Source organism: Bos mutus, chromosome 9, assembly GCF_027580195.1.
Source record: "Bos mutus isolate GX-2022 chromosome 9, NWIPB_WYAK_1.1, whole genome shotgun sequence".
NCBI classification, from domain to species: Eukaryota; Metazoa; Chordata; class Mammalia; order Artiodactyla; family Bovidae; genus Bos; species Bos mutus.
Genome location: NC_091625.1, coordinates 79,660,904 through 79,949,261, shown reverse-complemented (window position 1 = coordinate 79,949,261; position 288,358 = coordinate 79,660,904). Strand labels below are relative to the sequence as shown.

At 38.9% G+C, this 288,358-nt stretch overlaps 1 protein-coding gene across 7 annotated transcripts; it reads right to left on the bottom strand.

Annotated features, from left to right (window-relative positions):
• Positions 1 to 81,785: 81,785 nt before the first annotated feature.
• ADGRG6 (adhesion G protein-coupled receptor G6) lies at positions 81,786 to 233,866 on the bottom strand. Of its 7 annotated transcripts, XM_014479941.2 has the most exons (26): positions 233,420 to 233,864; positions 225,393 to 225,493; positions 162,985 to 163,326; positions 159,981 to 160,604; positions 149,366 to 149,434; positions 147,073 to 147,156; positions 141,065 to 141,150; positions 138,402 to 138,454; positions 136,809 to 136,871; positions 133,233 to 133,375; positions 129,398 to 129,509; positions 128,219 to 128,283; positions 127,426 to 127,636; positions 125,906 to 126,077; positions 123,249 to 123,389; positions 119,988 to 120,107; positions 117,418 to 117,463; positions 116,586 to 116,692; positions 112,061 to 112,188; positions 111,017 to 111,285; positions 109,772 to 109,868; positions 107,250 to 107,533; positions 91,848 to 91,949; positions 90,630 to 90,782; positions 87,453 to 87,498; positions 84,768 to 84,903 (listed from the first exon to the last, which is right to left on the bottom strand). In XM_014479941.2, coding segments are annotated over exons 1-25 (3,588 nt in total). In that variant the 5' UTR covers positions 233,422 to 233,864; the 3' UTR covers positions 84,768 to 84,903; positions 87,453 to 87,484. The 7 variants fall into 7 exon arrangements, with proteins under 7 accessions (XP_070232874.1, XP_070232870.1, XP_070232875.1 ...); XM_070376773.1 differs by lacking the exon at positions 87,453 to 87,498 and having other exon boundaries at positions 81,786 to 84,903; positions 111,017 to 111,198; positions 233,420 to 233,866; XM_070376769.1 differs by lacking the exon at positions 87,453 to 87,498 and having other exon boundaries at positions 81,786 to 84,903; positions 233,420 to 233,863.
• Positions 233,867 to 288,358: the final 54,492 nt, after the last annotated feature.

The window sequence follows — 288,358 nt, the reverse complement described above, 5'->3', positions numbered from 1 at the left end:
CCTCACTATTTATGACCCCGTGAACTGCAGCATGCCAGGCTTCTCTGTCCTCCACTATTTCCTGGAGTTTGCTCAAACTCATGTCCACTGAGTGCGTGATGCTATCCAACCATCTCATCCTCTGTCCTCCTCTTCTCCTCTTGCCTTCAATCTTTCCCAGCATCAGACTTTGCTGTCAAACCTTCTTCAAGCTGCTTCCCAGCCTATCTGTCTGCCTCTCACCTGTCATTATACTCTCTGGGACCCTCTCTGCCTCCCTGCCTTCATCTCCTCTCTTTTTCCAGTGCTGGGTTTTCATCCCCAGATCCCTCATTCCAACACACACATACAATTCAAACTGGGCCTGTTACATGCTGTCTGCTTGTAAAGTATGTTCTAACTTTGACTTAATGTTATCTCTGCCACTGACTGTTACATCATCTTTAAAAAATATATACCTTCTGTGAAAATCCCAGTGAAAATTAAAAATTAATATGTTTAGAGTTCAAATACCTTCCATCCTTTTGTTTTGCTTATTTCTTGGGGTTCAAACAGTCAATTGTCTCTTTCTGAAAGAACCTGAAAAAAAACTTCCTAGATCAAACTGCCATCTAAAGTGAAGATTTCTCTTCCTAGAGCAGCCTCTCTTGCTCTGCGTTTCTTGCTCTTAAATGTGATCACGCTCCCTGCTCCAAAATTCTGAGATCATGTCAAAGTACCTTTTGTCTGTGCTGACCAGTGTCCGGATGACTTCAGTCTTAATGGATCTTCAGGTTTGACAGTAGGTGAATGATTTAATCACTTAGCATCTTTTGAAAAGGCCAGAGTTATTTTCATGCAAAACATATGTTAAAACAAATTTAGTCTCATACATATATACGTAAGTAAATAACCTTCCTCACAGTCCCTAATTATAGTCTACTTGAGGAGACAAGGCTAGCACATGTACATTAATCCCGGAACAATATAAGGGTGCTAAGCTAAGTGTTAAATCACATGAGGCTGTCAATAAGAAACCAAGGAGTACAAGCAAGTATGGGAAGAATGAATGCTGCAGGTGTGAATAGGCAATGAAGCCTGGTCTTTGAGGACCAAAGGGATTGAATTAGGAGAAGGAAGAAAGGGAGGGCATGTAGGGATGAAGAACAATCAAATGCAGGCAAAGACACAGGGATATGGTTTTAGAGGGGTGAGGAGAGGGCTTTTAAAACATTGGCTGACAAATGAATGGCAGGAAGTGAGGGAAAATAAGTTTGAATAAGCAGTTGTTTAGTCAGTAAGTTGCGTCCAACTCTTTTGCGACACTGAGGTGAGTCCTGATCATGGAGGGCTTCAACAACCAGACACCAGGAACTGGATTCTGATGCTCAGGCACTGTTGAAAATGTTATAAAAACTGAGTGTAAAGAGTATGAATTCAGGTGTTTGGAAACAGTTGGGAGGTAATTTTATTTACAGATTTACAAGACAATGAGGTTCTTGTCCAGGTTTTTTTTTTTTTTTTTCCTTTCTTTAGTAAAAGATTAAAGAATATTTTTCTTTTTCTGTAAGTCCTCTTTATTGATATTAAACAGTGTATAGATATGATTGGAATCAGTTGGGAAAAAACGAGGGTAAGAAGCCTTCACTGTCTATCAGTACAAGTGAATATTGCTTCACTTCAACCTCCACCATTTTTTTTAAGTATCCCAGAGGCAGAAGAAATTACAGTAAAAGCAGATGGAAGTTACCATTTAGCTTATTGTGGATAATGGATTTGGTCTCATTTGCATTAAATTAGCAGCAATATCGGAAAACCCAAGCCAAAGTCACAAGTGCTCAGGAGGTGAGCTTGTGCCCATAGAATGACCGTTCTTGATTTGTGACATGCTTTTCCTGCAAGTGGAAGCATTTCTCTGTCCACACTACGTTTTTCTTATGTAGTAAGTGGCAAACACTCTATTTACTTGAGAAATAAATGTCAAGAGATATTTTTCAACGGGCCAGTCACACATCTATTTATGTTTATTCATTTATTTTTTATGATGAAATGTACCTGAATTAACCAACTGGCTAAACGCAGTAGATCTACTTTACTTATTTGTCAATAATAAATACAAGTAAAATCAGCTTTTCCAGTGCTGTCTCTGTGAGTCAGCACTAGTTCTCTGCTATGCAATCTACAAATCTTGATTCAGTGGGTACTGAACCAGAATCAAAGCAGGGACTTCATGTCCTGAAAGTTTCTGTGAGCTTTGTAACTTACACCTAGGAGAGGGCCAGTAGGCAGCGACAGTTCACCAGAGTCCCCCAAGGGTCCCCAGACTTTACTTTCATTAATGGAAGAAACAAAAGACCTGAGATAGGTTATTACAAAGAATATTGGAACATTCAGAATTTTGCCAGAGTGAGATGAGGAAGTGCTGAAGAAATTAAAGGTAAAAAGTTTGGGGATCTGTATTTTCAAAACAGAGAGGGAAAGGAGTAGCAAGAAGGACTTAAAGTATTTGTGTAAGTCCCTGTCAAGGTACTTGTGTAAGAAGCACAAACACCAGAAATCTGAAGACTAGAAAACATTTGATCTGGTGAAGAGGAAATGACAGATTAAATATCAAATGGGGAGATTGAGGTTTAGATATGTTTGTTTTTAATTTATTTACTGTTTTTATTATTGAACTATAATTACTTTACAGTGTTGTGTTAGTTTCTGCTATACACAGATATGTTTAAAATAAGACATGCTGAATTTATGAATTTATGTTTGGCATTATGGTCAAGTGGGTTTGGGACTTGCAATTTAGAGGTGACCTCTGTCCATTTAAGAAATAGTTCAGGGACTTAGAATTCAGCTGATTAGAAAATTTAATCTATTGCCGGGAGAAATATCAATAATCTCAGATACGCTGATGACACCACCCTTATGGCAAAAAGTGAAGAGGAACTGAAGAGCCTCTTGATGAAAGTGAAAGAGGAGAGTGAAAAAGTTGGCTTAAAACTCAACATTCAAAAAAATAAGATCATGGCATTTGGTCCCATCACTTCATGGCAAATAGATAGAGAAACAATAGAAACAGTGACAGACTTTATTTTTCTGGGCTCCAAAATCACTGCAGATGGTGACTGCAGCCATGAAATTAAAAGACGCTTACTCCTTGGAAGGAAAGTTATGACCAACCTAGATAGCATATTCAAAAGCAGAGACATTACTTTGCCAACAAAGGTCTGTCTAGTCAAGGTATGGTTTTTCCAGTAGTCATGTATGGATGTGAGAGTTGGACTGTGAAGAAAGTTGAGTGCCGAAGAATTGATGCTTTTGAACTGTGGTGTTGGAGAAGACTCTTGAGAGTCCCTTGGACTGCAAGGAGGTCCAACCAGTCCATCCTAAAGGAAATCAGTCCTGAATGTTCATTGGAAGGACTGATGTTAAAGCTGAAATTCCAATCCTTTGGCCACCTGATGTGAAGAACTGACTCATTGGAAAAGATTCTGATGTTGGGAAAGATTGAAGGCAGGAGGAGAAGGGGACAACAGAGAATGAGATGGTTGGATGGCATCACCAACTTGATGGACATGAGTTTGAGTCAGCTGCGGGCATTGTTGATGGACAGGGAAGTCTGACGTGCTGCAGTCCATGGGGTCGCAAAGAGTTGGACATGACTGAGCAACTGAACTGAACTGAATCTAGAAAAATAAATAAAATTTTGTTTTGTTAATATTTTAGTTAAATGATTAATTTAAATATTTTCAATTATAAGAATCAAAACCTATGTCTTAGTAGCTATGATTAGGGAACCTAATGATTAAGCTCTTATATGTTTGAATGAAGGGAAGCCAGTTTCTGGCAGAATACTGGACAGCAGCACTGTATTATAGAAACCTACCTCCCAATCTCCTCTCTCTAAAATGAATTTGCTCAAAATAGCACAGCTATTAAGGGTGGGACCTAAACCCAGATGATCTGATTCTGAAATATCAATATCAATTTTGAGTCCCTTGCTTCCACTTTGCTTCCATCTCTAGATCACATTGAAGCAACCTGCACCTAAACTGGTCTGTCTTGGCTCAATCCTCTTTCATAGCAGAAACTTAAGGGGTTTAATCTTCCCTCCATGTATCTGTTTATACCACTCAGAGCAGCTATACTTGTTCAAACTGGTAACTTCAAATTCAATGTATGCACCTCTTAAAAATTAACAAGTGATCTTTTCATTTCCTTAGAACAATGCTTACCACAGACAGACAAATAAACTTTATTTCCGGTGGGCAAGGCTAAAAGAAAATTTGACAATAGTGTTAAAAGGAAGTGTAGCAGCTAGCCTGGGGGTCCTTGGGTACGTTAAGTGAAATACCACAAAGTCAGTCAGCCTCACCTTTTTCTTACCTTACACATGCCTGGGTTCCTATGAGGTTCTGTAAGGGACTCATGAGCACAGTTTTCAGTGAGCAGTGTAGTCTTCATTTCTATATTCTGGGAAGGGAGAGGTGAAGGAACGTGCTTTTGATTGTGGTAACGTATCAGTTTTTGTTCTTGTCAAAATCAGAGCTCATTCAAAGAAGCTATTAAAGTGAGTTTTATAAAGGCATTGGGACTAAGGAAAAACAAAACGTTAACAAGCCCTTTGGCATGATAATATTACCTCTAGTTCTGAGAGACAAAGAGAGGGACAAGTTAACAAAACCTAAAGATAGTGGTGGGAAGGCCCCTACCAGGGGGCTTCTCTGGTGGCTCAGAAGATAAAGAATCTGCCTACAATGCAGGACACCCAGTCCCTGGGTCAAGAAGATCCCCCGGAGAAGAGAATGGCTACTCACTCCAGTATTCTTGCCTGGAAAATTAAGGACAGAGGAACACGGCAGGCTACAGTCCATTGGGTCACAGAGCTGGATACAACTGAGCAACTGACACTTACTTTTTTTCAAAGATAGTGTGGTGCTTAGTTAGTAGCAGTAGTTGTAAATGAGATTTGGCAGACAGAAGCTGCAGCCTTCAATAAACAAAAAACAGGAAAGAAAAGAAAAAACTCAAACAACCCTAGTGATGACCCAGCCACGATGCAGCCAGGAAAATGCACTCGCCCTGATGGTCCTCTCGTTCCTCATTCTGATCTCTTTCCAGGGCCTCCCATGGCAGAAGCCAAGCAGAAGCCAGGTGACTAGAGAGCCTGTCATGCATGCGAGGAGCTCAGTCTCCCAGGGCTCCAAGGGCAGGTTTGGGAAGCGGATCTGAGAGGCAAATAGAAAGTGCGCAGTGCAGACAAGGACTGTGGATAAGATTAAGGCAAAGTAATCTTCTTGTGGATCAATGCTGGTTATAGTTGACCAATATTTGACACATTCTAAACTAAAGGCTCTTGGGAACGGAAATTCGCTGTGAGTAATACCCTCAGAACCTACCAGTGACCATCACTGTCTGAATCTGGAGTTCTGACTGGACCACTTGAATCCTGGCCCATCCTGACAGGGGTCTCAGAAGGAAAGCCCATGGGGGAAACAATGGCTTTCACTTTCCTAGAGAAACTAGCAGGAGGGAGAAATAGATGAAACCAGTGAAGAAGGAGAGGTTATTTCATGGTCAAGCTTCTTCTAGGATACTGCAAACAAGAAGCAGCTCAAAAGTTTTTTGCAAATGAGTTGGCAATGTCTCTTTAAAGCCAATTACACTTACTTCAGATTGAAAATGATTGTGAACCATGTTGTTCTTCTTTTAAATCAGGGGTTTGAGATTCATTTGTGAGAAATCAATGCAACCACATTTATCCTTGGCCTAGTATTGAAAAAAAAAAGTAGTTACAGTAAAAATGATTCTAGTCTTTTGAAGCTGTGGGTAATGTGAGTGATACTGACTGAATGGAAATTTCAGGTTAAGTGTATGAAATGGGAATTCAATAATGATGTGGAATTTGGGTAGGGAGGGTGGTGGTGGATTTAATCTAAAGACTCATAGGTAATTTATGTGCAAAAAGATATCATTGTTTTCCAGTTAGTGATGTGACCCTGAAATGTTCATGGAGTGGGCACCATCACACTGTCACAGCCCAGCACATTTTCAGTACTGGTTAAATATATCCTGGGGATGAAATAGAATAAGGTCAGCATTGATGACAGCAAGCCTTGCAAAAACCAGCCCCGGCAAAGCAGTCCCCTTCTGTTTTCTTACTTTCAAGAACGGGCTTCAAGCGTTCATTTGAAATTTGTCTCTTAATCTGTTTTCCATTGATGGCAGCAACCAAGAAAAGTTTTCAGCCAGAAAAAGTCAAGTTAAGTCAAACCATTCTTGTGCACAGCAAGCATACAAATTGGCTATTTTTTAAAAATAAGAAGTTAACCATATGTTTTGCATTCAGAAGTGGGATTACATACTCAAAGGTTGCATTAGCCTTAAATCATCCCGTCTGTGTGCATGGGTGTGCCTGTGCAGGGGTTGGGGGGTGTGTGTGTGTGTGTATGACTGTTCTCTCACCACTCTGCCTTGCGGTGACCCTTGAACAGGGACAGTGCAATGGGGGACAGTGGTCACAGAGTCCTCTACAGTCCCCCAAAGGCAGAGACTCTCTCTTAAGGACACTGGAGAGAGAGGTTTACTCTACAGACTCTCTGAGAGAAGATGTATGGAGTCCCAGGAAGCACAGAGAAGATTTCTACAAAGAATCTTCACTAAATAACACTTGAATAAATAAGTTCTTTTAAGATGAAAATAGGGGGTAAATAATATTCCTTGAAATTTAAATTATTTCTCACCAACCACAGTATATGAGAAGGAGTCTCTACAGACTAGATCTGAGAACAGGGAAAGAAATAAAGGGAGCCTTCCCCTCCATATTCACACACACATACATGATTGCAGCAGTTATAGAGTTGGCTGAATTTAAGAGTAGCTCTAGAAGAGAAAACAAGACTGCTCTTCCCAGGTAGCTCAGCTGGTAAAGAATCTGCCTGCAATGCAGGAGACCCTGGTTCGATTCCTGGCTCAGGAAAGTGTCCTGGAGAAGGGATAGGCTACCCACTCCAGTATTCTTGGGCTTCTCTAGTAGCTCAGCTGGTAAAGAATTCACCTGCAGTGTGGGAGACCTGGGTTCTATCCCTGGGTTGGGAAGATCCCCTGGAGAAGGGAGTGGCTGCCCACTCCAGTATTCTTGCCTAGAGAATTCCATGGACTGTATAGTTTGTGGGGTTGCAAAAGAGTCGGACACGACTGAGAAACTTTCACTTCTCTAGAAGAGAGACTGCTTCAATGTCTCAGGTACATCAGGACTCCAAAGTTGCAGTTAGGGATTTGTTTGTTTATTTTCTGAGCAATATGTGTATCCATGTGGCACTGGGCCTCTTCTTCTCACAGAGGGTGGAGCCTAGAAGTGGAGATATCCCATGAGGGCGTTGAAGAGACCAACAGGGACACTATTTCTCCTGTAACCAAGATTGGGTGAGAAGTGGCATTTTGAGCCTGTTTTAGGGCAGCTGCTTACCTCAGTGTTTACAGTCCCTGGGAACCCTAGTGTATTACCCTTGAAATGCAGGTGTGTTCTTTGCTCACTTTCTTACACATATTATAGGTAAGTGAATTACCATATAACCTTTCCCAGACCTATTATGGAACCTTGAGGCAGAAACATGTGTTCCAAGGTCTTTGTGTCTCAGTAATGTTTCCAATTATCCAATTACATTTCACAGATGTTGCATCAATGTTAGGAGACTGCTGGGGGCAGTGCCTTATTTGGTTAGAGCTCTGAGACCCCCCATTCTCACCTGTAGCAAGTAATCAGAGAGGCCTGGTACAGGGTAAGTGTGATGGCAACCAGTGACCACCTGGGTTACCCTTGCTTCTCATGGAGTCATAAAGATTGCCAACTGGGACTCTAGTTCAGGCTTGAGGTGGGAAAGAAAGAAACTTGAGTATGCATCTCCTTCCTCTCTTTCTCACTTGCTCCAACATATATGGGCATTTACATCCTCTGGACCTTTGGAGAATGATGTGACCAGATGAATTGGAGAAGAGAGTGGAAACATAGCAACAAGCAGAAGGATCTCAGCCTTTACCTAATTGTTGGACAGCATACAGTATTCAGCAGACCACCTTGGGCAGAAAAAGCTGCTGACGATGCTATAGGCGTCTAAGAAAATTTCTGTATGGTAGTCTGCCCCCTGGGTCTTAGGAAACTTCTTCTCCAGCCACAGATAAATCCAATTAAACATCTGCAATACTATTTTGTTGTAATACCTGTTATATTCAATCATCAATTTTTTTAAATTAAAAAGTAGGCAAAGGTTTTAAAAAAAATTCCCAAAGCGTTATGGCTATGAGGTAACTCCAAAGAAGCAACTTATGGCCGCACTATGGCTGAGAGGATGAGATGGCTGGGTGGCATCACTGATGCAATGACATGAACTTGGGCAAACTTCGGGAGATTGTGAGGCCTGGAGTGCCGCAGTCCACGGGGTCGCAAAGAGTCAGACACAACTGGGTGACTGAACAACAACAACAATGGCTGAATTCAGACAGAAATTTTGCTTTATTTATTTTTAAAGTGATCAGAAATCACAGATGGGCTGACCTTTCTGTGGCTTCCATAGCAGTTTAGATGCCTCTATCATTTGTCACATTTTATGGAATGATTTCTGAATTTTTCAGCCCACAGCATACATTAAAAATTAAAATATTGGCACCCGTCATTAGGCTAAATGGATAAAGTTCTCCACAGCTAGAGGCAAAATTGGTCTAGGGCTCCAGTCACCCAGGGAACCACTGGTCTCTCCAGGACTAGGTTTATTGAGCTGAATTCTTTGAGAATTGCTTTAAGAATGTCTCCACTAGGGGCTTCCCTGATCCAGGAAGATCCCACACGCTGCAGAGCAATTAACCTATGTGTCACAACTACTGAACCTGCACTCTGGAGCCCAGGACTGCAACTCCTGAAGCCCATGTGCCCTAAAGCCTGTGCTCTGCAACAATAAAAGGCACTGCAATGAGAAGCCGTCAAACTGCAACAAGAAACTTCTTTCACCACAAGGTGAAAGAGAAAAACCTGTGCAGCAACAAAGACCCAATGTGGCCAAAAGTAAAAAAAATTTTTAAAAAAAGAAAAGAAAAGAATGTCTCCACTGCCCGCAGAGCAATGGAGATGCTGACCATTTTTGTTTTTGAAACAGACTCTCTTGTGTAGGAATGTTGTGAAACTCTATCAGCTGAAAATACCATGCAAACAGGTTAGTTTGTGAAGCCACCTTAACGGACTTGATGACACATTGATCCCAGTCTAGGCGAGGTTCATTCACACTGTTACCCATTGTTTCACCTGGTCTCTGGCTGTGCAACTGCCTGAGGAGGTGAACTGTCACTGTGGTTCCTCCAGCATCGTGGAGTCTCCCTTCACCATGACAAGAAACAGTGAAAGCACATAACACTTTATTTACCTACATTCCAGTTACCTTTGATTCTAAAAGCCTCATGTGACTCCCAGGGATTCTGTCTTAATTGTGAGAGCACAATATACAGAAGTGTTAATAAAGTTAAATGGATTCCTTGCTGTTGTTCAGTTGCTAAGTCATGTCTGACTCTTTGTGACCCCATGGACTGCAGCCCGCCAAGCTCCTCTGTCCTCCACTTGCTCCCAGAGTTTGCTCAAATTCACCTCCATTGAGTCGGTGTTGCTATCTAACCATATCATCCTCTATCACCCCCTTATTCTTTTGCCTTCAATCATCCCCAGCATCAGGGTCTTTTCCAGTGAGTCAGATCTTCTCATCAGGTAGTCAAAGGATCAGAGCTTCAGCTTCAGCACCAGTCTTTCCAATGAATATTCAGGGTTGATTTCCTTTAGGATTGACTGATTTGATCTCCTTGCTGTCCAAGGAACTCTCAAGAGTCTTCTCCAACACCACAGTTCAAAAGCATTAATGCTTCGGCACTCAGCCTTCTTTATGATCCAACTCTCACATCCATACAAGACTACTGGAAAAACCATAGCTTTGATTATGCAGATCTTTGTCAACAAAGTGATGTCTCTGCTTTTTAATATGCTGTCTAGGTTTGGCTAGGTTTCACTTTCACTTTTTTCACTTAAAAAAAAAAAAAAAAAAAAGAAACATGTGTCTTTTAATTTCATGGCTGCAGTCACTGTCGTTAGTGATTTTGGAGCCCAAGAAAATAAAATCTGTCACTGCTTCCACTTCCCCCTCTTTAATTTGCCATGAAGTGATGGGACTAGATGCCATGATCTTAGATTTTTTAATGTTGAACTTCAATAATATTGAACCTGAGTATAAAGATCCCAGGCTTTGATTCTGTCCATCAGGGTAGGCTATAATATCATAGTTCATTTGTCATTAATCTACATTCCATCATGATCTGGCAAGAGAGTTATCCTCACCACAGACACACCAGGAGCCCAGGATGATGGGGGCCTATCTCACAGACTTCCATAACAGAGGCGAGAGAGAGAGAGGAGGCCAAACCACATGCTGGTACTTCAAGCTTCTGACCAAATATAACACATTTCTTCTGCTCAAATTTCATAGGGTAAAAAAATGCTATGACTAAGTCCTCTTGCGGGGAGGGACACAGAATATTGGCGAACTGTGATATAGTATGCCACTGACAGAATGGCCTCATTATCTGAAAGAAAGCAGTCATTAATTCAAAAAACACTTCTGAGCACCTATGTCAGGACCATTTGAAATTCTTGGAATACATTAAAGAACACAACCTACCAAGAGCCCTGCTCTAATGAAGTTTCTATTTTAGTGGGAGGAGAAAGGTAATACAACACAATAAGCATCGTGTGTAAGTAAATTATATGGTTTGTTAGAAGATGGTAAATGCTGTGGAAAAAGGAATTGTAGAATAAGGTTGGAGGGGATAGCATACGATTGGAAATGCTAGGTCAAGAATGACAATTTTATCTATTTTTAACTAAAATATAGTCGATTTATAACATTGTGATAGTTTCAGGTGAACAGCAAAGTGTTACAGAATTTTCCAGGCCAGAATACTGGAGTGGGTAGCCTTTCCCTTCTCCAGGGGATCTTCCCAACCCAGGGATCGAACCCAGGTCTCCCACATTGCAGGCGGATATACATAAGATATTGAATAGAGTTCCCTATTCTATACAGTAGATTCTTGTTGCTTCTCTATTTTATATATGGTAGTATGCATATGTTAATCCTATACTTCCAATTTATCTCTCCTCCCCTTTCCCCTTTGATAAGTTTGCTTTCTATGTCTGTAAATCTGTTTCTGTTTTGCAAATAAAACAGAAAGTTAGGAGGTCGGTGATGGGGTGTCTTTTTAATTTTATTTATTGCCTGCTCTGGGGATTTTTGCTGCTTGGGGCTTTCTCTAGCTGTTGTGAGCAGGGGATATCCTTTGTTATGATGCACGGGCTTCTCACTGAAGTGGCTTCTCTCAGTGTAGAACATGGACTCTAGAGCCCGCGAGCTTCAGCAGTTGTGACACGTGGGTTTAGTAGCTGTGGTTCCTAGGCTCGAGAGCACAGGCACACCCTCTTCGTTGCCCCATGGCATATGGGATCTTCCCAGACCAGGGATCGAACCCATGTCTCCCACGTGGGCAAGCAGATTCTTTACCACTCAGCCACCAAGGAAGCCCCAGTGATGGGTTTTGACCAGAGGAGTAACATGACTAATGTGATTTCTGTTTTAAAAGGAACTGGTCTGTGGAGCACAGACTGGAGGATGTAAGCTTAACATAAGGAGACACATTAGAGAGCTATTTCGGGAATCCAGGTGAGACGTTATGGCAGCTCTGATCAGGGAAACAGCAGTGGAAATGGCAGGAAGTAGTCAGAGGAAAGAAGCAAGGGAGAGGAGGGGATAGAGGGAGGGAAGAAAGAAAGATGCATGAAATCCATCAGTGGCTTCCTACTGGCCTTGAGGAAGACTCAAGCCTTTCACTGCCTGCTTGCTGCCTTTCCAACTCTCTCCTCCCTCCCCTTTCCCTTCCCCACTGTGGCTAACTCCTTTATCTGCTCTTAGCCCCAAGTACCCTCTTTAGGTCTCAGTTTAAATGTCAAGTCTCTGACCCCATCTCTCTACTCACGCCAGATTGGGATGAATGCCCTGATACTTGCTTCCACAATCCCCTTCCTACTTTGATCATTAGGAGCATGATACGCTGTTACATCTGAATTCAGACAGCTTGTGTTACTCATCCACATACGCTCAGAGCCTAGCATTTTGTGAAGCATCCAACCAAAAGTTAGTAAGCATGCGAGTAATAAATGACAAAAAGATACGACAGCTTTATCCCGTCCATAGAGCTTTTTAACAGGGATGAAAGCTTTAAAGGCTGAAGCTGTCATTGGTGCTGGAGAAGAAGATTGCAAATGCTATCAGAAAGAAAGCTCTGAACAATTCAAAATGTCTGGAACAGGGAAGGAAGTGGAAATTCCCTGTGTTCTGCTTCCTTTAAAAAGTGAGTGGAAGACAGAGGGTGGGTTGTGTCTGGCAGAGGCCTAGATCCTATACATTCCTTGGCCACTCCCCCTCATCCTTCTCCTTCCTGTCTTAGCATTTGACAAGGAAGCTTTCTTGCTTACTTGAATTCATGTAAATCTATCTGAAACTACCTCATTCTGAAAGCTGTTTCTAGCTGCCTGTTTTTAATTTTCTGGAAACTTCAGAGAGAAAGAAGATTTATGGTTGTGTCAAATAATTCATGTCTGAGGTAACTTAAATATCAGCATTATTTGTCCTGCTGAATATTTCCAACATGAAACAAAATATTTGTCTTTAGTCTTTGGAGGCTTTAGTGGAAATTATATGGGAATACGCCACAACTTCAATACCATTTTGATTGCTCTGTGTCCTCATGAAATGGCAACTCAATATTTCAACCTTTTCTTTCCTTCCTCCCTTCTTCTCTTTCTCTATTTCCAGATTTCTTTCTCTATATCCAGATTCACAGACAAGCAAATGGCCTAGCCAGTTAATCAAGAAAGTTTAGAGGATCAAGTTTAAGGAAGTCCAGGTAGAGAACTGTGTATGCAATTATGGGATTGGAAAGGTAGATCCTTGCATTCCATGTTTATGGTCACCAGAGAGCACCACTACAAAAGGATACCTACCACTAAACCACTAAGTACATAGGATGGAATAACATGGCCAGTTGCAGTTGACATCGGCCAACCTCTGCCACCAGACCAGTGCTCAAACAATAGTGCATGAATGGAGTAGCCCTTGTGGCAGGGATGAAGGCTATGTAAGGGTCCAACATGATATGCCTTATAATTTGAGACCAATCAGCCACTTACGGAAAGTCTTGCTATGGCACCACCACTGAGTTTGGAATCCCATTGCTAAGGGAAGTTTGTACCACAATTGTGTATTAGTCACTCAGTTGTGTCCAACTCTTTGTGTCCCCATGGATTATAGTCTGCCAGCTTCCTCCGTCCATGGAGGAATTCTCCAGGCAAGAATACTGGAGTGGGTAGCCATTCCCTTCTCCAGGGGATCTTCCTGACCCAGGCATCAAACCAGGGTCTCCTGCATTGCAGGCAGATTCTTAACCATCTGAGCCAAAAGGAAAGCTGTACCATAATAGGTCTTCCCCAAAAGATCCTTTGCTATTGGCTGAATACCACTTGTTCCTGATCCCCTCTAGAGGTTGTATCTCTGCTGTTTTTCAACTCTTTTGCCCTCTTTCCTTACTCTGAGTTTTCATGCATAGAAGAGCTAGGAGATGGAAAGTAGGGAAAAGGGATTATATAGAAAGGAAATGCCTCAAGAAATAGTGGTTGTATTATTATAATTTTGTATGTCATTGTATAAGTTGTAGGTTAGTTTACAATATATATAGATATATCCTTTAATTTAACAAATATGTATTACGCACCTACTATGCTTAGCCTACTTTTTATTAAACATGTGCTAGGATTGGACAATGAGTATATAGAGATAAATATGATAATGTCTTTGTTCTGACAAGGACTTAACTTCTTAAAGTATGTGACCCATAAGCAGGAAAGATAAGGGTTATAGGTGTTAAGAAAAACTCTGTTTAGGTAGAATAGTGAAATAATTTATCCTCTAAAAGCAGCACCTTTGAGAATGAAAGGAGAATGCTAACTTGGGATAAACTGACTTACAGAAAATAGCAGAACAGCAACACAAAACAGAACAGTCTAAGAGAAACCAGGACCTGGTTTCACATTATGAATAAAATAAGGCTCAGAAAGCACACAAATGAATGAGCAGCCAGTTTCACAGGCTGATGTCAGAAATGAACTCGTTAAGGGTATTTTTGAGCTGAGTCATAAAAGATGAAGTGGATATTGCAGGTGGACAGTAAGGAAACGCATTCCAAACCATGAAAAGCACCAAGGTGTGGAAGAGAAAAGAACAAACAGAAAGTGACTCAGTGTGGCCTGAGAGGAGCTTCCGAAGAAAGCATGAGACTAGAGAGTGAGGTGAGTGCAGATGATGGAGGCAGGACCTTGTATGTGATATTGGGGACTTCGGAGTTCCTCCAGTGGGCGTAGGGAGCCACTGAAGAGCTTTGAGCAGGAGAAGAACATGATTGCCTTCAAATTTTACAAATTCACTCTGGCAGTAATGTGTGAGATGTTTTGAAGGGTTAGAACATAAAGCTATAAACATATTTCACATTTAAAGATCAATTTTGGGAGCCATCTGGGATAATGTTCATATAAATGTGGTGTTTTTTGGTTACCTCGCATGTTCTGGAGAGCTAAAGAATTGACACTTTTGAATTGTGGTTCTGGAGCATACTCTTGAGGGTCCCATGGACTGCAAGGGGATCAAACCAGTCAATCCTAAAGCATATCGTCCGGATTATTCATAGGAAAGACTGATGCTGAAGCTCCAAAACTTTGGCCACCAGATGCAAAAAGCTGACTTACTGGAAAGGACCCTGATGCTGGAACAGATTGAGGGAAGAAGGAGAAGGGAGTGACAGAGGATGAGATGTTTGGATGGCATCATTGACTCAATGGACATGAGTCTGAGCCAACTCTGAGAAATAAAGACAGGGAAGCATGGCATGCTGCAGTCCACGGGGTTGAAAAAAGTCAGACACTACTGAGTGACTGAACGACAACAGCCATGCTCTGGACTTTATTGGGTACTGGACCATTTACTTCGAGAGCCACTGTTGGAGTGAGTATTACTATGATGAGTTGATTGTGTCCTCTCAAAATTCATATGTTGAAGCCTAATTTCCAGTGCCTCAGAATATGGCCTTTTTGGAAGTATGGTCATTGCAAGTATAATTAGTGAAGATGAGGCCTTACAGGAGAAGGCCATGATCCAATATGACTGATGACTTTAGAAAAGGGGGAAATTTGGACACATAAAGAAAGAGGGACCGCGACATGATGATCATGGCAGAGTTCAGAATGACGCAGCCACAGTGAAGGAGCACCAATGACTGGCGGAAGTTAGGAAGGAAGCCTGGAATAGACAGCCCTCAGAAGGAACCAACTCTGCCCACACCTCGATCTCGTACCTCCAGCTTCCAGAACTGTGAGACTATAAATTTCTGTGGTCTAAGCACACAGACTGTGGTAGTTCGTTATGGTAACCCTAGCAAACTAATTCAATTACTTTTCCATCTTATAGATGAGGAAATTGAAATTCAAACAAAGAAACATGCTCACCAGATGGTAAAGAGAGTCAGGATTTGAACTGTCATTGTTCCTATCCATAGCCAGTGTTCCTTCTACCAACTGTACATCATTAATTCTTCAGTGTTGCACCAACGGTTAACATACGTAACACAGGAAGTCATCGCTTCGTGCAGTGTTGCCTGTAGAGCTCAAATGCAGACTCTGGGCTCTGAATTCTGTTTCTCTAGGGAGCAGCTGCACTGTTACTACTATATCATCATTTTTCTTTAGCATAGAAAATAATTATTGACTTCTTGGTGAGGGGTGGGGAGACTTTTGTAACACGAGATTTTATTCTAGCCAGAGAAGTAAAGAAAATCTCTTATTTTGGTTGATGTGTCAGTGTCAGAATGTACATGAACTGTAAAGACAAGCAGATGTGGCTACAAAAGCCAGGTTGGCATCGGAGTATTTCCTCTCATTTTCCAAGACAATAGCCTTTCTGTTGAGAAATCTGAAAATGGTCAGAAATTCTTCAACTCTTTTTATCCACAAAAGGTTGCACAATAAGAGCCAGAAATTTTGCAGATGAGTCTGCCCCATTGTTCGCATTTCAATAGAGTGTAAATATAATGCATTACATCGTTGATTGAACTTGATCTCGCTTTCTAAAATAGTTCTTACTTTTTGGACAACTTTTAAAAATCATGCCCTGGAACTTCTCAGGTGGTCCAGTGGTTAAGACTTCACTTCCAGTGCAGGGGGTGTGGGTTTGATCCCTGGTCAGGGAGCTAAGGTCACACATACCTCAATGGCAAAAAAGCAAAACAGAAAACAGAAGCACTATTATAGTAAATTCAATAAAGACTTTAAAAATGGTCCACACCAAAAAAAAAAAAATCTAAAAAATATCATGCCCTTAAGATAGGAGTTGAGTTCTACACTTTGCCACAGTCCTCAGCATTCCATAATATTTACACTGGCCCTGCAGTTCACATTTTAGATCTGTAAACATTTCAGTTTATGACCCCTGGTTTAGGTCTTTAATTTCTTATGATGTTCTGAGTTTCACGATTTGAAAACTCTAGTGTTTCATATCCAAATGATCCAATTGCAAAGGAGTTTTCATTTTCTTTCCCCCTTTTTTTAAAAACAAAAGAATGAAGACAGTCTAACATTCAGTTTACATTATATTTATACTCAAATGAGCTAATGATATCTTAGCCTAAGAAGGTATCTGGGAGAAAAATTAGTTTTGTGATTTAAGTAGAGTGCAAATTTTACCTAGTAAAAGATTTTTTCTATTTATTCTCAGAGAACACCTACTTCTCTGCTTGAGTGGTGCTATATGCCATTCATACTGAAGGATGTAGATGTGAGGATAATATTTAATTCATTCTTCTCATTTCCATGTCTTTGGGGCTTTTGTGCTAGCACTTAGCCTTAATGCCAACAAACACTAACTTTGAAGTGTCCGAAGGTTTTCTTTTTTTCCTCCTCTTTTCAAAAACATCCCTTTTCCTTTTGCACATTTACAAAATAAATCTGAAGCTAGAACCTCAAACTTCCTTTAGCCAGAGCCCTGTTTCTTTACTAATAACAGGGTTTGCTTCAACTAAGCCTCAGAGCTTGCCAGCTCTCCACCCTCACTGGATTCCAGGGAGGAGAGAGGGGGATGAAGCACACTGGTGATTGATGAGATCTTGTGGGCATGGCAGAAAATATTTCCAATTTTAATTTATTAGGCTTATATTGACAAAGAAACCATAAGCTCTTAAAAGCTTACTTCATTCACATATTTTTTGGCCAGCAAAAATTTCACCATTGCCAAGTGAAAATGCTTCCTTTATTTCTCTCACTTCTGCTGACATATAAATTTTTTTGGAAAGACTTAATTAGAATCAGAGAGCAGCTGATCCAGCCAGAACTGGTGATGGAGACAAGGTGTTTGGTAGCTGGATCTTGGTTTTTTTTTGCAATTTCTCTGGTTTTGCTATAGACAGGAGTTGAGGAGATCCAGCCTTTTGGCACAGGAGAGTGTCTCTCCTACTGGAGTCCATTCACTACCGGGAAGAGGAAAATGAGCACTGTATGTTTTATTCCTACAAATATGGATGCTGCTGACCTTCGAGGTTTCAAAAAGAATCAATGCTATTTTATGATGCTTGGAATAGCTGCCACTGTGGAAAAAAAAACTTACATTCTTGATGAATTCTTTTGAAAAATGATTTTTGCAATCTGTTCAGTGCTGTACTGCAAACCGGAAACAAAAGAGTTAAAAATGCTGAGAAAATAAAGACCTTCTCTAATCATGAGTTTGGGGGGAGAAGTGGGTGGATCCACTTGAAGCTTGCCAAGTCTTGCTTTTCTGTTTACTTCTCTCTTGTGTAATCGTCCTTCATGATGCTCTTGTTGATGTTAACATTTAATGAGGGCCAAAAATATGCTAAGCCCTTGGTGGTATGTAGAATGAGCAAAGCCCTTTCTCTGAGGTCTCACCTCAAGACACAAAGGGGATAGAAAAGAAAAGATGAAGACAAGAGACAAAACTATAGAATTATAAAAGATATTCTGCCCGTTGTTCTCAAAACAACACAAAATACCACTTGACACCAAATAAAAAACAAAACACAACCCACAATGAGACACATTGATTGATAGATGATGTATACCAGAATATGTGACAGGTATATTTTTAATGAATATATGTTCATGAATTTATTCTTTTACTCCCTTCATTCAAAAAATATTTATTGTATTATTATTATTACAAAGTCCTGGTCTTGCATAGGATAACAGTGTGTTTCCATGACATTCCTGACCTAAAGGAATTTCTGATCTGGTAAGAGAGATAAGGACAAAATGTTGTTCAGTCATTAAGTTGTGTCCAAATCTTTGTGACCCCGTGGACTTCAGCACTCCAGGCTTCCCCGTCCTTCACTATCTCCTGGAGTTTGCTCACACTCATAATTATCAAGACAAAATATACACACAGTATTTGTTAATCAGATTACACCATGCTCTTACTAATAGGAAGTAGGTGATTCTTCCCACCCCAGTATTGTCTATTTCTCTCCATCCCCAAACCTTAGTCTGGATCTCATCATGTCCTTTCTGGTCTCCTGATTTTGGTCTTGTTCGTCTCTCATCCATTCTTGATTCAGTAGCTGGAGGACGACTTTTCTTGTCTAGAGAAGGCCTGGAGGAAATGTAGGATTTGGACTCCAGAAGGGAACTGAGAATGTTCTCAAAGGAAGAAATTCACAGGTGAGGGAAGCAAGTGAAAGACATAATGAAATGAACAAATGAAACCTGTTCCTGTGCCTGAGTGTTGGGTTATGAGAAGGAAGAGGTGGTGAGAGTTGGGGAAGGCGATGCAGGCAGGGTCTTGCGGGTTACATGAAGGAGCTTATGCCTACTTTAATAGGAGAGTAATTGAAGGCATGGAGGGGTTTGCAGAAATGCATGGCATCCATTCACTCTTCGTACTTTTTCTCATCTCTCCATCTTTTTGTGTCCACTGGACGTTTTGCTCTTCCTTAACATCTACTTCTGCTTTATTGACTACACCAAAGCCTTTGACTGTGTGGATCACAACAAACTGCAAAATTCTTCAAAATAAGGGAATACCAGACCACCTGACCTGCCTCCTGAGAAAACTATATGCAGATCAAGAAGCAAGAGTTAGAACTAGACATGGAAAAACAGACTGGTTCCAAATTGGGAAAGGAGTACGTCAAGGCTGTATATTGTCACCCTGCTTATTTAACTTATATGCAGAGTACTTCATGAGAAATGCTGGGCTGGATGAAGCACAAGAAATATCAATAACCTCAGATATGCAGGTGATACCACCTTTATGGCAGAAAGCAAAGAAGAACTAAAGAGTCTCTTGATGAAAGTGAAAGTGAAGAGTGAAAAAGTTGGCTTAAAACTCAACATTCAGAAAACTGAGATCATAGCATCTGGTCCCATTCAGATCAGATCAGATCAGATCAGTTGCTCAGTCATGTCCAACTCTTTGCAACCCCATGAATAGCAGCACGCCAGGCCTCCTTGTCCATCACAAACTCCCGGAGTTCACCCATACTCACATCCATTGAGTCAGTGATGCCATCCAGCCATCTCATCCTCTGTCGTCCCCTTCTCCTCCTGCCCCCAATCCCTCCCAGCATCAGAGTCTTTTCCAATGAGTCACCTCTTCGCGTAAGGTGGCCAAAGTACTGGAGTTTCAGCTTCAGCATCATTCCTTCCAAAGAAATCCCAGGGCTGATCTCCTTCAGAATGGACTGGTTGGATCTCCTTGCAGTCCAAGGGACTCTCAAGAGTCTTCTCCAACACCACAGTTCAAAAGCATCAATTCTTCAGCGCTCAGCCTTCTTCACCATCCAACTCTCACATCCATACATGACCACAGGAAAAACCATAGCCTTGACTAGATGAACCTTTGTTGGCAAAGTAATGTCTCTGCTTTTGAATATGCTATCTAGGTTGGTCATAACTTCCCTTCCAAAGAGTAAGCGTCTTTTAATTTCATGGCTGCAGTTACCATCTGTAGTGATTTTGGAGCCCAGAAAAATAAAGTCTGACACTGTTTCCACTGTTTCCCCATCTATTTCCCATGAAGTGATGGGACCGGATGCCATGATCTTCATTTTCTGAATGTTGAGCTTTAAGCCAACTTTTTCACTCTCCACTTTCACTTTCATTACTGCGTGGCAAATAGATGGAGAAACAATGCAAACAGTGAGAGACTTTATTTTGGGGGGCTCCAAAATTACTGCAGATGGTGACTGTAACCATGAAATTAAAAGACGCTTGCTCCTTGGAAGAAAAGCTATGACCAACCTAAACGGCGTGCTAAAAAGCAGAGATGTTACTTTGCTGACAAAGGTCCATCTAGTCAAAGCTATGGTTTTTCCAATAGTCATGTGTGGATGTGAGAGTTGGACCATAAAGAAAGTAGCACTAAAGAATTGATGCTTTTGAACTGTGGTGTTGGAGACGACTCTTGAGAGTCCCTTGGACTGCAAGGAGATCCAACCAGTTCAGCCTAAAGGAAATCAGTCCTGAATATTAGTTGGAAGGACTGACGCTGAAGCTGAAATTCCAATCCTTTGGCCACCTGATGTGAAGAACTGACTCCTTGGAAAAGCCCCTGATGCTGGGAAAGGTTGAAGGCAGAAGGAGAAAGAACGACAGAGGACGAGATGGTTGGATGGCATCACTGATGTGAAGGACACGAGTTTGAGTAAGCTCCAGGAGTTGGTGATGGACAGGGAATCCTGGCATGCTGTGGTTCCACTGTTTCACAAAGAGTTGGACATGACTGAGCAACTAAACTGAACTGAAAATGGTGCTCAAGCAATGAGTGTCTAACCCAAATCAAAGCTCCAAAGGCTGAACACTGGAATGCTGAAGTCCTCACAGAGAATCTCAAGCTAGGACCGTGTTAGTTTTCTATTCTGTCACTACAAAGCATCAAAACTGGACAGCTTAAAGCAATAGAAATTTATTCTGACATAGTACTGGAGGCCCAAAGTTCCAGATCAATGTGTGGACAGTGTGGGTTCCTTCTAAAGGCTCTGTGGAAGACTCCGTTCCAGGTGTCTCACCTGGCTTCTGGTGGTAGCTGGCATTCTTGGTATTCCCTGGTTTATAGCTGCATCACTGCAATCCTTGTTTCCGTGGTCCTCTTTCCTATGTTTCTTTCCGTGTCTCTGTATTAAAATTTCCCTCTCCTTTCTCTTATAAAGATACTAGTCATTGGACTTAGGGTCCACCTTAATTCAATACAACCTCATCTTAATTGGATTATATCTACAAAATTTCTATTTTCAATTGAGGTCATATTCCCTGATGGCTCAGACAGTAAAGAATCTGCCTGCAATGCAGGAGACCCAGGCTTGATTCCTGAGTTGGGAAGATACCCTGGAGAAGGAAATAGCTACCCACTCCAGTATTCTTGCCTGGACAATTCCATGGACAGAGGAGCCTGGTAGGCTATGTCCATGGTTTCACGAGTCAGACATGACTGAGCAACTAATACTTCCACTTATACTTTTGCAGGTATTAGGAGCTATGACTTGAATATATTGTTTGGTGGATACAATTCAACCCACCACAAGAACATTAATATAAAATTTGTTCCGGCAGTAGTAAAATACCTATCGTGCCACATCAAAGGAAACATCTCCAATCAATGCACATGGGGCACCAACAAAAATACACACACACACACATCTGAAGATTAGCTCACAGTGGAAAATTACAGAGCACAAGAGGACTTGATCTATCAATGATTTACCACAAAGAAGAAATATCATGTAAAACACTAAGGAACAAAATTTCAAAATAATAAAAATATCCAAAGGATTTATAATTATGAAAAGAATCCAATGTAAAAGTTGTTATTGAAGTGTTTAAAACATAAAAGGAGAAACAGAAAATAAAATGAAAGATGAGAGGAAGAATGATGTGGACTTGTAAAAGAGAACATAGATCCTCTAGAAATGAAAAATAAGGCTATTAAAGTAAGTGGGAAATAAAATATTTTCTGCCCTATGCTCTATCAGTAAACAAACCTTATCCAAATGCAAATTTATGAACCAAGGTGAAATAAAGCCAGCTTTTTGGAAGCCATCATCTGCTTCCTCCCCAGTGTGCTGAGTAGCTGGGGGCATATGAGAGGCATCAGATACATTTGCCATCTCTTATAGTAAACAAAGAGTATGTGAACAATAAAGAATGGAGGATTGGCTCCAGATAGCTAGATGCATGAATGCTTTCAATAAGCCTGAAAGCTTCCATCTTCCAATACACAGAAGATCACTAAATCTCTTCATGTGAGAGATTTAGTTTTCTCTTAGTTAACAGTAATCTTAATATTCAGATTACCTGCCCCTTGCTGCAAACTTGTATATAGCCTCACTCTTCCCTGCCTCCTCAGAGTCAGCTCTCTCAGACCTGAGATATTGTCTTCTGGGCTCAAGTCCTAACATTACCACCAAATAAAACCTAACTCTCAACTTTTAGGTTGTGTCTATTTTTTTAGTCAACATTAGCAAAATTAATAAATCAGTTAAGCAATAGATTAGGCCTAATCAAAGGAAGACCATCCCCAAGAAAAAGAAATTCAAAACGGCAAAATGGTTGTCTGAGGAGGCCTTACAAATACCTGAGAAAAGAAGAGAAGTCAAAGGCAAAGAAGAAAAGGAAAGATATACCCATTTGAATGCAGAGTTCCAAAGAATAGCAATGAGAAATTAGAAAGCCTTCCTCAGTGAACAATGCAAAGAAATAGAGGAAAGCAATAGAATGGGAAAGACTAGAGTTCTCTTCAAGAAAATTAAAGATACTAAGGGAACATTTCATGCAAAGATGGGCACAATAAAGGACAGAAATGGTATGGACCTAACAGAAACAGAATATTAAGAAGAGATGGCAAGAATACACAGAGGAACTACACAAAAAAGATCTTCATGACCCAGATAACCACAATGGTGTGATTACTCACCTAGAGCCAGACATCCTAGAATGTGAAGTCAAGCGGGCCTTAGGAAGCACCGCTGTGAACAAAGCTAGTGGAGGTGATGGAATTCCAGCTGAGCTACTTAAAATCCTAAAAGATGATGTTGCGAAAGTGCTGCTCAATATGCCTGGCCACAGGACTGAAAAAGGTCAGTTTTCATGCCAATCCCAAAGAAAGGCAATGCCAAAGAATGCTCAAACTTCCAAAGAATTGCATTCGTTTCACATGCTAGCAAAGTAATGCTCAAAATTCTCCAAGCCAGGCTTCAACAGTACGTGAACCGTGAAATTTCAGATGTTCAAACTGGATTTAGAAAAGGGAGAGGAGCCAGAGATCAAATTGCCAACATCCGCTGGATCATGGAAAAAGCAAGAGAGTTCCAGAAAAACATCTATTTCTACTTTATTGACTATGCCAAAGCCTTTGACTGTGTGGACCACAACAAACTATGGAAAATTCTTAAAGAAATGGGAATACCAAACCACCTAACCTGCCTCCTGAGAAATCTGTATGCAGGTCAAGAAGCAATAGTTAGAACTTGACATGGAACAACAGACTGGTTACAAACTGGGGAAGGAGTACATCAAGGCTGTATATTGTCATCCTATTTAACTTATATGCGGAGTACATCATGCGAAATGCTGAACTGGATGAAGCACAAGTTTGAATCAAAATTAATGGGAGAAATATCAATAACCTCAGATATGCAGATGACACCACCCTTATGGCAGAAAGCAAAGAAGAACTAAAGAGCGTTTTGATGAAAGTGAAAGAGGAAAGTGAAAAAGTTGGCTTAAAACTCAGAAACATTCAGAAAACTAAGTTCTTGGCATCCGGTCCCATCACTTCATGGCAAATAGATGGGGAAATAATGGAAACAGTGACTTTATTTTGGGGGGCTCCAAAATCACTGCAGATGGTGACTGCAGCCATGAAATTAAAAGACTCTTGCTCCTTGGAAGAAAAGCTATGACAAACCTAGACAGCATATTAAAAAGCAGAGACATTACCTTGCCAACAAAAGTCTGTCTAATCCAAGCCGTAGTTTTTCCAGTAGTCATGTATGAATATGAGAGTTGGACTATAAAGAAAGCTGAGTGCTGAAGGATTGATGCTTTTGAACTGTGGTGTTGGAGAAGACTCTTGAGACCCCTTGGACTGCAAGGAGATCCAACTAGTCCATCCTAAAGGAAATCAGTCCTGAATATTCATTGGAAGGACTGATGCTGAAGCTGAAACTCCAATCCTTTGGCCACCTGATGTGAAGAACTGACTCCTTGGAAAAGCCCCTGATGCTGGGAAAGATTGAAGGCAGGAGGATAGGGATGACAGAGGATGAGATAGTTGGATGGCATCACTTGACTCGATGGACGTGAGTTTAAGTGAGCTCCCGGGGTTGGTTATGGACAGGGAAGTCTGACGTGCTGCAGTCCATGGGGTTGCAAAGAGTCGGGCACGACTGAGCGACTGAACTGACTGAACTGAATGCAGGTGTGGGGGAAATAGACACTTTCCTCTCAATTTTATTGTAAATCTAAAACTGCTCTAAAACTTAAATCCAAGGAAAAACATGTGACAAAGAAGAATTTATCTCAGAAATATAAGAATGGATTAAAAAGAAAAAAAGTAGTAAAATCAGAAATGCGTAGAAAACACATTTTAGAAAGGAAAGGGTAGGAAACAACATGCATGAATATCTCAATTGATCTAGAAAAAGTTTTAGATGAAATCCAATATCCAGATATTACTCAATATATAGGCTTCCCTAGTGGCTCAGATGGTAAAGAAACTGTCTGCAATGCAGAGACCTGGGTACAATCCCTGGGTGGGGAAGATCCCCTCAATATATACACATACACATACACACACACTTGGCTAACTATAAATAAGAGGGAAATCCCTTAAACAGGTAAAGAATGTCTACTTAACACTTACAGCAAATGATATATCCTATTTATTTCATGTCAAAGGCTTTTTTGAAGAGTTCCAAATCATACAAGGATGCCAATTTACAAACTTTTTTTTGACTTTTTATTTTGAACTAATTCTAAACTTACAAAAAAGTTGGAAAAAAAAAACAGAGAAAGGGTTTTTTTAATATAAATTTATTTATTTTAATTGGAGGCCAATTACTTTACAATATTGTATTGGTTTTGCCATATATCAACATGAATCTGCCATGGGTTTTTTGGTTTGTTTCTCACCCAGCATCCCCTAGTACTATTATTTTTTATGATCGTAGCACAATTATCAAACCAGGAAATTAACACTGGCACAATATCATAGGCTGAAGACCTTATCCAAATTTTACCCTTTTGCCGCTGATCTCCTTTCTCTGGTCTAATTTCCTATAAAAGAGTCTGTGTTATGTTTGCTGATTTAGAACTGTCTCCAGTGATTTGTAACAGTTCCTCAGAGTGTCCTTGTCTTTCGTGACCTTGACACATTTGCAAGTGTTGATTGATTGTTTTGTCGCAGATCTCTCAGCTTGTGTTTATTCGCTATTTTCTTATGATTGGGCTGGGGTTATGCAGTTTGGTAAGACTGACACAGAAATAAGTTGTATTCTTCTGAGTGCATAATACCAGTGGGTTCAGTACCTCCGTACGCACAAGGTGTCCCAAGTTATCAGAACAGCAAGACACCTAATTGGTTTAAGAACTGGACTCAGTAAAGCAGATTTCCTTTTTTTCCCCACAGATAATGCTTGTCTACATAGAAAAATGCAAGACAATACTCAAACCAACTATTAAAAGTAATTATGCAGTTCAGCGAGCTTGCTGGATAAAAGATCAAAATATAAACATCTTTGACATTTTTATTCACATGCATTAACCAGTCTAAAAATGTAATAATAATAGAATAAAGCATACTATAAAAATATCCAAGGTAACTAGAAGGATATATAACAAAGATATGCAAGATTTCTGTGGAAATTTGTAAAAAATTTATTGTAAAACATGAAAGAATCAGATCAGAGCAGATCAGTCGCTCAGTCGTGTCCGACTCTTTGCGACCCCATGAATCGCAGCACGCCAGGCCTCCCTGTCCATCACCAACTCCCGGAGTTCACCCAGACTCACGTCCATCGAGTCAGTGATGCCATCCAGCCATCTCATCCTCTGTCGTCCCCTTCTCCTCCTGCCCCCAATCCCTCCCAGCATCAGAGTCTTTTCCAATGAGTCAACTCTTTGCATGAGGTGGCCAAAGTATTGGAGTTTCAGCTTTAGCATCATTCCTTCCAAAGAAATCCCAGGGCTGATCTCCTTCAGAATGGACTGATTGGATCTCCTTGCAGTCCAAGGGACTCTCAAGAGTCTTCTCCAACACCACAGTTCAAAAGCATCAATTCTTCGGCGCTCAGCCTTCTTCACAGTCCAACTCTCACATCCATACATGACCACAGGAAAAACCATAGCCTTGACTAGACAGACCTTTGTTGGCAAAGTAATCTCTGCTTTTGAATATGCTATCTAGGTTGGTCATAAATTTCCTTCCAAGGAGTGTCTTTTAATTTCATGGCTGCAGAGACCATCTGTAGTGATTTTGGAGCCCAGAAAAATAAAGTCTGACACTGTTTCCACTGTTTCCCCATCTATTTCGCATGAAGTGGTGGGACTGGATGCCATGATCTTCGTTTTCTGAATGTTGAGCTTTAAGCCAACTTTTTCACTCTCCACTTTCACTTTCATCAAGAGGCTTTTGAGTTCCTACATGAAAGAATAACAAAATGCATATGAGATACACTTCATTCATGGACTAGAAAAATAAATAGTTAAAATAAAACCTCCCTAAATTGATATAGAAATTCAAATGTTATTCCAATCAAATTCAGCATAGTTTTTCATGAAATTAGACTGCTGACTCTAAATATTATAAGAAAATAAACTGTTAAGAAGGGTCAATACAATTTGATATAAAATTTTTAAAATAAAGCTTTAGTAAATAATAATGTGCTTTTGATACAGAAATAAATAAATAGATCAACTGAAAAAAATGGAGCAGAAACAAACGTACATATTTTGGGTATGAAAGAGATGACATTAAAAACCTTTAAGGAGGGACTTCCTTGTTGGCCCAGTGGCTAAGACTCTGTATTCCCAATACACAGACCCAGCTTAGATTCCTGATCAGGGAATCTCATGTGCCGCAACTAAAGAGTTCGTATGCTGCCAATAAAGGTCCTGTGTGCTCAGTTCAGTTCAGTTGCTCAGTCGTGTCCAACTCTTTGTGATCCCATGGACCGCAGCACGCCAGGCCTCCCTGTCCATCACCAACTCCCAGAGTTTACCCAAGCTCATGTCCATTGAGTCGGTGATGCTATCCAACCATCTCATCCTCTGTCATCCCCTTCTCCTCCTGCCTTCAGTTCTTCCCAGCATCAGGGTCTTTTCCAATGAGTCAGCTCTTTGCATCAGGTAGCCAAAGGATTGGAGTTTCAGCTTCAACATCAGTCCTTCCAATGAACATTCAGGATGATTTCCTTTAGGATGGACTGGTTGGACCTCCTTGCAGTCCAAGGGACTCTCAAGAGTCTTCTCCAATGCCACAGTTCAAAAGCATCAATTCTTTGGCTCTCAGCTTTCTTTATAGTCCAACTTTCACATCCATACATGACCACTGGAAAAACCATAGCTTTGACAAGATGGACTTTTGTTATGTCTCTTATGTCTCTGCTTTTTAATATGCTGTCTAGGTTGGTCATAACTTTCCTTCTAAGGAGAAAGCATCTTTTAATTTCATGGCTGCAGTCACCATCTGCAGTGATTTTGGAGCCCAGAAAAATAAAGTCAGCCACTGTTTCCACTGTTTCTCCATCTATTTGCCATGAAGTGATGGGACTGGATGCCATGATCTTAGTTTTCTGAATGTTGAGCTTTAAGCCAACTTTTTCACTCTCCTCTTTCACTTCCATCAAGAGGCTTTTTAGTTCTTCTTCACTTTCTGCCATAAGGGTGGTGTCATCTGCATATCTGAGGTTATTGATATTTTTCCTGGCAACCTTGATTCCAGCCCAGCATTTCTCATGATGTACTCTGCGTATAAGTTAAATAAGCAAGATGACAGTATACAGCCTTGATGTACTCCTTTTCCTATTTGGAACCAGTCGTTGTTCCATGTCCAGTTCTATCTGTTGCTTCCTGACCTGCATACAGATTTCTCAAGAGGCAGGTCAGGTGGTCTGGTTTTCCCATCTCTTTCAAAATTTTCCCCTGTGTGCTCAGGCATGCTCATTCATGTCCGACTCTTTGTGACCCTTTGACTGCAGCACATGCAGCTTCTCTGTCCATCAGATTTTTTTAGGCAAGAATACTGGAATAGATTGCCATTTCCTCTTTCAGGGAATATTCTTGACTCAGGGATTGAACCTGCGTCTCCTGCATGGACAGGCCCATTCTTTTACCGCTAACGTCACCTAGGAAGACCGAAGGAGGAAAGGATGGATTACTGAAAATGTATTTTTGAAAACTGGTTATTCCTGTTAGCTGCCAAATCATATTATATGGATTAAATCAAAATAGCAACATCCTTAAAGGTCTAAAGTTTAAAAAAAAATCAAAATTGCAGAACTTCAGAAAACAACAGAGAAGACTGTCTTAATGGCATAAATTGGGACAACTTAAAGCCTAAGTAAATAAATAAGCCATAGAGTAAAAACTGCATACAATTGACTATTCTAAAATTAAAACTTCCACACAATAAAATACATGTAAAGGAAATGAAAGGATAGGTAAAGAATACACCAGAAACTTGTAGGATGGAGAAGGAATTAGTATCCAGAACATTGCATAACCTAGATTATAAAATGCATGTTTTTTCATACTTTATTACCTCCAGATTTGGATACATCCTACCATTGAAAAAGCAATTGGCAATAATTGATCAAGGATGTGCATGCCCTCTAACCCAGCAATTCTGCTCCCAGACATACCTTAAACCAGTGTTTTTCAAACCTTAGGTCCTAATCGTGTTCGATCATGGAATGAATTTAGTATGTCCATCTCAGAGTATAAAAGGAATAGAAAAGAAACACTTCAGAACGTCCCGCAGTGCTGTCTTGGCTAAATGCACGAGGGTGTGCTTTATGTGCTTTTGCGCCTGGGCTTGTGGATGACGATATACAGTGGAGTCAGGTTGTGGGTTCTTGTCAGAATGAGGTTGAAAGACACTACTCTAGAGAAATTCTCACACACATGAACAAGGAGGCATTTACAAGAATGTGCACTGCAGAACTATACTTAATAGAGAAATTTTGAAGTGTGTAAATACTCCCCAAAAGTAGAAAAGCTAGATTATGGTAAACATATAACAGAATAACATTCAACTGGCAGAATATATTGAACTAAGTCTATAGGGATCAACTTGGATAAATGTCAAAAACATAATTTTCAATGGAAGGTGTAACTTCTCAGAGGGCTTATAAAGTATGGTACCATCTTGAAAATAAAAACCATACATTTTATAAGTACAGGATTATCAGGTAATGAGGCTAGTTCTTACCTTTGGGAAAGATGGAGAGAGATAAGGGAGGAGAGATGGAGAAAGGAAAATTAAACTGTTGATCAGAGCTCTTTAATTCTGTTGTTAACATTTTTTTACTTACCAATACAAGATCTTCAGGGAGGTCCTCAAGATGACAGAGGAGTAAGATGGGGAGATTATCTCCCTCCCCACAGATATATAAAAATTCATCAGAATGTGGAACAAATCCTACTGAACAAATTCTAAATGCCAGAAGACCCCAAACCTCCAAAAAATGAAAGCCAATCTCCTTAGAAAGAGGTAGGGCAAAAGATAAAGACATAAAAGGAGACAAAGAATTTCAGGACAGGGCTGGGTAGGGGGTGTGGGCTTGTGCCCTGAGGGAGGGAGGGAGTCGTGAAGGAGGAAAAGTTTCTGCACACTAGGAAACCCCCCTTGGGCCAAGGTGGAGCTACGAAACTTCAGAATGCCCTGCAACAGTGGGGACTCAGAGGGCAAAACAAGCTTTACAGAAAATTTGCCAAAATGTTGAAAGTTTATATCTATTTAGTGTTATATTTGATCAGTCCTGGGTGTTCACTGGAAGGACTAATGTTGAAACTGAAACTCCAATCCTTTGGCCACCTGATGTGAAGAGCTGACTCATTGGAAAAGACCCTGATGCTGGGAAAGATTGAGGGCAGGAGGAGAAGGGGACAACAGAGGATAAGATGGTTGGATGGCATCACCAACTCAATGGACATGGGTTTGGTTGGACTCTGGGAGTTGATGATGGAGTGGGAGGCCTGGTGTGCTGCAGTCCATGGGGTGGCAAAGAGTCAGACAATACTGAGAGACTGAACTGAACTGAACTGAGTGTTATATTTTGTTATATAGTTTTTTAAAATGCTGTATTTTTTTTTACTATATGCACTGTTTTATAGTAAAAAATAATAATACTTTTTTGAAAGCAAGACAAAGTAACACGTGTCATGTCCGTTCCATATTCCCAGCAGCCAGGACATATTTGGGATACAAAATACTTATTCCACCGATTAGTTAACCAATGGACTTTAGGATATGCTCGTGCATGCTCAGTCACTTGAGTCATGTCACACTCTTTGTGACCCTATGGACTCTAGCTTGCCAGGCTCCTCTGTCCGTGGGATTCTCCAGGCAAGAATACTGGAGTGGGTTGCCATGCTCTCCTCCAGGGCACCTTCCCAACCTAAGGATCTAACCCATGTATCTTGTGTCTCCTGGATTGCAGATGGATTCTTTTACCACTGAACCAATGGCAAGTCCCAGATTTTAGGACACTTGATGCCATTAGAGAACATTCTAGTACCAGATCTCACATATGAAATAAACTGGTAGAGTCCTCAGGCTTACAGGGAGAGGGTGGGGAGAGTTGGCGGGTGACAACCTTGTGGCCAGGGTTTCATTCTTTCCAAAGTAAATCCACAGGGAAGCAGTAGGAGACTTCAGACATCCCAGACAATGTACTTGTGATGGAGATGACAGTTTGGAGAAAAACATCACTATCCTTCCTTCTTTAAGAACTCGAGGTCAGAACCAGGAAGGGATGTTCAGTCACTGGATGCCTTTCATTGATGTCAAGAATTCCCAGGAGATATCTTTATTCCTAGAGACTGGGGGAAGGAGGAAAACATTAGGGCAGCAGGGGACCACCCAGTGTGCCTTAGACTGCAGTGGAGCTAGAGATCCAGAGAAAGGGGCTGGAGGCAGGGAGAGGCAAAGAGGGTCTCTGGCTCAGGGGAATGGCTGAATTCCTGCTCTGACCGTGTGTGGCTCTATAAATTCCACGGCAGCTCTCCTGGTGAGGAACAGAGGCAGCTGTTTGTACTCAGGACACTTCTCCTACCAGACTGCAGCTGTAATGGAGCCTGTTGCTCTCAGGGCCAAACAGAAATAGGTTCACAAAGGCACACAATTCCCTGGTTCAGAGACAGAGAGAGTTGACAGAGGAAAGATTTTTTTCACACTCATTCTTCTCTCTCTGAGATGCTGCTTCGTAGATGATGCAATTCCAAGCTCTTTGAGGTTGATTAGACATGAAAGTCTGCTTAGTAGCTGATCACAATGCCAAGGAATCAATTTGCTCCAAATGAATCTTTAGTGCTTATTACAGACAGGCCACTGTCACCGACTGGGGGAGATGGGAAGTAGAGGGTAGTTTCTTAGGTATAAGGTTATGATGTCCCTGAGTTGTCATCTTTGAAGAGAGAAATCTGATTGAGTTGACAAAGAAGAGGAATTTTTTGTTCTTTCCCTAGCAGTGTATTTGTGGGGTGGGGGATGGAAAGAGATGGGCCTGTTCCCATTTGGAGAATGAATGCACTGGCAGACCAGAACAAAATGCAGGCTGGACAGAGCAAGTCCAAGATGAAAAAGGCCTCACCAGGAGAGAAATGAGTTAAGGAAAATAGTAGAGAACTAGAGAGTGTAATAAAACCTAAAAGTTACTTAGAATTTGCTATAGATTAATCACTGTTTGTAGCACTTTAAATACATCAGTTCATTTAAATGTCTAACAACCTTCAGATATAAATACAGTAGAATTATTACAGTGAATACATAGTAGAGAACTAGAGAGTGAAATAAAACCTAAAAGTTACTTAGAGTTTGCTATAGATTAATCACTGTTTGTAGCATCTTAAATACATCAGTTAATTTAAACGTCTAACAACCTTCAGATACAAATACAGTAGAATTATTACAATGAATACATTATTACAATGACTAAAGTACAGAAAGTTAAATAACTTACCTGTGAGAGTCCTGAAGTCAGCTCACCATTGTAGATGTTCCTCAATATCCCTGGGGGATTGGTTCCAGAACTTGCATGGATACCAACATCCATGGATGCTCAATGCTTATACAAAATGGCATAATATTTGCATATAACCTATGCACATTCTCTTGCACACTTTAAATTATTTCTAGGTTCTTTATCATACCTAATACAATGTAGTGAAAGTGAAAGTCGCATGTGACTCTTTGCGACCCCATGGATTATACAGTCCATGAAATTCTCCAGGCCAGAATACTAAAGTGAGTAACCTTTCCTTTCTCCAGGGGATCATTCCCAACCCAGGGATTGAACTCAGGTCTTCTACATTGCAGGTGGATTCTTTACTAGCTGAGCCACCAGGGAAGCCCCAAAATACTGAAAGGGTAGCTTATTCCTTCTCCAGTGGATCTTCCTGACCCAGGAATCGAACCAGGGTCTCTTGCTTTGCAGGCACATTCTTTATCAGCTGAGATAACAGGGCACCGCTATGTAAACAGTTGCCTGTGCATAGCAAATTCAACTTTTGCCATTTGGAACTCTGAAAAATTTTTTCAAATACTTTCAATCCTCATTTGGTTATATCCATGGGTGAGAAACCTATGGGTACGAAAGGCCTGTACAGCAGTTCCCCAACTTCTGAGAGCCTGATAGGATCACACACCCTTGCTTCCTGAAGGTAGATGTTGAACATGCCTGCTAAGTCGTTTCAGTTGTGTCTGACTCTTTGTGACTCTCTGGATTATAGCCTCTGTCTGTGGGATTCTCCAGGCAAGAATACTGGAGTGGATGGCCATGCCCTCCTCCAGGGGATCTTCCTGGCCCATGGATCGAACCCATGTCTCTTATATCTCTTGCATTTGGCAGGTGTGTTCTTTACCACTAGCACCACCTGGGAAGCCCAAAGGTAGACGTTACTTTATCCCATAAAATATGACTGGAGGTGACATGTACCACTTCTGGACAGTTTCGGGAAACAGCCTTCTTCTGTCCTTGTTTCCTTCCCCTTGCCATGACTAATCAGAGACACTTGAGACGGAGGTGTTGCCATCAGCCTGAACCCAGAGTGAAGAGACACGACCGAGTTGTGCATTGATCAGAAAGCCCGGCCTAGAAGCTTCAGCTCTTTTAGCAATTATGTAAGCAGCTATTTTGATGAATTCAATTCTTTCTTACTTAAAATACCTGCAGGGGTTTCTGTCCCCACCCCCCACCCCCAACTGATGCTCTTAAGTAAGGACTCCTGCAGTCTAACAGAGTGAATCATTCCCTTCTTGACCCTCTCTCTTGGCTTCCATGTCACTGCTCTTCTTTGAGTTTTCTTACTTTTTCCCTGTGCCCTTTGTAGGTTCAGAGCCTTCTTTCCATCCCTAAAATGTTGGTGTATTTCAGATTTGATTCTCAGGGGCTTCCTGGTGGCTCAGTCGATAAAGAATCCACCTGCAATGCAAGAGTCGCAGGAGAGGTGGGTTTGATTTTTGGGTTGGGTAGGTCTCCTGGAGAAGAGCATGGCAACCCACTCCAGTATTCTCACCTGGTGAATCTCATGGACTGAGGAGCCTGCCAGGCTACAGTACATAGAGTTGCAAAGAGTCGGACATGACTAAAGTGACTGAGCATTCAAGCAATCTGCCCTTATTGTACATTTTGCCTGTAAATTTATATCCACACTGTAAATTTGTATCCAGCTGATTCCTAGAAATGTTTGACTAGGCATTAGAACTCAAAACAAAATCCATCCTCCAACACCAAACATGCTCTTCCTCTGGGGTTTCACATTGCAATGAACTACTTCACAACTTCTAAGAAACCAGTCTTCTTCAACCAACCTCATACATCACCTCCCATCCATCAGTGATATTTCTCATTTGGTCACCTTTTCATTTGTTCAGAAAATGTTTTTGAAACACCTAAATATAATGGGAATACCATGGGAGATGACAGTGAGCAAGATGTGGTCCGGGCCTTCAAAGAGTTTAGCTTAGTTCAGGCTGTCACCACATCTCCCTAGCCTACACAATAGTTACCTAACTGGTGCAACTCTCTGATCTACTTCATTGTGGCCCAAGTGAATGCTCACTATTGAAAACTGAGTTTAAAATATGTCTTCTCACTAAGAGAGGTCTGGATTTGAATGCCCATCCTTGAACTTGCTAGTTGTGTACCCTGAACAAATTAACTCAAAAAATTTTTCTATAACTATTCTTTTATGTAACCAAAGCATAGGGTAGCTCAATAAATAGTAGCTAACATTATTAAAATGAAAACGTGACCAGGTGACTTATATTCCCTGTGTGAATCATTATTATGGATAATATAAAGTCCAATCTCTTTGGCATGGGGTACTAGAATCTTAATGACCCAAAGGAGGATAAATCTGCCTTTATTTTGCTCCACCTCACACTCCCGCTATGTGTTCCTGCCACACAAAATGACTTGTACAGAATGTACCTGTTACAGTCTTTCTGGGCTCCGTGCTCTTGCACAGTCTGTTCTTTCTGCCTAGAATGCTCTTTTCTTGGTCATCTTGGGCTCCTGATCATCTTTCAATTCATCCAACAACATTTTTTGGCCATTTATAACTTCCCAGACATTGCGTTAGGCATTCAGGACTCAATACAGTGTAACTCCTTGGGAGATCCTTACAATTTAATGAGAGATGCAGCCAGTAAGAAGGTCATTACAGTACCAAGTGGTGGGGAGCCATGATGGGCAGATGAAGACAGAGGAATGCTATTTACATCATATTCAAAAAGTCCTAGAAGATTTCTTGGCTCAGAGGAGACATCTGAGCTGAGTTTTAAAAGAGGAGGTGGAGGAGATGAAGAGAGAGTATAGTGAGTGCTTTTGAGAAATTTTGTCGTATGGGGAAACAAAGAAATAGCGTGCCAACTCTTAGAGGGAAATGGATTAAGAGTGGTTGCTTTTTTAGAAAATAAGAAATATAAAAACATGTTTGTATAATGATATACACAACCCAATTGACCCAGTAGAGAGGCAGTAACTGATGGCAAAATAAGAGGGGAATAATTAAAGTACTCTGCTATACACCTGAAGTGAAAAAGTGACGTGAAGTGAAAGTCGCTCAGTTGTGTCCAACTCTTTGCGACCCCATGGACTATACAGTCCATGGAATTCTCCAGGCCAGAATACTGGAGTGGGTAGCCTTTCTCTTCTCCAGGGGATCTTCCCAACCCAGGGATCGAGCCCAGGTCTCCTGAATTGCAGGCAGATTATTTACCAGCTGAGCCACAAGGGAAGTCCATACACCTGAAACTAACACCATATTGTAAATCAACTATATTTCAATTTTCAGAAAAATGAGAGGGGAGAGTTGCTAGAGTGCTAGCTTTGAGAGGGCCAGAGAAGACAGGATCCAGTGTGCAAGGGGAAGGCTTGGCAAGAGTTTAGAGCCTGGAGTGGGGTAGCTGGGGGGTGTGGGGGAGGTGGGCTCATCTGCAGTAACCTCATGTCTGCCTTCTCCTCTGGTGTACTCCCTTTCATCTTTCTAGAAGCCCTTATTACCATTTTCCCAGCAGGGATGGGATTTTAACCATACCTCTGTATGCAGAAAGCTCTCAGAAATTTATCTGTGAAATGAATAATGAATGACAAATGACCTAGAGACTGCACCAGCATGTGCAAATCTAAAACATAAAACTTGTTGTCTAAAGAAAAGAATAACTGAATTACAGATTATCCTTTGGAACAGACTTATTCCTAAATTGAAAACTATCTTTAAATTTCTTTATTGGCAACAGACAATGTACTTAAATATATTGGATTTAAATAAGTTTGCAACTTTTGGGGAGCAAGTTGCAAATTCTATTTATAGAGCTGTCCACTTCCAGAAATATGTCATGTTCTACAGTGAAGTCCTCAAATTTTCATATTGTGAATATTTGCTATGAACCAAAGAGACAATGTCTTAAAGTAGAAAGATTGTATAATCGTTCATCACAGCAATGTTAATAAGAACAAAAGAACTGGCAACAAAGTAATCTGTAAGAGGAAATTAAATTGTTAAATTTTATAAATCCATGAAATTAATGAGTAAGGCAATAGACATAATTAATGACACAAAACCTACTTATGACATATATTTAGGGCTTTCCTGGTGGCTCAGATGGTAAAGAATCTGCCTGCAATGCAGGAGATCTGGGTTTAATACCTAGGTTGGGAAGATCCCTTGGAGAAGAAAACATTTACCCACTCCAGTATTCTGGCCTGGAGAATTCCATGGACAGAAAAGCCTGGCAGGCTGCAGTTCATGGGGTTGCAAAGAGTTGGACACGACTGAGCGACTTTCACACATGACATATATTTAAGTGAAATAAAGTTTACAAAGCCTATGTAATTTTTGTTTTAGAAAAAATACAAATTTAGGCATTGAAAAAATTTCTGGATGGATATATACCAAAGTATCACATAATTTTCCCTACATATTTGAATCATGGATGGGCTTTTACTTTTTTTTTTTTCTTGCTTTTCTGAATTTTCTAGTTTTGGGGTGATGAAAATATAGTATTTCTGATTTTTAAATGCTATTTTTAATCAAGAAAAATGCACATTCCCTCAACTCCCTCAGTCAACATTATCCCTATATGGCCCATAGTTCTCTGTGGCTAACATCTTTAATAGACCACATTTTCCTATACTTTTCCCTTTCACAGGCAAAAAGCAGTTAACTCCTGTGTTAAATCTCTTCTGAAGCAGAAGGCTGTTCACACAGTGCTAGCATTCATCTGGGAGGAGTGTAATGGTGTGGCAAACATTTTCTCTTTTCCATTCCAGACCAGGAAATTTACAGGTGGTCTGCGTATGTCAGGAGTAAATATTCATGATCAATGGGTATCTTGACTCTCCTGAAAAATGCTCCGTGGAAGTGTGGCTGTTTCTTCAGGTGGTAAATTAGTATTCATTTATCAACTCAGAAGATTTCATTTCTACAATGCAAGCGTGAAGTTTAAAAGTAGCCTTTGGTTTTTCAATTGCAAGAAGGGAAACGTCATTGAAACTGGTGAATGCACTGTGTCTTTAATACAGAACCTATAGCATCTTCTCCAGTACTCTTGCCTGGAAAATCCCATGGACGGAGGAGCCTGGTGGGCTGCAGTCCATGGGGTCCCTAAGAATCAGACACGACTGAGCGACCTCACTTTCACTTTCACTTGCATGCATTGGAGAAGGAAATGGCAACCCACTCCAGTGTTCTTGCCTGGAGAATCCCAGGGACGGGGGAGCCTGGTGGGCTGCCGTCTATGGGGTCGCACAGAGTTGGACACGACTGAAGCGACTTAGCAACAGCAGCAGCAGCATAGCATCTTCAAAAAGTTGCTGAAGAAATATTACATAACAGGTGTTAGTGTCTCCCGGCCTGGCTGGTAATAGGTAAAAGTAACATTTTCAATTTTATGTACGTAATGCCCTCCATCTTAGCTATCCTTAATTTCCACTGTAATTTTCTCCAGAATTAACTTCCAATAGAACACAAGCTTCCTCTCCAAATATAGCCTCCACTAGCACTAAAATAGCAAGCTTTTTTTTTTGCTTTCTATTTCTTCTTGGTCACAATCAGAGAAGAGAGAATTCAGTAAAATTCTTCCCTTTGAGGAGCGTCTTAAGCATAATTTAATCCTTTTGGGAAAATAACAACCCACTCTAGATATGTAGCTGGTAGGGGTTTGAGCTGTTAATATTTTATGTGGCCAGTGTGTTCCTTCAGCCCTAGAATGGATTTGGATGATGCTACTGTGTGGACTTCTCCATCAGTCAGGTGATGGGAAGCAGGCAGGCTGTCTGTTTATCTCATACTTTACATTTTTCAGTGGTACTGGGGCTGAGAAGAATGCAGATATGTGTGGAATAAAGAAATGCAATACGAGAAAATTCAGTGGAATGATTTTTCAAAATAGATTCTGAGAACGGAAAAGATCTTCGACATTCACGAGGGGAATGCTGAATTATAAATATATGGGGAATAAGTGTCAGAGACAAGATTGCTAGATTAATTAGATGTCAGCTGTCCAGTTAATTGAGAAAATATCAGTCCTAGTCAAAGGGAAAGAGGTTTAGATTAGATTTAGAGATTTTTCAACATAAAAAATTAAGAACAGAGCACAGGAGAGTTATGAGACTGGATGCATAATAAACATTCAGATAGTATACCTTTTTCCAACCTTCAAAGGGAGGATTTGGGGTTGAAGGGAGCAAGGAACATATGCAAAGGGAAATATAGCTCATTGAAGAGAGTAAGTCTTTGGAGAAGAGAAGATCTGAGAGTTGCTTTCCAACCGTGCCTCATGGGCAAGAAATTTTATCCCTCCACCCTGTCATTGTTCTATCTTGTTTAAAATGAGAGAATTAGCCATTATCTCCTTTGAGTTTCGTTATCTCTGAAAATAGACAGTATAATACCTAGTATATGATTGATGCTAAACATATTGTACCTATAATTATTTCTGAGAATGTTCAAACCTTTCCAAGAAATGCTTGGTTACTCTGGCATTAGGATGTGAATAGCACAGTGATCCTCCAACATGTTTGTCTAATATAGCCAATGTTCTTCACTCTTTAATGAATAAACCAATGTCATATGCCAGTTAATTGATAAATAACATGTTCTTAAGCCAAGTATCATGATTCATTGTTAAAAATTATAAATGTAAAATAAGCCACGGCTTCAAAATATTTTTTGAGGAGGGCATGGCAACCTACTCCAGTATTCTTGCCTAGAGAATCCCATGAACAGAGGAGCCTGGCAGGCTACAGTCCATGGGGTCACAAAGAGTCCAACACAACTGAGTGACTGAACACACACATTGTTATATAAATTTAGGAACTAGGCAGAGATCAGGATGGAGAAATGGATAAGAGAGCAACAGAGGGCAAGTAGACTATCATCACAGTCTTGGGCTCTGATATCAAACAGATCTGGCTTGAAAGACTGGCTCAGCTGAGTTAATGCTCTGTGTTCCTGAGCAACTTGCTTAAACTATGTAAGTATCAGTTTCTTCAACTCTATAAATAAGTATCAGATCAGATCAGATCAGTTGCTCAGTCGTGTCTGACTCTTTGCGACCCCATGAATCACAGCACGCCAGGCCTCCCTGTCCATCACCAACTCCCGGAGTTCACTCAGACTCACGTCCATCGAGTCAGTCATGCCATCCAGCCATCTCATCCTCTGTCGTCCCCTTCTCCTCCTGCCCCCAATCCCTCCCAGCATCAGAGTCTTTTCCAATGAGTCAACCCTTCGCATGAGGTGGCCAAAATACTGGAGTTTCAGCTTTAGCATCATTCCTTCCAAAGAAATCCCAGGGCTGATCTCCTTCAGAATGGACTGATTGGATCTCCTTGCAGTCCAAGGGACTCTCAAGAGTCTTCTCCAATGCCACAGTTCAAAAGCATCAATTCTTCGGCGCTCAGCCTTCTTCACAGTCCAACTCTCACATCCATACATGACCACAGGAAAAACCATAGCCTTGACTAGACGAACCTTTGTTGGCAAAGTAATGTCTCTGCTTTTGAATATGCTATCTAGGTTGGTCATAACTTTCCTTCCAAGGAGTAAGCGTCTTTTAATTTCATGGCTACAGTCACCATCTGCAGTGATTTTGGAGCCCAGAAAAATAAAGTCTGACACTGTTATCAGTAATTAAGGCATAAATGGGTGACCAAGAGTGGAAAAGTAGCAGACTCAAGTCCTTGCCTTGACTGAAAAGAGTTGCAGTCTTATGGTAAGAACTTGGAGTGTCCGAAATGAAATCTCTAAGCAGGCATTATGTTTATAGGTATAAACTTGATTTTCTCTGACTCTTGATTAGGTCTTGAGAGCTCATTTCATTTTAAACAAATAATTTTGAGACTTATTTTTAAAGTTACTTTGAGGTATGATGGGATCAACCCAAACACTGACTTTGAAAAGCATAAATCATCCTAAACATATGCGTGTATTATTGGTATAAGTAAAAAGCTAGCATGTGTCATAAGAGAAGTGTAGATAAAATGTTATGGGAGTTTAAAAGATTATTACTTCCAGTTGGAGGGAATAGAAAGGTGACTTAAAAAAAAACAAAAAACAAAAAACTTTCCACATTTTATCCAAACCAAAAAAAAGCTATACCTAAATATAGGTTGAGACAAAGACTAGCTCTGTGCTCCAGGTCAATCAGGGGATATTTTAATACAAATTGGAATTGTGTCCAAAAAAAGCACCGTAAACCAATATTTGGTTCCTTTTTGACTTAAGGTAAAAGATTCGTTTGTATTCTTGATTGGCAGCTCTAGTATGTAGTAAAATATATTGCCAGAATGGGCTAATCAGAAATTTTGGTTCTGATACAGCTATTTCATATATGATTAGCTTTAGAGAAGAATGAAATAATTATACCAGGACTTCCAAAATATGACAAGGGCTGTAAACCAAAGACTTTTGGAAAAGACCCTGATGCTGGGAAAGATTGAAGGCAGGAGGAGAAGGGGACAACAGAGGATGAGATGGTTGGATGGCATCACTGACTCGATGGACATGAGTTTGATCAAGCTCTGGGAGTTGGTGAAGGACAGGGAAGCTTGGTGTGCTGAAGTCCACGGGGTCGCAGAGTCAGACACAAATGAGTGACTGGACTGAACTGAAGCCTTACTAATGATCATTACAGAGAACTGGTCATCAGTTATCACTTTTTGTCTATCCTTATCTGCACGAAAAGCAATTTGCCCCAAAGACTCAAAACCACTGCATAACATGACATATAGTCTGTTGAGAAAAAGAAGTACAGTTAGTTGACTCTGGAACTACATGGGGGTTAAATGTCACCAACTCCTGCACAGTTACAAATTCATGTACTGTTATCTCTGCCTCAAAATAGAATGAATAACTCATTCAAGGGCAGGAAGTTGAAACAGCTGGATAGAATCAGGACTACAACTATAGTTCTTTTTTAAATTCTTTTAATTTTTATGAACATTTCAAATATATGCAAAAGTGGAAAGAATACTACAATAAACACCAGAGTACTTAGCACCCAGTTTTAAAATTATTAATACTCAGTCATTCTTATTTCATCCATCACAAGCACATAAATTTTTGCCTGAAACATTATAAAACCAATGCAAAACATTGTATTTCACCTATGAATATTTCATTTTGCTGCACAGTAGAAACCCTAGTTCCTTTGATTCTGCACGCTGTGCTCTCTAACAGAACACAAATTGTTCCCCATCCTTACTTAATTTAAAGATCTGTAAAATGAAAACACAGATACTATATTTACATTTGAAAATCTGTGTTATTCAAGGGTCAACTGTATAACCTTAATTGTAAAAGGGCTCAGTACTCTCAAATAAAATATTTCTTATTTGAATAAGGATCAGAATAGCAGATTTTCCTCCATATACCAAAACTAAGGAATGAAAAGAATTCTTTTGCACAGATTCTATATGGTTTGTGACCTATGAATTCTCGACAAAACCACTGTGGCTCACCTATAATCTCTGTGACTCCAAGGTTGTATAACTAAAATATAGTTTAGACCTCTTGAAGTTTCCGTTGATAGACTACTTGTTTCTAAATTTTAGGTATGACAAGAATCAGTTTATCACAGATTCCTGATGCCCATTTCCAGGCTTCCCAGGTGGCTCAGTGGTAAGAATCCGCCGGCCAATGCAGGAGACACAGGAGAAGTGGTTTCGATCCCTGGGTTGGGAAGATACCCTGGAGGAGGAAATGGCAACCCACTCCAATATTCTTGCCTGTAGAATTCCATGGACAGAGAAGCCTGGAGGTCCATGGGGTCTCAAAGAGTCAGAGACCACTGAGCACTCACGCCCATTTCCAGATATTGTAACTCAGTGAGTCTTGGGTGAGTTAGTATACATCACAAGCAGTACCAAGCCATTCCAATGTTAAGTCCATAATCTGAGAAACTTGCTGTAGATTTACTAAGATTGATATAATGTCCTCCTTTAATAAAAGATCTAATGAGTATTTTCTTCCTTTACTTTCTAGAACATATTCTGTTCCCATTTTTACTCTTCCTTAAAAATGGCAATCATTTCTGGGCTAAATCTAGGCCAGGCTGTGAAAGAGAAAAATATTCCCTGTGCACAACTCTCTCTAAATGCTCAAAGCTAGTGGTTTTCTAAGTGGTGCGTACACCTTAAGAGCGGCACGAAGTGACTTACTAGGATATGGGGAAGAATTAGAGTTCTACTTTTATTCACTTTTATCTCAAAAGAAAAATTAAACTTCACCAATTTAAATGAATTGGAGCAATACTGTATATGCCTTGTTTCTAAGCAAGTGAATACGTGCATAGAGGCACGCACGCTGAAACACTTTTCACTGACAGAAATGAGTAATGAAGAGGCTGACAACCAATAGCACTAATCAATAAAATTCCCATTTCCCTAAATCTTTCAGCATTTAGTATTTCCTTGTATCATTGGTTACATTTACTGTATATATGTCTTCTGTTCCCAATTAGAATGTACACTGGAGGACAGGAACTATTTATTCAACTCTCCCCACACTCAGCACTCAGGCCCAAATTTCCACTTAGTGGACATTTAATAACTGCTTGGAGATGAATGAACTTGTCCTGTATCTTTTGGTCTATTAGTTCTTTAATTTCAAGGTGACTGGCAATACCTCAGACTGTCCTTTCTCACCTCTTTGTTTTCTCATGTTCTGTATCCAGAACAACTCACATTCCTTCTGATGAACACATATGTCTTCTCTGTGGTTTAGCTCCAACGTTCCCTCTTCTCTGCGGGCTTTCTTACTTCCCCAGCTTCACTTAGATGCACATCCTTCCTGGCTTTCCAGAGAAACTGATACACGGCTCTATCATAGCAAGTGCCAAGCAGTGTGCAAGCCTGAACTCTCTTTGGATTCCAAGTTTACAAAAGGACTCATGTCATGTCAATAACATAGGAGGTACTCAATGCATGTTCTTGAATAATTGGCTGAATAATAAATGAAGACTCCAAAAAACTGCCTTTATCCTTCATCTGTGGATTTTTTTTATGCTCATTAGAGCTTTTATTTCAGTTCATAGTATCTTTTCTCCCTAAATTCTAAAATATACCAAATTACGTTAAGTAACCTGGCGTGCTGCAATTCATGGGGTTGCAAAGAGTCGGACACGACTGAGCGACTGAACTGAACTGAACAAGACAGTGATAAATCCCTTTAAATGAAGTGGCTCTAAGTAGAAATTTTTGTCGTTGTTGTTATTTTGATTTGATTTCTTTTGCTTTAATTTTTAAAATTTTAATTAAAGGATATGACTGTGGATTTTAAAAAAATCTTAGAAATATATTATATGTCTGCAAGAGTAGATAGCATCATTTAATCACCTTAAAATGATATTTCACAACAGCTTTTTATTTCAATGTGTGGATACAGAATTGCTGTACTAGAGCTAAAACCTTTTAAGCAATGCTTTGATTCAGTTTCTTTTCAAAGGTAGCAGTTTATAAACAATTGCTGAGAAATGGTCTGAAGAATGCACAAGCACTCGAGTCCTGATGGGTTTACATGGTGATTTTAGGAAGTAAATAGATGAAGGCAACTGTAAGTAAAAGAACAAGAAATAATCTTAATAAAGTACACCTTATTAGAATAGACATTTTAAATGAATCTCTCTCCAGGTTTTCTTTATCTAAATGAATATCGGAAACAAGTGTTTGGAAATTTTCTATAAATTGTTCCAATTATTTTTAAACCTCATATTTCCTAGCAGCTTGAGAATGACTCCCTCATGTTAAGTGCACATTTCCAGAATGATTTCAGCTGAAATGTTTGCTAATGTTCTCTGGTTGCTATTCTGTATTCTATACATAAAACTCTTAGAGATTACCAGAAATTTGGGCCCCAAGAAGTAATCAGAAGACCTTTTATCCTGAAAAAGAGAGACAAAATGTTCTGATCTCTAAAGTCAGTGAATATTTACACCTACCAGTGTAAAAATATTTTATTCTTTCATTTATTTATATATTTATTTATGGCAAACCCAGTGATTTTAAGTAATGAAACTGTAAAAAGTAACTTCTATTCAACATTGTCTATAATGGAATTGGCATTTAGTAAGAAAATTGCTGTCTCATTTCCATGGCCAAATATCCATTCGCTACTGCATAGTATAATGAAAAATAGATCTAGGCCACTTATCTGACTCAGGAAAATTTAGAAGGGCAAAAATTGCATGGAAATACAAATTTGGTAACATCAACAGTTTTGATGTCCTGCCTGATGCTTTAAACATTAGGCATCTAACTCTAAATCTCACTTCAGTAATATACTGCCCTTCCTCTTTCCCTATTTGAAATTAAAATGACAACAAAGTGTACAGTGAGAAGAAATAGGAGTCACAACTGTTTTTTCTCCATCTGAGATGCTGGAAATTCAGAAGTTAACAAAACAGGAGTATCCCTTCGGCCAAAGAACTTCTTATCTGGGGAGACAGGAAATGAAGTAAATATAAATTAACAAAATCATTTCAAACATGAGAAATGCCTTGATGAAAAATGGATGATAAGAGAGAGGGTAACTGCTCAGTGTGGAATGGTGGATGGTGGTTCCTTCTTTGATACTGTGGTCAGTTCATACTGATTTGAGAGGACATTCATGCAGACTTGAAGGAGCAAGCCTTTTGAGAAACCAAGCAGGGAGAATTCAATTATCAAAGCTCTGTGGTAGGAAGGAGCTAGTGTAGCTGAAAGAGAGTAAGCAAAGGATTGGGTAGAGTGGGGAAAATAAGCCAGCTAATGTGGGATCATTATATTATGTACATATGTACATCTATATCTATATATCATGTCATTGTACATAATACACGATTTCTGCCAATAATACACAACCTGAATTTAATCATGAGGAAAAAAGAGATAAACCCAAATTCTGCAAAACAACTGATATGTAATCTTTAAAAATGTCAGTCCTGGAAAACAGTGAAAGACTGAGGATCTGTTCCAAATTAAAAGAGACTTAAAAAAAAAAAAGAAAAGAAAATCACAATCAAATGCAGTGTGAAGTCCTGAGATTGGATACTTGATTAAAGGGTGTATGGCTGCTATAAAGAACATGACTGGGAAACTGGCAAATTTTAAATAGGAAATATTAAATAATATTATGGTATCAATGTGCACATCTGATCACTGCACATGATCTTAGAGAATATTCTTGTTCTTAGGAAACTAATGCTAAAATACTTAGAGATGCACAAGTGTAAGAAAAAATAAATGTGGGTAAAATATTAATGATTAATATGTCTGGGTAAAGTTAAGTGGGAGTTTATTGAACTATTACAGTTCTTCTCTATGTCTGGAATTAGTTGAAAATTAAAAGTTAAAAAAATGTCACTCTGGCTGCTGCTATATGAATTCTTTTTAAGGAGACAATAGAATCAGTAAGGCCAGTTAGGAGGTCTTTGAGGCCCTCCATGCAAAAGATAGTAGTGGCTTCAGCTCAGAAATGATGGCACAGTTATCTTTGTCTGATATCCACTCATCACAAGAACAAGAAGTGAATTTTGCAAGATAATAGAACCTGAGCTCAATGTACAAAATCAATAGTATTTTTATATACAAGCAACAAACAATCAGAAATTGAAATTTAAAAACACTATATACAATAGCATAAAATTATGAACTACTTAGTGGTGAATCTAGCAAAAGATGTGTACACTCCACACTGAAAACCACAAAATATTCATGGGATAAATTAAAGGTATCTAGATAAATGTAGAGATATACCTTGTTCATGTCTTAGAAGGCTCAATATTGTTAACATGCTTATTCTCTCATAATTGATCTAAAGATTCCAAATATCCCAATCAAAATTCCAGAATGCTATTCCATAAAGATTGACAATTCAATTCTAAAATTCATATGCAAATGGTCAAGAATAAATAAAACAAATCTGAAAATGAAATTAAAACTGTGATTAGATACCTATTAAATGGGCTAAAGTTAAAAAGACTGACCATACCAAGCATTGGCAAACATATGGAGAATGAGCATTCGCATTAGCTCCTGGTGGGAATGTAATATGGTGTGGTTTCTTTGCAAAAGTTCATCAGTTTCCAAAAAAGATACATGTACACCTTCTATGTGATCCAGCCATTCCCTCGTATTATTTATGAGGAAAGATAATGTTTGCTCATACAAATAGTTATACACAAATGTCCAGAGCATTTATGATCATCCTAGACCAGAAATAATTCAAATTTCCATCTATAATGAATGGGTGAAAAAATTATGGTCTATCCATGAAAACGAAAACTACTTGGTAATAAAAAGTAATGAACTATGGACACATGCAGTGACATTGATAAATCACAAAATAATTATGCTGAGTGAAAGAAGAATATATACTGTCATTTATATAAAATTCTAGAAAATGCGAACTAATCTCTAGTGACAGAAAGTAAGTCAATGGACGCTTGGGCTTGGGGTCATTCAAAGGATGGAACAGACCATAAAGGATGTCTGGACACTTTGAGGGTCCTACATGTGTCAAAACTTTAAAATTGTATTTATTTTTGTAAAAATTGTACAAAAATTTTAAATTGTATATTTTAAATGTATGCAGTTGATTCCACATCACATATATCTTAAATTATGAGGCATGTGTGCTTGTTAAAGTAAATTAAAGACTATAATAAAGCATTTTAGAATTTAAAAACAAAAAGTGACTATTGAAAAATTTTCCTATGATTATATTTATTTCATTTTTTCTTAAAAACTAATAAGTGAAATAAAAAGAACTATTTTTACAGAAGAAAATTCTAAGAAGATTTGGTTATCCCACTAGTTCCTGGGTAGGTGTTTTTACCTTTTAAGGTAGCTGGAACTAAGCATTTACCTCCACAATTTATTCACAGTAAATTGTATTTAAGCTAATTTCTCATATACTCCCACAGATTGCTAAAAGCTTTATTGCTTCTTCACCTCTGATTTTTGCTGAAATCTTATTGCTAGCAACAACTATGATCAGAGTCAAGTACAACCAAGTGAAATGAAGTCATGCACTGTTTCAGTAAATGCCCTTATTTCACTGCTAATTGTCCTAAGACACTCTTTCAAATTTAACTATAACTTCTTTGTGGTTGGATCATCTTTAATCATTGATAATATAGAAATAAGAAAAAAGCTCAATCTCTTTAGCCTCAGTTTTCTATCAAAATGAAAAATGGCATTATAAAATGTACTTTTGCAAATTGCCAAGCATCACTCAACCAATGGTTTTTAATCACTGTTATTTCCTTATTATTGCATCTCAATGAATGTCCATCCATCTGTCTAAAAGCATCACTCTCCTAGGTGTCTGTTTCTAGAAAAAGAGGACTAATAAACTTCCCAAGGTAAAAAAAAATCAAACAAACAAAACAAAAAACAACTAGTAAGTGAAGAAACTGGGCTTCAAACCCTCTCTTTCTGACACCAGTCTGTGTTTCCATTTCAGTGTTCTGCTCCCTACAAATGTCAGTCACTGTCCCTGAAATACAGGAGATTCTTATAGTAGGTACTCAATAAATATTTCTGGAGTTGAATAGAATGGAAGCTTGTATTAGAAAGAAGAGATGATTGCATTCCAATACTTTTTTGGATGATGACATGATCTTTGTACATCTTCCTTAACAAAGAGCAACACAATTTAATTTCTCTGCAGTTTCCTGAATAATTTCCCACTGCATTTGCTATGTATCCTCCCACTGCCAAAAAGCCAGATGTTCTTTCTTTGATCTATATTTGTTCAGTAGTTGTATTGCGCATGCTATTAATTGGTCAGTAGGGGTTCATAATATTTATTCCTTCATAATCCAAACCATACTGGGAATTCCCTGGTGGTCCAGTGGTTAAGACTGTGTGTTTCCACTGCAAACCATACTAATTCTTCGAGGGCAGAGAGCAATGATATATTTGGGCCTGAAGATCTTTTGCTTACATTTGCCTTTCAAAAACATTAGAAATTTAAAATCCATATTTATTTGCGTCTCAGTTCAGTTCAGTCACTCAGTCGTGTCTGACTCTTTGCGATCCCATGAACCGTAGCATGCCAGGCCTCCCTGTCCATCACCAACTCCCAGAGTCCACCCAAACCCATGTCCATTGAGTTGGTGATGCCATCCAACCATCTCATCCTCTGTCGTCCCCTTCTCCTCCTGCCCTCAATCTTTCCCAGCATCAGGGTCTTTTCAAATGAGTCAGTTCTTTGCATCAGGTGGCCAAAAGATTGGAATTTCAGCTTCAACATCAGTCCTTCCAATAAACACCCAGGACTGACCTCCTTTACGATGGACCAGTTGGATCTCCTTGCAGTCTAAGGGACTCTCAAGAGTCTTCTCCAACATCACAGTTCAAAAGCATCAATTCTTCGGCACTCAGGTTTCTTTACAGTCCAACTCTACATTCGCATCTATTTTGTTGTAGACCTTAAAATCACTCTAAAAATAATTTCTTAAATAAAAAACCTTGTTTCTTCTTCTCATCTGAATTGTGTTCCACATCTCACTTCCTATCCAGAGAAACCAAGAAAAAATTTAATGTATGTAAACTCTTATATTTTACATAGCAAAGATTTGTGCTTGTATATGTGTGTGAGAGATTTGTGCTTATTATAAAAGTGTTTTTAGCTGATATAGGTTTATGAGAGCTTCCCAGGTGGCACTAGTGGTACAGAACCTGCCTGTCAATACAGGAAATGTAACAGATGCTTGTTGATCCCTGGGTTGGCATGGCAACCCACTTCAGTATTTTGGCCTGGAGAATCCCATGGACAGAGGAGCCTGGTGGGCTATAGTCCATACGACTTAGCATGCATGTAGCACATAGGTATATGAATAATTAAAAGATCTAATTCTCCAAAAATATTTTTGGGGAAAGACCCAACATGTCATGAGTACCTACTGCTTATGTTAAGATTTTGCATAGTTTTGTTACCAAAAGAGTGTGTGGGCTCTGGCTACTCATTGCTCAAAAGTCAATAAACAGGCCAGATTGGTGGAAAGCAAAGTTTGCTTTAATTCACATGCTGGCAACTAGTTGGGGGAAGGATGGCAGAAACTTGTCCAAAGGTCAACTTCTCCCCCACTGACAATCAGTGGGGCAAGAGCTTTTATAGACAGATGGAGGGGGCTACATGCAGAAACAGCACAGTCAGCTCTGACAGTCATCTTCAGATTGGTCGTTGATGGTCTGACCAGCGTCATCTTGATTGTTTTAGGTACAGTTAATCTTCAGTCCCAGGGTCCGTTTGTTCCCATTTCTCTGAGGCCATTTCTCTGAGGCCAGTTCTCAGAATTGTGGTAGCTCATGTCCTGGGTACAGTCTTGCTCATCAAGTAGTTAACTTTTCCACCTGGTGTTTTGGTGCCTAAAAGACAGCTCAGAGGATATGGCTCAAAATATTATCTATAGCCCTCGAGGAAGAACTACAGGTCCTAGACTATGTTTAATGACTACATTATTATTATTTAGTCTCCTTTGACTGTTTTCCTTTGCTTCCGCATTTCTCACTTCTCTGATTAAACTTATTTGACTACAGTTTTCCACAGACAGAAGGCAGGCAGAGGGCATGATGAGGGGAGGGGTTCAGGACCATAGTGTCCTGCTCCATTTCAGTATGAAAAATCCTATGAAAAATGCCCAGAAAATGGAGGGTCTGAGAAATTAAGAAAATTGTCACATAGCAGTGATAGTAAGTGGCACTGTCTGGATCTTTCAATCCAATTGTCCTTATTTTAAAGTCCCACACTAGAGTTACTGGGTTTAAAAGAGGATTCCCAAGAGCAGTCTTGGGAAAGCTGCTACTTTCTAATGGTCCTAACACCCTCCTGAGTCCTTTCAGTCAGTTCAGTTCAGTCACTCAGTCGTGTCCGACTCTTTGCAACCCCATGGACTGCAGCATGCCAGGCTTCCCTGTCCATCACCAACTTCCAGAGCTTACTCAAGCTCATGTCCATCGAGTCAGTGATGCCATCCAAGCATCTCATCCTCTGTTGTCCCCTTCTCCTCCCGCCTTCAATCTTTCCCAGCATCAGGGTCTTTTCAAATGAGTCAGTCCTTTGCATCAGGTGGCCAAAGGATTGGAGTTTCAGCTTCAACATCAGTCCTTCCAATGAATATTCAGGACTGATTTCCTTTAGGATGCACTGGTTGGATCAAGTGGGACAAATTGAAAGATTGGTGGTTTAGTCATTCAGTCATGTCCAATTCTTGTGACTCCATAGACTATAGCCTGCCAAATTCCTCTGTCCATGGGATTTCCCAGGCAAGATTACTGAGGCAGGTAGTCATTCTCTTCTCTAGGGGATCTTCCCAACCCAGGGATCAAACTTGGGTCTCCTGCATTGCAGGCAGTCTCCTGCATTGCAGGCAGATTCTTTACTGAGTCACCAGGGAAGCATTGGGAGATTATATATACACTGCTGCTGATGCTGCTTAGTTGCTTCAGTTGTGTCCGACTCTGTGTGACCCTAGGTACTGTGGTGCACCAGGCTCCTCTGTCCATGGGATTCTCCAGGCAAGAATATTGGGGTGGGTTATCATGCCATCCTCCAAGGGATCCTCCCAACCCAGGGATAGAATCTGGGTCTCCTGCATTGCAGGCAGATTCTTTACCACTGAGCCACCAGGGAAGCCCCATATGTACACTATGATATGTAAAACAGATACCTAGTGGGAAGCTGCTATATAGCCAGGGAGCTAGGCTCAGTGCTATGTAATGACTTAGAGGGATGGGATGGAGGGGTTGGAGGGAGGTTCATAGGGAGGGGATATCTGTATATATACATCTGATTCACTTTGTTGTACAGCAGAAACTAACACAATATTGTAAAGCAATTACACTCCAATAAAATAAAATACAGAATCAAAGTTTAGTTTAGCTGTAATGTTGACCCTAGCAAGAGACAAGAGTCCCCTCATCTCTTTGCTTCCTATTACCCATGGTGAAGTTCTGGTAAACTGGTAATCATTGGAGCAGACCAGCGTGTGGAAACTTGTCAGGGCATCTCACAAGCTCCCTGGGGGCCCCATCCATGTCATGGTGGCCACTGTGAAGTCTGTGATCCTATTCTGGAAAGGCAGAGTCGAAAACATGGGGAGGCAGTTAGTGGAGAGGAGACTCATTAAAAATAGAACTGGTCACGGTGACTAAAAAAAAACAGAAAAACAGAAGAAGCAACAGGCAGAGAGCAGAAGGGTCTGAGGTCAATGATATGTTTCATTAGCTCCTCTGGGCCTCTAATGGAATATGGATTAGTTTGCTCTGTGAAGGATGGTTAGAGCAAACAGTTGGTGGTAATGTTCTCCTTGCAGAATACATTACAAAACTTGTTCTCCTGCCGTAGCTGATACATCACCATTTTATAGTGAGACAAGCATTAGTGACACAGTGAATTTTTTCAAGGAAGAAGCTTACAGAATAAAATTGATAGAACAACATGAGGAAAGGTATTAGACAAGTTTACAAATCCTTTCTTTTATATAGACTGTACTCTCAGGACATCATGTGTCAGTTGCTTAGTCATGTCTGACTCTTAGTGACCCCATGGACTATGGGGGACCCACTAGGCTCCTCTGTTCATGGAATTCTCCAGAGTATTGGAGAGTACTGGAGTGGGTAGCCATTCCCTTCTCCAGGGGATATTCCCAACCCAAGGATCAAACCTGAGTCTCCTGCATTGCAGGCATATTCTTTACTGTCTGAGCCACCAGGGAAGCCCAAACACATCATATATGCACCTAATTTCAATAATACTTTTGAGTTGTAGGACACACGAGTACAATTCCCAGTTTTTGGTTGGGAAAGTTTAGCTATTATAGTTAGTTCTCAACTCACAATGGTTTGACTTACAATTTTTCAAATTTACAGTGGTACAAAAGTGATATGCATTCAGTGGAAATTATACTTCAAATTTGGGGTTTTGATTTTTTCCCAGGCTCCCCAGGTGGCTCTAGTAGTAAAGAACCTGCCTACCAATGCCGGAGACAGAAGAGACTTGGGTTTGAGCCCTGGGTGGGGACGATCCCCTGGAGAAGGGAATGGTAACCCACTCCATTATTCTTGCTAGGCTAATCCCCTGGACAGAGGAGTCTTGTGGGCTACAGTCCATAGGGCTACAAAGAGTCAGAAACAACTAAAGCAACTTAGCACACACACACAGGGTGGTGGTGTGTAGTATGATACCCTCTTGTGAGGCTGGGCAGCTCTACAGAGCCCGCAGCTCTTGGGGCTCTGTGCCATCACCAGGGTAAACAACCAGTATATTTAAAGTTATTCTGGACCTATACGATTACTCTGTTTTTCACTCTCAGTGCAGTATTCAATACATTGCCTGAGGTACTCAACATTTCATTATGGAACAGGCTTCATGTTAGATGACTTTGCCCAACTGTGAGCTAATGTAAGCGTTCTGAGAATGTTTAAGGTAGGATGGGCACCCCACTCCAGTACTCCTGCCTGGAAAATCCCATGGATGGAGGAGCCTGGAAGGCTGCAATCCATGGGGTCGCTGAGGGTCGGACACAACTGAGTGACTTCACTTTCACTTTTCACTTTCATGCATTGGAGAAGGAAATGGCAACCCACTCCAGTGTTCTTGCCTGGAGAATCCCAGGGACGGGGGAGCCTGGTGGGCTGCCGTCTGTGGGGTCACACAGAGTCGGACATGACTGAAGTGACGCAGCAGCAGCAGCAGCAGGGCTAAGCTATGATGCTTGATAGGGTAGGTATATTAAATGCATCTTCAGCTTAGGATATTTTCTGTTTACAATGGTTTTATTGGGATATAACCCCATCATAGTCAAGGAAGATCTGTATAACCAAATTATTTAGCCAAAGCCTAATATGGTTTGTGGCAGAAACACATATCTCCCCATAGACATAGAGAAAAGTATATGGATACCAAGGGAGAAGGGGGGAGATGGGAGGAACTGGGAGATTGAGATTTACACATTCACACTATTGATACTATGTGTAAAATAGATTACTAGTGAGAAAATACTGTACAGCACAGGGAGCTCTACTTCATGCTTTGTGGTGACCTGAATAGCAAGGAAATCCAAAAGGGTGGAGATAGATGTAAGTGTATGGTTGATTCATTTTGCTGTAGAGTAGAAATGGACACAAAACTCCAAAGCAACTGTACTCCAATAAAAATTAATTTTTAAAAAAAGAAACACAGGTGTCCCAAACCCGTTTGCTGTCAGTTACTAGTTAAACTTAGTATATTTCCCTCCTGCCAGGAAAGACTTCCTAGAGGGCTTCCCACATGGTACAGTGGCAAAGAATCCATCTGCCAATGCAGGAGATGCAGGAGACCCGGTTTTGATCCCTGGGTTGGGAAGATCCGCTGGAGGAGGAAATGGCAATATGCCCCAGTATCCTTACCTGGAAAATTCCAGGTACAGAGGCATCTGGCCACACTGGTGTGCTTTCTAGAGCTTAGCTGATCTGAAGTAAAATGTCATCATTATTTTGAATATTGCCATCATGGAAAAATAGGCAGATCTTAAGAGCGATGGTATATGCCAAAAAGAAAGAAAAGAAAATCTGAAAATTGTTCTTAAGGAGCTAAGTATCCATGAATTAGATTCAAGCTGGACCACTTTTGATACTGACTTTGATTTTTCTTGTCAACTACAAGGTTCTCTGAATACTTTTTAATTAAATGACTACAAAGGAGGAACTAGGAGTTCACCAGTGGCTTCCTTACTAGGAAACAGTTTTTACACTGCAAGTTCCATGTCTATTGTATCAGGGTCTCTTTGGAAAGAGGGAAAATATCTTTTTTTTTTCCTATTCAGTTATTCAGATCAGAAACAGCCTTTTGGATTAACCTGTTTGACCCAAATATCTGATGAAAGTGAAAGTAAAAGTCACTCAGTCTTGTCCGGCTCTTTGCGACCCCATGGACCATACAGTCCATGGGATTCTCCAGTCCAGAATACTGGAGTGGGTAGCCTTTCCCTTCTCCAGAGGATCTTCCCAACCCAAAGACTGAACCCAGATCTTCCCAACCTCGGGATTGAACCCAGGTCTCCCACTTTGCAGGTGGATTCTTTACCAGCTGAGCCACAAGGGAAGCCCAAGGATACTGAAGTGGGTAGCCTATCCCTTCTCCAGGGAATCTTCCCAACCCAGGAATCGAACTGGGGTTTCCTGCATTGCAGGCAGATTCTTTACCAACTGAGCTATCAGGGAAGCTGATAGAGGTCTTCAAAGAAAAAAAATTCTGATTGGAATTGCTTTGGATCTTGAGTCAATAGAAATCGGTGTGTGCAGACTTCCCTGTGTCCTGGCTAGTGTCTCATTGCCCAGTGGAAATACCACAAGAGCACTGAACAAGAGAGGATTTTTTTTTTTTCTAAATTTTTCATTTCTTGGATTTTGAAATTAAAAAGGTATGTTAATTATTTCCATTGTTCCCCCTCTCTCTAAGAAAAGAGAACATATTTTCATCATTATATAATATGATTCAACACATCTCTCAGCTTCAGGTAACTTTCACTTATTTGCCTTTTGAAATTTAAGTGAAATGTTCCTGTAGTGATTGATTTGCAATCTGACCCAGTTTCCTGGGCTCAAGTGGAACACAGTGTGTTGAGTTCCCCAGAGTCATGGGATTTGAAGTGGTCTGAATTCAGGCGATGGAGTTCGACAGACTTGGATTCAGTCCTCACCTTGGCCATGTACTGGCTGGTGAACCCCGGACCCTTATGTAACCACAACTGTCTGAGGACGTCTCCTAATCAGTAAAATCAGTATTACAATATGAAGCAGCCTGTATTTGTTTCTCCTAAGTATTATCTGATGCAGCACCTGAAAGTACCTAGCTAAATTAAAAGCCCACTCACTATCAATGTTAGCTATTATTATTAGTGTTTCTCAGGCTGGAATAATTGATAAGAGAATTGATATTCTAAGGATAGAAGGACTGATCCAACTGTAAAAGGACCATAACACGTCTTAGCTGATGTAATTGGAACTGGGATGGAAGAGGTGCAAGTGAGGTCAATATAACCACTGGAAATAATTTCGGAGTAAACTGGTCAAACCAGGAGTTGGAAATAGGAATTAGTCATGGCTTTAGGAGCAAGAGTCAGAAAATGACTCTGGTTAGTGGAGCTCAAGGAGCTGATGGAGACACGGGCTCGGGAGCAATCAGGGACATAGACATCCTAAGGCTTGGGAGCAAAAAGGGAAGGTTCCAAAATCACTGACCAGAACCTACCTGGAGATGACCCCAGACACCCCAGACCCCGGCACTCCTGCCTTTGCCAATCTTTCCAAGTGCCTGGTGTTGCCACTGCACCAAGAAAGCATAAATTGTTACTCTATCCCCTTCTTTCCCCCAGAGTTTCCAAAGTCAGAGTTCTGGAGGGGTGGGTCTGATCAGTAAAAGGGCTGCACAGAGCAAGCATAACTTTCCACTTTCTAAATGGGAGTCTCTTCCACCCACCACTACTCAGAGGGCAGAAGATCCCCAGAAAAGAAAGACAAGGAGATGCTGACCAGCCAAAAAGCTTTGCTCCCTGTAAAGAACAAGGTCAATGTCAGATGTATTATCAGAACCAAGGGTATCTGTGTGAGACCATGTGCAGTGAGATTCATGCGCAGGATGTGGTGGGGAAAGTCAATAGTTAGAGTTGTTGAGTTATCTAGTACCTGGAACTCCTCAGTGGTCTTATTTTTTCAGGTAGGCATCTGGCCTGCCCCCACAGCAGCCCCTCGGCTCTCCCCATGTGCTCTCGGAATGCTTGTGAGAAAAGTTCTAGGTTGACCTGTTTGGGAATTAAAGTGGTTTCCCTCATCTTGGTGGTTTCAACAATTCTTCCCAGGCCTGAATGGGAGAAGGTAGTAAAGGGTATTGATCTGGAAAAAGGGGACACTCATAATATAGGGTGAGTATCACTGCTCCATCCTCCCACGTCCAGCCTTAGCCAGGACTTCTGAGTTCTCATGTTTGGGGTCAGGGAAGGGGGCAGTCTTTGAATCTCTAGTCTGAATAGGAAAATAAAAATAATTCTACCAATTACTGATGCTTTAAAAAATAAACCCATGGTTTTATATAAGAGCAATATAATTTTGTCAAATATAAAATGATATAGTATATAATATAATTTTATCAAGGGGAATTTTTAAAAACTAAAGAAAACAGAAGAGTTTATTATAACATCATTCTAACAAAACCCACTTTGGGCCTTTGGGCCTATTCTCTGTCACAGATCCTCTGCTGTTAAAAGCCGTCTGCTTGATCCCTAAAATCGTACTTATAAAAGAGAAGTTAAGGATTAGCTCCAGGTGTGTGTATGCATCTTTGGAGGTTGTGGCGGAGGGGAGAGGGAACTAGCCTTGGCTATTGGCAACAGAAATGTGAGTGTGACTCTGTCATTCAAAACTAGAGACAAGGCCAACCACACATGACTGATATGAGAATTAATGGAGAGGAATAAAGCAGCAGTGAAACAGTGGATAAAATACAAACACACACGTAGAAAAAAGTAAAATCACCAAGGTTGCCACATATTTCCCTTTTCCTCCATGGTTTAGGCAACTCATCAGGAACATACAAACTCTAATTAATTATGTTTATTAGAGATAATAAGAAGCCCCAGCTGTTATTTAACCAGTATTGAAATAAAGTACTTCTTTGCTTCAGGCTCTGTTACAAGAGTTTTATAAATTAACTCATTTATCCTCTTCACAACCAATGCTGTTGTTGTTCATTCACCAAGTCATGTCCAACTCTTTACGACCCCATGGATTGCAGCACGTCAGGCTTCCCTGTCCTTCAACATCTCCCAGAGTTTGCTCAAACACATTTCCATTGAGTCGGTGATGCCATCCAACCATCTCATCCTCTGTTGCCCCCTTCTCCAGGACCACCAGGAAAGTCTCACAACGTACAGGATGGTATTGTTTCACAGATGAGACCACTTGGTACAGACAGTGTCATCACTTACAGACTCAGGTGGTAGAGCTGGTACAAGGCAAGCCTAGGGTTCAAGTACAGCAACCTGGACCCAACTCCATTCTCTTCACCCTTGCACTATTCCACTGTTGGCTGAACTTAAGAATATTGAAAATAGAAAACAATTGTTCTGTTCCAGCCCAGTGCTCTCTTTGGAGTGGCCACAGTCTTTCTCCGTAGGAGCTAGTGTTGGCTATTGTTCTCCTGAATTCATCTGAAAAACAATTCTGGAAGAGCTGAGATTGGAGGTGAGGTACACATGAGGCAAAGTCCATGTTCCTTCTTCAGGCAGCCTGTTCTGGAAACTCAAAAGATGGTGGTGCTTAGGGTAGATTTGGTATTTCAAATGGCGTGCTCGTAGAGAGGACTATTTAACTTGAGATCAAATCCTTGCTTCCCAGAAGCATTTGGCTTAACTGAATCTCACAATCTAGCCCACACTGCTTTTTTGTCAATCTGTGAGCCATGACTGGACAAATAATTTTTATGACATGTGCGCTTCTGAAGTCATGGCTCCAAATGGTCAATGAATGAATGAGTGAAGTGTGGCTTGGAGGAAAGTGGAAAGAGGAAGCAGTGTGGCCTCTCAGAAATGATGTCATGTTCCTCCCCCTCCCACCGCCCCCCGCAGTCTATAAAACATCTTCACAACAGGTGTCCTATAGAATGTCGAGACTTGGAAAACTCAGTTTCAGGCATTTGTCAACCATATATCACAAAGCTCCCTTCAGACTACAGTACTCTTGAGTTACTCCCCACCAAGTAATTAAGCTGTGTGACATTCCTTCTCCCACACTCACTCCCCTTTTCACACGTGGCTTTGTTAGGGGAACACACAGTCCTGTGATGTGTTTAGCCCTGCAGGTGTCAGGTGTAAATCTCTCTACAGGACTGGGGGACAGGCGTGGTGGGAGAAACCTCTGCATGCGCCTTTGAATAACTCTTTCTGCAAGAGAGACAGTTAGTGCATAAAAGGCTTTATTTCAGCTTGTCATTGGTGCTATTTAATAAAGAAATTGTCCCTAGAAAAGGAAATTGTGAACTTTGTGGTCCTTGGTATTCTTCCAGAGTTTTTACACTGAACAAACATCCACTCAGTAAGTATCTGAATTATTCTGAAAGTCTGCACGAATTCATCTGTCCAGATCCATGACAGTATCAGCTTTTCACACGTACTTCATTGTCTTAAGGCTCCAACTGGTGGCGCCATCAGGTGAGGTCATGTGTTGATCTTACTCAGCTTATACCTTTGAAGCTGAGGTTCTTGCCTTAGGGTATTGTGAGGATGAGAGGAACGGAATCTGAGTTTAGCCACCAGACTAGATCTTAAATGACCCCTGAATTGTCAAGCCTGGAGAGTTGAACAGCTGTGTTCCCTTTCAGCCGCCAGATTGTGCTAGGGCTGCAGGTAGCAGCTTATGAGCTTTAGCTGGCTTTCTTGGTGGCTTAGATGTTAAAGAACTCACCTGCAATGCAGGAGACCCAGGATCAATCCCTAGGTCAGGAAGATCCCCGGACAAGGGAATGGCTACTCACTCCAGTATTCTTGCCTGGAGAATTCCACGGAAAGAGGAGCCCCAAGGGCTACAGTCCATGGGGTCACAGAGTCAGACATGACTGAGCAACTAACACTTTCACACAACCTTGGGAATTTCCCCATCCAGGTATGTTGAATGGCTCCTAGACAGCCAGGAAGATCTCAGGGCCCTCTCTCTCTTTCTCTCTCTCCCCTCTTTCTTTTCTGGGACTGTGGAAAATATGAAGAAATTCAAAGATTCAACAATACAAATAGTAAAAGCTCATTACAAAAATTTAGAAAAATGGAAGGGTTAAAAAAAAAAGTAAATAGCATGAGGAAATACACAGTTTTTATTATCCTCAAAATTCTCCAAGCCAGGCTTCATCAGTACTTGAACCATGAACTTCCAGATGTTCAAGCTGGTTTTAGAAAAGGCAGAGGAACCAGAGATCAAATTGCCAACATCTGCTGGATCATGGAAAAAGCAAGAGAGTTCCAGAAAAACATCTATTTCTGCTTTATTGACTATGCCAAAGCCTTTGACTGTGTGGATCACAATAAACTATGGAAAATTCTGAAAGAGATGGGAATACCAGACCACCTGACCTGCCTCTTGAGAAACCTATACGCAGGTCAGGAAGCAACAGTTAGAACTGGACATGGAACAACAGACTGGTTCCAAATAGGAAAAGGAGTACATCAAGGCTGTATATTGTCACCCTGCTTTTTTAACTTCTATGCAGAGTACATCATGAGAAACGCTGGGCTGGAAGAAGCACAAGCTGGAATCAAGATTGCCAGGAGAAATATCAATAACCTCAGATATGCAGATGACACCACCCTTATGGCAGAAAGTGAAGAGGAAACTAAAAAGCCTCTTGATGGAAGTGAAAGAGGAGAGTGAAGAAGTTGGCTTAAAGCTCAACATTCAGAAAAGGAAGATCATGGCATCTGGTCCCATCACTTCATGGGAAATAGATGGGGAAACAGTGGAAACAGTGTCAGACTTTATTTTGGGGGGGCTCCAAAATCACTGCAGATGGTGATTGCAGCCATGAAATTAAAAGACGCTTACTCCTTGGAAGGAAAGTTATGACCAACCTAGATAGCATATTGAAAAGCAGAGACATTACTTGACCAACAAAGGTCTGTCTAGTCAAGGCTATGGTTTTTTCAGTAGTCATGTACAGATGTGAGAGCCGAAGAATTGATGCTTTTGAACTGTGGTGTTGGAGAAGACTCTTGAGTGTCCCTTGGACTGCAAGGAGATCCAACCAGTCCATTCTGAAGGAGATCAGCCCTGGGATTTCTTTGGAAGGAATGATGCTAAAGCTGAAACTCCAGTACTTTGGCCACCTCACGCGAAGAGTTGACTTATTGGAAAAGACTCTGATGCTGGGAGGGATTGGGGGCAGGAGGAGAAGGGGACGACAGAGGATGAGATGGCTGGATGGCATGACTGACTCGATGGACATGAGTTTGAGTGAACTCCAGGAGTTGGTGATGGACAGGGAGGCCTGGCATGATGCAGTTCTTGGGGTTGCAAAGAGTTGGACACAACTGAGCGACTGAACTGAACTGATAGACATATATTTAATATGTTTTTATGTAGCCTTCCAGCTCATTTCTACTGTGTATGGGAGAAGGAAGGAAAGTATGAAAGTGTTAAGCCCTTCTAAGAATTTATTGTGCTTCATCTTGCAAAATGAAATAAAATTTACCATAAAATATTGTTGAAGTGTGAAGACCAAATTATAATATTTCCCATGGGCCACCCTAAAATTTAATTGTTCATATTTAGCATAGATGTCAACATCTTTTCATCAATAAATGGGTACAATGGCTATGACTCACAACTTATTTTCAAATGGCTTAGAAAAAATTTATCATCTATCATTTATACAAGAGAAAGTAAGACAGATTGACTCACAGAACAAATATGGTAAGATGTTGACATTTGGGGATCTGGGTTAAGATATGTACAGAAATACTTTATACTATTCTTTCAACTTGCTTATAAAACTAAAATTCTTATAAAATATTATGCTAAATATGAAAAAGTCCATGGGGTCACAAAGAGTTGGACACAACTTAGCAACTGAACAACAATCAGTTCAAATACCTTGCTTAAAAAAAAATTACTGGCATTATTGTTGTTTTATCATCTCTGCCCATCTGAGGAGGGGGTAAACATGCATTTTAGAATGCAGATTCTTGAGTTCTGCCTTTGCTTAGGATGTAGAAAGTTGTAACAGATCATCTCTTACCCTAATAATAAGAAAAGCCAAATAATCTATAAAACCATAACTTTTCCTGAACCTGTCAGAGAGCTGAGGTTGTGCTGCAGCCAAATGGATTGGTGTCTGAAGGATGACAAGGCTCTTTGAGGAGGAACGGGGCACATGGACCGTTTCATCAGCAGCAGAACCTGGGAGGAAGGTGCCTGCCACGAGAAGGGCTGAGAGAAAAGCAACTAAAAAGTCACCTGTTAAAGGCCAAGTGTGAACTAGCATATCCACTTAGAATATCCACAAGCTCCGTACAAGCCAAGTTTACACTCACATGCAAGCTCATTCCCACAAACCTCCTGCAGATGCTTATAAGACGGAAGACAACATTGTGGATGATTTTGAAGATGTGTTACACTGAAGGCAAGAAGAGCAATGTAACATACTCAGTAGCCCAACCACTGATGACAGTAACCCAAGGCACCACACTACTGTCCAGACACAAGAGAAGATGTACCCATGGCCAAGTGTAAATACTGTTTACTTCAGTTCTATGACTTTCCTACACACAATATTAGGCATTTGATAAAAAATTATGAGATATGTAAAATTAAAAACAAGGGAAGGTGCAGGCTTCCACACGTCCATTGCAGGAGATATGGGTTCAATCCCTGGTTGGGGAACTAAGATCCCACATACCACACAATATGGGGAAAAAAGACTGGAGAAGGTGACCCACTGTGAAGACATGAATCAACTATAGAACAAGCCTTAGTGTGGAAGCGCAGGAAAAACAGGTCTCCTTCAACTCAACAGCTCAACTCAGCAAGACTCAGAGACGAAGCAGATGCTGTAACCATCAGACAGGATCTTTAAAATAACTAGACTCATAGGTTGCTGGAACACGAGCAGAAACAGACAGACTCGGGTAGAGTGCATGGTGGGGAGACATCCTCGCTTGAAGAAGGGGATATGAAGAATTCTGCAAATGAATTCCTATCTCATCATGAAGAAGTCACACTTTCTCAGTTTCTACTTTCCTTCAAGTTGACTGTCATTCACTGATTCCTTGGCCATAACTTTAATCACATGTATACCTTAAATTCTGTTTTTCCCCTCATGCCACACAAACAAAAAAGCCAGAATGCAACTCCCCGCTTTGTTTCCTCTTGAGAATATATTCTATATTTTTGGTCCTTATTGATTGCACTTTGGACATGGTAAGTGATGGAGATTCTGGCTTCTATTATTTTTCTCCAATAAGTATTGTTTTCTTCAAACAATGTAATTCACAGTATCACATATATATATCACAATATACCTATATATATAAATTTTTTTAGGTACTGTACTAGAAATAGAGTCTAAGATGGAAAAGGTCTTCAGCCTCATGGAGAGAAACAATGAACAAGTAAAGAAATAGGTAATGTTACCAATGTGACTGGTGTAATGAAAAGAATAAATGCAATACACTACAGCAGGGGTCTATAAATATTTTATGTAAAGGTAAGATAGTAAAAGTTTAAACTTTGAAACTATTCCACTCAGCCATTGTAGCACCAAAGTAGCCAGAAATGATACACAGCCTAGCTGTGTTCCAATAAAATTTTATATTAAAAAAAACAAACAAAACGGATAATGGGGCTGGTTTGGTTCGTGGGTCAAAATTTTCCAATCTCTGTGCAATGAAATAAAGCATACTTTATTCTTGGTAATTTTGATAGCGTGGTCACGGAAGACTTCTCTGAGGAAAAATGTTTTAGCTGAGACTTTAGGAAAAGCCAGTGTGTTCTGGGAAAAGAAGCGGTTAGCATGAGAGTTCTAAGGCATGGCAAAGGCTTGGGCTGTTCTGGGAACTGACAGGACGTGAGTGTGGCTGGAGTGTGGTCAGCAAGTGGTAAATTAAGGCTGGAGGGTGGACACGGGAGGCCATGGAGGGTTTGGGGGTTAGCGTGAGAAATCCAGTTGTTCTCTCCACTGCAAAGGGTAGTCACTGAGGGTTTTAAAATGGAGTGATGTGACCTGAAGGACAATTAAAGGTCATACAGTCCGTGGAGAAGGATTAGAAGGTGACAAGCATGAGGAACCCAGCCTGGAGGTGTTCGCAAGAATCCGGTAGATATATACACTGCCTACCGTTTGGTGTAAAGTGGAGAGCTAGTGGGAAGTTGCTGGATAGCACAAGGAGCTCAGCGCAGTGCTCTCTGATGGCCTGAGGGGTGGGTGGAAGGTTCAAGTGGGAGGGGAGGTACACAGACAAATGTCTGATTCACTTGTTGAACAGCAGAAACGAACACAACATTGTAAAGCAATTATTCTCTCCCCTTCTCTCCCCCTCAAAGCACAGAAGCTGGTAAAGACCACTGGAACTTTTACTTGGTATTTACTTAGCGCTATTATTTGTCCTATTAGATCTTATCATGCCTAGGAAGTAGTTATTGTTATTAACCAAAATTATTTACACAATTTAGGAACCAGAGAAACTTGCCCAAAGTGATGAAGCAGGGATGAAGCCCAAGGAGATGATTTCTCAGGTCTGAGGTAGCCAGCCTCCCCTAGTCCTTTGACCTTAAGTTGCCCTTCCCATCACTGCCTGTGGCTGTGTGTCTGAGTGGTTTCCAGAATCCTTTGGCTCTATCCGCCGTGACTCAGCAGTAAGCCATACCACCTTTGGCTTTGGGCACTTACCAGCCCAAAGCCCACGTTTGATCCTTTAATGCAGGGGAGCCAGTGTTCCCTGTGGGCACACCTCTGAGATCCTGTGCCAAAGGATATTAGCAGCTAAGACCTGGCTGAGTGTGTGTCAAGCACAAAGGTAATATCTTTATTCAGAAGAAATTATGTTGCAAAGGCTGAAAATGCTTTAAATCTCATTTTCTCTTTGTTCTTCATGGCTGATTGCACCAATTTCTCATAATCTTCAGAATCTAGCATTTTTTTTTAACCAAACAGTAAGCACTTTTTGAGATTATTACTCTCTCATATTTGATGCAATACATTTGGGGGGAATAAAGGAGATTTAGAACTGGAGGTTCTTTACAAGCTCACTCAGGGCAGTAGTTTTCAAACTGTGTTCTGAGGAGGGTAAAGATTCTAGAGGAGAAAGACAGAAGCTCAAGAAGAACAAACTCTTTCAACTCAAGCTTGTTCTTTTATTTTACTTACTGAACTCTAGCTTAGATGTTCAGTGGTGTCCAACTCTTTGTGATCCCATGGACTCTAGGACTCCAGGCTCCTCTGTCCATAGGATACTCCAGGCAAGAATACTGGCATGGGTAGCCATTCCCTTCTCCAGCAGATCTTCCCGACTCGGGGATTGACCCCAGGTCTCTTATGTCTCCTGTATTGGCAGGTGGAATATTTACCACTAGTGCCACCTGGGGAGCCCACTGAACTCTCCAGTAAGATTTTAAAAAATATTCCATTGGGTAAAAATATTTGAACCTACTTACCACATCTAATGCCTTAGATTTTACAGAAAAATAAATTAAGCCCCAGAGGGATTGAATGAATTTGATTAACCACACACAAAGAGTCAATAACAAGATAAGGACTAGAAATGTTTCAGCCCTGAATTTGTCACTCAGAGAATCACTGTGGTGAAACATTTGAGAAAGTATTTCATCAACTGACTTGCATCTAACTGTTACTAGTTGTGTGTGTGTGTGTTCAGTCATGTCCAACTGTGACCCTATGAACTCTGGCCCACCAGGCTCCCCTGTCCATTGGATTTCCCAAGAAAGAATATTGGAGTGGGTTGCCATTGTCTTCTCCAGAGGATCTTCCTGTTTATATAAGGATTATGGCTGTCTTTTGTTTTCCTTCTTTTCACTACAAAACTTTCTCTCAGAAAAGTGACTTTTAAGGAGTTGAGAAAGAGTGAGATGAAATTTTAAAAAGACAAGTTTGGGACAATTCTCTCTTCCACACTTTTGCATGCTACTCCACTAAAATATTATCCATTAAAGCAGAGTTTATGTCTGTTTATTTACCAGTGTAATCCAGAGTCTGAAGAAGAACCTTGCATAAAGAAAGAGATCCATAAACTCATGTTTAGTCTATGGATCTCTGAAGAATGGAACAACTTCTCTTGGGCTAATGGGTACTCAACCATTTTTAATGATGCAATGCCATCTGCTGGCAATGTGCATAATTACAGTTGCATCTATGAGAATACAATCTTGAGGAACATTTTCCTTCTTTGTTTTATACTGCATTAACAGTCTGGCAATCTTGATTCCAGCTTGTGCTTCCTCCAGCCTGGAATTTCTCATGATGTACTCTGCATATAAGTTAAATAAGCAGGGTGACAATATACAGCCTTGACGTACTCCTTTTCCTATTTGGAACCAGTCTGCTGTTCCATGTCCAGTTCTAACTGTTGCTTCCTGACCTGCATATAGGTTTCTCGAGACTCAGGTCAGGTGGTCTGGTATTCCCATGTCTTTCAGAATTTTCCACAGTTTATTGTGATCCACACAGTCAAAGGCTTTGGCATAGTCACAACTGAGCGACTGAACTGAACTGAAATGAACAGTGTTTGGAGAAAATATTGTGCCAATACTTTCTGTCTTTTATAATAAAATAAAAAACTATAACTTTTTAGACCAGAAAAACCCCTTCATTTTCCCTGCAAAATGACAAAACATGTACCCTCGCCTATACTGAGAAATCTAAGCAAGACTGGGAAAAGAAAGGCTGGAAATGAACAGGTGCACCTGAGGGAGAAGGAACTGAACAACGGTGAGTGTCACCCTACAGTGGACATTACTCAGAATGAGGAGATGAAGGTTCTGTGGTAAGACTCTCTTTCAGTTCAGTTTGGTTCAGTTGTTCAGTCGTGTCTGACTCTTTGAGACCCCATGGACTGCAGCATGCCAGGCTTCCCTGTCCACCACCAAATCCCGGCGCATACTCAAGCTCATGTCCATCGAGTTGGTGATACCAACCAATCATCTCATCCTCTGTCATCCCCTTCTCCTCCTGCCCTCAATCTTTTCCAGCATCAGGGTCTTTTCCAACAAGTCAGTTCTTCGAACCAGGTGGCCAAAGGATTGGAGTTTCAGCTTCAGCATCAGTCCTTCCAGTGAATATTCAGGACTGATTTCCTTTAGGTTGGACTGGTTGGATCTCCTTGCAGGCCAAGGGACTCTCAAGAGTCTTCTCCAACACCACAGTTCAAAAGCACTAATTCTTCAGCACTCAGCTTTCTTTAAGGTCCAACTGTCACATCCATACATGACTACAGGAAAAATCATAGCTTTGAGTAGATGGACCTATGTTGACAAAGTAATGTTTCTGCTTCATAATATGCTATCTAGGTTGGTCACAGCTTTGCTTCCAAGGAACAAGCGTCTTTACAATTCATGGCTGCAGTCACCTTCTGCAATGATTTTGGAGCCTCCAAAAATGAAGTCTGTCACTGTTTCCATTGTTTCCCCATTTATTTGCCATGAAATGATGGTTCTAGATGCGATGATCTTAGTTTTCTGAATGTTGAGTTTTAAGCCAATTTTTTCACTCTCCTCTTTTACTTTCATCAAGAGGCTCCTCAGTTCTTCACTTTCAGCCATAAGGGTGGTGTCATCTGCATATCTGAGGTTATTGATATGCAGGCAATATCAATAACCCGGTAATCTTGATTCCAGCTTGTGCTTCATCCAGCCCAGCATTTCTCATGATGTACTTTGCATATAAGTTAAATAAGCAGGGTGACAATATACAGCCTTGACGTACTCCTTTCCCAATTTGGAACCAGTCTGTTGTTCCATGTCCAGTTCTAATTGTTGCTTCTTGACCTGCATACAGATTTCTCAGGAAGTTGGTAAGGTGGTCTGGTATTCCCATCTCTTGAAGAATTTTCCACAGATTGTTGTGATCCACACAGTCAAAGGCTTTGGCATAGTCAATAAACCCGAAAATGTTTTTCTGGAACTCTGTCACATTTTTGATGACCCAAAGTATGTTGGTAATTTGATCTCTGGCTCCTCTGCCTTTTCTAAATCCAGGTTGCACATCTGGAAGTTCACGGTTCAGGTATTGCTGAAGCCTGGCTTGGAGAATTTTGAGCATTACTTTGCTAGTGTGTGAGATGAGTGCGATGGTGCGGTAGTTTGAGCATTCTTTGGCGTTGCCTTTCTCTGGGATGGGAATGATAGCTGACATTTTCCAGTTCTGTGGCCACTGCTGAGTTTTCCAAGTTTGCTGGCAAATTGAGTGCAGCACTTTCACAGCTTCATCCTTTAGGATTTGAAATAGCTCAGCTGGAATTCCATCACCTCCACTAGCTTTGTTCATAGTGATGCTTTCTAAGGCCCACTTGATGTCACATTCCAGCTCTAGGTGAGTGATCACACCATCGTGATTATCTGGGTTGTGAAAATCCTTTTTGTATAGTTCTTCTGTGTATTCCTGCCACCTCTTCTTAATATCTTCTGCTTCTGTTAGGTCCATACCATTTCTGTCCTTTATTGTACCCATCTTTGCATGAAATGTCCCCTTGGTATCTCTAATTTTCTTGAAGGGATCTCTAGTCTTTCCCATTCTATTGTTTTCCTCTATTTATTTGCATTGTTCATGCAAATTGTTCATGAGGAAGGCTTTCTTACTTCTCCTTGTTATTCTTGGGACTCTGCATTCAAATGGGTATATCTTCCCTTTGCCTTTCACTTTTCTTCTTTTCTCAGCTATTTTTAAGTCCTCCTCAGACAACCATTTTGCTTCTTTGCTTTTCTTTTCCTTGGGGATGGTCTTGATCTCTGCCTCTTGTACAATGTCACGAACCTCTGTCCATAGTTTATCAGACACTCTATCAGATCTAATCCCTTGAATCTATTTGTCACTTCCACTGTATAATCATAAGGGATTTGAGTTAAGTCATACCTGTCTAGTGATTTTCCCTACTTTCTTCAATTTAAGACTCTCTTTAGAGAACTTAAAATTAATGATGAGATTCCTGAATCCCTAAGAAAATCTCAAGTTTCATTGATTATTTGGCCTGACTCTTTACAAATGAAATCTCCCCAAGGTATATCTAAGTTCTTCCCACTGTTGTTGTTGTTCGTCCCCTAAGTCATATCCAACTTTTCGGGACCCCCATGGCCTGCAGCACCCCAAGCTCCCCCGTCCTTCACTATCTCCCAGCTTTCCTCTAATTCATGTCCATTGAGTTGGTGATGCTATCTAACCATCTCAGTTTTCATTCCAATCCCAAAGAAGGGCAATGCCAAGAAATGTTCAAACTACCATACAGTTTTGCTCATTTCACATGCTAGTAGATTATGCTCAAAATCCTTCCCACCACACTTTATCACATATCCTTGGGAGCACAATTTGTTTATTAAAAGCCAGGATGAGTTGCTGCCATGTGGGATTTCTCTGAGCCTCAAGCTTGTCTTGTGAAATATGGATTGTTCTAGAGAAACTCAAAGGTTTTTGAAAACCATTAAACCATCACACCTCTTAAAACTGTTAAATCTGATAAGCATTTCAACTTTCCTATTCTGCCTATCCTTCCCCTCTTTAGGAGATAGTATCTGTGACTATGAGACTTTACATGGAAAACAGGACTTTGCAGATGTAATTAAATTAAAAATCTTCAGATGGGATTATCCTGAATTATCCAAGGTCAGCCCAATGTAATCATAAGAGTCCCCATGAGAAGGTAAAGAGCCAAAGCTGAAGAAGGCAATGTGACAACAGAAACACAGAGGCTGGAGTAATACAGCTGCCAATCAAACATAGGCATCCTCCAGAAAGAATGGATTCTCTCTGGAGCCTCCTGAAGGATCCAGTCAGGCCAACATCTTGACTTTAGCCCCAGAAGACTTGGTTCAGATTTCTGGCTTCCAAAACTTTAAGGAAATAAATTTGTTTTTTTTTTTTTTTTTTTTTTTGGCCACACCACATAGCATGTGGGGGCTTCCCTGGTGGCTCAGACGGGAAAGAATCCACCTGCAATGCGGGAGACCTGGGTTCGATTCTTGGGTTGGGAAGATCCCATGGAAAAGTGAACAGCTACCCACTCAAGGATAATGGCCTGGAGAATTCCATGGACAGAGGAGCCTGGCAGGGTACAGTCCATGGGGTCACAAAGAGTCAGACACGACTGAGCAACTTTCACTTCACGTGGCATGTGGAACTTCCCTGACCAGGGATTGAACCGTTGCAGTGGAGGCTCAGAGTCTTAACCACTGGACCACCAAGGAAGTCTCAACAAATCTTTTTAAGAGGACAAATATGTTGTTTCAAGCCACCAAATTAGTGGTAATTTGTTATTGCAGCAATAGGGAACTGATGCTATACTTATCTTTAATAAATAAGCTTTAATCTAATCATCATGCTGGCACATTTCACAAAATTAATCTTTCCTTTATATCAAATACCATACTCAAATTACCTTGATTTTGTAGCTCTAATCACCACATATTGTCATCACCTGTTTGACATAGCTGCTTCCCCCACCAGATCATGAGTTTATGAAGAAGGGTTGATTCCATTTGGTAATGTTATCTCCTACAAGGCACAGGTCCTTGCATATCATAGATGATGAATAACAGCAGGCTGAATTGAAATAAATCACATCAGTAACAACTTTGATGCGAAATTGCTGAAAATGGAACTTCACTGTTATAACTATATACCCCAAGTCAGAAAGCTATTACACTATAATGACAAAGTCACCATTTATTGATTGGCCACTCTGTGACAGTTCATTTTACATATAGTTTTTAATTTAATTGCTATAACAGCTCTGAGAAATGGACAGTATTATCTTATCAGTTAGTCACACTGAAATTTAGAGATCGGTAACATGATAAATATTATTTAACAGGCAATTAGCAGAGACACAGTTCAAATCTTGAAAACATTTGATGTTGGAACCACTTTACATTCTTCACGAATAGCTGCTGCTTAGAGAGTTGAAGTGTCCACCAAAGTAGGATGGGGCGGGGGGCAAAGCAAGAGTGCCTAGGCAAGAGCAACGCTTGCTCTAGTCCCAGTGGTAGGACTGTAGATGGGAGAGTAACAGACTGGCAGAGAGAGGATCTGAAACCAGGCAAACCGAAATGTGATGATGAATATTTCATGTTAAATGTCATTTAGTTCCTGACTTGAGATTGAGTAAGACTGAATGTCATCAATCAGTAATGCTGAAGAAGCTGAAGTTGAACGGTTCTATGAAGACCTACAAGACCTTCTAGAACTAACACCCAAAAAAGATGTCCTTTTCTTGATAGGGGACTGGAAAGCAAAAGAAGGAAGTCAAGAGTTACCTGCAGCAACAGGCAAATTTGGCCCTGAAGTACAAAATGAAGCAGGACAAAGGCTAACAGAGTTTTGCCAAGAGAACACACTGGTCATAGCAAACACCCTCGTCCAACACCAAAAGAGAAAACTACACATGGGCATCACCAGATGGTCAACACCAAAATCAGATTGACTATATTCTTTGCAGCCAAAGATGGAGAAGCTCTATACAGTCAGCAAAAACAAGACTGAGAGCTGACTGTGGCTCAGATCATGAACTCATTTCAAAAATCAGACTTAAATTGAAGAAAGTAGGGAAAACCACTAGACCATTCCGGGATGACCTAAATCAAATTTCTTACGCTTTTACAGTGGAAGTGACAAATAGATTCAAGGGATTAGATCTGATAGACAGAGTGCCTGATGAACTATGGACAGAGGTTCCTGACACTGTACAGGAGGCAGTGATCAAGACCATCCCCAAGAAAAAGAAATGCAAAAAGGCAAAATGGTTGTCTGAGGACAACTTAAAAATATCTGAGAAAAGAAAAGAAGGTGAAAGGCAAAGGAGAAAAGGAAAGATATACCCATTTGAATGCAGAGTTCCAAGAATAACAAGGAGAAGTAAGAAAGCCTTCCTCATGAACAATTTGCATGAACAATGCAAATAAATAGAGGAAAACAATAGAATGGGAAAGACTAGAGATCCCTTCAAGAAAATTAGAGATACCAAGGGAACATTTCATGCTAAGATGGGCACAATAAGGGACAGAAATGGAATAGACCTAACAGAAGCAGAAGATATTAAGAAGAGATGGCAAGAATACACAGAAGAACTATACAAAAGAGATCTTCATGACCCAGATAATCACGATGGTGTGATCACTCACCTAGAGCCAGACATCCTGGAATGGGAAGTCAAGTGGGCTTTAGGAAGAATCACTACAAACAAAGCTAGTGGAGGTGATGGAATTCCAGTTGAGCTATCCTTAAAAATGATGCTTTGAAAGTGTTGCATTCAATATGCCAGCAAACTTGGAAAACTCAGCAGTGGCCACAGGACTCGAAAAGGTCAGTTTTCATTCCAATCCCAAAGAAAGGCAATAACAAAGAATGTTCAAACTACTGCACAATTGCACTCATATCACACACCAGCAAAGTAAAGCTCAAAATTCTCCAAGCCAGGCTTCAACAGCATATAAACTGTGAACTTCCAGATGTTCAAGCTGGTTTTAGAAAAGGCAGAGCAACCAGAGATTAAATTGGCAACAACCGTTGGATCATTGAAAAAACTCTTAAGAGAGTTCCAGAAAAACATCTACTTCTGCTTTATTGACTATGCCAAAGCCTTTGACTGTGTGGATCACAATAAACTGTGGAAAATTCTTCAAGAGATGACCTGACCTACCACCTGACCTACCAGACCACCTGACCTGCCTCTTGAGAAACCTATATGCAGGTCAGGAAGCAACAGTTAGAACTGGACATGGAACAACAGACTGGTTCCAAATAGGGAAAGGAGTACGTCAAGGCTGTATATTGTCACCCTGCTTATTTAACTTACATGCAGAGTACATCATGAGAAATGCCAGGCTGGATGAAGCACAAGCTGGAATCAAGATTACTGGGAGAAATAGCAATAACCTAGATACGCAAATGACACCATCCTTATTGCAGAAAGTGAAGAGGAACTGAAAAGCCTCTTGATGAAAGTGAAAGAGGAGAGTGAAAAAGCTGGCTTAAAACCTAGCATTCAAAAAACAAAGATGATGACTTCCAGTCCCATCACTTAATGGCAAATAGATGGAGAAACAGTGGAAACAGTGGCAGACATTATTTTCTTGGGCTCCAAAATCACTGCACATGGTGACCACAGCCATGAAATTAAAAGACACTTGCTCCTTGGAAGAAAAGCTAAGACAAACCTAGATAGCATATTCAAAAGCAGAGACATTACTTTGCTGACAAAGATCGGTCTAGTCAAAGGTATGGTTTTTCCCATAGTCATGTATGGAGGTGAGAGTTGAACCTTAAAGAAAGCTGAGCACTGAAGAACTGATGCTTTTGAACTGTAGTGTTGGAGAAGACTCTTGAGAGTCCCTTGGACTGCAAGGGGTTCAGATCAATCAATCCTAAAGGAAATCAATCCTGAATATTCATTGGAAAGACTGATGCTGAAGCTGAAACTCCAATCCTTTGGCCACCTGATGTGAAGAGCTGACTCATTGGAAAAGACCTTGATGCTGGGAAAGATTGAAGGCAGGAGGAAAGGGGACGATAGAGGACAAGATGATTGGATGGCATCACTGACTCAATGGACATGAGTTTGAGTAAACTCTGGGAGTTGGTGATGGACAAGGAAGCCTGGCATGCTGCAGTCCATGGGTTTAGTAAGGGTTGGACTCGACCGAGTGACTGAATTGAACTGAATGTCATCTCCCCACCAGCACACACACAAACACATCAGACACACAAATATCAGCTGCAATAAAAGCAAACTGAAACCTTTAAAGGCGATAGTCAGATGCATTACAAATAATCTTTGTTAATTTTTTGAAAAATACAAATGCCCAGGTACTGCTATTCTTCTCCAAGGCTTCAGGTGTGTTCTAATGAGCAGCCACATTTAAAAACAACTGGATTATATGATGATCTTTTAGTTTTATCTAGTTCATTTCACTTTTTCTGTTTCATATTCAGTGTTCCCATTTCATTTATGTTTTCCAATTTCTCCATCTCTTTTTTTTTGTTGTTGTTCTTTCTCAAAACTTTATCTAGTAGAAAAGCTTTTTTTTGTGTGTGTATATATATATATATATATATATATATATAGTATGTATAATATATATTTTAGAAAATTTATAAATTTTTGCTTAGCTAAAAAAATTTATTACATTTGATTCCACTTATTTAACTTAGTATGAATAGAATGCTGGATTTCTAATTTATATTCACTCAAAATTTTGATATAATTTCATGTATTTTAGCATTTAGTATACTGCTAAAAGTCTAGAAGATCTATTATCTTAGTGATTTAAATGCTCTGATGTGATATGTTTCCTGAATATTGACTGGATTTTTCTCTCCCCAACTTGCTCAGTGTGGAGGCCGAATTCCGCCTCCTAGAGGTGCTCAGGTCCACATCCTTGGAAACTGTGACCTTTACCTTGTTTGGCCATAAGAATTTCACAGGTATGATTCAGTGAAGGCTCTTGAGATAGAAGATTATTCATGGAATTCATAGGCCTTAAATGGGATCACACATGTTCTTAACAGAGGGAAGCATAAAGAATTACACAGAGAGAAAAGAAGGTGATGTGACTGAAGAAAAGAGATTTAACTTTAGTGATAAAGGAAGAGAACTGCCTGGCTGACACTTTGACATTGCTGTTGTTCAGTCACTCAGTCGTGTGAGTCTTTGCGACCTCATGGACTGCAGCACGCCAGGCTTCCCTGTCCTTCACCCTCTACCGGAGCTTGTTCAAACTCACGTCCATTGAGTCAGTGATACCATCTTGTCCTCTACTGTCCCCTTCTCCTACTGCTTTCAATCCTTCCCAGCATCAGGATCTTTTCTAGTGGGCTCTTCACATCAGGTGGCCAAGGTATTGGAGCTTCAGCTTCAGCATCAGTCCTACTAATGAATATTCAGGACTGATTTCCTTTAGGATTGATTGGTTTGATCTCCTTGCTGTCCAAGGGACTCTCAAGAGTCTTCTCCAACACCACAGTTCAAAAGCATCAATTCTCTGGCGTTCAGCCTTCTTTATGGCTGAACCAACTCTCATATTAATGGAAAAACCATAGCTTTGACTATACAGACCTTTGTGGCAAAGTAATGTCTTTGCTTTTTAACATACTGTCTAGGTTTGCCATAGCTTTTCTTCCAAGGAGCATTAGCCCAGTGTAACTGATTTGGGACTTCTGGCTTCTAGAATCATAAAAGAACACACTGGTATTGTTGTAAGCAACTGAGACTGTGGTAATTTGTTCCAGCAGCCACAGGAAACTAATACACTCACATAAACAGATTACTGCTAAATTCAACTATGATTTAGTTTATGGAATAGGCATGCATTGACTGCTAAAAAGTATATATGGGGAGAAGGGATAGTTAGGGAGTTTGGGATGGGCATATACACACTGCTATATTTAAAAACGATAACCAACAAGGACCTACTGTATAGCACAGGGAACTCTGCTCAATGTTAGGTGTCAGTCTGAATGGGAGGGGAGTTTAGAGTTTAGGGGAGAATGGATACATGTATATGTATGGCCAAGACCCTTCACTGTTCACCTGAAAAAACTATCACAACAATGTTAAATCAGCTATGCTCCAATATAAAATAAAAAGTTTAAACAAAAAAACAATAAAGTATATAGGTGTCTCAAATCAGTTTTTTCACTACTTTTCATTAGGAAATTGCTGGCATTATTTTATAGAACCCCAAAGACAGTTGTCATAGTTGCCTAACAACTATCAGTTTGCTTCATTTTTAAAAATACGTACATAAAGAGAAGCTCACAAGTCATAAGTGCAAACTGATGAATTTTGAAAAAGTGAAGGTTTTCGTGTTATCACCATCCATCAAAAAATAGAACGTTTCCAGCTCTACAGGAATTTCCGTGGTTCCTCTTCATCAGTTCAGTTCAGTTCAGTCGCTCAGTCGTGTCCGACTCTTTGCGACCCCATGAATCACAGCACGCCAGGCCTCCCTGTCCATCACCAACTCCCAAAGTTCCTTCAAACTCACGTCCATTGAGTCGGTGATGCCATCCAGCCATCTCATCCTCTGTCGTCCCTTTTTCCTCTTCATAGTCGCTTCATATCACCACGAGTTTTCTCCCAAACCTTACTCCTATCTTTTTCCTGTTTTGAACCTGATACAAATGAAATCAACAGCATGTAATCTTTATCAGGCTTCTTTCTCTCAACATTGTGTTGCTGTGTTTTGTAGCTAAAGTGTCTTCATTTTCTAGACTGGGTAATCTTTTGTTATGTGATTATAAAGTGGTCTGTCTATGGCACTGTTTACGGACAATAACACTGGGGCTATTACACACAGTACCATTATGGATATCATTGTGCATATTTTTCAATACACACAACTGTCTACTGGTCACATTGATAGACAGTGAACTAATGGGACCATAGGTATGTGACTGCTCAACCTTAGGAGTTACTCCAAACAGGTTTCCAAATTGTTTTATCAATTTATATTCCCAACAAGAATGCATCACTTCTAGGTTCTTTTGATGTTGTTTGTAAATGTTAGTCATTATGAGGTGTATATAATACCTTTGTGTAATGTTAATTTTAATTTTTTTGAAGTTCAACTCTTTTAGCCACTTCTCAATTAGGTATCTTTTTTTCAAATGTAGGATTTAAAAAATATTTTGGATATGAATCTTTTGTAGGATCTATGTATTTCAATATTTAATAATGTGCATTGTCAGTCTCTTAAATAGTGAGAAGTTCTCAGTTTAAAGTTGAAGGACAGAAATTTAACAATATTTTTGCATTGTCTCTTTAAGAAATATGTACCTACTCCAAGGTCACAAAGATTGTCTCCTATGCTACTCTTACGTATTATTTTACTTCTCACATTCAGATTTACCAATCACCTAGACTTGATTTTTCAGTGAGTGCAGTAGCAGTCAAATCTTATTTTTTCCATATGGGTATTCAATTGGCTCCACATTACTTATTGAAAAAACTTTCTATATTCCATAAGCCATTGATTTTGTCATAAGTCAAGACACCATAATGAATGTGTGGGTTTATTTATGGACTTTCTATTCTATTTGTATATTTGTCAAATCTCCTTGACAGTATCACATTGTTTTAATCACTGTAGCTTTATAATAATCTTGATACATGGCAATGTGATTTTCCAATATGAATCTTTAAGATTGCCTTATTATTAATGATCCTTCATTTTTCTATAAAAATTGAGTTTTAGCTTGTCAATCTCTACACAGAAAAAGAAAGGACACTTGGATTTTAAACAGGATCAAATTGATTGTATAGATCATTTTGAAAAGTGATATTCTTGTATTATTGACTTTTTACATCTATGAACATGGTATATAATAGACAATTTGATTCAGGTCATTTTCAATTTTTGTCAAAAATGTTTTACCTTTGTTATTGTAGAGATCTTGCACTTGGAATATTTCTTCTGGAGGCTTAATCTTCATATTGCCTAGTTTTATATTTTCATTTATCCTTTCTTACAGGGGAAAAAAAGAATATTGGTAACTTTTATGACCATTTCCTGTGTAAGACCGGCCAGTGGTCAGTAGATGTCTTTTCTGTTACTTTCTTGCCCTAATGATGGATGAAAAACAAATTACAAGTTCTTCTACTTAAAGTTTCTTTGTTGTTGTTGATGATGTTGAGGGACTCTGCTGGCTTACTGTGCAGATCCCTAGTCTATTTAGAAAAATGCGTTCCTCTGTTTAAGGACTAGACAAATGCCTGGATGAGAGTTTTTGCCCAACAAAGAATTATGGGAGTAAGACCAGGAAACCTGGGCACATTTCATCTGTGAACTTTATAGATGTTTGTGCTAAAAAGAATTTAGAAACAAGCGGGGATTAGAGTCCAGTGGATTTGCCCTGTTGTTTAGCTGTGACTGAAGAAAGCAAGACTTTGCATGTTATAATTCTGAAAGCCCCTCACACCAGTGAGAATAACGGACAAAAAACAGAGACTGAAATATGGCTTCCTCCCACGACTCTGGGCTCATCACAGCCTCCTTTATCCCGCCTACAAGCGAGGTGTGAAAATCAACTGGAGGATCATGGAGAGAATGGCTAAACTTCAAGTGTTCCTCTTGAGTAAACAAGGATCATCCAAAATAGCAGAACCAAAGTTAGGAAAAAGATCCTTTGAAGGAAAAAAAATTTCCAAGTGAACTGGGAATTATTTGGAAGAATGAAAGCCACAACTATGTTAGCAATCCTTTATAGCTTTTGTGGATAAAGAAAAAAAAATCCAACCAGCACTTTGTAACTACAGACTGACTTTTCTATAACTATGGCAAAGACCTAGTAAAACATTTTCTAACTCTTGTTTGGAATCCTTGCTTGGAACTGTTCCTGAGGAGAAAATGTCCTTTTGACAATTCTGAGTATTTAGAAGACAGTCTGTGCATAGTTATCTACCAAAGTTTTTGAACAAGCAAGTTTCTGCGAAATTCAAATGAAAATGCTAACTGGAAGTGGGCTAATCAAACAGTGATAACTTCTACTTGCAGAAATAGATGTATTACTTTAAAAAAATATATAGTAAGATATTACTATTCTGGTAGCTGTATTGACCTCTAAGCTATCCAAGCATTTGCCTTACTCCACTTCACATCTCTGCATTGCCATAGATGATTTCCCAGCATCATGCCTCTGTAAATTGGTGTTTAACACAACTTCGACTCTCAGGGCCATTGAAAAGGAATCACAAGAAATAATACATCTTTAAAATGCTTCTCAGGTCTTTGGCAGTGAGTTCCGTGCTAGAACTGCCCTCCGTAACTGACGTGCACACAACTTTCTCTAATTTGAATGCAAACCGGGCCGAGACATCCAGGACAACAGTAAATAAGCTCCTCTGAGCTGTGGGGGCACGTCCAGTGTGTTTATTACACGGCACCTATTGGTTTTGTCTTTCTCACTCACCCAGCAAGAGACCCTGAATTGGCCATCTGAGGCACATTCTTGTCAACTGTCGAAACTGTTTTGCTTGCTGTCTTTGTATTTCCTGCTGATCTGTTTTGGTCTTTCCCCACTGTGGACTGTGCACAGTATTGCAACACAGCTGGGGAGGAGAAATGGGTTTCTTGTACCTATGTTAGAAGGGTCATTAATTCTACAGATTTGCTAAAAGAAAACTGGAATTTTAATTCTGATTTTCACAATGAGTAGGTACTGCCTCACTGCTGGGGCATCTTCTCTTTGGTACTTGAGTGAATTTTCCTACTACTTTTATCTGGAAAAGATTTAATTAGTGCTCTGAAAATACTTAAGTGTTTGCATATAAAAGGCATTTATTTTGGAAATAAAAAAGACACAGAATGCATGTATGCCCTTGAAAAATTGAGACTGAACAAGATCAAACATCTTGCTTGACATTTAGTTTTGGGGTCTTTGGATTCTGTGTTTAAATAAAAGTGACTGACATTTTTCTATTTAAAGATATTAAAGAGAACTATAAAATTCCAGTGCTGACAACATTTTGGCTCTTTAGTGGCCTCTTTTATCTACCAGATAGATAATCTGAGCCCATAGCAGATGGGTGACCTGCTAAAGTCACATGGGACAGACAGTTACCTGTGACCTTTCTTCTACACTCTGTGCTTCCTTCAGAGAAGGAACTGTTGGCTTTAGCAAAATGGGATCACTCCACCTTCATAAACCTTAAACAATATGGATTCTATATGGTTGCTTTCTCCAGTTCTTCTCATCCTTACTAGTTAACAGTATCACTGCTCACCATTCTTCCTGCAGGTTGTACCATGGCTTTCTCACTGACAGAGACTCCTAGACAGACAGTAATAGAATGAGGCTAATAGGTTGGTTGGGATCTCAGACTTTTCTTTACATGCAAGGAATTAGCCAGAGCAAAAACATACTTACCACAAATTTCATACAAAGCAAGTCTAACAAATATTTGTGAATATCAGTGAAAGCAGAGGAAAACATCCCTTGATTCCAGATTCCTCAAAGTCTGGCCACAGGGTTCCATGAGGACCCTTTCTGTTCATACATTAAATTCCTGGATTTTGAAGCCAAGTCGAGCCAGAACACAGTTTCTAAGACAGTTGCTCAAAAGCAGGTTTGTGTGCTTAGTCACCTCAGACTTCAGTTGAACCTAGTTCCCTTTCCAAAACCATTAAAAAGTATTTAGAGTTAACCTTAAACTGAAATCTTCTTGTTCTTATCCTACTCGACTGTAGCATATACGGTGACATGAAGCAACGTGGGTAAAGTGTCTTGAATAGTGTGATACTACTATATTTTCCCTTTTACTTTGTATTTCTAGTCTGTATTCTTATAAACTCACCCACATTCAAGGTACTCTGAGATCTACTTTTCCAAAACATGAAATGCAAATGGACCTGGTAAACACCATACACATTCAATAAACATGAACCAAGCACCTGTTATATAGCCAGCAGTATGTTATTGTCTGTGAAAATGATGAGAATAAACATAACCCAGTGCATCAGACCTTAATATTAATGTCATTCAGTAGAAGAGCTGTACACCTAGAAAAATTTTAAAACCAAAAAGACAGTATACTGTGTCAGGTTTAAGTGCTTTAGACATTGTAGGCACTTACTGTTGCCGTTAACAGTGTTACCGGAGACAATGTATCACTCTAATTTGCCAGTAATGATTACACGCAGATCTTCACCATAAACTGATTCTTTTTTAAGTTACAATAGTTTCAAATGTGTCCGGTCTGTCAGCTCAGGCCAGTGAGCAGGGTCGCAGAGTTGGACATGACTGAAATGATTGAGCACGATGTACCACTTAAAATCCTCCACTGACTGGCTGAACTGTAGGAGATGAAGCAGGAAAATACAGTAGTGCTCTAGCGATCTTTCTTTTGCCCCTAGGGTATTTAAAAATCTTTATTTTGCTATTACTTTGTTATTTTCTCACTATGTATCTCTATTAAATTATATTTAATGTGAATATCAAGTATCTTACTCTCACTGACAACCTGAATTTATAAACATCTTTTAAAGCAATTCATGATGAAAATAAGCCAACAGAAAATATAACCTAAATGATGAAAAAAGGTTTTGGGGTATGTCTCCAATTATTTGTCATCCAATTATTCAAAAATGTCTGAGATAAATCAATAAAGATTTGAGACTTTAGAATATTAAATATTTGGTTGTGAGCTTGAAATAAACTAGTTTTTCAAAACACACCAAATAAACCTATTTTGATACAATGATTTAGGGAATGTACTTGTGAAAGCTACTCTGAGGGCAAACACCAAGTATTAGCTTATTTAATTTAATTTAGCCAGGGACTTGCATTACTGTAAGGCTGTTTAACATTTTATTTTTACTCAGATCCCCATCCTAATATTATTGTCCTTAGAACATCCAGCAGATGAAAGAGCTTCTAATTATTTTAATTAATAAAAATCAGGAAATCCAACACTGACTCACTATCGGTCCCTTTATACTTCCTTGTCTCATCTAATAACCTGTAGTTCAACCTCAAAAGAAAGCTATGCCTCTTCTTCTTCTTCCTTTCTTTTTTTTTTTTTTTTGGCCACACAGGCATGTGGGGTCTTAGCACAGCATACACAATCTTGGTTCCCCAACCAGGGACTGAACCTGCACCCACTGTGTTGGAAGCACAGAGTCTTAAACACTGGATCACCAGAGAAGTCCCCATATGCCTCTTCTCTTTGCCAGGGCTAACCTTCTCCCTGTAATTCTCATCCCACCCTTGCATCTTCATGTTTATTCTTATTTTTCACTAGGGAAGCAGAAAAAGAGAACAGTTAAGTATTATTCCTTGATATGAAGAGGGAGGGAAGGAAGAAAGAAAGAGGGGAAAAAGTGAGAATATGAGGAAAATTGGGGGAAGCAGAAAAGGGAGGGAGGGGGACAGAAAGAGGGAGAGAGAGACAGTACTTTTATACGAGAAAAATAGAATGTTACTCAACTGGAAACACAGGCATTCTTCCAAAACACTATGTTTGCAAAGCCCAGTTCCTTCAGATTTCAAAACACTACAAACACAGATTGGTCTGAAAATCAATAAGTGTTTCCCACCTACTTCCCACTGCTGCTCCTCTAGCTTCAACCTGCTATATGTGACTGGAGATGAAGCTTCACCAACTGCTTGCCTGTTTTCTTAACATGGCTTGGCCAGGAGTTATGAAGTTGGCTCAGAAGACCTGAGTTAGCAGTGACCAGCCAACACGCCTCACAACTTAGCACTAAGTAGGGCCGTGAGCCAAATTGGGCCTTGGCTCTCTGCAGAAGAGAGTTATCCTAAATAATCACAGCAAAGGAAGTGAGGAGGTCCTGCTCTCATCATTCAAGTCAAGTTGGCTAAATTCTGTCATTTTCTAAAGCTCCCACAAAGAAAACAGTGACTATAAATGTGAAAAAAAAAAAATCCTAAGACCAAACTTCTTTGTCATATTATTGATTTGGTTCCCTTTTCAGAAGGCTGAAGACTTCCCAAAAAGGAAACCTACATTACTTTTAATTTGCCACAGAGCTTGGCTTTGCATCAGTCATCTCAAGAAAATCTAAGAACTTCAAAATGCATTAATCCCCAGTGAACTAGATCTTTCTAAAATATTCATTCTCAGTGTTTTGGCATAGTCACCCCATGTCACTAGCTTAATTGGTGGCAGGTTATTTTCCAGTTGTCAAATAATCTTTTCCTATTTAAGAGGCAGAAATAAAAACAGTCACTCATAAAGGAATTCAATAATTTGGATCACAAACAACATAGGCATTTATTTGAAAAACATTTTCCATTTAAGTAAAACGGCAAATCAGCTATAGTAGCTTCTTTACTGCTTATTCTAATCTGTACTCACAGTCATTTTTTATTCATCAAATTCAGAGATACTGCTACAGAAAACTCTTTCACAAAGTATTTAGAAAAAAATATATACAGTCTCTCTGATAGAAAGTTAATTAAAATAACAAAGCCAGGCAATATAAAGGTAAGATATAAAACAAGCTCACATTTATAAACACAAATAAATAAATATGTACAAAAGAGTCTATGCCAACATTAAACAAACAAAGCTTTACAATGCAAGTCATGGTGACAACAATGGAAAACATATCGGGATCCTAGACTGACTCTAACATAATGTAGTTTACAAAAAGGAAAATGAGGAAAATTAAAAAACAACAAAAACTGAAACTCTTTTTCAACTCTCTTCCAACCCCAGAGAGTCTTAAGTTGATATTATTCTCAAAGTTAGGCTAAAATAATTTTGGCTCCAGAGCTAAATTCCTGAAGTTCTGTTCTGAGGGGGCTAAATGAAGGTGAGAACTACATGTGTAGAACTCAAGTCCACTTGCAAATGTTTCTATTCAGCTGTTTCTCCATTTTTTTTTTTTTTTTATCCTTACCCGATTACTGGAAATTTCTAAAGTGGAGCTGATACTGTTGTCAAATATGAAAAAAACATTTTTCCAAGATCTGCATGAATATGAGTAGAAATCAAAGATATTTTTAAAGTTCTCACTTTAATTACTTATAACTACATAAGCACTTTGGGTAGAAATCTCACAGTTGAAAGCTAATTAAATTCTATCATCTCTAAGGCTTGGAGGAGAGTATATGAAGATTCAGTGACTAGTTAACTTTCATCTAGATGTAACCTCTGCCCAAATAGCAGCCTGTTAACATACATGCCTATGGAAAACAACGTGACTCTGCTGTAGGGAATCTTAGTAACCTCAGATTTACTATCTTTCCCTTCTGTCTATACCCTTCTCCTGGGAAGGCCAGGCTGAGCCATGCTTTTATCTCCCAGAACAGGGTTCCAGGATGCTACAAAATGGAATGGTATGAAAACTTATTACCACATCATCACCTGTTTGGGTTTGCCAAAAACCTTCATGACTGAGGATGAGCGGAAGGTGAGACGTCCCTTGGTTGCTGTGCAGTCTGAGAGCTTTCCTATGTCTCAAACTAAGGGCTACCTGCTTCCGGCACAGAGGGAAAGGTCCCCAGGTGCTCAGTCTGGCTTCTGCCTTTAAGCAGTTTCGTTCTGCCAGAATGTCTCATCTTCTCACTTAGGCTGCTTCCAGAACCTGAAACATCTCAGATAACTCAGAGCAAATGTAAAGGTACAGCACATATTGAGACCAATTTCTAAGAAACTGGACACTCATCCATCATTTAAGAACAATTAAAATGTAGTCTCCTATACATTCACTAGCAAGCACATTACTCAGGATAGTCTGAAAGTTAGGCTAAAAGCTGCTTAATATTATGCATGGCTTATATGCAGAAATCTAATCCATAAATAACACCCCATCTATCTTGCCAGATCTCCTCTGGCTCTCATAATCAGAGGACCTATATATATACAAATAGTTTTCAGACTGGTAAGTGTAGACCCACATGTTTATATATTATTTTGATTATGATAAGTCACCCACCTAAGTCTCAGTTTATATTCTTTGGAACAAAACTCTTGAAAGAGGAAGTAAGAGGCTTTTCATTTGTGCAAATGGAAATATCTTAAAAGTCTCTGGAGCTATGACAAGACCATAGAGTCTCAATAGTTGTTTTTCCCAAAAGGGCAAGACTGTTGTACACAGCATGCCTAATGGAAATTCCATTCCTCCCATGAACCCATGGCTCAATATACAGTAGAGGATCAAAAATAGAGGTGTAAGAAGTTCATTCTTCAACTGCTGTGAGGTCCACTGTAATGAAACCCCAACACTAAATTTGATTCAAAAGTATAGGATTAAATTATAATTAACAATGATGTTTAAGTCGTGTCTTGAATAGGATAAATGGAACAGCATGAGTTCGTATTAACTAGGTCAAAATTTGTGAAATTCTTTCTTTCTTAGGCACATAGTGCTCTTCATGGTTAAACATTTGGGATAATGGAAGATCCGCCTTTCTGAACTTTGTCACATCATTCTTCTGTCTCTGTAGTTAAAAGAGGAAATGCTACTGTATTCAGGGAAACTAGCAGAGATGGGACTTGTAGGCATCCAAAGTAGTTTTAAATATTAGTATGCTTTTTTAAAGATTTTTTGGATGTGGACTCTTAAAAGTCTTTATTGAATTTGTTTCAATATTGTTTCTGTTTTATGTTTTGACTGTGAGGCATGGGGAATCTTAGCTCCCTGACTAGGGATCGAATCCACACCCCACCCTCACCCCCCATGTTGGAAGGCAAAGTCCTCACCAGTGGATCCACCAGGGAAGTCCCTATTAGTATGCTTTTGCTTGTTGAGAAAGATGATGGAGCAAATGGCCATATCCAAACCTAATTATTAGGTGGAGTGTGAATAAACTCTAAACTAAACTTTTCCATAGCCTGGCCTGTCCCTTGTCCTCTAACCTTAATATTTCACCTCCCAGCCCAAGTTCTGATTGGTCAATTCAATTATATATTTAAAAAACCCTATCCCCTGTGGGTACTGAATCATGCTGCTCTCAGTAGTGAAGTTTTAGTGATGGTGGAAACTCCCCCATGGAAGAAACACACTGAAAAGACAGATAGTGAATTTCACAAATGCCTTCTTCACAAAACACACTGGTCATATATATGCAGTTACCTAGGTAAGACCACGTTTACATCTGCTAGTTAAGAGTCTGATGCTTACACATCTTCATGTTTGTGCAGACTGATTCCTCTTTCTTATATTAAAGATATCAAAACTTTGTGCTGTGGCTGAAAGTGTCTGACATGATAATATTTTTATAGAAATTATCTGAATGAGCATTGCAATAACCCTTGACCTTATCAATGACCTGATGGACAGGAATGATCGATGTTTGTTCTCCATCAGCATGAGTCAGTTTTGATGAGGACTTGTCCATGGAAGCATTGTCTGAAAGAAATGATACAAGAAATTAGGCTGCAGGATGAGCTGGTGACATGCCTGAGGGCCATCGTTTTGGACACTCTATTTTGCACATTAAAGAAGATCACAAAGGAAATAGAGCTCTGATTCTTTCTTAGTTTCGATAGCAGGCAGCACTAAATTTTCATGTTTTTCATCTTCAAGGTGCATTCGTGCATATGAATGAATGTTAATATGCTTTCCAGTAATTTGTGGGGGTTTAAGAAATGTTCTTCTAAGTAGTATTTTTCAAAGAGCCAGTGAATAGAGTCATCAGAAAATTGAGGAAAAAATATATATGGCAAATGGCTTGCACCAAGTAGTGACAGATTATATAACAATGAATTAAAATGTGCTGAAATGTCTGTGGAAGAAACAATTAGATGTCTATGATATGTTTTTACAGTAATACAGAAAGGGGGAAATGTGTAGGTGGCTATGAGTTGATAGATTCAGGGGGATTTATTATATTATCCTCTCTACTTTTTATATGTGTTTGACATTTCATAATAAAATTGTTAATGAAATGTAATTTAAAGAATTTTGGAAAAGAAAAGTGAATAAAAAACATAAAAGCTATTTTGAACACATTTTCTCATGGAAAAAACTTGTGAAATGAATGCAATATAGAAAAAAGGGCATCTTTTATGAATTATTTTTAAATTCTAGAATCCAAAATTATCTTTATCAGAAATATTTTAAGTATATGTTTTCATCAACTATGCTACAGTCTCAGAATAATGTTGTTGCTGGCAGCAATAAAATCATAGCAACTAACAGTAATAAAGGATTGCTAAATGCATTTCTGTCCTAAATTTCTCGGTATCACATATTAAACATTATTTTCCTAGACCCATAGCTTTCTAAAATTGGCTCAGCCAATGCCTTGAAACTCTGTCGTGTGTGTGTATGTGTTAGTTGCTCAGTCATGTCTGACTCTTTGCGACCCCAAGGACAGTAGCCGGCCACCCTCCTCTGTCCATGGAATTCTCCAGGCAAGAAAACTGGAAACTCTGTTAAACACTATTATCTATAAATACACATGACTATCTTCCTCTCTGTTAAACACTATTATCTATAAATACACATGACTATCTTCATGTACCCTGTGAGTATCTTGTAAGTATCTGTCTTCCTCCCTCTCCCAACACATTTTGGAACAAAATTCTATCTTAAAATCAACTACAGAGATTCTACATCAGTGAAAGAGCAAATATGACCTTCTATAAAGTACTCCATCTCCTGCAGTTGTACCATCTCTATTCACTGTGGAAGAGGAAAAAATTCTATCATGAAAAACTGTGTCTAGAAATCATGGCTCAAAATGGAATGTTCACTCCACATGTTTTATGTTTTGAGTATGCTGGACCCAGTATGTGACTTAACGTTAAAAATCCATCCATAATTGGCAAAAGCCATTGCTATTGTATCTTGTTTTTGGAAATGACTCAAATTGTTCAACTGTGGTCTTGGTGTTGGAGCAGACACTAAATACAATGAAAGCTAAAATAAAAAATGGTTTGTCCATCTCACTGAGGAAGCAAGAGAGAACAGATGGTCTACGGGAAGAGTGAGCAGACTGAAGCATGGTGGGATGACCCAGGATGGGTGAGAAAAAGGCTCAGGGGTCATTATCTAAGGGTCCCTCCCCATTCAGCTCTCAGCAAGCTGATTGATTCTATGCTTTCCTTCCATTCACACATTCACTAGCCATTGGTTTTCTGTTGGGAATTTTTCTGTTTGTTTAAATCTCAATAATGAACAATTTGTACTTGATGTTTTTAGAAAACTCCACATCCTCAAAAAAACCTTCATAGATACATTCATTCTATTTCATTGACAACTTCCAGAGGCACACAGTTTTTAAAGATGTTGACCAGCTCCATTCCAAATATGTGACCCAATTTTCTGGATCTTCACAGTCTAATAAAGTAAAATTCTGAGCTAGGTCTGTGTTTCTACATATATGCTATTCCCAGTTTCTGCAATTCCCAGTTATAGTTATTATATTGTGGATAATATAGATTTTTGATTATTGCTATAAGTCTGAAAACCAGGGGCTAGGGAAATGAACTATTATTTAACTGATGCTGAAATTTCAAGCAGACAAAAGTCCTCAAAAAGCAGGCTTGGAATCGACAATTTCTCTTTTATGACTTCTGTGAATGTACCATGACATATCCAATAATTCATAAGAGCAGTGAAAAGGTAAAGAATTGTACTCCATTCTACAATGAACCTCTCAAGTACTTTTTTTTTTTTTTCCTGTTATATGACCCACTAACTCCAGAGCATGGTACATTTCCTAGAAGGAGCAGCTTGCAGATACCCACATGCAGAGAAGAGCCAGCCCAGCACACGACCATTTGACAGTTCAGAAATTCCAGCTCAACGCAGGACTGTCCTTGGGCTAGCTGAGAAGTATTGTAAAGAAGAAGCCATTTTGCTGGTGCAGCAAGAGTCTTAGTTTAATCCATGCAAATATTCTATTACCTTGCAAAAAAATTCATGCATTCAAAAAAGTAATAAAAGTTTACCTGAATGATCCACTTTTGTTGAAGGAATGATCTTAGAAGACATTATCTACAATTCCAAGAAATAAACCATCTAGATATCCATGATGATATGCAGCGACTTTCTACATACCCCAAGTGACCTAGGTATACCAGCAGTCCCACTGAGAACTGGCTAGGCTGCAGAAGACTCTTCATATGTCAACTGACTGGAATGATTATACCATGAAAGTCATGTCATACCATTGACTATATCCTTATACTAGTTAACAAGAACCTGTTTAACCCCAAATGTTTGAATAGAAATGATTAACATTAGTGAAGTCTTCAAAAATAAATATCCAAGCTTTTGAAACAGTAAAGCTTTTCTTTGGTATCCCCATTTCTACAGTCCCTTTTATCTTCTAGGCAGTTTTCCCCATGATGCTATTACCAAATATTTTATAATTTCAAAATGCCCTCTGTTCCAAAATATCTACCTGTTATCTTGTTTACCATTTTAATAGTGGTTTTTCAGGCTAGCTATTCTCAGTTATATTAAGAGGAAAATAATTCAATTGGGCTAATTCCTATGCATTCACAACTAACTTATAATGCATTAAGTATTTGGATTTTAAAGGGGAGACAAAATGAGTATCTAATCTTAAGGCTGATCAAATAAAGTATAAAATTCACTCATTATAAGTACAATAGAGCCTTGCATAATAGTTGGGAGTAGCGGGCACTACTTCCCGAACAACTGAAAATCTGAGTACAATTTACAGTTGACTCTCTGTGTCTGAGCTTCCTCAGTGTCCACAGTTCTGTATCCACGTATTCAGTCAACTGGGGATCATGTAATACTGTTTGTTGTAGTTAGTACTAAAAAAAAAACCTACGTATAAGTGGACCTGCCCAGTTCAAACCGTTTTGTTCAAGGGTTAACTGTAAACAATATTTTATGCCAGGGAACTACCAATTAGGTAGACTAATTTATCTCATATTATATATCTGTCATCGTATTTCTTACACAGGTGTTTCAAGCAAGAATGCAAAGACCTCTTAATTTTAAGGAAAACTGCTTGTGTGCAGGACTCCAGTACTCTTGCCTAGAAAATTCCATGGACGGAGGAGCCTGGTAGGCTGCAGTCCATGGGGTCACACAGAGTCGGACACGACTGTAGCAACTTAGCAGCAGCAGCAGCAGCAGCAGCTTGTGTGCAGGACTCAAAGACTGCACCCCATTCTGGAATAGCTTCTATTTAATTCCCCAAAGTATCCCTAACTCCAAGAAACTTTAAGAACTGCTGTCCTAAGCTGCTCCAAGTTTTCAGATAGTCTTTAAAAATAATTGTATTTATTTATTGGCTGTACTGCATCTTCACTGTTGGGTGGGCTTTTCTCCAGTTGTGGCGAACAGGGGCTACTCTCCAGTCGTGCGTGGGCTTCCCATCGCAGGGGCTTCTCTGGTTGCTGAGCGCTCCAGGGCGCCCAGGCTTCAGTAGTTGAGGCACAAGGGCTCAGCAGTTGCAGTTCCTGGGCTCTACAGCACAGGCTCAATAGTTGTGGCACACGGGTTTAGTTGCTCCTGGGCATGTGGGATCTTCCCAGACCAGGGACTGAACCCATGTCTCCTGCAGTGGCAGGCAGATTCTTTACTGCTGAGCCACCAGGGAAGCCCTTCAGATCTTTCTTTGACTAATTTTGGAATTAAAAAACTCTCTAAACATTCAAACTTTTTTCCGCAGTGCTATCTTGAATACCAGGCAGTGGGCACCAGAGTGGTACAAGCAGGGACATGTGGAAAGATTCAAATGTACATGAGGGTCATTTGAAATGCAAGTGTTATAATGTGAACATTTATACACACATCACGCAAATCACTCTTGCCAAATATGAATGTTTTTGGTGCCATTTTCTTCTGCCTACATTTACTAGCTAAACAAATACAAAACTTAAAAGTCATTTCCATTACCTTTTATAAGCATCTTTCATTTAGAAAGTGCTGGATACTGAGTGTTGAGAGCTGTTTGACCAAGGTTTAATTAGTATTTAAAAGTAGCATTTCTGTTATTTTCAACTGAAATTATTAAAGGAGTATACCTTTTCACATTGTTCACTGGCTATCAAGGACTGCAAAATGGTCTTTGCAGGCATATGTCATTTTATTTCACTTCACTTTGAAGCCCTTCACAGACATTGCAGTTTTTATAAATCGAAGATTTGTGTTGTCTGCTGACAGTCAAGCACAGTTTTTAGCAATAAAGTACCTTTTTAAATTAAGGTATGTACATTTTTTGACATGATTGTATTACACACAATAGACTGCAGTACAGGGTAAACATATAAGCATATATTTATATATGGTGCATATAAGTACTGAGAAACCAAAAAATTTGTGTGACTCTCTTTATTGCAATATTCAATATATTATAGTGGTCTGAAGTCAAGTTATCTGTATATCTGAAGTTAGCCTGTGTTTTCACAGTCTTCAGAATTTTTCACACACAGGCTTAATGTCAGAAAGTGCAATCATTGTAAATATCATGAAGATTTGGTAGATGAATAAAGATACAATGTTTCTCATCATCTGTATCACTTTCCAAACATAATGTTCCCTCTTTCATATTTAATCAGTAATATAGAGAGCAATCACCAATAACACTTCCAATGGTTAGGAACTTAAGTATCTTTTTTGATTGAGGTATAATTGACATATATCAGTATTAGTTTTAGGCGTACACTATTATGATTTTATATTTGTGTGTATTTCAAAGGACTTAAGTCTTTCACATACAAGCTGGATGGTGTCTCTTCCTGTTTTCATTCCAACTTGCCAGGTAACTGTCATACTATGCTGAAATAATCTGCAAATCAATTTCTGTATTTTTTAAATAAAGATATAACTTTTAAAAACAAGATACCATACTTTTTCAGGAAAATTAAATTTTAAAGCAAATGAAGTTACAAAAATAATTGAGTTAATGACACTCTGACAATGTAGGTTCAATTTTGGTTGTAAAATTTTAAAAACAGGACAAAATATTCACAAAGGTGCTGAAGGTGCAAATAAATTTTGATTTTCCTAAGTCTAAAATAAGCACCCTAATGGGCACTGTGATCTATGAATATTTACGACATGACAGTTCTCACCACGAAAACATGATGGGAAGTGTCCCAGAGAACATCTTTACTAGCACTTTTCTGGCCAGAATGACTCACCGGTGTGGCTGTTCCTTTTGAAGTAAGTGGTAGAGCTGGATTTAGACTTGGATGTAAGGTAGGTTGAGTTAGAACCAATGGAGCTGGAGGACAAAGATTTTCCTAGATTATCAGAACTTTTCTTGATGATATTGGTAGCTGTCTTACTCCAATCTGAAAAAAATGACATCTCTCCATGAGTCTGCTTTAGAAGGGATATAGTCTGCCTCGAGGGCTTCCCTGGTGGCTCAGCAGTAAAGAATCTGCCTGCAAGGCAGGAGATGCAGGTTTGAACTCTGAGTTGGGCAGATCCCCTGGAGGAGGGCATGGCAACCCACTCCAGTATTCTTGCCTGGAGAATCCCATGGACAGAGGAGCCTGGTGGGCTGCAGCCCATGGGGTTGCAGAGTTGGACAAAACTGACTTAGCACGAATGCACACACTTTGCCTTGAAAAATCATCACCACATTATTTAAGTAACTGATTCATAGCATTGGATGTTCTGACACACTGGCAGTGAATCATACAAGAGATTGACATGTCAACAGTAACAACTCGAAGAAACAGAAAAGTTTCTTACTTTGACCTTATGTTTAAAATTCTACTTAATATCTTAAGGTTGAGAAGTAACCACTGGAGGGGTTTTTTTAAAGAGTAATATTTTTCTTCAGGGATTTTTTTATATTGAGAAAAATCTCTTTTGTCTAATAATGTAAATGAAGACTTCAAAAATATGGAAAGGTACATAGGGTACAGTGGATAACCGAGTTGTTAAATTAGACATAAAAACGTGAGCAACTCACTTAACCTATCTGGAACTCATGCTTCTTTGCAAAATAGAACAGTCAGGTCCAAGTCCTCCGGTCCCATGCAGTCTTAATAACCTAAGACTCCAACCAAGCATCTTTACACACTCCACCTTTACACCTTGCTACCACTGGGACTGGGTTGCTCTGACAATGCAAATGTGTGTGTACTCACATTTGCTTAGGTGTATCTTATTCTTTGTGATCCCATGGACTGTAGCCCCCCAGGTTCCTCTGTCCATGGAGTTTTCTAGGCAAGAATCCTGGAGTGGGTTGCCATTTCAGGGGCTCTTCCTGATCCAGGTATAGAACCTGAGTCTCCTGCATTGGCATGCAGATTCTTTACTACTGAGCCACCTGGGAAGCCCAAATGACAAACACTTCTGACCACACTCTTAATGTAAAAAGCTCGATCACCAACATGCCCCTTTACCTGAGTTGTCTGCCAACCGAAATCTACCACAGCAGAGATGCCGTCTCCACTGTTTCTGAACATTCTCCTTCATAGCACAGTGGAAGATAAATATAAATAAGCCTGGGACAAAAGAAAATATAAAACAATTAGGTAAAATGACACATCGCTAAAGACAAATCTTACAAAACACATGGATTCAATTTATTTTTTTTTTACACCCAAATCACTAAGAAACAAAGATGGAAGGAATCTTTAAGTATGCAGCTGATGTTTTAATCCTTTAGAATAGAACACAGAGGCTCAGATAAAACTAGAACAATTACATGAATCTAATTCTGTCCTTGTTTTAATCAGTATTTGTTGTGACGTAACCTAAAGACTAATCTGAAATAGGCAATATTCACTTTAAGAGACACTTAATGTTTCCCTTATATTTGTTTTAAAATTATGTGAAAACATAGAGAAAATATCCATGAGCTCATCATCTATTTCAATTTGTGTATTCTGAGCTATTTTATGTAAGCATATTATTGTAAGTCTGGGCCATAGAAAAGTGGTATTTTTACAAGTCAAAAATGGCCCCAAATCAGCAATTTCATGCAGCTCCACCTGACCTGCTTTAGTTTCTCAACATTTTAATGCGGAAGCATTTCTGTATTGTCAAGTGCTCTTCATATACTTACAGTTCGCCTGCATCGATCAAAAGCTGTATCACTCGTGCTTTGGGAGCCAGCCTCTTTTAAAATTTGCTTTTGCATTTTTACCTTCTCTTGGCTGCCTCAATTTCTACCTCTCTTCCTCCAAACTTGGTTATTCCCATTACTCACAAGCATATCCTAGTAACTCTCTTTTAAATAATCAAAGAATTTCTCCTTTGACCCCTAATCTTCTTCCAGCTTCTACTTCTTCATTCCCTTTCTCAACAAAACATCCAATGACTAACTTTTGCTGTCCCTGTTTTTTCTCATTTCTTTTCTTCTCAACCTGCTCTAAAGAGGCGACTATCCACATCTCTGAGGCCACTGTCCACATCTCTGAGACTGTCCACATCTCTGAGACCACTAAAACTGCTCCTGTAGATCACAGGAACTCCCCTACTGTTAATTCAGTTTTCTTTCCCATTTTACTAGACCTCTCAACAGTATTCAAAACAATTGATCACTCTCTCATTCTTGAAATACATCCTCTCTTTTTTAAAGATTTTTTTTTCCACGTAAACCACTTTTTTTTAATCTTTATTGAATTTTGTTATAACATCGCTCCTGTTCCATGATTTGGTTTTATGGCTGAGAGGCATGTGGGGTTTTAGCTCCCCGACCAAGGACAGAACACATACTCCCTGCATTGGAAGGTGGTCTTATCCACTGGACTGCTAGGGAAGCCCCTTGAAATACAGTCTTGATACCATTTTCTCCTGTGGAGGGGGTGGTTTAGTCACTAAGTCATGTCCGACTCTGAGACCCCATGGACTGTAGTCCTCCAAACTCCTCTGTCCACAGGACTTCCCAGGCAGGAATACCAGAATGGGTTGCCATATCCTTCTCCAGGGAATCTTCCTGACCCAGGGATCAAACCCACATCTCCTGCATTGCAAGTGGATTCTTTATCACTGAGCCACCATCCCTGATGTTCAAAACAGAAGTGCTCTTCATCATTGCCCTCAAACAAATATATTAAACTCATTTCAGCTCAATAATTCGATAGTTCTTCCTTCAAACCTTTCCATAACAGGATCTTAACCTGCCATTCAGGTCTCAGATAAAACCCCTCAAAGAGGTCATCATCAACTGTTTCTCTTTATTTTTTATGTCTTAGCCTCTGCTCACACATCCTTGCACACACCTATTCTTGCTATGGCACTGATCAGTACCTGATATTCTTGTATTCCTTATGTATTCATTTATCTCTTTGCTTGATTATCCCTTGCTAGTAAATAAAAAGCTTCAAGAACACAGGGATGCTTGTCTATCTAATGCTGTACTAGCCATTCCCAAAATAATGCCAGGAACTAAGCAGGACCTCCATAAATGCTTTGTTGAATGAATAAATATAACCAAGATTAATCACTCATCTATTTTACATGAGATAATTTAATACATACATGTACATCTGAATGTCTTAAATGTGTTTGGGTATAGGGGCTTAAAAACAGGACTTAACAGAACACAAGTTAAGGAGTGACAGGAATACAGTGAAAATATATTTAAGGCAAAAGTTTCTGAAAGGTATGCAAATTAGTTGCCAAGTAATGCCTTAATAATATACCATATTAAGCAGATTATCTACATAAGTGAGGGTATTCTAGAGAGTGCAAGGGCTTAAACTGAACCTGAAGAAAACTTTGGGTAGGAAGTTAAGGGGTTTCCAACAGAATCATCTACTCAGTGACAACTAAGCACTGCTAAGCAGGAGGCACTTTGTTTTAGGAGCAGGAAATTCCAAGGGGATGATCATTGTTTTCATGGAGCACAGGGTCTAGCATGGAACACCGTAAAAGTGAAAATGACTAAAGTACCTTTAATGGACATTAAGGCCTATCCATTCTTTTTGAGTATGGAGTATTCATCAAGGAAACTGTAAATTACACTGTAGCCTGTGTAACTGAAAAGTGGGGCGAGTATTTAAAGTACTCTTATTTTACACGTACAGATAAATTTTCAAATGAGATCTAAGGCTGTGCTTTTACGTTCTATTTTTCAATATCTTAACTGAAAGTGGTCACAGTTTTACTCCAGAATAAATTACATTATTAAGAACGATTACAGAAGGGAATGTGCTGGATTTCTGCAGGTTAGACCCTGAATGCAGTGAGATGACCCTGGCTGATTCTCCTTCTCCGGGTTTGGCTTGTTTGGTTATCACTGAGTGGTAGACACTTACTTAGGAGGTGTTCCACCAATTTCTATTGAACCCAGGTCTCCCGCATTGCAGGTGGATTCTTTACCAGCTGAGCCACAAGGGAAGCCTGAGAATATTGGAATGGGTAGCCTATCCCTTCTCCAGTGTAGCTTCCTGACCCAGGAATTGAACCAGGGTCTTCTGCATTGCAGGCAGATTCTTTACCAGCTGAGCTACTAGGGAAGCCCTTATTATTGTTACCATATCATTTTATACATACTTATATAAGTAAAACATTATTATGTTATTTATTAATGATATTTTATTAGTAATAAAACAATCAGTGATGAAAATATATGCTAGTGACACAATTACTTGTCTAAGATGATATCAGATAGGATGGGGAAGTTCTAATTTTAAAAGAAAGCTCTACTAAATATGAATCAAACTTCAGTCTTTCAGAAAATAAACACAGACACGCACACACACACACCCTTCCTGAGGGTCCCTGTGCTATTGACAAGGAGAGAAGCTGGGCTGGGGAGGAAGAACTGGAGACAAGAAACCCGCTTGCAGCCTGGCCTGGCCTGGAGCTCAGACACGACAAGTCTCAGAGTAGGGGAAAGATTTTCCCCCACATTCAAAACTCCACAGAATCAGGACCTAGCAGGTAGAGCTATCTTCCCAGGAAGTACAGAAGAGGCACTGGGTTTGGACCTCATCTTTACATTTTGATTGAATCTGATTGGGCTTCCCTGGTAGCTCAGGCAGTAAAGAAACTACGTGTAATGCAGGAAACCCAGATTCGATCCCTGGGACAGGAAGATCCCCTGGAGAAGGAAATAGCAACCCACTCCAGCATTCTTGCCCGGGAGATCCCATGGACAGAGGAGCTTGGTGGGCTGCAGTCCATGGGCTCACAAAGAGTCAGGCATGACTGAGTGACTAACAGTTTGGACCTCATCTTCACACTCTGACTAAATCTGATTGCCTTTTAAAGCCTTCCTACACCAACAACCCCCAAGTCCCCAACCTGCTTGCTAACACAGAAAATCCCTTTAATTAGCACGCATGCTTTGTAATACAGGTGTACACAATATAGATTGTTTTTCCTTTTGAAAATCTTTCATGTGTTGAAGAGGTGATGGCAGCTTCCTAGTACAGGGAGCAGAATGCATGGAAGCTTGAGGTTAGGTCAGCACAGGTTACAGGTGAAGGAGTCAGAGGTGGAAAGGGAGCTCTTTGACTTGGGTTGGATCTATTTTTGTGCACTGGGGCAGGATTTGCAGAATTTGTTGTTGGAGGTATTTTTGTCCTAGAGCTGAGAATATAGCTAACCGTGTGTTTCTTAAACAATTGTTTAACAAAATCACTTATCAGAGCTGGAAAAGATTACAAACTCTAATTAAGGACTTTGGTTCTCAGGCTTTAATCCTGGCCTTACTCATGCTTGGGATTCACACTGAGCAAATGACTTTTAGTAGACGGCAGAAAATTAAATTTGCTAGATGATGTTTCCCTTAACACTCAGAAGTTTTTATAAATGTCATATATATTGGAGAAAAAACTTCAGAGCATACATCTGGTGTTTTGAATAGTGAATAGTGAAGTCACTCAGTCGTGTCCGACTCTTTGTGATCCCGTGGACTGTAGCCTACCAGGCTTCTCTGTCCATGGGATTCTCCAGGCAAGAATACTAGAGTGGGTTACCATTTCCTTCTCCAGGGGATCTTCCCGACCCAGGGATAGAACCCAGTCTCCCGCATTGGAGGCAGACACTTTAACCTCTGAGCCACCAGGGAAGCCCCTGTGTTTTGAGGACACTGTGAAAGACCCAGTTCTGGATTTGCCTCCCTGATATTAAAGGCTTCCCTGGTAGCTCAGATGGTAAAGAGTCTGCCTATAATGCTGGAGACCTGGGTTCTATCCCTGAGTCGGGAAGATCCCCTGGAGAAGGAAATGGCAACCCACTCCAGTATTCTTGTCTGGAAAACCCCAGGAATGGAGGAGCCTGGGGGGATACAGTCCATGGGGTCACAAAGAGTCGGACACGACTGAACGACTACCATATTAAGATGTGACTTATTTTGAGGCTCTGAGGCTGACCATAGTCATACAGAAGGAGGTTAAAGCTAAGAAAACTGACTTAATAATTTTTTAGATGGTACAGTGCTACTTTGTATCATAATTATACAGCATTAAATGACACTGTTTATTTTTAAGCAAACCTGAAAATACACATCTCCTGCACTGGCAGGTGGGTTCTCTACCACTAGTACCACTTGGGAAGCTAAGTTTAAGAGACATGTATATAAATTACATTCAAAATCTTATACTTCTCTAAAACTTTGTAATAGAAGTCATTTACATGCTCTGCTTCCCACAATGAATTGTGATGCTATGGGACAAAAGCAGATAATAGGCATGAGAAATCAGAATTCTTTGGGATAAATATATTTTAAATTTCCAAGGTACCATGCAGATTCTTCAGCCATGAGACAGAGTTCCATTTTTAAATCAGAATGGGACTCTCATAACAGGTTAGTTGACTATTTGTAGCAACTAGCCCTTTTCACATGTATTTAAATCAGTCTGGCAATAAATATTATCCCAAGATTATTTTAGGACAAAATATCCCGCTTAGAGTTCAGCCGTGGGAAATGTGGAAGGTAGCCACATCTGGAAGCATGCACATGCGGTATGGAAAGAAATTCTAAACACTGCAGGCGGGAGGAGCAGAAATGTAGCAGGAGCGCCAAGGGCACTTGGAGGCCAAAGTGAGAAAACAGAGGGCTGGTCCCTCTTCAGTCTTCAGGGTTTTTTTTTTTTTTTCCATCTACTTGTGGATCTTGGTGCCAGGAGCAGAACTTAAAATCACAAAACTTTATAGAGTTTTCCTTTGGCATCCAAAAGAATCTGTTTGACTTCTCATCTCCATCTCTGTTCTTTCTATCACATGTTTCCCCTTTGAGAATCTTTATATCAACCCACATGCCTCAAAGAGGCTCTTCATACCACCTGGAAAAATATGCTCTTCTAACTTTCTGGAAAGGGCTTTAAGCTGCAACTGGGGATCGGAATAATTGACTCTTACTCCTCCCAGTGCCTTTCAGCTTTATTTAACTGATCAGGGAGTAGGAAACACTGCCCATAAACGTTGGACACTAACATGACTGAAAAGATAGAATTCAGAGTTATAAAGTCTCTGCTTCATCTTGACAGGCTGTGCTAGTTTTACGACAACCCTTTTGGGGTGAATTCGAGCCTGGAAAACCACCACTCTGATGAATCCAAGCCAGTTCCTTTGCAATAGTTTCTTCAGCTTGATAACTGCCGTGATTCTTTATCATACCCATAAAAACCCAGATACTATATTAGAGCAAGATAAAAAGTAAAACTTTCTTTGAATGAACAGATTCTTAACCAGTTCTATACCTGTTCATCCTTGTCTTCCTTGCACCTCCATTTTTCACTAACCAGAGGTATCTGCTCACTTTTAAAAATAATTTTGACCAACACATGAATAGATGATGTAATTTCTCATCTAAATGCTTTCTTCTCTGCAATCACCCTCTCTGTTTTGTTTTGTTTTTTGTCTTTTAACTTTACTGAGCCTTTCAATGGCTAAGTCAAAGATCTCTTGGTAAATGTCACATTGCACTTGAAATTATGTGGGCTATTTTCAAATATGTTTTGATATGGATTTCTAACATAATCCCACAGTGATAAGAGAACAGACTCTGTATGAAATTTTTACACCTTGTTTTATGTCCCTGGATATGTTCCAGTGTTTCCTGGTTTATAGTCTATGGGAAGTTAAATAGAATTTGTATCCTGCTGTTGTGTGAAAATTCTATAAATTATCTTAACTATGCTGAATTGGCCTACAGTGCTTTCCAGGTCTACTATATCCTTCTATTTTTGTGCATATTCATTCTATAAATTTTTGAGAGTTTGATACTGAAACTCCAACTAAAAATCTTAATTTATCTACTTTAAAAAACAGTTGTAATATATAGTGGAACTATATGTAACTTTGTTCTGCATTTTCCAGAAAGTGAAAGTGAAACTCGCTCAGTCGTATCCAACTCTTTGCCACCCCATGGACTATACAGTCCATGGAATTCTCCAGGCCAGAATACTGGAGTGGGTAGCCTTTCTCTTCTCCAGGGGAATCTTCCCAACCCAGGGATCGAACCCAGGTGTCCTGCATTGCAGGTGGATTCTTTACCAGTTGAGCCACCCCAAGTCTCTTGTAAATGTGCTACCATACTTTCATACCTGTGGCGGATTCATTTCGATATTTGGCAAAACTAATACAATATTGTAAAGTTTAAAAATAAAATAAAATTTAAAAAAATAAAATTGTAAAGAGAACAAGCAAAATAAATAAATAAATAAAAAAAAAAAAAGAAAGAAGAAAGAAAAAATAGCTTTTTCGAGTAAGGGTGTTGTAAGTATGTGGGTCCTGGTAGGAAGGAAAATGCAATGAATTCCACCTCGTCAAGACCTCCTGAAGAACCACACCATGGGCCAAAGCTGCTCCAAAAACACAGTAAAGGGACATCCAAGGGGGTGCTCTCCATGTCTAAACATGGAGTGAGAAACATTTGGAGAGGTCTCATCAAGTAGCAGGCTTGGGTTTTGATGTCTAGTTCTTTCACCTGCCTCAGAACACATTCAAGTAGAAAGTCTTAAAAAAAAAAAATCCCCTATCTAAATTGTTGACTTCATAACCATTATATATAGATTATATGGGCTTATGTTTAATCTTGGTCTCTATAAGTGCTATTTAACTACTTATTTGGGGGAAAAAAGATATCCTTAGCCTCAATATTTTGGCTAGAAATTGGGTGTCCACATAGAATTCATCCTCTTTGGTTGATTTTAGCAAAAATAGGTGACTTCCTGGGGCATTATAAAATAAGTAGCTAAAGGGATCTTCTCAGATCTTTAGCCTGATTATCAAAAGTGTTAAAAAAAAAAAAAATGCCCAGGAATAGTTTCCCTTGGCCTTGAAAACAAATGCCATACAGTAAAATTTAGGGAAGCACATTTTGCATTCTTTTACTGGCCTAAAAACTCACTTTCAGTGAGTCTGGTGAAGGAAAACAAACAAACACCTTAAGTACTCATTTCCTAAACATTTCTTTACCAACTAAGGTCCATTAGCAATTCCAGCAGGCTCGTCATCAATATATTCTGATAAACGACCTAAGTTGATTTTTCATACCTGACTAGAAAAGATCCAGAAACACAGTGAAAAGAAGATTATGGATATAGGTGACTTCAGGCATATGGGATGGAATCAATCAAGAATTAATCAAACCACATGTCTGGGTCAAAAAGGACACACATCCTAGATAACTGATCTTTGACAAAAATGATCTAGATGACTTCTCAGCGTCCCATCAAGCCTGAGTCCAACAACGGCTCATATGTTCTGTTGTCACACAGATGCAGCCAGCTGGCTGCAGGACTGGGGAATCTCTAGAGTTTATGACTCCCTTTGGGAACCTCTTGAATCCTCCTTTCATTCGACAAGGTGCCCTTTAAAAAATTACTTCTCTACACACAATATGCTCTGCCAAAAGATGAGTAATTTATTTCCCTGCAGCGTGTAATGTCTTGGCCAACCTGATGCCGTTTCAGATGTGAACGGGTTTAAAGGTGGGACATCTCTTTACTTTGGCGCCAATCCGCCGTGTGTGTTGTCCATGTAATTATGGCCCAGCTTAACTATCAGGAGGTTCCTACTCCATAATTTTACTTAATTTTCTGAGTTTGCCAACAGGATTAAAATATATTTTTATTTTAAAATGATAAATATGTTTCTATAAATGATTTTTGCTAGAAAAGGTTAAGAGTAAATTTCTACTTCATTAGATGTACATTTACTAAATTTCTTTAAATAGACATATTCACTTCCTAGAAACTTTGAAATAAAAAACTGAAAAGGCAGTAATTTGTTTTATTTTTTTACTCATAGGCTTTCTCACCTAATGTGCTTTTCTATGCTCACATATGCTATGTTATAAATATTACACTGCAGGATTCAAACTGATCTTGGGAAAGTCATGAACTCTTATAAGCCTGTTTCTTCATCTATAAAATGGGGAGAATATCCTCTTTCTTGGGTACCTATTTTTCATGTTTGCTGCAAGAATTACACATCAGATCACAGATGTTATGTGAAAGTGCTTTGTAAACCATAGTGCATTATGCAAATATAAGTTATTTCTGTTGATCTGGGTATTTTAATCTTACCCAACTAATTAATGGCAAACATGATCTCTGAGTGGACTGATGATACCCTTCTATTTGCCATGGTAGCTTTTATTTGCAGAACCATATGGTGCACGGTATACATACAGAAGATGGACTGATTATGCCTGAGACTATTAATCAATATTGTTTCATATGCATGGAAAAGGAAAACTGATGATTAAGCTCTCAGTATGGGGCTACATTTTAAATCCTGTTAAATGTGTCAGGAGAGTTAAACTTCCCTACGTACTGGAGAAGCCTAATCTTATGTTGCTGTTGTTCAGTCACTACGTCATGTTTGACTGTTTGTGACCCCGTGGACTACAGCACACCAGGCACCCCTGTCTTGCAGAGTTTGCTCAAATTCATGTCCATTGAGTTGGTGATGCTATCTGACCATCTCATACTCTGCCACCCTCTTCTCCTTCTGCCTTCAATCTTTCCCAGCATCAGGGTCTTTTCCAATGAGTCGACTCTGCAACAGGTGGCCAAAGACTGGAGCTTCAGCTTCAGCATCAGCCCTTTCAATGAATATTCAGAACTGATTTCCTTTAGGATTGATTGGTTTGATGCCTGTGCAGCCAAGGGACTCTTAAGAGTCTTCCACACACAATTAGAAAGCATCAATTCTCTGGTGCTCAGCCTTCTTTACAGTCCAACTCTCACATCCACTCCTGACTACTAGAAAAACCACAGCTTTGACTATATAGACCTTTGTCAGCAAAATGATGTCTTTGCTTTTTAATACGCTATTTAGGTTTGTCATAGCTTTCCTTCCAAGGAGCAAGCATCTTTTAATTTCATGCCTGCAGTCTCCATCTACAGTGATTTTGGAGCCCAAGAAAAGAAAATCTATCACTATTTCCACTCTTTCCCCTTCTATTTGCCATGAAGTGATGGGACTGGATGGAACTGGATCTGTTTTTTCAATGTTGAGTTGTAAGCCAGCTTTTTCACTTAGTGTCAAATACTTCTGTACAGTAATGAAAAAATATACATTCTGAGATACTATTTATCATTTGCATAATAAGCAGCAATGTGCACAGGCTGCATCTCAAAGCAATAACTCAATCTTGCAAGTACATCAATATCACCAAAGGATATACTATAGATGCCCAAGAGGGCTCTGGCCAAGATGCTCTCAGAAACCAGAGAATTGCCTTTTACTTCTTTAGGATGAACTGCATTATATTTCTTGACATACAGGCTAATGTTCTTAGGCGTGTGAATTATGATGTGTTTTAGTCAAACATCTGTTCTCTTTTGAATAACAATTTTGTATACTATGTGATTTTCTCAAGTTGTATTCTTTAGAATAAATTAAAATGTCTAATAAAATGCTTTGCTACTCTCACCCTAGGAAAGCAGCAAAGATAGAAAAAAGAGTTAGAAACATAATTGTGCCATGTTAAGAGAAGGTATATTTATCCATTCATCTTAGAATAAAAAATGCAATGAAATATTTAGTATATAACTTAAATGAAGTAGTAAGAGAAACAGAACAAAGCAATATATGGTGGAAAAGCAGTTAATAGTAAACCTGGTTTCAGCCTGGATTCAAGTGACTTCATTTGCTTATTCAAGTAGGTAAAATTTTAGGTAGAGCTGCACAGATTATAATAATTTTATGATATGCAGCTAACATGATTTTTTGCAACTAAATTGTGCAATTATAAATGTATCTTTAAAAATTCATAAAAAATAAAGATAGTATTGAAAATAAAAATAAAACATCTAAAATAAAAATACACATATAAAGCTTTAATACATAAGCTACACAAATGTGAGTACTGACATAATTATACATGTATATGTCTTTGTACATACAGACATATACACATGTATTTCTAAGAATCCTGAGAAATAAAGAAGATTTTTAACATCTTTGAACCGAATTTTTAAAGACATAAACAAAAGTGAAAAGAAATCTGCTAGCAAAAGCTATTCCTCTGATACATATGACCTGACATCACTGCTCAAACACATCTTCTGTCCTCCCTGCCAGACCTCACCTCTGTAACACTCAAGAGTGACTTGTGATCTTGCCGATTTTAAGATGTTCAACTATAAGCTAAATCTGAGAAAATTAAAATTTACTTTTTTGGGCTTCCCTGTGGCTCAGATGGTAAAGCATCTGCCTACAATGTGGGAGACCCAGGTTCGATCCCTGGGTTGGGAAGATCCCCTATAGAAGGAAATGGCAACCCACTCCAGTATTCTTGCCTGGAAAACTCCATGGACTGTCACCTGAGGAGCCTGGTAGGTGACAGTCCATGGAGTCGCAAAGAGTTGGACACGACTGAGTGACTTTGGCATAATTTTAGGTTTCACATTACATTATTAATATTTGGCCATTGCTAATTCTTGTAATTCCAGGCTTCAAATCACTACAATATTGTATTAACATGAAGCTTTCTTATCCTAATCAGTGCAGAAAAGAATTTAATGACCAAACCAATGCTAAGTGTTTTGTTACTAGCACACGTGCAAATTCTCTTGACTCTGCTCATGTATCTCAGGCTCCTCCATTCCCATCAAAGTCTAAAACACTGAACCATCTTACCTTACTTGGATCATTGATTGCCACAGCCTCTCATCTACAGACACTACATGGCTGCTGTAATCCATTCTCCACATTATGTCCAGCTTCACCTTTACAAAACGTGTATCCGTTTTGTACTGATCACATCAGTCCACAGGCCTCAAACCTTTCAAGAACTTCTAAATGCTCTTACACAGATCAAAATACAGAGCCTTTACCTTCCTTCTGTATCACATCCACTGCTCTGTTACTCTCCTGCTCTTTCTTGGTTCTCAGGTTATATGATCTTTCTTTTAATGCCTTGAGTATACACTATAATCACCAATTACAGCAACTGTTTTGCACAAGAAATGCCCTCTATCTGAAATAGTTTTTACCCACCTCCTACCCCCACCTCTCATCTAGTTAATTCCTATTGATCCTTCAGCTTTCAGTTTAGGCATCATGTCTTCTGTCACATGCTTTCAACACCACCACGTATATTGTACGTGGTGACGTATTTGATTAACATCAGTCTCTCCTGGGGCTCCCCTTGTGGCTAAGCTGGTAAAGAATCCTCCTGCAATGCAGGAGATCTGGGTTCAATTCCTAGGTTGGGAAGATCCCCTGGAGAAGAGAAAGGCTACCCACTCAGTATTCAGTCTCTCTTACTACAATATAAGCTGCGTGAGACATGGGGACAAGTTTTATTTTGGGGGAATTTGAACAAAGAATATCAGAAAGACATCAACACAATATAGTTTGCCTAAGTTCAACCTGAGTTCATTATGTATTCATGGAATTTTTTCTTTAAACTGTCTAAATTCCACATGCTTCTTTTAATAAATCATATACTTTTAATAACCACCAAGCCTCTCACAGAAGGTTCCAAAAATGACGCAAATAAAAACCATTAAATGACTTTCCATAGTGTCTGAAGAAGCTGTTGTACAAGTCTGGCCAGTAAGGAATTGTTAGATTCATGTGCTCTGTATCATTGCCTTTTAATTTAAATTTTATTTTTAGAAGGTGTTTTTAATATCATTGAATGTGCAGAAATCTGTTCTGAATTTATATCATTTAAAATCATCCTTAAAAGTCAGTGATTTATGAAGAACACTGACTCGATGATGGTTTACAACATTTTTCCCTCCTGAGAGGAGACCTATGCTGGGAAAAATAAAACATCCCGAGTTTCATTAATGGAAACAGAGCTGAACAGACAACTGTAACTATTGCAGATTACTGAAAACTGCCAGGAAATTCTAAAAGCAAAAACAAGGTTGGGCTGGCAGATTAATGTGCCTTTCATGTACAATCCTGAAATATAAAACCATGGAATTTTCTAATGTTAATGGATATTTCTGTCAATATTTGTCTAGGCACTTTTATGTTGTATATTACAGAAGAGATTAAACAGAGGAAAACTCACTTTACAAAGTTGGATCCCAGTGCAGATGTATTCATATGCTACCTATTCAGTTTCCAACTTCTGGAGGTGCACTTGAGGCTTATTATTTTATTTACTAAAGATAATGAGCCCACAAAGTTCGTCTGTCAAAGGAGAATGAATCTGAATAAAATTTGCTCAACTAATTAATTCACGTTTATGCCAGAAGAGTCTCGGATTGAATTTAGGCCATCCCCCAAGCTCCTCCCTTCTTCATCTACCAATGCAGTGATTGATTTATCAAGTAGTTATTGAGCACCTTTTAAGTGACAGGTTTTTAAAACAACAAGAGCTCATGAACTAGTTGGAAACTGAGGAAGATAAGCAAAACAGATACATAGGATACAAAGCTGTAAAAACTCTCCTGTAGGTAAATACAGACTTTTCTTAGAACACAGCTGCTGGGAGCATTTGCTCAGGCCATCTCACCTGTGAGAAGCACAGACCTGATTTCCACACTTTTCGTCCCAGCTGAGTCATTCAGCTTTAGTCAGCTATTCCTTCCCCACAAACCTTCAAGTGCATGACCAGTAGCTTTAGGTAAGCTGTAGTAATGCCCTGCTCTAAAAGATGCCAAACTTTGTCACCTCATTCCTACTGGTCTGTGGACTTCGTTGTGCTTCCAACATTAGGGAGTTTTAACAACAATACAGGGTATATCAATGTCTTACAGAATGTTACTGAATTTTGAAAAAAACACTTCATATTCACTTAAGGTTCAAAACTAAATTCATCCTAAAAGGGAACCTTCCTAATAGCGTTGGTGGGAATGTAAGTTTCTACGGACATTATGGAAAACAGTATGGACATTCCTCAGAAAACTAAAAAACAGAATTACCATGTGATCTAGCAACCCCACTCCTGGGCATATACTTAGACAAAACTATAATTTAAAAAGATACATGCACCCCTATGTTCATAGCAATACTATTCACAGTAGCCAAAACATGTAAACAATCTAAATGTCTATCAACAGAAGATGTGGTACTTATATACAATGGAATATTACTCAGCCATACAAAAGAATGAAACAGTGCTGTTTGCTACAATATGGATGCAACTAGAGGTTATCATACTAAGTGAAGTCAGAAAGAGAAAGACAAATACCACACGATGTCACTTACCTGTGAATCTAAAATATGGCACAAATGAAACTGTCTATAAAACAGCAGACTCACAGACGTAGAGATCAGACTTCTGGTTGCCAGTGGGGAAAGGGGAGGGAGAGGGAGAGGGATGGACTGGAAGTTTGGGGTTATTAGATTCAAACTATTACATTTAGAATGGATAAGCAACAAGGTCATACTGCATAGCACAGGGAACCATACCCAATCTCTTGGGATAAACTATAATGGAAAAGAATATATTTTTTAAAAGATTGTATATATGTGTATAACTGAGTCACTTTGCTGTAAAGCCTAGATTGGCACAACATTGTAAATCAACTATACTTTAATAAAAATGGTTTAAAAAGTTAAATTCACTCTAGAGTACACTAGGTTGTGTGTTATGGACTTAGAAGCATTACAGGAAACTCCTTGAAAGAAACCTTGTATTTCTAAACAGAACAAGCCATTTATTAGATTGTTGAGTTGACTGCCATATCTTAGGGAAAAAAAAAAAAAGCATTTCTGAACTAGATTGTTGGTATTTATATTTAGAGCCAAGGAATCAGAGTGAATTTCTCTGACCCTGACAGAGTCTAAAGATTTTTCTGGCCAAGAATGCTACACCCACATGGTTCCATGAAGAGCACCAACACTCAGCAAAACTGTGAAGAAGCCACAAAGCCTCTATGCCTCCCTGTCACTTCCCATTGGACACCTCTCATATTGACTCATGAACAAGATACATTTACCGAGCACCTACTATCTTCTAGGCATAGTTTTAAGTGCTTGGTATATACAACACTGAAAACAAATAAACTAACATTCTACCTTTTCACTTCATTCAAGGCCATTTTCACGAGCACCCACTCTGTGCCTGGAACTGTGCTCAGCACTCGGAATAGTGACTTAGAAATGCAGCATGGCGTCCGTTCAAAAGTGAAGCTGTCTGCACATACGTTCAAATATGAAAGAGAAAATGGTGCGGGTACCATTTATCTTGGGCTTCTCTGGTGGCATTAAAGGTAAAGAACCCACCTGCCAATGCAGGAGACATAAGAGATCTGGGTTCCATGCCTGGATGGGGAAGATCCCCAGATGAGGGCATGGCAACCCACTTCAGTATACTTCCCTGGAGAATCTCATGGACAGAGGAGCCTGGTGGGCTACAGTCCATAGGGTTTCAAAGAGTCGGACATGACTGAAGCGACTTAGTAGGCACGCACCAGTTATCTTACCTTGTAACGAGTTGAAGATGGAGAAGAGGTACATGAAGGGGACATTCAAAGGTCCCCAGGCAAAGAAAGCAAACCCCCACGTCATGCCCAGGAGAAACGTCAGGCTGACCACGCTACGCAGGTTCCGGAGGACCTCCTCACGCAGCGTCCGGCTGCTTCTCTTGCCGTTTCTCCCACAGATCTGCACCATCACCACAATGAACATGGCGACGTTCAGGAAAAACATGAGTCCGAAATACCCGGCGCAGGTCACATAAAATACGACAGGATCCTGTATCCAACAGCTTAAAGGAGAGGAGACAGAAAGAGATTAATCCTCACGCTCTGTTTACCTAAGAGGCTTACTTTGGGATTCTGCATACTTTACAGGTGGGCCTTCCTCAAATGCCCTTCAAGTCCCTTTAGGAAGTCACTTCATTTGGGGGACCTCAGTTTCTTCCTCGATGTTTACATAAGTTTTTTGTTTTTGTTTTCTTTTGGATAGTCATTATCTTAATACCTAGTTATTTAAGTCAACAATTAAGAAAACAAGGTAGCCTCTTAAACTCTGACTTGGTGTGAAGACATTATTGTTTGGCTCACTCTAAACCACATCTATCCCCTTTCTCTTATAGGCCTCCATTCCAGAGGATGGGAAACTTTCTCATTTTCCTTTGTTATTTAAATGGTGGCCATGTGGACATTCTGGAGAAAGAAATGGCAACCCACTCCAGTAGTCTTGCCTGGAGAAACCCATGGACAGAGGAGCCTGGAGGCTACAGTCTATGAGATCAGCCAGACACCACTGAGTGACTAAGCATGTATGGACTTTGTTCTACAAAATGATATGGTAGCAGAGTCCACTAAGGGATTTTAAGAGAGGTATTCCTGACAGACGGACTGGAAAAGCCCTTATTTCTTATTTCTGCTTTGAACATGAATGCAAGCTCTGTGGCTGTAGTCATCATCTTCTATCCAGGAAAGGAAGATCAAGAGACCTATAGGGTTGCTGGTCCTAACATTTTCAGCCACAAAATTAATGCTGGTTATTGCCTTCTTCCAAGTTTCTTATTATGTGAAAAGAGTAATACTTATTTAAGACATACATAATTGTGGATTCCATTATTAGGAACAAAATAATTCCTATTAATATAATTGGTCTGATTGAGGCACAACCTATTGTATAACTCTGTTATTCTTATGCTGAAGCTTCTAATGCACAAATAAAAAGCTTACATCATAACATCCTTGTGAGATGAGGAAAGATATACTTGCTATTCAGAATGATATATATCTGAAAATAGATGGAAGTAATTTTAAAGGGTACTAAAAGCAAAATTAAAATACTGCAATTTGCAGATGCCCCAGTACCTAATTAATACTATGCAAGTTCTTAGGTACCAAAAATATTTAGATGAATTATTTAAGACAATTAATCTTCAAATTCTAAAGCATATGGTCATCATTTTGGTAGTTGTGTCTACCATGGTATAACTTGACCATCCCAAAGGCAAAAGCTGTCTTGAACATCTTTGAGTCCTATAACCTAACAAGATTCCTGGCATATAGTAAATTCTCAATTAATGAGAGTTGTTGATGGCACAACAGCTTTCTGAATCATATCTTAAAGGCCTGTAAAAGTTGACTCACATACTTTTTATATTCCCTTATTTAGAACTTATGCACTGACTTGTACCTTTACTATAGCTTATTTTAAAGGTCCCCAAATGATACGGCTTGCCCCTGCAGCTAATCTTACTTTCTATATGGAAGTCCCCCTAGAATCTGAAATTCCAGGCCAGATCATCCTTTACTTCCCACTAGCTCTCTTGGGGGCTTTTGAATGTTACTTTGGAAACATAAAAGGGAAGACCAGGAAGAAAGGAACAGGACTGGATACTGACTGGATATAAAAGTGATATCCATCCATGAAATGAGCAAAGAAATGTGGCATCACAGTCAGGAGTAAGCTCTTCATTCATTCAGTAATTCAGTCAACCCACAAATAATACTGGGTACTTAATTATGTGCTACATAAAATACAAGAAAACTAACTGCCCAAACTGAACAGTTTAAAAATCTTAGCCTCAATAATCTCACAGTCTGAAGGGAATTTTTCAAATTATTCAAGATCCATTCTCTTCATTTTCACACAATAATCATATTGTTACTGAATCCCTCACTGTCTGATGCTGCTACTTAACTCTCTGGAAGATGCATGTGGTTTAACAAGGTGGAAGTATTAGGAAACCTCCTCAAAGAGACAGGATCTTCTAAGTCTAGAAGAGAGAATCTTAGGCTTCTTCTGAACTCCAGATGAGAAGAGCCCAACGTTCATAAAAGCAGCTCACACAGTTCAGGGCTTTCAACTGAATTCATGTATGGTATAGCAGAGGCCTTGGCAAAGACATATAAATACAACCTAACCTTCCAAAATAAGAAGCTCACTATTGGCATGAAAACTCACACTAAACTTCAGGAAATGAAGCATACAGTACTAATACTCATCACAAATAAATTCCCAACAAACTTTTGTTACTTACAATTCATCACCTTGTTCTCTTCCGTAACTCTTTTTTCCATAGACTTCATTTTGCTTTCTGCTCGCTAGAACAATGGACACAACTAAGATAGGCACACCTGTTGTAACAAAACCATGACAGAAACTTTTCTGAAACATCTGAAATTGCTTTATAAGACTGAAAATGGCAAGGGGAAAAAAAAGAAAGTAAACACTCCATATTATAAAATCAAATTTCCTAGAACTGGCAGCTTGGTTGAAAACAACAATAAAATCCCCTTTGTGGTATGAAACATCCAACTCTAATTAGAAACAATCTAAATCTTAAGTATTCTGTTTACTTGCTGGTACCCACTAGAGTATAAGGACCTGCCCTATACTGAACATAGCACCAGAAAATGTAGTTTCATGGATGACACCTATTAGATTGACTGGGTTCAGGTTGGAAAGTAAGTGCAGCTTCATTCTACCCCTTTCTATAGAAAGAAACATCTTAAGAATAAGTTGAGGGGAAACAATGGGGGCAGAAAGTCTTTACAGTCATCTCTTTTCTCTCATGAGAATCTATATAGATTTGCATGTGTATTTCAGTAGGGAAATGCTACCCCACCTGAATTCCCTGAAAGGTGCCTTCACTGACTCCTAAGGAGGTACTGAACACCTTGCAAATGTCTCATTTCCCCCCTGCCATCTGAAAAAGATTTGTGATAAAGCTTGAAAATGCCTGCCCCAATACAGAACCCAGATAAAAGAAGGAGCCTGATTGGAAGACTGTAAACAGGCTAACATAGCCATCCGTGTCTGGCTGAGGAATCATGGTAAGAAGTTCAAAGCAAGAATTCTGTCAGTATTCTGGTTGCACTCACAAAAATAACCTTTTCGCTCAGGTTTCCAAGACATGGGCATGTGTCTAGGGGCAAGAATAGTTAAGAGTCTGAGCTGGCCTTTCTATTTTGAAATATAATGGAAATCCACCACTGTCTGCCAGCTGCTTCTTCAGACTTGGGTGGGCTGGCTCTGGACACAGGAAATAAGTTGGTGGTGACTCAAGAGCTAAGGTTTTTTTTTTTTTTTTCCCCTTTAATCGTGACTTTTGTGAGGACTGTGGAACCGTTTTAAAAACACCCCTGCCTTCGGTTATGTATATCAAATGCATATCATTCACAATCATGAAGTTTCTTTTAGCAGTCCTATTCTTTCAAAATAGGATTTTCCTATGAGAACCTAGTGATTTCCAGGACAGGAAAAAAAAATGCAGGAGGCTTACCCCAGCCAACGATGCAGAATTTCAGGATGTACCGACGAATGTAAGTGTTAAATACTTTCACCAGAGCAATATACATGTGAATTGCTTCTAGTCCCATCCAGGTAAAGGCAGCTAGAAGGAAGAAGTGCAGGAGGGCTGCGATGGCTGTGCAAAGTCCATCCACATGAAATGAGGTGATCCACCTGTCCAGGAGGAAGACGAGATTCAGGAACAGCAGGGCTGTGCTGAGGTTCATCAGGATTTTGGAGGGATAATCCCTTCGTAATTTTCTTTAGGAAAAAAAGGAGGAGCAATAGAATATATGAGAATGATATTATAAATAGATCTTTTAAGCACAGGCAGTTAATTCACATCTTATACAGCTCTGCAATAACCTAGATAGTACCATCTTTATGACATGGTTCCACTGGGAGGAGGGCCAAAGATATGAGTACCAGGCAAATTATAAACATTTTTTAAAAAATACTAATCTAATTTCAAAACTGATTTTGAAATTTCAAAACTAATTTCAAAACCAAATTTTCTAATTGGTTACAACAGATCGATTTTTTTTTAATCCAGGAAAAATTCTAGATTTATTAGAAAAAATATTTTTGTTAAAAACCAATTTCCCTAAAATTTGTTGAAATTTCTTGATTTCTAATGAGGTCAGGGTCCTTTTTTAAAAAGACTTCCTGTTTCAAAACCAATTTTATAAGATTTATTTTGCTTTCATCTTTTATTCATCTTGTATTTTCACAAAAGTGTTTTCATCTTTTACCATAAAAAGCAATTCATACAATTGTTATTTACTTAAATACGAATCATATGTAACAGGGTTACATACATTTTATCAATAGAAATATAGTAACTATAAATTAAGATTCTAAAGCTGGGAAACTCATGTTGCATGATACATCTCATGAGAAATCTGAACATTAAAACTGAATCCTACATGATTCACAAGGTGTATATATGTTTTTTAAAAGCTGAGACAATTCTCGTATTCATGTTTTGCAACAGTCCGCTCTGGATTTGGCAGATAGAAAAAAAAGAAAAACTTACTCAAAAGCAACATATGTCAGGAGGGTAGCTGCTGAAAAGATGGCAGATATTCCACACCCAATATAGGTAATGAAGGTGAGGATTTTAGTGTTTTTTGCATCCAACTGTGAAGCAGTTCCTTGAAGGTCCTACCAAAAACATGAGAAAGAGCTGTAATAATCTCTTTTCATGAGAACCCTGTTTTGTTTTAGTAGAAGCTTCATGACAACACTTAGAATCCAACTCCATCTTAGGGGCTAACTACAACAGTGTAAATCAATACAGGCGAATCTCATTTTAAGTGTTTGCCTTTATTGCACTTCACAGACACCGCATTCTTTTTACAAACTGAACATTTGTGGCAACTCTGAATTAAGACATTTTCCCAACATTTGCTCACTTTGGGTCTCTGTGTTGCACTTTGGTAAATCTCATCATATTTAAAACTTGTTCAGTTCATTGTTATTATATTTGTCATGTTGACCTGTGATCAGTGATCTTCGATGTCACTGCTTGATAAACTGAAGCTTAGATGATGGTGACCAATTTCTAGCAATAAAATTTTTTAAAGTAAGGTATCTATATTGTCTTTTTTTTCCTTTTAGAGATAATGACATTGCACATTCACAGGCTACAGTATTGTACAAACGTAACTTTTATATGTACTGGGAAACCCAAAAATTTGTATGACTCATTTTATCTTGATATTTGCTTTATTGCAGTGGTCTGGAACCAAACCCACAAAAATATCTCCGAGGTATGCCTGTACTGAAATTTCCACTTATTGTACTCTTGTGGATCATGCCATGAAATAAAAATGTAGCATTATTGAGAGAGTTGTACATGGTTTTTTATCATTACCTATTACCCAAGCTCTTTGCACATCAGTATAACTTGAAGAGCAAAACCATTGGTTCCCCTAACAAAAACTGGAAAGGAGGTCATTGTCTTGAATTATAAATAACCAGACCCTTCCTACCATTTGCAGGGCTGGGGTCCCAAGTACAAAGGCCACTGTGGTCCATGTGTCCAAGCCCTCAGGTGGGCCCTGGTTTCTTTGCTTGGTAGGGTGGGACTCATCTGAGACAGCCAGAGGCTGCCTGGCACGTGGCTGCCCAGTTCTAAGAATAGTGCTGAGGCTCTTACTGTGGTCATTGCAAAGTTTGGTACATATATGGTCTTTCCTTTTCTGTTATCATAAATGAGAAGCCACCAAGAATTTTTTTTTTGGGGGGGTGTCATAGTTTTTTGATTTTTATACACTTGAAAAGTTGTTACTTAAAGTGTTAGGGGTTGGACTTCCCTGGTGGTCCAGCGGATAAGAATCTGCCTGCCAATGTAGAGGACACAGGTTCAATCCCTGGTCCGGGAAAATTCCACATGCAGAGGGGAACTAAAGCCTGTGCACCGCAACTACTGAGCCTGCGCTCTAGAGCCGATGCTCTGCAACAAGAGAAGCCACCAGAATGAGGAGTCCGCCAACAGCAACCAAGACCCAGCACGGCAGAAAATAAAAATGTTTTTTAAAGTATTAGAGGTTGTTGTGATTAAAAAGAAGTAAACATTTTTGCATGTGAATACACAGCCTTAATTTCACTGTGCAGAAGGCAGACTTGCAAAAATTCAGGCGTAATAGGAAAATCTTTCTTTTCTTCCTTAAATGGAGAATTGGACTAGGGATAAATCTTGAGTTAAGACCAACTACTCAAGCCTTGGATGGAGGAGAAAGGCATCTCCACTATACAGATGTTTGAAAACTGAGCCTTTTTGGAAAAGGAACATGGAAGATCTGGTTTAAACTTTTAGGTCTTAAATTATGAAAAAAAAGTTTATAGGTTTTTCATTCTGTAATGTTAATTTTCTTTAATTGTCACCAAAATGTCGATAAAATCTGCTGTTCATACAAAAACCTCCAGGAAGTTGTTTTGTATGAGTGTATATTTACGTGAAACCACGAGTGGGACTTAATTCCAGGTTTGGTTGACACAGTGAGGAGCAGGTAACAGTACCTGTGTGATAGCAAGAAATGCACAAAGTGATGGAATTCAGCAGACACAGGGACTCAGGGTCAGAGAGGACCATCCCTACCCTCCTCTCCCAGGAATCCCTCAAACCACTGGGAGGACCTGAGATTCCCCTGGCACATGGGGTGGGTTTGAGTCAGGCCACTCTATTCACTGGTAGGTTACCCCGATCAAAATTCTGGTTACTCCAGGATTTGATGGAGCAGAGAAATATCTTGAGAACCTCCAAAGGACTCATTATTACCTCTTGAAAAATGTACAGCTCTCTGTTAGATGTTGTGGTTGACTTGCAAGTCATGATTAGAGCCACAGTTTAAAATGTAAATTGAATAAAATAATGCTCTTCACAGTTACACATTTAAACACAATTCTCATGCTGTTTTGTACTTTTAAAGAATGAAGAATATAAAGAATGAAGAATATGAAAATATTTGTTCTTCTGAACTAGCCAACATGAAAACATACTAATGTCAAAAAAGACGAAAATCGGTTTTACTACAAATACATGTAACAGAAAATGTGAAAACTTTCATATGTTTGTAGATTAGGAGATATAATTATGAATCTGGGGTATGTTTTTTTAATTTCTTATATGGTGAATGTGTCATGGGGCAAAGTAGACTCAAGGAATATCTTACACAAGTGAATAAAGAGTTTGTACACCAAGAAAGACTCTTAACAATGTCTTAGTGGTCTGGAAACGCTGAAAGGATATGGGCGCATGAGCAGAAAAGATAAATTCTGGAAAGTTTTTCTTCCAGAACTTTATAATCCTATAAAAGCAGCCACAATGGAAAATGGAAAGAGAGCAGTGAAAAATGCACATACCCTTATACCTGTAAAACTAATTATTTCATCAAATGACAACAGAAAAAGTAATATATAATTATAAATTCATAATATAATGTAAACAATACTTGAAAAAAAGTAATGGGAAGCCAAACTTTGGTTACTCATAAATCATCTCTGAACAGTGAATAGTATTATTGCTATCTATTTATCTAATATTGATTTACAACACACACAATCCTGCTCAAACACACACAGTTAAATACTTGAATAAATTAAGCTAAAGCTTGTATACCTAAATGATTAATGATGCAAAATCAGCATTTCATGAAAGAAAGATGCTGTCACTTTTCAAAAAAACAAATATAGAAGAAAACAGGATTTTAAAAAATTATTCAGGAAAGACATGTTATAGTTTAATTGTTCATTTTCATGGTCTCTTAGTAAATGAAGACGTTAATATTTGAGGAAAGTTAAAAAGTTATTTTCTATGATTGTCAGCCTTTTTAAATGACATGGTCTTATCCTTCAGAGCTTTAAGTACTGGATTGTCAGGAAAATCACAACGGGCAGGGTTGCCTCATGACAATGGCCATTTATCAGTCCATAGGCCAAGGAGATCCATGAGCCAGTCACTGCACCCCACAGCCCCTCACTGCTTCCTCTCAGTCCCATTAGAAGTGGGTGTAGGATTCAAGGGACAGATTGGATACGCATAACCCGACGTCTGTGATTCAAATTTGAAAAGCTTTACTGCCCTGGCACTCATTATTCCCATCTTCAATGAAAAAACAAATGTGGTTTAATCCCTTTATGGAAACTATACCTGGCTCTGTTTGCACGTGGACGGTGTATTTCATACCAGAAAGATGTTTACACAAACACTAGCGTACCAGATTATAAAATGAAGGCCTAAGTCTATGGATGAAGTCATACGAGTTCCTGCTTGTATGACTCTCGAAAATTGACTCTTGAAAATTTGGTGGGCTGAAAAAACATACTGATGCGATCTAATTTCTGCTTAGAACTGTTGGACAGGCTGGCTAATGAGATAAAACCAGGGCCAGGGGAAAGAAGGCAGGAAGAAAGGGAGGAAAGAAAGAGAGGAAGGTCTAGTTGTGAGAGAAATGTCACACCCGTCATTTCTCTGGCAGGCCTCCACACTACTCTAGTTGCTAGTCTGTGCTAACAGGCGTGATCTCTAGATAGGGCTGCAGTCATTTGGGGTCACAACTGGATCACTAGTACCTGGTACAAAGTTCCATCCAAACATATGAGTGATAATATACTATAAGACAATTTTTGATGAAACTTTTCACAGCTCACTTCCATGCTAGTCAAACCCAACATTCTCTCCCTCTTTAACTTTTCTGTCTCTCTCTCTCTCCCTCCCTCCTTCTCTCTCCCCATCTCCCTAACTTTCTCTGTTAATTCAAGGGTTTCATGGTAATTTTCTTGTTTCTGAGGTTATTTGTGATTACTATTAATGGCGGGAGGCGGGGCGGGGGCAGGTAGGGGGAACAGTATTCTTTTTTATACTTACCTTGTATATTTTAAATATATAATCTCTGCCAGTTAGATTCTTATTTAAGAATCAAGATTTCAGGCTATAGATGAAAATTATTAGGAAAAAAATTTCCCAAACACATAATCCATAAAGGCTGACTCACAAAAAGAAATACGCCTTCCACAATTATATCATTTCAAAATGAGTTTAGACATTCCTCCCCTACCATCAGAACCCCAAAGTGGGTGAGGTGGTTACACAGGCAGACTGTCTCATTGGCATCTGAATCTTTGTGTGCGACACATCCTGAAGTGTTCCAAAATCCAGAACTTTCTGTGGGAAGAAGTCAACAGTGTGAAAATGACAGCCGATCAGTTCCTTTCCCAGAATGGGTGAGCTTTCCCTTGGGGAACTAGGCCTCAGGCTCTTTTGCCTTGCAGTTCATCTGCAAAACGGATACTGTTTTGAAAACTGCCAATACTTAAAATAATTTCGATTCCTGGAATCACAGGATGTTATTGCGAGCTGGCAGATAGAGATTAGGTGGTGGTTTTCAACTGTGTCCTATGGAAGTGCCTCCTCAGGGAGACTGCAAAAATGTCAATTTTTAAAATTCAAAATATTTGAATATATATTTTACTTATTTAATGTATGTATATTGAGTATATCTATAAGACATATTTATTTAGTAGATCATATTTTATATAAATATATATTTAACTTAAATTTAACATATTTAACATAAATATATTAATGCATGAATTGATGTGTAATTTATTTAATATATTTCAAAGTCAATTTCCATGAAAAGAATATTCCTTTCCAAATATGTTACGTACTAACAAAGTAAAGTATGCCAATTTCTTCTTGAAATGAATAAAAAGTTACTGAAATAAGAATTCTCTTCCCAAGCTACCTAAACTAAATTTTGCAGCTCAGTTGCCATCACACTTACATTGTGACTCACTCTGATCTGAGATGGAATTAAAGGAAATGGAGGTGTCTAACAAGGTTTAAAATTCAGTTGTTATTAAGACAGCCAATGTTTTAAAACTTACCATTTTTGTTCAAATCCCAGAAGGCACAGATGGGATGAGCCATTGCCTATATTAACATAAGAATAAACATGTGAAACTCTGTTTAAAATAAATGAAAAAAAAATCATACAATTTGAATATGGGAAATGAGTAAAAATGCTAAGCTTTTCACAAAGGAATAGATCACAGTTAGTCACAGCAATAAAATCCAAGAACAGCAGGCAGTTTAAGGGGTTTGCTCTCACAGACTTCAAATGGAAATCAACTCTAGCTCCAGAGGAATCATCACCTTATCCATTTATCTGCAGGTTACTAATTATGTCTCATCGTAAAGTGCAATTCTAAGCATTTAGTGAAGCTCTTTACACTAAAATTTCACTTCATCTTCAAAATTCTCTTTTATTTCTAGGTATATGCCCAAAAGAATCGCAAGCAGGGACTCAAACAGATATTTACACAACCATGCTCAGAGCAGCATTATTCACAATCGCCAAAAGATGGAAGCAGCAAGAGTACCCATTATGAAAATAAGCAAAATGTGTGTGTGTCTGTGTGTGTGAATGTATGCAATGGAATATCATTCAGACTTAAAAATGAAGGAAATTATGATACATGCTATCATATGGATAGAACTCGAAAATACCAAGTGAAATAAGCCAATCACAAAAGGATAAATACTGTATGATTCCACTTATATGAGATATCAAAGTAGTCAGTTTCATGGAGACAGAATAGAAAGGCAGTTTCCAAGGACTGAGAGAGGAGGGATGGGAGATGTTTCATGGGGACATAGTTTCAGTTGGGGAAAATGAAGAGGTTCTGGAGATGGATGTAGTGATGGTTGCAGAGCAGTGTGAATGTACCCACAGAACTGCACACTTAGTAATGGTTAGAATAGTAACTTTTATGTTATGTATATTCTACCAATACTTTGGCCACCTGATGCCAAGAGCCAACTCACTGGAAAGAACCCTAGTATTGGGAAAAATTGAGGGCAGGAGGAGAAGGGGGCGATAGAGGATGAGATGGTTGGATGGCATCATTGACTCAATGGATGTGAATTTGAGCAAGCTCTGGGAGACAGTGATAGACAGGGAAGCCTGGCATGCTGCAGTCCATGGGGTTGCAAAGAGTAGGACACGACTTAGCTATGGAACAACAACATATTCTACCACGATAAAAAAAAATTCTTTATGGATGAAGGAGCTGAAACAAAGGAGGCCAAAGGGTAGAACAGGGAAGTCTCAGAGGGTTCCGTGACAAAGCAAGGCGAATTCTTAGTAGACTTTAATTCCAAGCCTTACTCCTTATCAGCTGGGTCACTTCCCGCCTGCCTTCCTGCCTCCCTAACAGTCGAACTGTGACTGGGAGCCTCTATAAAACAGGGGAACACTGTGGTTAGGCCACTGAGGACAATAAGAACCCCCACATAATTTTATAAAATAAACAGATGAAGCAGGAAAAAAAAAAAAAAGCAACATTTGCCAAGATTTTAGACAAGCACTAACCTCTCAAAAAAATAAGTCAACTCTCTCCTGTTTCTCCTATTTCCCTTCTGCTTTCCCAGCTTCAGTCATCTTTGACTTTAAAAGGGCTTCCCTGGTAGCTCAGCTGGTAAAGAATCCGCCTGCAATGCAGGAGACCCTGGTTCGATTTCTGGGTCAGGAAGATCCTCTGGAGAAGGGATAGGCACTCCAGTATTCTTGCCTGGAGAATTCTATGGACAAAGGAGCCTGGTAGGCTATACTTGCAAAGAGTCGGATACAACTAAGCAACTTTAACTTTCACTTGACTTTAAAAAGGCAACAAAAACCTTTAATGACACAATTGTGTACTGTGTCTAAATCTAATTTAGCTGAAGTACTGGGTTGGCCAAAAAGTTTGTTCAGGTTTTTTGTAAGAGGCACAAAAATACGAATGAACTTTATGGCCAATCCAATAATTATTTGTTGCTGTTGTTCAGTGGCTAAGTCATGTCTGACTCTTGGCAACCCCATGGACTGCAGCACGCCAGGCTTCCCTGTCCTTCACTATCTCCCAGAGCTTGCTCAAACTCATGGCCATTGAGTTGATGATGCCATTCAACCATCTCATCCTCTGTCAGCCCCTTCTCTTCCTGCCCTCAATCTTTCCCAGCATTAGGATCTTTTCCAACGAGTTGGCTCTCCGCATCAGGTGGCCAAAGTATTGGGGCTTCAGCATCAGTCCTTTCAACGAATATTCAGGGTTGATTTCCTTTAGGATTGACTGGTTTGATCTCCTTGCTGTCCAAGGGACTCTTAAAGAGTCTTCTCCAGTACCACGGTTTGAAAGCATCAAATCATATGTCGTTTCTTAAAAGGAGTGGCTCTTTCCTTCACCCTTATTCCTCTTCAGATGACTGAATCCTAGATAAGACTAAATCTCCCTCCTCCATCCTATGGCCACCATCTACTGTGACATTACAGGACTACCGGACTAGCTGGTTTCCCCTTTGTGGAAAACAGCCCCCGACAAGGTACAAGTTACTTCTCACCAAGTTTTAAAAAATGCCTCAGAGTTCTATGAAACAGTCAGCCTCTGTCCCATGGCTGTTTGCAGCTTTTCTTTACCTGAGTTCTTGTGTGTTTGATCTTTATCTGAACAGGATCCTTCAGACCCTGGATAGTAATGTTTCCAATACTGCATGCCATCACATAGCTCACTAAGGTGCCTTTCTTGGTTCCTACATCCTTTTAAAGAAAAAAAAAAAAAAATGTATTAGTCAGAAGTACACCCTTTTATTTTATTTTGGTGCTCCAAAGTAAGCAATCTGTCAGCACTTCTTGCACTTAAGATCTTCAGTTATAGAACATCCTGTTTATAAGATCAAACTGCTAGCTTTCCTGAAAGAGCTCTGCTATTTCCCTTATTATAATAAATACATTGAAGGAACCTTAGAGCCAATGCTGTAAGATAATGTTCATAAAACTTCATTCTTGATTGCTGTGACTGATGTCAGCCAGTTAACATCTGAAACAATGCAAACTCACAAATAATATACACTCATAAAAAGCTGCGAGACAGTTAGATCATTTCCCTACCATAAAAAGTAGATGAAGTTGTTTTCCTCTAAAGAAATAACAAGGAAATATGGTGTGAAAAATAAAAGTCAATTCATCTTTCAGGTTCATGACAACAGTCTGAGTGTTTACTAGAAGTAAAGTGAGTGAAGCTAAAGTCTCTCAGTCGTGTCTGACTCTGTGATCCCATGGACTGTAGCCTACCAAATTCCTCTGTCTATGGAATTCTCCAGGCAAGAATACTAGATGGGTTGCCATTCCCTTCTCCAGGGGATTTTCTCCACCCAGGGATGGAACCCAGGTCTCTTGTATTGCAGGCAGTTTCTTTATTGTCTGAGCTTCTAAGGAAACCTGAGTGTTTACTAAAGTGAAGTGAAATGAAAGTCGCTCAGTTGTGTTTGACTCTTTGTGACCCCACGGACTACAGTGTCTATGGAATACTCCAGGCCAGAATACCGGAGTGGGTAGCCTTTCTCTTCTCCAGGGGATCTTCCCAATACAGGGATAGAACCCAGGTGTCCTGCATTGCAGGCAGATTCTTTACCAGCTGAGCCACCAGGGAAGCCTGAGTGTTTACTAGTGTAAACCTAAATGTAATTCTACTGGATTAAAACTCCACCAGAACTCCTACCATCTCCAACTGTACACTTGATGGTGTCTGTAGCTACCACTTCAAAGTTAAGGTTGTCAGGAAATCAAATTAATGAATCCGTGCTGCAAAATGCCTGGGAACAATAGGTTATCATCACTTTCTCTTTTCCTTTGTATTTCTTGTTGAACCTCCTCAATTTCTCTATTACAGCTTGTAAATCAGCCCTTTTGGAATAACTACAGGATTCCTTCAATGCTACCTAGTTCTCAGCACCCAGAATATAGCTTTTTATTAGGATTGTGTGCTCTCTCTCTCAATAAGGGGGCTATGGTTTGGAGATATCCAGCCTTTCCAGTAAAGAGGAGGGGTGGGAGAAATTAAAGAGATTGAGACTGACACATATACACTATTGATACTATGTATAAAATAGACAACTGATGGGAATGTACTGTATAACTCAGAGAACTCTACTTGATACACTGTACTGTCCTAAATGAGAGGGCAATCCAAAAGAGAGGGGATATGCATACATACACAGCTGATTCATTTTGCTGAGCAGTAAGGCTTCCCTGGTGGCTCAGACAGTAAAGAATCTGCCTGCAATGCAGGAGACCTGGGTTCAATGCCTGGGTGGGGAAGATCCCTTGGAGAAGGGAATGGCTACCTACTCTAGTATTCTTGCCTGGAGAATTCCATGTACAGAAAGGAGCCTGGTGGGCTGCAGTCTATGGGGTCACAAAGAGTCAGACAAGACTGAGTGACTAACACTTTCACTTTTCAGAAGTTAATACAACATTGTAAAGCAACTATACTGCAATAAAAATTAATTAATAAAAAAAATACTTATTCCGTTCCCTTTTTGGGGAGTACCATTAGAACCTTCCATGTTTTTCAGTCTTCTATAAATTTACTTTAAAAACCAAACTTATGTTTCCTAACAATGTCGAGGATTGGGAGATGCCAAAGGAGAAGGAAGTGATGAAGATGAGACTCGAAATAGTGACTGATCTTGTAACGCTAGGACTTCCTCCAGCGCCCACCTCTCCTCTCAATGACCTCTTCTCCCACTATTCACATCATCCAAAACCTACTGCATTTTTTTGTATTATTATTATTTGCTGGGGTTTGGCAGGTACACCTGGAAGTGTGTAGGATCTTAGTTCCCTGATCAGGGATTGAACCCAGGCTCCCTGCATTGGAAGCGTGGCATCTTAACCCCTGAACTACCAGGGAAGTCCTCTCCTATTATTTTAAAAGGTGCCATTGTTACACGTCTCCAACAACTTTAACAAATGCATTTTTAAGTGTTTGTAGCTATTAAATCCTTCAGAGCAATTGCATGTAGTTACATTCCTACTCAAAAATTGTATATAGCTTGTTCTTAAAGCATTTGCTAATAACATTTTAAAGTGTTTCGAGTTAATGACTATAAACAGTTCCATGTTCCTCCTTTTACTTCCCCATAGCCTCCTTTGCCATTCTTCTAAATGTGATGCCTAGCACAGTGAAAAACATTTCTACTGACTTTGAAACTTGCAGCTCTGTCTTACATAGGTCACACTGTTTGATATACACAGGTATCCTCAACATAACAGATAAAACTTTTATTGACAAGGCTCAGTGAAACTGCTCAAAATGAGCTGTACTTTCAAAAGCAACCAGAGGTCATCAGTGTTTGCTGGCAGGGGACTTACTAGTATTTGGAAACGATGCCAATAAAAATGATAATATGTGCTCAGCACAATGCCACGCTACTCGGGGGATGTGGGAAGGCCAAAGGCCATTTGAAATACTAATGGGAAAACTGATTAAAGCCAAGAATGCTGCTCATTATGTAAACAGTGCTTCCCGCTGAATCAAGAAAAAAACCTTTCCTTTGGCAGACAATTTCTTTAACTCTGAAGATCTAAATTGCTGGAGAGCATAAAATACTTAACAAAAGAAATAAGAAATAATAACTTCTCCACAAATTCCATTTCTAATCGCATTACGCAAGTCTTAATCTGATTTATTCAAAAAACTTAAACGAACACGTTATTAATAAGTATATGATTATCAGAAATAAAGTATTTAGAGTTATGTTAAATAACTTTTTAAAATATAGTAGATTAATTTTTCTATACCTCTTGACATATTTTCGAGAAACCTGAACTTTTATCTTTCATTTTAAGCAAGAAAACTATTTCTGATTGAAAAATAGTAAGTTAATGAACACTTACCTGGAAAAGTCCAGTTTTATTGAAGAAAGTAAATTGTGCTCTTTTAACTAATACAGAATCCTCTTCACTTAGGTTCTTTAGTAAGTTCGGAGGCAAAATGACAGAAGCCAAAGGATCCATTTGTCCACTTTTAAAATCCATCTGTCATACACACAGACACCAGTTGAGTAAATATTTTTAAATTGCAATGATAACGTTACTCCCTAGGACAGTTAAATTGCAATGATAACGTTACTCCCTAGGACAGTAACTGCTGTCATCAAAACTCAGCTTGGTCTCCTCTTTACCTCCACCAGTCTCTGCCCTCAGTATGAGTCCCTTGCAAAGGCCTGGATCTTATTCGAGTTTTACAAATGTGGCAAAACAAGAAATGTACTGAGTTTAACTCAAACCAAGAAATCTACAAATCAGTTGACATTTTTAAGTATAAAGATTAGATTTGCACATAATAGATTTTGAGTTTTTCTCAAAACACACTGTGAAAAAATAACTACCAAAAAAAAAAAAAAAAAAAGACTGGAATTCATTTGTTTTATTGCTGAGAATGAGTATCTTTTCACTGAGGAAGCAGCTGAAGTTTTATGAGCGTTCTTGGGTATCATTTTTCCTGAACCCACAGATCACGCCAAAGAGTGTTTTCCTGCAAATGGACCTGAAATGAGACTGACACTGACTGCTTTTTAACTCTTAAAATGCGAAACAGAATTACTCCAAAAGAGCCGCTGGTCCAAAGCAGAAAAAAAGTTCTTCCTTATATCCAGATTTTTAAATATTCTATCTTGAATTATCTCCACAGTTAAGAAGCATGACATACCAGCCACTTAGGTGTTCTCCCACGTCAAGGGTGATGTTTCAATCATTTCATTTGCCCATGTGGCTAACACTGTCTAGTACATAAGAGGAACTTGACAATTATTTGCTGAAGTGTCACTTGAACAGGTCAGAGAGGATCTCCATTAATCTGGCCCCGAATTTCTTGTTCAGTCTCATTTTCATCTGTCATTCTTAGCCTTCTATACCTGGAGAAGGCAATGGCAATCCACTCCAGTACTCTTGCCTGGAAAATGCCATGGATGGAGGAGCCTGGTGGGCTCCAGCCCATGGGGTCGCTAAGAGTCGGACACAACTGAGCGACTTCACTTTCACTTTTCACTTTCATGCATTGGAGAAGGAAATGGCAACCCACTCCAGTGTTCTTGCTTGGAGAATCCCAGGGACGGGGGAACCTGGTGGGCTGTGGTCTATGGGGTCGCACAGAGTTGGACACGATTGAAGTGACTTAGCAGCAGCAGTGGCCTTCTACACCACCGTTTTTCAAAATACAATCCTCACACCAGCAGTACTAGCAAATACCTGGGAACTTGTTAAAAGTGCAAACTTGAGAGATCCACTCGGGACCCTAAATTAGAATCTCTGGAGATGGGACCCAGAATTTTTTTTTAATTTATTTATTGTTGGCTCTGCTGGGTCTTCACTGCGGCACAGGCTTTTCTCTAGTTGGGGCAAGCAGCGGCCACTCTCTGGTGGCGGTGTGGGGGCTTTTTGCCGTGGCTTCTCTTGGGTTCTTTGGTAGCTCAGACAGTCAAGAATCTGCCTGCCTGCAGGAGACGCAGGTTTGATCCGTGGGTCGGGAAGATCCCCTGGAGAAGGGAAAGGCAACCCACTCCAGTATTCTTGTCTGGAGAACTCCATGGACAGAGGAGCCTGGTGGGGCAAAGAGTCACACACGACTAAGCAACTTTCACTTTTCACTTTCTCTTATTGCAGGTTTCAGGAGTTGCAGCACATGGGCTCAGTAGTTGTGGCTCCCAGGTTCTAGAGGACAGACTCAACAGTTGCGGCACACAGACTGAGTTGCTCTGTGTCATGTGGGATCTTCTCAAACCAGGGATCAAACTTGTGTCTCCTGCATTGGCGGGTAGTTTCTTTATCACTGAGCCACCAGGGAAGCCCCAGCAATCTGTTTTGGTAAGTTCTCTAGGTGGTTATAATGTAATAGTTTGAGAAATACTGGCACACCAGGCATCTTCCCTTCTTTGGGTCCTTAAAAAGGTCTTTCTTCTGACTAAAGGAAAGTGAAAATCGTTCAGTCGTGTCTGACTCTTTGCAACCCCATACTTATACAGTCCATGGAATTCTCCAGGCCAGAATACTGGAGTGAGTAGACTTTCCCTTCTCCAGGGGATCTTCCCAACCCAGGGATCAAACCCAGGCCTCCCGCATTACAGGCGGATTCTTTACCAGCTGAACCACAATGGAAGCCCAAGAACACTGGAGTGGGTAGCCTATCCCTTCTCCAGGGGATCTTCCCTATCCAGGAATCAAATCAAAGTCTCCTGCATTGCAGGTGAATTCTTTACCAACTGAGCTATCAGGGAAGCCCTTTCTTCTGATTAAACTAATCCCATATCCCACTCTCAGTAGGGTGGTACTCACTCATAGTTTAACATTTAATTCCACTATCACCTCCTGGAGAAGGTAAGCTGAAAGTATACCTCCTCTCTGAGTCCACATGCCTTATGGCTACTGCTGCTATTAACTTTAGTCAGCCTTCAGACTTACCTTCCACCCCTAGAACCAAGATCTCCTTGCCATAGCAATTAGCAGAAGATCAGAGATTTTTGTCTAATTGATTACAGAAACCACTAACTTATTACCTGGAAGTATGATTCATTATTGCTTGGAAGACCAATGCTAAAATTTGAAACTTCATTGGTCTCTGGGGACACAGATGATACTCCAAGAGCCAGATTCTGAGTTGTGATATTCATGTGTGTTGTGCTCTGTAGGTCTATCTTGAAGGCCAATTCATCAATTGTTTTTAAAGCTCTAAAGAAATGACAATAGCACTGTTAAGGAACACATTTTAGGTACTTGCACACATGTGATTTCCTGCAGGACAAAATACAAACCAAATAAAATCATCCTTAAATCTTTTGATCTTAAAAAAAATTTTTTTGACCTTAATACGAATACCCATTAAATTAATTACCTCATATCAGAATAATATCAGTTAAAACACTGAATTCTAGAGATAAACTTCAAGAGAAATATATACTTTAAGGAAAAGCAACAATAAAGTTATCCTAAACAAATACTCTGTTTTTCATGTATTTTAGCCTTTCTTTCCTCATACAAAAAATTCTCTTCCTACTTTATACTGAGTGAGAATCAAAGGAAATAATATGATAAAAGTATTTTTTTGAATTGCAAGACCCTGTAAAAAAAGTTTGTAATTATTATATGCATAAGGTAAGTTAGAGAATACATTCTAACAAAGATAAAATTTTCATCAAAGAAATTTGGTTGAAAGAAAATAGAAAGGAAAAATATCTCAGTATTCATGCATACTCAGCTACTCAGTCATGTCCTGCTCTTTGTGACCCCATGTACTGCAGCCGACCAGGCTCCTCTGTCCATGCAATTTTCCAGGCAAGAATACTGAAGTGGGTTGCCATTCCCTCCTTCAGGGAATCTTCCCGACCCAGGGATTGAAACTGTGTCCCCTACATCTCTTTCACTGGCAGGCAGATTCTTTACCACTGAGCCATCTGGGAAGCCCAAATATCTTAATACTAACACATTAAATGAAATAATTGGATATAAATTGAATTATGTAAAAATAGGTATATTTCACCCTTCCCTAGGCATTTTCATTTCAGAAGTATAACCGTCACAGAGTAGTGGCTGTTTTGTGTCACAGTCCATGGAATAATAGACAACAATGACCACATTATACCTAAAAGATGTGAGCTGAATGTTTGCTAAGTATCTCCTTTGCAAGCAAAAAGTGTCATAAATTTATATGTATATATAATATATTCTAAATATAAAAATTATATTTATGCTAAATATATAAATATACACAATTTATCTTTTGAATTTATACCAGTTAACATTTTTCGGATTAAAAAATGAAATACCAATAATGTCTTTCTGGGACTATTTACATTACCTAGCCAGGTGGGCAATCCTAATCAAATTATTTTCTCAAAAAAACACAAACAAACAGAATTTTGAAGTACATTTTGTGAATGATCTTAGGAAATATCAGTGGATCTTCTAGAGATTTAAATTATGGAAGCTGGGCACTGAGCATTCAGATCTGTGAGAAACTACACAACAACATCTGTATCCAATAAACATTACTCTCTGGAAGAAAAACAAACAAACTTACTCAGAAGACGACTCAAGCAAATCACTGTCTGGGCTGGTTAAAATATTGGAAAATATATTCATTAAGGTTGAGCCAAGCGTTATATCAATGTTTTCTTTTTCATTTACAATCCTTTTGACCTTTTCTACAATGCTGGTGATATTGGCCGAGCTTAATGTCTGCCCATCACTAGTTAAATTTAAAATCTCATTGGCAACTTCATTTGCTTCCCCTAAAAATAGGACAGAAGAACAACATACAGTTTGACGTGGGTATTCTGAGCAGTTCTAGGAATCCAAACCATAGTATAACATCTCACTTCACAGTAAAGCAGCAAATCAGGTTCCCTGTGTGTGTCCCTTAGCACGGTTTTCACAGGACAACAGTATTTCTTTACACACACAAACTAATTTCTCTCTTCAGTGAGACACAAACTGTGCTTATAAGCAGCGTAGGTAAATAACGTGGAGAGACCAATATTCACACATAGTTCTAAGTGAGATGCCCGCAGAGTCACTAAATAAATATGTATTTGCTGCTTAAAAACACACACACACAATTTTAATATACATAGTCTCCAAAATTTTCTTACTATTGTTAATCTACTACAGAATAAGTATAGCAGAAACTCAGAATGAGCAAAAACAGTATTTTCTACTTTAAGTGAGTCAAACAATCATTTGCTTAGCTTTTAATATCATAATGGTATCAGGACATGATACCACAGAACAGAACGTGTCCAAAGAAGATAAAAACCAAGAAACTTGAGGTCATCTTATTTTCCTTTGGAGAAGTGAAGACATCTCTCACTTACTTGAGCAATTGGAGATATCGGGAAGCCCCCAGATGGCTACAGAAGTGTTGTTAGGGTCATAATAACTATAAAACAAAAAATGTAAAACGTTTGGCAGACATGACATTACAGCTGACAAAAGCAGTTAATAATAAGCTTTATAATTTCCCTTGTATCTAGGTAAGTTTCATTTGAAGACTATAACAATGGACATAAAATTCATATTAAAAGTTCTTATTGGGGAAAAAAAATCATGCACATGCATCAGGGGAAAAAAAATACTAGCAATAGCCTATATGCTAGCATAGGCTCCATCAGGCTACTAAAGTTAAAAGCATAGTTGTTAACGTGGATCAAGCACCACTTGAAGAACTTTCTAGATAAAATCTCATTTTGATTGCACATAACTCTGTAAAGCAGATTATAATCCATGTTTTATAGATGAGGAAACAGACTTAGATAAATCAAGGAATTTTCCAAGGTGTCACAGGCAGGAAGAGACAGAACCACAATTCAAAGCCAAGTCCCTTTCTTTCCTCTCCACCACTTTTCAAACCCAGCAGTGGGGGCAAAGTATTTCTACATGGGAAGTTTCAGTGTCTGAACTTCCCTGCAAGAAAATTCTCATTGAAGGTGGGGTGGAGGGTGAGGAATTGGATTTGGCTTATTCAGTGAATCCTCTGTTAATCTGTCTGAGGTTTCCATTCAACAATTAGAGAAAAATCCACACCCTGACAGTCTCCACTAGCAGACTGCCCTAACCTGGATCTTGTCTTTCTTCTTTCCGATCTCTCTTTTCCCCTCCAGTGATGACCACTCCAAAGATTTAAAAAGACTTGGCATGTCATGTCTCTTATATGCAAGTCATGTCATGTAAATGCATGTCATGTCATGTAAATGCATGTCATGTCACGTATATGCTGGCTCTGTTCACCAACTTTGCTCTAGAACTTCCCTCTGGTTTTCAAATTGCTCCATCTTTCTTTGAAGAAGGCTAAATTAGCATGCTGCTTGAAGAGAAAAAAACACTTTTCTTGGTAACCTACCTTCCTCATCTTTACCTCACATGGATTTGACGTACAAAGAAATTCCTGTCCTTCTTTCCTATTAATATACACCGCATAGGAACTATGGAACAGCACCTGTAACTCTGGAAAGTAGGTACACGGAGTTTGCTGGCAAGAGTTAAGAAAGTATTACCATGTTCGTGAAGCAAAGAAGCCCGGTTTCCCTAGACAGGGAGTTCTGTACTCAGAAGGTTGGATGCTTGGCCATTTATAGCCTTTGGGTTTCTCATCAGCACGGCATACACCTATGTGAAAATAAGATTCAACATGAGAAATATTAATCTATTTCTTGAAATTAGAGATGCAAGATAAGAGCAAAACAACAATGTTGGTAATTAGGTATTTATTCCATGCAATACTGAAATAACAGGTTTTTATGTTCAGAATTTATAAAAGTTTATGCTATGCTAAGTCACTTCAGTCGTGTCCAACTCTGTGTGACCCCATAGACGGCAGCCCACCAGGCTCCCCCGTCCCTGGGATTCTCCAGGCAAGAACGCTGGAGTGGGTTGCCATTTCCTTCTCCAATGCATGAAAGTAAAAGTGAAAGGGAAGTCACTCAGTCATATCCGACTCGTAGCAATCCCATGGACTGCAGCCTACCAGGCTCCTCTGTCCAAGGGACTTTCCAGGCAGGAGTACTGGAGTGGGGTGCCATTGCCTTCTCCGTATAAAAGTTTAGAAGCTATGAAAAATAAACATTAGCTGCATTTCATATTCAAGATTGTATCTTAAAAAATCATCAAATAAAAACACACACTTATGCGAGTATAAAAATGAATCAGACAATATTATTCCAACATAAGTCATTTGTAGACAAAATTATTAAATAGTTGTTGTTTAGTTGCTAAGTCATGTCCAACTCTTTTGTGACCCCATGGACTATAGCCTGCCAGGCTCCTCTATCTATGGAATTCTCCAGGCAAGAATACTGGAGTGGGTTGCCATTTCCTCCTTCAGGAGATCTTCCAACCCAGAGATTGAATCCTCATCTCCTGCAATATCCTGCAACAGCTGGCGGATTCTTTACCACTGAGCCACCAGGGAAGCCCCTAGTAAAGCAGATTTATTGGGAAACAAACAAACAAAAAAAACGACATAAAATGGAAACTATCCTGAAAAATTCAAATGTAATTTAATCTTTTTCAAAGAAAAAGCCTATAAAATAGTGCCTCAACAGTGTTGCTGTTGAGTTGCCAGCATGTTTAATAGAAACAACCTCTGGTTGTTCTGAAAGCATGTTTCACCCGGCAATTTTCTGGGGGAATGGCAAGAAGATAGCTGTAGGCCACACATCTTGCACACATACCTTCACCTCAAATCATCCCACTTATTGTCTAAAAACTGTCTGGGTGAGAGCTATGACATAAATAACTCAGACTTTACACTTTAAAAATATAAAAATAAAATCACTATATTGATAACAACAAAATCTCATATTTCAGTACTGAAAATAGCAAGTTACACGAAGACTACCGGAAACCAGTAGTGTAGTTACCAGTTGAACATTTAAATAACTTTCCGATCTATATTCTGAGATTTTCTTTTCCCAATTGGTAGAAATTTTTCTATAGAAGCAAGGTCTCCTGCATTGCAGGTGGATTCTTTACCAGCTGAGCCAAAAGGGAAGCCCAACAATACTGAAGTGGGTAACCTATCCTTTCTCCAGCAGATCTTCCCGACTCAGGAATCGAACTAGGGTCTCCTGCATTGCATGCAGATTCTCCACCAACTGAGCTATCAGGGAAGCCCTAAGGACTTCCCTGGTGGCTCAGACAGTAAAGTGTCTGCCTATAATGCGGGAGACCTGGGTTCGATCCCTGGGTCAGGAAGATTCTCTGGAGAAGGAAATGGTAACTCACTCCAGTATTCTTGCCTGGAAAATCCCATGGACAGAGGAGCGTGGTAGGCTACATTCCATGGGATCGCAAAGAGTCGACTGAGTGACTTCACTTCACTTTCTACAGAATAACAATACATTATGGAATTTAAGTGGTATAAGTAGCATTGTGCTCAGTCCTGACTCTTTGTGGCCCCATGGACTGTAGCCTGCCAGGTTCCTCTGTTTATGGAATTTTCCAGGCGAGAGTACTGGAGTGGGTGGTCATTTCTTCCTCCAGGAGATCTTCCTGACCCAGGGATCGAACTTGTGCCTCCTGAACTGGCAGGCAGATACTTTACCACTAGCACCACCTGGGAAGCTCTAAGTGACATAAATCACATGTCCAAGTGTGCAGAGAGAGCTGTTCAGGGATTCCTCAGCCTCTGAGGAACAGAGACAAGGCTGGTCCTCATGGGCTCCTTTGTCACATACAAACTACATTCATCAAGCTCCTTCTTTGTGGAGACCCCTATGTGTGAAAGGGGAGCCTTTGTACTCTACTCAGCCCCCTGTATCCTCGAGGCACTGGTTCCAGAAAACACGTTCCTCCCCCCGCCAGTACTGATATCTGAGAAAGCTCATTTCCCTGGTGTAAAATGTAACAACATTTGCAACAACCTATATACATTCTCCTGTATGCTTTATATCATCACTAGATTACTTACAATAATAAATACAGTGTAAATGCTATGTACATATTTTAAATACAATGTATATGCTAGGTAAACAGTTGGCCAGGCGTGGCAAATTCAAGGTTTGCTTTCTGGAACTTTCTGAATTTTTTCCCCCAAATATTTTCAATCCAAGGTTGGTTGAACTACAGATGCAGACCCCATGGAGACTGTGTATGCTGACACATTAGAGATGAGGGTTTCCTCAGAGAAGCAAGGATGCCTGCTTCCTTGTTGCACTGCGATTCTGGCTGCAGTCATAATCATGCTTTTAGAGGCTGAGGAATATCTGCTTCACTCACTTCAACTTCCTGCGTGCGTGTCTAAGGAAACGTGTCAAAGTTTCCCTTTCTTTTGAGCTCTACTAATTCACCTGATTAGCTGTCATCATAACATTAGAACGACTACTTTACTTTTTGTTATCCAATTTTTTGAGCCATTTACTTTTCTCAAAGATGCCCATCAAGGTGCATTCATTTATTTATTCATGCATTTAAATGCTCAGGAATGTGCTGGTTGCTGGGAAGGAGGTGGGAAGTGAGAGTGTTGAGAGAAAAATAAGATGTGTTCTCATGCCAGAGGAAATTTCTGGTTAAAGAAAATATATATGAGAACACAAACAAGTCCAGTCAAATTCAAGAGTTTTCTATACCGATGGTACTCTAGGTCTGTGGACAGTACGAGGTGGAGGCTCCCAGGCAGTGATAGCTATTTGTACATAATGATGTCAGAAAAGGCTTCACAGATGAGGCAACTTTGGGCTGTCCTTCATATCATGTAGGTGATCATCAGGTGGGCAGTGAGAGGGGAGGAAAGAAATGGGCAAAGAAAGAAAAGAGCACAGCATGTCTGGGGAACAGCTGGCAGCACCACACCTATGGCTGGAGATTAGGATGTGAATGGCGTCCAGGTAAGAAATCAATCTAGGTTTGGGATAACTCCCAGAATTTTGGTCTATTCCTGCATAGATGGTGATATCATTAACAGAGACAGAGAACATAAGAGAAAAGGATGTCTTACAACAAGAAATTGTCTTTTATAAGGTTTACTTTATTGGAGATCCCATATGCACATACACACACTCTCTTTAATTCCTAAAGTTGAAGCCAACTCTGGTCAAGGTTATCTTGGCATTTTGCTCATATTCTTAGTATTTTCACAGCAGGTTCCTAAAATAGGGTATCAACTTCCATCTGCCTCTTCATTCCCTTGGATTCATAGGTATCAAGGTGCTATCTTTTATGCTAAACTTGTCACCCATTTGTTAACAATGTCACCAACAAGATGAACTTTACCATCAGAAAAATAGCTTTAAATAAGTAAACACATGAAGAATATTTTTGTTGATTTTGTTTCAACTTAACCTGTTATATAGTCACATAAATACATATAATAAAACAATTAAAGGCACTTACCCAGTTGTCTCACATTCACTTTATGTAGCCTCAAGCCCTCATCCAGGGACTCATTATTTCTTAAAAGCTTCTGCTGAATGGTTCTTCCTTCTAATGTGGGATTGTTGGTAGCATTATAAACCAAAAGGGCCAAAATCACCAACCTAGGAAAACAATTCAGATAGAATTGTTGTTGCTGTTGCTGACCAGTCAAATCATATTTTGGTGGAAAAACAGAACATTTGCATACAGTAGTAAGAAGGTAACTGTGAAGTGTTGAGATTTAAGAAATACATCAAAGTATTCAAAGACTGCTGTCCCTGTACAAATTATAATGCTAAAAAATGTTTAAAAATTATAACCTTAAAAAAATATCAATATGAACATTTTATAGAATACTGCATGTATTATCTATCTTATTACCCCATTTCTTTTAATAAATACTTTAATATTTTATGCATACATGCAAGAAAGAATAATATTTGTGGTTAATTCTACACTGTTTCTTTAAAGTCAAAAATAAAGTTTTTTAAGAAAAATTAGAATTTCAACTAATCTGATTAAACGATTAACTTTTAAATTACTATTATTATTTACTAATATGTTGCTGTTTCTCCAGAACTGTGACAAAATGCTTTTCTATCTCCATGAAGCATTTACTAGTACTCTGTACACTGAAAAGTTACAAAATAAGTACTCGAAATTCACTTAGTAATTGGCTGGCATGTTACTGAAGAAGTTGATATATTGCTTGAACTGGCTTGTCTTTAAAAAGAAAGTATCTCTATGGGAAGCAGAGATATATATCCTAAAACCCCCACCAAAACTCTGGTTCTACAATTTAAAGTAATATAATTTCCTGTTCACTTGTAATCACATACACAGTCAGAAGGGAAAGCAAAAGATGCCAAAGTGAACCCAGTAGCATTGTTTCTGAAATAACTATGAAGTCCTCAGAGGAGAGGCAGTAGCATATTTGATTTATGAAATACTATGGGTATCAACATAAATGAAATAGAGTAGTAACATATTTGTGATGCTAAAAAGAAGAAAAATAAGTGAAATCTTTAATAGTCCACATTAGGTGAAATTTTAAAATAGCCCTATTTTCCCTCTAAATATCTGTAGTTCACAATTCTCATAGTTCACTCTTAAGAGCTATTTATCTCTAAAATCACTTACTGCTTACTTTTCAGATAGGAGTCATATTTTAGGATGAGAAAAACACAGATGTGAATATAATGTTGAACTGTTATATCATAATAATTTTTAAATGACCTATTAAAAAAAAAAAAAGTATCCCTTGATTAAATTATTGTTGGATGCTAAACTTCACCATTCCAGTAACTGAGAACTTAAGAGTGGGCAACGTGAACTTTTACTTTCCTTGAATATTGAGAAGACAGTACGTTTGGATGGTACTGACCCAAATTCAGCAATTCAAGAATGACCGTGCATTTTCACATGTCTTATCTGTGTTGTTTTCCTCTCTCATCCTGGAAACTGAAACTATTTTATGGTTCTGCAAAATCCAGTTCTATCTGTTGTTACTATCAGTCATTCTTTAATTGAATAAATCAGTCTCTGTGGCTCTGGTTTCCTGTCTGTCTAGGCCATAGAGTATGATAGCATTATCTAAAGCTAGGGTTTGTGTTAGGTGTTACAGTTCAATTGAAAGGAAAGGTTGGGGAAAAAAAGTGTGTGTAAGACTAGTACATTGTAACTTTGAGAAAAACTATGAGAGATCACAAAGGTTCATCCATGAGCATAAAAGCAACAGAGAGCAGAAAGGAAAGATGGAGATAAAGATGGTAAGAACACATTTTAAAGCAAAGCCAGAAGCTCATACCAAAGAAAAACAAAATGTATGGATTTTCCCATATCATTTTTTATAAAATTACCCATTGGCGTTACAGATAGGAAACTGAGATTCCACGATATTAAATGTCTTTCCCACAAGAGTTTCTAAGGTGTGGACACATACTCATGATGACTAATTTTACTATCATCAGGAAATAGAAAAATCACAGTAAATGGGACCAGAGCATGGGAGTATGAAGTCAGAAATCTTGGCTTCTCACATTGGCTGGTTGATGTTGGGCAATTTATGTGGTCTTAGTTTTGTCACTGGTTGAAGGGCAGGACACTACCTGCCTTATCTATGTCGGGGGTAACTGGTAGAGAGAAGCAAATGAGCCAATGAACAAGACAGTGCTTGGAATCATAAGGTGCAAATGAAAGGAGATGCTGTGATGAAGGTTATAAAGATGTCAGGATGAGGGTGATGATGCTTCCAAAGGGCATGAGTTTAATATATTTTATACTTCTGGAAAATATTTTATTTGGTTGTTCTCATAAAATTGCATTATTAGACTCTGAGCTTGAGTCCTATGAAGAGGGTATAGCACTGGAGACACTTTGAACTAGGGCTGCTCCAACTGCAAGACAAAGTGTCCAGCGAAGTTATCCAGGTAATCGTGGATCCATTATTCCAGGTTCAATATGATCTAGCAGGAAGGTTTGGAGAAGAATTTATTTGGCTAAATCAAGGAGAAAAATCCTGTTACCATCAAGAAGACAGTGTTAAGATACATTAAACACATTACTCTGATCTTCAGATCATAAAGAAAAAGGAACAATTCTAGAAAATAAACAATAACTTTCCCTAATCAGATGGTCCAATCCAGTCTGTTGAATATACACAGAAATGGTAAATTTGAAATATAATCTTAAAGACGTGTGTTTTTCTAATGAATAGAGAAACATGTGTTTTTCTGAATAGAAAAAAAAAAAAAAAATAAGAAAACTCTCTGGTCAACTCTCACATAAAATTTTATTACTAGCTTCTCTTATAAGAATATATGACCTGAAAAGAAATATATTCCATCCCTATAGTTGTAAATACACAGATCAACTCAGTCAATTGAAACTGGGTAAGAGATGTGAACTTTTGCTTTTCAACTGCCTTTTTTTATTCTGCGGATTTGCAGTATATGACCTGACACAACTTCATGTATTTTATTTGGGAGTTTACATTGTTTTTTTACTACAGAGCACTCTTGAACAGTTGGTCTTTAAATGCCAACTATTTATATATGGTGAACATATCTATTAAATTACCTGCTTGCTTAAGTCATGACCTTGATATAAATTCAAAAATGAAGACTTCAGAAAATTAGCTGATGGCTTTGGATGCTGAAAATATTTCAGCACCTATTACCCATATTATTAGATGCTACTGTACATAAGTACTTAAAATAACACTATAATTATTTTTTTTCTTTGAAGGTCTATGAAATATCAAATAACAGGTAATAGGTTATCATACACTGGAATTATCAATACTAAAAATAATAAATGTTCCAATTCTGAATTATTTTTTTATCAGATGTATATCTCTACTGAGTCTGCTTATATTAGTTTTAACTACAGGAAAATAGGAAGATTTGTTCATTAGGGCTAAAGAAATAATTTAAATGTGCTACTCAAAATAAACATTTCTCTCCTACCTCCTTGATTTTATTTCTCTACAAGACATTTAAAACAGAGAACACAAGAAAAGACGTCACATTTTCTGCGAGATCTTGTCAGCGTTACCTTTGGTCAGTCACAACGCTTCTCCTCACTTTAATCTTGTCCTCTCCAGTGCTCAGGTGAAAACTGTAAATACAAACAGGAATATTTGTTATCAGGGCTTCCCAGGTGGCACTAGTGATAAAGAACCCACTTGTCAGTGCAGGAGATGTAAGAGACAAGGGTTTGATCCCCAGGACACAAAGATCCCCTGGAAGAGGGCACGGCAACCCAATGCAGTATTCTTGCTTGTAGAATCCCGATAGGCAGAGGAGCCTGGCGGGTTATGGTCCACAGGGTCGCAAAGAGTCAGACTCGACTGAAGCGACTTAGCATGCATGCGGGCATATTCATTATCAACTTCATCTGCTGCACCATCAGCAACAAAATTTGAGGAGGTGAGAGGAATAGGCAGAGAGGACGTTCTAAGCCAGTGTTAGCAAATGTGTCTTCAGAGGTCCTAGTTCCTTTTAAGCCTGAGACAAATCAGCTCCATGGCCAAATAAAACTTGGAACTACATGCCTTCTCTCTCTTTTGAAGATTTTATAATGCATATCAGTACATGAAAGAACCTGAGATGCTCGGATATACAGAAACTTGCTCCTGAACTAATTTCACTCTTTGATCCTCTTTTCTGTGAGATATATTATTGATATATCTCACGTTCATAGAATACATGTTTAGGGCTTCCCTGGTGGCTCGGACAGTAAATGAGAGAGACCTGGCTTTGATCCCTGGGTTGGGAAGATCCCCTGGAGGAGGACATGGCAACCCACTCCAGCATTCTTGCCTGGAGAATCCCATGGACAGAGGAGCCTGGTGGGCTATAGTCCACGGGGTTGCAAAGAGTCAGACATGACTGAGTGACTAAGCAAAGAACAGCACAAATACACTTTAGAAACTATAAAACTATAAAATCAAGGTGCAGAGGAAGACAGGCAGATAACACAGGTGGAAAATCTCTTCTGCTAGAGATTCATGGAGTATTTAAATAGAAGATTAGTGAAAGTTAATTTTGAAAGGCTAGGTTGCAATCACACTGTAGATGTCTTACTTTATAGAAAAAATGGTCTTCAAACAGGTGCATGCAAACCAGGGAGTGCTCTTGATGATCTATTGATGTGTGAGAAGCAACTAATTTCTATTTATATTACATGATACCATATATTGGTTAAGTAATATACACATACACACATGCAGACATAAAATTTATTTAAAATTACAAATATATTTTGGGAGGACTAAAAAAGCTAAATTTTTAAAAAATTATTGAGATCCACAATCAAAATTTTTTTAAACCATTACTGCACTATTGAAGCTTTTTGTGCAAAGCAATGATATATAGTTATTTAGAAAGATTGTGAGTATAGTGTGTATTTCTGTATTTTCATGTGTATGTGTGTGTAGGTATAACCACAGAGAGAGAGTGGTATTAAATTAGACACTCCTGTTTTTTCGCATGTGGCAGAGGGAGGGGAGGGCATGTGGGATCTTAGTTCCCCTAACAGGAATCGAACCTGTGCCCCTTGCAGTGGAAGCACAGAGTCTTAACCACTGGCTGCCAGGCAAGTCCCCTAGACACTACTTTCTATTTCTCAATTTATTCTGTCACTTACCTGATATTAACCACGTAAACAGTGTAGTTCCAATTCTGGAAGGTTGAATTGAGCTGAAAATACAATGGAAATGGTGAGTTTGAATTAACACTTTAAAAAAAAGAAACTTAAATCCAGTTTCTTCTCTCCCATTAATTGTTACTGGAATAAGACCCTGCGAAAATTCCAAAGAGCTAAAGGAATGAAAGAAAGGTACAGATAACAGTTACTGAGGCACTGTATGCCAAGAAATTTACCAATGTCTTTTCTTTCATTCTCACAACAGCTAATGAGATAGGTATTATCTGCACTATCCTCCCACCTATTACGCAAAGAAACTAAGCTTCACGGAGATGAAACAGCTCACCCAGCTGCAACTAAGAAGTAACCGATCCCAGATTGGAACCCAAGTCTATCTGAATGGAAACATTATACTTTCCTCTTTAGCCTATATTACTAGGGCTTTCTCTATAATGGGCTTTCAAGTTAGCTGTACCACTGAGAACTGATCCACAACAGAGTACACAGGAAAGACCAGCACAATACACACCTTCCACATTCTTCATTCAACAAACACCGAGGTGCATTAACACATGTTTTTCTAGCAATTATCATCTTATATCAGTAGTAAGAAAAATAATAAATTAACAATATAGACCTTTAAAAACAAAGATAAGTTCAACATTATGGAGAATTGTGTTATTGATAATTATGTGGTCATTTAACAATTTTTATGGGTCTCAGCACTAAACTTTTTAATGAAGCAATGGATTCCTCTCCATGAAAAACAAAAAAAAAACCTTCCATACGTCCAATACAATCACAAAATATTTTGATTTCTTTACTGACATGAAATTCTCTTATTTATATATCACCTCCAAAGAGGTTTTTTAGGTCTTGTTTCATACACACATTTAGCCTTCCTTGTGAGCATTTTTAAATTGAATGTAAATTCTAGGAAATTCTGGAAAGAAGCATTAAATTATTTTTAAATTGTAAATAGTAATAATATGAAATAGGGACACCACTTATACCTTCTCTGTTACCAAACACCTGCTTTCGTATCTTATGTCTTAAGGAGAAATGTCCATTTAAGTTTAGTTTCATATGAAAAATGATGCTATGTTGAAAACCATGCACGAAATAAATATAAATGTAAAATTATACCTTGCCTAAAGCATAAACTCCCCAATGAATGCTGATTTACAGAATTAATAACATTAGAAGTGGTCCATTTGAGAATGAGAATAAAGAATTCTATCTTTTGACTAACGCAACATTGAAAATCAACTATACTTCAATAAAATAAATTAAAAAAACTTTATCTTTTGAAAACATTCTGACTTTAAAAAAGCAGAAAGAATGTGAAAGAAAACGGGATGCAAGATTAAACTCATTCAGTAAAGCCCTCTCTCCATTTAGAAATTCAATACATCTAGTGTTTGAATTAGCTGCTAAGGTTAATATGTCATTTCAGAAAGTTGACAGTAGTACTTTTCTTTGATTTCTACTAGATTTTACTTCCCTGCCTCAATTTTTGTAACAGAGTTGTTAATTACATACTTTTGTTTTCTGTGGGTAACTTGTTGCAAAGGGTGCAGCCTTTAAAAATAAAACTATGTTTTCCTACCATTCTTCAAATATATATACATATACACATACCTGAAGAAAGTATATATACTTATATATATATAAAGTATTATCATCACTATCTGTCAGTGTATGGTTTAACATTTTTTTGCTACCGAGGCCACATTTATTAGAAATGCGGCCTTGGTATATGCCCTACCACATAAGAAATCCATTTTTCTTACTTCAGAATGTATACCCAAATGACAAATTACTTTTTCCACAAAAATTGTCTGAACTGTAGTAGTAAATAAAAGCAGTACAAGGTCCCAAAATATGCTGTAGGTAGGAAATAAAATAATAAAAATATAAACCTATGGGAAATTAAATTTTGATATTATATCAGAGAAGGAAAAAATCATTAATATGTATTTATAATGTGTATTTATATATTTATATAATGTATATATATAACATGCATTTATAAAATAATAAAATAAAATGTTTAGTTTTTAAAATTAGAAATTACCAAAATTTTCACCAATAGAATATTGGTTAAATAAATTATAACCCAAATATCTAGTACAGTGTAGACTGCTGTGTACAATATTCTATTTTTAATGTAAAAAGAAAAACATAAGAATGTATAGTCATTTTCTTTTACATTCATAAATTCTCAGAAAAAAAAAACAAGAAAAATGCACAGTGATTTCCAAGCACATAAGTTGGTTTCTAGGCAGATGAGTGTCAAGGATGGGTGGAAGATATTCATGATATACTTTTTATACACTTGGTTTTTGAATCAAGGACTCAAACAGTGCTAAAAATGTACGACTATTACAGTAAATAAAGATACCTCTCAAAATACTTTTCCGTTTGTGCTATTCTTTTCTCCTTTGACATAAGAGCCCATTAGGCTCACTTTCTTGTCCTTTATTCAACAATACCTCACTTTTTATTCAAAAGTGCAATACTTCACTTACACTTCCATACATTTATAATGAACAGTATCTTTATTTCAGTATGATCTGTGGGTTCAGTTAGACAGTAAAGTCTTTCCCAGATTTCCAGAGATTAGTTTAAAGCCCCAAACAGAAGTTTTACAGTCCACTTACCCATTCGGCCACCTTGCTCTGTACTTTCACCTCGGGGTGAGGAAGGATGTTTTGAAGCACTATGGAAATTCTATAAATAATCCCATCTGTCCATTGGAAATAGGATTCAGTCCATCAGTTATATTTTACACTCATACACTTATCAGCTTACATTTATAATGACATAATTTCACACAAGGGCTTCCCTTGTGGCTCAGCTGATAAAGAATCCACCAGCAATGCGGAAGACCTGGGTTCAATCCCTGGGTTAGGAAGATCCCCTGAGAAGGGAAAGGCTACCCACTCCAGTATTCTGGCCTGGAAAATTTCATGGACTGTACAGCCCATGGGGTAGCAAAGAGTCGGACATGACTGAACAACTAAGAAATGCCTTCTACATAGGTACAGAAATTTTCTGCACAGGTTATTTTCAGTCACCTTGCAACTTTTTAGAAATAGTTATCATTTAGTTTACTTATAGATAAGTCATTGCTTCTAAATTATCACCTATATATGCTCCTTCTTAATTCTTAATTCTATACATTTCTCCCTACTGTCTGTTAAATGATTTTTCATGTACAATTTGATTTCCTGTAACCAAAAATTATCCTTTTCTAACATTATGAAGAATGATAGTTCGAGATGTGAAAACTTGAGTAAGATGGACAGAACTTAATTTGGAAACGAACAGGTATCACGTATTTTTCACCCACAGACCCTTATTTTCTCTATCCTCTTTCCCCTGCCCCACTAAAGCATTTTCTTCTACTTAAGTTGTTGGGTTCATTTTCACCAGATTTTTTCATCGAAATTCCGTAAGTGCAGTCAATTGTTATCAAGTTAAGGAGGAAAAAACAAACAATATTTGCAGATGGATTTTTAACTGGACTTGCTTGTAAAAGACAATCCTATGTCAGAAGGAAGTTGTGCTTTTTTGCAGGAGAGAAGGGCAATCTTTAAAGTAGTCTGCCATACATATATATTTTTTTTTTTTTTTAATGAAAATCAAACTGACCAGCCAGGGTTTGCTAAATTTCTCTAGATATGTGCTAAAGGATATCTTACTACAAATAGTAATGAGAAAAGGACTCTTTAAATATGGTAGATCATGCAGAGAAAAAAAGTTGATTCTTCATTACTGTCAATCAATCATCTATCTCCACGCTTATAAACATGAGTAAAATACACATGTTGTTTGTTGTTTAGTCGCTCAGTCATGTCCTGCTCTTTTGTAACCCCATGGACTGTAACCTTCCAGGCTCCTCTGTCCATGGAATTTCCCAGGCAAAAATACTAGAGTGGGTTGTTATTTCCTTCTCCAGGGGATCTTCCCAACCCAGGGATCAAACCTGTATCTCCTGCATTGTAGGTGGAGACTTTACTGCTTACTGCTGAGCCACTGGGGAAGCCAAAATATGCATAGCAAATGTAAAAATATATTATTAAAACAATGGGGAAAAGATTTAATGAAGATTTGGGGGAAGTAGTACATAAAAGTACAAAAGTATGTCTCCTAGGAACTCCCAAACCTACCAAAATGCAAATTCCAGTCACACTCCTAAAGGAAGGTTTTCCAGTATAGGGGTCAGAAACTCATGCTTCAAAAAAAAAATCACCACTCTCAGATGTAATAATATGTCTGTGAGATCAGTGTAAGTCCCAGGATATTTAATTTATGCATACTAAGTTATTAGAAGTCCAGCTTCTAAAACTCTTCAGATATTTTAATAACCTTAACTTTATCTTCCTTTAAAACATTCTGAATGAAAAATTACAGGAGTGTATGTAAAATAAATGATAATAAGTCAGGCAAACAAATAAACAAACAAATTTACACTGTAGACCTTATCATATCAAATCATGGACATTCTGAATGACTCAGAAGGAATTTAAGTTCCAGAAGTCCAAGATTCTACACCAATGTTAGGAATCAAGGGGTATTCTGTGCATGTTCCCTGATGCCAGTTAAGTATTAAAACTGACAAGCTACCACTAGATGGAGACCTAAAGCGTGTGTCTGTGTTAGGAATTGCAGTCTTGCCCTCTCAGGAGAATCCTGCAAAATATTAAAAATGAGTATTTTAATCACTCACATTTCTGAAATTTTACAGAAGCATCCAAACATTTAAGATTTTTTTAATTTAAAATATTTCTCACTTCTTTTTCTAATTCACTGTTTTTATAAATGAGAAAGACATTCCATATCAGAGTCAGTCTAAATCCCTATAGGACTCTTCCCAGTGTTATGTTGTTTATGGCAAATAAAATCTATGACTATACCAAACCACCTACTCCTAAGTGCTGGAGATTCACCCATGCTATGGATCTTTTTTCATATAGTCTTGCTTCAGAAGCCTCAGAATGAGATATTTATATATTCAGCAAAAATTATTCAATGCTGTCTACTTGTTATACTTATTTAAAATTTTTGGATAATGTAGTCAACAAGTAATCCGAAGAAATGCCCAAGAATGAATTGTCAAAGCAAGATAAAATATCCACTGAAGGTCTGGTGAGAAAGGTTTTGGACTGCAGCAAAATAAGCGGCTTAAGCATTGCCACTGCAGAAAATGCACAGTTGAGACACCGATGCAGACTTTTCCAGGTCATTCTGGTAATCAAGTCACCTTCTCCTACAAATCCTATGGTTTCTCAATAAGAAAGCTATTCACAAATCTTCATCTGTTCCAGAGACTTCAAAAGCTGTATGTATTGTCCTAATAATGACATCCCAGTCTAAAGAATGTGTGACACTTTTTTCCAATTAGATGACTCTTCCAGCCCCACAAAACTTCAAAGCAGAAACCATTACTTGCCATAACAGATCTGGTATCAAAACATATGCCTGGCTGTAGATCTTTTCCTTTTTTAATTTTCTTAACACTCTTCTCAGAATTTCTTGGAACATTTAGAAATGAGACTATTCTCCATTCAAGGGAATGAAGTAGGTTTGAAAAGGTGGGTTTTAAAATACACATTTGAAAAGATAGATTTTAAAGTAGAAATTAAATGCTATTTTACATTCAAGATGACTGCTTTGACTGGTGCAGAGGCAATTATAGTAGACAGTGGCATTTATCATATGACTAGAGTACTGCTCATCACACATACAATTTCTTTAAGTTATTTGGCATATAAAGCTAGATTGATTGTTGGGTCCACATGAATACCCTTAGAGTGAATTTTTTTGAGTAGTCAAATGTATGTGAGAAACTAGAAGCAGTGATACAATTTGCACTTGTAGATTTTTAGAAGAATAATAAGGACTAACAAAGTCAGTTTCTTACTTTGATTGCTTGTGCTAACCTCACAAAAGTTTAATATTCAGCAGCAGTACAGTGATGCTTCAAGCATAGAACATATAATTTGGAATGGAAATAATAATAAGTCCAAGAGCTTTTCTTGGGAATGCAGTAGAAAAGGCACAAAGGTTATTTGTGGGAATACCTAAGTTGTTCCTCATATAGAAATATGTTTGTGAAAAGTAGCTTAAAAGATAAGATTTTCTTAGTATATAATCTGAACTATCAGATTAAAATCCTATTGAAAAATAACAAAAATAACTTTATGCAAGGGAATAGGGACATTTCACTAAAGCCATGAAAACAAATTCTCTTGATGTACTCAAAAAATACATCTGATTGCCAAACAATTTAAATCCCTCTTCCCTCACCACACCAGCATATCACGACTAATGAATTAGATTTCTTTGATAGTAGATTTCTTTGATAGTGCAGAGTTTATAAGACTGGATAAGGTAGATAACAGATCTGATAGCTGTGTATCTTTCTTACAGTGAACAAAACAGCATTCTCTAACATATCAGATCTGAGGCCTGAGAATGTTTACTACATCAGTTTCCCAAGAAAAGTGTATTTGAAGTTGCTGATAGCATGTGAATGATCTCAGATAGTCTAGAATAGGACATTAAATCCCATTTATTCACAAGGTAAACAAGTAATTCTCTTTTCAATTATTTCAAATTTAACTACACCAAAGACAAAAAACTTAATTACAGTGGGTCTTGTAACCCTCCCTTTTTAAAAAAATAATGAAGGCTTCAAGTGCTGAGATGTGAGAAGGCAATTGGATATAGAGAGAATTCAGTAGCGTTGTTTTCATTATATTTATTTTCACTTTACATTTCTATTTTAAGACAAGCAGTACTAGTTTCAGTTTACAACTGTGATATTTTCCCATATAAATATAAATGTTTAAGTAAAAAAGTGAGTCAATTTTTGGGGGAAAAAACCTATTATAAATAGTAGAGACGGTTCAAGGATGTGGTAAAATTGAGATGCTGCATAAATTTGAGTACAGAATTTGAGACTATTTCTACAACATGAGGGCTTTCAAATATTTTTAAGTGCTCAGATTACATTTTTATCAAGAATGATCTGAATTCGAGTTTTCTTTCTTTAAAGTGGCCAAATCAAACCATTTGAACTGATTCTAACATTTGCTTTTTTTGTTGATACGCCCATGAAGGCTATGACGCAGAGAGAGATGGACTGAACAAGGCTCTCTTCAAGAATGTCAGAAATGACATGATTGAGTGAATACAGCTCCACTCCACCAAGTCGAGGACTCTGAAGCATCATGTAAACGTTCTTGGGCAGTAGAGGATGTGCCAGTCCTGGAGGGCGAATGCCACAGAGGCTCTTTGTATGTTCATACAAAGAGTGAAATACTTAGTTAGAATTATAATATTCCCATCTACTGGCTAGAGTCCATGTGAAATATGCACTGGAAATTTCAGCTGCTTTTGCTTTCTTGGGGGTTGCTGGAATTTTTGCTCCATCATAAATCTCCTTGGCCTAACTACCAGAATAACCATAAACACTTCCCTGAATCGATGTCTTTATAACCCTAATGAAATTTATATCTACGTTTCATGTAAAATATTCCATACTTTCAATTTAAATGTCCTTACAGAGGAAGTTGGTGTAACCCCCAAAGCCAGAAGAAAAAATGAAAAAAGGAAACTATGCCAGTTCCTCTTCTCTGGGTTTTGGTCCCTGGTGATACATCACAGATGTCTTGGCCTTGCAAGTTAAATGACTGAGGTTGAGAAAATTCCTTTGTTTCTAATACCTCATATTTGAGAATATTACTTGTGTTTGAGGCAATGATGTGGTCACCTGATTGGAATTTCGCTTTTTCAGAAGAAACTGAAACCACTTACTCTGAATTACCAAAAAGCTATGTATGTAGTCAATATAGGTAGCAGATTAAATAATCAATCTGACATTTCCCCGGTTCATTTCTTATCTTATGTAACTTTGCAAATTATAAATAATATAAACAGAAATGTATTTGTAGAAGGAAAAAACAGGAAGTATTGGCAGTTACTTGAAGTTTTGTCAGTCAAAAATTGATTTATGATTTAGTTAATATCCAATCACATTCTAACTATGGTGTGTGTGTGTTAGTTGCTCAGCTGTGTCTGACTGCGAATCCATGGACTGTAGCCCAGTAAGCGCCTCTGTCCATGGAATTCTCCAGGTGAGAATACTGGAGGTAGCCATTATTCCTCAATAAATAAAAACAAAGAGCAAAGTATTACTGTATAAAAATGATCCAAATGTCACAAATGTTTGAACATAACGTTGGCCTCAGTGAGAAATTAAATTACTAAAATTATGTAGTTTTTTGAGATTACAAAATTCTTTAAAACAGGTTTCTTTAGAGAATAACCTGGCAGAACTCCATAAATATTTTCTTCTTGGATCTCTAGTATAATGCAAACTCATTCCATTTAACTAATGTCTTTCCCTGAAAGCTTCCTTTGAAAGAAATTTTAGCTAAAATTCAGAGATGTGATACTAGATGTGTACTCATTCCATTGGTTATTTGGGGAACTCCAGGCAATCAAATGATATTTATTTTACTAGTCTTGCAGATGTACAAATGTACCAATTGATTTTAACAACAGACACTTTGTTGGAACATTAGATATTTCCATCTTTGGAATACAGGTGTTCATCAAGTCAGACATACTACAAATATAAAAGGTAACGATTTCTTACCATTCCTTTGTTTATCGGTTCTGTTAGTAACAGGCATGTTAGTGGTGACAGTGGGTGATGTAGTACTAGGAGGGTTTACAGTAGCTGGTAATAAAGATGAGAAAGATGTAATTTTGCAAAAAGCACATGAAAGTTAATATGGATAAGCAATCTATAATTGATGCATGAAAATATATAGAGGAGGAACAGAAACCATTTCTTGCCACTAAACACAAGTTTCAAGGTTATAATGTATAAAATGAAGCAATGCCTTCTATAGCACATTAAGAATCTGTTCCCATGGTCTTTGGTGCCATCTTGTACAAGAGTCTGGAACTGGCACAAAGAGAATGGAGAAAGAACATTCGATTCTAGACCTAAGTTTGCTATCAAGAGGCTGATGATCACACAGTAAATGAATAAACCTTCCTAGAACTCAGTCTCCTAAGTCTCTAACAAGAAAGGCTAGAGAAGGAAGTCTGAGCACCACCTGTCAGCTTGAAAATTATCTAAACTAAGTCAGTCTTTCTGATACACTGAGAGTAGCAAAATAAAATTTCAGAAGAAAATATACTTCTCCTAGAGAAGATAAATGTGAAGAAAAAAAAGAGAATGAAATGGATGACATCAATCATTTAAAGATTCCAATAACTTTACTAAACAATGATGGACAAAATGGATTTCATAAGGGCAAGCCTTACAGGAGGGATTTTTCAAAGCAGTATGTCAAAGCTATGTTTCTGATTCTACTTAAACTCAAATATTAAACCCTATGTAATGTTTTGATAATATCTTTCTAAGGGATTCTGGAGGAACAATGTAAGTAGTAAAATAACTATACATATAATTTTCCTTTGAGTTTATCTTAGGAGTATATTTGTATAAGATGTACATTTCTATGTACAATAACTATTTGTTACATATTTCTTTTAAATGGGCTTCCTTGGTGATTCAGATGGTAAAGAATCCATCCACCTGCAACAGGGGAGACCTAAGTTTGATCCCTGGATTGCATCTTTTAATTAGAAAAAAATTACCTAAATTTAAAACATTTCACTAATTATAAAAAGAATTACCTTCCAAAGGATCTTTAGAAAATATTGAATTTCTTATTCAAAATGTCTATTCTTAACTAAAATAACTTTTTCATTCAAAAATAATATACAACACTTAAGAATGAGGATTCTTTTTGAAATCTTTTATATTTTTAAATTGTGAACAATCAGTTATATTTATGTAATGCAAAATACATCTAAGTCTCAGATTTTAAAAAATTAAAATTAAAAAAAACCTTCACGGCTTGAACTAAGCAAAATTAAGGCTTTTTAAAATTTCATTTAACTATTTTAAAACCACACTGAGTTCATCAAAAGAAACTACTTAATGGCTTTATTATCTTAAGGTAGTCATCAACAATAATATCAAGAGATAATGTCTCAGAAAAAAAAATAATAATGAGTTGCACCCTTTCTCCCTGCCTACCCTACTTCCACACTGGAACTTTAAAAGAGAGCTTAGGTTTCTATTCACTTAGTCTCACTTCTAACCCATCACTTTAATCCTATGACCTTCTTAATAAAAGATCCAACTTTACAAAAGACATGGTCATGATTCTTAATGTGGCATATAGAAATGCTACTTCAAAAAGAAGTATATAACAGAATAAATGGATGGAAATGGGTCATGGATAATCAGAAGAAGCAATGATAAAATTAAAGCAAAATATTTTAAAATTTATGCAACTATGGATTATTCAGCATGCAACTATTCAATACATAATATATAATTATAATACTGATCATAGTATAGTCATTATGCAGTGTAATAATTAATAAAATTACATTCATATGAGTAATAAGATAACTATTTTTATCTTAATATTTAAGTTACATTACACATCATAAATTGCCTCATGGCCTTGTCTTAAACTTAATTGACTATTCAACTTAATTTTTCCTCTTGTTTTTTAGACATGAATACTTTTTCAAAATATCGTATGGCTATATTTATACTGGACAATATTTTTGAGAGGAAATAGAGGGAAAAAAATGAAGTCAACCCTTCCTAATAGCATATAATTATTCACATTTTAAAAACTCAGTGCTTTATGGAAATGTGGTCATCCAGTGTGTGAATGCATTCTTTCTCTACACTGTGCACCCACACAACTAAAACACATCCAGAAATTCTTCTGGTTTGCTGGTTTCTGGCCTCTCCAGTGAAAATGAAGATAAAATTCAAAACAATGACAACTACATTTTCCAAAACAGCAAGTAAGAAACAGACACTCCAGAGGACGATGTTGACTCCCTACCTTGGCAGAGGGTCCCCAAATCTGCACAGCTGGCTAGCTCTGCTGCTGGGAGTGGAATCAGGTAGGAACCTTGATCAACACAGAAAGATTGCACAAATATGACTTATGATTTAGTGATATTATCCAGAAAAAAATTTCATTAATCATTTGGTTGGTGTGAAAGGAGCAGCCCTGGAAGAGTCCACCAGTAATATTTTAACATCAAGAAAGTCTCTGTGTCTTAATTTCCACAAATGTAAAATCAAGCTACTGAAATTTCTCTCAAAATCTTTAACTCAATCTACTGACCCTAACCACACATGAAAGGAAAAGAAGTGCAGCTACCCCTTAAACTGTGCATAAAGAGTTTAGGACCTTTTCACAAAACAAATTATAAAGCTTTGGTGGAAATTCATACAAATGAAACAATAAGAACATGAAAGATAAGTTTCCAAAAGTGAACATGGATATTATTAATGCTCATAAAATACATATTTTTGGTTCACAGGTCCTAGCACATACTAGCTGCAATTCCAGAAATAAATTTCCGTGACTTCAATTTGGTCTCTGTGCCTTTTTATTTCAAGCTTTGCCTGACTCATTCTCAGCAGGAAACAAATTTTGAGCTGATTTTCTAGTAGGAATAGTGGATTTTCTCTGTTGCACTAAATCTCTCTCTGGCTATTAACAGGCTTTTATCAACAGGTTGAGGCTGAGGAAGATGGGATAAACTTATCAAAAAGCATATTTTACTATGATTAAGGATAGAAGAATAAATACAAACATATACATACACATAAATCTTTGGCCACCTAATGCGAAGAGCCGACTTATTGGAAAAGACCCTGAATCTGGGAAAGACTGAGGGCAGGAAGAGAAGGAGGAGAAGAAGGATGAGATGGTTGGATGGCATCACGGACTCAAAGGGCATGAGCATGAGCAAACTCCAGGAGATAGTGAAGGACAGGAAGTCTGGATGCTGCAGTCCATAGGGCTGCAAAAAGTCGGATATGACTGAGCAACTGAACAACAAGAAAATGCACATATATATACGTACACACGTATATTGAATTTTTAAAGAACATTTCTATCATAGTAACTATATTCTAATATTTGAACATTTTCCAAACTTCCTGTGGCAATAGTACATGAAGACAGAGCAGGTACATGAGCCAACAAAAGATGTCTAATTAGACTAACTGTGTGCATGAGCAGAAAGCACCCCAACAATTTAGCAGCATCTCAGGAGCATAGTTTCTTCATTCTTAATTGCCTCAAGGAACTGGCTCAAAAGAAATCATTTTATTTTAGAAAGACCCAACCCTTGGGCCTCTGGTCTGTGATGTTAGCTGACAAGAAGATTTTATTATAGACCTTTACATGTTCATTCAATAAACATTCATTTGCCATTAACAGTATGAGAGACAGGGAGGCCAGAAGAATGCTTTAAAACTATGTCTCTGCTCTCAGAGAGACATGAATGGGAGGTGGCTTCACAGTTTTCACAGAGAAATATAGATGCATAGTGGTCCAAAGGAGCATGTGACCAGCAGTTTGGTGAGAAGGGTGAATAAAAAATCCTTTACAAAGATTAACTGGAAATATGAGGAGTCACTATACTGATCAGAGGATAAGAGACTAGAGATGGTTATTACTGGCAGACTGAATTACAGAGACAAATTCCAAGAAAAAGCCTTCCCAGGTGGCACTAGTGGTAGAGAACCCACCTGCCAGTGCAGGAGATGTAAGAGATGTGGGTTCAATCCCTGGGTTGGGAAGATGCGCTGAAGGAGTGCATGGCAACCTACTCCAGTATTCTTGCCTAGAGAATCTCATGGACAGAGGAGCCTGGTAGTCCATAGGGTCACAAAGAGTCGGACGCGACTGAAGCAACTTAAGCACGCACATGTGCACACCAAGAATGTAGTCAAACCATCTGTGAACCCAAACGGCATGGCATTTCTGGAGTAGGACATTTGTAGAAAATTGGTAGGAATGATCAGATATAGAGGCAACAGACAGCTGTACAGGGCCTTGTAGAATGCAGGCACTATGAATTCTGGGACTTTGTGTCTTTCTTCCAATGGTGTATCCCTCACACATAGTAGCTGGGTCCTCAAAGTTTACTGAATAAATTACTGAATGCATTATGAATGACGGTAAACATTTTGAACTCTTTCTTAAAGGAAACGGAAAAAAACAAAAAGGAACTTGGTGAGAAAATTAGATTTAAATCTAAAACAATATCCTTTGAAGCTCCAAAACTAACTAAAAGAGAGGAGATACAAGAAGCCTGAATAAGACTAATAATTCAGGCTTCATATTACGAGTCCACTGAGGATGGACAGAAAGAGATGGATACAAGACTTGAAGATGGAATAGATAGGATTTATTTAGTGACTCATTGAAGAATGGAGAAAGAATAGGAAGAACAGAAGAAAATTTTTCTAATTTTCAACTTGAGAAATTGGTACATAATGGTCTCATACAGTAAATACTGGAAGAAAAGCAAACTCAGGTGGTGTGGGCTAAAAGTAAGTCCAGTAATAGGAACTGAGGTACCACATGTCATCTGGTACATGAGCAGGTGTACATGTTTTTGTAAGAGATCTAGCAAGGAAGTACTCCACAGAAGCTATAGATGTGTTTGAGATCACGTGAGCTAGGGTGTACATTTGATGGAACCACAGATTTCCTATATTTAAGTATCAGATTTAAAAAAAAAAAAAAAAAAGAGAAAGAGCTATAGATTTGAGAAGGCAAAAATAGCTCTTGTCAATGATTTTACAGAATTCAAGTTAAGAAAGTTTCATGGCTGGCGTGGCCACATCGAGTATACAGTAAGGTTCACAATGATAAAGACTCAGAAGACCCTTCACTTTGGAATTTTGCTAACAGCTCTACAGAAATTCCCTTCAGTAGCGTGGGAACAATGAATTCTAGATGTCCAATGTGTGAGAAGTGAATGCAAAAAAGAGGAAGCCTGGCTACGAAAGGAAGCAGAGATCGGGTGGGTAGGGGGCGGTGCTAAAGATTAAAAACGTAATAGCAAGTGTACTATGGAGAAAGAGTATGTGAGAGGTAGAAGCTGAAGCCAGCCTAGAATTTGATCTTGAATGTTTTCTGCCCGTTATTTCTGTCCATCACACTGAACTGATGCCCCCTTCTTGCAGGACCTTACTTCTCCTTTAGGTATTTACATTTTAGTAAGGAACTTTTGAACACTAAAAAGCTCTTAAAACTTAAAATGACTGAGGAAATCTCAGCCAACATAACATGCAAGAGAGGAGACCCTTGGACGGAGTTCCTGTGCTGCTCAAATTACACACAATGTTGGCAGACACAGGCTCCTAAGGCCACTTCTGGCACTGATAGAGTATCTCTGGAAGACAAAGGGAGATAAGGGAACAACATTGTGGGAAAGAAGCTTTCAGGCTAACTACACATCCACCGCAGGGTATCCAAGAGCTGAGACGTGGAACTAAGGAAAGAAAATCAGAAGACTTAGGATTTAGAGTAAGATACTTAACAATTTTCTTTAACATTTCATCAGTTTGATTGTATGGTAGCAAGTCTAAATTTCATTTGTGACATACTTGTCATGGAAAATTGTAACATTTGCTTCTGAGTATTATCAGTTGTTCCTTCCTGGGTACTTTTAGTTTAGCAAATTTACAATGCTTTATAAATACTTTATAAACACTATTTTAGGATGATTCAGTATAGCAACAGAAATTACATTTGAAGTTTGTTTCAGTGAAAATGGTTCAAATCCAAGTGACAGATTTAATTAGAAAGGTCTAGAATATTGATAAATGAAATCTTACATTACAAATACACCAAATTACATGAACAAATACTTAAAATATTAAAAAATGTGCACAAACTTTTCATTTGCAGTCGGTTCAGTTTCTGGCATATCCACATAGAAAAGTCATTTTTCCAATCAATTTTTCTAAGTGGATAGATTTACAAACCAGAAGACTGTTAAGGAAGAAGAGACAATTCTTTCTCCTGGATATATTTATCATTAAGAAATTGCTTTCAGAATATGACCTATTTATAGCCTCTTGTATTTGTGGATACTACAAAGGGATTTAAAGGTATTTACTTAATATTAGCCGCAAAAATTAAAGCCAAATTTCCTTTAAAAATGTAGTCTCTGAAAAAGGGCAGTTGACGAAAAGCTATAAAGCTGTTAATCTTTCTTCTCTGTATTTTGTTCTTCCAAAATCTTGCTTCAGAGAGGAGTCAATATTTGTACAAGTTGTAGTAAAAAAAGACTGACGTAGCTAACCACTCATCTCACACCCTCAGTTCAGTTCAGTTTAGTCGCTCAGTCGTGTCCGACTCTTTGCGACCCATGAATTGCAGCACGCCAGGCCTCCCTGTCCATCACCAACTCCCAGAGTTCACCCAAACTCATGTGCATCAAGTCGGTGATGCCATCCAGCCATCTCATCCTCTGTCGTCCCTTTCTCCTCCTGCCCCCAACCCCTCCCAGCATCAGGGTCTTTTCCAATGAGTCAACTCTTTGCATGAGGTGGCCAAAGTATTGGAGTTTCAGCTTTAGTATCAGTCCTTCCAATGAACACCCAGGACTGGTCTCCTTTAGGATGGACTGGTTGGGTCTCCTTGCAGTCTAAGGGACTCGCAAGAGTCTTCTCCAGGACCACAGTTCAAAAGCATCAATTTTTCGGTGCTCAGCTTTCTTCACAGTCCAACTCTCACATCCATACATGACCACTGGAAAAACCACAGCCTTGACTAGATGGACCTTTGTTGGCAAAGTAGTATCTCTGCTTTTTAATATGCTGTCTAGGTTGGTCATAACTTTCCTTTCAAGGAGTAAGCGTCTTTTAATTTCATGGCTGCAATCACCATCTGCAGTGATTTTGGAGCCCCCCAAAATAAAGTCTGACACTGTCTCCACTGTTTTCCCATCTATTTCATGAACCTCCAGATGTTCAAACTGGTTTTAGAAAAGGCAGAGGAACCAGAGATCAAACTGCCAACATCCTCTGGATCATCAAAAAAGCAAGAAAGTTCCAGAAAAACATCTATTTCTGCTTTATTGACTATGCCAAAGCCTTTGACTGTGTGGATCACAATAAACTATGGAAAATTCTGAAAGAGATGGGAATACCAGACCACCTGACCTGCCTCTTGAGAAATCTGTATGCAGGTCAGGAAGCAACAGTTAGAACTGGACCTGGAACAACAGACTGGTTCCAAATAGGAAAAGGAGTACATCAAGGCTGTATATTGTCACCATGCTTATTTAACTTATATGCAGAATACATCATGAGAAACGCTGGGCTGGATGAAGCACAAGCTGAAATCAAGATTGCCAGGAGAAAAATCAATAACCTCAGATATGCAGATGACACCACCCTTATGGCAGAAAGTGAAGAGAAACTCAAAAGCCTTTTGATGAAAGTGAAAGAGGAGAGTGAAAAAGTTAGCTTAAAGCTCAACATTCAGAAAACTAAGATCATGGCATCTGGTTCCATCACTTCATCTCACACCCTACTTAATGACAATCCAAACAATAGTTGACAAAGCTAAAATTCTCATGTGAGTTGCACTAGTAAGACAAATATTAATTCCTTTCAATTTCCTCTTTGTAATTGTTACTAAATTGAATTCAAATTTTTCATAAATGTATTTAAAATTATTTTTGGATGCTGTTTATGCTCATAAAGAATTTGGGCATCTTCAAAGGATAAAGTCCTTTGTAAAAATAAGTGATTTCATCTTTGTTATTTAAAAAAAAAAAATTCAGTCGCCTAAAAATACTACACTCAATAATTTGTTAGGAATGAAGGGAAGGAGCCAAATGTGAAATCAGAGTTTTATGGCTCTGAGGGAAAGAATTGTAACAATCGAAAATGAAAGGATAGGAATCCAAGAGCTGATGAAGTCTTAGTAATTAAGTGTAAAATTTCAGAGAGGAAAACAAAAGTCCATCCAAATCCAAAAATGTCTAGAAAAGAAAAACATCAAAGTTGGATCAGATCAGATCAGATCAGTCGCTCAGTTGTGAATTATATCTTATCTCTACATTCACAGTGGTTAATAAATGGAAGTGATTAATAAATGCTTGTTAAATAAATGTAATTTGTTTGAACTTAAACTATTCATTGAGTTATACAGTACCACTCCTCAGGAAAGTCCAGTCATCAGTAAAATAAATAAAACTGGTATAGAAGGCACAGTCTGTTCTTTGTGAAAATTGATGGACGTTAGCCACCTAAAACTGAATCATGGGCTTCTCTGATAGCTCAATTAGTAAAGAATCCTGTCTGCAATGCAGGAGACCCTGGTTTGATTCCTAGGTCAGGAAGATCCACTGGAGAAGGGATAGGCTACCCACACCAGTATTCTTGGGCTTCCCTTGTGGTTCAGCTGGTAAAGAATCCGCCCATAATTCTGGAGACCAGGGTTTGATCCCTGGGTTGGGAAGATCCCCTGGAGGAAGGAAAGGCTACCCACTCCAATATTCTGGCCTGGACAATTCCATGGACTGTATAGTCCATGGGGTTGCAAAGAGTTGGACATGACTTTCACTTTCACTTTCAAACCTGAATCATAACACAAGCAAATGGTTGAGCCTATAATTAAAGAGTCCATTAGGGAAACCATCTATCCACCGAGATTATAAACCCAGTACTATTTAATAAAATTGTCTTAAGAAAATAATGATGATATAAAAAGAAAAAGAATTGTTGCTAAAGCATTTCTTTCTGAAAAGGACTGACAAGATTAACCATGTTTAAAAAAAAAAAACCTGCTGTACATCATATTTCAATTAAAAAAAAAAAGCCTGCTGAAAATTTCTTAATTAGATATATTCCCTAACTGTGCTTAGAACAGCATGGGAAATAAAGGTACAACTACGAAATTATTTAAAAACTTATTAATAACATGTTGATTTTATTGCCAGGATAGTCAATACCTGAAACAAAAGGCAGGATGCTTTAAAAGGAGTCAGTTCATTTCCATCATCTTATTTCCATATTAAAATTTACTTAGCAAGAGACCTTTGGAAAAATCAATTCATTTTCTGTCACAAGTTGATTCTGGTATGAAAGTTCATATTTAACAGATATTGTCAAGCCAATGGAATGTTAGGCATGAAATTCTATTTTCCCATTGGCTACTGTACTGATCATTAGTTTGGGGAAATTACCATTACCATAAACAGAAAGCCATGGTGTTCAGGAAAAAAGGAAAGGTTAAAATGTTAATAGAGCACATATTTTTTCATTTATTCAAGTTTTGCTTAAGTAACAAGCTTAGATATAATCTCTTGTTACAGGTATTTCCTGTCAGTTAATAAGTGACTTGGGTTCTTCAACTCCCAAAGCTTATGATTAAGCAGCAGGAAACTCCCTCCCCCGTTATTACTCCTGAAACACAGTCCAGGATATTTGAATGTACGGAACGGGGGTTCTGAGAGTCACTGTGTAGTGTCAAGAAGAGGAACTCAGACACTGACTCTGTAAGCTTGTGTTATTCCTTTGAAGTCATTTTGAAAATTTACCGATGGCTAAGCTCCACAAGCATATACCTGATGCCTTCCAATAATCATAAGGCTTGGAAGGGAGTCTTAAAGACTGTGTTAAAGAAAATATGAGAATTCCCAAATATAAACCCTGGGCAAAAGGACAGGAGATGTGCATTTTAGCCTACCAACTGGCTCAGCCACTTATTTTTTCTAAGCTTCGATTTCCTATCCTGTTTAAAGTGAAGGGAGTGGCCTAATTGGGATTCCCAAACATAAGTACCTCCCAGGGCCAGAAACTAATCTAAACAGGGCTGGGGGGTGGTAAGGGCCAAGAGGACTTGGAAAGCCCCTTCAAAGGGGTCGTCACCATTTAGCTCCAGCTGTGTTGGTCAGGCAGACAGACCAACATATCAGGTACATATATTTTTTTAAACCAGGGAATCCAAAAATTCATTTTTATGTGGGATCTAGTTTTTTAAAGTTGAAAATCAATCCTTATTTAAAAGCACTGCATGGAAATGTAAATAAATGAAAACAAATCAATGTTGCCACTACTCAGGTCTATGGGCTAAATGAGCTCTAACTGACTGGCCTGTTATCTCTGGCTCAAGAGATCTAGCTGGTCTTTCCCAGTATTGTACAAAGTGTGTGCTTCAGAAAACAAGACCCTTTGATTTTTTTGGTCTAGTTTCAGGGGTTCGCAGATTTTCTTTAGGATGGTGGGCCAGGTCACCTCTCAGAATCAGTCTACTCTGCACTGGAGCACAGAGGCAGCCCAAGGTGATACAAAACCTATGTTCCAATAAAACTTTATTTACAAAACAAGTGACCTACCATAGGCCCTTCTCATTTGCCAATGCCTGGCCTAGAGGATTTCTTAGGAGAAGTTTAGGAATTTTGTATACTAGATTCCTCATATTTTATTATAATAAGGTATTAAGCACTAAAGGTGGCGGGGGGGGGGGGACCCTTATTAATTTTGTTTAAAACAAATACCATGCTAATACCTGAGAAAGCTAGTGTTCTGGCCAGCAGTGCTTTCTGTAGCCAGAGATGGCTCCTGGGCCTCTGTCCCCCTCATCTGGACAAGAATTGGCTTGCCTACTTTAGCAGTACATCTCGTCTTCTAGTTCTGCTTATTCTCAAAGACAGTTTAGGGAAACACGGTTCTAAAACTGAACATTTTGGCTTCAATTTCTGACTTGGCTACTTCTTAATTAAATGACCTTGGAGAAGTTACTTAACCTCTTTGTACCTCAATTACTCATCTGCAAAATGGGGTTAATCATAAAACTCACATCATGGGATCTGTGTTGCAGGAATAAGTTACAATGTGTAAAGTGCTTAAAACAGTACCTAGAGTACAATACATATTAAAGCATCATCTAAGTATTTAGAAATTATTAATATACATAGCCAAATTCTTTTCCTAATTTTCTTCTGATGGTTATCATTCTCAAATACTGATTCATAGAAATGCAAATGTTAAATAGTCTATGATTTTTAAATAATGGCCAATGATATGATGAAAACAGGGCCCTAAAGATAATCACCTTGACTGCAGGAAGTGTACCACTGCCCTCTCCTCACCGTTCACCACCCCACACACTTGATTTTTCTCAATTTCCTGCTGAGTGAAAGACTTCTCAGGAGTCCCTGAAGGTTGTCCTCTGTAGCCAGTCTCAGACTGAGAGGATGTTGGTTCACACCGTTAACTCTTACAAAGTTCCAGAGTCTCCTTCTGGAACAGGGCTGTGGTTTACCCTCTTTTCAACAACCCACAAGGAAACATCTCTCAAGTGACATCACATAACAACCTCCCACCATCTGCAGGAGCACCGTGGACCACACCGAGAGATGGGCTGCCCACACAGGGAGGTGGCTGACGGGAGTTCCCCAGGCTGGAAGGGCAAACATAGGTCAAGGATATAGGACAGGGGGCCTCAGGTCTTCATGCTGCTGCTGCTGCTTTTAAGTCGCTTCAGTTGTGTCTGACTCTGTGCGACCCCATAGACGATAGCCCACCAGGCTCCCCGTCCCTGGGATTCTCCAGGCAAGAACACTGGAGTGGGTTGCCATTTTCTTCTCCAATGCATGAAAGTGAAAAGTGAAAGGGAAGTCACTCAGTCATGTCCAACTCTTCGCAACCCCATGACTGCAGCCTACCAGGCTCCTCTGCCCATGGGATTTTCCAGGCAAGAGTACTGGAGTGGGGTGCCATTGCCTTCTCCACAGGTCTTCATAGTGGGTCCTATTTTGTTGAAAGTATTGGGAATCAAGTTGTGATAGAATTCCCTGCAAAATCACTTACAGATGACTTTGAATATTAGGCCCCTTCTTTCCATCCTTTATTGAGAGTTAACTCTGCAACTAAAGAACATGTTATCCACACTTTAGATTTAGTCTTGTGACATTGAAAATTGATAATGAACTTCTGTTTTTTATATGTGACTCAGTCCTAGAGTAAAATAAGGACTTCCATTGACTTAAGTACATAGGGAGTACTTTATAGAAGTCTTTCTTAATTTAACTTTTATAACATGGAATTGTATCTCTAAATATTTTACAGTTGGCTACTTACAATAATAATGCATTTAGAGTCTCTAGAAGAACAACCAAAAAGAGAAGAGTATTTGAAACAAACAACAAGTGCTCATTTTCAAATAAGTGGGGGAAAAAAGTTAAAAGAAAATTGATAATTCCTGATTATCAAGATTTTCCATAAAATGGACCGTTCTGATATTGGCTAAATACATACCATTCTTTAAGGTGATGGTTGTGTAAGTAATGTAATGGAAACTGCATTCCAGGATGACAAAGATCAGTTTTTCACTATACCATCTTTGTGATTAAAAACTGTAACATTAATTTCTTTTGTTTTGGTCCTGGGGTTAACATTTCTATCTAAGACACAATAATTGTAACTGTTGTTTATGCTTGGGGAAAACTGTGTGATATTTTATGGCATAGGAAAAACTTAAAAATAGTAAGACCGAAAGCTTTAGTTGAATATGTATGGCTTGCAATCATATACAAAGATGTCTGTCTATATAATTTCTTGTTGACAAACATATTCACAGAACAATGAAAAAAAAAAAAAAAAAAGTGACTATGCCACAAACTTACCACAGCTGAGGTTGCTTTCAGCTTTCAGAGCTAGGGTTGGGATATTCCAGAAGTCATTTTGCCAGTCCACCACATTCCCCTTCACACTGCAGCTGAGGTTGGAGAGGATTTTGGAACTGATGGTAAAATTCCAAAGTCTAAAGTTATAAATGTCCCCTTTGAGAGAGCCAATGTCATGTTGATTGGAGCCCAGCAACAATTTCCCATTCCCGGGAATAACCTTACCAACGGAAGCATTGCATGAAACTGCTCCATAGTTCCTTTTGAAATTTACACCAACGGAACCCAAAGAGCTACTCCAAGCAATGCAGAGCTGCTCGAAGCTTTCTGTGAAAATATCTTCCTTATCTCTCACAGGTAAAGCACTGTTTAGTAAGCATTTTGAGCCAAAAAATGATAGAAAGTAGCCACTCTTGGTCTTTCCGAAACTGAGCAATTGTGGGAAGGATGCATCTGAGTAGGAGAAAGCTGTCCATTCGCTGTCTTCCTTGCCGATTTTGGTTGCTTCAAAGCAGAGTGTGAAAGCTCTGAGCTCTGGAATAGAGACACTTTTTGCAACAGATACCTGGTAAGAATCAAGCGACTGGGGTAAAATGACCTTTTGATTCCTTAAGGACACGGCAACTAGAACAAAACACAGTAACAGATAAAGCATGTTAACTTCGGATATGGACTAAAGAGATGTAAAATGTCTGAGACCTCCAACCTCCACCCTCTCTACTAATTGGCTTTTACCCACTGTTTGCACCACCCTCTCCCCTTTCTCTGTCCACTGCTCTCTATTGCCAACCCAGTACCATATGCCAATACCAATACCAATACGAAACCCCACGCATTTTAACTCTAGTCACAGTTGGCTCTCACACCTAAATCTTCCAGTTATAGCTTCCAAAGTGATATGGGTTTTTTTTTTTTTTCTTTTTTTAAATCCCTGAACTGAAGAAGATTTTAAAAATTAAGGAAACTACTGGTTTCAGGAAAGTTCATACATTATGATTTTTAAAACTTTGTTTCTTTTCAAATAATTATTAAACACAATAGCTAATAGTCCTATTTTTCACTAACCATCACCTTTAACTCTACCCAAACACTCCTATGCTACCCTTTCCCTTTGGACACCCCATATCTTACTAGTCTTCCCCATATCAGGCTATTTTGGGATCAAAGGCAAAGACAATTCCATTGAGTAGAAGGAGTCTAGTAAAAAAAACAAACAAATAAAAATGGCATTTAAAGATACATTTCCTTGACTTCGGGGCATGTGAACTAATTTCTGAGACAATACAGAGCAATGGTTCAAGGGCAGACATTGGATCTCCCTTGGCCAAGTCATTCTGCCTTAGCCCCCATGTCTATAAAATGAAGGGAAAGGCAACAATTATATATGTGGTTAATGAGAATTTAATAAGGTAATACCTGCAAAGCGCTAGAGCAGTACCTGTGCCAAGCTGTATATAGCTATTACTGATTACTAATATAGATGACTATTATTATGTGCATAATAAAATTAAAATAAAAATGCATTAGCCTAGTCCTTCTGTGACATACATAGAATTATTAAGTAATACAATGGATTTCACTCTGGGCTTATACAATAGACACTGGTAAACATTATGTACTGACTTGAGAGAGAAGTAGCTGTTTACACTGGCTTCATATGAATGCTGGTTTGAATATATTTTTATTACACACCAAGAATAGCTCTATAGTAAAAAAACATCCTTTTAAATGTAAATTTTCTGGTCAAAAATCCATGATGGAGTTTAATGAATCATGATTGTTTAGTTCACTTCTTAAATATAAAGCAGTATACAGGTCTACTTGGGCTTCCCTGGTGGGTGGTAAAGAATTCAAATGCATGGGAAGCATATTCAATCTCTGGGTTAGAAGATCCCCTGGAGAAGGAAATGTCAACCCACTCCAGTATTCTTGCCTGGGAAATCCCATGAACAGAGGAGCCTGGTGGGTTACAGTCCATAGAGTCACAAAAGAGTCGGACACAACTTGGCGACTACCTGCCCAAAAAGATATAGTATAAACCCAGTATTCTATATGAATTGTGAAAATAAAAAGGCTGGGAGGAAATATGTCCATCAACATTTTATTAGTAGTTATGGCTGGGTAGCAGATGTATAGGTAATTATTTTCAAATTTCCCATAATATTTTATAATCTTAAAACATTATTTGAAAAATTAAAGCATGTATGTTTCAGTTAACCACATATATATCTAATGTCAATCACAGACAGTAAATAAAGATGTCTAACAAAAACACAATTGTAATAGAAGGGTCAGGCATTTCCATAGTGCTGCCTTTCTTTTTGTTTCTTTTTTTGATATATAAAGCCTACTTAGGCAGCTCAGGATGGAAAAAAAAATTATTACTAAATCTCATAGTCTTGAAACTTGAGTCTTCCTTAAGCACAGAAAGGTTCTGGAGAGAATGGTTCAATTTCAATGTTCTGCTGTGCCAGAACCTAGGAAATATGTCTGATAAAAGTATATTTCTTTCTTTCAATTAGACATTTTCAAGGGGCTTTCCTCAGGCTATGCCATTTATTAGCTTCAGTTACACAAAGTTCATTTTACATGTTAATGTATATGTTTATTTCTTATATTTGTTCTCCAGGATAATTCCTTAAAAGAAAAACATCTTAAAAGCCTAAAACAAAATGATTTATAAATAAGAATACTTTGAATGTTTGCTGGAGAGATATTGGAATTAGATTCAATTATTAGCTGTGGGATATTCACAGAATCTTTCAAACAGCATGTAAACACTAGAAAAGAATTCAGCTCTCCTGTAACCAGATTTTGAATCTGGTAACTATATATTGCTAATGAGAATGCTCAGAAAATACGAATAGATTCCTGCCTGCCTTCAAATTCTAATCCTAGTCATTCATATTCACATAAAAGAGCATAACTGTCCCCTGGGCCTTTTGTTTATTGTTGAACTTGCTAAATGAAAGCAGAGGTTTGGCGTCACCTCTGGTTTACATACCTCTGACGTAGCTGGCATTGAAACCTTTCTTCTGGATGCTAAAGTCACTTGAAAAAGACACATGCATCTCATTCACACTTGAGTTAAATGATAGGCCTTTGGCAGTTGCTCCACAAAACTTCGTCTGGCTCTCTCCATTATCAAGGGATAATGAGTCATAAATGCAATTGGGAGCTTCTTCAATGTCGAAGTCATTAAATGTTATCTGAATGATATAGCCCGTGGGGGCTCGGAGGGTCCACATGCAAGCCTGGCTGTTGGGGTAGTCATTCGGGTAGCACGGAGAAGTAAAGGTCCCGGAAGGGTTGGAGAGGACCACCCTGCAGTTGGCACATGCCCATACTGTTGGCCAGACAAAAGAGAGACGGAGAGAAGGGCTGGATCAGAGGCGTGCAATAAACCAAGAATACCACACTCGGGGGACAATCAAGCAGCAAACATTTTTAAATAGCAAAATACAATCATCAACATTAAAAGGAAAATGAAACCATCTCAAGGAAAAAAAGAAAAACCAAGAGAGAAACAAAAAGTAAAAGAAAAATACAAAATTTTAGAGCAATGATTTTTTTAAACTTGGGGGAGGGTCATAAACACTGAGAATCTGATAAAAGTCAGGGAAACTCTCTCCAGTAAAATGTACAGGGGCCCCTGCACCTGGCATACAATTTCAGGGAGTACATGAAGCCTTAGGAGGTAACATTGGATTTCACAAAGGTTCACTGACTTTAATCTTAAAGGATTAAGAATCTCCACTGAGCTAGGGTGGAGGGGATTTTACAGAACCATAAATGCAGAGCAATATTACAAAACTTGGAAGAGAAAGACTAGGAAATAAATGTTTAAAGAGAAAGCTAGCTAGTAGTACAAAAAAATTTGACAAGTTATTATCATCTGGCAAATCGCATTTTTTTCTAAAATTCAAATACACAGCATCACCTTGCATGTGTGAAATACTTATAGTTTTGAAAAATACTTTCACTTCTTCCACTTGTTTATTTTAGTTGGCAATTACATACCCTATGATTATCTCATTTACTCATCCACTCAGTGAATATTTATTGAATGTCTTCTACATGACAGGCGCTATTCTAAATAGTATATACCATGAGCAGGAAAGACAAAGTCTCTGTCTGAATGATTCTTACACTTCTTTGGACCCAAAGATACAAACCATAGTATAATGACAGATAATGATTAAGAGGTAGAAAGAAAAGTAAAGCAATCAATTATTTCTCAATTATTATTTACCTAGGGCCCGGTCACCAGCTAGAACCAGAAACCAAGATCTACTGTCTTTCTATTTAGTGATGCTTTTGAAATTAATATTCATGCTGCTTTTAAACATTTATGTAAATGTAGGCAGCAGTCTCATTTATTCAACATTCTGGATAAATAAACTGTCAAATAACTGATGACATACACTTTCAAACAATAAAAGACTGCTGCTGCTGCTGCTAAGTCGCTTCAGTCGTGTCCAACTCTGTGCGACCCCATAGACGGCAGCCCACCAGGCTCCCCCGTTCCTGGGATTCTCCAGGCAAGAACGCTGGAGTGGGTTGCCGTTTCCTTCTCCAATGCATGAAAGTGAAAAGTGAAAGAAGTCGCTCAGTCGTGTCCGACTTTTAGTGACCCCATGGACTGCAGCCTACCAGGCTCCTCCACCCATGGGATTTTCCAGGCAAGAGTACTGGAGTGGGGTGCCATTGCCTTCTCCGAATAAAAGACTTCTATTATGTTAATGGAACTCACTCTCAACTTACTGTGTTCTTCCCTCTTTTACTGGGTTGAGTAGAATGAATATACAATAACTTTTCTTAAAAATGGTAGTTAGTGTAAATATTACTTATTCTTCTATGATGTGGTGATATCTTCCAGGATTTAGATGTGTAATGTTACATTGCTCAAGTTAGAGTTTTCTTTTTTCCTGTCCCTGGGGCCACCTTGTGTTATGCAGGGGTTTTGCCAACCGGCTCCACAACCATTCTTTCTAACTTGTTCTCCATCCAGCTCCTCCTCCATAAATCTCCAACACCTTTTACAGAGCTGAGGATAGACAGGGAAAAAGATCTATGATCATCAAATGTTGGCCAAATGCCTTCTCTTACCCACTCCTGGAGCACCGTGCTCCTCTCCTTGTAGCATGATTAAGAGCAGCTGGGTGAATTCCTGGCGTGAGATGATTTTGCTTACTGTCTGGATCTCCCACTATTCTCTAGGCTCAACAACCAGAGGTTTGGTACTGTCATAGTCACCATCTGACCCCTCAGGACCTCACAGCACCCCTGCCACCTGGGAGGCCTTTGATAAAATTTGTTAAATTTCTGAACAAATAAATGAGTTACGCAAAGAGTTGGACACGACTGAGCAACTGAGGGCACATACACACAAATGAGTCACATGACTAAATTAAAGAATGACTGTGGTATATGAAACTGTCAACCAAAATCTAAGCCCCAAAAAAGAGTGCATCATATCTGAGATATCTCTTTGGATGGGGTTTTGAGGCTATTTCTTCCAATGATCTCACTCATGGCATGAGACTGAGATGATGAGGGCCTATCTCTCTGACATGTTTAGCTTTCTGTGACTGTACCCTGGGCTCAGAAGCAAGAACTAATCCTAGTAGATTAACAGTAAAGTATCCAGCAAAAGGCACTGGAGATTACAAAAGAAAAAAAGAAAGGAAAATAAGATACAATCTCTGAGTCATCCCAACATGCAAGCAGGCAGCATTATTTTTCCATAATAAGATGCTATGCCCCACATCCCTTACCCAACTAATGTTCATGATTTCCTTTACATTATTTTTACAAATTCTTCTAGAGAGCTAATGAAAGATATAAAAAAAAGTCAATCTGACTCACCACACTGACCACGTGACCTTGAACAAGTTAATCTCTCTGTACCTCAGTTTCACCACTTTTAGTTTAGTAGCTCAGTCATGTCTGACTCTCTGTGACCCCATGGACTGAAGCATGCCAGGCTTCCCTGACCATCACCAACTCCTGCAGTTTGCTCAAACTCATGTCCATTGACTCAGCGATGCCATCCAACCGTCTCATCCTCTGTTGTCCCCTTCTCCTCCTGCTTTCAATCTTTCCCAGCATCAGAGTCTTTTCCAATGAGTCAGTTCTTTACATCAGGTGGCCAAAGTACTGCAGCTTCAGCTTCAGCATCAGTCCTTCTAATGAATATTCAGGACTGATTTCCTTTAGGATCGACTGGTTTGACCTCCTTGCAGTCCAAGGGACTCTCAAGAGTCTTCTCCAATACCACAGTTCAAAAGCATCAGTTCTTCAGTGCTCAGCTTTCTTTATGGTCCAACTCTCACATTCATACAGGACTACTGGAAAAAACATAGTTTTGACTAGATGGACCTTTGTTAGCAAAATAATGTCTCTGCTTTTTAATATGCTGTCTAGGTTGGTCATAGCTTTTCTTCCAAGGAGCAAGCGTCTTTTAATTTCATGACTGCAGTCACCATCTGCAGTGATTTTGGAACCCAAGAAAATAAAGTCTTTTACCATTGTTTCCCCATCTATTTGCCATGAGGTGATGGAACCAGATGCCATGATCTTAGTCTTTTGAATGTTGACTTTTAAGCCAGCTTTCTCACTCTTCTCTTTCACTTTCATCAAGAAGCTCTTTAGTTCTTCTTCGCTTTCTGCCATGGTGGTGTCATCTGCATATCTGAGGTTAATGATATTTCTCCCATTAATCTTGATTCCAGCTTATGCTTCATCCAGCCCAGCATTTCTCATGATGTGTGCTGCATATAATTTAAATAAGCAGGGTGACAATATATAGCCTTGACATACTCCTTTCCCAATTTGGAACCAGTCTGTTGTTCCATGTCCAGTCCTAACTGTTGCTTCTTGACCTAAATACAAATTTCTCAGGAGGCAGGTAAGGTGGTCTGGTATTCCCATCTCTTGAAGAATTTTCCACAGTTTGCTGTGATCCACACAGTCAAAGACTTTGGCATAGTCAATAAAGCAGAAGTAGATTTACACTGGCATAAATAAAAGCACCCACTACCCATGGTTATAGGGAGGACTGGATAGATTAGTTTTAGAATGTCCTAGAAACTGTACTGGCCACACACATAGCACTATTTAAGTGTTGGCTATTATCATCATTGCTATAACAAAATCTGTGCATCAATAATTTAAGAAAAAAAAGTAACATCCATCTTAACAGAAACTCTTTTTCCTTTAGACACCCATTGTGATAGGAAAGACAGGGAAGACTCCCATAATCATCATTTAAAAAAGCATGTAAAGCATTCTTCTACATGATTCTCATCTACAGTAGCTAAATTACATTTAGACATAATGCTACCAAATAGCGATGATCTTAATTGGATGAAATGTCAATTAAACTAGGCACAATATCATCATGTTCATTATACTGATGTTTATAGATCCCAGCAAAGGGTTTTCACATAGGTTATTTCACTTGGCATCATAACCACCCTGGGAATTAGTATCTCCTCCATCTACAGAAGAAACAAATAAGGCTATTACAGATTATGTAAATTGCCAAAAGTTACATGTCTAATTGATAGGACCAAGGTTCAAACCAGCTCTTCTGAATGTAAATCCAATGTTTTCCCAGAGAAGGAAAGAAGTTGCCAAGATTAAACAAAAGACACAGCAAAGTGATGAGTTCAAGTCTTGTTTTAAGAGATAATGCTTTTTAATGGGTAATTTCGTAAACATAGTGTAATCACCCTGTTTTTGTTGTTGTTTAGTCATTAAGTTTTGTCTGACTCTTTTGCGACCCATGGACTTAAAGACCTCCCAGATCCTCTGTCCAAGGGATTTCCCAGGCAAGAATACTCAAGTGGGTTGCCATTTCCTTCTCCAGTAATCACCCTAAAATTAATATATTTTAAGAAACTAATTTTGAAATATTTGAGTAAAAACGTTCAGATCAGATCAGATCAGTTGCTCAGTCGTGTCTGACCGACTCTTTGCAACCCCATGAATTGCAGCACGCCAGGCCTTCCTGTCCATCACCAACTCCCGGAGTTCACTGAGACTCAACGTCCATTGAGTCAGTGATGCCATCCAGCCATCTCATCCTCTGTCGTCCCCTTCTCCTCTTGCCCCTAATCCCTTCCAGCATCAGAGCAAAGAATGTTAGAGAGTCTAAAATGTAGTGCTTTGGATTTGTCCATTGGAGCAATAAAATATCACTGCTAATTGATCCCTATTCAAAGAGCCAGTACCCAAAGAAATTATTCTCTCTTGAAGGCGGGGCTACATAAAAAGATGGCACAGTAGCCATTGAATAAAGTCTTGGGAAAACCAGAGTTAACATCCTTTAAAAGCTACCCAACTCAAAACATCTGGCTCAAGTTGTTCTCAAAGACAGATATAATAACACATTCACACCCATACTTTATAAAAGCAAAGTTTTCAGATAATCTAAACAAACAAACCAAATTCCACCCTTGGTTCTTGCCTGTGCTTGCAATGTTGAGTAATAATTCACGTCTGCTTATTTTCACAAAACTTTATTCCTCAAAGAAACTCAAATCTGAATTGGAAAACCTCCGTTATGACAAAGGCTATCTCAGTTTATATAGAATATTTAGACATAGATTTAATAACTATTATCTCATTTTACCTGAGGTTTGGATTCTGACTCCACCTTTGCTGCAAGTACTTCTCTATAAATCAAATACTATGTTCTTTAAAATCCAAGATAGGAGTATCAGATCCCAAGAGATAAATCAAAAGAGATCAATTTTAGCTGCTTTCAACACATATCTGTAGATGAAATAACTGATAATCCTATACTGTGTTAAATGGTGAACAAAATGAATGCACCTAAATTAAATCTCGGGTTTTGTTTTGTTTAATCTGAATGTGTGTAAAACTGGCACTAGTGAATTTGTTGGACAACTTGGCTGGTGAAGAAGCATCTCTAGAAAATTTCCCTTCAGTTGCCTGCTCATTTTGCATCTCTTCGAAGTCACTGTTTGAATTCTCTGTACGAATCTCTTAAACGAATTGCTTAAAAAGGTTTAAAATATTTAGCAGTCTTGGTAGTTTCTGCAGATGAAACCTAAGGGCAGCAGCTGAGAGCTCTAGGGCTTGATGCCTCAATCATTACCAAGCCAGGGGAGCCACGCAACATTTCCCCTGATCAAGTGGAATGCACCAGATACATCACGAAATGTAAAATATAAATAATACTTTGGATGCTGGCAGGTGTTAAATAACTGATAATATACAGAACTGAATGACATCATCAAAGTATTTAAATTCAAGTGATTTTAGGCCTCTTTGTGTATTTTTTTCAGGATGGCAAGGAATCTGAAGGCAGTCTGGCTGTGACATCTGCGTTTCTGTTAATGTGACAGACTTGGCAAGCATGCCTGGGCTCCTCACCACTCCTCTTCAAGCTCGGCGCTCAAAGATAGCGTTTCCGCGCCGGGAAAAGTCACTCTTTCACCAAGGTTTCATTGGTCGTTCCACCCTCCTGCTAGAACAAGCTAGGACATCTGTTTGCTCCCAAACTCGTCCTAAAGCACTGGTTTCCCCAGAGTTAACCAGAAAATTGTCTGATTTTCCTCTGTGATGTTTCAACCTGAAAATATTCTTTAGAAACACCACAAATATGAAAGTACTGCAATAACTTGGGCTAACTTGGGCTTCCCCAGTGGCTCAGCAGTAAAGAATCTACCTGCCAATGCAGGAGACTCAGGAGACTTGGGTTCAGTCCCTGGGTTGGTAAGATCCCCTGGAGAAGAAAATGGCAACCCACCCCAGTATTCTTGCCTGGGGAATCCCGTGGATGGAGGAGCCTGGCAGGCTACAGTCCATAGGGTCGCAAAGAATCAGACACAAGTGAGCATGCATTCTGCTATTCTGCTGCAATAACTTAAACATGGAAAAGGTCCCACTCTGCTTAAATCAGTTCAATTAAGTCTGACCTCACTAGAACAGGGGCTTCCCTGGTGGCTCAGAGGTTAAAGCGTCTGCCTGCAACGTGGGATCCCTGGGTCAGGAAGATTCCCCTGGAGAAGGAAATGGCAACCCACTCCAGTATTCTTGCCTAGAGAATCCCTTGGATGGAGGAGCCTGGTGGGCTACAGTCCACAGGGTCACAAAGAGTTGGACACGACTGAGCGACTTCACTTCTTCACTTCACTTCACTAGAATATGAACAAGAAGTTGAAATGAAGTTTCCTTCATGAGGCAGCACCATTAAACTTGAATAATTTTTTGAATCTCCAAAGAGATCCATAGGCACAACACCCTCAGACACATTTCTGTCTTCTGTGATACTGTTAATGTTTAAACTTTGAATCCTCTTTCCATAATCACCTTGGCATGAGAACATTCCCTATATAACTGCAAAAGGTAATACTTTTGAAGATCCAAACAAGAGAACTACTGTAAATCATTCTAGAGTCGGCTGAACATGTAGATATATATCCTGTGTAAGAGGATTAAGAACCCAAGCACATGTGCATGCATTTGCACACACACCCACACACATTTTCATGGGAAACTATTCTCTCTTAAGCAATCGTTGCGTCTTTCTCCAGCTGTTAAAAACACAATCTAAAGGCAATGCATCATTTTAAACAGTCTAAAGCTGCCTGCTTATAACTTTCTCTACCTTCTAGTTAATGCATTCAAGTCTCTTATCCCCTTCCTTCCTGCACTTCAAGCCCCTAACTCTGAATTAATCTAGCCATGGACCTTCTCGCTCTCTATGCACTCATAGACTTCTGTATACTGCTGAAAGAATACTCAAAATCAGGCAGATTATTTTTACTAAAGAGGATTCCAATGTGATCTCACTCACCTTCTTCAACATTTGATGCCTCTGAACACTCCCTGATTCTGTGTCCTCCACTCAGTTCCCACTGTCTCCTTGATCTCCTCCTGCCTTTCTCTCTGCCCTCTCTGAGCACACCTCTGCTCTACTGGCCCTGACCTCAGCCAGCGGCACAGCATCAGCTGGGAGCTTGTTAGACCGAGATTTTCTGGTGATTCCCAAGTACACTAAAATCTGAAAAGTGCTCCTTTAAGTAATGCTGCTGCTGCTGCTAAGTCACTTCAGTCGTGTCCAACTCTGTGCAAACAGGCTCCCCTGTCCCTGGGATTCTCCAGGCAAGAAAACTGGAGAGGGTTGCCAGTTCCTTCTCCAATGCATGAAAGTGAAAAGAGAAAGTGAAGTCACTCAGTCATGTCTGCTTCTTCGCGACCCCATGGACTGCAGCCTACCAGGCTCCTCTGTCCATGGGATCTTCCAGGCAAGAGTACTGGAGTGGTTGCCATTGCCTTCTCTGCCTTTAAGTAATAACATACTACAAAATCAATTCACAATCTCCACACATGCACCTGCTTCCAAGAAGATCTATCTGCCCCTCCTGCATCTTTCTTAAAATTTTATTTTAAGATTTTATTTTTGGCTGCGCTGGGTCTTCATTGCTTTGTGCAGGCTTTCTCTAGTTGTGGCTGGTGGGGGCTATTCTTGAGGTGAGTAGGCTTATCACTGCCGTGCCTTCTCTAGTTGCAAAGCACCAGCCCTAGGCACTCAGGCTTCAGTAGTCGCGCAGCATGAGCTTGGTAGTTGTGGCTCGTGGGCTGTAGAGTGCGGGCTTAGTTACTCCACGGCACGTGAAATCTTTCCAGACCAGGGATCAAACCTGCGTCCCCAGCACTGGCAGGTGGATTCTTATCCACTGTAAACCTGGGAGGTCCCCTCCTGCATCTCTTAGTCATATTTGCACCATAACCCCAGAGGAGGACCTCTTACCTGAAGAGAATCAAATCAGGGACTTGGTTGCTCAGTCAGATTACCTCTCTGTAAAGTTAGAGACACAAATTTTTCAGAGAATGATGAACAACAGAATGACAAAGTTATATAAACACAAAGGTATCAGCATCCTTTGCCACTTGCAAAGATAGATGCTGATGAGCAAATAGAGAAAAGAGAAAGAGAGAAAATGTAAGAACAGAGAGATAAGGGAAAACCAGTCCTCTGAAAAACAGACTCTCATTCTAGACACTCCATGTCCAGTCACCAATGGAGGAGCTGTTCTTTGTGGCTTGTCCTTGGATCCTATGACCAGAACTCTCCTACCATGACGCTTCTTCTCCTGATCCATTGTTTGTAGATTTCTGATCCATACAACCAAGTCTGCCCCAAGCCAACTCTTATAGGGCTCTCTCTCCTCTGTCTCCAGTTCTTCTCTCCTCACTCATTCTTGCTGGGTGATCTCATCCAAACACAGGCCTTCCTTATGTCCAAAAGCAGATGACATACATGTTCTCCAAACCACACTCGTGCATGTCTGCTCAACATCTCTACTTGGACACTTCACAGATTCCTCGATCCAAACACTGTTCCTCCAACCACTTATTCATGTTCTAAGTGTTAGTTGTAAGAAAATCAGCCAAACTAGGACTCTGAATATCCCTTCTCTCTTCTTTCCTCTACGCCCCTTAAAGTGGTTTGTCAAGGGCTATGACATCATTTTCTTCATGGTTCTTTCATTTCTCCCCTTCTTTCATTTCTGTGGCCACTTAGTTCTTATCTTTCTTCCCTTAGAAAAAAGTTCAGTAACTAGTCTTTTGATCAATAGTCTTGTTATCTCTGACTCATTCCCCCCATCACTACAAGAAATATCTATGAAAATACAAGTATAAAAATATTTCCTCTAATTCAAAATCTTCTCTGAAATCCAACAAAGCAAGCGTCTTTGAATGACCATATAGTGCTCCATATCTGTCCTGTTTGAATTTTCTAATTCATCACTCAACAATCCCCAACACCCATTTACCCAATAAATAGTTATCAAGCAGCTATGTGCCTGGCTCTGTGGTCTGATACTGAGAATAAATTGTGGGCAAGATATAACCCCAGATTTTATGGAAGGTATGCTGCTGCTGCTGCTGCTAAGTCGCTTCAGTCATGTCCGACTCTGTGCGGCCCCATAGACGGCAGCCCACCAGGCTCCCCCATCCCTGGGATTCTCCAGGTAAGAATACTGGAGTGGGTGGCCATTTCCTTCTCCAATGCATGAAAGTGAAAAGTGAAAGTGAAGTCGCTCAGTTGTGTCCGACTCCTAGCGACCCCATGGACTGCAGCCTACCAGGCTCCTCCATCCATGGGATTTTCCAGGCAAAAGAGTACTGGAGTGGGTTTCCATTGCCTTCTCCATTATGGAAGGTATAGATTACTGCAAATACAGATAAGTAAGTAGACAGTGATAATACAATGTGAAAATTGCTCTGATAGTGCATGCGTATGTGCTCGCTCAGTTGCTCAGCTGTGTCCGACTTTTTGTGACCCCATGGAGCCCACCAAGCTCCTCTGTCCATGGGATTTCCCAAGCAAGAATACTTGAGTGGATAGCCATTTCTTCCTCCAGGGGATCTTCCTGATTCAGGAAGCAAACCCACATCTCCTGCGTCTCCTGCACTGGGACACAAATTCTTTACCACTGAGCCACATGGGAAGCCCATGATGGAGCACGTAGACGAGTAGATAACTGCAACTACCTAGGTTTAGGTTTTGTAGAAATAGAACCATTTCTAACAGATGAGAAAGAAACTGAGACCTAAACATGCAGCAGATAAGTTGGCCAATGGAAGAGGGGAGGCAGAGGAGAAAAAGAAAAGAGAGTTCTGCACAGTAGGGTCACCAGGTTGCATCAGCTTGTGGGTGAGAGAGAGCATGAACTGTTCCAGTAACTTAAGAGTTTTGTTTAGCTGAAGCAGAGTGTACAAAATGGGGAGAAACATTAGATAAAGATGTCAAGGTAGGCCAAGATTAGATTCTGCAGGGTTTTGCAAGCAAAGCTAAAGAAAAAAATTTTAAATGTAATATGAGCAGTAGGGAAAATTAAAAGGTTTTAATTATGGGAAAGTAAAATAATCAGATTTGTACTTAGCACATTTTTAAAACCTCACCCTTGTGCACATAAACACACAATTACCAGTGAGCAAAAACTGTTGTAAGAATAACTTCAGCCTTATGCAAAGGGTTTGAGAGATGACAAGGAGAGAGACAAAAGACAGAAAACTATCCTGGCAGTTCGTTTGTGGAAAGAAAAAATCAGTCACAGTGGTAAAGGAAGATTAATTCTACCAAGATTCAGTGAAGCAAAGCCTAATTGTTGATGGGTAAGATTAAAACGCAGCAAAATGACCAATCTAGTGTTTATCAAAGATGTCTTACTTTGATCTATTATCTCTTAAAAAAAAAAAAAAAACAGAACAGGAAACTATAAAAAAAACACTCACCTAATGTTCATTTCACTTAAGAATGCCACAGAAAACCTGGGATTATCTAGGCAGCATTGCAGGGTAAAACTGGTTTATGTTAGTATTACCCAGAAAAGTACTGCTAAATCTCACCAGCATAAGTGGAGAATGTCTTAGCCTCATAAAAGCTAATTATAGTTCTAATACCCATCAAGGCAATGATGTCATTACTGGCTAAACAGCACATGACTAATTCCTTGAGCACTGAAGGCAGCTAATGAGATATCCATGTAAAGTACTAGGACTATACTTGCTCATGGAGAGATGCTCAAATAATATTCATTTAGAGTGTTGTGACTGTCGTTATTATTTAATAGCAGAGCATGTTAGGCATATTTTGGTTCATTCATTCATTTATTTATTCAATTTTCTGGGCCCCTACTTCCATTCATTTTCAGTTTTCTTTTAAATATCTTTACATTTATGTTTATCAGAGGATGGTCAGAGGAAAAGTAGGATTAAAAGGTCCTTTTTATTATGGTTGCAGGTGTGGAACCTGAAATTAATAGCTAGAACTAGTTTTGATTTTAGAAACTTGCCCTCCAAATAAGTTGGGACAATATATTAGGGAGAAGATGGCAGTAGGTAAATGTGCATCTTAGCTCAAATTTTCCAAATGAGCCTTTAATTTGAGGATAAAAAAAAAACAACACTCAGATTTGTGCATTTAAATGGGAGCAGTTTAAATAGTCAAGGTTTGGAGCAAAGCAAATTATCAATGCAACTGGATAATTCTGTCCCTTTATGCAGTACTTTTTAATGTAAACAACTTAGTAATAAGGAAGAACTGATGTAAAAATTATATAATATAGATTTTAAAAAATAAAGAAAAATGTTTTTCAGTAAAACTTTCCATCCATTTTATACATAAATAGGTTGTTTAAATACACTGTCTAACTGCCTTAAGTTAATCCATCACTGGAATTAATTACTTTTCAAAATATTTATACAGTGTTAACTTGGCACATAAATCTCAAGTATAATATATTAGAGAAGTGTGTGTGTGAGAGAGAGAAAGAAATAGATTATCTCAAGTTTTAGTAAATTCTAAAGTGGGACTTTGAAAAACTGTTTCTTAGTCCAGCTCCTTTCTAGCTAACTCACAAGGTCTAGCTGATTAAAAAAAAGGTTATTATTATGGAAAAAAATCATTATAGCAGGAACAATATGCTTATGAAGCTAAACTAGAAGCTTTCTCAAGATCCTTTCCAGATCTAAAATTATTACCATTCAAGGTATTTTCTTAATGTGAATACATGTCATATAAACCCATATAAAGTCATAAACCCATCTTCTCTGGAGGTGAAGAGAAATAAAAATAACTGTAATAACAACTGGCAGTTGTTAGTAGTGAATGACTACTTTGTGCCAGGTGAGAGGGGATTAAATTGTCTTCTCCTTGAAAAAAATCTATGGTTATGTGAATAGTTGGGACACATGACAAGTGGATCACAGTGGGTTCTGCTCTTGGCTAGTGACTGGCCTTGGTTTCCATATTTGAAGGAAATGTCTTTTCTGGTTCTAAAACTCTAGTGGAGTGATGGATCAGAGCTTCAGTTGCCCCTCCCCTGGAAGAAACTTCTGGGAGAGTCATGAAGACATCAGACGCTTCCCCAAGGAAAGCGCAAGAGATTATAAGAAGAGGGTCTTTTTGAGTATTCATGAGTCTCAACTTGTTTGTGTTATTTGTCCACATTGGAGCCATAAATCAGCCAGTGCAGGTTGAATGCAAGTGGAGCTTAGTGCTCGGCAAACATCCTGGCTTCTGGGATATATTCCGACTGCTCAAGAAATTTCCACATCTTGCTAACACTACTTATTGTGCTATTTTGATATTGCTGGCTTAGAGTTACAGAGCAAGTTGTGACAGATTGTGAAGATTCAGAGTGTGGTTACATCAAGGGAAAAAAAATCACCTCCCTTCTACTTAATATAGCTGCTTTTGTATGTTCTTGATGCCTACCAGCTTACTTTATAAAAGAAACAAAAATCATCTATTACTTTCATAAAGTTAATACACTTACTGAGCAATGAGGCTGAACTTTGGTCTGCTACTCTATTGCCAAAATGTTTATCTAATTTCAAACTGCACTGGGCTGGGGACAAGGCTATATAGGTGTAACATAGTACAGCCTCTGGCAGGTTATTTACATCCAGGCAGCTTCATCAGCTTCTCCACAGTTAAATGGCTTCATCCCTGCCCTGGGGAGCCTTCACACCAATCACCAGCCTGCAGCAAAAACACACTGGAAGAAGTTCACAAAGTTCACCATGCTGGATAATTATAAGTTTCCAGGATAGTATGAAAGTCTACTTGCTTACTGTCCTCTTTCAGTCAGCTTTATTTTTAAACTGCAGAAAAATGGGAGAGTGACTTGTTTACAGGTGAGTGAATAAAGTCACACCTGCAGGCAAGACAGAGAGAGGCCAAACCACCAAAAGCGGGTGGGTTGGGTGGTCTACATGGCAAACAGGGTAGCGTGTTTCCCGTTGGAGCTGCTGACCTAAGAAAAGAAGTTGCTCAGTGTGCAAGAGGGCTGAGCCGGGCAGGCACACCTCTGCTGCTGGAGAGTGCTGGAGGACTCAGGCTGCTCAGGACTCTTTCACTGGCTTCTGGGGAAGCTGAGCCATCACTGGCTCTTCTGTAAATTGCTTCTACGCTCACAATCACCATTTAGCTTTGAGAGTTGTTTGTGGGAAGTGTTGTGTTAGTCGCTCAGTCGCGTCTGACTCTTTGCGACCCCATGGACTATAGCCTGCCAGGCTTCCCTGTCCATGGAATTCTCCAGGGCAGAATACTGGAGTGGTTTGCCATTCCCTTCTGCAAGGGATCTTCCCGACCCAGGGATCGAACCTGGGTATGCTGTATCACAGGTGGATTTTTTAGTCTGAGCCACCAGGGAAGCCCATTAGAGGGAAAGGGAAATATTACTTTAATATACAGATTCCTTTTATGATCCCATTTAGAACAGCAAGTACGGAAATTTTGTAGGGCGTTATCTAAGGAAGTTATTTTGAAATAACAATAGGTATAATACTATTCTTGCTCAGTAGCAAGTATAATACAAAGCTCAGTCACCCCCAACTCATCAGACTGAGCCCCAGGAATTAATAAAATGACATTAAGAAGGTCCACCTTACAGAAAAACTCAAAGGGAAATTCCAAACAATGGTAATGTGGGATTCCAGTATAAATACAAAACTCTGGATAGACACATATCGTTTCCCAGGGAAGTATATATGATGGGAAGGCCGTGTGCCATTTTGGCATCAAATCTCCATCCAAAAAAGATGAGAAACTTTAGGTTTCTCTATTCCTTCATAATAAATTAAACTAAATAAGAGATAATTTAGATAACAGATCTTTTCTGAAAATCATTTGCTAAGATAATTTGAGTAAAATCTCTACTCAAGGCAATCAAAATGATTTTCTTCTCCAATAACTTTCTGTTTGGGGGACAATCAAGACATTAGGCATTTTTCTGAAGGACCACTCAGCCAACGTGGTTCTGTCCCAAGTAGAAGGACTGCTAGCCTCACTGTGCAAAATGAGCCAAAACAAAAAAGTCAATTGAGATTTTAATTAAAGTTAGTATTTGCTTGTAAAGTGACATTAATAGTTTGCACATACGTGATTTTCTTGATAGGAATACTTTTTAAAATTATCAAAAATATTTTTTCTCCAACATACATCTTTTTCAAGGATAATATTTTATGATGTTTTACAATTATTTTTCTACAAAGCTGAAAGTCATGATTCAAAAGTGAGCAAGGCAGAAAATGTTCCTTGGTCACTATATGTTTCATAATAAACAACAGTCAAGAAGAAATATATGACCCATGCTTAACTTAAAATCAGGCCAAAGCTCTTGGCTAAAAGATAAAAGAAATGTTCTAAGTGACTGTATGAAAAACTTAATGTATAGCAACAAATGCAGGATCGTATCTAGTCATTAGCAATTCAAACATAGCAAAGACCCTTTTCACAGAAGAACATGGGCAAAGCAGACCTTTAAGGACAGCCTATCTTGTCATTTCTGTTTACTACATTTAAACATTTGCTCACGGGAGAGCTGAAAATTAAGCACCTATAGTTCACATAAGGTCTTTTGGAAGCAAATCTAAGTTTCCATTTGAACTGGCTTTGGAGTTGCTCCTATGCCAACATCTGTACAGCTGTTCTCAGTACATACACCCTCCAAAAACCAGACTAGAAATAGCACACGGCCTGGCTGGAACTCTGTGCACAGCGTTTCAGTCAAAGACAGCACTGTCCTCTAAAGCACATTATTCAACAATTAGATTTGGGCTGCTGAAGCGAAAGGACAAAGGCTCCACTATATCCTGTGCAGTTCTATCAATTTGCTTCATGATGTCATTTTTAGGTACAGCCTTTCCATTCACAGTCTGATTTACAGGGTTTCCAGTGATGTAGAAACTATGCAAAAAGATGTGCGTCTACCTCTTAGGCTACAGGCTTTCTAGAAGTATAAAAAAAATAAAGACTTCAGTAAGAAAACTTCATGTCAAAGTAACTTTTCTATCAAAACCATTAATAAAGGTAAATTTTAATGTTAATGAAACTTTAATGAAAAAAAGTATATCCACTTGTATCCTACTTGGTACAACATCCAAAGAAAGTAAATGTGCTGATTCTTTTTGCTGCCTTCAGTAGACTGGAAAAAATTTAAGAAATAAAAATAAAAAAGAAAAGATAATGGCAATGCTCAGCTGATTTGATCCTGGAATTTCGGGAAAGGCTGGACAGAACACTCTGCACTAAGAATGTTTGATATAAAGTGATTAAACCATCTTATGAGTGGCATCTTGTTAGGTATAATTGAAATAGCATTATGGCAGATTAAGCTATCACCTTTTCCTCTCAACCTCCTTTGGTAACCGGGGTAATGGAATATAGGGAAGTAATACAGGGAAGTAAAAGAAAATAGATTTTAGACATAGCTTGAGTGGGAGCTCTTTGCTGTCTTTTCCCTCTTTGATTCTTTGAGTTATATCCAATAAAAATGGAAGTAGAAGGGGAAAAAAAAAACAAATGGCTATCTCTAAGATAACTAACTTATCTTGGGTTCATTCTGTAAAACTGCTAATGCCAGTACACAAACTTACAAATTCCCTTCATCCTACAGACAAAGGCTTGGGGTTTTTTGTTTGTTTGTTTCGGTTTTAGGAGGGAAGATGAGAAAATCTGAAAATCCTGTGATAAACACTCTGAAATTCAACACTATTTTTCTTGGCAGCCTTCATCTAATTTTATTTGCTTGCTTTCTTTGTCAGGTTTTTCTACGGATTAAACAACACGAATTCATAACATGAGCTAGGCTAAAAAAAATAAAGAATCACAAAGGACAAAGTTCTACATGCACACACATAATATGTTCCCCTTCTGGACACATATAGGATATAGATGCAGACAATTTCCATAAAGTCAGGAGTATGGCCACTTGATTCATTGCTAAATATCCCACGCTCACTGTTAGGCATGGCAAAGATTCACCACTCAAATACCCAGAAACTGAGAAACACACACACACACATGTACTTCAAAATACATACACAACATTAACATATACGCTTTTACATATATTTTAGATATATGTATTATAAGATTAAAAAAAAATCAGAATCCTTATAGAAAAAAATCAAGTCGGACACGACTGAGCGACTGAACTGAATCAATCTATACTTACACAGCACATACTAAGTCTAAAGAATATGTTGTAAGCATTAAAGAGGAAAATAATTTACTTTGGGAGAAATAAGAAGCCACAGTAGTTGCTGTTCAGTCACTCAGTTGTGTCTGACTCTTTGTGACGCCCTGGACTGCAGCATGCCAGGATTCTCTGTCCATCACCAACTCCCTGAGTTTACTCAAACTCATGTCCATTGAGTCGGTGATGCCATCCAACCATCTCATCCTCTGTTGTCCCCTTCTCCTCCTGCCTTCAATTTCCCCCAGCATCAGGGTCTTTTCTAATGAGTCAGCTCTTTGCATCAGGTGGCCAAAGTATCGGAGTTTCAGCTTCAGCATCAGTCCTTCTAATGAATATTCAGGATTGATTTCCTTTAGGAGTGACTGGTTTGATCTCCTTGCAATCCAAGAGACTCTCAAGAATCTTCTCCAATACCACAGTTCAAAAGCATCACTTCTTTGGTGTTCAGCCTTCTTTACAGTCCAACTCTCACATCCATACATGACTACTGGAAAAATCATAGCTTTGACTAGACAGACCTTAGCAGAGAGGTCACAAATTTCCCAAAGTAGGAGAGTCACTTGTATGTAAGGCCAGTTGTTGACATTATACATTTTCTCATCTTAAACCATCCAGATCTCTAGTCTCAATAACATTTAGCAGAATATCACTTTGTGTGGAAAGCTAGGTGACCTACCTGATGCCTCTCATTTTACAGATGTGGAAGCTAAGGCCCAGAGTTACCAACTGACTTGCCAAAAAGAACACTATGAATTAAAATAAAAATGAGAATTGTTTCTGTTTCCCAACTATGTTAAATGCAAATATTTTCTAATATGTATATGCCTGTGATATATTTAAATGCAGAAAATAAATTTTAGCATGCCTATAGGGCTTCCCTGGTGGCTCAAATGGTAAAGAATCCACCTGCCAATGCAGGAGATTCAGGTTCAATTTCTGGGCAGAGAAGATCCCTAGAGAAGGGAATGACAACCCACTCCAGCATTCTTGCCTGGAGAATCCCATGGACAGAGGAGCCTATCTGGCTCTAATCCATGAGGTTGCAAAGGAGTCGGGCACGAAATAGTAACCAAACAACAACAGCAACAATCAAAGTATACCGTTGATCAATGAAACTTCCTATATTACCATTAATACTTAGAGTAATTTTTAGGAAACTTCTTCTTCTTTTTCGATGAAGTCTAAACATCTCAAAAGAAAATCTTATGTTCAAATATTGCTTTGCTCATGATCCATAAATATTTTTTCAAGCAAAGAGAGCAAGGTATTTAGTCACCAAAGTATACTTTGTATTCACACTGAGGTAGCAGATGCTTTCAAATGATGTTAGGAAAGAAGAGAGAAGTAAATTAGAAAAGGATATTTTTCATTATCCTATTTTTACCAATCCAAAGATACACACTGTTCCCACTGAAAAAATGAGCTGTCGTATGCCTATATCTAAATTTGCTTTTTCCTTTTGATCTTTTAACATTTGATGCAGAGTCCAATTATAAGACGGCTCAGTTGATCAAAGACGGACTGTCATACTCCCTTTGATGCATCCTCTAGAGGGCTTAACAAACACCATTTAAAAATATACTGTACCAGAACATAAACCTATCACTCATGTTTGTTTTTTATTGAATTTCTGGTAACCGAGTGGTGTGATGATTCTCAAAACCTGAATTCCACCACTCCATTACCATGTAGCTAATGGGTTCAGAAAAATCCAACCACAAAAACATAATCACAGTAGTTCTCTGTAAAGTGGTACCTGAAACCTCATTGATTACGACACTTAAAATATTCCCTGTGAAGGTCAAATTCAAAACATATTTATGAAAAATAAACCTTTATGTTTAGATTTTAAATCTGTTGGCCAGAAAAAACATGGTAATTTGGTCCAAAATATAAAAAACGAACATAGAAATCCAGGAGAATATTTAGCTACCTTATTCAAATAAAAACTCTTGTCTGTACTTGAAAGTTATAATGAAGAGCTCCCCAGGAATTTAGAAATCAGATTGTTCTTTAAAGCATTAAATTTTAACTCTTTTGCATTGATACCAATAGACAGAGTCTACTGGTCTTAGAAAAAGAATCTTAGAAAAAGAATCTTTCTGAGACCGGTAAGATATGACTGTTATCAAAATGAATGTGGAGAAATATTTACAATATGGTAAAAGGAAAATCTAAGAATTCAGTGGTAATACCTATCTATGTATTATACTAGGCCAGCAAGAAAATCCTAGAAAATGGCCCAGAGTCCTTGTGCCACTAAGACCAAGACTCTCATGAAATGGAAACACAAAGTTCATTTCTACTGATAGTGTTAAACACTGGATTCATCACAATCTTTTCATTCATACTCAGACCACTTCTAGTTTCTTCTTTAGGTGTGCCATCCACTCTTCTGGCTCCTCTGATAGATATTACCCATTATATATCAAGAAACTGGCTCATTAAGATTTGGTTTCTCAAGTAAAGCGATATCCCCATGACAGCCAGGCAAGTAGGGGTAATTTCAAAAATATTTAACAATCCATAACAACTTGGGCTCCAACCAATTAGAGGAGATATTGGCCGGGAAGGTGGCCATAAAAAACAGGTGAATACCATCAGGTTTGACTCAGATTTCTGTACTCATTTTTCTTATCCCTTGACTTGTACATAAACTTTCAGTTACTTGTCCTCCCTCTTTTGCTACGAGATCCATGAGCACAGGGACTTATTTACCACTGTATCCACAAAACCTAGTCTAATTCCTGGTCCTGGTCCTGAAAATAAATAAAAGAATGAATGAATGAAAAAATGAAGGAACAAGTAAGTATTAGTTTGGGTGAATCTACCATTAAGAGACAGACCCATTTTCACAGTGGGCTCAAAATGAAATTTCTGAGCCTCCAAGACTGAGTGATAGACTAATTCACCAAGGACACCTTCAGGGAGGTCACCTGAGGAAACAGTTTCAGCATCCTTCCTGCAAGCAGACCACTATCTTGACCCAGTCTTTCAGATACCCTGGGGATTCCCCCACTCCACACACACACAGAACCTCCAGTGAGATTACCAACATAAGAAAACTTTACATTCTTTGTCTTCTCAACACAAATCTAAGACATAACAACAGCCAACACATTTAACGGATTAAGATCCCAAGTCAATTTTGCCACAAATTAAAGTCTGGATGAATTTAAAAGTTTGATTGCTGAAACAGTCCCTTTGACCATGTAATAATTAAGCTTCCCTTTTCAATTTGCTGTGCTTTAGTCCAAGACTACACTACCTGAGTGTCATCTTACTCTCCCTTATTAACATTACTCAGGATGGAATTACTTGGAATGCCTTAAGGAAAACTTCAATATTGCTGTAATGAAAACATTTACAACAAATATGACCAAGGCTTAACATATTTAGTATAGAATTGGTTAAAAAAATCACTAGAAGAGAAAATGTTTATAATGGAAAATTAACTATACAAATCATTCAATATGCCAATCCAAATAAAGGAAATCCAAATGAGACATTATGTTTTCTATCAAACTGGCAATGATTAAAGCAATATTACCCAGTAGTGATGAGAGGCTCATTAGATAAACACTGATACTCTTCATTGTAAAACTGTACATATGTATTTACCTCTGCTGCTGCTGCTGCTGCTAAGTCGCTTCAGTTGTGTCCGACTCTATGTGACCCCATAGACGGCAGCCCACCAGGCTCCCCCATCCCTGGGATCCTCCAGGCAAGAACACTGGAGTGGGTTGCCATTTACTTCTGCAATTTACCTCTACTTAGAAATAATTTTAAACCTCCAGAGAAGCTGCAAAAATAACACGAAGAACTCTTGACACAGAATCACTTATTATAAATATTTACCCCATTTGTTTTATCATTTTTCTTATCTTCTCCTTTCCACTGTCTGTAGACACACACACACACACACACACACACATACTCTTTTTTCCCTGAATCATCTGAAAGTAACTTACATTTACTGGGGCTTCAGGGTTTATTTATTTAATTGAAATTTTTGTTGAGGTATTTGTTGATTCACATGCAGTTTTAAAAAATAATACAGAGACAGCCCAGGTACTCTACCCAGTTCCTCCCAATGCTGACATTTTGCAAAACTAGAGTACAATATCACAACCAGGATACCGATACAATACACCTCTCTTTTTCAGATTTTCCCAGTTTCACATGTGTTTGTGTGAAGGTGTGTGTATTTCTCATGATTGCTTAATTTCATCTATGTAAAGCCAGTTATGTATATTATAGCTCAAGTAAGGGGCAAGATTTGTACAGATTTCAAGAATTATAAACCTTTATGCTTTTTTCAAGTGAGGAGTGAACCCAACTTAATAAAAGAACTTACTTTAAGTAATATAATAGCACTTCATTATTTAGGCTCAAGAACATGATCTTTAACCAGAAGATGAAACAAAATTATAAGCAGGCTTAAATAAACCAAATTACCATGCTTTTTAGTCTGGAAGAATTGAGGCATTCTCTGTGCTACTCCTCATGTCCCTTCCTGAAAAGATTTGCCATAGAAATACAATTGGGATACAGTGACAGAAGTTAATTCTGACTATTGCTAATATTAAGAAAATTAGTACCATGTTAATTTCTCCACCAATTTCAGAATCTCTTCACTAGTTTCTCTTTAATTGTGACTTTTTAGAGGAGTCAGTAGGAGTAAAGAGGTGTAAGACAGTAGGTTTTTTTTTTTAATTTATTTTTAATTGGAGGATAATTGCTTTACAATGTGGTGTTTGTTTCTGCCTTACAACAATGTGAATCAACCATAAGTATTCATGTATCCCCTCCTCTTGACCCTCCCTCACCCCTCCACCCCGTTCCACCCTCTAGGTCATCACAGAATACTGGGCAGGTTTTTTAGATTATATCAGTGATGCGTTTGGATTAAATGGTATCTATATTCCTATAAACCTGGAGAAGGAAATGGCAACCCACTCCAGTATTCTTGCCTGGAGAATCCCATGGACAGAGGAGCCTGGTGGGCTACAGTCCACGGGGTCACAAACAGTCGGACACGACTGAGTGACTTCACACACATTAGCCATGTTGCCATTGGGGAAAATGCAATTTTAGTTGATGACATTATCTGATCATAAATTTATGTTTCAACACAAAATAAGTCATCTTAAAGAGTACATTCAGAACATGCTGGGAGTGGGGTGCCAGGATTTATGATATTCTATTTCCTCCCTTTTTGTGGGTCACTAAAAATCCACATATTTAACTGACCTGTAAATTAGAAAGACTATTTTGAATTCAAACAGTGTTGATCATTATATGAATAAGATTTCTTAACCAAAAAAGCAATAGGTTTAATACAGTGCTTTATATTTACAAATCAAACTTTTGTTCAGTATTTTCATTATTTGTAGCATCTTCATAGCTATCAGCCAACAAGTATAAGTAGAACAGTTTTCATCATGGCTATCAAAGATAACAAGATATTTTTTCAAGTTATGTACATTTCCCCTAGTCCGGTTCCTAACTAAAAACTAAAGAAAAATTAAAGACAACTGCACTTTTATACGGAGAAGGCAACGGCACCCCACTCCAGTACCCTTGCCTGGAAAATCCCATGGGTGGAGGAGCCTCGTAGGCTGCAGTCCATGGGGTCGCTAAGAGTCGGACACGACTGAGCGACTTCACTTTCACTTTTCACTTTCATGCATTGAAGAAGGAAATGGCAACCCACTCCAGTGTTCTTGCCTGGAGAATCCCAGGGACGGGGGAGCCTGGTGGGCTGCCGTCTATGGGGTCGCACAGAGTCGGACACGACTGAAGCGACTTAGCAGCAGCAGCACTTTTATATCAAAAACTCTCAATGCATCAACAAATCTGTAACATCTATTTCTTTCTCCTTTGCCACTCTTTAGGAAATTTCTCAGTCATGCAAAGCTTTTACTGAAAAATGAGTATTTCTCAAGTCCCCTTGGACTTTTATAATTTGCAGTATTTTACAATCTGATTGTTGAATGAGTCATACTTCTGGTATTTATTGGCGCTGACTTGACTCTCAATTCTCCTAATCTGTGATTCCACCTTTCTGCCTTGCTCTAGCCGCTTTACCTGAATTATTTGAAGTTGAAGTAGAATCAATTCATTTCTTAATAGCTCCATCATTTAAAGAGATCTTCAAATATCCTAATAGTTATTAATATGTTTTATTGCAAGGACAATTTGATAACTACAATTCTAGACTCTCATAGAATGTCAATCATAATGTTAGATATGTTCAAAAGTAGCATGTGTGTGTGTGTGTCCTCTCCATCACCTTTCAATTTTAGATCTTATCTACCAACTATTGCCTCAAATAGAATGGAAACAGCTTTTTATCTGTAGTTTTAAGGCACCCAGTTACTTCAACAAAAGTTTCTGGAGGAGGCAGTACCCGGTAGTATCAATCATCTAAATAAAATAGCCATTTAACTAGTTAATGGTAAAATTTTCTAGACTGTCTAGCTTTGAAAATTTCCTTCCTGTGAGAGTCCTTTAAATAATATTCCACACTATTTTCTTTAAAATATGTCCATAACTAAATACCAATTTACATGCATCCGAAGGATAAATCATGTTATATCTTTTCTTTTGAGATTGGATATTTTGTATGTACTGTAGACATGACCTGGAAATAGTGAACCACATGAGGTATTAAAATGCACGTACAATATTCAGACTGTAGTCATAAAGCATTTCAAATACTTTTACTACTAAGTTATAGTATAAAGAAAAACTGGTTATCACATTGTTAGATGGTTTCTTCTCAAGTATGTTTCTTTCACTTGAGCTCATGTAATATTTTTCTTATCACTAATACTCTGGAAACAAAACAATCAATGACTCCATCTAGAAAAGACTTTTTCTCCTCTTTACACAGAGTAATAAATTCAAAATAATAAATCATGTATCAGCATGTAAGCTAGATCTTTCTGATTTCCCTATGAATGCCCTTTCAAGACTTCCAACCAAAAAAAAAAAAAAAAATCCAGTAGGAACTGTAGCTATTTGTTCAACGAAGATATCTTTCATACATTTCATTTAGTATTTTGATAAACTGTAGAAACAGGAATTCAGTGCTATAAATTTTAAGTACTAGCAAAGTACCATATAAATAACTATGGGGTAATATAAATCTTAATGTTTCATTCCAGGAGAATGTAAGTTAAGAACTTCCCCATTTTGTTTTCTTTTGCCAGATAATTCACACAAAATGTCTTAAATTTTTGTACCTTATTAAAATAAATAGTAAACTGCAAATTTTCACATCTCTGGATCTGGCTAATCTAAAAGTTTGTTGTTTAGTTGCTAAGTCACATCTGACTCTTTTGCAACCCCATGGACTGTAGCCTGCCAGGCTTCTCTGTCATGGGATTTTCCAGGAAAGAATATTGGAGTGGGTTGCATTTTCTTCTCTAGGAGATCTTCCTGACCCAGGGATAGAACCCATGACTCCTGTTTGGTAGGAGGAGGATTCTTTACCACTGAGCCAACAGGGAAGCCCAATCTAAAAGTTATGGATAATTAAATATTATGATGCTTGGAAACTAAACATATTTTTCCAAACCAGATAACTTTCCTTCTCTTCTTCAGTGGTAATTAAAATATTAAGACTAATTTCATATTCAAGTTTTAAAATTTATAATTTAATACTTATACTTTATAGATTTTTTAATAAACTAAAATCTATATAATGTTTATCTAAAAACTTTATCTTTTTATCTTTCATAGAACAATTTCACTAAACTAGATCATTAGGGAGAAATCATAATTTAAAATAAACAGCAAATAAAATCTTATTCAAAGACACTGGCTGCACCTCCTCATTTTTATTAAGTGATAAATATAATTTGTTTTCTGAATGCTATTTAAAGTAGGATTTAATATTTATTTGCTTAAAGATGGTTCACTATTTCCAGATACTGAATTTTTGAAAGATACTATGTTATTTTCTTATTTCCAAGTACTGTCTTTACTCGAACAACCACATAAGTTCTGAAAAATCCCATGGACAGAGAAGCCTGGTAGGCTGCAGTCCACAGGGTCACAAAGAGTCAGACATCACTTAGAAACTAAACAACAATAAGTTCTTCGTGACTATGAATAACACACAGATGCTTATCAAGGTATCAATAAAATTATTAAATAAAAATACAGAAAAAGCAGGATATTAACTTTATACACAGTAAGGTCAAAAATGTATCTCATTTTCACAGAAAATACAGAGAACACATTTATAGACAAGTATTTTTTTATCCGTTAATATCAACAACCCATTCATGTATATCTGGGAACCATGCTGGGGTACATGTACAAGTTATATAGCATATGAGTAAATCAGAAGTCAGAATTTCATCTGTATTTGTAGGAGAAATTTCACTTATCTAAATATGTTTGTAAATAAATAAAACTGATTTTTTTCCATTATCTTTCTTCTTCTAAATAGTTAAATATATATTTACTCTGGGGAAAATGACAATTTATGACAGATGACTATGAATGAAACTGATTTTATTCATTTATCTACCATGTGATTAGTTTTGTTAAGAAATTTTGGTAATCTTTTAAAATTGCTTATAAGGTTAGCAAACTTAAAAAAAAAAGTCTGAGGAGAACAATGGAAACAATTTTACTACCAGGTCTGTGGTTTACTAATTTTGACTTTGGTTAAAAAAAAACACAACAACTCAAATAGTTAATTATGAAAATTTCTTTATGCTTTATTTAGTTGGTAAAGCTTTAATAAGAATGCTCAAAAAAATGGGAGTTTTATAATAAATATTATCAAGTTAATGGCAGAGATCATTTCTCCTGAAATTCTTTTTAAAAGACTATACTGTGCGCCATGGACAATAAAAATTGTTCAATTTCCCCTTGTTTATTCAGAACATTATAATTTCTCATTTTAAATAATGATCACTGTACTATAGCATAAATAAGGATTGGGAAAGCATTGCAGAATTGGGTCTCCTCTGGAATTTGACTTTTGGAATAAATTCCTGAGAGAAACTTAGTTTCCTAATGTTCTTCCTTTCAACAATTTTCTCTTTGCCTCTGGAGAATTTTTTTCCACTCAGTTATATTCTGTCTCTCTACACTTGTTATATCTCTCCAAAACTCCTACTACCGACTTGCCTTCCACTCTAATTTATTCTGTCTTTGCACAAAGGTCTTTATGGCATCATGCCCTGATGACAAGCTACGTTGCCAAATGCTGAAACTATGGGCCTCTTAAGAGGTGAACTGCACCAAAAGAAGTGTTTTCTAAATTAACCCTAAATGGCAAGCTTTCCAGGCATGGGATCTGATTCAGATTACACTTTTGACATTCATTTCAATTAATGAAGTTCTGGTGATAAAGTTTTGTTTGTTTTTTAATTGTTTTCATTGGTTAAATGCTCATAAAATTATAGAACTCTAATTGGACGGAATTACAGAGTGTAAAGTCCACTGTTTCATTTTCTAACCTATCAGAGAGGAGGAGAGGAAGAAGAGGCAGGCACAAAGTGCCCAAGGCTACAGAGTTTTACTCAACAGCTTAACTGTGATTAGAATTTTGCTCTCCATTCACATTTCCAAGCAAAGGATAAACCAAGATCTTGATTTTTTCATTAAAAAAAGTGGTCATTAAGTTCTTACACTACGCTAGGCGGCCCAATTAAAGCAGATGCTATTAATAACCCTGTTGACACAGGGAACTATATTTTCTATCCAGTGATAAACCACAACGGAAAAGAATGTGAAAAAGAATACATACATAAATAATTGAATCAGTGTGCTGTACAGCAAAAATTAACAGTATAAATCAACTATACCTCAATAAAATAAATTTTGATTCTTAATAACGAGTAAAGATATATTCTTTTGACTGTTTTCTTCATATATCCAAGGTTTTGTTTTACATGATGTACATGTGAGCAGTTATGACTATACACTCTAATCTTATTTAACTATAAATGCATTCATGCTCAGTCTTATCTGACTCTTTTTGACCCTATGGACTGCAACCCACCCGGTTCCTCTGTCCTTGGGATTTTCCAGGCAAGAATACTGCAGTGGGTTGCCATTTCCTCCTCCGGGGGATCTTTCCAACCCAGAGATCAAACTGTCCTGCAGTGCAGACAGATTCTTTATCATTTGAGTCATCCTAGAAGCCCGCTTTAAGAGTACTTCTAAATTCTTACAAGTGCCCTTAATATCATTAAAACCTCCTACAGTTTTAACAGAAGAGCCTGGAAGGCTACAGTCCATGGAGTCGCAAAGAGTCAGACACAACTGAGCACACACAGTGAGTTGAATGCACACATTGGGAATTGAATAAATACAGGGTTATTCACAAACAGGAAGACTTGTACACAGTAGATAATCAATAAATATTTGGCAATATACAAATTGCCACAGATGAACATTTACTCTCAGGAATACATTTGCATTTCATACTGTCTTCCTTGCAAAATAACTTGCAGCAAATGTTGGTACGAAAGCATAACTACACTTAACTCCCACTTCTAATGTTTCTCTTTTCACAGATGTGTAGTTACTTACAGGAAAGACTACCTGGTCCCACTGCATATATAAGCTACTGTTAATATGCAATGTTTATGATGAACAAGATTTTAACTTTATTAAACAAGACTGCCTTAGCACTGCTTAACTAATGTTTGTCTGTAGGTCCGGAGCCAGAATTTCCAATGCGAACCACACCTGCAAAACACATGCATAAATAAAAATGTAACACAAAAGGGAATGCTTACCCTATTATGCTAAAAAGTAATACATGAGAATAAAAGCAAAAAAAAAGAAAAAACCACCTGGTTTCTAAAGTTTCATTGGTGTAAGGCAATCCAGAAACAATTATTTGGCATTAAATCTAGAGAGTTGTAATGAAAAGATTAAGTGGGTAATTTCATAGTGGTTTTTATTTTGTACTTCTAGTAAAGTACACAATAATCCTTAAATTCAAAACATCCCAGGAGCATGGACAGTTTGAAGAAGGCCTGTTTGTGATTGCCAAGTGCGATAGAGCACTGCATGAACTTAGCTCTTGATATCACAAAAGGTTTCTGTTTTTCAACAAAAGACAAAGTCAGTAAGAACATGGGATGACAAGGCTGGGTACCCAAGCAAAGGAGAAGAAAAGCCAAAGTTGGTCTTGGTACTCATTCTCAGCACTGAGCAGGGAAAGAAGAGATTCTAATTTTAGTGTGGTTCTAGAAAGCTCTGAGATTAGCCCTTATATAACCGTGCTTGATTGATAGTTCCTAAATCAAATTCTTAGTTTCAGTGCTTCATGCCAATTTTTACTCTCTGCAGGTATCCAGCTTCTTTGAAAGCATTCACATTGTTGTTATAAAACCAATGCCAAAGGGCAGTTTACAGTCTAGAAGGGATTCTCTACCTGGCTGGTCCTTGCATAAGCTCCAAGTGGTCTATTAACCTCCAGTAAGTGATGTGAAGGTGTGGACACGGCAAGTGGTCAGACTCTCAACAGGGACCCTGACTCAAAACTGTGAAGTACAGTATTAACAAATACAAATGTTTAATATCCAAGGTTTACACAATAGCTAAGACACATTACAAATTAACAAGTGTTCTGAATGTGAACACTTCAGTATATAGAGGTAAAATTCTTACAGTAATTTAGAGAGTCGATACAACATCAATTAAATCCAGTGGGATGTGGATTGTGTTTGTGTATATAGAGGTGTGGGGTGAGGGGATTTGAAAAATTTCTAAACCTCTTAGCTATTGAGAGAAAAGTCTATTTATATTTGGGGTGCTTCCAAGTTTGTGTGTGGGGGGGCTGGGTGGATGGATGGATAGATGACAGGTGTTATTATCAAAAGGACAAAAAATAATTTAAATGGTTCAATTACACACCAGATGAAATTAAGAATTGTATTTAACTTCTTTAAGATAAGGATTATAGTGTATAAATCTAATGATGCTAATTATAACTGTTTATGAAATGGTAATTGCCTTGAGAACTCTTTGTATTAAAATGATATCAAAGAAAATTAATTTAGATATTTTAAAGTTTTAAAGCTAATATGAATCTGATAATATATCAATGCAAAGCTTTTAACCATTATTTAAAGTATTTGCTTTAAATTTTTAAATTTATGGAATATGATAAATAGTCTCATTTAGAGTCTTCATTAAGAATTAAATTATTGAACTACAACCAAAGAAAATTAGATTTTTCTCAACATAGTTTAAGACACAGCCTTAATATTATTAAATTGTCATTCTGACAATGAATTTTTTATGCCCTGTATTTCTTTCATTTCAATATAATGTCAAAGATACAGGACATAAGAATTTCATTGTCAGAATATTTTTTAATTTCAACATAAAAATTATATTTAAATTCAGTGTCAGACAAGTATATAAAATTATGAGACATTAACTATTCACTAACAATATTCGTTTCACATAAGTCCCTAGGGATCCCTCCTAAGATGCTCTGGAAAGCAGTAGAAAGCCACATCCCTCAGGTAGGCAGGTACCTACTACGCATGGGAGGGCAGAGTCAAGTGGAGCATACCCAGTTATGCCTTCCACAGATTACCAATCATTTAAACCCAGGAATAAAATCAGCTTGGAGCTCCCTTCACAGGGAGGAACCATCAAAAGAAAGAGATGTTTCTCCCCAACATACACCATTGCCATTTCTCTGGGTTGTTGTGGTTTCATTGTTTGAGTCATATTGCAACAACCAGAAGAGTTTATATAAGATTAAAACAGAACCACAATGTATTTTGTTTTAATTATAACTTCCAAAAGACCAAGTGCAAAATTCTTAAACTCTGAGCTGCAAGCTCTTTTTGGTTACACAGTAGTGAACTCACAAAGAATACAATGGTCTCTGAAGTTTATTCAAAAAGGGGGGAAAAAAAGTCCCTACAGAGGCACCCCCTGGTGGAAGGGACATGCACTGGTGGAAGCAGGCTGCCCAGCTGGTCCTGAACCCCTCCGCGCTTCAGCTCTCTCACTCGCTCACCCTGACACTGGTCTCCAATGTCTCTATGTTCTAAGAAGTACAGCATGACTCAGGGATGGAGGGTATCGGATATGAAGCCATACTGTCTGAGGGTGCTTTCTCGGCTAGCTCTTCTATCCATCTGAGCTTGGACAGTTGTAAGATGTCTCACAAATTCAGTTTTGCTCATCCATTGAACAACAATAATACCACCCCTCTGAAGAGATTGTCATAAAAGATGATAATATAAATGATGTAGTTATACATCATGTCCAGGACAGTAACTTAGAATATACCTCAATATGTATGTCATGACTGTTACATTGTTATTAGTAGAATAGTGTATTTGATTACCAGTAGCATATACTAACTGGGTTGCCATTGCCTTCTCTGACAGCACATACTATCAGAGAAGGTGATGGCACCCCACTCCAGTATTCTTGCCTGGAAAATCCCATGGACGGAAGAGCCTGAAGTCCCTGGGGTCGCAAAGAGTCGGACACAACTGAGCAACTTTCCTTTCACTTTTGACTTTCATGCATTGGAGAAGGAAATGGCAACCCACTCCAGTGTTCTTGCCTGGAGAATCCCAGGGACGGGGGAGCCTGGTGGGCTGCTGTCTATGGGGTCACACAGAGTCGGACATGACTGAAGTGACTTAGCAGCAGCAGCAGCAGCATATACTATAGCTGCTATGATGTAATAGGTGAACTATTTGAACCCCAAACTGAAGTTTCAGTTAAGGCAGTTGTTTTACCTATCATATAAGACAGCAAAATATAAGATAGCGAATCTTTAAGTAGTCCCCAACTACAGTCTTATCTGTAAGTATAATAAAACTAGTTATGAGGAGGAATTTGTACTTTCTGAACTACTCTTTAGAGCAAAGTCAGTCTTACAACAAAGCTATCACATGCACATTATTTCAGAGATAACTAACTAGGTGTTTTGTGCCAGTATGTCCCAATCATCTACTCCCTCCCCAAAAAGGAAAATAGGAACAACGCTGTCTTCCAATGGAGCTTGATTCAAATCTATAAATTTAGTCTGCTGTGAAGTCTTTCTCCTGAGAGAAGTCTGAGCAGCAGTGTAGGGAAGGGCAGAGAGAGGCCTTGTTATCACCCAGAAAGGAGGGGAAAGACATCGTGAAAGTCGCTCTGAGTAACAAATACAACTGTGACTAATGTATTATTTGGCTGCTTTTTGTTCCTTCACATTTACAAAATTATATGGTCACTCCAGTTTCCGAGCTCTTGAAGGGTGGTTAGAATTCTCCAAGGAAACTTCCAACTTGGGTCTGTCTTGACTTCCCACCTTTGTGGTCTCTAAGAGTATCGCATGTTCTTGAGGTTGTGTTCTTCCTCAGCCTCCAAGAAATAACTCTTGGGTTTTCTCCTTATTCATTAAGTTTGCTTTTATTACTACCTTCTCTGATTATTTTCCCTTCTCTTGCCTGCTCAAAGGTTTCTTTTCTTTTCCCTGATAGTCTAAGTCATGTCCAACTCTTTGAGACCCCATGGACTATATATTCCATAGAATTTTCCAGGCCAGAATACTGGAGTGGGTAGCCTTTCCCTTTTCCAGAGGATCTTCCCAACCCAGGGACTAAATCCCGGTGACTCCTGCATTGCAGGTGGATTCTTTACCAGCTGAGCCACAAGGGAAGCCAAGAATACTGGAGAGGGTAACCTATCCCTTTTCCAGAGGATCTTAATGACCCAGGAGTCGAAAGGGGGACTCCTGCATTGCAGGGAGATTCTTTACCAACTGAAGTACAGACTGGTTCCAAATTGGGGAAGGAATATGTCAAGGCTGCATATTGTCACCCTGCTTATTTACTTATAGGCAGAGAACATCATGCTGAGCTGGATGAAGCACAAGCTGGAATCAAGATTGCTGGGAGAAATAACAATAACCTCAGATACACAGATTCCACCACCCTTATGGCAGAAAGTGAAGAACTAAAGAGCCTCTTGTTGAAAGTGAAAGAGGAGTGTGAAAAAGTTGGCTTAAAACTCAACATTCAGAAAACTAAGATCATGGCATCTGGTCCCATTACTTCATGGCAAATAGATGGGGAAACAATGGAAACAGTAAGAGACTTTATTTTGGGGGAATTCCAAAATCACTGCAGATGGTGATTGCAGCCATGAAATTAAAAGACGCTTGCTCCTTCGAAGAAAAGCTATGACCAAGTTAGACAACATATTAAAAGGCAAAGACATTACTTTGCCAACAAAGGTCCGTCTAGTCAAAGCTATGGTTTTTCCAGTGGTCGTGTATGGATGTGAGAGTTGGACTATAAAGAAAGCTGAGCGCCAAAGAATTGATGCTTTTGAACTGTGGTGCTGGAGAAGACTCTTGACAGTACTTTGGAGAGCAAGGAGATCATACCAGTCAATCCTAAAGGAAATCAGTTCTGAATATTCATTGGAAGGACTGCTGCTGAAGCTGTAACTCCAATACTTTGGCCACCTGAGTGAAAAACTGACTCATTAGAAAAGACTGATGCTGAGCAAGATTGAAAGCAGGGGGAGAAGGAAACGACAGAGGATGAGATGGTTGGATGGCATCACCAATTCAATGGACATGAGTTTGAGCAAGCTTCAGGAGTTGGTGATGGACAAGGAAGCCTGGCGTGTTGCAGTCCATGGGGTCGCAAAGAGTCAGACACGACTGAGTGGCTGAACTGAACTGATAGTCTCATCTTTGGAATTTCATTGCATTTTAGGTTGTGTTCTCCATGTAAATAATTCCCAAATCTGCATCTCCATTCTTCACCTCTGTCCCATTCACTGGTTCTGCATTTGTGGCTCCAGATGGACACAAGGGCAATGATACCTTCGAAATCCTTTTCTCCCCCATAAATTTCCCATTTCAATTAAAGGCAACTCTGTCCTCCCAGGAGCTGATTTCTCACTACTTCTGCTCTAGACGGTAATTTTTCTCACCTAGACTTTTTATCCCTCCCTTCTCTTTTCTAATCCTTCCTTCCCACCATAACCAACCTAACAGTTATGAAACAAAGCTCATTATCATATCCATCTCTATTTAAAAAATAAAAAAAAATTTGCAAAAGAAATTAGGTGTCCACCAAAGCCCGAACATATGAACCTGAAATCAAGTTCCTCCATTCCCTAACATGAATTTCTGATTGTTTCCCCTCAATACTGTCTTCCAATCAGCTATAGGAAAGGACAGTATTTGCCCTGTAGCCTCTGACACATGTCTTTTGCTTACTCTGCATAAGTTTTTTCCTCCAACAGAATTATACAATACAGGCACACCTTGGAGATATTGTGGGTTTGGTTCCAGACCACTGCAGTAAAGTGAAATATTGCAATAAAGTAAATTACATGAATTTTTTTGTTTCCCAGTGCACATAAAAGTTATGTTCACACTGTACTGTAAGCCTATTATGCATACAATAGTATTATGTCTTAAAAAACACAATGCACATGCCTTAATTTAAAAATACTTTATTGATTAAAAAATGCTAACCATCATCTGAGCTTTCAGCGAGTTATAATCTTTTACAATAGTAACATCAAAGATCACTGATCACGAATCACCATTATAAATATAAAAATGATGAAAGAACTTGAAATTCTGTGAGAACCACCAAAATGTGACACAGAGACTCTAAATGAGCAAATGTTTTGGGGACAATGATGCCACGGGCCAGTAAGACTTGCTCAATGAAAAGTTGCCAGAAACCTTCCATTTGTAAAAAACACAGTATCTGTGGAGCACAATAAAGTTAAATGGAATAAAATGAGGTGTGCCTATATAACTGTAACAGATAAATTCTTTTCCAGATGCATTTATGTCCATCACAAATCACCTTCATTCTGTTGAGATTTATAATCACTCCAATGGGCTTTATTCAATATGACTTTCAAAAGAATCTCCTATTCTGGCTGTTTTCCTCTAACATATATTATTTTGAATTTCATTTGATTACTTTCGTAAGGGGCTTCCCTGGTGGCTCAGACAGTAAAGAATCTGCCTGCAATGTAGGAGACCTGGCTTCGAAACCCAGGTCAGGAAGATCCCCTGGAGAAGGAAATGGTTACCCACTTCAGTATTCTGGACTGGAGAATTCCATGCACAAAGGACTGTCAAGCTAATCTTATTTCATAAGCCCCAGTCCCTCACTGTGTATATTAAAGTATATTTATGAAAATCAGTAAACCTTTGAGTATGAAAGAGAAATAAGGTGTAACCAAAACAGTCACAGAATCACAGAGTCTTGGCAAGGAACCTTCAGGTCCATCACAGTTCATCATGATGTGAACTGTGACCCTCTGCTGGAACCCCCAATGGCACCCCTGCCAGACAATGTTCTGGCTGCTGCCTGATTCTCCAGCAGGAGGAAGCTCATTTCTTTAGAGGATAGGACATTCCATTGTTGGCAGCTCTTATTGTTAGAAAGTTCTTCCTTACTCTGGGCCAAGACATACTTCCTGGTAACTTTCCCTCATTACTCCCAGCTCTAGTGCTACAAACATTTGGCCTTCTGTTATTCTGGAAAGTTAGGTAATAGGATCCCTACAGTCTGTTAACGTTTGCAAAGCCAGTGTATTGTTTTATGGGGCCTGGGATGGCATAGTCCGGATATATGCCATATGCCATACCCTAACCAATGTCATATACGTCTATGCTGTCTGGTATTGTGGATTCGTTTTACCTTTCTTTTTTTTTTTACCACTTTCTTCCTTTAGCCAAACTTGCTGTTTTGATTCTATTGCCTACATGAAATGGCATTTTTTTTTCCTAGCTGCCCCACTGGATTATTTCTTCTACCCTCTGTCTTTCTGCTACTGACCATATTTCTAGCATTTCCAGTTGAGAAGTCATACTTTGAGTCTCACTGTGGAAACATATTAAAACTACCAGAGAACAGACGGCTGTACCCATTCATTGGGAGTTACTGGAAAATCCAGTCTCCTTCCCCAGTCAACAATCTTGCATCATTAATTGGCAATAATTTATACCAGCTCTCCTTCAGCTAACACCATTAGTTTATAGATATATTGCCCCTTGAAAAAGATTAGCAAAAATCCATTTGAATTAAGGGGAATGATAGTGTGGACAGGACACAGGATTGGAGACAGAAGGCCTGAATCAAGCCCTCCCTGCCTCAAAGACCCTAAGGTGATGATGGGCAAATCAATTAACTTCTCTGCAGTTCAATTTCCTCATCCCTAAATAACAATAATAAACTACATACCAGAGACATCTATCCTTGTTTCAGCCACACTGTAGCAAGACATGGGCATTTTTACCTTCATCCTCAAAGATCTAAACATTAAATTCTGTTTCCAAGTTCCCAGGACCCGAAACCTAAAGATGATGAAGGTGAGTTAACAATCCAGTTGACCTGATTCCAACACCCACACTTGCATATAACACACACTAAAATGAGGAAGAAGAATTTGCTGATAATCAAGGCCTATCATATTTTAGGATTCTAATGACATATGCAAATACTTAGTGAATAGTAAAATAGTTTAGAAGGGATAAAACCCTGTCAAACCAACAGTGAATATGCTTGGTGATAAATTAAAACGAGTCATCATACAGTCCTCTTTTTCTAGTCATCGGGGCCTCTCATTCTGTCTGAAGTTGTTTCCTGGGTGGGTCTAATCACTGAGACATTGATTACTTGACAAATTCAAGAAAGAAAATAACTTCACGTTGTCTCATTAATCAAGTCTTGTATCATATACTCTCTTTGTTGTGACATGGGAGGCAAATGACAGGATCATACTTTTCCAGTGTTATCACCATTTGGATGATGTAAGACTGTTCAAACACCTCTGAGTCAGTGAGGTGAGAGCCAGGCTATTTTTATGCTCAGCAGACTTCCTAGTGTAGGTAGCTAGGATGGAAACTAGACGGCTCACTGACACTCCCACTTGTTTCACCTTCTAAGCATCTGGACAGAAGTCCTTCCCTAAAAGGTTTAAGAGCTCCTATCAGCCTCTTCCTTGTGCCATAATCCTTCAGACCACACTACAGTTTTTCCCTTGTTTCTCTGGAGTGGGAGAGAAAGAGCCTCAAGGACGTTCCTACTAATTCACATATACAGAGAAGGAAGGTCTGGATAAAACCCCAAAGATTAGAAAAACAGATGTATTGATATATAAAATAAACATTATCTTTATCTCTCTTGCAAAAGCTATCATTTCTTGGCTTGGTCAATAATTGTGTTTTATGGCCACACAACACCCAACCTTCACAGCAAGATTTATGAGGAAAGGAAGTCATTTCCTCGAGAAACTGCCTTAGAATGAGGTAGCTCATTATCTAAGCCAGCAGAATGTCAACTCTGCTTAACCCAGACTTCCTTCACAAATGAGGCGAAAAACATCCTGGTTAAAAACATTCTAGTTTAGTGGAGAATAGAGAAAGGTCATCAAGCCAATATTCACATAATCTACTTTTATTAAAAATAAAAACTTTCTATCTCTATGGAATGTCATCTAGTGTTTACATGTTTACATTTCTTCATGAACTGAATTAGAGATTAGTGAATTGAGAGTATCACTAATATGCCAGAACATGCTACTACTCATCACTATGCTAGCAAGTTCAGTATCCACATATTTTTTCAACGAAGGAAGGGAAGCTATTACATAATACAGAGATACAGTCATGCTATAAAGGAAGCAACAAGGGGTAATCTACCCATGTGTTGACATTAAATTCTGTTACATTTACTTTTAGAAGAACTGAGTGCCAGACCTTTTTCTGGAACTCCAATAATATATATTTTAGATTTGATGGTATTTTGTTCTAAAGATCTGTATTTAATTTCCCCTTTGTAAAGCTCTCATTGACACAAAGTATCAATACAGTCCTGAATCGTAAAAATGCAGCTAACTTTTGTGAGACAACAATATATCTTTGCATCTCATTAAAAGATGGCCTAACACAGGACAAAAAATTAACATGAAAACATGCCAAATTCCACAAGCTGTGAATTAAGTTGATTAGTTAATGGAGAGGGGGTGGGAAAACTAGTGACACATATTTTCCTACTTAGTCATAAATACACTAAAAAAAAAGAGAGAAGGAGAGCAATTTTTAAAAAAATAGAGCAGAGGGCAATAGTTTTCATGAACTCTTCTCTTCCATTAACCCTGCTAAGAGTGATCAATATTGTTGCTTTAAAATTGTCTTAAATATATACCAATCTAGATCTATAGTCTGTGAACACAGTGCATTTCAGAACAATTTCCATCTATGAAAATAAAACGAGGTTAAGTTAAAGACATTTCTAAGAAGTTTTCTTTTAGCATCCTTTTCAGAGGGTCATGTCATTGTTGGATTCCCACTGCATTTTCGTCATTGAGAGTGATGATTATACCAGCAAACACAGAACAGAAGAATCTTTTTTCATTTCTGACCCTGCAAGATGAGATCACAGAAAGCCTCACACAAAGCCCATGGGCTGCAGGACATGTTTCACTGGGCCTAAAAAGACACAGCCCTCTTCACTGTGACTTTCTTTGAACTACAGGCTTTAAAGGAGCCGTAAGGGTTGAGGTGGGTGGGGGTGGAGGGAGGAAGGGAGGCAGGGACAGAGGCAAGAAGAGGCAGTGTATCTTCTCAGAACTAGAGGCATCCGGATGGCCAAAGTTAGGAGTGAATGGGGAAACACTAAAAAATCCAGGACAATTGAAAAACATTAGCCTTTATTAAATTTTTTTTTTCCTTTCCTGTTATATCCACATCACTCACAGCATTTCTGACCTCAACTCCAAAGGAGAGTGGGCTTCATCTGTGACTTTCAGGCAAAGCCAAGTTTTGCTTCTGTCCTGCCATGGGCAAAACTGTTCATCAACCCCCGTTACATAAATGAAGCTCAAAACACTCTTTTTGGAAACAATTCTCAAATGTCTTTACACGGGCAAGAATTCCATGCTTTAAAAAATATTGCGCTACAGTTCCTCTGACATATAATAAATTGAAAATTGACTTTCTGACATACAAAGAACATGTTTTTATACTCTAGTAATAAAAATGGAAAGAGTAAGTTGTAAATTCCTCCTCCTCAAAACCCCAAATGAAAGACCATTAGGGAAAAAGGCATATAAACTGTTTTCAACTTTCAGCCCACTGAATGCATTCAATACTACACGGTTGTAAGAGATCAAATCTGTCTTCTCAAGCATATTTTGTTTCTTTTCCTCAGGGGAAAAAGCAAGGTATCAAATATCATCTGTTTCTTGATGCTGAACAGAATATAGAAAACCCTGACTCCAAAAATGGACCTGGTGACCTGGTTATATGACACTAAGGGTTAGGGGAGGACCTTTTCTTAATATGGTTTTCATGATTAATGAGTGATATTACCATATTTACTCCCACATCTTTCTGGCTTGCAGAAGCCCTTCTGTCTTGAGAATACCATCAAGAAAAAATGTTTTCACCACCTAATTTCTAACCTCCCCTTACCCTGTTTTTCTGCTTATAAAAAAAATTGCAGTAGCAAATTAAAAAAATTTTTTTTTCAGCAGAACATTTTTTTTTTCCTTGCCAGGACCTGTTAAAGACTAAAATAAAGGAACCAACAGCTGCTGGCGATGGTCTGCAGTGAAAAGTAAAGTTCAAGACCAACACTCACATACCTAGCCTTTGCACAGCTGCCCTTCCCCTACCATCTTTTTTCCTACCCTCTTCCCATTATAGGTGGCAGATTAGTGGCAGATGTATGACTATCGCAAACTTATGGGAGGAATAAGAAAGCTTAAGGAGTAAACTGGAAATGCCTCAGCTACATAAGCAGTAAAAGAACCAATGTTTAAATGAAAAAAAAAAAACTTTCAGCTAAGGAACACCTTTCCACCACTTCCAGGGTCCTCATTTACCCTTTGTGTGGATCACAACAGCAGTGACTCGGGGATGGCAGCTTTCTACAAATAATACTTATTCACCGAAATAAAGAGGAAACACTCAAAATTGTAGATTAAGGTCAATGAGAAATGTCATGGATTTATAAAAATAGATAAACATTGCAGCAGACGGCTGATGCCCAAAAGTTGGATGCTTATGTCATCACTTACTTCCCTTTCAAAAGTGAAAACATAAGAGGAGAAAAAGGAATATTACATTGAAATGAATTTTTAGCACAAACATTCTCTTTATGCCACTTTAAGCTATTATTAGGTTATTAAGATAAACAAGCAAGCAACATTTAGAAAGGAAAAAACAACTGCTAATGAGACATGCACATTACTGCACTAACCCCGGAAAAGTCTTCCCAACTGGTGGTTTTCCCTAAAGTTCATTTTTAAGATCCTTGGTTGAAATAAAATATTATTTCTCAAAATAATATTTACTTGGTGAATAACTATTCACCCTGCTAACAATATAGCAAACACTTCATTGGTACTTTCCAAGAGATCAGGCTCTGCTAAATATGTTACATGGATTCTTTCACTGAATTGCCACAATGACCCTAGGAAGTAGGAACTATGGTGACTTCATTCCACAGAGAAGTAATTTTTCCCAAGGCCATATCCCCGGTACACAAGCAAGAGTACCAGAATTTCCAACTCACAGTTTGACTTCAGAGCCCATGTACTGAACCACTGCGCTCTCCCATTTCAGGCGGTCCACATGAGGGATGTGGACATCAACAAGAACAGTGTTATAAATGCTAGATAGACTCCTTGGATACATCAAGAAAAAAATGAAACTTAATTAACCAGAATTTCAACTGCAATGAATGAGTTAAAACAGCTGACCTCAAACTTTAGCCTGCGTGGGAATCGCTTTGGAGGGCTTGTTTACAGGCAAACTGCTGGACCCCACACCCAGAGTTTCTGAGTCAGTAGGCAAGGATGGGGCCCAAGAATGTACATTTCTCCCAAGTTCCCAGATGATACTGATAGTGTTTGGCCCAGGACCAGATCACACTTTAATTACCACTGGTATAAAACATCACTCTGGTGATACTTTGATTGAAACATAAGGGGTGAATTTTTTGAGTACTATTACTGAATGAAAATCAGGCATATAGTACATACCCTGACTCCTACTTAAGGAGATGAGGTAAATTTAATCAGAAAAGGATGGGCATGTGAGGGTGTGGACTCTTCATAGCCTCTGCTTGTTTGGTATCTGTGGGCCATTTAGAGATCTGTGGTGATGGTGGGTTAGTCGCTAAGTCATGTCCAACTCTTGCGATCCCATGGACTGTATAGACTGCTAGGCTCCTCTGTCCATGGGATGAGCCAGGCAAGCATACTGGAAGTGATTGCCATTTCCTTCTCCAGGGGATCTTCCTGACCCAGGGATCAAACCAGGCTCTCCTGCATTGCAGGCAGAGTCTTGATCAACTGAGCCACCAGGAAAGCCCTTGGGGATCTACTTTTCACATTAATTAAAGAACCTGCAGTAGGAGCCACAAGAACTATGTTCTGGTTCTTATGCTACACAATTATGATTAAATATTCAATTCAGTCTCCTCTGGAACATAGGAACAATAATTCCCTTCCTTTTTTTTTCTTCTTAAATACACCAAAGAGCAATATACAAAATAAAGCAGCATTACTGAGACACTGATTTAATTTGATTTAATCTCAAAACATAGGACTTCTGTTTCTTTAGAGAAGATTACTTTTATACCAGTTTATGATTATTGATCCTAATGATGAGTCAGGATTAGAGCATATTTTAATTCAAAAATTTCCTAAAGAGAGACAATGAAAGTGGAAAAATTGAAAAGGAGTTTACCCTTTATAAAAATAATTGACTTTTAAATAATAAAATGAAGAGAGACTGTTTACACAATCCTCTTGAGATGAATGAATAGGAACAGAAGAAAAGGTGGGGTAACAATTAAAGCACAGGTACAAGAGTTCTGTTGTTACACAGTTATCAAGAAAATGGAAATAAAAGCAAAAATGAACAAATGGGACCTAATTAAACTTAACAGCTTTTGCACAATGAAGGAAACTATAAGCAAGGTGAAAAGACAGCCTTCAGAATGGGAGAAAATAATAGCAAACAAAGCAACTGACAAAGAATTAATCTCAAAAATATACAAGCAGTTCAGACAGCTTAATTCCAGAAAAATAAATGACCCAATCAAAAAATGGGCCAAAGAACTCAACAGACATTTCTCCAAAGAAGACATACAGATGGCTAACAAACACATGAAAAGATGCTCAACATCACTCATTATCAGAGAAATGCAAATCAAAATCACAATGAGGTACCATCTCACACTGGTAAGAATGGCTGCGATCCAAAAGTCTACAAATAAATGCTGGAGAGGGTGTGGAGAAAAGGGAACCCTCTTACACTCTTGGTGGGAATGCAAACTAGTACAGCCACTATGGAGAACAGTGTGGAGATTCCTTAAAAAACTGGAAATAGAACTGCCATATGACCCAGCAATCCCACTGCTGGGCATACACACCAAGGAAACCAGAATTAAAAGAGACACGTATACCCCAATGTTCATTGCAGCACCATTTACAATAGCTAAGACATGGAAGCAAATGGATAAGAAAGATACACAATGGAATATTACTCAGCTTTTAAAAAGAACACATTTGAATCAGTTCTAATGAGGTGGATGAAACTAGAGCCTACTATACAGAGTGAAGTAAGTCAGAAAGAAAAACACACCAATACAGTACATTAACGCATATATATGAAGTTTAGAAAGATGGTAACGATGACCCTATATGCGACATAGCAAAAGAGACACAGATGTAAAGAACAGACTTTTGGACTCTGCGGGAGAAGGTGAGGGTGGGATGATTTGGAAGAATAACAGTGAAACATGTATATTACTATATGTGAACTAGATCACCAGTCCAGGTTTGATGCATGAGACAGGGTGCTCAGGGCCAGTGTACTGGGATGACCCTGAGGATGGGATGGGGAGGGAGGTGGGAGGGCGGTTTAGGATGGGGAACACATGTATACCCATGGCTGATTCATGTCAATGTATGGCAAAAACCACTACAATAGTGTAAAGTAATTAGCCTCCAATTAAAACAAATAAATTAATTTTTAAAAAAGGTAATACATATTTCCTAGACATATCTAACAGCCTCAGAACTTTATTCTATGTCTGCACTAATAAAATCTGTTTCTTACTAGCACTGATTTCCCATATTGTGTTCAGAAACAACATTTCCTAATATAAAAGGTGAACCTCACTTGCTAAATTTGAATTAGGGCATTTTTACAGTTTAAACAGAAAGTTGTTGTTACAAGATTCCCAGTTCCTCCTAGTCCTCAAAGACTTAATAAAAACAGAAAACTAAATTCCTCTTTTTCTTGTCCTGTCATTCTTTTAGTTGAAGCTGTGGCTCATTTGTTTCATCCTTATTTTACAAGGTTTTGAAAATTAAAACAATTAAAAAATCTCCCACTGGCAATTACATTACAACTGAAAAGAACTTAATAAGTGTGAATACCCAAAGTATTAGAGCAAGATGGAATACTAGTCTTTCATAACCAGACTGAGATGAGAAATTATAACTTTTACAATACTTGTGATTTGGTACTGAATCATTAAATAATGTATGGAGACTTTTCTGCATGCCATCAGTTTCTGACAGAATGATCTGTGTCAATTAATCTGAAAAGGATTCTTAAAGTGAGAAGACTTCTAAATGAAAAACAAATGTATGCAAATATAAATCCCACAAATGGACAAAAAGGGTTCACCAGCCCCCCAGTACACACACACGCTCTCCCCAACCTTCACACAACCTGATTGATGGCCTTTTCTACAGATGTGTTTCTGTGATCACTTCAGCCATGAAGCCTCTGTTTCCACCTAATACGTGAGTTTTGATAACAGATGATCTCAGTCTCACAGGATGAGTCTGTCTCTGTACCATTAACTTGAAAGAACAGGGAACAGTCAAGGGGTACATAAGAACAAAACAACTCTGTTCTGGACAAGGAGTCAGCATTCAGTGCAACACTCATCTTGAAACACATTCAAGACCAAAAACAAAAAGAAGACAAAGAAGATGCTAAGGGCCTGAAAATGATAATAATATTGCATATTATAAATAATTAGGCTCAATTTGATATGACAATTTTGCAATGGTATGTATAATAACCACATGATCAGTCATGTCTGACTCTTTGTGAACCTTTGGACTATAGCTGATCAGGCTCCTCTAAGAGTCTTGTTAATCTTTAACTCCTGTTTCTTTTTGTATCAGTTCAGTTCAGTCGCTCAGTTGTGTCCGACTCTTTGCGACCCCATGAATCGCAGCACACCAGGCCTCCCTGTCCATCGCCAACTCCCGGAGTTCACCCAGATTCACGTCCATTGAGTCAGTGATGCCATCCAGCCATTTCATCCTCTGTCGTCCCCTTCTCCTCCTGCCCCCAATCCCTCCCAGCATCAGAGTCTTTTCCAATGAGTCAACTCTTCGCATGAGGTGGCCAAAGTACTGGAATTTCAGCCTCAGGATCAGTCCTTCCAATGAACACCCAGGACTGATCTTCTTTAGGATGGACCAGTTGGATCTCCTTGCAGTCCAAGGGACTCTCAAGAGTCTTCTCCAACACCACAGTTCAAAAGCATCAATTCTTCGGTGCTCAGCCTTCTTCACAGTCCAACTCTCACATCCATACATGACCACAGGAAAAACCATAGCCTTGACTAGACGGACCTTTGTTGGCAAAGTAATGTCTCTGCTTTTGAATATGCTATCTAGGTTGGTCATAACTTTCCTTCCAAGGAGTAAGCGTCTTTTAATTTCATGGCTGCAATCACCATCTGCAGTGATTTTGGGAGCCCCCCAAAATAAAGTCTGACCCTGTTTCCATTGTTTCCCCATCTATTTCCCATGAAGTGATGGGACCAGATGCCATATGTTAGTTTTCTGAATGTTGAGCTTTAAGCCAACTTTTTCACTCTCCTCTTTCACTTTCATCAAGAGGCTTTTTAGTTCCTCTTCACTTTCTGCCATAAGGGTGGTGTCATCTGCATATCTGAGGTGATTGATATTTTTCCCGGCAATCTTGATTACAGCTTGTGCTTCTTCCAGCCCAGCGTTTCTCATGATGTACTCTGCATAGAAGTTAAATAAACAGGGTGACAATAAACAGCCTTGACGTACTCCTTTTCCTATTTGGAACCACTCTGTCGTTCCATGTCCAGTTCTAACTGTTGCTTCTTGACCTGCATACAGATTTCTCAAGAGGCAGGTCAGGTAGTCTGGTATGCCCATCTCTTGAAGAATTTTCCACAGTTTATTGTGATCCATACAGTCAAAGGCTTTGGCATAGTCAATAAAGCAGAAATAGATGTTTTTCTGGAACTCTCTTGCCTTTTCGATGATCCAGCAGATGTTGGCAATTTGATCTCTGGTTCCTCTGCCCCTTCTAAAACCAGCTTGAACATCTGGAAGTTCACGGTTCACATATTGCTGAAGCCTGGCTTTGAGAATTTTGAGCATTACTTTACTATGAAGTCTTTACTTCTATTTAATTATTCTTTTTGGTAAATTTCCCAGAAATTAATCAGAGATACAGCATCATCACCCTGGATGAACTAGCACAGACTAGTTTTAAAAATCAAACATCTATTTTTAATTTTAGTAAAATTTATAAATACTCATTTGAATGAGAAGTATATCATATAAATTGATGAATGTTTAAAAGCACTGGCTACATAATGTTTCTAAATAATGCATACTGAGACTATTTTAACTTGATTTAAAAGAATAAGGCACAGGCACAATGAATTTTGAAATATTTGGTCATAAAAAAGTCAACAGTACCAAGTCCAAAATGTACTAATTCCTATATTACAAAAAAATAAGCTCCAAGATGGTTGTTTGGATTTTAGAATGTTTTTTTCCCACGGAAAGAACATTATAAAATTCAGTTAAAATCCCAGGCCAACTCATAACATAGCTAAGGCAAAATTAACAGCAGCCCAGAATCCCAAATCTACTTAACACCCTAGAGCCTCAGCCCAAGATTCTGTTAAGCTAGGAGCCTTCTCGGAAAGGTACAGAATATAAAGATCATGGAAGCTCCAGTGCCTCCCCCACATCCCCACTCCCACAGTGCTATGGAAAGGGGAGGAAGGCGGATTACTTTAGGAGGTGTGCTGGAAGCTGAAACCTACCGCAGGGACAGCTCAGTCAAGAAAAGACAGGAAGAGGAAAACTTCACAATATTGGACTCTCAGGCACGTTGTTTCCTTAAAGCCAGAGTTCTCATGTTATTAACGTCATAGGAAGTTTGTCTTAAGTACTATATAAATTGGAGTACACAAACAGAGCCAAAATGAATGAAATGCAGACTAAGCCACCAGGGTCTGCAGCACTCTGAACAGTTCAATAAATCTACTCCAGTATGGTAACTAAAAAGGACGGTTGTGTCTTGGTCTACTTTTTCATGACACAGCTTCGTGCTTTTCACATCAAACCCATAGAGTGGATGGGTTACCTTAATCTTAAATGTCTCCTTTTAAATAATGTACTTTAATTCATTCACATTGCAATACCCATACTCTCTTAGTTTTGTGAAGAAGAAGACATAGCCCCCACATTCTAGGCACTCATTAGCAATAAAAAAGCAAATATAAATATGAATAAAAATAAAACACAATCCAGCAATAAAACACAGAATAAGTACAAATTATTATAGAATTCCAAAGGAGAAATGGGAAAAGAATTGGAGATATAGAAAATATTTCCTGCTTCATTTCTACCTTTAAAATGTTATCTAACAAGTATATACATATACATGAAAATTAAGGGAAAAAAACCTACTCATCTTACCAGCCTCATTTTAAATGTTCCCCACATGAGGAAGCATTTAACACAAGTCTTAAGATCAGGAAGCACCTTGCTGCTGCTACTGCTAAGTCACTTCAGTCGTGTCTGACTCTGTGCGACCCCATAGACGGCAGCCCACCAGGCTCCTCTGTCCATGGGATTTTCCAGGCAAGAGTACTGGAGTGGGCTGCCATTGCCTTCTCCATGTAGCAAAAAAGGAGAAAGGAGTTTTAGACTGAGGAAATAGTGTAAGGAGGACTTAGAGGCAGGGAGATATATGAAATATCAGACAAAAATATATTCTCCAATTTATCTATTTCTTAGATTATGAATAAGGAACCTTCGAAATAGCTTAGAAAATACTAGTAAAGAATACATGGTGAAGGATCTCAATGTTAATCCATAAGGGCAGTAATTAACTCAGCAACCAAAAGCTCTTCAAGGTTCCTGAGCAAATAACCTTCCTTCCTGCTGGTTCCTGCCAGCCACAATAAAAGATCCTGCGTGTTGCAACTAAGAACCCCATGTTCTTAGTTTACACGAAATGGTTTACACAAAATGTTTACACAAAAGTGGTTTATTACTAGCTTACAGATGAAAACAGGCATTAATAGCACCAGTTTTTCTATTATTACAAAAGTTGAGGTAAGAAACCATCAGGCTCTACATAAGAACGAAGAGCATGGACTTCCCTGGTGGTCCAGAGGTTAAGAATCTGCCTTGCCACGCAGGGATTGCAGGTTCGATCCCTGATTGGGGAGCTAAGATCCCACATGCCATGGGGCTACTGACCCCATGTGCCACAACTAGAGAGCAGCCTGCCAGCCACAGTGAAAGATTCTGCATGCCACAACTAGGAACCAACATAGCCAATAATTAATTAATTTAAAAAAACCTTAGGAGGAAAAATAATGAAGAGCATTCAAAAGACCAAGGAGATACAAGAGATGTTCCCAGATTTAGCAAAAGATTAGGCTTTACAGGGGGGTTCCCTAATAGCTCAGTTGGTAAAGAATCCACCTGCAATGCAGGAGATCCCGGTTCGATTCCTGGGTCAGGAAGACCCCCTGGAGAAGGGATAGGCTACCCACTCCAGGATTCTTGGGCTTCTCTTGTGGCTCAGCTGGTAAAGAATCCACCTGCAATATGGGAGACCTGGGTTCAGTCCCTGGGTTGGGAAGATTCCTTGGAGAAGGGAAAGGCTACCCACTCCAGTATTCTGGCCTGGAGAATTCCATGGACTCTATAGTCCATGGGGTCACAAAAAGCTGGACACAACTGAGCGACTTTCACTTCACTTCACTTCACTTCACTTGGGTTTTACAGAAGTGTTGCTAAGGAAGAGTCAAAGATATCATTGGCACTTTGATTCTGGAGGGAAGAAACATTACAGTAGTAACACTGAAACCAGGAAAAAGCAGCTCAGACTGAAGAATACCTTAGGCTGCAGCCCAGAGATCCACAAGAGGCTCTCCTAGCCAACCTGCACTTAACCGATGCCTCAGGTTAAACTACTTCGATGACTTTCTTTGTAAAACACTGAATGATGCAGCAAGTTGAATATTCAAAGCTAATGACCCTCTGAATAGCTGTTCCCATTAGTTGAGTCGGGCTTATTAGATGATATTTGTTACTATTTTTTCCAGTTATACTTCATATTCTAGTTATGAAATTTACTGTATTTTACATGACTCAATAAATATACAAAAGTAAAAGGATATATAAGCCTATGAAAACTTGGTCAAATCATTAGAAAGATTTTGAATAAAGGTAAATAAAAATAGCTGTTTAATAATGACTAAATGATAAAACTCAAAAATAAGGATTCTGTGCTCAGATCACTTCATAAGCAATCTCTCTTCACTCTAAAGGAGTCAAAATTAAAAATCACTGTGCCATATGTAAACTATATCTCAATAAAACTGGAAGAAAAAAAATCAATGATGACACTTCATGGGCATGATTTACTCAAGAGAGACAGCACTCTCCAATTAACAAATCAGTCCTCAAAGAAAAGAACTTTGCTGTGTATCAAGTGATTGGCAAATAAACGCAAGCTTACATTAAGTTCAGATAAAGTGGTAGGGACTCCTGCTTCAGCCATAATGAAGTAACAAGTATTGGACTTCCCCTCCCAGCATACAAACATATAAGTGGACAAAATACATGAAAAAAACGTTTTCAGACATTGGATAACTGACAAAACAAACCTCTGATGCTTAACAGAAAGAAACACAGGAAGTATAAGCCCCATATTTCTGTCTGACAGCACTTTCCGAGCAATTGCACAGGTAACTAATTAGAGAGTGGTGGCTTCACAAGATAGAAGAGCCATAAAATCTCCCCTACTCTATCATTATGTAGGCTTGATTTCAAAGTACGACCAGTGTCTTAACAATATATGAAGTTTTTTTTTTTTTTAAGAAAAATAAAACGCTGCCCTATCCGATGGGCATAATTAACTTATAACGCTAGCATAGGTCCCACTTACTAAAACATCAGCTAAATCAGCTTAATTGTAAACTTCTCTGAAACTCAGAAATGAGATGAGACTTTAAAATGTAAAAATTGAGCTTCATCTTTTTTTAACACTTACTGAAGTTTAAAATGATGCCATTTTCCCCCTTTGGATTTCCTCAAATTATCCACCCAATAAGGATACATTCTCTCTTTCAGAAGATGTCTTTGTATAGTCTGGGATCTTAATATTAACAGTTGATGATTACTCGTTCCATTATTTTGATTCCATCAATGGCTACATTCTCATTACACCCTTCCCAGGCAAACAGTGACCTTCATCCAGGGACACAGTCACCGCAGGTGCATCTTCTGAAATGAGACTGCCTTGACTGATGCTTTCAACCCACTATTTACCCACGACAACCTCTCAAGTCAGGAACCAGAGCAGAACAAATAACCCTCAGAAAGCATTCACCAGGTGCTGAGTCTGCTCTAGGCTGGAATTTTTAAGTGTTTGTAATTTACTTTCGGGTTCATGCTTTATATTTGCTGAGCAATCAACTTTACAAAAAGATTTGTGGAGTTTTTCACAAATACCATGTGTTTGTGAAACTAGTACAAATCCCTTTATACTAAATGATAAATAGTTCTGTTAAGATAAAATGAACAGAAAGAAAAATATGAAAAAAGAAAAATAACACTACAACTAATGGAGTGAATGTTCTTGAGGCTTCCTTTTTTCTTTCATTTTTATTAAGAGTAACAAGCCAATAATATCAATAAATCTCCATTAAGGTATTGGTCAAGAAGCAAAATCTGATAAGTAATTATATACTGATCATTGTATGTATTTTTATTAAATGAAGGAAAGACTCACAGAAAAGGTCTGCCAGGTAAAGATACAGTTAAGTTAAACTTTTGAATATAGAGGCTAAAGGAGGGTGAAATGAAAGCTTAACTGGAATTAGGTGAGGTTTCATCCTTTGCAGAAATGTCTACAAACAGAGATAAAAGAGTATTTGTAAGTACTGAAAATATCTGAATAAGCATATCTAATTCATAAATAATAAAACTAAATAACCCTTTCCTGCTAGCCAAACAAAACAGAACAAAAGCCAGAAAATCAACAAAGAGGTTGTATTTTAGAAAGCTATTATTTAATTCTTTATATAGCTAATAAAATCCTGACAATTCTGGATATATCAGAGGTCTACTGATTGTGTCCTAGAACTATTCTGGCTTTCCAGGTAACTCAGTGGTGAAGAATCGCCTGCCAATGAAGGAGACTCGAGTTTGATCCCTGCGTTGGGTAGATCCCCTGGAAAAGGAAATGGCAACCCACTCCAGGATGCTTGCCTGGGAAATCCAATGGACAGAGGAGCTTGGCAGGCTACCATCCATGAGGTCACAAAGGGTAGGACACGACTTAGCGACTAAACAGTGGCAGCAGAACTATTACTAATATTTTTTTCACTTAGCTGAGACTTCTTTTTGAGGTATAACTGACACATGCTAAAATGCATAGATTTTAAGTATGCTGTTCAATCAGGTTTGAGGATGAATACCCCTATGTAACTACATTCCAACCAAAATCTGGAACATTTCCATCAACCCAATGTATCTTGAAGTGTCTCCTTCTAGTCAGTTGCTCCCTGGAACTCAATCATTCAGTGTAACCATTTTCAACCACCTTCTGCCTGATTTTGCCAGAAACAGGATCTGAAAAATCAGGCACACATGTTTCACTACAGGTAATAACTGTCTCCTCCCACCTAGAGTCCACAAGGAATAAAGCTCTAGTACACACACTGAGAAGGTATTTCTGAGTAGAAAAGAACGTCTTGGCAAAATTTTAGTTCAGAGTCAGCATTTAACTCATGTTACTGATGGATCAAAGTACTCAAAGAAACTTAGCAGTGTCAGTGGTATCGAAGCAAACTTTTCATTCTCATCATTAGCTTAGAGGCATCAAAAAAATCAGTAATACCATGGTATGTGCAGCTCAAGTTTTAATAAAATCCAAAGTAGGTTTATATTTTTTAAAATGTACTTTTCAAAGGCAGTTTTCTCTTCAGCAACACAGGATTCACTTGTGTTTTTAACCTGAAATAACCCAATAGATTGTATTGACGACTAGGATTATTAAGATATAAATATTCAGATGGTACTATGGTCTTACTTTGGAAAAAATTAAAAGTTATCCTTTAATAATAGGAGAAAAAAAGTTCAATTTGATGATTAGACTTCAAATCTGATTTTAGTTTCCAGATGAATAACAAAACCGGTTTAGTTTCTATATTCTGCCCTAAGAGCTAAAAGACTCCTTGGTAGTTCAGCTGGTAAAGAATCCACCTGCAATATAGGAGATCCTGGTTCAATTTCTGGGTCAGTTCGATTCCTGGGTTGGGAAGATCCCCTGAAGAAGGGATAGACTACCCACTCCAGTATTCTTGATTCCCTGTAGCTCAGCTGGTAAAGAATTTGCCTGCAATGTGGGGGACCTGGCTTTGATTCTTGGGTTGGGAAGATCCCCTAGAGAAGGGAACGGCTACCCATTCCAGTATTCTGGCCTGGAGAATTCCATGGACTGTATATGTATAGTAATTATTATACAATTTTATGAAATATCCCCCCTTAAATAGCTGGTCTTCCATAAAGATAGAAAGGTTGAACCCCTAAACATCTCAAAGGACTCTTGAGAGTCCCTTGGACTGCAAGGAGATCAAACCAGTCAATCCTAAAGGAAATCAACACTGAATAGTCATCAGAAGGACTGATGCTGAAGCTGAAACTCCAATACTTTGGCCACCTGATGTGAAGGGCTGACTCATTGGAAAAGCCCCTGATGCTGGGAGAGACTGAGGAGAAGGGAGTGACAGGGATGAGATGGTTGGATGGCATCACCAACTCAACGGACATGAGTTTAAGCAAATACCAGGAGATAGTGAAGAACAGGGAAACCTGGTGTGCTGCAGTCCATGGGGTTGCAGAGTCAGACCCAACTGAGCATGTACTCACACACACACACACAGTAGGGCAAGCACTTGACCACTTGATGGCATTATAAAGCTAGAGAGCTGTGACATTACATAGTAAGGACTGTGGACTCTATCCTGTGGGCGATGAGAATCTTAGGGGAACTTCATCAGGGTGGTGGCATGATTCCAACTGTGGTTTAACAGAAACCTGGATGCAAGGGGATGATCAGGAGCTCACACAATATTCCTGGTGTAGATGAGAGCCCCAGTCGTTAAAAAGTTAACGAAGGCATTTCCAACCTAGATTCAGCAACTGTTGATCACAACAAAATAGGAGTTTGAGCATGAAAGAGAAAGCATCTAGTGTGTCTAAAATTTTATTAATATCTCCAGCTTTTTGATGTATCTATGAATGCAGTTCACTAAGGAGGAAAGGAAGGCTGCCATTTCTGAAGTAAAATGACATGATAGAGAAAAAGCATAAACTACAGATTCAATAAACCAAAGACAATTCTACTACTGAGTTACCTAACTGTCATCTAAGGAAGTTCTTACCCTCTGCTCCTCAAGCATACCTTTCTGGTTACACGTATCTTACTGAACTACAACTGACAGTGACCTGGCTATCCTCTAACTGAGCTGGAATCCCTCATTCAGTTTCGATAGCACTTTTCCTCCAGCTACATCCTCCACCGTCTGGCCTCCCCATTACATGTCTACGTTCAGTCTTGAGTCTCTTCTGCAGAGATCCTTATTCTAGAAACAGGAAGTACTGATCCTTTCATAAAATCACTTTCAGTGCACTTGTGGGTTCGTCCTTGACCTTTTCTCTGCCTACATTGCCCTTCTCCATTTCCATATTCACTTTCTATCTTCTTGCTTTCAGTTAAGGTCAGAGATGATACTCAGTAGGGATGAACCACTCCCACAACTGCATCAGATTTTACAGCCAGCCCTCCAACCTGATTACAGAGCAAGTTCTTCAAATGGTGAATGACAAAGCCATACCATTTGGTAAATATTTTTTCATCACCCTTGATACAAGATGGAGTTTTAACACTACCTCCTGTGTGCAAACTTTTCTGAGATCTCTTCTATTATCCCTTGATATCAGAGTCACAATTTTATTAGACCACATATCACAGTCCTTCCTGTTTGTCTCATGTCAGTCTCCCCAACAACACTAAAACTCCATGACTTAGTTCTGCATAGCCAGGACTTTGATAAGAGTCTGATACATATCTGATACACACACACAGTACTCAAAAATTATGGAATTATGATAACAAAGCCCTTAGAGTTTAAATGCATTTAAAAGGAGCAATATAATTACATGTTCTCTGTAACTCCTTTAAGTACTATAGTGCTCTCACAAATGTCAAATGTACTTTAATAATATTGGGGGAGGGAAAGGTTCTGATTAAGCATACCAAACTTTTAGATTTGCTAGACTCACTCTTTCCTCCCCTGCTACTCCACCCTGTAAAACACACTCATTAAGTCTAGAATAAGTTTTTTTTTTCCCCTCTCTTTTTGGTTCTTTTCCATTTTGTTCTTTTCCACATTCTTTACTTACTAAATACTATTATATTGCAATCTTAGAAAAAAGAGTACGAAAAAGCACATACATATTCTACTTGTTGAAAATAAAAGGAAAACTCCATAAAAAATTATTCATTTGAAAGTAGCAGAAAATTTTGTACCTGCCAAAGCCTACAGTTCCAAAATTTGTCTTATCTAAGAAAGTTACCGGAGCGCGGGCGGCTGCGACAGTGCACCCAAGGCCAGGGGCAGCGGCCGGGAGGAGCAACCCCACGTCCAAAGAGCGGTGGCTTCGTGGGCGCTGGAGGGCCTAGAGGAGCTATTCCATGTTCAAGGTTGGGAGGGGTGGCGGTGAGGAGATACCCCTCGTCCAAGGTAAGGAGCAGAGGCTGCGCTTTGCTGGAGCAGCCGTGAAGAGATACCCCATGTCCAAGGTAAGACAAACCCAAGTAAGACGGTAGGTGTTGCAAAAGGGCATCAGAGTGCAGACACACTGAAACCATAAGCACAGAAAACTAGTCAATCTAATCACACTAGGACCACAGCCTTGTCTAACTCAATGAAACTAAGCCATGCCCTGTGGGGCCACCCAGGACAGGCGGGTCATGGTGGAGAGGTCTAACAGAATGTGGTCCACTGGAGAAGGGAATGGCAAACCACTTCAGTATTCTTCTCTTGAGAACCCCATGAACAGTATGAAAAGGCAAAATGATAGGCTACTGAAAGAACTCCCCAGGTCAATAGGTGCCCAATATGCTACTGGAGATCAGTGGAGAAATAACTCCAGAAAGAATGAAGGGATGGAGCCAAAGCAAAAACAATACCCAGTTGTGGATGTGACTGGTGATAGAAGCAAGGTCTGATGCTGTAAAGAGCAATATTGCATAGGAACCTGGAATGTCTGGTCCATGAATCAAGGCAAATTGGAAGTGGTCAAACAGGAGATGGCAAAAAAAAAAAAAAAACAGGAGATGGCAAGAGTGAACGTCGACATTCTAGGAATCAGCGAACTAAAATGGACTGGAATGGGTGAATTTAACTCAAATGACCATTATATCTACTACTGCGGGAAGGAATCCCTTAGAAGAAATGGAGTAGGCATCATGGTCAACAAAAGAGTCCCAAATGCAGTACTTGGATGCAATCTCAAAAACGACAGAATGATCTCTGTTCATTTCCAAGGCAAACCATTCAGTATCACAGTAATCCAAGTCTATGCCCCAACCAGTAACGCTGAAGAAGCTGAAGTTGAACGGTTCTATGAAGACCTACAAGACCTTTTAGAACTAACACCCGAAAAAGATGTCCTTTTCATTATAGGGGACTGGAATGCAAAAGTAGGAAGTCAAGAAACACCTGGAGTAACAGGCAGATTTGGCCTTGGAATATGGAATGAAGCAGGGCAAAGACTAATAGAGTTTTGCCAAGAGAACGCACTGGTCATAACAAACACCTTCTTCCAACAACACAAGAGAAGACTCTACACATGGACATCACCAGATGGTCAACACCGAAATCAGAGTGATTATATTCTTTGCAGCCAAAGATGAAGAAGCTCTATACAGTCAGCAAAAACAAGACCAGGAGCTGACTGTGGCTCAGATCATGAACTCCTTATTGCCAAATTCAGACTGAAATTGAAGCAAGTAGGGAAAACCACTAGACCATTCAGGTATGACCTAAATCAAATCCCTTATGATTAGACAGTGGAAGTGAGAAATAGATTTAAGGGCCTAGGTCTGATAGATAGAGTGCCTGATGAACTATGGATGGAGGTTCATGACATTGTACAGGAGACGGGGATCAAGACCATCCCCATGGAAAAGAAATGCAAAAAAGCAATATGGCTGTCTGGGGAGGCCTTACAAATAGCTGTGAAAAGAAGAGAAGTGAAAAGCAAAGGAGAAAAGGAAAGATATAAGCATCTGAATGCAGAGTTCCAAAGAATAGCAAGAAGAGATAAGAAAGCCTTCCTCAGGGATCAATGCAAAGAAATAGAGGAAAACAACAGAATGGGAAAGACTAGAGATCTCTTCAAGAAAATTAGAGATACCAAGGGAACATTTCATGCAAAGATGGGCTCGACAAAGGACAGAAATGGTAGGGACCTAACAGAAGCAGAAGATATTAAGAAGAGATGGAAAGAATACACAGAAGAACTGTACAAAAAAGATCTTCACGACCCAGATAATCACAATGGTGTGATCACTGACCTAGAGCCAGACATCCTGGAATGTGAAGTCAAGTGGGCCTTAGAAAGCATCACTATGAACAAAGCTAGTGGAGGTGATGGAATTCCAGTTGAGCTATTCCAAATCCTGAAAGATGATGCTGTGAAAGTGTTGCACTAACTATGCCAACAAATTTGGAAAACTCAGCAGTGGCCACAGGACTGGAAAAGGTCAGTTTTCATTCTAATCCCAAAGAAAGGCAATGCCAAAGAATGCTCAAACTACCGCACAATTGTACTCATCTCACATGCTTGTAAAGTAATGCTCAAAATTCTCCAAGCCAGACTTCAGCAATATGTGAACTGTAAACTTCCTGATATTCAAGCTGGTTTTAGAAGGGGCAGAGGAACCAGAGATCTAACTGCCAACATCCTCTGGATCATCAAAAAAGCAAGAGAGTTCCAGAAAAACATCTATTTCTGCTTTATTGACTATGCCAAAGCCTTTGACTGTGTGGATCACAATAAACTATGGAAAATTCTGAAAGAGATGGGAATACCAGAGTACCTGACCTGCCTCTTGAGAAACCTATATGTAGGTCAGGGAGCAACAGTTAGAACTGGACATGGAACAACAGACTGGTTCCAAATAGGAAAAGGAGTACATCAAGGCTGTATATTGTCACCCTGCTTATTTAACTTCTATGCACAGTACATCATGAGAAACGCGGGGCTGGAAGAAGCACAAGCTGGAATCAAGATTGCCGGGAAAGATATCAATCACCTCAGATATGCAGATGACACCACCCTTATGGCAGAAAGTGAAGAGGAACTAAAAAGCCTTGTGATGAAAGTGAAAGTGGAGAGTGAAAAAGTTGGCTTAAAGCTCAACATTCAGAAAACGAAGATCATGGCATCTGGTCCCATCACTTTATGGGAAATAGATGGGAAAACAATGTCAGACTTTATTTTTTTGGCCTTCAAAATCACTGCAGATTTTGAAGGTGACTGCAGCCTGAAATTAAAAGACACTTACTCCTTGGAAGGAAAGTTATGACCAACCTAGATAGCATATTCAAAAGCAGAGACATTACTTTGCCAACAAAGGTCCGTCTAGTCAAGGCTATGGTTTTTCCTGTGATCATGTATGGATGTGAGAGTTGGATTGTGAAAAAAGCTGAGCACCTAAGAATTGATGCTTTTGAACTGTGGTGTTGGAGAAGAATCTTGAGAGTCCCTTGGACTGCAAGGAGATCCAACCAGTCCATTCTGAAGGAGATCAGCCCTGGGATTTCTTTGGAGGGAGTGATGCTGAAGCTGAAACTCCAGTACTTTGGCCACCTCATGCAAAGAGCTGACTCATTGGAATAGACTCTGATGCTGGGAGTGATTGGGGGCAGGAGGAGAAGGGGACGACAGAGGATGAGATGGCTGGATGGCATCACTGACTCAATGGACATGAATCTGAGTGAACTCCAGGAACTGGTGATGGACAGGGAGGCCTGGTGTGCTGCGATTCATGGGGTCTCAAATAGTCGGATACAACTGAGCGACTGAACTGACTGACTGAACAAAGTTACCTTCCTAATCTCTCACTATGTATAAAACTTACCTACTAAAATTGAAAGAAAATACAGACGAATCTTTGAGGTAACTATTAAAATGATGTGTATATCAAAAAAAAAAGACCCTCTCTGTAGCAAAATGAATCGACCTAGAGATTATCTTACGAAGTGAAGTAAGTCAGATAGAGAAAGACAAATACCACATGATATTACTTATACGTGGGACCTAAGAGGATGAGATGGTTGGATGGCATCACCAAGTCAATGGACATGAGTCTGAACAAACTCTGGGAGATGATGAAGGACAGGGAGGCCTGCTGCTGCTGCTAAGTCGCTTCAGTCGTGTCGGACTCTGTGTGACCCCATAGACAGAAGCCCACCAGGCTCCTTCTGGCATGCTGCAATTCATGGGATCGCAAAGAGTCAGATATGATTTAGCAACTGAACAACAATAACAACAAAAAGCAGTTCTGATGAACTTACTTACAAAACAGAGACAGATTCACAAAGACAGAAAACAAATTTATGGTTACCAAAGTGGGGTGTGAAAGATTAAAAAAAAAAAAGACTATACACACACACTCACTCTATGATTAAACTGGAGACTGAGGAGGACTTCATGGTTTTTAGTAGAAAATTCTCTTCAATATTAAGATTCCTTCTGCATTCTTTCTTTATCGCCAGTGATGGCAATTTCAAAGGACAGCTGGTTTTATCTTTTGGCAAGCGATTACTAAAAGCCATTTTGTACTTGAAACATCAACCCCAAAATATTCAGACTAAGTCTGTTATCACTTCCAAATGACCACTCTATCCAAAGACCACCGTTTCATTCCTACTGACTTCACTGTTCCAAAGTAAATGTACCATTTAAGTCATTTTTTTTTTAATTCAGTAAGACTTTTCCTCTCTCAAAAAGACCAAGCTGTTACACCAAAGCAGCACTGTGGTGGCTGACTCAAAGGACATGAGGCCACAGCTGCAGCCCAGCCAGCCTCACAGAAGCCTCACATAACACAGTGGAGCAGAGATGCTCTAAAACATTCCTCAGATTACTAGAGACTCATCACCAGCCTGATCTGCCTGGTCTACAAACTGTTTACCAACTCTCTCTAAAGGATGACAGCCAAGCCTGGAGACAAATGTGATCTGACCAGTGAAGGGGAGGACTCTGTACAGTACCCTGCCTTTCCTAATGCTTCATTCCTAAGTGGTGTCAGTGTCCCTGGACACCCGTCACACCGCTTAGTCATGTGATATTGTCACCGTGGTGACAAGAGGAGTCACCCCCATTCCACATTTATGTAATTGACTTTATGACCCCAGTGTTAAGATTTCATATTTACCTACATCAAATTCAGATCATTTCACAGGAATATGAGGTAACTTATCTACAGGGAAGATGCATCAAAGAGACTTCTGTATGTAACTTTCTGAGGTTTGCTATTCAGTCACACTGGCTCTTCTAAACTGAAGTGTAAAATGGGAACACAGCCTTTTAGCTGAAAGCCTCAGAGGGTAATTTGGAGCATTTTGACCCTGACTGAAGGAAAGAACCCACAAACATTTATCATCATATGATTTTCTGTTTGTCACTTAAGCATTACTCTGGCGCTTTCTTCACTTGATAAGAATAGTTTACACAAGTAGATCCTTATTTCTGACCTTCCAGATATATTTATTTAGTAATTAATGCAAAGATACTGGAGTGGGTTGCCATTTCCTTCTTCAGTGAATTAATGACATATTCATACTAAAATGGCTAGGAAAAAACAAAACAACTAGGAGATTTATAAAAATATTATTTTTCTATGCATTGGAAAGCCTGTTGAGCAAATACAAAACATGTATAAAAGATGTCTAATACTCCGTCACAGATTGCAATGTAACTGATAGAATAATGGCCCATTCTATGATCATGAGAAAAATGAACATACAAACAAATCCAAAAAAAGCACAAGCTTTCTTTAGCTCAATCATCTGCCTTCCAGAACCGTGCAGTGCTCTGGGCTAGAAAGTACACAATTCAGGTCAGACTGTACTTTCAGAAACATTTCCCCCTTTAGCTGTTGCCCTATAGTAGATATCAACATAACACTGAGTTTTGAAATAATCTGCTGATGTCATCGATTTTCAGGAGTGAAGGGAGGCTCCTCCCTCGGTGCTCGTGACTAAGACTATCTGTGTGGAAACAGCCTCCTGGTTGCTAAGGAACTCATTGGCTCTTGGCTGTTTGTTTCCCACTCTGTTTGAAGCCACAACCTTCTGTCTGCTTGAGATATCATCATTCATCTTCAGAGCTATAGCGTGTAACGCTACATAAAAAGAGGTTCTTATTTGAAACACCATTTGGAGATTCTTATCAAGTGAAGGAACAGCTAGAGTAACGGTCATAATTAACAGAAAAGTGTAATATTCATAACATGTCAACAGTCTCTCTGGCCAATATTTTAATGCGTTTTTTTAACACCAAAGCATTTCATCAAGATTTTTTGTTTCCCCAAATTACTAAAATAATACACGCTCACTGTAACAAGGCAAACAATTTGTAGTTGTATGAAGTTCCATCGCTTTCCTGCTTCTCACTCCCACCCTAAAATAATCCATTTTATGCCCCTGTAATAATCCATTTTAAAACCTGATGTGTATCATTCCATGTTTTATCCCAAAAGACAGAGCCGCCATGTTAGTGCATGCCTTTTACCCAAACTTTGATAATACTGGATGTTATCAGCCTTCCTAAATATTATCAAGAAGTGGGTAAAAAACAATCACATTTTGTAATTTGTACTTCTGTGGGGCCAGTTTAAATATTCAAAGGTCATACTGCTGTAGTTCTTCTTAAAAATTATATTCATCAGCTGTCAAAAGACAAGGCATTCTTTTTCTTTATTACTTTTTAAAATCCTGAAGGGATGGTATGGGGAGGGAGGAGGGAGGAGGGTTCAGGATGGATTTTCTTTTAAAAATTTAGAAAAAATAAAATAAAATTAAAAAAAAAAAAAAAAAAAAAAAAAAACATTTTTAAAAAAAAAAAAAAAAAAAAATCCTGAAGGGTATAAACCTTGTATACAATTTGCTTTGTAAATGTCCACGAAACTACAAATATTAACTTGCCTAGAAGACTCAAAGTTGTAGTTCTACGTTATGAGGTAAAGTGTGGATATTATCAGAATCAAACTATAGGATCCTAATTTTTAATCATCCGAACTAAGTGTCAATCTCAACAATCAAGAGGTTTTGCCAACCCTCCAATCCAGCTATAGCAGTCAAATTAACAAAACATTAACAAGCAGAAGAGTAACCAAAATCAACAGGTTATCACTAAAGGTAAAACGAGAGTGACCACAAGGCTCCTTTGTACTGGGGGATAAGCAGGCTTATCTGAGATGGTAATGATTAAGGCCTGAGTATCAAGAAAGAACCAAGATTAGGGAGAAAAGGGTACTGAGAAAGCACAGTCAAGGAATAGAAAGAACATGTGTCTAAAAAACAGTGACTTTAGGAGAGAATAGCAGGAAGTAGGAGGTATTGGGAAAGACTGAAGGCAGGAGAAGAAAGGGACGACGGAGGATGAGATGGTTGGATGGCATCACAGACTCGATGTACATGAGTTTGAGCAAGCTCCGGGAGTTGGTGATGGACAGGGAAGCCTGGTGTGCTGCAGTCTATGGGGTCGCAAAGAGTCGGTCACGACTGAGCGACTGAACTGAGCTGAGGATGTACTGGAATGCATGAGAGTGAAGCAGATTTGGGGATAGGAGGTAGGAATCAAGAATCTTGTTCACACATGTGAAGTTTGAGGCCTATTATACATCCAAGTGTCTGAGGACAGGCAATCCAAGAGGTAACTCCAGGGTCCAGAAAGGGGCTCTGGCCAAAGATAAGTACTGAGGAGACACTGGCAATCAAGATGCCACTTAAAAACACTGGATTCAATGAGATCATCCAGGGGTCATCCATAGAAGTGAAAAAAGTCAGAGTTCCTATACAGAGACAAAAATCACAGTTAAGCATAAAATATCGCTTTAAAAATATAGCGATATTACACCATGATTTAAAGATAGGACTCTGAAAATTAGATATATTGATAGTAAAGTTTTAATATGCATTATTTTCATGAACCCTCTACTGAGTTAAGGCAAAAATTCTGTATAAAAATGCCAGTAATAGCCCCTAAAGTACTTCTGTGAGTTCAGCTATTCATGTGGAAGGCGATGGCATTTTAAGTGAGTCACGTGTAAGACAGATAGATACAAAATATGCTGGCTTCATGAGTAAACACAGGTAACTCTCTGTCACAAAGCCTTAGGTGATACACACACCATGTGGAGTAATAAGAGAAATTCCTTCAAAAGATTTCTCGTGTCAGACAGTAACTTAAAAATACACTTAAGCACTCTGATTCCCGTACCCTTGAGAATGACAGTCTCCTGAAATTGTACATCCCAGGTGCTTCCCCTGCCCCACCCTGGTCTCAGCTCAGTTGACCTTATTTGTTTAGTCTAAAAACATGGGTTTCATGTAATTTATTCACATGATAAGAATAATGAATGTGCACATATCAATTAGCATACTGACATCTAAAAGAAAAAGTCCCAATTTGATTCTTGAAGAAACCTTGAAAATTTACAAATGCCATGACCTAACAAAATGAAAGTAAACAGACCTCAACTAACTTTAATCTCCTAATTCATCTTACATCATGTAATTGACTCTTGGAGAAGCACTTTTGAAAGTCAAGAAGTAGTTCAACTGTACATGATAAAACCCAACATATATACAATTTTCAGATCTCTTTACAAGCATGCTTCTTCTTTCTGACAATGAAAGTAACAGAAAAATAGACTTCTAATGAAACTGAAACAAATATACCAAAAAAACCACTCAAAGTTCAGTTCTGTTTTGAAACCATTAAACATTAAGTACCAGGGATTTTCCAACTAAGTAGCTGAAACTCTTAAAATACGTGATGACTTGGGAAAAAAGTATTTATGATCTATGAATAAGCAATTTTAGCAATCTATTTCCATGATTTGTTATATGTATTATTTATAATAACATACAGGTATATTATAAATATGGAACATATGAAATCTTGAGTAAATTCCAAGTAATCAGTATATAAGACTTCATGAGTAACGATTTCATTCTAAAGGAAAATATAATAAACTGAATAAATATAGCTGTTAAAAAAAAAAAGCAAAATAAAATGGGCACAAGAGAAATTCAGTTTGCTCAAGCAACAAAATCAGGTAACTTTTAAAGATCATTAACATTCCTCAGGTTCCTATTGTCTCATTCACATAACTAGCTGTTTATAGAAAATTTGGCTTTCAATAACAGCTAAAAAGGCTTTGTTTCGAAGTTGAGAAAAAAATTGTACTCATTTCAAAAATTAAATATCTTCATTCCAAAAGTACTGTAATTAAAATAAACTTTGTCACATCATTTTAAGGCGACTACTTCATGGTCTAAAAACTTAATTCCAAATTCCTGTCTCATACATGGCAATAAAATCAGAATAATAACAAAGTCTCTACTTTTCGTAAAGAACTGAATGAAAACTTGAAAATAGAGTTAAGTGCTGTATATTTATTCAGTCGTAGAACACAGCTAGCACACTTTTAATGTCAGGTATGTAGCTATCTTATCATTCAATATGGGCTAGATAAATAAATAAAACTAAAAGAAATGTAGCGAAGATCAAAGAAAATAAAACGATAAAGTAATAGAATTCACACATAATTCAAGAGGAATGAGAGGCCCATAGAGCCTGTAAGGACAGAAAAAGTCAACAAATAAAAGGCACACTTACACTGAAGGCAATGTCATCATTATTAAACACAGAGTTTGAAAGAAAAAGTCTTACTTACCTGAGAGAGGAGCATACACAAGACACAAAGCAAATAAGAACAAAAGAGAACTTGTCTTCCATTTCCAATGACAGCTCCACATTCGGTCTGAGTGAAACATCCTGCCATGAGAGAAAGCAACGATCAGGACACTTAGGCTTAGTAAAGCATTCGGTCAGAAAACGTTGTAGGTTTCTGGCAGGGACTGAGAAAGAACTTTTTCCCGCCTTGCTTCCAAATAAGAAAAGAAACCTTGAAGATGATAAACTAAGGATTCCCTTTTAAGCTAATTAGCTAAAAGAAAAAAACCCATGCATTTTATTTGCTACTTGGTGACAACTTCCTTATCAGAGGTATATAATAGATGATTCCTGCAAAAAGATGGGGAAGTATTCTGATAATTCAAGGGAAAAAATCACTTATTTAAAAAAAAAAAACAATTCTAGCATCAATCTTCAGCATCATCAGTCACATGCCCATCTGAGTACCAAGAGGATGCTTTTATCAACCTCTTCTATAATCTCCCAGAAATTTAAACTCTAAGGAAATGTTTTTATTTTATAATATCTGCTGCTTTACAAGTGGAAATATTAAAATCAAAGCACCCAAACTTTTTTCTTTCCTCTAAAATTAAGTACTGAAGCTTAACTAGTACTAATGTTAGTTCTAAAATTATATATATTAAGAGTTAACAATGTTTTTAAACGGCTAGTAAATACCAAGTATTGAAGAAACTAATAAATGACATTAAATGGAGGGGTGGTGCTTTGAAGACCGTCAATTCTCTGTACAATAGTCTTACCTCTAAACTCAAAATTATGCTTAATGAGTTAGATGGGAACATCCATATTATCTTGGCTGAAGACAGTGGCATGCTACCTTCCATTGACGTAGCCCTATCAAAAGAGGCAGACCACTGAAGGGGGCAGTGGGTGTGAAAGGCAGTCACAAAAAGGAACCATGAATGAACTGGTGAGCAGGAGAGTCATGAAGCAGGAAGAAAGGTGAGTGGCAGAAGGAAACCTCCAAAAAAAAAAAAAAAGAAGGAAACCTCCAGATCTTAAAATCCCAAGAGTTACTTTCATTATAAGTGATAATTGGGAATCATTTTATTTCTAAAAGAGGAGCAACTAAAACAATGCTTTGGAGTCACAGTAAAATACTTCTTTACCTGAAGGTTGCTTATCTGGAAAAAATGTATAATAAACAGAAAATCAGAAAGTGGTAATAGAAATACTTGAATAATAAAAATCAGACATTAAACTGATTCTTGCACTTGCCTCAAGCCTGCCCTTCTAACTTATCTGACAGACTGTTAAGTAGAGACTACTTAAGTAGCAAAGAGAATAAGCTCTGGAGTCAAGACAGACCTGAGTTTGCTACTGATAAACTAGGTAATCCTTGGAAAATTGACTTGACCACCTTGTACCTCCTAGTTTTCACCTGTAAAACAGGAACATCAATCTAGTCCATGGAGCTGGTGGATGATTAAGTCAAATCATGTCTTTTAAGAAATGTGTCTAACATTCAGCAAGTGCTCAGTGTTGTTGTTGTTGTTTAGTTGCTAAGACGTGTCCGACTCTTTTGTAACCCCCTGGACTGTAGCCCAGCAGGCTCCTCTGTCCATGGGATTTCCAAGGCAAGAATACCAGAGTGGGTAGCCATTCCCTTCTCCAGGGGATCTTCCCAACCCAGGGATCAAACCTGTGTCTCCTGCACTGGCAGGCAGATTCTTTACTGCTGAGCCACCAGGGAAGCCCAAGTGTTCAATAATATTAGCTATTTTTATTGTTACTATCATCCTGAGCATTTTAATATATATGTGGTTATTCTGTCACCAGTGAAGTAAGAAAAAAAAGGACTTTACCAAGAAGAGACAATAGGATCAATATTATAAACCAACACCAATCTATTGACTTTGTAGCTATTTCTGGGATCTCCTTGGAACAAAGATGAAGTAGACTATTCAAGTATGCCATGAAAGAAGAAGTTTAAAATAGTATCTGATTCTGTTCATGTTATTTTATAGTCACCAAACTAGAAGCCCCAGCATCACACAGCTCTTAGCAGAAACCAACTCTACACAAGAAAAAGGCTACATAGTACTTTTGCACAACATTGTAAATCAACTGTACCAATAAACATTTTAAAATATTAATTTAAAAGGTATTTTTGAATGGGAGGTCTATTTTCAAATACATCCATCCAAAATATTTGAAATTAAAAGCAGTGTTACTGCTTACATGAGAAGCAAGATGTTCTAGTGAATCATTCGCCGTGCTCAATCGCTCAGTTGTGTCCAACTCTTTGTGACCCCCTAGACTACAGTCCGTCAGTTTCCTCTGTCCATGGGGATTTCCAGGCAAGAATGCTGGAGTGGGCTGCCAATTCCTTTTCCAGGGGATCTTTGCAATCCAGGGATCAAACCCATGTCTCTTGCATCTCCTGCATTGGCAGATGGATTCTTTACCAGTGTGCCACTTGGGAAATCCCAGTGAGTCATTGATAATAACAAAATGATAATGGATGTGAACTCTGGAATAGCACAGATAGTTACATCCTGGGACCTCTATCTACTGTGTGTTTTGAGGGGGCAAGTACTTTAAATTCTGAACCTATTTTCTCTTCTGTAAATAGAATATTACAGAAAGAACTAGATTAACATTGCATAGAACTTAACGAGGGTTTTGAAAAGGGTGGCCAGTAAACCTTTGTCGCATGGAAAGTTCACTTATTTGGAAGAAGGGCCCATTTTCCATTGATGCTGGATTTATGAGGTGTTTCCCATTCATGCTGAGCGTGGAAAAGTGTACTTCTGAGACTAAAGAACAATCATATATTCAAAGAAATTTAGAGCTGGAAGGGCCAGAGATAAAGTCTAACCTCTTCGTTTATGGAGGAGGAAACTGAGGCCCAGAGAAACAAACAGGCAAACCAATGAAGCCTGGATGGTAGCCTCATAGACATTAACAGAAGGAATATTAGCCCAGGAGAAGTGAAGCTTCTCAATCTTTGTGGTACATGACAATCTTCCTTTATCAGCATCAGGACACTATTAGTGAATAGTGCCCTTCTCTTATGTTCCCATGTCTTCTAAACAATACTCAGGGAATGACGTTCCTTAGTTTGGTGACACTCAATTTCACGGTGTCTGTTTCAGGTGCTCATGCACCTTTCTTTTGCTATAAAAGGTGCTGACACTTAGGAGTTCCATATTCTCTCCTGAAGCTATTTTACAAAAGCTGCCTACAGTCCTATTAGACAAGAGCCGCAAATGGCAACCAAGAGCTTAATGCATTCCAGTTCTCAGGACTTCATCAGGTTGTACAGCAAAGGAACCCAGGACAGGGCAAGCACTTGTACCCAACATAAACCATATGACACGCCAACTTTCATCCACTTAACTGCTTACTGAAGAACAGAAACAAATAAATTAAGAATAGAACAGAGGGAGGAAAGCACTGTCTGTCTTCTCAAGGGATCACTTAGCAAACACACATCCCTGGGATTTAAACAACTTTCTCACAAGAATGGAAAATCCTGAACAGGGTTACTAAGGTTCCAAACAGGAACTACAAAAAAACAGAGTATAATTTTGTGTCACTCCAGTTGTGGTCTCAGCGTTCTATTGAAAAGAACAGGAATAGTTTTTAAGTAAAACAGAGTCATAGACTTCCATAACCTGAAAAGAATCTAAAAGTTATGGAATAAAACCCATCATTTCACAAATGAAAAAACTATGATGTTTAAGCTACTTGCCCAAGATCACATAATCAGTGATAGCAAAATCAAAAGGACCTCCTGGGTCACCTGGCTTCCAACTCAATGGTCCTTTTTGAGAACCAAGCTAACTCTATTGGAAACTCACTCTTCAACGTATATAGACTGCAAGATGCAACGTACTTAAATCTTGCATCAGAAAGTTTTAGAACTCAGCCCTTTTATAGGAATATAGACACCATTTAATCCAAACGCATCACTGAAATAATCTAAAAAACCTCCCCAGTATTCTGTGATGACCTAGAGGGTGGAATGGGGTGGAGGGGTGAGGGAGGGTCAAGAGGAGGGGATACATGAATACTTATGGTTGATTCACACTGTTGTAAGGCAGAAACCAACACCACGTTGTAAAGCAATTATCCTCCAATTAAAAATAAATTAAAAAAAAAAACCTACTGTCTTACATCTCTTTACTCCTACTGACTCCTCTAAAAAGTCACAATTAAAGAGAAACTAGTGAAGAGATTCTGAAATTGGTGGAGAAATTAACATGGTACTAATTTTCTTAATATTAGCAGTAGTCAGAATTAACTTCTTTCTCTATATCCCAATTGTATTTCTATGGCAAATCTTTTCAGGAAGGGACATGAGGAGTAGCACAGAGAATGCCTCAATTCTTCCAGAACAAAAAGCATGGTAATTTGGTTTATTTAAGCCTGCTTATAATTTTGTTTCATCTTCTGGTTAAAGATCATGTTCTTGAGCCTAAATAATGAAGTGCTATTATATTACTTAAAGTAAGTTATTTTATTAAGTTGGGTTCACTCCTCACTTTAAAAAAGCATAAAGGTTTATAATTCTTGAAATCTGTACAAATCTTGCCCCTTACTTGAGCTATAATATACATAACTGGCTTTACATAGATGAAATTAAGCAATCATGAGAAATACACACACCTTCACACAAACACATATGAAACTGGGAAAATCTGAAAAAGAGAGGTGTATTGTATCAGTATCCTGGTTGTGATACTGTACTCTAGTTTTGCAAAATGTCAGCATTGGGAGGAACTGGGTAAAGAGTACCTGGGCTGTCTCTGTATTATTTTTTAAAACTGCATGTGAATCAACAAATACCTCAACAAAAATTTCAATTAAATAAATAAACCCTGAAGCCCCAGTAAATGTAAGTTACTTTCAGATGATTCAGGGAAAAAAGAGTATGTGTGTGTGTATGTGTGTGTGTGTCTACAGACAGGGGAAAGGAGAAGATAAGAAAAATGATAAAACAAATGGGGTAAATATTTACAATAAGTGATTCTGTGTCAAGAGTTCTTCGTGTTATTTTTGCAACTTCTCTGGAGGTTTAAAATTATTTCTAAGTAGAGGTAAATACATATGTACAGTTTTACAATGAAGAGTATCAGTGTTTATCTAATGAGCCTCTCATCACTTCTGGGTAATATTGCTTTAATCATTGCCAGTTTGATAGAAAACATAATGTCTCATTTGGATTTCCTTTATTTGGATTGGCATATTGAATGATTTGTATAGTTAATTTCCATTATAAACATTTTCTTTTCTAGTGATTTTTTTTAACCAATTCTATACTAAATATGTTAAGCCTTGGTCATATTTGTTGTAAATGTTTTCATTACAGCAATATTGAAGTTTTCCTTAAGGCATTCCAAGTAATTCCATCCTGAGTAATGTTAATAAGGGAGAGTAAGATGACACTCAGGTAGTGCACTCAAGTTTTATTGGCATTTTTAGTTACGACTGAAATGGCCTTTAAATGTTTATAGCCCCAGTCACTTGCTGTGCTTCTTCACGTCGTCCAATGCAGATAATGTTTTAATGTCATCCAATTAGAAACAAAGTGGAAAGATGCAATTTTGCCCAAGCATGCCACACACACTGAACAAAGTCTTTTTTTATTTAGTCTAAAGTCTAAATGGTCTCTAGAAACTTTTGATCATCGCATTAGAAATGTAAACCCTTGTAAGACATGGGCAGTCAGAAAAACAGTCAGGTTTAAGGAAGTAGCTGTCAGTTTATTTTTAATATGTAAACTGATTCTCTTTCAGATCATTATTTCCAGAAATCAAAGTGACGTGTCCACTTGGGCAGTAAAACTACAAGCTTCTAATATTTCCCATAAGCCAAGAGACAATAGCCTCATTCACCATTCACACTGGAAAAGCACAATGTCATGTAATTTATATAAGCCATAAATGGAACAGTAGCTTCATGCAGCTTGAGACCAATTAATGCAAGTCTTGCTAAATCTACTAAAATTTAAAATTATGCAGTCACTACAACTCCAAAGTATATTTGTAAAGTCTCTAATTCCACAACTTGAGTGTACTAATATATAAACACTCTTTATCCACAAGAGTAGGCAGAAAACATATTCAAACAATTCATATATTTGAATCTATCAAAATTAAAAATTTAAATTATAATTACATTTTCAATGAGATAGTAGGAATATTTACCTTGGAAAGGGTATTACTTCCATATATCCTAATATACTGATATCTAAAAAGAATCAGATAATCTTAAACCATTCCATATGAATTATAACCAGGAAAAAAGAAAAAGTTGCAATCTGACAAGAAATGGAAAAACATTCTGTCAAAATAGCTCAATAAAAAACTTGAATCAGAGTAATAATTTTGTGATTAAATATCCATGCTTGTACTGTATAATGACATTAAGATTTTTTTAAATCATATATAATTCAAATGGACTACATAATTTCATAACCAGGAAATTTTAACATTACTTGATCAGTTTCACATCTTTTAAAACCTGGTATTTATATTTTTTTTCATGTATAATGTAGTTTTTCCCCCATAAGGTCCAAATCACCTAGGAAAGCTTATAGAAAGCTAGACAAACATCTGCTATTAAAACCCTTACTATGTATTTTCAGGAAAAACTGAAGCTTAAAACAAACTCACATTCATTCAAAATGTGTTGCCTGTATATAAGAATAAGTCTTATATGAAGCTATTTGGCCACATCCCAAAATAAATTCTTTCAGGTTATACCTTGCTGATCCCACTGGGTAAATGAAAGTTTCAAACTCACAGGTGTGGAATGACTTCACATGCAGTTTAATAAAAATAAGTGGTTCCTTTCTAATTATACCGCTCACTACCAGGAACAGACCGGCCAAGGGCTAGGCTTCTGGACACTAACCCTTTTTCCTATTTTGAAAATGTGTGCTGGAGGGAGTAAGGCAGAAGGTCCAAGGAATGGAAAAAGGCAGGCCTGAGGGGCAGGTTTTTTCCCAGGTATTAAATTGAAAGAGGAAATTTAAGTGGAAATAAGTAAGGCTCCAAAAGTTGGGGGAAGAAGGGTGTTTATCAATTTCTAGAAACTCTTGTATATTAGTCAGTGGAAGGGAGTTAAATGTCTGTCCAGATGTCTGCCCAAGATTAAACAAAACACCAGAGGGAAAATTATATGTTACAAGAAAAAGTAACTTCTGAGTTGGCCACAAAAATAAGCTGGGTCTTTCGAGAACAACCTTCCTTTTTCCATTTTGGAAGGCTAAGCTAAGCGGTGCTGGGGGCCCTTCAGCGGGGTCGCCCTGAGGCACCTCACCACTTGGAGGACAAGTCCATAGAAACAAAACACATCAGGTTTCTCTAAGCGTTTCCTCGCCCTACACCCCCCACTCCTGCTTCTACACAAGCCTCTTCAGAGATCCTATCACGTAAAATGGCATCTTCTTTAAGGACTTTTTAATCTGTCAAGTACACGGAGAACCTTTTCTGCGCGCTTAAAAAAAAAAAAAAAAAAAAATCATTCAAACAACCCAAAGATCCAAGAATAACTTCTACAGTCAAGGGTGACAATGTGTAAAGTCAACATTCTCTCCGCATACTAGTACCTTCCAAGCCCCCAGGTGCTGATCCAGGAGAGCGCCTTCTTGGCAGGGCCCGGCCCCTGGATGGAGCGACCGCGCCTGTGACTTCTTGTTGCATTTGAATCGAAAACGTTTTCCCCATTCTTGAAGCCCTGCCCTTTTTTATTATGCTTTACGCCGCCCAAACGTGAGGTTTACCTCTGGCTGGGGGAAAAAAAAAAAGCCAGCCGCACACACATGTTACAGCTCCGCCTGGCAAAACAGCAGCTCACTCCTCATTGCCTCGAGGGGCGAAGTGAAGACAAACCGGTTTATTCTGTCGGTGCTCAGTGCGGCTGAAGTCTTTACAAAGCCGTGGTGTCGGGGACCGGGAGTTAGGGGGCAGGGCAAGGGGGCACAGGTAAAGGTGTTAAGGAATTCTGACCTGAAAGGGGAGGGGGGGTACTTACATGTTGGCATCACTGCGCTGGGGTCCCCAGGGGCCGCGCGGTCATGCTCCACCACCTTCACCAGGCTCTGCGGCTCCGAGTTCCCCCGATGAAGCCCCTACCTGGGCCGAGCGCGGTGGCCGGACCCTCCTCCTTCACGCTCTTTCTGGAGAGTTCATCGGCGTTTCCCGGGCAGCTCCGGGGTGGCGCAAGGTGGAAGGTCGGCGCCGCGGAGTTCAAGTGCGGATCGTCGCGGCCAGGGGGCGGGCGGGGCGGCAGGTTCCTCCTTACGGAGAAGTTGGAGGAAAGTTAGGGCGAGAACGTGGAAGCGGCTGGGTCCGCCTTGGAGCCGGTCCTGGGTGCTCGGGGTGCCCCGGGGGCTCCCAGGGCGGCTGGGTGGGCGGGAAGGTGGAGGGGTCCGCTGGCGTGCGGCAGCACGTGGTCACCCGCTTTGTGGCTCCAGTCTCCCCCCCTACCCCGCCCCGCAGGCTCGGGTTGCTCCCGGGACCGGTCCACCCCGCCCGCGCTTCCGGCGCCGAGTGTGCCGGACCAGGGGCTCAGGTGCGGCTGCCCCCGCGGCGTCTGGCCGGGCCCCGCGCGGCCCTGGGGCGGCCCCAGCCTCGCTGATCCGCGGCGGGGGCCGTCCCGGAGGCGCGGCCGCCCCACCCAGGATCCCAGCCCCGGGGCTGGAGGGAAGAGTCTGGCTGCGGGGTGGGAGAGGAACTCCCCAGGCTGGCAGCGAGGGGCAAGTTGCTGGGGCCGGAGTGGGTGGGAGACTGGCTCCCGGCCCGGCGCGGCTGCCCGGCGGGGGAGGGGGCGGGGCAGGCCCAGAGGTCGCCCGAAGCCGGGCGCCCTGAATTCAGGAGACCCTCCCTGCGAGACCTGAGCAGCTCGGAAGGCCCGCGGGGATGGGGACATCTCCTCCCTGTCCCCCCGGGATGCAGCCCACCCGAGTCTGCACGGAGCCCCGCCGCCAAGTTCCCGCGCCATTGCCTTGCTTTCTCCTTTTTTGTTTCTTGCTTTTCAGTCCCTTTCTTTGCTCTTCTCCTTGCTTTTCTTTCATGTCTTCCCCCTACTCCTCTCTTCTTTTGTTCTTTTTCTAATGATTATCAGGGTGAAGGGTGAGCCGTCTGTCCTCAGCGCGCACCCAGCCACCCCATACCATCACCACATCTCCTGGTCCCTGCTGGGAGAGAGGGGCTGAGAGTCCCTCAGAGCGCCCTTCTCCAATCAAGTATGAGGACCAGCCTTAAGAGGAACCTGCGGAAGCCGCCCTATTCCTATGGCCAGACAGAAATACAGCACTACCTTCTCCCACTGATTGTTGACACCTGTAATTTCACCTTTGGGCTTAGAATTTTGTCTTCTGTTGAAACATATCTAAGAACTCCTAAGGAGTGGTAACACTGTAAAGCTTTGACATTGCCTTTGGTTTGAATTGTTCAAATCCCTTCTGGAAAGAAGCTGATAGGCAGCAGAAACAGCCTGAGAGATCTGAGAGTGGTTGCAGGGGGGTTAAATGAAAGCGAAAACTGGGCAGGGCAGGTGACAAACTGCTTGCTCCACAATCTGGCCTGGGACCCTCCTTCATCCCCCTCCTGCTGCTTCACTGGGACTCAGGGATAGGGCTGGACAAGTCATGCTTTCTTTTAAAATCTGCACCAAAAAAAAAAAAAAGAAGGGATATTAACATGGGACTGACTAGATGTTCACCTAATATTCAGCAGGATTGATTTGCAAATGCAAATCCAATTACTCAGTGGGCAAAGTCCACTGCCTGGCCTCCTGTAAAGTAGCTGCTTGGCAAAGGGATCTGGACACACCCCCTTGGAAATGAGAAGAGGAAAAAAAGGACTCACACTTGGAAACATGTTCCCTCACCCTTGGGTACCACCACTTAATCCATGAAAATACAGAAGGCAAAACCAAATGCTAGTGCTGTATACGCATCCAGAGCCCAGCGTGAACTGTGAGCATGCACACACAGGCCACAAGCAGAAGTGCCAAAATCTGTACATGACATTGATTGGCTAGTGATACAGACTAGTAGGAGTGGAAAAGAAGAGGTAGAATAGGACTTGAACACAGATAGCTATCTGCACAAAGGATGCTGGAACACTGCCACCAAATCTGGAGGCCTGAAAAATCCAGGGTGTGTTCTTCTTGTGACTTTCATCAGGATTTATTTTGATGAATAAACCATATGACTAACAGAGACATTGAATTGTAGCACTTAGTTCAGTGAAGTTGAACAGTTCTATGAAGACCTACAAGACCTTTTAGAACTAACACCCAAAAAAGATGTCCTTTTCATTATAGGGGACTGGAATGCAAAAGTAGGAAGTCAAGAAACACCTGGAGTAACAGGCAGATTTGGCCTTGGAATATGGAATGAAGCAGGGCAAAGACTAATAGAGCTTTGCCAAGAAAATGCACTGGTCATAGCAAACACCCTCTTCCAACAACACAAGAGAAGACTCTACACATGGACGTCACCAGATGGTCAACACCAAAATCAGATTGATTATATTCTTTGCAGCCAAAGATGGAGAAGCTCTATACAGTCAGCAAAAACAAGACCAGGAGCTGACTGTGGCTCAGATCATGAACTCCTTATTGCCAAATTCAGACTGAAATTGAAGCAAGTAGGGAAAACCACTAGACCATTCAGGTATGACCTAAATCAAATCCCTTATGATTAGACAGTGGAAGTGAGAAATAGATTTAAGGGCCTAGGTCTGATAGATAGAGTGCCTGATGAACTATGGATGGAGGTTTGTGACATTGTACAGGAGACAGGGATCAAGACCATCCCCATGGAAAAGAAATGCGAAAAAGCAAAATGGCTGTCTGGGGAGGCCTTACAAATAGCTGTGAAAAGAAGAGAAGCAAAAAACAAAGGAGAAAAGGAAAGATACAAGCATCTGAATGCAGAGTTCCAAAGAATAGCAAGAAGAGATAAGAAAGCCTTCCTCAGGGATCAATGCAAAGAAATAGAGGAAAACAACAGAATGGGAAAGACTAGAGATCTCTTCAAGAAAATTAGAGATACCAAGGGAACATTTCATGCAAAGATGGGCTCGACAAAGGACAGAAATGGTAGGGACCTAACAGAAGCAGAAGATACTAAGAAGAGATGGAAAGAATACACAGAAGAACTGTACAAAAAAGATCTTCACGACCCAGATAATCACAATGGTGTGATCACTGACCTAGAGCCAGACATCCTGGAATGTGAAGTCAAGAGGGCCTTAGAAAGCATCACTACAAACAAAGCTAGTGGAGGTGATGGAATTCCAGTTGAGCTATTTCAAATCCTCAAAGTTGATGCTGTAGCACTTAAGGGAGACTAAAATTCCAGTGTCCAGTCCTCTCATATTACAGATAGGAAAATCTCAGAGATGTGACACCTGCATAAACTATCTGGCAGTGACCAGGAACTAGGACCCAGGTCTCCAGACTGAAGTGACCAGGGGCTAGGACCCAGGTCTTGCAATTCAAATCAGCCTTTATTACACAAGACTATTCCAAAGGAATTTAAGTTCCATTCATAGAATATTATTAAAGCAAATATATTTATTATTTCACAGTCCTCTGGTTCAGAAATCTGAGGAGAGCTAAGTATAATGTCTCTCATGAGACTGCAACAAAGGTGTTGGCTAAGGCTGTGATCTTATCTGAAGGCTCGACTGGGGAGGGATCTGCTTCCAAGTTCATACAGGTAGTTAGTTGTTCTTATAGAATTCTAAAGCTAAAAGGAACCAGGAAACGTACAGGCAAAGAAATAAATATAAATACCAAATTTATCGGAATTCTCCAGAGAAATGGGGTGTATATATGTGTATAGAGAGATTTAAGAAATTGACTTAACATGACTATGAGGTAGAAGTCCAAAATCCGCAGGGTAGGCTAGCAGGCTGGAGACTCAGGAAAGAGTTGCAGTCAAGTTCAAAGGCAGTCTGCTGATAGAATTCCTTCTTGCAGAAGGTCAGTCTTTCTATTCATGCCTTCAAGTGATTGGATGAGGCTCACACATATTATGGGTGGGAGGCCCACCCACAATGTTCTTTACTAAAAACCCAGTGATTTCAGTGTTAGTGTTATCTGAAAACCACCTCTGTCACCTTCTGTCTCTGTCACCTTCACAGAGACATCCAGAATAATGTTTGACAAAATATCTGAACACTAAGGCCTAGCCAAGTAGACAGATAAAATTGACCATTACAACAGAAACAAATGTACATATATCTTCAAGATAGGAGTAGCATACTTAGTGTGCTCTTATAAGTTAAATGTTCATAAACATATGTACTAATAGCAAGTCAAAGTATTAGTCTTGCAGTCCTGTCTAACCCTATGGGGTCCCATGGACTATAGCCCACCAGGCTCCTCTATCCATGGAAGCCTCCAGGCAAGTATACTGGAGTGGGTAGCCATTCCCTTCTCCAGGGGATCTTCCCTACCCAGGGATCAAACCTGAGTCTCCTGCACTGCAGGTGGATTCTTTACATCTGAGCCACCAGGGAAGCTAATATTTCTGCACAATTACATGAATCATAGTTAAACTATTTTAAAAAGCCAGTGCTTATCATTGGTCAGTACATTGGTAAATTCTGTGTATTTTGATACTTTTATCCTCAAACTAAGGATTTTTTCATTCCTTTGAAAGGGAAATGAAGTGTGCAGAGGTGAGTACATAATCTTATAATGCAATAACCTCGGTTTAAAACTTGGTCTTTTAATTTACCAGCATTATAAAGTCTGCCAGTTTACTACATAAACTGTGTTATGCTGATTATACTTACAATTTTTAACTCATCAGCAGACTCAGTGAGCTAAAGATACAGAGCATCCAGCATATTTCCTGGAATTCGGTAATATCGGTTGACTCCGCCTGCCCCATATATCATCCTAAAATGGAAATTGCCAGGCCACATTCCTCCGCAAACAGGAATCCTCTGACAGCATTCCAGACAAAATGAATATTGAACATCTGTCTGAATCCTCAGCATTGATGAACACTCAACTATGAGAAACTTCCTCTTTCTGTTGATTGAATCAAACATTCATGCCATCAACTTCTATTCAGAACAAGGACATGCTATCTTGCACAAAAAGCCTTTTAAATCTCTGAAGACAGCTATCATCTCTGCCCTCAGCCGCCCTTGTTCAGCCTTACTTGTTTTAACCATTCAGTGCCTGACTCCTCACTACCCATGTGAATCACTCTTCCCTACAGACATATAAGTCATTATAAGCCCACGTGAAAAATGTACTCTAAGTATATTCCACACATCATCCCTGATGAGAGTGAGATCCTTACCTTTCCTGAACTAGACATTGAAAGTGAAAGTGAAGTAGCTCAGTCCTGTCCGACTCTCTGTGACCCCACAGACTGTAGCCTACCAGGCTTCTCCATCCATGGGATTTTCCAGGCAAGAGTACTGGAGTGGATTGCCATTTCCTTCTCTAGGAGATCTTCCTGGCCCAGGGATTGAACCCAGGTCTCCCGCATTGTAAACAGAGCTTTACCATCTGAGCCACCACTAGACATTACTCTTGCGTAAATAAAAGTTAGTATTGACCTTTTGAATAGCCACATAAAATATTTATAGTTGGGATAGGAGTTGTCTTTATTGTATTGATCTTCCACTATGCCAAGAAGTATATACATTTTATTCTAACAAATCAAAGTTGTTCAAGATATTATCTTAGTCTGCAAATAATTCAACCCAATTTTTGTTTTAATACCTTCTTCTGCCTTAACTATTTTGATTCCTCCCCTTTCACCAGGCTTGTTACTTTCTTCAGCAGGGGGAATAGAAGAAAAGTAGTCCTTGATATCTTTTTATTTTTTTTGGCTGAGACCCACAGCTTGCGGGATCTTAGTTCCCTGAGCAGGAATAGAACTTGGCCCCCTCACAGTGGAAGCGCAGAGTCCTAAGCACTGGAAGTGGTCCTTGATTTATGTGTGGTAGCAGGTACCGTGCTGTGTGGGTATTAGTTTACACAGGTTGTCAGTGAGGGTCCTTCAGGGTCAGGCTCTTCATTGACTCCCTGATGGGCTATCACTGTCCTTCAGCATTGTCCCTGCCAGGAGCCCTTCTCTGGGGCCGTGGCTCCTCTCTGGGTCTCTAATTGAGAGGCAGCACAGGAAACCACTCCACTCTCTCCTCTCAGTACCTCCCACCATCTCTCTTCCTTCCCTTCCAACCTGAGAAAAGGAAAATAGCTTCTCTTTCTCTGCTGTGTCCCAACATTTTGCCTGTATCTCAGCTCCTCTCTGTTCTTTTGGTGCTTAACATTATGAAAAACATGAGAATTCCTTGGTGATCCAGTGGTTAGGACTCTGCACTTTCACTGCCAAGGGTGTGGGCTCAATTCCTTGGTTAGGAACTGGCACCCCACAGCCCCTGCGGCCAAAAGAAAACTTATGAAAAACAAATGCAGGCATCCTGAATCCCCTCTATTTTCTCCTCTGCTCCATCATTTTCAGAAGCTATGCTTATACACTAGCTAGACACTTGAATAGGGAGCGGGAGAAGGGGCAATAAGCAGAAGAAAAAAGGAAGACGGTTAATCTCCCAAAAATATCATGACTCCCTCAATTCATTATCTTTATAAGTGATTGTTATTCCTATTTAAAGACAGGAAATTAAAGTTCAAGATGATTGAGTAAGTTACCCAAGATCACACAACAAGCAAGGGGAGGCTGGGCAAACACCAAGGACTGAGTGACTGCTTTGCCCTCTTGGCTTCTCTTCAGTGTCGGCCTGAGTCTTTTCACAGGAGCTGTCATCAAGTCAGAAAGCCCGTCCTGCCTAAATCACTGGTCTGAATCCATGACCAGTTTGCTGAGTACATCTTATACTTTTGCATTCAATCCACTGTATCAGTTTGAAGAAATCAACTTGAAATTTGATTCCTTCGCTAATCTTAACAATCTTTTCCAAGCTCTTGCTACATGCAAAGTTAATCATTTTGTTTCCTGTATTTGGAATATATAAATGATGAAGTTGACCCATGCATAGCCCCTACGGAATTCCATGAGGGATCTGATTCCTGGTGATACTGATCTACTGATAATCAACATTGGAAGGCACACGTTTTGAACCAGTTGTTAATCCATGTTGCCTTACTGTCCCACACACTTTCTTCAATGGGAGTTCCCAATTTATCACAAAAGACTAAACGCATCAGTAAATTCATATAGCTTTTATTGTCTCTTGACCTGTTAATCTAGACTGTCTAGTCATAAAGCCAGAATGTGAGTTTGACTATATTATATTTTCTTTTTTTTTGACTGTGTCACATGGCTATGGGATCTTTCCCCCAAACCAGGGATCAAACGTGTCCCCCCTGCACTGGGACCTGAGTCCTAACCACTGGACCATCAGGGAAGTCCCTGCATGACTTGTTCTTGAGGCTATCTTGTTGGTCCTTAGCAATATCTCATTCTTTTGAAGTGTCAAAAATCATCTTTTGTGTAACCCATTCTTAACAATATCTAGGACAAAAGGAGAGTGTATTCATGCTTGAAAAGAACTCAGAGCATGTTGCTGTTTTAAGTAGGCTATGCAAATAATTAAATGTCAGTTCATATCAACACCATCAAATTTAGGAGAGTATAGATGGTAGACAATCCCAGAGTTCTAGGGAATATTAAATCAGATTTACCAGGGCACTGAATCCTATCTTGCTTTTGATAATATCTAGGAGAAACATCAAGATCATTAGATTGTATTTTCCACAAATCCTCTTTTCCTGTGAGTAAATCAGAACAAATTATATATTGTTTTAAAGCTGACATGGCACACATAGTGAGAGTAATTCTTTTAGTTTGGTGATAAATGTAGGCTGCTATGAACTTCATGAGCTAAAAGTTCTTTCAGGTACTGGAAGCTCTCTAGTCTTCCATGGATAATAAAAATATTAATATCAAGCAACTAGTGCTTTCTTTGTACACGATATTTTATTAAGATAATTGCATATAGTATCTCTTTTAATCTTCACACCATCCCTATGGATACATAGAGTTGGCCTAAAAGAGTTCAGGCAATCAAGGTTTAAACACTTCTTTTTTTTACTTCAACACTTATACTCTTGACCCAACTAATTCAGATCCAGTTATACTTGCCTGGAATATTTACACAGAGGTTCTAGTATACAGTCTGGTCAGAATGAATGCAAGGAAAACACATACAGAGATACATAAGCATACAGGTTTTTCTGCTGTTGGATTACCTTGTTTTCAAAAGCACTTTAAAGCTGGCTTTCACTAGCTAGATGGGTATTCATTAATATTTCTGAGAATCTAGCCATTCAAAAACTGGGAAACGCTCCTGAATTACATAAGAAAATAAAATATGGGAAGAAATGTAATCATGAGAGCAATATTCATCCAGGTAATTGATAATTGCCCTTGTCATCCATTCATTCATTTGGCAAAAATATTGATCATCTACTATATGGCAAGCATTGTTCTAGACACTGTCATGACGGCGATGAGCAAAAATAGTTTCTGCTTTTGTCAAGTTCATATTCCTCTTGGAAGGGGAAGTAGATAGTAAAGTAATAAAAATAGAAAGAGATAAAGAATATAGACGATGATTAATTCTATGAAAAAAATAAAGCAGGAAGAGATTAAAGAAGCTAAGGGTGACAGGTGTTATTTTCTACAGAGTAGTTGGAGAAAACCTCTCTAAAATGTCATTGTAAAACAGACTTGGTTTAAGTGGAATATAAAGTCAGGCCAGACAGGAAGAGATATGCAAAGAAGAACAAGTAAGTGAAAATGCTCTGTGGCAGCATGAACTTGTCCTGTGTACCATAGTGAGGAGAACAGAGAGGCTGAACTTGAGGGAGAAAGATGGAATGAGGTCTGAGAGACAACAAAAGGCCAAATTTTATGTCTAGTGGGCAAGAAAACAGGCTTTTAATTTTATTGTAAATGGTCATTTTAAATAGAAAAGAGCATGGTCTAAGGTAAGCATAAAATAGAATCTAGGGAAAGTGTGAACACAATCAAAGAGATGATGATGGCTCAAACTATAGAGACAGAAATGGAAGTGGTGAGAAGTAATTAGATGGGATATTTTGAAGGTGTTTTATTGATAAATTGGATATGAAAAAAAAGCAGAGAAAAGAAATACTCCCAGTTTTCCACATATACAGCTGGGTGAATAAGGTTGCTAATAATAGGGTTGGAGAAAAAGAAGAGGAAAGCATGTTTCAGAGGGAAAAGTCAAGAGTTCTATTTTGGATCTGGTTAGTCTGAGATGTATACTGGATGTTCTAACACCTGCAACTACCACCCTGCCTGGAATATACTAGGTGCTCAGTGAAAAGTTAATTAAATAAGGAAGCAAGCATGGCATTCTAAGGTTTTACCTGAGATCAAAGTCAAGTTTCTCTAGCAATTGCTTGTAGAATAAAATTTCACAGAGGAGCAGACTCCCCTGGTGGTTCAGTGGCTATCACTCTGGGTTCCCAATAGAGAGGTTTGGGGTTTGATCCCTGGTCAGAGAAGTAGATCCCACATTCCTGGTACCACAAATTAGACCTGCTGCAGCCAAATAAATAAATATTAAAACTTCTTTTTAAATTTCCTAGAGGAGTTAGAAGTTTAGTTAAGTCTTTAAGAATGGGGTAGATTGATAGTAAGAAGGAAGAGTGAGAATTTAAAGCAAGAGAAGTATTTTAACAACATTGTAGGAAAAGATGATAAATATTTGAGGTAAGCAAACAGTCTGATTGCATTTATAAATTCTAGGAAAACAAAGGTTAATTGCTGACAGATTGTGAAAGGCTTGAAGGGTCAGGCTAAACCGTTTGTCTCATTTTTAGCTATCTTCTGTTTTTATTTGGACTTCCCTGGTGGCTCAGAGGTTAAAGCGTCTGCCTCCAATGCGGGAGACCCAGGCTTGATCCCTGGGTCGGGAAGATCCCCTGGAGAAGGAAATGGTAATCCACTCCAGTATTCTTGCCTGGAGAATCCCATGAATGGAGAAGCCTCGTAGGTTACATTCCATGGGGTCGCAAAGAGTCGGACACGACTGAGAGACTTTTACTTTACTACTTTCTGTTTTTATTTACTTTATTGGCAAGGGAGTGATATGATAGAAGCAACATTCATATAAAGCTAATCAGAATGGACTATAGTAGAGAAGATTTATGCAAGCAGAGGATTGCAGTAGCACCAGAGGAGATAATAAATACCATGGAAACAATGGAAATAGAAAAGGAGTAATTCATTAAGAGCCTTTGAAATAATGAAGACTTGATGCTTATTTAGTCCAACTGACATAAGTGTTATCTAACCTCTTTGGATCAAGACCATCCCCATGGAAAAGAAATGCAGAAAGGCAAAATGGCTGTCTGAGGAGGCCTTACAAATAGCTGTGAAAAGAAGAGAAGCAAAAAACAAAGGAGAAAAGGAAAGACATAAGCATCTGAATGCAGAGTTCCAAAGAAGAGCAAGAAGAGATAAGAAAGTCTTCCTCAGCGATCAATGAAATAGAGGAAAACAACAGATGGGAAAGACTAGAGATCTCTTCAAGAAAATTAGAGATACCAAGGGAACATTTCATGCAAAGATGGGCTTGATAAAGGACAGAAATGGTAGGGACCTAACAGAAGCAGAAGATATTAAGAAGAGGTGGCAAGAATACACAGAAGAATTGTACAAAAAAGATCTTCACAAACAAGATAAATCACCATGGTGTGATCACTGACCTAGAACCAGACATCCTGAAATGTGAAGTCAAGTGGGCCTTAGGAAGCATCACTACGAACAAAGCTAGTGGAGGTGATGGAATTCCAGTGGAGCTATTTCAAATCCTGAAAGATGATGCTGTGACAGTGCTGCACTCACTATGCCAGCAAATTTGGAAAACTCAGCAGTGGCCACAGGACTGGAAAAGGTCAGTTTTCATTCCAATCCCAAAGAAAGGCAATGCCAAAGAATGCTCAAACTACCGCACAATTGCACTCATCTCACATGCTAGTAAAGTAATGCTCAAAATTCTCCAAGCCAGGCTTCAGCAATACATGAACCATGAACTTTCAGATGTTCAAGCTGGTTTTAGAAGGGGTAGAAGAACCAGAGATCAAATTGCCAACATCTGCTGGATCATGGAAAAAGCAAGAGAGTTCCAGAAAAACATCTGTTTCTGCTTTATTGACTATGCCAAAGCCTTTGACTGTGTGGATCACAATAAACTGTGGAAAATTCTTCAAGAGATGGGAATACCAGAGCACCTGACCTGCCTCTTGAGAAACCTATATGTAGGTCAGGAAGCAACAGTTAGAACTGGACATGGAACAACAGACTGGTTCCAAATAGGAAAAGGAGTACATCAAGGCTGTATATTGTCACCCTGCAGAGTACATCATGAGAAACACTGGGCTGGAGGAAGCACAAGCTGGAATCAAGATTGCCAGGAGAAATATCAATAACCTCAGATATGCAGATGACACCACCTTTATGGCAGAAAGTGAAGAGGAACTAAAAAGCCTCTTGATAAAAGTGAAAGTGGAGAGTGAAAAAGTTGGCTTAAAGCTCAACATTCAGAAAACGAAGATCATGGCATCTGGTCCCATCACTTCATGGCAAATAGATGGGGAAACAGTGTAAACAGTGTCAGACTTTATTTTGGGGGCTCCAAAATCACTGCAGATGGTGATTGCAGCCATGAAATTAAAAGACGCTTACTCCTTGAAAGGAAAGTTATGACCAACCTAGATAGCATATTCAAAAGCAGAGACATTACTTTGCCAACAAAGGTCCGTCTAGTCAAGGCTATGGTTTTTCCAGTGGTCATGTATGGATGTGAGAGTTGGACTGTGAAGAAAGCTGAGCACCGAAGAATTGATGCTTTTGAACTGTGGTGTTGGAGAAGACTCTTGAGAGTCCCTTGGACTGCAAGGAGATCCAACCAGTCCATACTGAAGGAGATCAGTCCTGGGTGTTCTTTGGAAGGACTGATGCTGAGGCTGAAACTCCAATACTTTGGCCACCTCATGCGAAGAGTTGACTCATTGGAAAAGACTCTGATGCTGGGAGGGATTGGGGGCAGGAGGAGAAGGGGACGACAGAGGATGAGATGGCTGGATGGCATCACCGACTCGATGGATGTGAGTTTGGGTGAACTCCGGGAGTTGGTGATGGATGGGGAGGCCTGGCGTGCTGCTATTCATGGGGTCGTGGGGAGTTGGACACGACTGAGCGACTGAACTGAACTGACTGAACCTCTTTGGTGCTTGACTTCGTGCAAAGTATGGTTAGCTGCATCCTTGTTGATTTATAGAATTATATATGATATACATATATATATGATATTTGTATATGATATAGCTTTGGGAGTCATTTGGGCTGTTTATCAGGGTGATACTTTACCTTCTCTGCAGATGGTGGGAGTGCTTAGCCCTTTCCCTTGGATGTTAGGCATGGTAATGTGACTTGCTTTGGAAAATAGGATGTGAGTATGCAGAAGTTTTTAAAATATAGAGCACAATTTGTCACTGTCTCTTCCTTTGACACAGCAAATGGTATCAGTCTAAAAAGCAGAATGTGGCTGTTGTGAAACTTACTTCAGCCAACCTGCAGGGGAAATAAAAGTGATAAGTTTTTGTTCCTACAAGCCACTAAGATTTGAGGTTATTTGTTACTAAGGTAAGACTCAGCTGATTCTGACTGATACAATAACTGTTGTCTAAAGAACAATAAAGCAATATACATTCAAATGTCAAAGATATTTAAATAATAGAAAAGAACCTATTTTATGTTGGAAATCTTACCTTTCCATTTCAAAAGTATTAAGCAAGAGACTTATCACTTAAAGTATGATGATAGTCATGAAAGTGAAACAGTTGTTGTCATTTCCGATTCTTTGCAAGCTCATGGACTGTAAGCCACAAGGTTCCTCTATCCATGGAATTCTGTAGGCAAGAATGCTGGAGTGAGTAACCATTCCCTTCTGCAGAGAATTGTCCCAACTGAGGGATCAAAACCTGGTCTCATGCATTGCGGTGGATTTTTTACCATCTGAGCCACCAGGGGAGTCCAAAGATGATGTTGTTCAGCCGCTAAGTTACGTCTGAGTTCCTGTGACCCCACGGACTGCAGCATGCCAGGCTTCCATGTCCTTTACTATCTCCCAAAATTTGCTCAAATTCATGTCCATTGAGTCAGTGGTGCTATCTAACCATCTCATCCTCTGCCACCTGATACTCATAAGTCTGGCCAAAAAACGACAAACATAAACAGGAAGTAAAAGTTTTTATTGTGTATTTGCTCAACTGTGTTAATTCTGTATGTTTTCTATGATCTGTATTTTAAAAATCAAAGTAAAGTAGTTTTCCAAGGATTTTGCAGAAAATGAAAAGTGTGCATATGCACGTGAGAGAGGAGAAAATCAACTTCCCCATGGAAGAGAGAGAACCCTGGAGTAGAAGTAAACGCTGTGTGAGGCCAACATTAACATCCTCTACAAATAATATCCAAGGTACTTTTCTACAGTTGGAGAAAAAGGTCGATTAATTTAAAAGGATAGGATAACCGGTATTCAGTATTTTGGTCACCTGATACAAATAGCCGACTCATTGGAAAAGTCCCTGATGCTGGGAAAGATTGAGGGCAGAAGGAGAAGAGAGCATCAGAGGAGGAGATGGTTGGATGGCATCACTGATGCAATCAATGGGCATGAACTTGGGCAAACTTCAGGTCGCAAAAAGTTGGACTTGACTGAGTGACTGAACAACAACAACAAGATAACCACACTCCTTAATATAAAGGACATCACTTAATTTAGAGCTATGCATTTATACTTTTCTGTGATTGAAAACGTTTCAGTTTTTGACTGTGTAGATCACAACAAACTGTGGAAAATTATTAAAGATAGCTGGGAATACCAGACCACCTTACCTGCCTCCTGAGAAATCTGTATGCAGGTCAAGAAGCAACAGTTAGAAATGGAAATGGAACAACAGACTGATTCCAAATTGGGAAACTGAGTACATCAGGCTGTATATTGTCACCTTGCTTATTTAACTTATATACAGAGTACATCATGTGAAATGCCAGGCTGAATGGAGCACAAGCTGGAATCAAGATTTCCAGGAGAAATATCAATAACCTCAGATATGCAGATGACACCAGCTTTATGGCAAAAGTGAAGAGAAGAGCCTCTTGATGAAAGTGAAAGAGGAGAGTGAAAAAGCTGGTTTAAAACTCAACATTCAAAAAATAAAGATCATGGCATCTGGTCCCATCACTCCATGGCAAATAGATGGAAACAGTGACAGACTTTATTTTTTGGGGCTCCAAACTCACTGTAGATGGTGACTGCAGCCATGGAATTAAAAGACGCTTGCTCCTTGGAAGAAAAGCTATGACCAGCCTAGAAAGCATATTAAAAGCAGAGACATTACTTTGCCGACAAAGATGCATCTAGTCAAAGCTATGGTTTTTCCAGTAGTCATGAATGGATGTGAGAGTTGGACTATAAAGAAAGTTGAGTGCTGAAGAATTGATGCTTTTGAACTGTGGTGTTAGAGAAGACTCTTGAGAGTCCCTTGGACTGCAAGGAGATCCAACCAGTCAATTCTCAAGGAAATCAGTCCTGAATATTCATTGGAAGGACTGATGCTGAAGCTGAAACTCCAATACTTTAGCCACCTGCTGCAAAGAACTGACTCATTGGAAAAGACATTGATGCTGGGAAAGATTGAAGGCAGGAAGAGAAGGGGACGACAGAGGATGAGATGGTTGGATGACATCACCAATTCAATGAACGTGAGTTTGAACAAGCTTCAGGATTGGCGATGGACAGGGAAGCCTGGTGTGCTACAGTCCTTGGGGTCATAAAAAGTCGGACATGACTGAGCGACTGAACTGAACTGATGCATTTATAGAGCTGAACAAACAACCAGTTTTACATTTTAGATGTGCTGAAACTGACAAGACTCTCCTCAACCAAACTCCAGACAGATTCCTTTGAACCCGACTAGGCTGCATCCTTGAGCATTCCTCAAAAGTCTAATTTTAGCAAGAATCCCACTAAGTCTGTTCAGCCAGAGTCCCCACCCGCCATATCTGGTCAGATTCCTCACACTCTGCCAGGTACTGTCTGATCATCCTGGCTGCTCTTCAGCAAGAATTCTGTCATGTTGGTTTAGGCAGAAATTTCCCTTTACCTCTGTTGTTCCCGCTTAGTAACTTTCCATCTCCCCATCTCCTCAGGTATAAATCCCCACTTTTCTTTGCTGTATTAAGAATTGAGTTCAGTTCTGTACCAAGGTTTCTTTTCCCTGTTGCAATAATTCTTAGTTAAAATCTGCTTTTACATTTTAGTTACTGTCCAGATCTTGTTTTTATTCTACAGAAGACATTTTAATGAGTTTCTTAAAAAGGAACTGCAGTAGGAACCCACAGAAGTACTATCTAGATGCAACTAAGCAGACACTAAAAAAAAAAAAAAAAAGTGAAAACAATTCTTGGAACAAGCGGTTAGACTAGCTACCTATAAGAAGCTCCTTCAGATGAAACCTGATTGACAAAATGGTGCCAGCTATCCAAAAATTTAGAAGCGCATTCAGACCAGGAGTGCATAGCTACTATAAAAGTCTAAGGCAGAAACCCATTTAAATGTTTAAAGGTTGTGGCTAGAGCATAGTGGGTAAAGGGGAAAAATGGAAAATGATAGCAGAGTATAAGGAGGAGTCAGATTGTATAGTCCTGTGAGTCAGGTTGGAATTTTCTTTTCAGTACTGTGGTATGCTATTAAAGAGTTTAAATGGGGATCTGACCATTGGATGTGGAGTTGAGAATGGATTAAAAAGAATGATGGAGGCATGATGACCACTTGGATGAGTATTACAGTCATCTGGGATAGACAGTAATGGTGACCTGGATCAGGGTATTGGTGTAAAGATGGAGTGTGAAGTAGGCAGATTCAGGACAAGGTTTGGAGGTTGAGGTGACATGAATTATATTCATTTGGATGTAGGAGGCTGAGGAATCAAGGAGGGCACCTGGGTTTTAGGCTTGAACAGTTGCGTGGGTGGTGGTGGGTGAGGGCTGACACTGTGGATGGGATAGTTTTGGAGGAAAGAGGACATGTTAACTGTGAGAAGCCTACAGAGGTCTAAGTAGAGATATCAAATAGATAATTGGCTTATATATATGGAGGGTATATATGGAGATAAATATATGAAGATTAAGGAGTAGATTTGAGAATCATCAGCATACAAGTGACATTTAATGCTCTTAGAATGAGTCAGAATGCGATCCAGAGAGAATAGAAATGAACTGAGACCATGCCCTGGGACAAACCAACGTGTAAAGAGGAAGAGGGGACAGTAAAGGACACAAAGAAGGAGTGGATAGTGAGGGAAAACAAAACCCAGAAAATGTGTTTCCATGGAAGCCAAAAGAACATGCTTCAAGTAGGAAGAAGAGCTCAGCTATGTTGACATCGCTGATAAAGATGAGAATCTTGGATGTGGCAACCTAGAGTTCCCCAGCGACTCACAGCAGCGGTGTCAATGGAGTGGTGGGACCAGAAATCATAATGAAAGAGTCTGAGGAACAACTGGCAATGTTCAAAATTCTCCATATTATTTAGCTTTGAAGCAAAGCAGAACAATGGAATACAATGTTCCTGTAAAGGAAGGTGGCAGAGATGTTTCTCCTCAAATGGAGATGCTTCAGTATGTTTGTAGGTTGATATAAATGATTCGTTATGCCAGCAAATTTGAAAAACTCAGCAGTGGCCACAGGACTGGAAAAGGTCAGTTTTCATTCCAATCCCAAAGAAAGGCAATGCCAAAGAATGCTCAAACTACCGCACAATTGCACTCATCTCACACGCTAGTAAAGTAATGCTCAAAATTCTCCAAGCCAGGCTTCAGCAATAAGTGAACCGTGAACTTCTTGATGTTCAAGCTGGTTTTAGCAAAGGCAGAGGAACCAGAGATCAAATTGCCAACATCCGCTGGATTATGGAAAAAGCAAGAGAGTTCCAGAAAAACATCTATTTCTGCTTTATTGACTATGCCAAAGCCTTTGACTGTGTGGATCACAATAAACTGTGAAAAATTCTGAAAGAGATGGGATACCAGACCACCTGATCTGCCTCTTGAGAAACCTATATGCAGGTGAGGAAGCAACAGTTAGAACTGGACATGGAACAACAGACTGGTTCCAAATAGGAAAAGGAGTACATCAAGGCTGTATATTGTCACCCTGCTTATTTAACTTCTATGCAGAGTACATCATGAGAAATGCTGGGCTGGAAGAAGCACAAGCTGGAATCAAGATTGCCAGGAGAAATATCAATAACCTCAGATATGCAGATGACACCACCCTTATGGCAGAAAGTGAAGCGGAACTAAAAAGCCTCTTGATGAAAGTGAAAGTGGAGAGTGAAAAAGTTGGCTTAAAGCTCAACATTCAGAAAACGAAGATCATGGCATCTGGTCCCATCACTTCATGGCAAATAGATGGGGAAACAGTGGAAACAGTGTCAGACTTTTTTTGGGGGCTCCAAAATCACTGCAGATGATGACTGCAGCCATGAAATTAAAAGACACTTACTCCTTGGAAGGAAAGTTATGACCAACCTAGATAGCATATTCAAAAGCAGAGACATTACTTTGCCAACAAAGGTCCGTCTAGTCAAGGCTATGGTTTTTCCTGTGGTCATGTATGGATGTGAGAGTTGGACGGTGAAGAAAGCTGAGTGCCGAAGAAGTGATGCTTTTGAACTGTGGTGTGGGAAAAGATTCTTGAGAGTCCCTTGGACTGCAAGGAGTTCCAACCAGTCCATTCTGAAGGAGATCAGCCCTGGGATTTCTTTGGAAGGAATGATGCTAAAGCTGAAACTCCAGTACTTTGGCCACCTCATGCGAAGAGTTGACTCATTGGAAAAGACTCTGATGCTGGGAGGGATTGGGGGCAGGAGGAGAAGGGGACGACAGAGGATGAGATGGCTGGATGGCATCACCAACCTGATGCACATGAGTTTGAGTGAACTCTGGGAGTTGGTGATGGACAGGGAAGCCTGGTGTGCTGCAATTCATGGGTCACAAAGAGTCGGACACAACTGAGCTACTGAACTGAACTGAATAAATGATTCGGGAAAGAAGACACAATAACAATACGAGTGGATAGTAATTGCAGCAGTGATGTCCTTGAGAAGCATGAGGGAGTTGGGAAGAAGTCCAGGGTGCATATGGAGGACTTGGTCCCCAAAAGTTTCCACCACACCATCCAAGAATGGTGCCTGCAAAATGCTTACTATACTGATGGATCACTAACATCAAGCAAGAATGTGAACTCCTGGTGGGACTGATAGGTGGTGAAAACCTGTGATAAGATTGAAGAATTGTTAGAATTCAGATGAAAGAACAAGTGAGCTTTGTTCAGTTTGTAGGAAGGAAGAAGTTAAATGTTTAAATCCCTATTTTCCTAAGCAAAATGATGACTAGTTATCATTTTAACTGTTTAAAAGTTTGAAAAGATAGGTATAATATCATACAGATGTATAGAAATTATTTTTCAGTCAATGGTTTCTGTTCACATGTAAACTTTTGAACATATGTTGTCTACAAATTTATACATACCTAACTGGATATTTGAATATTCATTTGATATTTTCTGTGCAAGTGCCATGAGGTATCACCAGAGTTTGGGCTATTTATTTTCTTTAATCGTGCTTTTAATCACACTTTCTCTCTCCTTGTCTTGGAAAAGCCACTTTTATTGTTAGTTAGAATTGTCTAGCAGAGTCAGAACAATTGGAAACAAAGAAAAGCACAATCTCAGGCCAAGAAATTTAACTGAAAATAAGACATGCTATTTAGACTATAGAAGAAAAAAAGGATCGAGGAGTCAAATTTGTTTAAATGAGGCACATGAAACTTAACTTTGGAACAGACGTCTCAGAGAATAAGAAATCAAGAGGTTAGAGGTCCTGCATTGAGAAGAATACGCAATGAACTTGGGGCTCCAGTGGAAAGCAGAGCACAGTGGGAAAAATACACATTTGAGAACCACAGCACAGGAATATAAACCCAGTCACTACCACTCATTCATTAGGTGGCCTTGGCAAGGATTGGCCTCTCTGAGCCCAACTCCCTGTCTATAAGGGGAAATAAATGATACCCAATTTCATTAACTGTTATTATGCCTACAGATAGCACTTATAAAGTATCTGGAAGAACTGGAGCTTAAATATAATAGGAGCTATTTTTATTAACAATAATTTCAAAGTAGAATCAGACTTTTCAAAGGGAAAAGATCCTCTTAGTGAAGAAACAAGATTTAGTACCAGAATAAGTAGTTAATTCAGACTAGTTTGGATTCTGTGACTCTGTTTAGTGTCTGACCGTTCCCACCCTGAATATGATTTGTAGCCAGCAGTCCTTGAATTGTGGTGTAGCAGATTTTGCCATCTCCAATGTTATGGTCTGGGTGAACTGCTATGGAGTGAAGTACACACGTCTTGGACCGTGGAAGTGTGATGTGATCACTGAAGAGTGTTTGGTGCTTTCCTGTTTACAGTGCAAATGTACAAGCCAGGTAAACTGGGTGTTCAGCCCATCCGAACTGAAACCCTTGAAATACAATAATTTTGTGAGCAATATCATCATCAGAAACTACTTTTGCTGAGTTCTCTATAAATCAGCGCTTGTTTTGATTGACAAAATCACAACAAGACTGTTGTTCTCATAATTTCTCTGAAGTTCCGTTTGTATACTTGCCATCTCCATTACACACAATTTTGGGGTAATTTCTTATTTATTTTATGGAAATATTTCAAAATCACTTTGCAAATTATAGTTAAAATGGTGTATTGAGCTATATCACCTTTTTTATTGTAGCATAATATACATTATCTAAATTTACCATTTTAACTGTTTTTGAGTGTACAGTTGACTGACATTAAGTACATTCACACTGTCTGTCAACCACTGTACATCTCCAGAATTTTTCACCTTCCCAAGCTGAAACTATATACCCGGTAACAGTAATTCCTCCCTCTTCTTACTCTCTAGTCTCTGGTAAACTCTATTCTACTTCTGTATCTGTAAATCTGGCTACTCTAGGCACTTTGTATATTTTTTCCTTTGTGTCTGGTTTATTCATGCTGGAATTGCAGACGAGTTTAAAAAGTGACCAGTAGAGGCTTGGCTTTTACAGTAGAGTTAAAGTGGATTATCAGAAACAGGAGGAGCCTGGGAGAGGTCACGCTGACTTCTCATATATGTTGATAACCCTGTGCTACCGTAGTTTCGACTCTGATAACAGGTAGGAGAATTCTGAATGTAGGTGATAATTTCCCTATTTTCTAATCTAATTTATATTGCTGAAATTTGGCAACATATTTTTTGGAAAACCAGAGTGAAATGCAACCTGGAGGAAAATAGAACAAATTCAACTCCCCTCTCTCACCCCTTTTGCATATCTCTTAGCTAGCATTAAATATAACAGAAACAAAAACAAACAAAAAAAATGACTGGAATGCTACCTGGTAAATGAGAGAAAGAAAGAAGTGTATTTCTGCAGAGTTAACAGCAAGCAAAATCTTATTTCCAATAAAAACTTTTGCTTTGTTGACTGTTTTAATATGCCACAGAATGAATAATTATGTTGAAAAAGTGGCAATAAAATTAAAGGAGACAAGAAGGAGGTGCTTGCCATGAAAGCCAGAACTGAAAACTTCGTTTGAAGCTGTAAAATATCATTAATCTTTGAGTGGAGTGAAAACAATCCTCGCTCTCTTCTCACATAGACAGCTGCTATGAGTTAGGTAGTTTCAGGAAAAAAAATATTTTGACATGGAAAATGCTAGTGCGTTTAGGCATGGGCAATTATGTCTAAAATCCAAACTGATCCAACCAATAAAATATTTGGAAAAATAAATTTCATTAAAAATATTTTTCATCAATATGTTCAAAAGTATTACCCACAATTATTTTTTCTTAGTCATTTCTGAACTGTGTGAATACATTTATAATTGGCTTCTCTCCCCTCTTTTAAAAAATGTGCGTGGTATCAAAGAAATCATAATTTATACCACAAGTTGTTTTTATTTGTTTGGTTTAGTTTATCAGCAGCTCCAAATGAGTATGCTAAATTTAATCTAGCTACTGTTTAAAACTCAAAAGGCTACTTATGATCTATAAAATTGCACTGTTAATTCATATATTTCTATTTTGACATGTGGCCATTGATTTAGGTTGAAATCTTTGCCAAAATTAATGAGTCGTGTCTTTGAGCCTCAGATCATTTTTCTGGTTTCCCCAAATGAACCTGAATCTCAGATCTTACCTTCCCAGTTCAGCTAGACCCAGCACACTTTTTCCCTTATAATCAAGGCAAAAATCGTGCTTTGAGCAAGAATTGTCTCCAGCAGAGCTCAAGAGAAACTTTATTCCTGTTGGACATTGCTTGGTCTTCAGTCTTTTTCATCACACTATCATAGAGATCCAACCAGTCCATTCTAAAGGAGATCAGCCCTGGGTGTTCTTTGGAAGGAATGATGTTAAAGCTGAAACTCCAGTACTTTGGCCACCTCATGAGAAGAGTTGACTCATTGGAAAAGGCTCTGATGCTGGGAGGGATTGAGGACAGGAGGAGAAGGGGACAACAGAGGATGAGATGGCTGGATACCATCACCGACTTGATGGGCGTGAGTTTGAGTGAATTCTGGGATTTGGTGATGGACAAGGAAGCCTGGCATGCTGCAATTCATGGAGTTGCAAAGAGTTGGACAAGAATGAGCCACTGAACTGAACTGAACTGAACATAGAGAATGATACAAAGTCACTATGATACAAATGATACAAATCTAGCCATTCTAAAATGGCTAGATTTACTCTTCAAACTTAGTTGAAACAGTCACTGACTTTTAAAGGAGACATTATCCCTTTGATGAATCATTATAAAAGCAGTCAAGATAATATAAAATTATTTTTCATAATCTTTTGTTTTTAAATCTCAGAGCTATATTAATGAAAAAATCTGGAATTTCTTATGTTTAATTATTAGTAAATCAACATTTGCTAAATTTAATGTATATGGAACTCAGTGGGAGGTATTATTTGATGTTTTATAGACAGTGAAGAGATAATCCCAGACTAAAAGACCAGTTTTCTTGTGTGTGCTCATATTTATAGCCAGTTTTCAAACATGTTAACCCAGTTTTGAACAATATAATAAAGTTTCCTTTTTTAGATCTAACTGAAAGGGATGATAAACATAAAACATTTACTAATGATGCCGCCTGGCACATAGTAGGTATTTAGTCAATTGTAACAAAAGTATTACATGTTATTTTTGTAGTATTATTTTGTCATCAAAACAGTTTCCAGTTCCTGTCATTAAATAAAGAATTGGATGCCATGTTTTCATGAATTAGTTTTTCAGTTATTTTTTGTGCAGAAGAGAGAAGAAATCTAAGTTTATTCCTAAAAAGATAAGCTTCTTTATTTCAAATCAAACTTAATCCTAAATTTCTGCCTAACATTATAGGCAATTTATTAATATATTTGTGCCATATTGGGCTTCCCTGGTGGCTCAGTCAGAAAAGAATACACCTGCAATGCAGGAGACCTGGGTTTGATCCCCTAGTTGGGAAGATCCCCTGGAGAAAGAAATGGCAACCCACTCCATTATTCTTGTCTGGAAAATCCCATGGACAGAGGAGCCTGGTGGGCTACAGTCCAAGGGGTCACAAAGAGTCAGACACAACTTAGCAACTAAATCACCACCACCAACAGAGATCATATCGAAAATATGAATTTTAGAATTATAATCAATAACTCAATCTGAGAATAAAATAATGAAAAAATATTTTTCTATTTTAAACTCAGATTAAATTTGAACCATGTATATTTACATATAATTACCGAGTTCATCAGTTAAGTTCAGTTCAGTCACTCAGTCGTGTCCGACTCTTTGCGACCCCATGAATTGCAGCACGCCAGGCTTCCCTGTCCATCACCAACTCCCAGAGTTCATCCAGACTCATGTCCATCGAGTCAGTGATGCCATCCAGCCATCTCATCCTCTGTCATCCCCTTCTCCTCTTGCCCCCAATCCCTCCCAGCATGAGTCTTTTCCAATGAGTCAACTCTTCGCATGAGGTGGCCAAAGTACTGGAGTTTCAGCTTTAGCATCATTCCTTCCAAAGAAATCCCAGGGCTGATCTCCTTCAGAATGGACTGGTTGGATCTCCTTGCAGTCCAAGGGACTCTCAAGAATCTTTTCCAACACCACAGTTCAAAAGCATCACTTCTTTGGCACTCAGCCTTCTTCACAGTCCAACTCTCACATCCATACATGACCACAGGAAAAACCATAGCCTTGACTAGACGAACCTTTGTTGGCAAAGTAAAGTCTCTGCTTTTGAATATGCTATCTAGGTTGGTCATAACTTTCCTTTCAAGGAGTAAGCGTCTTTTAATTTCATGGCTGCTGTCATTATCTGCAGTGATTTTGGAGCCCCCAAAAAAGTCTGACACTGTTTCCACTGTTTCCCCATCTATTTCCAATGAAGTGATGGGACCGGATGCTATGATCTTCATTTTCTGAATGTTGAGCTTTAAGCCAACTTTTTCACTCTCCACTTTCACTTTCATCAAGAGGCTTTTTAGTTCCTCTCCACTTTCTGCCATAAAGGTGGTGTCATCTGCATATCTGAGGTTATTGATATTTCTCCCAGCAATCTTGATTCCAGCTTGTGCTTCTTCCAGCCCAGCATTTCTCATGATATACTCTGCATAGAAGCTAAATAAGCAGGGTGACAATATACAGCCTTGACGTACTCCTTTTCTTATTTGGAACCAGTCTGTTGTTCCATGTCCAGTTCTAACTGTTGCTTCTTGACCTGCATACAAATTTCCCAAGAGGCAGATCAGGTGGTCTGGTATTCCCATCTCTTTCAAACTCACACTTAAATTTATGTAATATATAGTTTATCAATTTAAGCCAAAATACTAATCTTAGCATATCATTAATACATGAACATTAAGGAAAATATATAATGCAAGTAATTGTAAGTTTCACAATATAGACAAGGTGAAATATGACCAAACAGGAAAATATGGTAAGGTAGTAGCTGATGGTTTAGTCACTAAGGTGTGTCCAACTCCTGTGACCCCATGTACTGTAGCTGGCCAGGCTCCTCTGTCCGTGGAATTCTCCAGGCAAGAATACTGGAGTGGGTTGCCAGTCCCTTCTCCAGAGGATTTTCCTGACCCCAGGATCAAACTTGGGTCTCCTGCATTGCAGGCGGATTCTTTACCAACTGAATCACCGGGGAAACACTGATTTTTATTAGTCCTACAATGTTAGAGCTATGGAAGCTAGCATAAATTAAAAAAGCATTGCATTTGGAGTGAAAATGAATATGGACCTCTGCCAAGGTTAGATATTAGAGTAGGAGATGTTTCATGGGGATATTAGAGCAGGATTGTCTCATGAATCCCATGAATATGCATCATAACTGCTATCTAAAAAGTTTAAACATTTAATTTTGATAAAATTGGAATTATAGCAACACTTACTTTCCACATATGATGGATAATAGATGAGACAATGCCTTAAAAATTGCAAAATCTCCGGCAAATGTTTGTTACTTTTTGAATTTTTTCTTTTTTTTTTTTTTTTTTTTTAGTTCTACCAGTTTATTGCTACCAACCCGTGACCCTCCACCCTCATGCACACATGCTCAGTCATGTAACCCCATGGACTGCAGCCTGCCAGGCTCCTCTGTCCATGGACTTTTCCAGGCAAGAATACTGGAGTGGGTTGCCATTTCCTTCTCCAACTTTTTGAATTTTTTCCATGTGACTTTAATTGTTTTCAGAATTCTGATTTTTGGGTGTCGGGAAAAAATATCCAATAACTCCATATTTGATGATGTTAGGAAACACTTATGATATTGAACCATAATAAATAAAAAGGAAACTAAGTGTGGTAAAATCCTGGCCACTATAAGAACACAAAGATAAGACCTCAGGTAAAGTTGACAGAGGTCAGAGTTCTTCAAAGTAAGTAGAAACCTCCATAGCCTAAACCAATGACTGTGTTTGTTTGGGACAATTCGAGAGGGGTAGACTAGATGATCTCTCAAGCACCCCTGAATACCATTGGCATCATGTTCTAGAAGAGGAGACTAGACTGAATGAGAAACGTGAAAACCCGGCACCTTGGCAAGACATAGTCTACTGGTATGGCTGCACTGGTAGAGAAACTCCGATGTGTAAGAGTCCTATAATTGTTGATTCTCATCAAGCAAAATTAAGACAAGTCATGTGCACACACATGTTTTTTGTAATACGAATTTTTTATCTTGAGCTATCCTGGAATCTTCCAGGATACCTGCTAAAAACAAAACAAACAAACGCACAAAAGCCACAGCAACTGAAAGCCAAAAAAAACTGAGCAGAGACATCACTTACCACACACTTCATGGAGACAGGTTTCATAATTTGAATCCAGGCAAGTTCCCGGACTAGTAGACAAAAACACTGACACTGCTCAGAAGAGCAGAACGATTCATAGTTGCTTGAGTGCCTAATTTCCAATTAAAATGTGTTAGTTGTGAAAAAAGTTTTTTGAAACAAAAACCAATTTAAAGTGACCAGAGGTTCAATTTAACAGCTGTAAACTTCAAAACAGTACTAAAAGTATACTCAAACAATGAAAGGAAATTTTTTCAAATAGTTAAAGAAAAATATATCAATGAGTAAACCTTTAGGGATAGCAAGGGAAAAAGTAAAACTATTTTTAAAAACTAAAAAGGTACTGCAAGAATATCAAACCAATCAATTCTAAAGGAAATCTGTCCTAAATATTCATTGGAAGGACTGATGCTGAAGCTGAAGCTCCAATACTTTGTTACCTGATGTGAAGAATTGGCTCGTTAGAAAAGACCCTGATGCTGGGAAAGATTGAAGGCAGGAGGAGAAGGAGACAACAGAGGATAAGATGGTTGGATGGCATCACCAACTCAGTGGACGTGAGTTTGAGCAAGCTCTGGAAGTTGGTGATGGACAGGGAGGCCTGGCATGCTGCAGTCCATGTGGTCGCAAAGAGTTAGACGGGACTGAGCGACTGAACTGAATTGACTGAGATCTGAAAAGTACAATAACCAAAGTAAAAAAATAACAATAAACTCAACGGTAGATTTTAATTGACACAAGAAAAAAAATTAGTGTACTTGAAGATAGGTCAATAAAAATTATTCTGTCTGACAAGTAGAAAAGAAGGCAATATTGAAGAAAATGAAAAGATTTTGTGACAATATCAAGTGGTGCAGCATACCACTAATTAGAGTTCCAGAAGGAAAAGATTGAAGAAATGGGCAGAGAAAAACATTTAAGGAAATAATGGCTTACATTTTTCTAAATTTGTTGAAAAAACATAAAATTACAAATCCTACAGGCTGGCTGTATGAAACCTAAGTAGAATAAAAAAGAGAAAATCATACATAGGCACTTCAGATTCAAACTAATGAAAGCCGAAATTAAATAGAAAGTTTGAAAACAGCAAGAAAAAAATGAAATGTTACCCAGAGAGAGATAATAGTAAAATTAACGTTTGACCTTTCATCAGTGGAACAATGGAGGCTAGAAAATAATGGGATGGTATATTCAAGTTGCTGAAAGAAACATTATTAGTCAAGATATCTGTAGTCCAGGAAATTATCTTTTGAAACTAAAGCTAAATTAAAGGCAGTTTTTGATTAAAATAGTTGAGTGAAATTAAAGCTAGCAGAACTACACTATTTAAAATGCAACTGAGGGACTTCTCTGATGGTACAGTGGCTAAGATTCTACACTCCCAGTGCAGAGGGCCTGAGTTTGATCCCTGGTCAAGAAACTAGATCCCGAATGCTGCAACCAAAAATCCCACATGCCACAAGCAAGATAAAAGATCTTATGTGCTGCCACACCCAGAAGCAGCCAAATGAATAAATTTTTTTTTTTTTAAATGAGGTATACAATCCATTCTGGAGTAAGGAGAAGAAGGTAGGGGTCTGGGACTTCAAAGGGAAGTAAGGTAAGTTTCAGGATGATGAAAAGAGTTAGTGTTTGGTAAATAAATGTGGGCTGAGCCATCTAGAGACAATGGAACACAGAGAGGACTTTGAACAAAAGGGCCTTCCTAGATTTCTACCTGCTACCATACCAAGTTCATAGTTTACTATAGTTATCTATGGTGATAGATAACTGGAACAAGCCTTCTATTTTAAATTCTTTCAGGCGGTAAAGGGGAATTTCAAACCTTCTTCCTGAATCTTTGAAGCCTTGGTTGATTTCAGGTTGAAATAATCCAAATGCCTGAGTGGCATATTTTGGGTTGGCCAAACCTAAACCCTATCATCTAACAACAGAACTGAACTTGAATTCAAACAGAACGTAGCTGCCAATTCCCCTAAATATTAGAAGTCAAACCTTTTGAAAAATAAACAAATATTTGGAAATGAAATTAACCCATTGGCCAAAGAAGAAATCAAAAGGAGAATTAGAAAATATTTTGAGATGAATGATAATAAATGCACAGTATTGCAAAATCTGTGGAATGAAACCAAAGCAGTGTTAAAGGGAAATGTATAGAATTCAATGCTTACATTAAAAAAGAAAGAAGATCTAAAATTAATGATATAAGCTTTAACCTAAGAAGCTAAAGTTATGTACTAAGTAGAATGAATGAAACAAAGACCAGAAATCAATGAAACAAAATAGAGGAATAAGGAAAATAAGTAAAGCAAGACTGAAGCTTTTAGAACATTTTGATAAAACTGATAAAACTCTAGCTAATCTGAACACTAAAGGAAGAGAAAGCACACAGATTATCAATGTCAGGAATGAAAGAGATGAAAGAGAGTGTTGCGGAACTCAAATTGCTGTGCTTGACACACACTGAAGCCAAACAAACAGAAACATCAGAGCCTGGAGCAGAGAAAGAGAGCCGAGGAAGGTAAATGAGTGGGTCCTGCTCAAAAAAACCCAAAAAACCCAAACTCAGCAGAGGATGAGATGGTTGGGTGGCATCACTGACTCAATGGACATGAGACTGAGTAAGCTCTGGGAGTTGGTGATAGATAATAGGGAAGCCTGGCGTGCTGCAGTCCACGGGGTCGCTAAGAGTTAGACAGGACTGTGTGACTGAACTGAAATGAACTGAAACTCCCCAGTGGTTTTCAGGAAGAGTTTTTAAAAGCAAAATTGGGTGTGAGGGCTATAGGGTATGTTACTTCCTTCTGAGTGGCTGGTGGTGAGGTAATAGGGTGATGTTCTAGGAATCTTATGCTCAGCCTGAAGTTACCATCCTCCACCTGGGTGGGGACCTTAGTTCCCGTAGAAGAACTAAGAGATATGTGTCAAATTGTTCTGTTTATCCCTTGAGGAGGAATCAGGACCCTGATCCATGTCGCACTATTGTCTCTTGACTGCTCTTTCATTGTTTCTACATTCCTTTCCTTCCCAGATTAGTAACTGAATCCACACTTTGGAACTCTCGGAAGGTGTAGGAGGCTGAAAAACTTCATCCCACAAACAAGAAATGGGGACATGGAAAAGTTTTTGCACCCAGGAAGATCCCACACAGTCCTGCTCGGTTTCAAGAGGATTCTACAGATACCAAAAGGATAAAATTATGGAAAACTTTTATCAAAATAGATTTAATACTTTAGTTAAAGGAACAATTTCCTTGGGGGCGGGGGGGTGGGGGAGGAGTCAAAATTTGACCCAGAAAGAAACAGAAAATCTGAATAGCCCTATGTCAATTAAAATGTTGAATTAATAATCAAAACACTTTCTATAAAGAAAAGCCTAGATGGCTTGATTGGTGTTTGCATGCTAAGTCATTTCAGTTGTGTCTGACTCTTTTGTGACCCCATGGACTGTAGCCCACCAGGCTCCTCTGTCCATGGGATTCTCCAGGCAAGAATACTGGAATGGGTTGCCATGCTCTCCTCCAGGGGACTTGATTGGTAAATCTCATCAAACATTAAAGAAAAAATTAATATCAATCCTACACAAATTCTATCAGAAAACAGAAGAAAACGGAAACTTCCTTAACTCATTTTATGAATTCATTATTCTTCTGATGCAAAACTCAGAGAGAAAAAAAATTCAAGACAAGAAAACTACAGACAAATATTCCTTACCAGTTTAGTTGCAAAAATCCCTAACAGTATTAGAAAATTAAATACAACACCACACAAAGAACATGAAAAGGTTATTCATTGTCATTGCTCAGTCTTCAAGTTGTGACCAACTCTTTGCAACCCAGGGACTGCAGCACACCAGGCTTCCCTGTCCTTCACTATCTCCCAGAGTTTACTCAGATTGATGTCCATTGAGTCAGTGATACCATTCAACCATTTCATTCCTTCTGCCGCCCTTTCTCTTCCTGCCCTCAATCTTTCCCAGCATCAGGGTCTTTCCCAATAAGTTGGAATACAATATTTGCATCTGAGATTGGGAAATTTTCCTAAATAAGAGAAGCAAAGGTGAAATGTCAAATAAAAGTGGATACACATTCTACTTCCACTTGCTTAATAACTTTAGAAGTGTACGTAATCTCTGCTTACCAACTATAAAATAGGAAGAAGAAAACTCATCTCACGGGGTTGTTGAGGAATAAGTTGTGAGGAATAAGTGAGGTAATATATACACATTGCTGAAACAGAACCCAGAGTAAGTTTAATAAATTTTAGCTATAGATATCATACTGAGAAAAGAGTGAAAAGCAGCACTGAATTAGAAAAGCACAGCCATGTTTTGGTAAAGACTAAACTTCTCCCTTTCTTGGACAATTAGATGGGGAGTTCCCTGGTAGCTCAGACAGTAAAGCATCTGCCTACAATGTGGGAGACTGGGGTTCAATCCCTGGGTCAGGAAGATCCTCCAGAGAAGGAAATGGCGATCCACTCCAGTACTCTTGCCTGGAAAATCCTATGGACAGAGGATCGTGGTGGGTTACAGTCCATGGGGTTGCAAAGAGTCAGACATGACTGAGCGACTTCACTTTCACTTTTCAAGGAAATCAACTATTCAGATAAGAAACAAAGAGTCCATATTTTGAAGGTCATGTTAAATTCAATGTGGTTTTCACCCAGCATTCATCAATGGATAGCTGAATCAGGTAATGAAGTATTCAAATGTTTAGAAGACTACCACAGCAGTATTGAAAAATGGATTGAATGTTTAATTTATGTGTTTATTGCAATAATCTAGGCCAGGAAACTGGCATTTAGGCATTTTCAGTGACAATAATGTTTTGAACATTGCCAAGATAAAATCAAAGAATCTTGAATTCTAGGGACAAAGGAGGAGATAAAATTGGTTCTGAAGCTTGTAGCTGGATGAACAGAAGGATGGTAATTCCAGAAGTAGAGAATAAAGTGTAGACATTCTTTTCCAGAGACAGATCAGTAAGGCATTTATGTGATTCAGTTCAGTCGCTCAGTCGTGTCCAACTCTTTGCCACCCCGTGAATCACAGCGTGCCAGGCCTCCCTGTCCGTCACCAACTCCCGGGTTCTATCCAAACCCATGTCCATTGAGTTGGTGATGCCATCCAGCTATCTCATTCTCTGTCGTCCCCTTCTTCTTCTGCCCCCAATACTTCCCAGCAATTAGGGTCTTTTCCAATGAGTCAACTTTTCGCATGAGATGGCAAAAGTGTCGGAGTTTCATCTTCAACATCAGTCCTTCCAGTGAACACTCAGGACTGATCTCCTTTAGGATGGACTGGTTGGATCTTCTTGCAGTCCAAGGGATGCTCGAGTCTTCTCTAACACCACAGTTTAAAGGGGTGCAATTCTCCCTTTCTGCATCCAGTATGCGCTCCACTCACTGGAACTTTCTAGTCTATAGGCAAGTCATTTAATTTCTCTTAGCTTCAGATGATTTATCTCTCTTGAGAGAGAAAAAGAGAGAGACAGAGACACCAAAAGAGAAATAAACAGATGCCTGGATAACAGCACAGAACTGCTCCATTTCAAAGAGGATAAAGGCCTATGCAAACACGAATGCTACTGTTATTATTCAAATAGCATGCAATTTAATCTCAGGGAGTATTTGCTTAAATAGAGTATTTGTGTTCAGGTTTAGAGCATGCTTTTCCTATACCCAAAGGCAACCTCCATGTGTCCGCAGTGTACTCTGAGGTTACAGTTCAGGGGAGCATCACTTGCTCTCATAAAAAAAGAGAATCTTAAAACAGAAGAAGCAAGTCTTTGTTTCCCTGCCTCGTGTCCTCACTGAAGAATTAAATACTGTATCAAATGACTTGCTTCAAGTTTAGAGAAATCTGCTATGAATAAAAGAAAAATAAAAGAGGATCAGAGAAATTCATAAAATATATCTACACATGAAAGAGGAGAATAAACATTTGCAAAAACTGCTTCAGTGCAAGGGAGTATGTGGGATTATGATATTGGTGCTGGGTGCTCCTAGATTTGACAGGAGAGTTGTGTCATCTCGCTTCTGATCACATACATGGGAAGGACTTCAGGGAGGAAGTGACAGTAAATTGGCTCTTAAAAATGTGAATCATCACACTCAATCTCCCCACAAAGCTCCCCTGTCTGTCTCTTCTTTCTTTTATAGCATCATCCCAGCCCCAAAGGGTCAAACTCCCTTGTGGTCTTTCAACGCTCCCAGCTGTAAATAAGTGTCAGAACCAGGAGCCTTGTTCCGGGCAATAAGTAGTTCAACGTGTAGGCAATGAAATTAGTAAACATCAAATGGTAGAATTTAGGGACTTTCCAATGTTAGCAAAGGTAACTTTCAGAAGACCTTTTCCAGCAGCCAGGAAATCAGCTCTGTCTATCGATTTGAAGTGGCCTGTGATCGGCAGCTACATTCCTATCACAAGAATCAGTGGGATATCAGAGTGGCAACTGGCATGTGACTTTCGGGGGGCATCTTCAAAGGAGAGCATCGCTTTATTAGTATTATTATTTAAAGGTTTAGTCTATCACTATTATTGTGTTTGTTTTTATTTTTGGCTGCACTGGGTCTTCATTGCTATGTGCAAGGGGGCTTCTCTAGCTGCAAGCGCAGGCTCTAAGGCTCGTGGGCTGGGGCCTTCAGTAGTAGTGGCACACAGGTGGCGTATGTGAGATCTTCCCTGACCAGGGGTGAACCAGTGTCCCCTGCACTGGCAGGACGATTCTTAACCACTGGACCACCAGGAAGGTCTGCAGGGCCTTATTATTGTACAGTACGCCAAGAACTGATGCTGGGAAAGACTGAAGGCAAAAGGAGAAGGGGGTGGCAAAGGATGAGATGGTTAGATAGCATCATTGACTCAATGGACATGAATCTGAGCAAACTCCAGGAGATAGTGAAGGACAGGGAAGCCTGGTGTGCTGCAGTCCATGGGGTCACAAAGAGCTGGACGTGACTTAGCGACTGAACAACAACAACCAAGAACCCACAACTGATAAAAAGATGTGGGGAAAAAAAAAGACCAGAAAGGGCATTCCTTGGATTTTACCTGGAGAAAACATTTGGTCAAAGAAAAATATCCTTTATGTAGCTCTCAGGTGTATAGAAATGCAAATCATGGATACTTGATATCTAAACTGTTGAGAGACCTGAATATTAATTGACTTCTAGGAAGCAGTTGTTCATTTCCAAGTCATTATTAAATTCCTTTTAAAACATCCCACTGGTTGAATAAGGGGAATATTGTGATAAGTGCCCAGAATTCCACTAGAAATGTGCATACTCTCTGTGTACTTGAGGCTAATAAAAATACGCCCTCTGAAACTTCCCTAAATATGGTTTCTCCAGGGTATCTTAGAGTTTCATTTAATTTTGTTTACAGGAAGCTTTATTCTTTGGCCACCTGAACTTCATTTCATCACTTGTTTTTCTCCAGGCATTTAAGTGCTTATGCATCAATTAATAAATCAAAAGAGTGCCTAATTTCCCTTTCTTGAGGTAGGAGTTTCTACTAGAAATGTTGGCTAAAACTCGGTTTTAAATTTTGTTATGCATGAAAAACAAGGAACTGGTGGGTGGTCAGTACAATGAGGTGGTCACAATGGAAACCAGAGCAAACTGAAAAGCTGCTTGTGGAAAGCACCATGTGCACGTTTAAAAGTTAAAAACTCGTAAGGACCCCATTGAACACTGAGCTTAAAGTTAATTTAATGCCACCCTGGAACAGAGTTTTTGGTGGTTTAGCACAGAGGAAAGCCTAAAATGTCACTGAGTGAAATTTGTAAATCAGTGAAATGAATGAATTAATGAAAGTAGAGTAATGTAATACTTTTAAAAAGGAGAAAGACAATCTTGGTATAGAGCATCATCTAAGTGTAGTATTACCTGGATACAAAGACATGAAACCCACAACCCCCATTAACATTTTTGTTTTGCTGTGACTGGTTATCTTGTGTTCACTGCTGAGTTAAAGGGTCAGAGCTCTGACTTCCTCAACCTTTTAAGATCTTAACTAAATGAAATGAAGACATATACTGAGGATATAGCCTCTCATCAGAGATGCTAATGTGTATTGGGAAGTTAGACAAGAAGCTCATGAAGCTCAGAAAGCTCCGTAGTTTTCTGAGTAGGACATAAATGAAAGGTAATTACCAACTCCTTGACCACTGCAATCTCTGTTCCAAGAACATTCTGAGCTCAAATAATTGGGTACATATTCCAGCTTGATTTGCTTTAAAAAAAAAAAAAGAAAGAAAGAAAGCCTGAAACAATACTGAGGTCGCTGATTCCTCAAATAGTGTTCTTTCTCCACTTCTTTCTTTCTTTCTGTGAAATTCAATTCTTAGTGCTTGAATTCCCATGAATGTATTTAGCACTTTTATTGCATTCAGTGGAAAGTTGAAAAGAAGTGAAAGCTATGATTTACATCTGTGGTTTTTTTCTTTGATTACCCTTCTGACCTAAAAGCCCTTCCTGTAGTCCAGTCCAGCTTCCCTCATTATTTCCGGATGAGAAAAGGTAACATCAAGTGCTGACTTGTTCCCAAAGTCTTCATTATACTCTGCTGATCCCCATGTTCCAATTCCACTGTACATTTCTTGAAGGTTGGAGCTCTTACTCCACCCTTTAGTCTGAAGTCTCTAGCCCTGTGTCTTGTGCATAATAGGCATTCCCTAATCTTGGTTAAATTTTACCATCTTATTATTAAAACAAGCCCCTGACTCCCAATGCAATAGTTGCAATAATATTACAAAGTAAAGGACGAGTGGGCTACCTTGGTGGTTTAGTGGTAAAGAATCTGCCTGCCAATACAGGAGATGTGGGTTTGATCCCTGGGTATGGAAAATCCCTTGGAGAAGGGAATGAAAACCCACTCCAGTATTCTCGCCTGGGAAATAAGTCCCATGGAAAGAGGAACCTGGCGGGCTACAGTCCATAGCGTCACAAAGAGTCAGACATGACTTAGTGACTAAACAACAATAACAAAATGGATGAGTAGCTAACAAAATGAGTGATGCAGATGCAAAATGATGCAGAGATTGAGGAAAGCATCACAGAGAAAAAAGATGAGTTGGGCCTTGCAGGAAGGTGGGAACGGGATCAATGTGAAAAAAGAGGAAAAACATGTATATTTATAGGCAGAGGTACTACCATTAAGAAACTACTGCGCAGAAATAAGTAAGAATCATGAAATCTACCTGTCTAGCATGGCAAATTCTAAGAAGAATGGGAAACAATGTGATAATACCTGCATTTTATGGAACATTTATCAATCTTGTGTGAGACGTCTTTTGACTTTTTTTCAATGTCTTAGAAAGTAAAATATTTAAAATCAGGATATTCCTATCTTACCTTTCTTGGACCTTGCTAGAGCATGTAGTTCATTTTATTGTATAGAAATAGCTCGATGTTGGATGCACAACAGAACTTGGTGATTCTCCCAGTGGGAAGTGGCCCTGGCCTGCAGGGTCAATGACTTGTTTTCCCTCAGTCTTTCGCACCAGTGGACACAGTGAACAGAGGTTCCTGGATACAATTTTGTTGCCTTAGATTATATAACCTCCACTGAGTATTTTAGAAACATACTACTGAGAGACTTAAAGAGTATCTAATTCAGGATTTATTAACAAAAAAATCAAGGGCCAGAATAAATACAGTGATTGGCTTAGACGACATAGAAAGTTAAAGACCACCTGAGGCCAGAAAAGTCCAGGTGTCTCAAATGTATATTCAAATCTCCTCGTCCTCCTGACTCAGCCATAGTTCACCCAAGGGTCTATATACATTGGACTTTACATATTAAGCAGTATTAGTTCTTTGTTCTTGAACAAGGAGTCTTGCAAGCCTGACCATGAGGAGAGTCATTTTGGTTCTACTCAAATGCAGTGTTAAACCCTAAGGCAGGATCCACGCCTTCCTCTTCTCATTTTCTCATGGCCCCTAGGAACCTGCTAGGAACACAAGGGCAACCAATAAAAGACCTATTCAGTGTGTGCATTATGGGCTTCATCCTGCCCGCTAAAGAGCTGAGGAAGGATATGCCTCTTAAATTCAACATAAGGCACTCAGAAACATTTTAAAGGAGATTCAAAACCTCTGGCTTCTCAGAGCAAGAGTTGCAGGCAGACCATTAATCTGTTTTCCGCCTACATTGGGCTGATTCTCTTCACATCTGGTGGCCATCTTCTCACTTCTGCAAATCTCTATATCACATGGAGACTCTGGTGTCTGGCTCCTAGTTCCCACCCAAGAAAGGCATCTTTGGGGCTTGAACTTTGCAATTTATAAATGAAAAATCTCTTAATTGAGTGAAATTGCATACACATCCACTCAGGCTTACCAAAAATACTTAGAAAACAAAGATGTGGCTGGTTAAAAATGTCACCCAACACACTTTCCTGATTAAGAACTGAGTTATTCCTGTGCCTTGGCATTTGGGAGGGAGGCATGTCTTTTTTAGAAAACATATTATTTAGAGATGTTTGACACATGTTGGATCACCATATATAGCTGAGAGCCTTTATGTTTTGATGGCCTGGTTGAAGAAGAAAAGGCTGAGGATACTATGGAACTGATTATTTTGAGAACAGGTGAATAAAGGAAAAGAATAAAACATGTGTCCTAATTGTCCTGTAGAATTTAGGTCACTGGGTGCATGAGAGGTAAGGGGAGTTACACTTTGTAGACGTACAGGCAGGGCTGAGACTCACCATGCAGCAAACCTCCATCTCTAACATAACTAAGGGGGGACATCCTTGGCAGTCAAGTTGTTGAGAATCTGCCTGCCAATGCAGGGGACGTGGGTGTGATCCCCGGTTGGGGAAGATCCCACATGCCACAGAGCAACTAAGCCGGTGTGCTTCAACTACTGCACCCTCGCACCTAGAACCGCTGCTTCCCAAAAAGAGAAGCCACTGCAATAAGCAACCCTCACTCGCTGCAACTAGAGAAAGCCTATGTGCAGCAGCGAAGACCTAGAGCAGCTAAAAGTTCATTAGCAATGGATTAGATCACAACTTCCCTATACCATGCTTCAAATGGGTGAAGAAAGTTTAAGATCCTGATTCCATCCACCCTCTGTATGGCTGGAGCTCCTGAACCTCTATTTACTACAATGTGTTATCAATATATTAGCATTGTCTGTGCACTCAGATAAGAAAAAGGCTGGGAAGCACAAGGGGGACTAAGAACAGAGCCTTGTCTTCAGAGAGCACTAGAAAATGCCCAACTGTTACCAGGGCAGGAAGAGAAACACTAAAGGGGCACTTCCAAATTCTTTCCCTATGGTAGGCGTGATAAAAACACACCACTCTGTATATCTATGGCTGATTCATGTTGATGTATGGCAGAAATCAACACAACACTGTAAAGCAATTATTCTCCAATTAAAAAATAAATTAAAAAAACCCACAAAACACCACTCAGATGCTCTGCAGAGACAGCTGCAACTGCTGATCTCCTACTGTATATATCTGCTGTTTCTCTTAAGGCCACTCTTCCTCCTCCCAGCCAATGGCTGAACACAACGCTGGGAGGAGAGCCAGCCATTCCTACCTGACTTGAGTTTCCTGGAATGAATAACTGTCTCAAGGACTCTCCATTGGCCTGGCTGAAATCTCAGAACTGTGCTGTAGTCTGAGACCTGCTCCCCAGTCCTGCTTCCTTCACCCTCTGCTTCCCTGGGTCAGGAAGATCCCCTGGAGAAGGGCATGGCTACCCATTCCAGTATTCTTGCCTGGAGAATCCCATGCCAGAGGAGCCTGGCAGGCTACAGTTCATGGGGTCACAGAGAGCTGGACATGACTGAGGGACTAACACTTTCATTTTTTCTTTCATATGCTAGGTATTTTTAATATATTGCTGAAAATGAAAGAAATCAATGTTCCTTCCTCCTGGGGTTTCCGTGTCCTTGTGGATACTAAAGATAAACTGGCTACTTCTCACTGTGGTGTGGGAGAGTCCTAAATTTTACTTTTCTGAGTATCTGGAAATTTTATTCTCCACTGCACTACTAATGCAAAAGCTTGCTTTTCCCTCTCTTACAGTATCTTTCTAACCCAGAGTAAACCTCAAATTGAGTCTATTTATAACAATTTGTTGAGTGTTTACTTTTCCAACTAGCCTTTGAACTTCATGAGCTCCCTAGCCTCCACCATAGTACAAGGTCCAGAGCAGGAATCCAATAAACAAATGTGTCCTGAATGAAAGACAAGATAAGACATTGAGAGACGTAGGTTTCAGGGACGGCAGCCCTCAGTGTGTGTTACTGGAAGCATTTATTTAGTTAGAGTAAAATGGAGACTGAATAAAATGGAGGATCACACAGTCAAGAATAGCAAATTCCTCTCTTGAAAAATAATTAAACAGATAAACAAAGTCTCCAAGAAGTCTTGTAATAAAAATATTTAAATTTGTAATTTTGCAAAGTCTATCACATTACTATTTAGCCAGACTCTGAAGGAGGTTTTTTTTGGTTGTTTTGTTTTAAAATTTTTAACTGTGCTACAGGACTTGTGCCAAGTCCTAACCACTGGACTACCCAGGAATTCTTGAAGGTGGTCTTTCTTTGACTATGACAATTTCTGGCATGAGGTCACACTTACATTGATATTTTCAACTTTTTAGAGACAATTTTCTGACTGGTCGTTCATATTTTATTGATCAAATTGTTTTTCTAAATTTAGAATTTCAATCATGTGTCCTTTCAATGATTTTCTCATTTAATCCTCTTCTACATTAGGAATAAGGAAAGTAAGAGTATGTAACTTGTAACTTAATGTTTATTAGTAAGAATAGAAACAAGATAAACCTGAATTCCAAGGAAATTTCATCACCTATTAGTTGTTGCTTGAATCCTCCAGTTAGCTTTGTAAATATTTAGCTGTAAGAATAAGAACTTCTACCTCATATTTTTGCCAAAACTATAGAGATTAAAATGTAAGTATAGATATCTTGCTAATTCATGGTAATAGTTATTTCATTTATTTTTACTCATGGTCCTGTACTTTAAAGAACAAATTTTTGTCCTCAATATTTTCTGTGGCAATAATCAGACATTATTGAACATAAACCTTAAAGTATGGGAATTCACCTGCCAATGCAAGAGACACAAGAAACTCAGGTTCAATCCCTGGGTCAGGAAGATTTCCTGGAGTAAGAAATGGCAACCCACTCCAGTATTCTTGCCTGGGAAATTCCATGGACAGAAGGACCTGGCAGGCTACAGTCCAAGGGGTTGCAAAGAGTTGGACACAACTGAACACACACACACACACACACACATAGAGTAGCAGAGTATTATATTTTAAAATAATGAATATGGAATACTTTCCATTAGAAAATTATGACTTTCTTCAATTACCTATAAAAGTGTCTAAAGATGTCTCATACTTGGTACTCTAATTTTGGACCTACCAACTCTTTCCAAAATTCTTCCCCCAAGACTGATGACAAAAATTTGTTTCATTAACAAAAAGTACATTTTCAATTTTGAAAAATTTTTAATTTCAGTTTGAAAAAAACTGAAAAGCACAGAAAATAATATAATATACATGTACCCAATACTGGCAGTAAACATTAATATTTTGCTATACTTGTTTCAGATCTGTTCACCCCCATTCATTTTCCAACTTGTCTGAAGTAACCACAATCTTAAATCTGGGAGTTTTATATATAATCTTGTTTTTATACATGGCATGCATTTGTATGTCTCCACAAACAGTATGTACTATTGTTATTTATATTTAAAAATGTTGGCTAAATGTTGACATGCCAAACATACTGTTTTGCAACTTGATCTGTTTCTCAACTTTATATTTGTTTGTCCATGTCGATCCACATAGACATTTATTTAATTTAATGCAGCAAAAAAGTATATTGAATGAAGAAAACACAATTCCTATATAGTCATTTTCCTACCAAGTTTTCCCACATTTTAGACATTATAAACTGTGCTTCAAATAAATATTCTCTAACTTCCTCTTTTGCAAATGTGAGAGTCATTTAGATGAATTACTGTGACATAGGAAATGCAATCTTCATTTTTGCTTGATAGTTAAATTACTTTCCAAAGTGGTTCTATCAGTTTAAGCTGTCAACCACAGGGTTTAAAAATGGTTCTCCACAACCTTGCTAACTTTATATTCTCGGATCTTTTTATTTTTATTTTTTTAAACCATATTTAGCGTAAAAGTCAGTGTGTCTCATAGCTGTTTATTTGATCATTTCTTAACGGATGCTAAGGTTAATAAGCTTCTTTCTTCTGCTTCTGCTGCTACTACTGCTGCTAAGTCACTTCAGTCGTGTCCGACTCTGTGTGACCCCAGAGACGGCAGCCCATCAGGCTCCCCCGTCCCTGGGATTCTCCAGGCAAGAACACTGGAGTGGGTTGCCATTTCCTTCTCCAATGCATGAAGGTGAAATGTGAAAGTGAAGTCGCTCAGTTGTGTCCGACTCTTAGCGACCCCATGGGCTGCAGCCTACTAGGCTCCTCCGTCCATGGGATTTTCCAGACAAGAGTACTGGAGTGTGTTGCCATTGTCTTCTCCGTTCTGCTTCTAGTCCTTTCCATTTTCTTCTGTCATTAGCCAGTTCATAACCTGTGGCAAAAAGCACTGCCAAAGATTCATGCTCCTCTATGATTATGTGGATCTGTTGCCCATAGATGGTATCAACCAGAAATGATATTTCCAGATACCCCTGGCATCTTGATTAGGCCAGATGACTTGCTCTTACCAGTGGAATAGGAGCAGAAGTGATGTGTTATACCTGGATCAAAGTGGATAAGAAGTAAGTGTGCTGGAATTCCCTGGTGGTATAGCGGACATGAATCCATCTGCCAATGCAGGGGACATGGATTTGATCCCTGGTCCAGGAAGATCCCACATGCCTCAAAGCAACTAAGCCCAGGAGCCACAACTACTGAGCCCTCGTGCTGCAACCACTGGAGCCTGTACAACTACAGCCTGTGCTTTGCAATGAGAGTAGCCACCACAATGAGAAGCCCATGCGCTGCAACAAAGGTCCTGCACAGCCACAAATAAATACAAAGAAGTGAGTGTGACTTTTCTACTCTTTTTTCTCTTCTGTTTGCAGAGACCTAGGAAGCCCTAGGAAATGGAGAGCACTCAAGATGGAAGGAGTCTGAGTCCCTGAGGACCACGTGGAAGAAAGCTGGCCGTTAACCAGGAATACTTCCTTTGGACAATTATATGAATGGAAAATGAACTTTTGTGTTAATCTAATGAAATTTGGTGGTTTATTTTTAGAGACACTAGAAGAGCAGCATTGCCTTTGGTAATAAAAATCTTTTATATGTTTTTTGGGTTGTCTTTTTGTATTAATATTTAATTATTTTCTTATATTTGATGGATATATAAAATTTCAAGTATCCCCTCCCAGTTTGTGACCTGCTTTTCTCCACTCTTAATTATCTCTTGATGTATAGAAGTGTTAGATTAAAAATAGCCATTTTTATTAATATTTTTCCTTTATGGATTGTGCTTTTTTGTTGTATTCTTTAAAGAAATCTTTCCCCAATATCATAACAATTTTCCTACGTTCACTCAAAGATTTTTTCTTCAAAAATTTCCAGAATTTCTATTAATAATTAACATGCACAACAGATCTAATTGTATCTTTTTCTTCCATAATGAATTGTCCCAGAATCATTTATTAAATGTTCCTTCTTTTCATACTTATCTGTAATGCCTACTGTAATGGCCTTCTGATCTATAATTCATCAAGTTCCCATTTACACTGGAATCTAGGACTAGAAGAGGAGCTGAGAAACTGACCTTTCTTTCATTTATGTACATAATATAAATACACAGGTAGAAGGATTTTTAAAAATCATTATTTCACAAAAATGATATCACAGTAAATATATTTATGTATCTTATTTTTTCTAATTCACATTACTTATGGGTGTATCTCTAAGTAAACTAATACTGCAATAATTTTTAATGATTGAATAATATTTTATGAACAAGGATTCATGAATAAGAGCAAGTGTTCATAAACACTGAAAAAGAGTTCTATAATTTCTTCATCTACTCCCCTATTAGTGGGAGTTAACATTTTACCTTTTTTTTTTTTGCCACTGAAACATGGTTGCAACAAAGAGTTTCATATATATGTCCCTACATGTTTGTACTTACATTTCACTGGGTTAGTGGGCATCGAGGTAGATGGCATCTATATTACAAATACTTTCACATTATTGTTGTTACCTCCTGACTTTATTTGTAACATTTTTGCCATCTAAAAACTTTTAGTTTTGAAATTGTTACACAATTTGGAATTTTCAATATTGATTAAGATTTTCTCTACCCTTATGTTTTATATGGACTTTTTTGGATTTTTCTACAAATCTATTCTCAGTTTATGTTTCACCTCTACATCTCAATTTTTAAAAATATTTATTTATTTAGCTGCTTGGTTGCGGCAGGCAGAATCTTCAGCTGCAGCATGCAAACTCTTAGTAGAGGCATGTGGGATCTAGTTTCCTGACCCGAGATCAAACTCAGGCCCCCTGGATTGCGAGCGTGGAGTCTTAGCCACTGGACTGTCAGGGAAGTCTGCGTCTCAACTGTTAATCTGGAAAAAGTAAAATAAGCACACAGCTTTTCTTGTGTTTCCACACTTTTTGGACAGTCTATGCAGTATTCAATATTGAACTCAATGCTTGAAATCTAGAGATACCTCACTTGAAAACATGTCTGAAGGGTTTTTGTCTTAAAGAATATTGAAGATAATTTTCAAATTAGAATCTGCTTAACAAGAAGTTTATCCTATGTTTCCCAGCTTTTTGGAAACCTTGTAGAATATAACCTGACATTCCAACTCCATTTACTTCTATTTATTCCTTCCATCATACTCTAAATGTATTACCTACTTTAGAGTCTTAATCTCACTCTTGCTTATTTTTACAGTTTGATCAAATTTTTATTCATTCCATTGTTCACTATCTTGTTGTGGAATTTCTTCTGTTTTTACATTTTATCAATGGTCAGCTTTCCTTTGTCCATATGATGTCACGAACAGCACAAACATGTGCCCAGTGAATTTCAGTATACCCTTCACAATGCTTGGTTTTCCCCCTGTTTCTCTGCCATCTTAATATCAGAAGAATATTAGAAAACTTTCATTATCCCTTTCCTTTAACTCTACATTCTACCCCCCTGAGAACTCTGGAATGTTTCACTTCTCCCACCCATTTCCCATTCCACTCTTAATTCCTTGGGGAATTTTGCTGTACTTTTATCCTCTAAAACAATATTTTTCAGATAGATATAGTACGTTGCTAGAAGATTACACATAATTTGCCAAGTAAAATACTGTGGCCTGGTGTTTTTTAGGAACTCTTTTATTTTTTTTTAACCTTTAAATTTAAACTTCTCAATAGTAATGTTGCATTTTTCCAAGAAATTGTTCATTTCATCTATGTTCAAATTTACCAAACATCAAGTTATTCATGTAATTTCTTTAATTAAAAAAAACTATTTAAAAAGTCTCTATTACATTTAGTCCCCCAGTCTTTCACATTGATCACTGTTATCAGAGGTTTATTGACTTTTAGTAGAGAATTTTTGGTTTTCTTGATCCTAAATATTTTGTTTTTAGTTATATTAAATTTACCTGTCAATATCTGAAGTATACTAGCAGAGGTCACTTGTGGGCTATAGTCCATGGGGTCTCAAAAGAGTTGGACAAGGCTTAGCCACTAAAACAGCAACATCCAGAGGTCAAGCCACAGTGCAAGAAGTTTTGTTACCAGCTTTATTGTGTGTGTGTTGTGAAGGGTAGCCAGATGCATTCTTTGCTGTTACAAATGGTCGCATTGTCACTTCTATTCATCTTGTTGTTACTTTCACCTTTCCCTCTGTTTTCTATCGTTTTGTTTTTCCTTAAACTCTTTCACTGTCCTGTCAAAATGTATGCCAAGACTCTCTGGGACCATTATCAGAACAAAACAGAAAGATAGTTATTTGTCTGTTTTTGAAACAGTTGACCCATAGTATGTATCATTAAAAATATAAGACTGACTTGAGGATTGATGTAAGACCTAAATATGGCTAACTAGTTATTTAAGGAATATTTAATTAGATGAACTCATTTTCAATGTATATTGTTAACTTAAAAAATATTACTGTTCAGAGACTGATGTGGTCACCACCCCTGCCACCCTCATTCTGGAATAAGTTAACAACTGGGGGGAAAGAATAGTTCTCAAGATTAACAGAAGGGAAGGTGCCTCCCTTCAACACTCCTCCAAGGGCAGTCCTCCACCAACCCCCACAGGGTTACCCAAGGGGAGAGATGGCCTTCTTGTACTTCTTTCTGCAGCCTGGAGGTGTGGATTCCTCAAGTCCTCCACAAATCCCTGTACATCCACAGGAATAATCCATATTCTAATGGCTGTTTTAAGGTCTAGGAGGCTTGTATTTATTGTGGTTTACTTGATCTTACTCTATCATGTATATCAAATGATGCCAACTAGATTGTATTTCCTTGTAAATTACCACTTGTGCTTTATGAATGAACAAAAAACAAGCACGCATACACACAAACAAAAACCGGTGACTCAGAGATAGGAGATGACATTTTTTTAGCTTTAGATACAGAGCCAAGATGCAAAGCCAGGTCTCCTGACTCCAGCTGTTGGACTCTTTCCACTGCTCTTTGCTGCCTTACTAATAAGAGATACAAGAACTTCTATGAACTTTATCTAATTGTATGGACATCAGGCTGTAGATGAGAAGCAGGACAGATGATATCCAGAGTCACCTCCCGAGAAATTCCTCTTCAACGTTATCTGACAGTGACACAAAGAACGGCAGGCATTCCAAAGATGCATTTTGGCATGACCTCTCTTCTACAGAGGAGCCTGGCATGCTACGGTCCATGGGGTCTCAAAGAGCTGGACTCAACTAAGCAGCTAATACTTCACTTCTACCTCTCCTCTCATTCTCCGGAGAGAATGAGATTTCACGGTGATTCCTAACCACATTTTGTCCTGTCTTTACATCTCCAGGGCTGTCTCTCCTCCATTACCCGGGTACTCCTTACTTTTATCATCTAACCTTTCATTCATCAGTCATGCATACTAGTATTGTACTGACCTGTCAATAGAGGAGCCATTGATCACATGTTGCTATTTAAATTAGTTAAAATAACATTAAAAATTCAGTTGCTCAGCTTTTCTAGCCCCATTTCAAGGGCTCAACAGCCACATGTAGCTACTGGTCCACAGCAGAACAGCACACTATATATAGAACATTTCTGTCATCACAGAAAGTTCCATTTATTGGACAGGATTGCACTAACGTGTAGGTGACTAATGACAGCTTAAAATAGTTTTCCTTTGGGGAGATCTATATTTAACTGGATTCTTTTACTGAATAAATCCAGTTCTGATGCTAGTCTTTGTTTAAAAGGGGGCTTATAAGCATCCAACTTCCGGGCTGCCCCAGAAAGCACAGTATGGGCCAGTGGTTCTCACCTGGTAAACTTAAATGATGATATGGGGAGGGAGTGACTCTATCGGTTTCAAAGCTTTCTATGTGATTCTCATATCAGCTGGTGTTGAGAAGCACAGACCTAGGTTGTTGCTTGACATCGCCTGGTGTGGATCTTACTGGTCTTGCAGCTGCCCTCCTCACTGTCCCTCATTGCTGTGGCCACCTGTCAGGCCTCCAGTCTCAGGTCTGGAGGATTTAATCTTCTGGCCTTAGGATTTAAAACTGCGCATCAGCCTGTCAGTCAGTCAGTCGTGTTCAACTCTTTGTGACCCTGTGGAGTGTAGCACCCAGGTTCCTCTGTTCATGGAATTTTCCAGGCAAGCATACTGGAGTGAGTTGCCATTTCCTACTCCAGGTAAGCTTCCCGACCCAGGGATCGAACCTGCATCTCCTGCGTCTTCTACATTGTCAGGTGGATTCTTTACCAGTGTCTCACCTGACTTTTCTAGATTTTCCATATCATTTCAGCTTTATATGAATGCTTTATATACATATCTGTATCGATGTATATCAATTAAGCAATTCATTATGTAAGGTAAAGAAAAAAAAAGCAGATTGCTGAGGCAAAAGCAAAGATCAGGATGCAGTAAAATAGACAACAAGAATGTATCTATGTATATATGTATCTATTTATCTATCTAAGCAGTCATTGATTATAGTATTTGGTTTCTACTGTTTATAAACCATTCCTTTTCTACTAGCTAAACTCAAGTTAAGAATAAAGTGGAGAGAAATCCATGGCCCTCCAGTGGTTAGAACTCTGCTTTCAATGCCAAGGTTTCAGATTCAATACCTAGTCAGGGAACTAAAATCCCACAACCCATGTAGCATGGCCAAAAAAGGAGAAAAAAAAAAAAAAGAATAAAGTGGAGAGATAGAATATTTTTCATTCACTTGTCAGAGAATCCCAGAACCACAGAAAAATCATTGTGGACACTTAGTGGAAGGTACCACTCGCATAAGGGCTTCTCAGGTGGTAAAGAACCTTCCTGCCAAAGCAAGAGATGTGGGTTCAGTCCCTGGGTTGGGAAGATCCCCTGGAGGAGGGCATGGCAACCTGCTCTAGTATTCTTGCTGGGAGAATCCCATGGATAGAAGATCCTGGCTGGCTACAGCTCATGGGGTCACAAGAGTCAGACATGACTTAGCAACTAAACCACCACCATCACTAGCATAAAGCATCACTTGAGGGCTTCCCTGGTGGTCCTGTAGTTAATAGTCCAACTTGCAATGCAGGCAACACTGGTTCAATTTTTGGTCCAGGAAGATCCCACATGCAATAGAGTAACAAAGCCTGAGCACCCACAGCTACTGAGCTTGTGCTCTAGAGACTGGGATCTGCAGCAACTGAAGTTCATAAGCTCCTCAAGAAGAGAAGCCACTGCAGTGAGAAGCCCATGCACAGCAACAAGAGGGTAGCCTTCACTCGTCACAACTAGAGAAAGCCTGTGCAGCATCGAAGACCCAACACAGCTAAAAAAGAAAACTTAAAAAAAAAAGAGGCATTGAGAGGAGGAGAGTTTGGACACTCCTGTCTAGAGGCAGGACCAGGTGGGCACACAGCTCTGCTCTCTCCCAGTTAGAGCTCCGTCCGGTATACGCTGCTGTTTCTTCAAATAAACATTCATAAAAAGCAACATCAAACAACTTGAAATCCATATAACAAAGGCAATGCTTTCATCCAAAGGTGAATGGCTTTGAAAACAATGGGCTGGAAATGGGAACAAATCCAAGTTTCGTGGGTGCCTAATGTTATACAATTCATGGAACGCTCTTTAGTGAGAAGAATGCATTAGATGTTAAAGCAAATATTTATTAGTATACATTAGTTTTTAAGTTATTATTATTTAAAAATCATAACTACAGTTTCTGAAACCTGGCAGCACAAACCAGAAAATACAGAAAAATATTTTACTAATTAACTACTGATACACGGTTAATTAACTCTTGACAATATGGAAAGATTTTGAGGGCATTATGCTAAGTAAATGGACTGAAAGTTTTATTAGTTTATGTTAACTTTGCTAATGTCAGGCTCTGTGTCGAGGATAATCATTGATGGAAGGCCAAGGTCTTGCTTGACTCCAATACTTTTTTACTGTATATTTTTTGGTATATGTAACAATTGTTATAATATTATTCTTTTAGTGAGAATAATAAGAAATTCATAGCTTCCATGATTATGAGAGAGTAAAATTGACAATAATTATAGTTGTTGATATTTTAGAAAACTTTCAGCTTCAAAACTGAAATGATAACATCATGTACATTTTTAGGGTTCTTATCAAGTCTGGGGAAACTTTATCAAGTTTCCTTTTTTATATACAAGCTGTGGGATTTCTGATCTTTAAAGTGTTCAACAGAGAATGAGATGGTTGGATGGCATCACTAACTTGATAGACTGAGTTTGAGCAAGCTCCAGGAATTGGTGATGGACAGGGGAAGTCCAGTGTGCTTCAGTCCATGGGGTCACAAACAGTAGGATACTACTGAACTGAACTGACTGAACTATCTAGTGACTTATTTTAAATGCGCATTAAATTGCCAACATCATTAACCAGTTTGTTATTGATGTCACTTAATTATTATATTAAGGGCTTCCCTATGGTTCAGATGACAAAGAATCTGCCTCCATTGCCAGCGACTTGAGTTTGATCCCTGGGTTGGGAAGATTCCCCTGAGAAGGGAATGGCTACCCAATCCAGAATTCTTGTCTGGAGAAACCCATGGACAGAGGAGCCTCGCAGGCTACAGTCCATAGTGTTGCAAAGAGTCAGAGATGACTGAGCAACTAACATGATGAACTGAATATTAGATTAGGAGTTTATGTTATCTTTGCTAATCTCAGGCTCTGTGTCAAGGATAACCATTGATGGGAAGGCCAAGATCTTGTTTGGCTACAAATCAATATGTTTGACTCTTAAAGTAGTAGAATTTATGGCCACATCTAGCTTCATTTGTGAACTCTGTAGATGGTTCTTCAAGACATAGAAATACAAATCTCCCTAGACAGAATCATAGCGAGAATTGCTTGCAATTCTCATTATTTCTTTAAAGAGTGAGGTATCCATTTACACTGTGGGGAAAACACATAAAACTTCTGACTATATTAAAGCATAGGCACTACATATAATGAAAAAATATTCTTTAAATCTTCCTTTTAACTAAAGCCAATGGAGGGAGATAGAGGTCTGCATGCTAGAACTCAGGCTATCTCTGCCTCTTTTGCTGGCCTTTTTCTAATAATTGGAATTTCCTTTGGAAATCATTTATTGTAGGTAGTTTCCCTTCTCCAGAATTCTATTCTTAGAACACACTTATTGGCTGTAATTTCTTGCCAGCCTGTGAGTTATTTGTAATGTTTTCCATCATCGAGAATGCCTGTTGTGGTTTATTTTTAATGGGCTTATTGCCTAGTCCCACTGGGAAAATTTTATGATGGAATTTATAGCTACTTAATTACTTTCTTCACATGTTTTATATTTGTAAGCCTTCTGGGGAATAGTGTATAGAAAACATAGATTTGGCTGGGTTTCTGATTTTTTCCCTCTGTTCCCCTGCAGAAGTCTTCCAGTCTACACAGTGGCCAACCTCACCCCCTTTGTCTTTCAGTCATCTGTGCTGTGGCCTCATCCATCAGGAATTTGAAGAAAAGTAAAACTGGCAAGTTATCCTTTACCATCAACATTCTCAGTTCATTTCAATCTTATTCCCATTGCAATTCTGAAGCACCTCAACTGCTTGGGAAAAAGGCAATTGAACTGGGACTCTTTTAAGACCTGAGCAGATGAGAAATTTTTTAAGGTGTGGATTTTCATTGCCTTTAAAAAAAACAACACACACACACTTTAATCCTTTTGAGAAAATTCTTGCAAATTTTCAGATTGAATAATGTTGACATGAAACAAATGTACTACCAGTTATTTCTCCAGCAAAAAAAAAAAAAAAAAAGGGTGGGGGGAGCTTATTCTGGATGTGCAGAGTTTTGCAATTCAGGATATGCAAACCTGGCAAGCCATGTGCAAGTCCCAATGGACAAGGGAAGGAGAACTCTTTTATAACGAGGAAAAGGAAGTTGGAAGGACTAGAGTAAATAAAGAGTTCATGGCTTTTCATTGGCTGAATCGTTGCCAGGAAAGAAAAGGAGTCCTTCCTCTTCCTGTTGGGGTCTGCTGAATTCTCAGGGCGTGAGAGTTTGCCCTTCTGGTCTCTCAACTCTGTTTAATTGAGGTTTCTGTTTAATAATTTTTTACAATAATAATAGAAATTTGCAACTGCTTTTCAAACTAAGAAAATTTGTGACAACATGGATAGACCTTGAGGGCATTATGCTAAGTAAAATGAGTCAGACTAAGAAAGATAAATATGTATCTCAATTATATATGGAATCTGTATATAGGTGAAAAAAACAAACAAACAAAAATCCCCAAACCAAACAAAAACCCCAAACTCATAGATGCCATCTGCCCTCTATATATTTGGGTTCCTCACCTTTGGATTCAACTAACTACAGCTTGAAAATATTCAGAAAAAATTTCCAGAGTGCTTCAAAAAGCAAAACTTAAATTTGCTGTGTTGTCAACTGCTTGCACAGCATTTACATTGTATGTACAAATATGTGCATGGCATTTACATTGCATTAGGTATTATAAGTCAGATAGAAATGATTTAAAATATATAGGAGGATGGACAGAGGAGCTTGGCAGGCTACAGTCCATAGCATTGCAGAGTCAGACACGACAAAAGAGACTTAGCATGCATGCACACATGTGCATAAGCTTAGCTGTAAATACTATACCATTTTATACGAGGAACTAGGGCATTCACAGAGTTTGCTATTTGTTGGGGGCAATCCTAGAATCAATTTCCCACAGATGCAGAAGGATAACTGTACAAAGAACAGACTATGCCTACAGGCAGGTTGTGGAGGATTGGGGAAATGAGTGAAGGTGGTCAAAAAGTACAAACTTCAGTTACAAAATAAATATGCTATGGGGATGCAATGTACATCATGGCAACTGTACTGTATGTTTGAAAGCTGCTAAGCGCCGAAGAATTGATGCTTTTGAACTGTGGTGTTGGAGAAGACTCTTGAGAGTCCCTTGGACTGCAAGGAGATCCAACCAGTCCATTCTAAAGGAGATCAGCCCTGGGATTTCTTTGGGAGGAATGATGCTAAAGCTGAAACTCCAGTACTTTGGCCACCTCATGAGTTGACTCACTGGAAAAGACTCTGATGCTGGGAGGGATTGGGGGCAGGAGGAGAAGGGGACGACAGAGGATGAGATGGCTGGATGGCATCACTGACTCAGTGGACGTGAGTTTGAGTGAACTCCGGGAGCTGGTGATGGACAGGGAGGCCTGGCGTGCTGTGATTCATGGGGTTGCAGAGACTCTGACACAACTGAGCGACTGAACTGAAGAGAGTAGATATTAAAAGTTCTCATCACAAGACAGAAAAAGAAAGAAAATTTTCTTTTTTGAAAGATTTAGGTAATCAACTTGTCTTGCAACACAGATGTCCCAAATATGTGTTAGATAACTCTTCAAGGAGCAACCTCCCTCCACTTTTATTTTACTATTTTATTTCTAAAGTTAAGGGGCAACTTTGTTATTTATCTGAACTTTAAAAATAAAACATCAGTAAAGATTAAGGCTTCTTTTCTGTAGGATAAAACCACTGACTGCATTGGAAAGTTAAAGATGAAATGGAAGTTAGCAGAGAAGTAATAAGAAAAATGTCAATAATAATGATATTCATATTTTTCACATCTTCAGACTTATTGAATCCTTATCATAGTCTTCACCAAACCACATGTAACCTCCTGGAGCAGCCTCAAAATAAAGAATAGGATTCTGCTCCCACTCTTTGCACCTCAGTAACAAGAAAGAGAGAAGAAAAGGAAAGGAAAAATAGATCATAAAAAAATGAATGGATCTTTTAAAGGTGGATGTATTTCAAGGTCTCATTTCCTAGAAGTTTTAAAACAAGGAAACTGTCTTCATTATTAATGGAAAGTTACAATCACTTAAGGGATGTAAAATTTTGAATGTATCATTTGGGAGACCTCTAATGAGCAAAAATGTCTTACTCATTTTTCCGTGATCTCACTATTGATGGTTGTAGTTCAAGTGCACCATAAAAGTTCAAAGAATTCTTATCCACCAAGAGTTAAGGTCCTATTTTTCCTGTACACTGAAGAGAGTACATCAGAGCCAGAAGGATACGGGGTAACGGATACAGAACATTATTTCAAGTTTCTATTTTTTATTAATCCCCTGATCCTAGCATTCTTAACCTTTCTCCTCTCCCTCAGTTATTACTAGCAATTTGGAAGTGCTGGCAGAACATCCCATGGTCTTTTAGGAAGGATCTAATGGAAGGAGAATAGAGTTAATAAGGATCATACTTTGAACATCATCCTCTGGGGCAAAGGGAAGTTCAAGTACTAGCCCATTCTGTGCAGTTCCTGGGAATCTGGATACAAGGAAACAATTGGATCCTTGATTTATTTTTTGGTCCTGCCCATGGCATGTGGGATTTTAGTTCCCTGACCAGAGATAGAACCTGCCTCTCCTGACTTAGAAGGTAGATTCTTAACCACTGAACCACCAGGGAAGTCCCCTGGTTCCTTGAGTTTAATTATAGTCACAATAAAGAAATTCTCTTTAAACTGTAAGGCCAATAAGAGAAAACATAATCCTCAGTCAGAATGTAAAATTAAGCAAGACTTGACTCAACCACTTCTACAAGCCAGGTATCACCCAAGGGAAGATAATACAAAACTCCTTGTGAAGGAGGGGGATGGTCAACCAAACTCCATGGCCAGGATTTGTATTTTCCAACTCTTTGGGTATTCACTTCAGTTTAATAGATTTATCAAAGGTCACTGACATGTTAGTGATGAAAGCTAATACAATTAATAAGACACAGTTTCTTCCTGCTAAGAGCTTGGCAAACTTGAGGAACTGAATCATGAAATCTTACCAATACGACTGTCAATGCAGTTGGGTTCACTTGGAGTCTTTTCTTCTGAAGATAAAGCAGATTCAGTTTCTTATCTGCCTAATTGTAGGTCTTATAATTAGGCAGATAAGAAACTGAATTTTTAATGATCCAACATCAATTGGATCACAGAAAAAGCAAGAGAATTCCAGAAAAACATCTACTTCGCTTCACTGACTACTTGAAAGCCTTTGACTGTGTGGATCACAACAAACTGGGGAAAACTCTTAAAGAGATGGGAATACCAGATCACCTTATGTGCCTCCTTGACCTCCTATGCAGGTCAAGAAGCAACAGTTAGAACCAGACATGGAATAACGGACAGGTTCAAAATTTGGAAAGGAGTACATCAAGGTTGTATATTGTCACACTGCTTATTTTACTTTTATCTAGAGTATATCATTCGAAGTGCCAGGCTGGATGAAGCACAAGCTGGAATCAAGATTGCTGGGAGAAATATCAGTAACCTCAGATATGCAGATAACAGCATCATTACGGCAGAAGCGAAGAGGAACTAAAGAGCCTCTTGATGAAGGAGAAAGAGAAGAGTGAAAATGCTGGCTTAAAACTCAACATTCAAAAAACAAAGATCATGACATCAGATTCCATCACTTCATGGCATATAGAAGGGGAAACAATGGAAACAGTGACAGACTTCATTTTCTTGGGCTCCAAAATCACTGCAGCCATGAAATTAAAAGACACTTACTCCTTGGAAGAAAAGCTATGACCAACCTAGACAGCATATTAAAAGCAGAGACATTACTTTGCTGACAAAGGTTTGCATAGTCAAAGCTATTGTTTTTCCGGTAGTCATGTATGGATGTGAGAGTTGGGCTCTAAAGAAAGCTGAGCACTGAATAATTGATGCTTTTGAACTGTGGAGAAGACTTGAGAGTTCCTTGGACTGCAAGGAGATCAAACCTGTCAATCCTAAAGGAAATCAACCCTGACTATTCATTGGAGGGAATGATGCTGAAGCTGAAACTCCAATACGTTAGCTACCTGATGTGAATAACTGACTCACTGGAAAACACCCTGATGCTAGAAAAGATTGAAGGCAGGAGAAGAAGGGGATGATAGAGGATGAGATGATTAGATGGCATCACCAACTCAATGGACATGAGTCTGAGCAAGTTCCAGGAGATGGTGAAGGACAGGGAAGCCTGGCATGCTACAGTCCAAGGAGTTGCAAATAGTCAGAAACAACTGAACAACATTCCTGTATTTGGGTTAATTTTCAAGGGATGTGGTTACTGGATGTTTATGAGTTCATATGTTGCCATTTAGCTTAAGCAATTTTGTTTCCCCTGAGCCTCAGAGCCTCGTCATTAAGATTTTATCCTTGTGCTTTTTCAAGTCATTTATGTATTTCCTTCTCTCTTTTTCTCTGGTCCTGATACGTTTTTCTCCCCCTTTATTTTTGGTAAGCATAAATAAGATTTATTTATTAATAAATAAACATAAGTAGAAGGACCTTACTTCAAAGCTAAAACTAGGTTTAAAATGTTTAAAACATTTAATAGATACTATATACAAATCCAGTAATATATTTGGCTAATAGAATTGGTAGAGAAACAGACTCACAGATATAGAGAACAAATTAGTGGTACCAGTGTGTGTGTATTTGGGATTTGGGCGGGGCAGCAACACAGGGGTATAGGATTAAGGTAAACAAACTACTATATACCACCTTATCTGCCTCTTGAGAAATCTGTATGCAGGTCAGGAAGCAACAGTTAGAACTGGACATGGAAAAACAGACTGGTTCCAAATAGGAAAAGGAGTGCGTCAAGGCTGTATTGTCACCCTGCGTATTTAACTTCTATGCAGAGTACATCATGAGAAACGCTGGACTGGAAGAAACACAAGCTGGAATCAAGATTGCTGGGAAAAATATCAATAACCTCAGATATGCAGATGACACCACCCTTATGGCAGAAAGTGAAGAGGAACTCAAAAGCCTCTTGATGGAAGTGAAAGAGGAGAGTGAAAAAGTTGGCTTAAAGCTCAACATTCAGAAAACTAAGATCATGGCATCTGGTCCCATGACTTCATGGGGAATAGATGGGGAAACAGTGGAAACAGTGTCAGACTTTATTTTTTTGGGCTCCAAAATCACTGCAGATGATGACTGCAGCCATGAAATTAAAAGATGCTTACTCCTTGGAAGGAAAGTTATGACCAACCTAGATAGCATATTCAAAAGCAGAGACATTACTTTGCCAACAAAGGTCCATCTAGTCAAGGCTATGGTTTTTCCAGTGGTCATGTATGGATGTGAGAGTTGGACTGTGAAGAAGGCTGAGCACCGAAGAATTGATGCTTTTGAACTGTGGTGTTGGAGAAGACTCTTGAGAGTCCCTTGGACTGCAAGGAGATCCAACCAGTCCATTCTGAAGGAGATCAGCCCTGGGATTTCTTTGGAAGGAATGATGCCAAAGCTGAAACTCCAGTACTTTGACCACCTCATGCGAAGAGCTGACTCATTGGAAAAGACTCTGATGCTGGGAGGGATTGATTGCAGGAGGAGAAGGGGACGATAGAGGATGAGATGGCTGGATGGCATCACTGACTCGATGGACGTGAGTTTGAGTGAACTCCGGGAGTTTGTGATGGACAGGGAGGCCTGGCATGCTCGATTCATGGGGTTGCAAAGAGTCGGACATGACTGAGTGACTGAACTGAACTGAACTGATATATAAAGTAGTTAAGCAATAAGTATATATTTAAACAAGGAAATGTAGCCATTATTTTATAACTTTTAATAGAGTATGATCTATAAAGACATTGAACCACTATGTTGTACCACCTGAAACTAATGTAATATCATAAATCAGCTCTATTAAAAAAAAAAGAATGGTTAAGGTTACAATATTTAAACTTCGTCTATAAGAATTTGTATCTTAAAAAATGTCTCTTAGAAAATCTAAAGCATCGAATCTGGACTGGTGAC

Bases quoted from the DNA above. Each gene is read 5' to 3' on its own strand.
- ADGRG6 (XM_070376769.1), bottom strand. The intron at 129,510-133,232 runs GTAAGTGCCTTT...ATTTTCACATAG, and splicing joins AGTGAATGTGAGACAACTGG to GTGTATGCCGTGCTGATGAG. The intron at 127,637-128,218 runs GTAAGTGAGAGA...TCCTATTTTTAG, and splicing joins CGATATCTCCAATTGCTCAA to GGGAAGCAAATGAAGTTGCC.